The sequence below is a fragment of the Suillus subalutaceus genome (genome assembly GCF_016647625.1).
Source record: "Suillus subalutaceus strain FC151 chromosome Unknown DFJ58scaffold_55, whole genome shotgun sequence".
Classification (NCBI taxonomy): Eukaryota; Fungi; Basidiomycota; class Agaricomycetes; order Boletales; family Suillaceae; genus Suillus; species Suillus subalutaceus.
Genome location: NW_024540304.1, coordinates 1 through 253,139, shown reverse-complemented (window position 1 = coordinate 253,139; position 253,139 = coordinate 1). Strand labels below are relative to the sequence as shown.

Sequence of the window (253,139 nt, the reverse complement as noted above, 5' to 3'; positions counted from 1 at the left end):
TCCGGTGGAGTTAACTCCAACCAGACTACAGAGTAGGATCAAGGCTACGCAGCGCGATGTCGGCATTGTCAAAGAGGCTGCCATCCAGCGTCAGGAAAACTCGTTCCCACCTGACGCTCTAACCGTTACTTCAGCACCTGGTAATGGTATCATGGGAGGTGATGTGTCATCTGCTCAGGCTCGTCACCCATCACCACGTCTCCACGATCCCGACCGTCCCCATCCTGCAGCTCTACAGGATATGTTTTACAATACTATGGATGCACAACCGAGTGGATGGTTGCCACAGCACTCGAATTTTGAACAGATGGATGATGCATCGTTCACGGCACTGCTCATGGAGACACAGGGACAGTTTATGTCTTCTGATGCCGGCCCGAGTTTCACCAGCCAGGCTTCCTCCTCGCATGCGCCCTCTCATGAGCCTCCGGCCCCTCCAGAGCCTCCAGTACCTCCAGCACCTCAGGGTGCTGAAGGATGCTCTCATCAAATCGAACCTATGACTACCAATGTCATTCCACCAACACCACTGAAGGATGTTGGCAGCAGTTACAGCCTTCTGACCCTCCTCGTCATCCCTCCCCACATGAACGTGGTGCTTCCGTTGATGCAGGAAACATCAACGACCTGTTCTCTGATCCTCAGGACAGCAAAGACGCACCTTCCTCGACGTCAGACCAGCCATTTGTTCCCGGACGGAAGTCTGCCAACAACAATGCGATCCTCGAAGCTGTTTTCATCGAAATCGAGCAATCATTCCTTGAGCTCTCTCAGTCGACATCAATTCCAGTGCAGCAAGTCATCAACTGGTTCTTGAAAAGTCAAGGTCGGATGACAGTCAGCACTAACTTCTGGAACATATATGCTCGCAGTTACTTCAAGGATCACACAGAGCAAGAACTTGCGCGTGTTGGGTATAAGGTTCCTGCAGACGGAGGCTCTCCGGGTAAGTTACTATCATATTTGTTGATGTCGTACTTACAGTTCCGTGGATGTTAGGTATGTCAATTCGGACAAAACGTTATGACCTCTTCAAAGAGGCCTTTCCAGACACATACAAAGACATTCTGTCTGTCCATGATGAAGTGAAAATGCTATCTGCTTCCCCTCAAACTGTCTCTCAACGCGCACAAGAGTTTCAAAAATACTATCGAAGGATGTTTAGTATTGTAAGTATACTTCCCTTCATGCCTCACTGCTTGTTGTGCCCTGACTGTCTTCGTTATAGGCTGATACCGCTGCTGCTAAATTCGGCTTTGAGACCGCAATGGTTGTCTGTGGCAAAATCGTCAATCAAGACGCCTCCCTCGGTCAAGTTCATACTACACCAGGCGCCACAGAGGTAAGTATCTTGGGGGTGGTATTCAATACTGAGATGATCGCTCATTCTGGTCTGGTAGTTCTGGAGTACACAATGCCGAGCTGATGATGACACTATCATCGGTCACCTCAAAGCTCATGTCTAGTAAGTCTCAACCAGTGTCTTACTATCTCTTTCTGATTCAACTTCGAAATAGCAATAAAACCTCACTGGCAGTAGTTGATGATGCCTTCAACGACTTGCCTGAAGATGATGAAGAAGCCGCTTCTCGGGATGCTGACTCGATTCCTTCCACCGAAGTCGAGGGTCGCGATGAATCTCTCCGGTGGCTCAAGAAAGCAATCGCGACACAAGTCAGTAAGTAGCTATTCAAGTTGTTCTTCAGTTCAGCCTGACATGCTCATATAGCTAAACTTGGTGGGAAGTTTGCATCCGACAAGAATTTCCCCTGGAAAACGATGCCCAGTGCCTTAGCCTCTGGCGGCCTGAACATAGAAGGGTATCCCGCCCACAAGTGTCTCATGCCGGGTGAATCCCATGATCCGACGTCGAAGAATAACAAGGGGATAGGTGTATTGACGTTCAAAGAGGTTGCAGCGCTTGTTGATGCTTTCAAGGCTGGCACCATGCGGGTGGTCAAGTCTTCCAATACGCCCAGTAAGTTTTGTCTCTATTTAGTAGTCTAATTCTAATCAATTTCTGTAGCATCATTGATCGAATCAACAGAGCCGGTTATCATCGGAGAGGCTCCTCCTTCCACTTGGGAGCACGCATCTGCTCGTCGCATGTTTGCTGATCGGCATACAGACTATGGTGGCCCAGAACGTGTGGGGACAAGTGTTGCACAGACCAGAGTCAAGAAGGGAAAGAATAGAGCTCGTGATCCCGAGGATGGAGAGGCTGTCATGTCTCCCCCGCCTGTCATGTCTCCTCCCCCTGCTCGTCCCTTTAAGGTTGTCGCCAAGCCTGTTTCTTTCAAGCCCCTCGCCCCTCCTCCTGCTCGTCCCTTTCGGGTTGTTGCTAAGCCAACTGCGCCAATGGCTCCCAAGGCTGCTGCGCAGGAGGTCATTGAACTCACTTCAACTTCGGAGGGCTCAAGGGATGTGACAGCGGAGGTGGACACTGAATACGAAGACGATTTACGCGGGAAGAAACGGAAATTGAAGTCAGGAAGTTCTTCTCGGGTGTCCAAGAAGCGTGTGTCTGCAGAGGTTGTCATTGAACTGAAGAAGGAAGGTGTGCGTTCCAAGGCGAAGCCATCACCATCCGATGCCTCTGTATTGAAAGGGGGGCCGCTGTCACCATTAACTGTGGGGTCGTCTTCTGTTGACGAAGAGCACTCGTCTGGCTATGAAGGTTTGTGCTACATACATCATTTGTCTTTACTCACTAACCATCTTATTCAGCTGCCCAGCCTGTTCAACCTGCAGCTCGCATCCAGGACAGTCCTCCCAACGTACAGCCGAAATCCAAGGGTACGTAGTATATACATTTTGGTATCTACATATTGTTAACTTACTTATTTGCAGCACTCCCCAAACCAAAACGCGTAACAAAGGCATCCCGGGCAGCCATGCGCCGCGTACACCAGATGATGTATGCGGTCGATTCGGAAGAGGAGGATGCTCCAGGTCAAAAGGACTCAAAGGCAACAACAGATGCTGGAAAAGGTGGTGTTGTGCTTGCTGACCCTCAGCCTGAGCCCACAGCTCAGCCAGCAAACCCCACCCCAATTGAACTGCCAGCTACTATGGTCACCCCATTTTTGCCACCAGAAGTCATGCCCAGTGTGGCTTCACAACACGAGGGCTCTGAGCAACCCCAACCCTCAAATAGTACACTCCAGACCACGTCTTCCCCTTCAATACCTAGCAATGACGAGAATGGAAGGCCCCAAGCTCAATCCATGGACCGTCCATCTTCACATCCTGCTGGGGAGAGGTCCCTTCCGCAACCTGAGCCTCTTCACACTGATCCTCATATTGAGGTGGTCAACCGCTATGCCCATTCTCCATTGCTTCAACGCGATGCTCCCATCACACGCAAGGCTCCTTCACACATGCACAAGCTCCCCAGATATCCTCGTGAGCCTTCTGTGCCGTTACGTGGGCCTCTGCTTCACCCTCGCGAGGCTTCTGTGCCGTCATGCGACCATCTGCATCATTCTCGAGAGCCTTCTGTGCCGTTGCGAGAGCCTATGCTCCATCCTCGAGAGCCTTCTGTGCCATTACGTGGACCTCTGCTTCACCCTCGCAAGGCTTCTGTGCCATTGCGCGATCATCTGCATCATTCTCATGATCCCTCGGTACACTCTCAGGAGGGACCGTCCTACCCACACGATGCCGGTCACTATCGTGAGGCGCACGACTCACTTTATGATTGGAACAATACCATTCGCACCCATCCCCATCCTACTAGCAATCTCAATCCCCACGGCCTTTCACGCGCCCGTAATCTTGAAGAAGCTCGGTATGCTCGTCACGGTGTACCTATGGGATACAACCATTATCCTCCTCGTTACGACTCACCTGGTGAAGGTTACGATGACCGCTATGATGACCGCAGGCATCCATCAGACCTCTACTATCAAGGCATGCGCAGTCAGGATGGGAGGTACTATGGAGATACTAATAGATGGGCAGACCGCCGCTGATACCTTTTTTCTTGTGCTTGCTTTTACCAACATTTCTCTTGTGCCCTTTAGTAGGCAGACTCCTGCTGATACCTTTCCTTTCACCTTTTTAGTGTAGTGACTGTCATTTTGTTACCCCATGCTTTCCTGTCTCAAGTTGAATGCAGTGCCTCCTTCTGAATAAACTAATTTGCTTTTGTATTTCACGCGTGATCCATGTCACTCCCGCAAAAAAAAAAATGAGAGATCAAAAAGTGCATAGTTGAAGGATTGAACATAAGAGTCTGCGAAAATCACCACAGCACTAACAACTTTACCACCGTGGCTCTGACCATGCAGCGTGCACATAATATATGAAGGCATTTGGCATTCAAATTACTTCGTCCGGTGTGTCGCTCTCATGTGTTGCTTCTATCGATCATTGATGACAACAAGAGAATTGATTATCAATGGAAGTTATGTGGTTCCTATACACTCCTCCCTCTTGCTTTTTCTTTTTCATGGATCTCACTCAGCTCGATCATGTTCTCGAACGTTTGGCATCGCGCTACAAGGTGAACACCCAGGAGGTGTTGGACAAATGGTTGGAGTCGCGACAGGTCCGTGATCCTGAGGGATGGAGGCTCCTTGATGGAATACCTTGCATCATTGGTGGGTTGACAGCGCTTCTCGGTAAGTGTCATTCACATCATAGTATAGAGCAGCTAAGTATTTTACAGGGACCCTAGAAGGACGAGGGGGAAACTTCCCATGGAAGACACTACCTACCGTTCTAGCCCATCGTGGGTGTATCCTCGAAAACTACCCTGACAAAATCCTTCTGCCCGGCGAGAGACGTTTGACACTGGCAAAGAGCAAGGGCATACACGACCTCACAATGTATGAGCGCTTCAAACTTGCGGATGCCCTCAAGAAAAACGCCCTCACTGTCAAATCTGTTGCGACAGACGCTCGCAAAGGTCTTACGGCCTCATGTGTCCCTGTCATCGTTGGAGAAGCGCCCATTAATTCACTTCACACTCGCGGGCGACGAATGTTTGCCAATGGACGCATAGATAGGCTTGGCCTGACCCGTCTGCGCAACACCTCTCATTCAACTTCTGGCCCCACGTCATCTAATTCGCGCAGACTCCGTATGTTCGTAGAGGTACCACTGGCGCCGCCCTCCTGGAGGTTGAAGGCGATTCAGCAACATTCGCCAGTTGCTGGACCCAGTCATAGCAACCTCATCCCACAGATCGCCGCTATCAACAATGAAGACACAGGAGTCAGCAATCCCGCTACCGAGGACGAAGGAGAAATTGATCAGCTTGTCAGTTCGCAGCCTGTAGGAGAGAACTTGATCTGTGAGCTGCTCGTGCCTCTCTCTCATGTTCACGCAATTAATATGACCCGCAAGAGCCTCTCTTTGACCCTCGTGAACCTCTGTTTCATTCTTGCGAGCCTCCCGTCATGCATATACTAATCGGCACAGCATTCGTGCACGTGATCCTGTTGATTCAAGTGCGGCATCATATTGCCTTCTATCCTTACTCTGTCCCTTCACCGTTGTCTGCAATGTCACGCTCTTCCATCTGCGTACACGCTCGAGCACAATACAAGCTTGTCTTGTATTTGTGAATATCAGGACCGGCATGGGGTGATGATGAGTATAGATGGCCTGTTACTAGTTAGAGAGGGACAACGAGTGTGTATTTTCTTTGTGGTTTGAATGTCTTATCGTATCCCTTTCCCGTTCATGGCTTCTTCGAGTTGTTAGTGTCTCTGTCCTATTCACACCAAATATACTGTCTGTTGCACCATCATGATAGTATTGAGAATTCACCGTGTTTGAAACATGTGTTGTAAAACATATGAACCAACTATTTTAAACAGTGAGGGTGCTGCATGGCCTCGCACGCTTGATACCTACCCTCGCGAACCTCTGGGAGTACAGAGGCAGTACACTAAGGAAAGGGCAGGGACCTCTTGTGGCAATTACAGGGAGCCTCTGTGGAGAGGCATACCTCACAGGTAGGTTTGCTGCAACATAGAAACCCCACCTGATAGATCATGAGACGGGCGCTAAAGTGCTGTCAAGGGTGCCAATAGTCCCATGGTATGTCAATTGTCTGACAGCTTACTATGATTCACGCTCAACTCGTCAGTCCTCTGAGCAGTTCCTGGAGCTTTTTTGGAACAACCTCCTCGATGTTGACATCGACCCTACTCCATATGGCACACATTCGTTCCGGAGGGGGGGGTGCCAGTTCCTGCATGTCGAGAAGCATTGGTCACTGCGGAGAATCTGCGAGTGGGGAGGGTGGAGTGTGGAATTTACGAACATGACAATCGTGAAGTATCTCATTTCTTCGAATGATGATCCCACTGAGCCAAGGGAGCAATTCCTGAACCCTAACAGACGGCCGATGGTGAAGTGCTCTCAGTGCGGGAGATGCTGTTCCTGTGGCTAAACTCTGCTCGCCGTCCGTACTACATTACATTATTTTCCCTTTCTTTGCCTTGCATTTTACCAGTCACTGTTTGTATAGCGCATTTTCTTAGCAACAAGGACTATTTCGGCCTCAGACGCTGGAAGAACTTTGAAGACCGATTGTCTGTTCACACAAGGTGTCAACAAGGACTCTCTTGGCCTTGGATGCTGAATCCTGGGCATTCCATGGAGTGAAACATATGCTGAACTGTCGCAAATAGCATGGGTTCCCCATGGACTGGAACCAGGTTCAGAACATCTTGTTGTATAGGTCCCTGGCTGGGACGGCAGTATACCAATACCTGTTATCATCGTGCCAAAACCCATGTGGTCCGGGAAGCAGATTCTTAGCATGGTGATCCCCTGCGGTATCAATATTCATAACTCGGGCCCCAGATCCTAAGTCCTTGTCCTCCATCTTTGGTGTTGCTTTCGAGGAAGGAAGACTGTAGGCGCCCTTCTCAGAGTGGTTTGGTGCACATCATCTTCCAGACTGACTGTCTTCTTGTGCAGTTTTGACCTTGGACGCTGGAGGAAGCCCTTCTCAGAGTGGTTTGGTGCACGTCATCTTTCAGACTGATTGTCTGCTCACGCAATTCTGACCTTGGACACTGGAGGAAGCCCTTCTCAGAGTGGTTTGGTGCACGTCGTCTTCCAGACTGATTGTCTGCTTGCACAATTTTGACCTTGGATGCCAGAGGAAGAACTTTAAAGACTGATGGACGCCAGAGGAAGAACTTTAAAGACTGGATGGACGCTGGAGGAAGAACTTCAAAGACTGATTGTGAAGGTGTCGACAAGGACTCTTTTGAACTCGGACGCTGGAGGAAGAACTTCAAAGGTGTCATATTGTAGCGGGCTGGGACATAGATACTACTTGTATTGATGGCATTGAATGTTTACTCCTCTTCCTCTTCCTTGATGTCCTCCTCCTTTCTTTTCAGTATCGCGGCCACAGCTTTCTCCTCTGCAGCATCCCGCATCTCCTCGATGACTTCCATTGCCTCTGCATAGCCGTTCAGTTGCATGTAAACGTTCCGAATAGCATTTTCATGAAATCCGTGTTGTTTTGCGAGGTCCTTGACTGACAGCGTGAAGCCAAGCTGGGCAAAGTGCCTAACATCACTGTCGTGTATCTCAACATCCATCATAAGTTCAGGCTCTGGACTTGCATCACCATCGCCCATCACTCTAGCTTTAGTGTCGTTGTTTGTGACTGGTGTTGACATGCTTGTGGATGCTATTCTGATCTGTCAGTATCGTGGTACCGTCATCCATGAGGCCTACCTTGCCTGTGTTTGAACGAGTCTGGTGTACGATGTAGTTATGGTTGATATGGGAGATGGTGAGATTGAAGCGAGAGCCCCTTATTTGAAGTATGGCCCCTTTTTTCCTCAATGTGTTCAAACAAACACACACGCACACAAGCTTACTCCGAGCCTCCAAGTCAACAGAACGTGTAGCATTGATCATTATTCACAGAAAGCTATGATATTACTACTAGTTACTGTCCATCATCAGTCACGGACCATGAGTCCAGTCGTCAATTCGATGTATTTCTTCGCAATGGCAGATGGCTTCGTCATCACATGCTCCTCTCCTCCTCGCCGGTAAGTGAAAAGGTCGTCGAACTCGGCATGGAATTCTTGGTGAGCACGCTCCACCAGTGCAGCATGTTCTGCCTTGCGCTCATCACGAAGTTTGTGGACAATGGCAGTGAATTTCATCCGCTCACCATTGTCAGCCGTAAAGTCTGCCCAGAATTGATCTGGGGTGCCCCGCCTGTAGCGTTCGATGACATCCTGCACAACCAGAAGGAGGATCAGAAGTAGGAAGGGAAGTTGTGATAGAGGCACTCACCCGCCAGTCGGTCCACTTGCTTTTCGTACCCTTCCATTGCTGATCATGACCGTAGCGGTAGAGCAATGGCCAGTACGTGATAGCGATGGGGTGGCCTTGAATGGTGATGATGGACTCGTTCTTCCAGTGCGTTGTGTGGTCATCCCACATTGCATTGAGACGTAGTATATCATTGGCGAAACTGACAGCAGGGGGATCTGGGATGTCGTTATCCGCCAGTTGGAGAATAGTGCCGTCCCCAAGATTGAGAATGCGCAGCTTGTTCAAGCTGCCTGGTTCCAAAGGAGGTTGTTGGCAGGCAGTTGTAGCTGCGCCACTCGCACCCTGCTCAAACATGCTACCGTCAGTTTGAATGGAGCGATGTGGGGGAAATAGCCACTCACCATGTCCACCGTTTCAGCCACCTGGGGTCGAACAGATGGAGACAAACCAGCAGCGCTTGGCTGGAGGGCACCTTGAACAATTTCGACAAGCCTCATGCCCACGTTCTGGATGATGGCCTCTTCCAAGAGGCCATCAGCAGGGAAAGATTGCGGCGTGGTGTTGCTGCTAAGAGCAGGCGTGTTTGGGGTGCTTGCTGGCATGGGTATACTGTCCGTCAGTGCATACGGATACATGCTGGTGATGGTATCAGCCTGCCCGCCAGTGTATTCAGTTCAGTGGGACAAAGCCAGAGTGAGCACGAAAGTACTCACCCAAGGCAGCAGTGCGCTGATTTCTGGTGCCGTCCGTGTGTCCTTGGACCAACTGATGTCAGTGGCTGCAGCATCAGATGCTGTCGTGCCAAGCAGCTGCTCGCGGTGCTGCATAGATTGCTTTGGGCGGCTGGCTGCCTTGGGCTTGCTCGTCGAACGCACTCACGAGCCCTTGTGGGCCTTGTGAGCCCCTGGTTTGAGCCTTGGGAAGGAGATGGATGAATGAACATTATTTTGAGCAGACTGCTCCGATGCACCTGTCCCATGCATCGTGGTTACGACTGAATTCCTCCAGTCATTCGCGAAGGACTGTCTTGTTACCAGAGGTAGGGAGGCCAAGTTGGACACACTTTTGCTTCAGGGCTTTTCCAGCCATACTGTAGCTGCATGATGCAAGGATTCAGCCCACCGAAAAGCAAAGGAAAGGGGAACAACAGCCTCACATTTCAACATGCTCGATTTCTGGCTCTCCATCCGATCAAAAGCGGAGCGGGAGAGGCAGGGACCCTGATGGCCCATCGACATTTTCGACCGTGCCAGCCACGCTCCAGAAAGACCCATGTTCAGCAGTAGACCCTGCTGTAGCAGTGGTGAGCTGGGTGCGGAGATCAGGAGAGGGCGTCAAAGTAGTGATGGAAGTCATTCCGACGTCACGGTCGCGATGGCAGATGGGAATGAGGCAAGGACAACAGTTGCAGAACGAGTTGACAGGGATCTTTGGCCTCCACCAGTGGTAGGTGACCAGGAGGCTGAGAGAGAGTAACACAGCGACGAGGATGAGCGCTCCGCCCACGTGCAGGCCTCCTGAGGGGCTTGCAGAGTCGTTTGACTCGTTCCTGCGTGCAATCTTGCTGTGGAGGACAGCGAGAGGGATATTGATCTGGGAAAAGCAGGCGGGTGTCAGCAATCGTCCTAGCCGAAGAACGTACAGCAGAAAACGGCCCAATGGAACGACGACGACGACGACGAACGGGGCTGAGACCGACGTTCGATCTGCGGCTGCGGTTCCGGGGGTCTGCGCCACCGCGATCGAAGCAAGAAAGACGTTCGTCGCTCACGTCATCGACGAAACGGAGAAACCCGAGCGTCACGCCCGCAAACGGACCGTGTTGTTTTCGAGAGAAGCAAAGCAAGGAGACTTCAAGTTGGTGGTGAATGCGTGTACAACGCTTATATAAGCGGAAGATTTGTTTGAGTCAATTATTAATAAGGCCACTCATTTTTGAAATTGCACATACGAAGTCTCTTGAACAGGGGTTTTTCACCACGAGCACCAAGTAAGCTCTGTCAAAAATTGTGATGCCGATATGACTTACTAGGGCAGCTGCCCATTTAATGGGTGGTGCCAAACAAAGTCATCATTACTGCGTTATCTGATGCGCCCATGTTTGTCTGTGGCGTCAATCTCGATGCGTACAAAGTTCAAACCAGAGTATACCGTCATTTCGAGCGCCTCGAGCACTATCAATTGCCATGCCCCCATCGCCAAGGTCGTCATGACAAATTTGGCATCGAACAGATGCTTTCACGTCCAGTATTCGTGCGGTGGACATCACTGACATCAAATCCGTCGCCAACATCATTCCAACCTACACTGAAGCAGCGGAGGTTGTCGGAATGATAATCCCTTCACGTGTGTCATCATTTCCTTTTGATCTGTTGGTTTGGCCCTGAATGTTTGTAGTGGTCTTGAATTTCGTATTCCGGTCGTCAATGCGTCCTGCATCGACCTTGTTGTGAAGCTCAAGAGTACCACAACTTACAAGGCCATCACAACTGCCATGAAGGAAGCCGAAGAGGGTCCGCTCAAGGGTATCTTGTCTATCCCTGATAACGTTCTGGCGTCTACAAACTTGCTTGAGCGTACCGAGTCGGCCATTTTCCATCTTGGGTTTCAGTTCGCGGTCTCTGATCGTTCCTTCAAGTTGGTCGCATACTATGCCAATGAGTGGGCATACTTGAAACGCGTATGTGATTTGCTTGCGTATGTGGTCAAGAAGGATGCGGAAAGGTGAGTGCCATTGGAAAGGAAATGTGTGTTGCTCAAATATTTTTACTTGTTAGTGTATGGTACTATTAGTGTGAACACGTAGAATCGCTGTTATTGATATTGCCGTAAGGAGCCAGGACTTGCTTGCAAAGTTAAACATGGTTTGATAGAGTCATACAGTTGCATATTGGACATATCCTAATTGCCCTAGAATGGCTAATGACTACAGCAGAATTTTAGCATATATTGACCTATTGATCCTTCTCTTTCTGAACCTCCTCAGTCATCATGTTCGTCAGTATTCTAGCCAGTGCTCCCGCGATTTCGCTCGCCTTTTCCCTATCGCACTCCCGCAACTTGCGCACGATGCTCGAGTTAAACTTGTCGGGGTGGAATCTAAGTATTTCTACCTTCAGTCGGTCTTTGCGCGACTTGGTCTCCATCCCTGGGCGGAGGGGGTGGAAGATGAATTCCTCCACGTTGCGGCGGGAGATATCATCGGGGGATGCGCAGCCTTGCTGAAAGGTGGGCCACGGCATCTCGAAGAGCATGACTGAAGTCAACTTCTGACTCAGCTTGAGCTCTTGCCACTTTGCGTCGTAGAGCTGGAAAAAAGCGACGAGATCCGCTTGAGCTTTGTTGCGAAGAAGTTCTTCTTGGCGCTGCCTCTCTTGCCGTCGAGCTTCTTCGCGAAGGCGCTGCTCTGCTTGCTCACGGGCGCGACGTTCAGCTTCCTCCTGGGCTTTACGGAAAGCCTCTCGTTTGGCCTGGAGCTCGCGCTCGCGCTGCTCACGAAGACGCGCCAGTTCCTCTGCACGACGCCTAGCTTCTTCTTGTCTGCGCCTGGCTTCCTCTTGTCTACGCTTCTCCTCCTCTTGCCGCTGACGTTCCTCCTCCAAACGGCGCAGCTCCTCCTCTTCCTTCTGCCTCCGTGGTTTATCCTCCAATCGGAGGGCAGCTTGGCGGTCGCGCTCCACGTGCTCCAACTCACGCCGCGGACCCAACGCTTCAGCGCGTGCGACTACCTCTCTGGCATCTCCAAGCGTGTGACTGCGTAGCTGATCGACGCGGAGGTCCTCGAGCTGCTTGAGGAAAATGCGATCTTCGGCGGTCATACCACCGGCTTGCATAGTCTTAAGAGCGACATTTTCGAGGTCCTTGAGAGCCGACGCTGCTTTTTCGCGCCTGAGCTTTGCTGGGTTGCAGAACCGGGGGCCTTTGCGACGGAGTCCTGGACGAGTGACTGTGAGATGGTAAGTGAAGCGTTTGTGGCAGTGTTTGCGGCGCGGGTGGACGATTTGACTGGGGAAAGCCTTGGGCGCGCTCTTCTTGAAGACCTTTGGAACAGTAGCCTTCATGGGTGGACGACCTACACGGGCGGTGTTGGCTGAGGGACGAGAGTAAGGGTTCTTCAAGGAGGGGTTCAACATCCTGAATCCAGCAGGTGTTTGCGCGAAGAAGGGGATATGACGGTATGGCGTCTTAGGGAACATATTTCTTGAAGGTGGTTGGGCGTGGACAAAGTGTCTTGAGTGTTGTGTTGTGATCTTGGAACATCACGTTCGTATGGGAGTGCGACCTTTAACGGCTTCAGCTGTGGACATTCTTGTCCACAAGTCATGCTAAAGTTGTGTGGATCAATGGATTTCCTGAGGAGTTTCGGACTCCGCAACGAGGTAGTGGAGATGATAACATATTCTACTTCTCCGATAAGTAATGTGGACGACCGGTTTCGATCATCAATGGTAGTCAGAGGAAAAACTGACAAGTTACTTGTGGCCACTGTATAAGGTTCGCACCCCTTGGAAGCTCATTGGCATTTCCCTTCCTTGGTAACAGTGGGCATGCCACAGCTGGCAGTGGCCATGCCAGCTTCAGGCGTCAGCAGTCAGTCTCGCGATCAGCAACGTACCGACATATGAAAGTTATTCACGATGTGTTACTAATGGTTCAAAGGCACTTATACATGATGGGTTTGACACAACCTGCTTGCGGATTCCGGTTGAGTCTCTGAAATAGCAGAACATGTACGATTGTCATAATAACGAAGTAGAGCTGATGAAACTTCCTAATGTTATTGAATATATTTGGATGTGCGAAATGGCTATCAACCTCGAGCTCATGATGGATTGCATCAGCATCCATCAGATTCGCAAGTACTCAGATCCTTACGATATTACTTTCAATCCTTATGACATTATACCCCGATGTTCGACTCGGAGGCAAAGGGCATGAGACAACCATTAATGTTGCAGGGCATACACTTGGAGGTATTGTCACGGTGTTGAAAATCCGAGTCTTCTGTCCAACGTTTGCTGTGTTTGCACCTATTCTGTTTCTATTTCTGCGTTCCGGTGTCATGCTGAGGTTAACGTCGAGCCTTGTTTGGATTTGGAGACCCTTGTCAGCGGATGAGCTGTTATCCTCCCCAGACCTAGGCCGGCGACTCGAACTGAGAGTGCCGATAATCACTGAGACGCCAGCAGGTTTCTTCGGTGAACACATCACGCATAGGCCTGTGTTAGATCGATAATTTAACTATCGGAACTCCTTCAAGTCAGGCAAGAACATACTTGGCATCGCGCACGGCTTTTCAAACCTTCGTGTTGTTCAAGTATTCCGCGTGTGTAACACCGCCTCGCAGATCCATAATCAAGTCTCTCATACATACACTTGATCCAACCGAGGACTTACAGTTTCTACTTCGTTTCATATGACAGTGCTTATGGCTGTGAATCAAGATAGGAACGAATATTCATCCACATTATGGCTCAAGATGGTGGTGGTATATCTAGCAGAAACGCCCCTGTTACACCACCATCAAGTTCGCTACCCCCTCACTCCCATCCCTCGAATATGACCCTAGTTTCAAATAATCCCAGCTGGTGGCCGACGATTGATTCGACAGCGCGGATTGCTGTAAAGTACTTCCGTGAGTTGCAGCGACTCGGACAATCGACAGGGAGGACCACCAGGGATTCTTTCATGGTGTTAATACAAACTCACGTGGTTTGCTTCACAAGGTGAACTTGCACTTTCAATGCAGTTATCTTGTGTTGCTGAAATTCCGCACATGATAGCTTTATTGACCGTTTCTTGTTTCAACCTCGGTTGTTCGTCTTCAACGATCTCGGTGTGCTGAACTATCTCTGCATGCGACTACGGTTCACCGTTTCTATGGCACTCTTATTCCATGGAAACCCAGCTGTATTTTCGCGCTCGTACAGATGTTTGTGGGACCACGCCTCATCCATAGCGTTCGAAAATATCACGCTAATCTCGTAGCCGACTTCGATGCAGGACCCGTCATGATTCAGGAGGGCGTGCGTGTATCGATCACGACTGGTAGTGGTGTGTAGCACGTCCACGAAACACTCCAAGTAACTTAGACCTGTTAGTAGTCTGAAGTCGAAGTTTTATGTGGTACATATGCAAGTTACTTGTACCTTGAATTGTATTGGCCTACTTAGGGGAGACTGATTCTGCGCTTCGCTCTGTCAGCATGCATTCGTCACTGATAAACGACTACTTATCCAACCGCAGAACTTATCCAACCACGCATTCACTTGTAAAAAGAATAAGTATTAAGAGCACGTGAAGGTAATGTGAACTAGGCGTACGAGCGCGCAATATCAAATAATGGAGAAGAGAAGGTAAAAAAATCGAGTAATGACCTCAATCGTATAAAAAAATGGAGGGGTGAGGGTGAAAAGTTCGAGCACGATTGAATTATATCCACAAAAAAATGCTCACTATCTTCTCCCCAGTCCACTCATCGCCCACGCCATCTTTGCCTGCATGAAGCTAAACTTGAAGCCAAGCCACATCACCCAGTCCCGCGCAGTGGTAGCCGAGATTGGGAACAGCCATGATATCTTCTTATCCGGCATCCCCATAAATGAAAGCATGTTCTTAGTTAATGCAATCACTTCTAGAGCGCGTTTATGCCTCTCCTCTGCAAATTCACGCAAGATATAATCAGCGTCGACGCTGGAGGGCTGCGAAGCAGACGCGTTTATATGCTTTACGAGAGCCTCTCCAAGGAACACTGCGTCACGGATGCCGAGGTTCATCCCCTGGCCGCCGGCGGGAGAGTGGATGTGCGCCGCATGTCCAACAAGAAGGATGATGCCACCGTGTTTCGTGGTGATCTTATCAGCTCCTACTGTAGCACCCTAGAGCTCGTCTCCACCAAGCCGAGTGAAGGTCTTGTCAGCGATGGCGGAATGCGTGCGGAACCGAGTTGACCATATAACTTCCTTGATGCGTACTGGTGTGGAGTTGGGATTCACTGAAGCGTCTGATGAGAGGAATGTGGGCCCGAATCGATCGACGAGGTTCTGTAGATACTCCTTGCTCGGTGAATGCGGTATCTCTCCATCCACCAGAGGGACTCCTGCGCCAATACGGTATATTTGAGTATACAGGTACACCTCAGGGCCATCGTGGATCATAATCGAGGGTTTCCCCGACGCCCACGAAGTGTGGAGGAGGGTTTTGTCAAACGCCAGCGGTCAGGCCTAGGGAGCTGTAGATGTTGCCGTTGCCGTCCGAGTCCTCGTGATAATGCGGTCGCTTTTTTAAGTCTAATTGTTCAGAACAGGAAGAATTGTATTATTAAAGGAATGGAGCAGGCTCTTACTCCTAGTAGACTTGAGAGACCAATTCGTCCGTGCGGCTACTAAATCGAGTATGGTCCTAACCTTGTCATGGAGGAGAACAAGGGAATAGAGTGTGGGCTGAAGAGTGGCTACATAACAGTATGGAACTGTACAACATTCGAGTCAGTGGTCTGACATCAGTGAGAAATAGCAGTAGTTGTCGATGTGTGCCTCGCAGGGGATTGACAGGATGTGCAGACTGCCGATGCTGGTATGTCTCGGTGAGATGTTCCGCGATGAGGCCAGATGCTCGATGGCTTCTGAGTCCTTGACGGAAGATTGTAGAAGCTATAAATCTGACATGGGGTGACAATGATTTATCACAAAGGAAGTAAAAGACGAAGCAGACCAAAAATCAACAGTTTGATTTGTGTCTTAAATACGCGACGTAGAACACTCGGAACTTGATAAGTTGTTGCCAGTGGGATATAATTGCACGTCCAATGAGTTCCGGTGAGCCTGAGGGTCGTGCAAATCCTGGCATTCGTCTGTTACCTGATATACCATTGTATTGGCTGAATTGAAGTGATGAACCCTCTTCTGCTCCACTTTCAGTCGTTGGATGCTTCTCCTTTAATCCAGCGCGCTCGAGTTGGACCGTGAACCGAAAACAACTTCTGTCGCAGCCTGCATATGCGATGACATTAAATGGCTCGCAAGGTCTCACCCTCCGACGCGCAGTGCTTGACCTTCACACTCATGCATTTGCACATGGTTAATTGTACACTGCGCTGTCGAGAGTCCACAATCGACGCGACATTCAAGCGTTGTGGTCGCCCACGAATGATGAAAGGGACATGGCTTACTCTTCGTTACTGCTATAGAGAGATCTTGAGAAAAATAAAAGACCATGACCATTCGCAGGCGAGCGGATTGCTTTGGGATCGCTTGCCAGTGTATGTTGTAAACAGAAGATTCTGAATAAATATAAACAAACAATACTCTTCCTGAGTAGAGAATCGTCATTGGACGTCATCGTCGTCATCGCATAGTACATTTCCTTTTTCTCTCACTTAATCACATGCGTCCTCATATACATATAATACGCTCACCTCAGTCGTTGTCTTCAACCACTGAGCGTGTTCCTTCTAACAAATCCGCCGATATATATACCCCATATACCCTCATATACCCCTCACGAACCTCCATGTCGTTCAACGCCGACATTACCGAGATCTCCGGGCATGTCGCCACAACCGTAACTCCCGGCGGGCCGGTCAAACCTCTTATTGTTCGAGATCTCGAGCCAAAACTGCGTGTGCTCAGGGTAACAGATGGATTCTTCATCAAATGTAAGTATGTAATTTGATGGCGGGCTTAAGTGTTCTGACTGGCGGGCCAGTTTTGTACCCATCGAATTGGACGAGCATGGAAGAAGTGGAAGATGCGCAATCTTTGGGTATACTTTTCCCACTTGGAAAAGTATATCCAAAGATTGCGGAACCCCTCATTGGCTTTTGCAGGGTTCAGTGCCCTTTTCAGCACCCTGAAGTTTGGTACCGGCTCAACTACGACAACGAAATCCCAGCCAGCGTCTAGACGATAGGAATCACCCTCTTAATTTTCCAAATAGGATATTATTAGTGTTTACATTTATGACACTCAGCCGTAGTCCCATACGGTGACATTCACCTGGTTCATCCGCAGGTAGAAAAGTGCAGATGTTTTTTACTTGCGGATGAATCAGGTGACACGTCCGAGTCACCGTATGGAGATGAACTCGATCTTACATCATGTTTCTAATAATCTTATTCTAACAGAACATATCACAATCGCCTACAAGGTGGACTGCATTATTCAGCACCATGGGTCGGAGTAGGAACATTGACATGTATCCTAGGAGTGCCTCCTAGGATACCTATCAACGTTCCTGCTCCTGTTGTCGCCTGTTGTCACCGTCTGGAGGCCCCATTCGACTGTCCAAGTTCTCGGATGGCAATTAAGTTTTACTATCATCGGTGCAATCAATCTCCTTCTATTGAGAACCTGTTATGGTAACATTCATGTAGCCATCTATAGATTTGTTCATTGATACTAAGAACATCCGACCACTGGCAGTAGAACATGCATGAGGTCTAGACTATAGTAACAGTATCATCATGCATGAGTGCCACAGCATCAGGTGTCCGAAGAGATGCTTGGGGTTTGGCACAACTTTTGATGTCCTCAGTCTCAGCATCAGGCATACCCACTCTTCGTCTTTCCTGCTCATCCCACCATGCAGCATGCCACGACTCGGAAAGGAATTCTTGGAACACACCCACATCTCCAGAAAAAGTTGCACTTCCTCTGTCCAGTGGTTCGTGTTCTGGCTTTACACTACTCACTGTGCAGCGCTGACGATATTAAAAGAATGTAGCGGCAAGAAATGGGAACTACTCGCCATCTGAAAGAACCTCCCCGCGCCTCTGTAACATTACGCTCGACCTTTCTGAACACAGCAGCAGCGTGTGTGTTGGCCCGCTGACCCCGAATGTTCACATCCTTGAATTTATATAGGTGAGTACGAAGAAGGAGATCCTGGCGGAGGCCATTTAATACATTAAATGCTTGTGCACAGCGCGCAGTTTTCATTCAAACCAGCAAAGTCCAAGACTTGAACCTAACATCACTACTCGACCCCGCGCTGCAGCGTGTTCGTGCGATCCTGCCGCTTGAATGGAGGGCGTGACAGTGCTGGGCGTTATGAGGCAGTGGTAGGTGATTTGGCGCAGACACACAAACCCCGGAGGGAGCAGTTAGCGAAGGGAGAACATGCTACAGAGCGAGACAGCGGTCTAGAAATATCTAGACATGTTGCAATACTTGGGGTAGCGATGGAAAATGTCGTAAAGTATTTTCCGTGCATTGATAAACCAGCCATGAAACAAGCCCATATAGAGTGCGAGGGTTCCGTTCAAGTTCCGCCAGCCCTGCCAGGGCCACCGAATCTTCATGCTGGAATTAAATTTTAATGTCCGTGCACCATCGATTCTGCAGAATCCACAGGCCCTTATTCCAATGGCGGATCATATCCAAGTCAGTAATTCTTAGAGTCATACAGCGCTTATCGGATTTTTTCTGTTCTAGTTCATCAGTGACATGTCTAGTATCGTGGCAGATCTGAGATTACCAACGGGAACAGCTGGAAAGCATCCGTCATCGTTGATTGCACAGGACTCGGAGGCACGGACGGTCTAGTTTCGGTCATCCTAGACCCGTAAGTTGCACATGTCATACTAACATTCCTGAATTCTCGATCACAGCAGAGTCATGGCAGGCATCCTTCCAAGTTCCAAGCCATCGTGCAAGACATGGAAAATGTTATCGCACTGGCAAGTTCGATCATGAAAGAACACCACTTGTGGTATAGAAAGCGGTATACCCAGCCCACAACTTTTTCCAGTCTCAACCACTGGTACAGATTCAAAACTATCAGAAGATTCATACGTAGATAATCCTTGCAGACATTATGTATACTGAGGGGCTCGAGGGCGTTATGTGTCGCGACGAAGGACAAGCATCAACCATACATAACGACTTGTCTCTAATCAGTTATGATTATGCATTACCCTGCCACGAGCAGGTGAGTATTGGTTTTTTAGATTAAATCGGAGATAGGCTGACCGGGGGTAGCATTATTCTATCATCATCGTAAGCCCCATAATTAGGGTGCCATCGCAGTCTACATAGACAGTATCGCTAAAGCAAAACACGACAATATAAACATAGCGCACTATGAGGAAAATTAAGGAAGAAGACTTACTTGTCCATTGGCCAATCATCCGACTGGCCTACAACTGCGACTATGTTCTTGCCTGGTTCAATATGAGTGCAACGGCGAGATGATCTGTGCATTAGCCAGAGAAGGGAAGTAAATAAGTAGACTTCAGTATGCCTTGGCTTCGGATGAGTGGGAATGATAAACCTACCCCTCAGGTACAAGCGTGTCCTGTGGATGTTGTATATTTATAATCAGAGGTTTCTGGATCACACTGCTCGAGTAAGGAGGCCTGCTGTGAGCCCGGATTGCAAGTTTGGCGTTTGGTTGTGGTACTGGCAAGCTATGGTCAGAAAGACCATACTCAAGCCACCACTTCCCTTTCGGCCCCATATAGATGCGCAATACCCATATACGCCCTTCAGGGAATATGGTGTTCGTGTCAGCGCGAGGAACAAGCCAAAATTACAAACCACATACCCCGGGCAACAAACTCTACTGCCAATTTCTGTCTGATACGCAAGCGTTTCTGGAACATCCTGAAGACGAAACGAGCAAAGAAGTAGTTTTTGCCTACACTATCCCCTTCATGGACAAGAATATCTTCGGGTGAATGATTCACCTCGCTGGATCCATGCTGTAGCACATCAATCTCATCTCGCGGACAACCCAACATGCATCTCAAAGACTTATCCTCGGCTAATAGCATGTGGTGAGTTAAATAACGCTCCCTCAGGACATTGTGTATCATGCACTTACGATCAACATTGTCCCCCAATTTCAGCTGCATAAACAAATCGTGGTCGTTGACTATCATGCACGCAAGCCGCAAGTCGGAAGAGAAAGCAGGCGAGAATTTAGAAATGAATTTAGTAAACTCCCAAAGGGCTTCTCGCCGGTTGTTTACAATCGCCCAATACAGCGCCGTGTGATCCTTGATATTGGGTTTTTGGAGGAGATTGGAGAACTCTGGTGCTTGGAGAGCAGCAGCGCAGGAGTTGATAATTGGCCCGACAGGGGAAAGGGTAAAATCAGGAGAGACAATTTCATGGATGCGAGATAGAACTGGGGCACAACGTTTTTGCTTAGATTGTGGGAAGGAAAATAACGAACGTTTGCACTGGACGGAATCTGCTGATACAGAAGTAGAGATTGGATCGTAAGGGGGAGGTAAGTTGGAGACGCCGGACCTGCTGTCGTCGAAGGCTTTGGTGGCCATCATGAAGGAAACAGAGTAAAATAGGGGCCTGCCACAAGCGCATTAATATTCATATTCATATTTTATTTTATTTCTCACGAACCATAGAGAGAATTTCTGAAGCGCTAACTGTTAATTAGACGCGGTGTCCTAAGCCATTGGGATGCTTATAATGATTTGCAGACGGTGCACCTCAGAGGACAAGCGAGGAAGAAAGCAAACTAGTCGGATCTGTTAGTCGGAACTTCAGGGTGTGACGTTGTGGGCAGAAGAATGTCAAGTTGCGAGGGATCACTTCTTCACATTATATGGCCATGAGCTTCTTCGGAAGTTCTACTAAAGAAGTCTCAGTTCTGTTCGAACCGATCGGCACTGCTTGGAAAACACAAAAAGCGCACTTTTAATGGTAGATTACCCCCTGATAGCGTATGTACTCAGCAGTGGGCGGTATACTCCTATATATAACACTATAGATACCACTTTCTGCGATCTATACCTCAGATGGGAGTTTGACTAAGGCTACAGAATGGATTGCGAATAATATTGATACTGCAAGAAGAGATCAGCTTGGAATGCAGAATTGCCTTGGTCTCATTACTCACGGAATCGTAAAGACGTGTCCAGTTGGAGCCCAAGGAGGTATCAATGAGACGGTCGATATATTCACCCACAAGGGAATGAGTCAAGGCGGGTTGAAAGCGATCACGCAACTGAGCCGCAGTATGCTCGCCGAACGCAGCAAAACACGGCAGCTTGGAGTCTAACACAGGTCATTGAGATCAACTGATCCCACCGACTGCGGATCTCTCACCTTTTTGCATCAGTTCCACCAGAGCTGCGGATGATAGATATCAATGGCATGCACGGGACCAATCAAACATAAGGCACTGACTTATGATTCGATCGCAGTGTTTTCTCGCAGCCTCGAACCCCTCACGAAACAGACGCTTAAATTCCAAAAAAGACTCCCCATCCACACCCCCCAGCACTTCGACATATTCCGGTGGCAGCTTGAATGGTGCAGCCTCAAAACCTATGTTACCCGGAGAATTCGACAACATGAACCCGAAGTCTATGTGAATGAGGTGTCCTTCTCGGTCCAACAATATGTTCCCATTATGGCGATCCTTTATTTGCAACAGGTACGTTACGATGGAATAACCTACAAAATGGGTAGAGCATTGAATATGGGAATTGAGGTGTTGAGCATAACAGACCTGCGAGTGACTTCGCAAAGTTGCGTTGCGCTCGGACAAACTTGGCCATAGATGGATCACCGTAAGTCTTGACACGCATGTCAGCACGTCATCGCTTGCGCAAAACGATAAAACGAGGGACCAACCGACTTGAAGTGATCAAGGAGAGTAACATATCCGAAACGGCCTTCCGCCAACCGTCTTGCGTATTCAGACTTCTTGATGGAGTGTATTGACACAGCGTCTGTTATGGTCTCCACCAAGCCCGATGATGCGCCAGTGATTAAGATTTGGAAGCTGAAGAGAGTTAAGTTCATGCCACTAACGTAACTTGGTGAAGCGAACTCACTAGCGGACCCAGCATTGACAGTCCTCTTCTTGCCAAATCTGCTCAAACTGCTGTATAAGCTGAACGGCGACCTGTTCTTGGCGAAGGTCGCCGCCAGTTTTAACGATTACAGAAACACAATCCCAGTTCGCTGGCGATGGTGGGTTCAATGACTGAATACAAATTTTCATAGCAAGGCTATAACCTTACCTAGATGACCATACGGTGATCCGTGCTGTATTCGACTCTGAAAAGGCGGAAATTGCAGTCATACAATAGCAAAATTGGTCAAACCCACCTTCTTCGTCGCCCAAGATTCGCTGAATATTAAGGCGGAAGGATCGGCCTTGTTTAGCTCACGCTTGATGATGGTTTCGTCCTCAGCAGTCTTCAGGTTATCGCCCACATCACCAATGCGCATGATCCCTTCTCCTTCCCTGTGTTCTCGCATGCGCTCCATTCGCTCTTCTTCAAGCGCAATCATCTCCTTCATGATACGGTCCCTGATGGCGGCTGCCTCTGCATGCTGCACACGCATTCGGGTGGTCGCTGGTGAATCGCCAGCCCTTCCAGCGAGCGAGGGATGTAGTGGCCCGATGTTTGCCTGGTGATTCGGACCGCCTAACCAGCCAGAACCAGGGAGCCAGCTCAAAGGGCCAGACGGTGAACTTGAACTATCAAGTGTCGCCGTCGAATCAGAAGAAGGCAATGTGGTTACTGTCTCGCGAACAAGGTTTGCATTGAGCTGCGAAAGCATGACAGCTGCCGTACGCATGCGTTCGGAGTAATCGTCGAGCGAGAGTATACGACTATTGCTTTTACTAATAGGTGGTGGTGGATCGGGCAATTGGGTGGTTGAAGGTAGTGTCGAAAACCGGCCACCAGTGGATGGAAAGGCGGGTGAAGAAGACACCGACAAAATCCCTTCTGGGTTGGGTGAAGATAATGAGGAAGTTCGAGACCACGCAGCCATATCCAGCTCCTTGTTCTTTAGCACAGGTGGAAGCACAATGGACTCGGTAAGGTCTATTGGCCCGCGGAGAGACTCGCCAACCCCGTATAGTTGCTCAACGAGGTCCATCTCCTCATCATCACCGATGAGAGAACTTGTGCTGCTGGTAGCAGAAGCTACAGGGACCAACGAAGCTTCTGCCTCCTCAGCAGACTCATTTCCCAAGGCATTTTCCGAGCCAACAACAGGATCTCCAAGGGGCCTGTGTTTCGAGGAAAGAGGTGACCTGGTGAAAGCAATAAGTTCTCTCGAAGCACCTTTGCGTTCATTCTCCTTTGTTACTATACGCTTCAGCGTCTCCTTATTGCTTCTCTTTGTCGGGTCAAAGTCGAGGTCGTCGTGCAGTATCTCGATGATGAGTAAATAAGGTGCTCGCTCCGCAGAATTGAGCACAACGCTTTCACCAGGGGGAATTCGAACGATCTTGTGGTGCGGTTGAGAGGCATTCCGAGACGCAGTGTTATCGGATGAAGAGCACCACATAGGCATGCACACCTGAGATCCTATATCACGAACTGGGTAGAAACAGAGAGGAAGATGTTACCTCTGCGGGAAGCTTGTGGTTAAGAGCAGTTAATTCGGCTCTAAGGGCGCTTACTCGCGCAGGTTTGGGCACGACAAGTAGGCGGTTAGAGATATGTTCGAGCGTTATTAGGAATTGGACCTGTTATGCTTATGTAAAACCAAAGTGATGATAACAACGGAAACTGCTTACTTCTGAATGATAATAGTGACTTCTAAGGAGATGTGCCTGTGAATTCAAATCATACCGTTGAAGGAGGTTATCGCTGAAGCTCAGTGTACTCTGCCGAAAAGGATGCTGGGTAGTTGGTATCGAAGGAGATGATTGGTATGGGCTGGCAACGCGTGCTTGTTGTGAGGGATCAAGCTGATCGAGTGGATCCTCAGATAATGTTGACCGATGCATGTTTTGCAAATGGACCAGAGCGGGACTTGTCTGTGCGGCAACAATCGTCCGACGACGTTTGAGAATCGTTCGCTTCTTGGAGACTGCAGGACCATGGGGGGTACAAATATCATTAGATGAGCGTTCATGAGAACTAGCCGTACGGTCATCTTCATTTTTTCCATCTGAATCATTGTCATCATCATCCCCAGAGTCATTACGGGTGGTCTTCCCTGATCCCGAAGCAACGTCATTGTCATCGGTCTGGACGCTTTTCAGGTCTGATCCGTCCTCATCAGCACGGCCCTGCTGTAACGCAACCTCACCCATAATCTCAGTAAGCTCAGGCATGGCTGGAGTTCCAGCTAACATCAGACCAAGTCCAATGAGTGCTGGCTCGACACGGGTTTTAACCTTCCGACGTGAGAAGCGCGCCTGGAATGGCAGGTCCAAGCCAGAGTACGGACTAGAGACTGGAGTTGGAAGATCACCGAAGATGATTTCATGACATCTTTGCAACGTCCGCTGGCATACCTGAAAAGATGGAGAACTATGTGATGAGGAGAGATCTTGCAAAGAAGCTTGCATAAGCCAGAGGGTCTCCACAGGAATCAGCTGTGAGCTTGAAGCTACGGGGCTATTGCCTACGTACAATCATGGCTATATGTGTGGACCGTTGTGAGATGTCTACTACAAAGCATTCCAGTGCCCGTGATTTGGAAGGTCGTGTGACAAGCAAATGACTAGCGAAACTATTAGTATGGTTCTCCGACACGATGAACACTGGTAGATACCATATGAAACCCCATACTTCGCGTAATTCCTGCGTGTCGAGCACTTTCAACCTTCGGGTAAGGTAGTATGTGATGCCTATGTTGTCGGCATACAGCATGAGATATTGTAGAGCCACATGAACAGAGAAGAAGGACGGTGATAAAAACAGTCGTAGGAGAAGGGCATGGGACATGTCTGACAGGGCTGGTCGCCGTCTAGGACGGTGAGCAATGAGACTGATCCAAAGATGTCCAGTTCCCACGGCTGCTACTTATTCATTGTTACACGTTGACAACTTTGGTCCAACCCGGACTCTTAACTAACGCTTCACTTTCATTATGCTCTGGCCCCTGCTCGCTCTTTCACTCTTGCCCTTGTCATTAGCGGCCAAGAAACCAGCGCACGAGCAGTTGGTTGACCTCGCAGCAGCCGGAAATGGCCTCATACAGCTCAACGAACAGACTTATGATTTACTTGCCTCCCCAAAGCGCAACTGGTCGGCTGCCGTGCACTTTACTGCGCTCAATCCCCAGCGGCGCTGTGCTCCTTGCAAGTCAGTGACAAGATTCTAAACGCGCATTGGAAGCTAATTACGATCTTTACAGAGAATTTGACCCATCATTCACTGCCGTAGCCAAAGCATGGGCGAACGCTCCGAAAGAACATCGGGACAAGCACTTCTTTGCTACTCTTGACTTTGATGATGGGCACGCTGTCTTCCAAAAGGTGATTGCACCACCAAACACTATGAGGCTACATTCGAGAATTAACGCACTCATTAGCTTGGCATGGCTTCCGCGCCAGGTGTTCACGTGTATCCCCCGACCGAAGGACCAAATGCGTCTGCGAAAAAAGCCCCCTTTAAATACGATTTCCAAAAGTAGGATTTTCACAAAACCCTTGATTTACAACCCTTAGTATACTCTACAGTGGTTACGAAGCTGGACCCCTCGCTGAGCAACTTTCTGTTCACACCCCAATCCCTATCCCATACAAGGCTCCCTTTGACTGGGCGCGGGCAGGCAGCATCGCTTCACTCATTCCAATCATTACCCTTGTCTTCCGCTTTATCAAACCAGCACTACAAAACCGCTGGGTCTGGGCTGCCGGCACGATCGCTACCTCTCTAGTCATGACCTCTGGCTACATGTTCACTCGCATCAGAGGTGCACCCTATACTGGCCCTAATGGCGCTTGGATCGCTCAAGGCTACCAAAACCAGTATGGACAAGAAGTTCAAGTCATCGCCATGGTTTGTACGTCGTCTCGCACCTTACACATCAGGCTGGTACTGATTATTCATAGATGGAATCTTGGCTGGATCTTTCTTGATGTTGATTATCGTCACACCGCGCCAATTGTCGCCTACCCGTCAAAGAACCCAGGCATACCTCTGGACTGCAGTAAACTTCCTCGTGTTCAGCATTTTAGTATCGCTGTTCCGCGTCAAAAACGCAGGTTGGTCTATGTCACTGGCAAGCGTCCACCCACAGCGCTGACATTTCTGTTAGGCTATCCATTCAAGCTCCTTCTATAAAATTATGTAGTTCATTTTGCAATGGCAGCCACATGCACTTGAATTATAAAAAGCAAATAAAAATGTACATGCATGAGAAGAAATGAGGTAACGAACGATGAAAGCCAAAAGATATCCAGAATAAATTGATGTAATGATCTCTATAATAAGATCCGTATGAGTGATCTACGAGCCATTCTCTTGCTGTTGGAAAACGTCAACGTAGCGGTTTCGCACATTGCGTTTGGCAGCTTGCGAGCGTGGGCGACTAGGTGGTGGAAGTGGTGTCGTGGGAGTCGATGGTGCTGGTGTATTGGGGAGAGATGTTGCTGCGGCGGGAGCAAGATTCGATCGCACCCGCATGGGCGGCTTAGCAGTGGGAGATGTGCTCAAATCAATAGCCGAAGCAGATCGGGCTGGCTGAGGTGCTGGACTTGCACCGTTGGCATGAGGAAGTGGAGCACTTGCCCGCGCTGGTGAGGCTGTCTGTGCTCTTGAAGGAGGTGGTGGTGGTGCAGCAGGCTGTGTGGTTTCAGCGCCAGCCTGACAAGTCTTTGAGTAACATTACACATCTTCATAGCACTGGTCGCATACCTTCTTGTTTACCCAACGCTTAAGGTCTTTGTCGTAATAGAAAGCCGATTCTTGCCCAAGGCTGGCCTTGATAGGACCAGGGGCTGTTTCAGAACGCTTCCAGAATCGACCCAACCAAGAGCTTGGTGCCGCCGGAGCTGTCGCTGGCGGATTGGTGTCTAGCAACAATAGTTATCGACAATGTTGTGACGAACGAAGACGTAACCATAACTAACCTTTACTTTCCTCCGTTTTCTTGACATCCTCTACAGGCGTGACAGATTTTTCACTGCTCCCGGATTCAGCTGCTTCCTGACGACGTTCACGTCTGTTTGCGTTATTGCCAAAGCCTAAATCCTCGTCCTCGTCCTCATACCCTAAGCTTGGTTGCGGCTGGCGATTCGACATGGATGTGCTGGGAGTCGCAGCTAACGCGGGGTCGTCCATCAAGGAGATGAAGCCATCAGACGAAGCCCGGAAATGATCGACTGAGTGAAAAGTGGCCGTGGTCGGTGTAGGGGCCAGAATCCGAATTGTTGAGTGAAGACCACCATCCTGTCTCCTGCTGCTGTTGCTCGGAGCCCTCCTCGGCAGTCATCTCTAACGAGGGCTTTCGTGACAGCGGCTCGCCATAGGCAGGGGCATAGCCATTTGTCGTTGGATGCCCATTCATACCTGAGCCATGTGCAGAGTAAGGGTATGCTGATCGTGGTGGGTGCAAAGGCGCAGTCAAGGGAGGAGCTGGCGACGGCTTCCTTGTGTAATAGTCCATGGCAGATGAGGCACGATCAACAGGCACGTGAGAATGAGAAGTGGAAACTGCCATCGCGGAACCGGTTCTGCGGGGAGGCGGTATACCTGACATCGAATACTGGTTCACCACCCCCGGGGGAGGCGACGGACTTGCGGAGGTCGTCGCTGATGAAATCTCGCTAAAGTGAGAGAAAGGTCCTAGGGATGAGACCTGACTCTTCGACGGTACTGGCGGAGGCGGAGGTTCGTCCCCTTCTCCGGCAATGAACTTTGTCAAGCGTCCCTCAAGCCAACTACCGATACTGTCAAGACTAGGTTTGTTAACCTTTCCGCCTATCCAAGATCCGCTCTTTGCCATTTGTGGAGTACCGATCAAGCGATCCGCTAACCCTTTCAACTGTTCGATAAGGACGGAATTGAGATAGTGTGATGGATGTGTCATTGCAGCGGTAATTGCCTCGCAGTATCTGTGGTTTAATTAAGAAGATGCAGAATCGCACTAGAAGATCCGACCCACCTGCTAGCTGCCCGTATCTCGCCAATCTCCGCGAGATACGAGGCCCTGATAAGCTTGTATGCCTGTAAATGCGGCAGACCGTGGAATGGTTCTTGTCCCTTCGTAACGCTCTTCAGCGAGAAGGCGAACTCAGCAATTTCGGACAGAATGATGGGGTCAGTGTCTTTATAGAATGACGGCCACGCGTGTGGATTCCGCGAGCCAATAAGAACAATTCGACCCGATGGACTCCCAATGCCCCCTATTGGAGAAGTCTGAGGAGAGAGCAAGTAACTGACAAATGATCTTAGCGCAGGAAGACAGGTGCAAGAATTATGCGATTACCATACATGCGCAGCTTCGACCTGTTGATGAGATACAAGGTAGTCACCCAGTGCTGTCAGGGTTGCTGACCACTCAGGGGACAGAGGACTGGAGATCATTGATGCCACAAGCTCTGGCCACTTCGACAAAGCATTGGCAGGGATTTGTGCTGCCATCGCTGGTGAAGGAAAACTAGGCGACATTGGCGTGGTATGCACAACAGCTGGTGTAGGGACTTGCAATGTAGCCGTCGTTCTCGCGAGTAGACTGGTGGGAATCAGTTCCTGGACTGTTTATCAAGTAGCTTTATATCAAAAGATTCAGCTTGGAAAATGATCACTAACCAGCAGTTGGTCCCTGACCAGAGAATAGACTGTAGACTACACGAAGCCATTCCCTTCCGTTACTGGGAGGAGGAACTGGTTCCTTTCCTCGTCCAACAAAGGCCGTCCGCTGTGCATCATGAACGCCTAACTCTCCCTTGAGGAACTCGTTGACGACGTCCTTCCAAGCCTCCTTGTCAATGCTACTTGCAATGACCATCGCGTGTGCCCACAGTTTCTCATCCAGCGCATAGTGATAAGCTTGTCTCCTTTCACCTCTCACAAGGAATTCCTGTATCTTGTCTAACGCGGATGGAAGGACCATAGAAACTGAGATGGGTGTCTCGCTCGCACCAGGGTAACCACCGTTGGAGCCAGGAATCGTACTAGGGGCGTTAGGCATATAGGATGTAAAACCTGGTGTCGACATCTCACCACCCTCGGATGTGGCAATGCGGGGAAGCAGGGCCGTTCTTACAGCTGAGTCGATGTGAGTACTGGAATGAAATATTAGTTAAGGATGCCTATCCATGGTCTGGCAACAGACCTTCCCGACAGTGCACCATCGTTCTCAACCATGATCTTGAGCAGCTTGACTAGAACCAACTTTCCCTCAGTACGCTGCTTCTCGGTTCCGTCTGACATATACGTTGTCCCACGTGAAATTTCTTCAATCCGATCCTCCAGATACTTGACGACGCGTGCCTTCTTCGTTTTCACTTGAGATGACGCCCCAGTGCGCACGATACTAACAGGTGTACCAGGGTCAGAAAACAAAGGACCAGGATAAGTAGCAGCAGAAGGTTCAAGCGCGAATTCAGGGAGAAGTTTGTGCAACACGCGTACACGCACATCTGTCGAATGACGAGACGACAATGCAACATCATATCCAGTGATAAGGTCAGAGGAGCTGTGGAAACACGTAATCATCTTGCCACCACAACCAAAACTGATCACTGGAGCTCGCGTAGATGTCCGACCCAAAGGATCGTTTGAGCCTAAGAGAGAAGGAGAGGGTGCATATGGAGGGCGAACCGCAGCTGAAATGAGAAGCTCCTGACTGTACGCAGACACCGCGCCGTACGAGCTTGGTTCACCTGGACGAGGCTTAGGAACAAACCCGTTAACTTCGCGCTGAGAGGTGATTCCCATAGACATAGAGGCCGTGGAATGCAAGGATCCATTAGAACCTGAACGATCACGATATTCGGACTGAGCCAGAACCACAACATTCTTGGTAACTGCATATGGATCAGGGGCTGGAGAGGCCTGACGCGAGTGGTGGAAGACGGGGGATGAAGTCCTCTCATACGTGGTATGCAATCTGGGCTCGTGATTGTTCACCGCAGTTGGAGCTGTCGAGTTGTAGGTACTCTTAATAGATCCTGCATGGCTTGCGAACGAGCGAACAGAACTAGGAGATGTCGCTCTGTTGGGCGCGGCGTATTGTGATGGCTCATATGCAGAAGCCGGATGGGGAGGACCAGGGTAACCATCCTGTTCACTGGAATTGAAAGCGTTGCGTAAAGGAGAGGAAACCCTGTTTACCGGACTACGCAGGGATGACGCATTTGAACCGTTAGATCCATCTCTGGAATGAGAAGGGGACCGCCGTAGCACTGAGCCTCGTATCAACATCGTGTCTTGATGTTGATGCGCCTTGCTTCTAGGTGGGGAAGAGGGTGGGCTGCTATGCGGCTTCATGGAACCATTCAAACCTCCGTGCTCTGCAGGAAGTGAAGGCGTATAGGGATCTCGAACGGCATGGAAAGAAGATGATATCATCTCGATAGCCTCAGTCTGCAAACTTTCCGGATCGTCCCAGGGCATATCATCAGACGTGTAAGCACGACTCTCTGAGTGCAGGTCATGACTTGGCAGCGGATATGTCTCAGCGGGAGGAGATGCAACTGGCATACATTCCGTAAATGAGCTGGATGAACCTTGTTTAGGAGTAGGTGCTTCATCAAGTAATTCCTGCGTATAAGAATTTTGTGGAAGTGGAGGGGAATTCGTGTGTGGAGGGGAGGCCAATGGGGATGTGCGAGTGTCCGTGTGTGATATCCCACGTTGCGCGTAATGATCGCCAGCAGGCGGTTGAGGGAGCTGTTGTGGAAACTTGGGTGGCGAGGTAACACCCAAGGCGCCTGTAGGCTGACGTGTCACTTGCGCTCGCGGAGGTGCATGGGAAATTGGAGGTTGTGTCACGTTACCGGAGGGGCTGCCGTACCGAGTACTATCAGGGGGAGGAGGGAGAGTAGCGGGTACAGCGGGTACAGGGGGGACTTGCGAGGGCTGGCCATATGATCCATACTGTCCCAAGGCTGGTGCGCGTGCGCTCACAGCACGCTTTGACACCTTCGGAGGAGGAAGAGGGGGGTCATACGCATTCGACTTCTGTGGACGATAAGATGCAGCCGACATCGCAGGAGGAACCTGGGCAGGAGGGGGAGGGATGCTGGGAGAAGCTGGTTTAGGAGGTGCAGCGTACGCAGTCGACGAATAAGGTTGAGAAACCGAACGTGTCATAGGGTTATATGGCTGGTATGCTGTCTGAGAGTTGGCGGGTGCAGCAAGTGGTTGTGATGCGCGAGTGGGTGCGGTGTTAGCGGTGGGCTTGTAATGGTCGTAGCTGCCATGTACCGGCGCATATGATTGGCTTGAATGTTGACTCCCGCCGTATTGTGAGAAATTGGCAGTCGAGTCTGGTGTGTACTGGTGATAAGCACTCGCTGTACCGCTGGCACTATGACTTCCTTGTGCTGTAACAAATTAACACTGCAGACGCAATAAAGTTACACAGCCGACACACCTGGTTGTTGGACATACGAGACCTCTGGTTGAGTCGTGGAATAACCAGGCGCAGGGGACTGCTCTTGAGACTGTTCGTAACCGGTAGCAGAGTATTGCGAGCTGTCAGGAACCTGGTTTACAGGAACACTGGGCATCGTGGTCCACAGCAATTGACCAAGGATCTTGTTCAAAAGGCTGAGTGCCCTGGGGAATTTCTTCAGCGAACAAGTTGGAAGCGTCCTGGCCCATGTCAGATGGATAAGAAGCAGAATCATGTTGTCCATATTCATGTACCGTCAACCCGGCAGGTGGTGTCGTGTCAGTCTCCTCGTTGCCAATAACCGCAAACGGATCCGGCCCAGAATCGCCATCCGAACCAAATAGCGAAGCTGCAGCTTCCACAGTACTCATGTTTGCAACGTTTCTGTCCTGCAGGCGTGTAGAACTCGTGGGCTTGAGAAAAGCAGGATGCTGACGTTTCGCTGAAAGCTTTTGCGCTTGGCGACGTGACGGTAGTACTTGCCTACTTTAGCACGACTAATAATATTTCTGTTTGTCGCCGTTTACTTTCAATCTATCCGCGGGATCATTACTAGTTCGTCCGAGTAACATGCATGCGTTGCAAGACAAAATCCATGACGATTATAACTGGTGTACTCAGTATCTATACGATCGATATGTACCACGGATGGGGAAAATGACGACAGAGATGATAGCGACATGAAAGTTTGAATATCGACAGCGAAGAAGCAGGGAATGCAAATATCGTACTGAATGAATGTAAAGAGTGTGCAATTAATAATGTTGATTGCGTGGATAATCGTGGTGTGAGTGATTGCGGAATGAGGGAAAATTGATGCGAATATACCATAGCATTGCGAGTGGAGCAAAGAGAATATAGGAAGTGAAGCAAGAAGAAAAAAAATGGTCGTAGAGCACGCTATTAGTTGACTGGCTTGTGCAATAGTGAGGGGTAGTCCGCAGGTTTATCCGAGGCCTTTGAGGCATTAATCGTGCGCTCTAGAAGACGTTCAACTATTGGGCGTTGGTCAGATAATATTTCATTTATCTCGGCTGTATTTCATCGACATACTGGAAATAAGATGCTTGCTGTAAGCGCTCGAGTATCTGCGCATGCTGACGAGCTGGGGACGGATCTTAGCAATCAGAATCTCCTTCTGATCGGGTTCTGCCACAGTTAGTGCCCGCTGAAGGACGTAGTCTATATGTGCATTCAGTAATTAGAATTTTAATATACGAACATAGCAACGTACTGGCAAATTGGTCCTTCATCATGGACACAATTGGACTGACACCATCGGTCTTCGGCATGATGATCTCATCAATAAGGATACGACGTTCCTCCATACCGGCGGTAACGAGAGCCTTCTCACAGACATTTGATGCGAACTTGTGGCGAGCCATATTCAACATCTGACCACGAAGTTTGGCAATAACTTGATTCCGATCTTGAGGCTTGCCCTGCTCGAGCACAAATTGAACAACGTAGTTCTTTCGTAACTCATGAGCAACAGGCAAAAATCTAACAATGGTGAGTACATACCCCGAATTGATCCTGCATCAGATTGATCATATACTTATGCAGTTCATCCATGAGAGGACGTGTTGTCTCTTCAGGTAGGTGCTCAAAGCATCGTTGCAATACACGACACCCATATGGATGCGTAGAGAGATCATACACATTACCCCTGAATGAGTTGACGAAGCCCAGTCGCTCGTGCGACACGCGTTCGATCAACTTTTGGATGACCTGCGGATATATTAGCCTAAAGCATTTAAAATGTAAGGAGCGTGCTAACGTGGTTGCCGTTCGCATCCTTTACGCATTTAAGTACATGCGGATCAAGTTCCCTGACGAATGACGCCTGCTGATCTGGAAGAATAAATTCTACCGCCTAGCAAATTTGAATTAGACGCGGCGAGTCTGCGAACGTGTATGCAGACCTTCTGCACGACACGACAGCCATACATCTGTAGTGACAGTGGTAGAATATGACCCTCCATCGCGTTGGCGAGAACAGTCTTTTGAACTTGCGTCCCGTGCTCAAATAGCTTTTGGATGACCTATAGAAACCTTCAGATGTGATAGCAAGCGAAACATCACGCCATAAACATACATAGTTACCAAATACATCCTGAATGAGCTGCAAGGCATTGTCAGGGACGATCTCATCGAAGACACCTTGTTTCTCCTCCGAGGTAGCTGTCTCAAGCTTCTGTTGAATGAAGCGAGATCCGTGTTGATCACCACTAAACTCGACAATATAGCCATAGATATCCTGAGATTCCATTAGTTTGCTGATCGCTATAATGAAATTGAACACACCCTAAGCTCCCACTTGCGCGCTTTGTTCGCTCTGAACTCATCCAACAAAGGACTGCGCAAAGCCGAACCAACGTCATTTGCATCCTGGCGCCGCCCGGGACGTAAGTTTTGGTGATAAAACGGTATTCCGTGAGCGGTATGACCATACATAGCGCCATTAGGAATCATGAAGGGGATCTGGGCACCATAATCAGCAGCATAACCCTGGTGGGGAGTATATGAGATCATGGTGGGGCGCAAAATGTTTTGAAGAGCCACCTGTTGTTGCAGTCCATACTACGGTTGAAGGGTCAGCATCGCCCTGGATACAATCTAACGTAAATAAGAAAAACCAACCTGTTTCTTGTCGGGCATACCACCGGCGGGCGCGGCAGCGCTGAGCTGAGGAGTTGGCATCGGAGAGAGCGGAGGCATGGTTGGATACATTATTGGCTGATGCGCGGGGTAGTAGTATTGCGAGGGCGTTCGCGCGGAGGCTGAATAGTCGTAGTATATACTGGACTGTTGGCCAGTGGGAGCATTATGGTGTAACGGCTGTGGTGATACGCCAGGGTATAGGCTTGCCGCGGGAGTATTATTCATCCCAGCGGATGAAGGGTAGAGTGAAGGGTCCGTCGGGGTACTGTATCCATATCCATAATCCATGTAAGGGTCGCGTGTAGCGGCATTGGTATAATACGACGAATAATCGGCCTGAGGGTAACTACCATACGGGGGACGTCCTTGAACCATCTGCGGGGGTGGTCGCACCTGGGGACCAGCAGGGGAATGAGAAGCAACAGCGTTGGACGGTGAAGAGGCGGATTGGTGGCGGTATTGGCCACTGACGTGATCGTCCTCGACTGCCATCCCTCTCAGACCCATAGACAATTCGTTTTCAACAACTGAAGACACCTGCATGGAGTCAAAGCCACTATTTTGACCACCGAAGGCAGACGATCCATAGCCCGATGCATTTGAAGAAGCCGCATATCTATTGGAGACTCCGGTTTCCTTTCCGAGAGCATTGTCGAACCTCTGAGGAGAGAATTGTCCGGCCTTTGCCGAGGAGCGATCGTCCTTGAGAGATCTATTAGCACGCCCTTGAGATTCATTAGGAACACATACAATTCTTGGGCCTGACAACGCGGCTGCTTGCGCTGCAGTTGCTTGCCTCTGCCGAGCATGATGCAGGGACAAGGGGGAATTAGTGTCCTATTGAATGCTGAATGCCAAACAAATGCTGTGAAAGAATTGACTGACCAACTGCAAGAACTCTTTCTTTTGAGGGCTTCCACTCAGCTCATCCCAGGTTCCACTGGTCGGCCTTGGCGCACTCCAGCTTTCTCCCAGATTTCCTCGGTAACCACTCTCTGCCTGGGAAGGTGAGAGGTCGGTCACACTAGCAGCGGAGGATATCGACGCATTCCTCTTGGACGCTGGTGTCGTTGATCCCCATACCTAGAATGACATCACGTAAGTAAAAGGGACAGCTTCGCAGGTTGTTCCGCCCACCTGCCAACCTGAGTTGAGACCCTTGAGTCCGGAGGCCCCGGCTATCGTGACACCAAACATGTTTGCTGTTGTCGGAGTCAGGTTCCTCTGTGACTGTGCCTTGGTAAGAATCAATCAGGCCAGAAAGCTATGACCATACGTTATTCGGGGAAGCTGAAGGAGAGTGTCCAGACGAGCGCGTCGATGAGCCTGATGGCTTCCGAGAAGTGTCTCCGGGATGAGTTGACATGACAAACTGCAGGAGGAAAAGGATTTGCGTGCTAGGTCCGGTAAGTTAAAGGGATGATTGTAGAAAACCGAGGTGGTAACTCACAGAAGAAGCAAAAAAAGCGGAGAGCAGATTATAGAGTTTTAAGTGGAATTGTGCAAACGAATTAGCTGAAAAAGGTGTGAGTTATGCAATGAAACACGTTTCGACCCAGTTACAAGTGAAAAACCGGAACGGAGAACGGGAAAACGCGCCTGTATGAGTCGCGAGTGCAGAACAGTTGTCGTAAATAGGCCACGATGTGAGGGATTTGAACATGACGCGTGAATCAATGGAGGAGTGCGGATCAATGACTTACCAAAAGATATAGGACAGTAGCAGATATGTTCTCCCCAGGTAAGCTAGTAGATGAAGAGGAAAAGAAGAAGACACGTCCCCCGGTAAAGTCAGGCGCGCGTAAGACGAAAAACCGAACGATCGAGATGCGTTCAGGGATAGTTTATTTCTACCACGACTAATACTGAAGGGGTATTACAGTATTCAGTCCGAGTCGGCTGGTAATTTCTGGTTCCGTTACTTACAACGGGAAAATGGTTCCGCTCGGCAGGCAGCTGCAAGCTACCTGTTTGTCCGAAAATCTAGGGAAAATAAAATATTAACGGGTTCACGACCAATATTCAGAATGGACCCTCATAATGGAACATTTACACACAGCCATCACAGGTCCCCGCTCATTCGCCTATTCCCGATGAAATTTTTTTGAGTAAAATTCAACGGCACCGTCCCAAATTCTGATCCTTCCTGACTTCCTTTTGACAATCATATCCCTACTTCTTGCGAAAGAAGCGCCAGACCGCTTACCCAACCTTCCCGGATGCCATACTCAACTTCAAAATATCCTCTACTACTAGTACAACCATCGATCGGTTCCGTTACAAACGGACCGTGGTAACCGACCAGAACAAGTTGTAGGTGTTCATTAGTGCAAGGGCAGTTCGATTGAATGCATGACACACCACATGATGCGAGTACACGCAGATTCGTATGCACAGCCAGAAAAGTATATAGTCGTACATAGCTTATCTACTAACAACTTTAGGTCAGGCAGAGACAGTCCGTCCAGGCAGAGAATGTATTATTAAGATGATAGATGCAATGTAAAAGAGATACGAAACAGTCGAGGTATCAATCCAAGGCGTCTAACTCCCCCGGGGATTGAAGAACCATGATGCACGCTTTGCTGCAAATGATCCGTTAGTATCTTAACTGAGCAGTGACCTAATTGATGCTAGTACTAACCTCCACTGTCGGCACCGCGAACGCAAGATTAGACGCCAAGTTAGCAATCTGAGACATCCACTACAGTATCAAAACTTACCTTCCGTCTTCGTTCTGGATGCGAGTTAAAGAGTTTCCTGACGGTGCACCGCTTGAAACAGCTGCAGGTGTGGCAACAGGCCCAGGCGTTGCTGTAGAACCCCCGCCACCCCGCAGTGGCTTGGCGATACGCCCAAAGTTTATCGGACTTGAAGTCTTCTGGGCTACATATGCTGGCGTTGAGATGGCATCAACGCAACCATGTCGTTATTCGGCTTACCTCGTGCCTGCTCTAGTCGCTCTTTAACTGATTGGAGCTGTGTTTCAAACTTCTGGTTTTGGATAGCTAACCGACGGTCAGCGTCCTGCAAGAGAGTTTCCAAGTTCTGTATCCGCTCATTTCGCGCGAGTAATTTTCGCTCAGCGATTCCAGCCTCCTTTTTCAACGCCGAGTTCTGGTCGACGAGCTGCGAGAGTAATTGAGCTCGCAAAATATGTACCTCGTGTAAGATCTAGACTCGCCTGTTTCTGAACTAACGTTAATTGCTCCAAGTTCCGCTCCAGGAATGCCATTTTCTTCTGCTGCGCTTTACTATTACTGTTTCGAATGACGTTGTTGTACTGTTCTTTGATCTCATCCAATTGAATTTCAAGCTCGACGACCTAGCACATGCATGATAAGCAGAAAGATAAGAAAAGCTTATTATCTCAAACAAACCTTCTCGCAGCGGTTCTGCAGATCCCGTACGAGGGATTTCTTCACCCCATCGAACTCTGCCAACTGCACGTTAATTGCTTTCCGGGTTCGCTCGAGGTCCTGCGCGCTCTCAGCCAGATTCTTCCCTCCCTCGATGCCCGCAGAAGTCACCGCAAACGCACGCTGCACAAAGGATTGCTCAACTCACAGCTAGGATAAGAGTGAGAAACGTCATACCTTGAGCTCTTCATTGACGCTCTTCAGACTGTCAATGGATGCATTAAGAGTGCGAATCTCGTTCGATTTCAACTCCAGTTGCTGCTTGAGATCAGCCACTTCGCTGATGTTTGCGTCGCGTTTAGCCGCGTATTGCATCTCTAGCTTGTTCTGCGCGATAGATTGCATTCAATGGACGCGGTTATTCTCGACGCATGTATAGCTCACCTTGAACTCGGCCATGGACTCCACGATGTCAGCATTGCTTGTCTCCTCATCATGGATGGTTTTCTCTGTTAAGTAATGATCGTAAAGTTTAGATACCCCGAACGTTTCACCACTCACCAAGAAGCTCCTCATAATCAGCTTCCAGTGATAAGAACCGAGCCTCGAGCTCGTCTCTGCGACGAGTAACCATCTCATTCTCTTCTTGGCTTTGCCGGAGGCGATCGACCGTCTCGCGTACAAGTGAATGGCTTTCTGTGAGCTGCCTCCTTGCAGCAACAACATCGTCGACGCTCAATGTTGAGAGAGCGCCTGCAGTGTCAATAGTATCAAGCTTAGCAAGAAGCTGACGAAGTTGCTCGTCTTTCTCGGAGAATGTGCCTTGCTATGAACAAATCAATGAATCAGCGACGTGCACTTTTCAAGTAATGAAAACATACGGCATCGAATTTAGCCATCATCAACGCCATCTTCTCCTGCTTGCGCTTCTCCTTGTCCTCCGCCGATGCGTCTCTCTGAGTCGAGCGCAGATCGGTAATGACCTTCTTGAGCTCCTCCAACTCACTCTTCGCATCTTGATTTTGCTCCTTCAGGATGTCTATGGTTATGATGCCCTCCTTGTTGTCGTAATCCAGACGCTCGACTTGCAGGCGGAGCTCGTTGAGTTGAGTCGACATCGATTTATTCTCCTTCGAAGCTGCCGCCTCCTGCTCCTTGAGGTATGCCAACTCTTCGCGAAGTTCCTTGGTGAGCTTCTCTGCGGCATTGAGCAGGCTCTCCCTCTCTGCAAGTTGATCGCTAAGCTCGTTCTCTCTCCTGAGGAATTCTTCTCGCTCATCCTTGTCCAAGCCTACGGCCGTCGGTGTCTGCGGTCGACTATCGATGATCATCTCTGATCGGAGACCCTCCAATACAGGATTCACTGGAGTCATGCTTCTTGTGGTAGAAAGCGCAGGGGATGAAGTCGCTTTCTTTGTAGCAGTAGCGCCAGTAGTCGGCTTGTCAGCGGAAGTCCATTCGCTTGGTTCGACATGGCCACCAGCACGCCAGATAGCAAGCTCGGCTTCTAATGACTGGATATATGACAGATGTCTAGTGTTCGCAAGCTGAGCTTTTGATAGAAGACCCTTGAGCTCCAACGGAGAGAGCTCCGCATTGACGCGAGCAGTGTTCTTGATTGACTTGGCTCGGATACCAAAACGGAGGGTTGAAAGCGTTTCAGACTCGTTGTATTGTGAAGGCGAGCAGTTGATGATCAACGTCGTGCGCGAGTTACCACCGAGAGACTCTTGCAGTATACGGGTGAGTTTCGAATCACGATACGGAATATGTTTGACCTAGGAGGCAAATCAATCATCGTACAAAAAGGGGGAAGAAGTATCCTCTTGCACGCGCCCTTACGTACCTTCGAGTCCGTCAGAGCATTTATGACCATGCCGAGAGCAGAAAGTGACTTGTTGATCTTCTTTGCTTCTTCCAGAGTTTGTCCCGAAGCACCTGTCTTTCCCACTTTCTCGGATCCGGCAAGGTCCACAAGGTACAGGTTGCCACTCTTCTGAGCCCCAGTTTCGGTATTGCGTTGCTGGATCGTGATGAGAAAAATGGAATGCGACCGCGAAGATTCAGCGTTCATGTCTGCCGTTACGAGTGACTTAGAAGTTAACGCCACGACGTGGGGAGACACTTACTGGTCGAAGTGACAACTCTCGCGGCCCCTCCCTGTCTCATTATCTCGTAGACCTCACGAGCACTGCTAACGTAGTAATCCGAAAGATTCTTTACATACACGCCTCTTGATTTTTCCTCGTGTACCTGGAGGTTGTCATTTTGGGCTGAAGTGGATTTCATCAGTGGATTCACAGGGAAGAGTTCGAGATCTTACGGGCAAGGAGGTCGCGTATACGTTCAAGGTAGATCTCCAAGTAGGATACCTTGACGACATATTCAAGGTGAGAGTCCGATTCCACGATTGATTTAAAAATCTGTTCCGTGATGCGGGGTATAATTCCCTTCAGATCCGAAGAGTCAATGTCCGCGCCCTAGGTAACAAAAATCAGGAGTGAAATTTAAAATGATATGAATTGAATGCACCATCATGGTGAATGTCTTTCCACTACCAGTCTGGCCATACGCAAAGACCGTGCCATTGTAGCCATCCAGGACATCTGATTACCGTATTAGCAATACCATCCTTCCGCGAAATGATTTAACAGTGCATGAAAGGCACTCGATATCACAAGACGGGGTGCCCTCTCTCACCTTTCACAATGCTGCATTAGGAGGTAATCAGATGAGGTACACGACAAAGACGCGTGGTTCTCGGAGCCACTCACTCTTTAACACCGTAATCGAATACTTCGTGTTGTTTCGTGCCCATCGGAAAAACTCTGTCGAATGTGAATCCATCCTTCTCTGGCCCAGAAACGGCCTGCGAGTTCTTCATTTGCACGGTCTGAAGATTCTCATCAAAGGCGACTACGATATCGCCGCCCTCTCTGAGTTCGAGAGCATTTGGGGGCCGAAACCTATTCAATCGCGTCAGTAGGCGATTAGAGACACTTCGTGCATCTTGATTGAATCCCGAAGCTAGGTTAAGACGCACCGACAAACAACCTTGATATTGGTCGAGGACGCCATGATGGTGCGTCTAGGAAAGAAAGAAAGAAAATCTAAGGTACTTGTGTGGCCAGTAGTTGCGCTATCGACGAATGGTTCGAAGTCTAAGAAATGATTTTGGACACGGGCCCGGGTCTAGTAGTACCTAACTCAAGGTCGTGAAGGCTAAATGAGAGAAACTGGCCAAGTAAAGCACGTGTTCCGTTTCAGGTCAAATATTCGATCACCGTGACTGTCTGCTGCAGTCTACTAATCGGTAGGCTTGTAAGCTCAAATTCCTCCCCTTACAACCCCTCGCATGCTAACAAGGGCAGTAATATACGATGCGGATATTACCCGCTCAGGATCTACCCAGCTGGAGTCATCTTCAAATAATCCCCAAATGATTTCAGGTGCGTCACACAATTGGATTAAGGCCGGATGCATCGGCGAAATTCTAAGTTGATAGGCAATTGCTGTTGTACAGTGTCAGGAAAAGATAAGATAGTTACAAGTCCCAGATCAATCGTCATCACTCCCGACAGAAGGTGGTGCGGGAGCTGGTCTGCTTGATGATGCAGCCGGCCTGCGAGTGCCGTGATCTTCTTTCTGTGCCGCATCAGCAGCATCTAGCCATTCTGAATATATATCCACGGGCTCGGTCAAGTCTGTTGAGGAACGGGATCATAATCAGGAGGTGGAAACTGGCGCAATCTGACTGGTACGCACGGTTAACTTTGCTCTGATAACGCTGGTCGCATACTCTGCACACCAGCTGAGCGATGCCCTCTTTTCTGTCGACTCTTACTGTCACGGACTTGTCATGATGACAAAACAAGCAAGTGAAGGCGGTATCTATTGGACAATTCAGCTATAACAAACAGATCAAAAGGCATCTAACGCACCTAATGGTTCTCTCCTCCTTGCCGCTGTGGCCGCAGCTGGTTTTCTAGAGGATTTCTTGCGTTTTCCCATGGCTGCTCAAGTGTAAGATAAACTTTGTGAAAATTCAGACAGTGGAATAGAATTGTGGTCACTTCCCACGAATACACGTGACACAGTCGCGTTGTTGATTCTTCAAGTGGACGCGTTTTGGGCTTGATCACTTAACACCATCGTCCTTAGTCTTCCCGCTGCTGTCGACAACATCCTCGATGGCTACGAGAAGACCGCCCATTTCCCGCCCAAGGGCACCTACAATTAATACAAAACCCCAATCTTCCATGTCAAAGTCCAGATCTGCCTTGTCTACAATCACGTCACCGACAGAAGAACGCCCAGAGCATACATTCGCAATCTCATCAACCTTGAAGGGCTCTAAGTCCAATGGCCAGGACGACTCGGAGACTCACATCCACGTTGCCATTCGCTGCCGTAGACGTTCTGATCGCGAAATCCAGGAGAACTCCCCCATCATCGTCAGTTCCAACGGGGCAAAGAGTCAGGAAGTCACCATCGAGACGTCCACGCCTGTCTCTAGCCTAGGCGTTATTACTTTGCCGCCTACAAGAACATATCCATTCGATCTCGTCTTTGGCCCAGAAGCGGACCAAGCTATGATTTACCATGAAGTTGTTAATCCCCATGTTAGACGAAGTCCTCATGGGCTACAACTGTACTCTGTTTGCATATGGACAAACCGGAACTGGAAAAACGTACGTCCCCTTCTAATTACTTATGTTATCACTGTTGACGAGTTTACAGTTACACTATGCAAGGCGACCTGACGCCCACGCCGATGGGAAACCCATCTTCCCAAGCAGGCATGATACCGAGGGTCCTTTTCCGATTGTTCCACCAACTCGAGACATCTGCTACTGATTACAGTGTTAAAATATCATTCGTCGAGCTCTACAACGAGGAACTTCGAGACTTGCTCGCCAGCGAACTGTCCGCTCCTGCAGGATCCACGCAGCCTATGGGAAAAGGTGGCCCCGCAGACAACCAAGCTGGCCTCAAGATCTTTGACGACACTAGCAAGAAAGGTGTTTTTATTACAGGGTCTCGAAGAGATACCTGTCAAAGACGCTGCAGATGCACTTGCCCTCCTCACAAAAGGTAGCCATCGTCGGCAGATTGCAGCCACTAAATTCAACGACCACTCCAGTCGTTCGCACTCCGTATTCGCTATCACTATTCATATTAAGGAGACGTCTTCCATGGGAGATGACCTCCTAAAGGTTGGGAAGTTCAACCTCGTTGACCTTGCAGGCTCAGAGAACATCGGACGCTCTGGAGCAGAGAACAAGAGGGCCCGAGAAGCGGGTATGATTAACCAAAGCTTGCTGACTTTGGGTCGTGTTATAAACGCCCTCGTCGAGCGTTCGACACATGTCCCTTATCGGTAAGTGTATTCGATTCGCAAGTTATGGAGTCATATTAATCCGTTTAAATCGCAGGGAATCCAAACTCACCCGCCTCTTGCAAGACTCGCTTGGTGGCCGTACAAAGACGTACATCATCGCCACTATCTCCCCTGCACGTTCCAACATGGAAGAGACCCTCTCTACCCTCGACTACGCCATCCGCGCGAAGTCCATCCGCAACAAGCCGGAGATCAACCAGCGGATGACAAGAAACTCCTTGCTCAAAGAATATGTGGCCGAGATCGAGCGTCTTAAGGCCGACGTCCTGGCCGCACGCGAGAAGAACGGCATCTTTTTCTCTGAAGAGACCTGGAACCAGCTCACGACGGAACAGGAGCTGAGGCAGACGGAGATGGAAGAGGCTAAGAAGCAAGTGGAGATTGGAGAGAGCCAGTTAAGGAGTGTCAGGGAAGAGTTTGAGCAAAGCATCGCTTTGTTGATGAAGACGGATGGGGAGTTAAAACAGGTGAAGGGACAACTGAAAGAAGTCGAAGGAGAGCTGGAAGTCAAGGAGGGCCAACTGAGGGTGGCGAAAGGAGCTCTCGAGGAGGAGATTGTCGTGCGCCAGGCGTACCAAGTCACTGAAGAAAAGCTGGATGGGGTGGCCTTAGGACTGAAACAAGTTGCCGCTGAAAGCATTGACGACATTAGCGCGCTTTTTGAGAAACTTCGTATGTGTTGCTTCATCTTTCCCTGTTGGTTCTTCAAACTAATGATTATTGCCAGAACGGAAGAACAAGACGTTTACGTCGAACCTCAAAGCTGTATCCTCTCATGGAAGGTCTATCTCCTCCGAAGTGCAATCGCTCTCGACAAAACTTGAGGACTTCATGAAGACCGCAAGCCACAGCACGCAGACACTGCGCGCAGAGGCGAAGCAGTTCCAAACGAAGGAATTCGAGATCCTTACAAGTCACTCCGAGCGTATTGACCAGCAACTCCAGCGCATTCAAGACTCCCTTCGGATCATCAACGCGAAGGATGATGTATCTGCAGAGGCTATTGCAACTATGCAGAACGCAGTTAAGGAATCACAAGAGACCATGAAGAGTTCATTTAGTGCCTGGTCCGATAGCTTACGAACTACATCCCAAATGATGTACAACGAGGTGTATATTGCGAATCAGAGTAACTTCGCATCGGTAATTATTGTTCTATTCATATTTGAATCATCCAACTGACATGACGCAGTTAGAGAATGCTTTGAAGGCTATGGGGACGCTTGTCGACTCCGCCGTCAATCAAGCGATTGACTTCGCCAAGGCCGATGGAGAGTTATTTTTGCAGTCAAAGTCCCTTGTGGATGACATGTCAAGGGTGAAGAACACTCATCTCCAGGCGCAAAATGCGCTTTTCGTTCAATTAGTGGAGGCAGAGAAGGTGAAGTCTGCGAAGGCTAATGATGTGCTCGTGCAACGCATATCAAGCCTACTCGGGGAATTCGTAGCTTCCCGTGATCGCGACCTGCGAGAAGCATTTGGTACCGTCGTCGACGCTAACGCCACACATGAAGAGGAATTCAGCGAGTTTGGCCAGCGTCACGAACAATTGATGAACGAGGCCGTTGTACGCGGCTCGGAAGCCATAACCTCGTTTGAGCGGAGAGGTACAGAAGGAAAGAGGACACGAGATGGCGCTCTTAAGGTCAGTGATTTTAGCTTGGTGAATTTAGCCCTGCTGATCGCAAGATACTCAGACCGTCGGATCTGTTCAAGTTGCCTTCAAGGACGGTTTATTGGCCACGCAGAACTCAATCACAACAGCCACCACAACTTATACTGGCGAGCTGCAGAGACAAAGCCAGACCCTCCAGACCTCCTTTGGCGCAAGTAAGTGATCCTGTTTATCCGTGCCGCATTTGACTCTCATGTTCCTTGAGGTCTCGATCGCCATGATCGTGCCAAGAGAGCACGCATCGAGACTACCAATGGCTTTGCGACTGACGTACAGACCGAGTTACGGCACCTGCAGCGAGGCATTGCTTCCTAGCTCAAGAAATGTTGAAGGCTTCGGCGGTCGTGTGGCTTCGGAGGCGAGTAGAATCATCATTATCCATGAGGTACCCTTGCTAACTGACACTGATCTCTTTCAGAGCACAATTTTATCAGACACGATTGAAAAGCACGGCAATAATACGACTTCGAGGCTCACCTCACTACACCAGACAGCACGGTCACTGCTTGACCATGGTACCCGTGAGGACATTCCGACTGGAATGACACCGCGAAAACGGGCATGGGAATACGTGGATGAGTGGGAGCTGACGGAGAGTCGAGATACCATCCTTCAACCGCGGAGGCAAGGAGAGCCAGCAAGACACAATTCCGAACCTCCCCCTTCGCAGCACCCCGTAGAAACCCTTCTAGAGCAAATGGAAGTCGACACGCCAGTCAGCGAGTGGTTAGACGAACCACAAGCTCCAGTTCCACCCTCACCTCCTACAGTCTCGCTGTCATCATTAACCTCCTCCACTGCCACCCTCACTGAAATACCGGTCGCGCCTCCTGCAGTTCCCAGAGTCTTAAAGAAACCGGCTACTCTGAAATCCGGACTGCCGACGATGGGAGCATTGGTAGATAGACCGCCAAATACTCTCCGGAATCCGTCCAGAAGAATCAGATAGTATTACGCGTTATATCTTTATTCATTTATTATACTTCAGATGCCCCGGTATGACTCGCATTTCCATGTATCATCGATTGATACGACACCTCACATGCACATTCGTTCATTATACTTCAGATGTTCCAGCAGTCCATTCTATATATCATCAATCATGTCAGGCATTCATTCATTATACTTACTTCAGTAGTCCACGCATTTCTATATATCATCGATTGCAATGCCACGCATTCATTGTAGTTCCAATACTCCGTGCAAGTTCTATATCATTGATCAACAATTGATCAACCTCCTTTCGCTGGTACTGACAAGGTTTTAACCGGCGGCATGCTGGACCGTGATTATGTCAGCATCACTGCGGGTAAGAATCAGTGCTAGTACGCTTGCAAGCTTCCCTCCAACACTCTCATTCTTGTCCTCACATTCACGATGGCAGCGGGGCTCAAAAGTGCGCATAATTACCACTGACAAAACCAGAATGTGGCGGCTAATTATTGTGCAGCTGTAATATTGCTATCATTCGTGCTCGCTGTCGGATTCCTGTTAATCATACTCTCATGTGCACTATGGGCCAATTGGTTGCCATTGTTAGTTGGTGCGTACGGCTTGCACATTTTTTTCTTCGCTGGTATTCTTATCTAAGTGTTCTCAGCGTTGACGTTCGTGCTTGCTCCTCTACCAAATGCCCTCTTTGCCCACTGCGGAGGAGATGAGTTTTCCTCAAGTGACGGCGCCACGGGTGCTGTGGACCTTGGCCGCTTCTTGACTTCAATTGTTGTTGTCACTGGATTTGCGCTCCCCGTCGTACTCACCTCATTCCGAGGTTGTAAAACCGGGCGCTTGTGTAATGTCCATCATCGGCGGAGGGTATGTTCCTTTCAATTGCACCATTCTCAAGGCTCAATGTTTCGGGTGTAGACTGGTGTATGGTACCATATTGGCATATTCAGCAGCGTTCAGACAGGAAGATGAATATGACTGAGCGTTTGTACGTCTACACTTGAATGTTGCAGTATGTGGATATATCTATATCATTAACATCGAATGCCAACGAGGATTCAAGTGGATGTTCTCCGTGCTATGGTAGGGATATATGACTATATTATTGTGTTGGAAGTATAGCTTCCAGCGGACCCTGACACGCTACTCGTCCGATTCGAGAATGATATTGCTACCCTTTTTGACCGTGTCCACCATGCGTAACACAAGCTCAATCTTCGGCCATAAAGTTTGATACATAGCGTTATTCTCGTCATTTAACATCTTCGAAACCTCGTCCTTCATCTCCCGTAAGAGGGGCTCAATAGTCTTCATGCAGCTGAAAAGAATGTGATCTTCGAGCTCTTCCATGAGATATTCGTGGGTTGGAATCACTGGTTGTGGAGGAGGTGGCGGAGCTTGTGAGATGTAGGCCTGCAGAGCTACCGCTAAAGCCTCTACTTGTTCGTTATTTTGCTGTACCACTTTGGCGTCAGCTTCTGCCGAGGACTTGAGCTTGAATGCAAACTAGTCAGCTAGACTTTCACGGTTCCAGAGACATTCCTTACTTTAACGATCTCAGTTTTGAGTTGCTCGTTTTCCTGCCTCAACCACGTAGCTTCGTCGTCAGTGCCTTTGCTCTGGATCATCAAGTTGGCAACCTCCTGCGCCACTTCTCCCAGCTGTTGGCCAGTCATATTGATTATGTCCAGGGCCCTGGCGGTCTCAGCATGCACCACATCAGTCACAACAGCTGACGGAGGATTCGTATCATCTTCATCCGGGAATATCTCCACCTCTTCCAGCCGAGCGTCGATACGAGACTCAATCTCATCCCCCATGATCGTGTTGCGCTGCAAGATGTCATTCTGGAGATCGAGTAGCTGGCTGCCGACACCGCTCAAGCGTGCTTGAATGCCATCCAAGGCACTGAGTGAGAAAGTGACTTCGCTAGGGCCAGCCGTGGCGTCCTCTCCCTCTAACCTCCGCTTCTTCAGTGGGGGTTCGCCTGATCTGGATTCTTTTAACCGAAGGAGTGCAGAGAAAGATGTACTGAGCTCGCTGACTAAATCTTTCAGCTCTGATATTTGTTGCTTCATGTCAGAAAACTTGGCCTCCACGCTCTGCAAGTCAGGTGGTTTGAGAGCCGGCCAGAAATCTGATGCAGTGAGTCTTTGGATGCAATCGGATATCTCGTTCTTCTTTGCCTCGCACCGCATCTCCGTCTGAGCTCTGGCACGAACGTTCGACACGTTGCCCATGCGCGACGACTCGCCTAGTTTGTTCAATTTCAAGTCTGCCTCAGCATAGTTCAACTGTTCGCGCGCCTTTACGGATGCGAAAAGGAGACTAAGGGGATCGATTAACTCGCGAGTCAATAGCTATAACACAGGGAAAAACGCACTCTACTCTTTCATGCCAGACTTTGCGTAGATCATCTCCTGATAATGCTCGGAAGTTTTCTGGCGGCCTTTGTGTTATGTCTTTGTCTAGAGAAAGGAAGGATGGCGGTATAGGGACGGGAGGTAGTGGTCTCGTTGGCGGAGTTCCTTGAGGAGGGGGCGGAGGCGGAGGCGGGGGCGGAAGCATGACGGTCTTTGTTATGGTCATTTGGGGCCGCGGTGGAGATAATGGTCTTGGTGAGCGAGTTCGGTCACCACGCCTCCCGCGATCATCCAAAGGGGGAGTACGACGTCTAGAGAAAGACGACGATGATCCTGCTATGCTCGTGCGCCGGTGATAGCCGTCGTCCCTTCGTAGTTTTTCGAGTTTGTCAGATTCAGCCACTGATGTGGCAGGTGAACGTGACCGTCTACTGTCCTGCCGATGTGCTCGGGGACTTTTGGACGGGCTAGTGTATCGAGGGTGATCGCGACGAGATTCTGATGATACAGAAGAATCGCTTGGTCTTCTAAGTCTGCTGCTCAGCTCGTAGTGGAATTCGTTGTTGTTATCAACAACCTCGTGTGCCGGCGGAGGGAAGGACGGTTCAGCTGTGTCCCATTCTCTTTCTGTCGGATGCACAAAGAAACAATCATTGACATTCCTCCAGCAACCAGTCAACCCCCCTTTGACCCGCCTTGGTTTCTTGTCGTCATCCCAGAGCTAGAGTGGAACAAAGAAACGTAAATGTAGTAAGTTCTCCATGCAAAAGTTGGGCGTTCCGCCAACACGCACATTACAGCGCTTTATTTTCCAAGGACGTTGCTTCATTTCAACAATAAATCAGTGACTTCAGTGCAACGGTGAGTTTTAGAGCGTTGGAGACAGTGAACCGGAGCATCCAGGCCGGAGGTTTTGACCGACACACCGACTCATCATGTAAGTACAAAAGTTTACCATTAAGGGAAGTAACCGACTAATCCTTAACTAGTGTAGGCTGAACAGGTAAGATGGTTGTTTACAAGCAAGTAGATAATGTGATAGACGGATGGCTTGACGAGGTACGCATTAGGATGCAGAGAGTTCTAACCTTGACGCCCAACGGTTGACGGCTTCGGCAATCTTTAAGCTGGGCTCAATCTTATCCCAGATTATCTCAAACACCTCCTTGTGAAAGTGCTGGTTTTCTGACCAGCAATCGTCGCGCAATCTACTTATCGTGGGAATGACTTCGCGTGATACAATACCATGCAGCACACCGTCAACTGCTGTACGAAGGTCGTCGAGCATGACTTTGACTGGGGGTTCGGCAGGGGGTGGAGGAACGCGTTGTAATTCAGAAGCTGCCTCGAGTGAAGCCCTGAGACGCTGAATGGCTTCGGTTTGTTCTTGGATCAGTTTCCGATTAGCAGCGGACGTCTCGGTGAGCTAAAGAAGAGATACAATGAGAGATATCAAACATAGTTGCTAAATGTGTTACCTTGGCTATCGATTCTTTGAGTTCCTCGTTCTCAGTTTTGAAAGAAGCCTGCGTTTTCTGCATGTCATTTTGACGGATGAGTAGCTTTGCAACGTCATTGACAGGCGCTTCCATGGCCGCGCTTAGCTCCGCCGCTTTACGAGAAACATCTTCTATAGCGCCCGTCGCCTCGGGTGGTAAGATAACCTTCGGTGGAGGAAGCTTAGCGCGTTGGGCCTTGGCCTCTGCTCGATCTTTGCGCAGGACATCTATCTTCTTGTCGATTGTGTTGTTAATAGTAGCGAGAGAATTATTTGAAGACTCGAGCGTCAGCGCTGTTCGCAGTTCCTCGAGTGTCTCCTCCTGTTTGTCCAAACGAGATCGCAAGGCATTCAGACCGTCTGGGATAGCTGATGGTTCTTCAGATGGTTCATCTTCATGAGAAGTAGGTTGGTCAGTATTCGGAGGGTGTTGGGTGGTGTTGGCAATGAGCAGTTGGCGGATATCTGATATCCAAGCCCCGACTTCTTCTGCGTAGCGCGTCGCCTCGGGTCCAATATTGTAACGCTGCTCATAATCTATGCCAGATTTCAACTTGTCTCCAACCTCCGCAAGTTCACTGATCGCCTGTGATAGTTTATCTGAGTGACCGGCGCAAATTTTCTCAAGTTCTGCCCGATGTCCATCCAGGCGGTTGCGGCCAGCTTCGCCGATGCGGGAATAGTTAGTAGACTTCTGCATCCTTCTCCAGTTTTGACGCTCTGCCTCTGCCTTTGTGAGATCTACTTTCGCTCGAACGGCGCGGTCGCATATTCTGCATTGTTTGATTCAGCGAGGATCTTGACGCGAACGTTCGACTTGACGCACCTGATAAAATCCTTCCATATCTCCTGCTTCTTTTCGAGGTCTGAGCCTTCGTATTTCCTCTTGCGATTGACAGCTGATCCTGTCGCTGTCAATAGGGAAGGTGACCTATCACGAGCTTTCTCTGGTATCGCTATCGCATCCTGCCTCCAGCTATCCACGTCCATACGGTCGTCCTCAGAGCGGCTGGCAGACATTGGAGCTGGTGGCTCTCTGAGAATCGCGTTGCTTAATGCGCTCGTCTGGAGCGGCGGAAGGCGAGGTTTCTCAGAAGACTCCGCATGCGGGGGCGCTGTCGTATCCACTTTCTTGTTCCATCTAGTATTCACCATTGGGACGTCATTCGTCCCGGTCATCTTCAAAGGACGCGTGTCTTCCTCGTCGTCTTGTGCACGCGAGCCACGGCGCGGAGGCCGTGGTGGTGGAGGGACTGGTGATGGTTTAGATCTGTGATTCTCTTGGTCGGCATCATTACGTTTCGGCTGTGCAAGCGACGCCATTTCAGTCGTGCCCGACGCGCCCCATCCACTAGAGATTTTGTCGCCACCAGGAGGATTGCCCCACCCGTTATTGGAGGTGTCACCCCATGCGCCTGCAGAAGTTTCCATTGCTTCTGAGCTCCTAGGTTTCTCTTGCGCGCGCGACGTCGTGTCCATCGTCTCTGCTGCGCCCCATGCACTAGAAGACTTGTCGCCACCGGGAGCATTACCCCCATCCGCCTCCAGAGGCATCTTTTGTAGCGGAGTTGCCGCCCCATGTGTCGCTTTCACCCCATCCGCCTTTCGAAGAAGATTCCTTTGTTCCCGAGTCTGAGCCCATACCCCATGGGTCGGCAGTGTCCCACAGAGAAGCAGTGGCAATATTAGCTTGTTTACCGGAATCTGAGATGTATGATACATTAGATGTGCCAAGTTACATAAAGGAGCCCAGTCTACCTTTTGCACTTGAACTTGTTATTGCCCAGCCCGAGCCCGAGCTCTGTGCATTATTGTCATATCCTCCTCCGGTATCCCATCCCGATGCCGAAGATGATCTGGATATATTGACAGCGCCAGATCCGCGCCCTCTTCCACGACCAAACGATCCTCTCGGTTCTCCCTAAAAGAGATGGAAAGGTTAGTGAAAACGATCATCAAAGGCATATCAAAATCCACTCACAAAATTTCCACCTCTGCCCATTCCGCGACCTCTTGGAGGACCCCGACTCTGAGCTGTATCCCAAGCGGGGTTTCCAGGATGAACATACTTGCATCGATCATCCCCCGCAAAACAACCTCCGTTGCGACTATTACCACTTTCATCGAAGTACTAAATTGTCACTGTAAGTAAAAACGCGCGCAACGGTTGACATGACAGCTCAGGGGAAATGGAGTAATGCTGGGATACTACGGAGGAAGTGGCACGTCGATTAACTCACTTGACAGCGTGTCTGAGCCATCGCTGGAATTGCCTGGGCTCGCAAAAACCCCTGATGAGTTCTGACAGGCGCAGACAATTGCTAATTGATGATGGCAACAACTAAGGATGGCTGGAGAGATATTGTTTCGAAGTGATCTATAACGCGATGTAAGGTGGCGACGCGGTTCAGGAGTTTCCACTCGAATTTATCAATTGGTCTAAACACAAAGGGTATAAAACACAAAGGACTAAAGCTTAACACGAGGTTTACCAAAATTTCCCACAGCCATAGAAAGTATGCACAGCGAAGGCCCGCCGCTAAATTGTATATTTCCAAGAACAGGGGCTATAAGTAGTCAAAGAATTGTAGCGTAACCTATACTACATACTCAAGAAAGCAGTGAATCCCATCGTCATGTCATAGGCCGTCTCAATCCGTACGTATCAAACGCAGTCCGTGAACCGTGAGTTGTCGTGTCGTGTGTAAAGGGAGATGGCAAGGCTGAAGTAGAATGAAGTCATAGGAAACCACGCAGCGATGAAGAAGAAAGAAACAGGAATAAAGATGAAGCAGGTGGTTAAAGGAATAAAGAAAAGAGCAAAGTTGGCGAAAAAGGTCCATTTACCACAACCAGCCACGTGAATTTGGTGGCGGACGCCGGTTCGGCCGGGCATTGCGGCGCAGTGTAACTGCTCTCACATCTTCATCCTCGAACTCTTCCACCTCATACTCATCTACCTCCTCAGCCAGCAGGGGCTCACGAATGATATCTTCTTCAACAGTGATGGCCGTAGTTCTGGGAATTTGAGTTGTGTAGAACGATGAAAAGACTTCAGGCGTAGGGAATGCAGCAAAACGGGTATTGGCAGGTGGGGGAACCGTGACAGTGGAGGCAGGTAAAGTTTCATATTGAATGATGGTTTTTGTTTCAGTTTCGGCGATTATCATGGGAGAAAGCTCCTATGGAACAAACAAAAAAACATGGTCAGCAAAACTGTTCTTTCGCGGCAACGAGAGATCCAGTTGGTGGCATGGAAAATAACTCCAAAATTAAATCAAGATATGGCCATTAGCCGTCACGTGTAGCGTGTTTCGATCGCGTCGTATCTAAAAGCAGCCATCACCACCAACTGGTCTCCACTTTACCGCAAGATGACAAGGGGGACGAGATGAAACCGTTGTCCCCCAAGCCCGGACGAAGGAGGAGATACAGACTGTTACACAAGATGAAATAGAAAGATTTTCCGAATTTATTGATTGACATAAACAAACGGAAAATCCTCCTTCGTCTCAGAGCTCAGGACGGCGCGGGACGATTGGTGGTACCTTGAGTTTCCGCTTGCCACCAGCAGGCTCATAAAAAACTTCTTCCTCGAGGGAAGCTCCATCGTTGTTGATGAGACTGTACAAGAGCTCGGTGAGTAATTCAATCATAACTACTTGGAATAAAGGAACATACACAAGCTGCTCCATTATCCAAGCCTCGCGTCTGGAAGAATCATGCTCTCTCCTGTTAACACTCTCCTCGCGCCGAGTAATCTCGCGTTCTCGTTCGCTAACTCTGAGCTCGCGATCTAGAATCTCCTCGGCACGAGCATTGGCCTCCTTCCACCACCCTGGAGGTGCAAGGTCTGCTTCCTTTACGACTTCTTTGATGATGGTCTGAGCAGGTGCGAAATCTACGACCGTAGCGGTAGGGCATACAGGACAAACGACCGGGGATTGTTGAACAGGAAGAACACCACCAGGTGCGCCAACAAGAAGCTCTGCTTCGCGACGTGCTACTTCAGCTTCACGACCAGCAACAGAGCTCTCGCGAGCTACAAGCGCTTGCGATCGTTTGGGAGTTAGATAACCCCAGAGTCCAGATGCAGCAGGATCCTCTGCTCCACCTCCTGCACCTCCTGCTGCTGCCTTTGTACTACTGGATGCGGGTAGCGAAAGCATGACTGCGAGAACTGCAAGAACTAGGGAAAGGACGAGTAGGAGGGTTGTTGAAGAAATGGTTCGGTGATGGTGGTGTCGCTCTGAGCGGTGACGGTGCTCTCGTTCACGCTCGCGTTCACGTTCGCGGTCACGCTCATGGTGTGATGAAGAAGGGTTTGCCATTCTTGCTGCACCGTTTCGTACGCTTATTGAGCTAGAAGGCGAAACGGTGGTATGGGTTGGTGCTCGCAGGTTGGACGTCTTGAAAAAAAGGTGGGTAAATTCAAAAAGGGTTGCCGTCTAGATGACAACGGCGATCAGGTTCTAGAAGTGTAGTTGAAAAACAGTTCAATATTGGAGTTTGGGGGGCAGCGCAGATGGAAGGAAGGAAGGAAAGAAACAGGTTGAAAAATGAACCAATTGCTCGACTTGCCTTTTGCGTTCATCCCTTTATTTGCACAATCACTTTCGGAACCAAACAACAACCATCAACCTTTTGTTCGTAACATAAACGATCACAAATTTTGTTACGTAATTGCCGGAGGTCGGTGACCCTGGATATCATTAGGTGCAGTTCACAATGCACCATCATAACCACGCGATACTAAGAAATGTCAATCTTTTACTGATCCGCGTCTTCGCACTGACTCGCCCGACACCTATGACTGTGGAGCAATCCTCCCGTGTAGACTATCATGGAGGAACTGGTGGTGGTGACAGTACAACACTGGGAGGGAAAAATACAAGGGCGGTAGCGAAAGCTTCATATATAATTCGTAATAGCAATGGGAGTTCTTTGAGTTATGACAGAGGGAATTCTTGCGACATATCGGGCTTTGGTGAGTCGGATCACAGGCGCTCGTATCCAAGCCAGCTCATACCATAGAAGCGGGCGGTGTGTCTTCTCCATGGTGTGAGCCGCCTCTACGTAACCGTTCCATTGGCAGCGAAAAGTGAATATGTGCACAGTGCAAACAAGTAGCCTTTGAATCATCATGTAGCAATGCGTCTACCAAATCGGACAGGACTGAATTTTACGACTAATGCGCACCCGATGCACAAACTCGTAACATCGAACACCCTGTATGCCTCCCGGGAGCCAAGCAAGAATGACACACAGGCGACGATGAGGTATCCCCAGTGAAGGTATGATCCCGTGCTGTGATGTATACTAATGAGTCTCGATCTCGACAACAACAAACAACACTCACTTTCCGTACGATAACAAAGCACTTTTTTTGCGACTTGTAAACTCAACAAGCACAAGGAACGGTACAACCTTGAAGACATTATGGTCGCCGTTGAACGGGGCCGTGTACCCAGCAGTCATCAGGGTTCGCACCCAAACCGCGAGCACAGGCATTGACAATGGCAGAAGCCAAGTCATCAGCAACAGGAGATGCGTGTTCTCATGATAAGCTTGGGTAGCATTCAGAGCATCGGTGATGATGGCCAAACGCTGAACCTGGCGCACGTCCTGAATTTCAGGTTCTTGGGAGGGCTCTATTTCTTTGGGTTCAGTGTCTTGTGTGTCATCCTTGCGGCCGTCAAAGCGCTCGCGCAGAGGAAACGATTCGATGGGTGTGCTTCGGAGAGAAGGCACAGACCCAGGGTAAGGCTTCCGATGTGCTGAGCTCGCACATGTGTGTAAATGAATCAACCAGCATCCCATAAACGCAATTTGCCATGGGACCACCAGAAACACCAGAAAAGAGATGGAAATAAGAGAGACAACGGTGCTTCGTGGCATTGCCAGGTCATCGTGTCGCCTGCTCCTGTGGAGCGGATTGTTTCAGTAATACTGTTCCCATGGCTGATAATAACTCACTTCGGGGGTAGCAATCGGGTGAGGAATCTCAAAGGCCACATGAGGAGTAACATGAGCCACCAGCTGACACATACTAGACCTGTGGCGACAACCAGCAGGACTGGCGCAAGAAATCCGAGAAACGGTTCTCCTCTAGTTCCTAAGTAGTAATCAGGGCTCAAGGGCAACAGGGCTACAACAAAGGATGCAGCAAGCAGTTTGGGCAGGAGGCGACAGATAAAGGCGACCAACGATTGTGACACACTCGGCATTGCACCCTTCCCGCTCACGCGCCATGCCTGAAACATCAACAGCGCAACTACACCTACACCCCAGCTTATTAGGGTGGTGGGATACCTAGTAGCAACCCTCCCAATGGTCGTCCACCAGTTGATAGTCAAAGTAAACTCGTTGACATCTTCACAGCCAGTGCCAGTCGAGTATATCCAGAGCTCTGAACTATAGGACGGAGAAACCCTTGAGAGGGGTATGTATGGCGCTGATGCATGTGTATGAAGAGCAACTGATGTCCCATGTTCCAGGCAATAATAATGAGTTTCTGCAGAGTGAGACTTGTGTACCAAAAGCGGGGGGAGCAAGGGCGGAGAACCTATATCGAGAAAATCATCAGCAATGTTCTTGATACTGAAGCACCATAAACGTACGTGCACAAGACGCCGTGGGACGGGCTGATTTTGGATTGAGTGTGTACACCAAGAGCGCGTTCGAGAGCAACTTCGGAAAGGTAATGTGCCTCCGTACCAAAGTATGCTCAGTAGGTTGCAGCGAAAGCTTTGCGTCACCAGCAACGATGTCTATCATGCAATCAAAATTTAAAAGAACGAACAGCCCAAGGGATGTGAAAACAGACCAAAGACGCCAATATCACTTGGAAAAGTCAGAGTCTCGTCAAATCCTCCAAACAGCCAGTCATCTTCACCGGCAGCGCTAACGTGAACACCGATCCAAGCGTCCTCCGCATCACTGGGTGTACGTGGTACTGTGGCCTCGAAAAGGACTACGCCATCGCTCTCATCGGACCCCTCATCCGGTACTGGAAAAGGTTTTCCCAGTATAGGGCTTGGCAAGAGCTTCAGAGTACTGGGCTCGAGGGGTACACACGACACAGACTCTGAGGATTGATGTGCTGTTGGTGATGTCGAGCGTCCAACGCAAAAGTAAGGTAACGCCTGCAGTTTGGTCGAATGCTGGGGTGCAATGGGTGATATGCTGCCTCGTGATACAAATAAAATAAATGTAGCGTTCGTTTCGAGAGCACGCGGTACAGGGAGGAGGTATGTCCGAGATCCAATGGGTTTTCTCAAGACTAGATCCATACCCTCAGGGAGAGCCTCGTAAGTCGTTGCCTCGGAGATCTCTATGCCTGTTGCGGGAGGAAGGAAACGGCCATCTCTGCTAAGCCAGGTATCCAATATGACCGCCATGTCTACATCGGAATTTGCTCCTCCAAGCTCGAGGGCAGCACGAGCAACCCGCCATCGCACCTGATGACACCATACCATTTCGCGATGACCAACCCCAGTCCACGCACCCTCCAGTGCAGATGTGAAGACTGTACGACGGTAAACAGCACTTCCCGGATTTCCACCTCTGGGATCTGGTAGAATGCAGGACTCAGACGGAATCATCATGTCTGTTGCACCTCCACATATCGAGACGACAGGCGTAGGGTCATTCGCCAAAGATTCAGTGTTTCGTCGGTATATCTCATCTATACGGGCGTCAAAGCGGGCGGGCGGTAGCGTGTGTGGGGTGGACATGGTTATCAATGCAGATATGTCGTCAGATGGGAGAAGAGCGGTCCCTACGATGCCGCCCATCGAATGACCCATGACGATGATTCGGGTATTAGGGGGATAATGTGAGAGGATGTAACTTATCGCCGCAGCGGAATATTCGATCTGTGACTCAATAGTAGGTCCATGGAAAGCCGAAAGGTCTTCATTGAATTCCACTAGACAAAGGATACACGTCAGCGAGACTCTGTCAACATGTGGTAGCTTATGGCGACACCGATCTGAGCTACGTGAAGTTAAATTTGAGCCTACCAGCAAAAAAGTCCAGCGACTGAATTCCACGATCCGTAAAGTCGCTGGATACGACAAAAGGAGACGAAAAATATTGTCTTGCGGCAGAGGATGCAATGGACCGGACTTGGTGCGACGAGCCAGCGTTTCCAGGGATGAACAGAACTGGTACACCCATGACCTTTATCAGTAGTAGGGTTCGGAGATAATCATTTCGAGTCCTTGAGCATTAGTTATCGGATTGCAGCTAATGGAGTGGTTAATAGACACGCACCTGGTTAGGATCCCATCCCACCTCGCGGTATAACCAGAGTGAATACCGGTGTGCTAACGGCGTCCATGAAGAATTGAATTCGTGTTGGAGGAGGTAAGATGGAGACATCCATGACATTCGACATCCTTGTGGAGAAACTGTCAGACGGACGTCATTTGCTGCGTGGTAGCAGATGTATAAGAGAGTTAGCGAGAGTAACCCCAGGGTGGCCGTGAATGTGCTGGTCATGGCCGATGGCAGCATAAGTGCATGCCCAGTTTTCACTTCGAGATGCGTCCTTGAAGCTCCTGTCTTTCAGACAAACAAGACTTTGGAAGAATAACTCTGTCTTTTGACAACCAAATAGTAAGTACAGCTGGTAAGTGGTGGGACGCGACGTGGCATCTATAACATTTGCTCCACGGCTTACTACACCGCGAATTCGTTATATATAAAGTTTTAGCACCGTTTCGGCAAGGTAGTTTCCAGTCCTTGTTCACATGTAAAACCAAGAGCAATGCACAAAAGAATGGAGCTCGGTTGATGAGCTTAAAGAACGCAAGGGAACGAGTGACGTAGGTGAATAATAGGCGAGTGGTTGAGGTACGAGCTGGGGACAAGCTGGTACGAATAAAATACACAAATCAATATGTATATCAGGTCTCGGACACTACGGTCCAGAATATTAGGGTGAATGTACTGATGATAGTCCAATCTACATGCAGGTATACTTTCTCATGGATGAATCGATGACTTGTAGCTATTTCTGAGATGATAATCTGAGATCGCTAGTCTTCCCAGATGTTTATCATCTCCGATTGATGGGTCATGACAGCGACGTCTTTCTTCACAGTATTCATTCGCGGATACACGAACTGAGATAATGGTCATGTCAGCGGGAAACATCCTGCCAAAGACCCGATGATAACTCACCCCTTCGTTATATTCATGCATAACTTCAGCTGCAAGAATAGCACGATCCTTCACAAGACCCTCATAAGCCTGTACGAGAAGGCTGGTTTGCACGCCCACGGCACCCATCACAGCAGTCATAAGTATCCAATTCGTAGGACCCGTAGACATCCATATAAGAGCATGGACAGGGGAATATACGCTGAGAAGCACGCGCTCAAGCTCTCCTGGAGTCCAGACCTCAAGCTGTTGAATTTGATCTGCAGGTGCACCTCGTGCGGGTGAAGATGATGAAGGCGTGGGGGTGGAAATACCAAGCAGGAATTTCCAGAAGGAGATGAAACATGTCCATAGGAAGATGATGACGACTTTTATCACGCGCAGGATGCGAGTTTTGAAGGAGGCTATCGGAGAAGGCTCGTCGGAAGAAAGGGATCGCGCACGTGCGGGAGAGGTTACAAACGTGGTATGTGGTGAGGACACGGGGTCCGCCTTGGTTCGACGATGCAGGCGATACGTTTTGCTTTGCGTGAAGAGGTGCATTGCATTCAACGTCGAGGCGGCCAACAGAACGACCGTCATCGGAATGGTCTGCGAGAGACATGTAAGGACGTGTAAGACTCAGTGTCGAGCGTAGCTTACCCAGTCAAACCAACTCTGTTGGCTACGTTCCCAATACAAGTCTTCCCAGCCGATGTCTGAGTCAGCTGTGGCACGTATCTGAGATACACGCAGACAAAGGTGCAGCAGGTGCATGCTAGACCCGATGAGCCATCCGGTTGTTCTCGGAGCCGGCATGGGTAGGTTGTGAGGAAACAGTGAGATCTCGAACATAATCTGTGAAGGTAACGCTGTGATTCTGTGTAATGACCAAGCTCATCAATCAAATAGGCACAAACGCTCGAGACAATCACCGACCTCTCAAATATGCCTTTCTTTTTCACAACCTTCTTTGACAGTGGCCTGAGCCCATCCGGAATGGTACTCATACGAGATTTACGCTTTGCGCTAAGAGGCGAAGCATAAGGTGGTGGTCTCCTTGACCGTGCAGCATCCCAGTCGAATGGCGTAGAGGAAGATATGGAAGGAGTGGAAGATGGAGATTGAACATATGACACGCGTGTGCGGGGCGTGACTGGAGTATGAGTTACACCATTCAGCCTAGGCGACGGAGAGTGTGGTGAACCTGGAGTATTTGCTGCATGGTTGGCCTGGGCAAATCGGCGCAGACTCATTCTCGATTTTGGACAAAGTACGAGTGAAAAGAAATCTGAGAAACTGAAACTGCATGCTTTCAAGGAGGCGCGTCACACGTAACGCGTCGGTCACGCGACACAAAATTAGTACTACGGCTAAGTCCGTCTAACAAGGTCCAACACATGGACGCGAACCACTGGCAAGTACATAAATCGTCGTCCTACTTGGCGACGGTGAGGATATAATTTCCCAATCAGATCATGAAGGCGCCATGAGAAGGAATGTTCAGTGTGAGGCGACGACCATGCTTAGCAGTTAAAGACACCTAGCCGGTCTACCTGATCCTCACCTATAACGGTGAATTGAACTTCGGGCGCTACATAGCAATGTGACCCCATTCCGCTCACAGGCATATCAACATGATTCAGATCTATGACTTCAGGTGGCATTCCGAAAACCGTTGCAGGAGACGGAAATCTTCCATAAACGCTGATTTGCATTTATCGTGAGTCTATCTATCTGACAAGGATGGGTAAACGACTGAGCAAAGATTTAACACTTGACAGCCGCACGAAGAAGAAATTTACTTCAAGGCGGCAACTAGCGTACGTCCAAAAAAAAATTCCGAAACAATATTAGCGGAAGGATAGAAACACAGCGGACCGAACTCACTGCAGTCACTAGCAAAAAATCATGAAAGCCCCTAAGCGTAAGGAATGGATATATGCACGCTCCTGAGATCATCGTTCAAGCCATGATTTTACCATCGCTTCGACTTCCCATGCAGTTGTCCTGATGCCAGCCACATCATCCATCCATAGCTTAAACCAAAAGCTAGCACAGCAGGCTCCAAGGGCAGCTCCTGCCGCAACTTGCGGCCATGTGTGATGGCCCAACCAGACCCTTGACACAACTATCATGAATCCCCATGGTAAGACGAACACTGGAACGAACATGGCGGAACTAGGCAAAGTAGGGTGAACAGGTAGGTGCAAGCAAGTTATCGTAATATATGTGGCGAAGAAGGTGCATGCGGACGCATGTGAGCTAGGCATTCTGCAAGAGTGTGTTGATAATGCAATCAGACTGTATGCGTCGCTGGAAGTGGATCGAATTAGCGCACCCATAGGATACTTTGCGTCCGGAGCGCACTAATGGGCGTTCCTGTCGTATTGTCTTCTTTATGGACTTGGCAAGCGCTGTACATAAGACTGCGCCAGTCATGAAATATGCGACACCTGCCGAGCGGGTATAGAGAAAGACTCCGGCAGTCAACGTGGTCACGATTTTGGACGCCTGTATAAATTGAATTCAGCCGCGGCACTTCCTCTCGGTCGAGACAGCAGGCACATACCTGATCAAGAAATTTGAGCCATAGCGGTAGCCCTGTACCCATCGCTTGGATATTAATCTGAACACAGAAACGAGAGGCGTCGGCATTCTCTTATTCGTTTCAAAGCAATGCATGAACATTTGTCCAACCAACAGTTATACGGTCATTTAGCTCCATGCGCGGTTCTACCGACAATGGGACAGCTGAGGCTAAATTAAAGCCGAGTACATTTCGAAGTTGACCGCACATACACACCGTACACGCACACGACCCCTCGCACAATACACGTCTAAAAATGGTAGTCTTAGATAACTGTCGGACTTTAAACTAAACTGGCACGCAACGCCGAAGCTTGAATTAAGTATCTCCTGAACTACTCAGGCGACACCAATGCATTTGTTTTCAATACTGCTACTCTAATTTACTGATCTGTTGTTGGCCTAGGTTTTCGATGACGCTTCTTTGCTAATGAGTTTTGCGACTGCTCGGTATGGTTCAGGTACCAATGAATACCATGAACGCCAACCCAGACTCTACAGCAGGTGAGTGTAATGGCCTTCCTACGAGTCAAATTCCTATCGTGCAATTATTTTCATGTTAAGCCTAGGTTGCCGACTGCATGTGGACCGCAAACATAGTCGAACCTCTCGTAGTTCTCTGTTGACACACTACATTAGTCAGGTATCGCCAGTAGGAGGGAGACCCTGGCACGCGTAATGCATCGGTCACTCGACACAAAATTAGTAGGCTAAGTCCGTCTACCAACACATACTACTACTACTAGACGCGAACCAAGTACATGAATTGTCGTCCTACTTGGCAACAGCGAAAATATAGTTTCCCAATCAGACCATGAAGACGAGAAGGAATGTTTAGCGTGAGGCGACGACCATGCTTGGCAGTTAAAGACACCAGCCGGTCTAACTTATCCCGACCTATAGCAATGAACTGAATATAACCCCATTCTTCCGGAAACCGTTAGAGGAGACAGAAATATCCTATAAACGCTGACCTGCATTCGTCGTATATCCTGAGTCTATCTGACAACAAAGACGGGGAAACGATTGAACAAAAACCCAATGCCTGACAGCCGCAAGGAGAAGAAATTTACTTCAAGGCAGGAAATAGTGTATGTCTAAAAAAAACTTTCCGAAACAAGATTAGCGGAAAGATAGAAACACAGCCGACAGATCACTCACTGCAGTCACCAACAAAAAATCATAAGTGTCTCTAAGTGTAGGGAATCGGTATATACATGCTCATGAAATCATTGTTCAAGCCATGATTTTACCATCGCTTCGACTTCCCATGCAGTTGTCTTGATGTCAGCTGCATCGTCCATCCATAGCTTAAACCAAAAGCTAGCACAGCAGGCTCCAAGGGCGGTTCCTGCCGCAACCTGCGGCCATGAGTGATGGCCCAACCAGACCCTTGACACGACTACCATGAATGTCCACGGTAAGATGACCACTGGAACGAACATAGCAGAACTGGGCAAGGTAGGGTGAACAGGTAGCTGAAGGCAAGTTATCGTAATATATGTGGCGAAGAAGGTGCATGCGGACGCATGTGAGCTAGGCATTCTGCAGGAGTGTGTTGACGATGTAATCAGGCTGTATGCGTCACTGGAATTTGCGCACCCATAAGATACTTTGCGTCCGGAGTGCAGTACCGGGCGTTCCTGTCGTATTGCCCTCTTTATGGACTTGGCAAGCGCTGCACATAAGACCGCGCCAGTCACGAAATATGCGACACCTGCAGAACGGGTATAGAGAAGGACTGCGGCAGTCAATGTGGTCACGATTTTGGATGTCTGTAGAAATTGGATTCAGCACTTCCTCTGGGTCAAAACAACGGGCACATGCCTGATCGAGAAATTTGAGCCATAGCGGTAGCCCTGTACCCATGACTAGGATAATCTGAACGCAAAAACGAGAGGCGTCGGCACCCCAGCGCTTCACCGCTCCCTTATTCGTTTCAAAGCAAGTGGCACCATATGCATGAACATTTGTCCGACCAACGTCATGCGGTCATTTAGTAGACTCGTGACCAGTCTGACATACGTCCTTCCACTTGACTTGTCCATAATTATATAGGCCAGGCCGGTCTCAAACCTAGTCATTTAGCTCCTTGCACACTTCTACCGACAATATTTGGGATAGCCGAGGCTAAATTACACCCGATACATTGAATAAGATCTCATACGAAATACAAAACAAAGTTGCATGATCTGTTTGCCAAAGGCCATAAGTAGTCAAAAGACTACAGAGTGACCAACTCGGCAAAGAGACAAGAACTCCGAAAAAGGAACCCCCGACGACACAAGCCGATAGTGCAGTAGCAAGGTCATCACACCCCTCGAGTTGCAAGCAGAGCTCGAGAGGACAAGGGCGGCAAAAATTTGATAACCAAAGAATGAGGGCGGTGCCCTCATAATAGTGGTTAAACTATTAAGAACAGATACTACACTTGATCTAAGCCAAAAGGCCAGAGTGGTAAAGATTCAAGTCGTTCAGACAGCCACTTTATACCTTCTTCACTAACGCACGGACCATCGAGAATACCTAATTTAGGTATGGACTTGAGAATTCAACAAGGCCAAATAAACAGCTGATTATAGACTGGACACATGCCTAAAGAACGATAGAAGGTATCGGTTATAAACCGGCCGCAAACACACGACTGTCAACCATGGTGGATCACAAACCATATCTATGCCTGAACTTAACTTAGCATGATAAGAGCCGTATCTCAATAACGAATTCATGAAAGGGTAGTAAAACAATCAAAAATTATCGATAATAATACAGAGTCTGGTCAATACTTCATGGTGCCCACCATCTTAGTGGTCTCCACAAGATGCTCCATCGTCACAATATCGTGCGATAGAAAGTCAAGCTCTTCCTAAACAATGCCCTCCCAATCACCCCGCGAAGGGATATGGCAAGAAGTCACCGGCACCAAACGCCAAGGGCGCTTAAGCCTCACTCAGTAAGACTGTCGTCCACGGCGCTACGCCGTTCGTTGACCTCCTATTTCGCACCCGCGCCAGTTACGCCCACCACGAGCCCCTTCAACCACCCATTCTCCCTACGGAGGCCCTCGCACTCGCGTTCAAGTTCAACAACACGTTCCTCAAGCTCTTTTGCGCGCCGCTCAAGCGCGGCTTCCCGTTCCTTCTTCTTCAATCTGAACCGTGCGCTAGCAGCGGTATTGCGGCGACGCTTGTCTTCCGCGGCGGATAAGGGATTCATGAAATCACCTTGGGTCTCTTCCCCAGCGGGCGAAAGCGGGGAGGCAGGGTCGAATGCCTCCGTAGACGCCGAGTTTTTGGATGTACGAGCCCGCTTAGTAGCAGGCTGTGAGGCAGGCTGAGCATGTACAACAGGGGGAGGAGGGGGTACAGAATAAGTCCCTCCTTGAGCAGTATGCAAAGCAAGCAATTGTGCAAGCGAAGGCGCTGTCACATTCTCCGCGGGTGCGGGCGCCAATTGCGGGAGTGAGATTGGGTCAATGCCAAATCCAGCCAATAACGCATTCAGATCGAACTGTGGGGATTGGGCCTCGGAGTGGGCTGTGATGGTAGTGCTAGCCGGGTGCACGACGTTTTCGTGGCCGTCATGGGTAGGCAGGCCTAAAGGAGATGCAGCACTTTCTTCTTCCGATTCGTCCACCGACTTTCTCTTTCCCTTGATATGACTCAGAGGTTCATCAGTCTCAAACGCAAGATTTGTCCACAGGTCAAGGTGGGCTGAGAAGTCGGGGAAAGGCGAGGATGCTAGGAGGTCATGAGTGTCCTGTGGTGCAGGAGAATTATTATGGACGAGATTGAGTCCTTGCAAGTGCGGCGCCATGGATGAGTCGAGATGGCGTGAGTTATTGTTTGATAATGGCGATGCGTGTAAGACAGTTGGTGGGGGTGTGGTGAAAAATAGACTGATTAGATTTCTGGTACTTATTGCGTGCTCACTAAGCGCTGTTGGCAGAAAATGACTAATATTTCCAATATTTCCGATAAGCTGAGTCTGACAAGGCAGGACCTGGCAGGTGACAGCACATTGTATGTTTGTCCGTGATACCAGGAACCATCTTGGGCTACGGCGCCGATGGACCGATCTTCAGCCCTGCGGTAGATCAAGAGTATACCGGTTGTCCTCGAGGGTGTTTGAGTTATTTCGTCAAGAACTTATGTAAATGTTGCATAATAATTAGGTTCGGGAATCTGGGGGGTGCACCGCTAGTGAACCTAAAACCGCCATGATACCGCGTTGTCAATATTAAATTTAATGCCAACACTCGAACCTTGTTTCCGACTCTTACACGTACGTACACGTCTCTCGTACTGAGGGTCCTCCTTAAGTATAATCTCTCGAACACGTCTCGTACTGGCCCAACAATGGTAACAGCGCGTGCTATTGCGCAAATATCGCGTCAAATCTCATTCGTCGAAGTCTCCTATAATTCGAAGACCGAAGGCCTTAGGGATTTAGCAATCTTGTCCGACAAACATGGCCATCAAATTCACCAGCATGGATCTTAAGCACACACCTTCTTGGAACTGCCAATGCTTACGCATTACTGAGGATGACTGTATGCCAGCACTCCTGAATCTGATAAAAGGCCCAGCCTGTGACGTCCAAAAGCCTCGAACTAGTCTATCAAAGCTCCGAGCGGCGAGAAATCGTGTTTCCGAGGACTTTCAATTTCAAATCAGCTCATTGGGCGAAGCTATCCACGCAAAAACCACGCGATGATGAATCATCCTCACAAAATTAATCCATTGAACATGGCTGTACATACTTCGATACAAAAGCGTATCACTAGTCGCTAGTCTTGATTATACATTCTCACTGGGATAGAATTTCATAAGGTCTTGCACATCATCCCGGCTCCCAAGGAACACAGAGCACCGCTCATGTATGCTCGTTGGGACAATGTCAAGGATGCGCTTCGTGCCCGTAGTTGCGACTCCACCGGCCTTTGTGTAATGCGGTTAGTAATGAGTTAACCAGGGTCCACCTTGAAACACTTACTTGCTCGGTCAGGAAGGCCATGGGGAATGCCTCGTATAGTAATCGCAATTTCCCAGACTTGCTCTTCTTATCGTCAGGGTAGCCGAAAATCCCTCCATATAACAGTGTCCTGTGCACATCTGCAACCATCGACCCGATGTACCGAGCAGAGTAAGGAGAACCAGTCTTCGGATACTTGATCGAGTTTAGGTAGTTGGTCACGGGAGGGTAAAAATACATCGAGTTGCCTTCGTTGAAGGAGTAAATTTTGCCGCGAGGAGGTATTTTTATCTGGAGAATAGATTAGGAACATCACGGGTACGAGATAGGAGGTGGCTTCATACATCAGGGTGAGTGAGGATAAACTCTCCAAGAGCGGCATCCAGGGTGTAGCCGTTGACACCAGACCCAGTGGAGAGAACCAAGTTCGCTGAGGAACCATACCTAGATGGATGTGAGGACATTTGGAAAGGCAGTCATATGGACGACTAACATGGTGTATCCTGCAGCAACCATCTCATTCCCTGGTCTGAGCACATCTGCTATAGTTCCATCAGAGTCCGGTCTCTGCAAAAGCGGATCAGGCAATGAAGATATCAACGTGAAAGAGACGCACCACAGCGTAAATGCCGAAGATAGTCCCGATGTTGACACCGGCATCGATGTTGCTACTGCCGTCAAGCGGGTCGAAAACTACGCAGTACTTTCCCCTGTTTTTCTCCTCGATGATGATAGCATTGTCAAGCTCCTCCGAGACCAAGACTGCGGTCTTTCCAGACGCCCGCAGGGCGTTGACCATGATGTCATTGGATAGAATATCAAGCTTCTTCTGTTCCTCGCCTTGGATATTGGTCTCGCCAGCAAGGCCGACACTGACTGTTATATCAGGGGTGTTCCAAATACAAGCATTCGTGTAGTTAAATGACATACAGGTTGATGAGCCGGGCTTTTCGTACATTGGTTGCGATGAACTTGCTAGTCACTTGGATAGCGATGAGCAAGAGAGTGAGATCTCCCGTAGCGGTTGTTCCCAGTCGCAGCTGATCGTCCATCACATGTCTGCAAGTCGTCAGTGTCTAGCTTCGCACTCTACCGGAACATATCCATGCTCACCTGCTCAAGGTGATCAGATCCGTGCTAGGGGGTTGTTCTGAGACCGACGCCATTATAGTTCTAGGTAAGGTGTTGTAAAGTGCGAGCAAGGAAACATGGAAATGTTTCACAATACTTAAGCGTTATATCTGCCCGTCTGCTATGCGGATGGAAACGGAGATTTCAATAAACACCTTGATGATGGATTCGCTTCCCAGTGTCGTTGTCAAGATTCAGCAGGTTGTTCTCACAGTACCCACTAGATCCGGCATACGTCGGAGACCCTGCTACCCCGAACGTGAATGAATTCCCTGTGATTATACAGCGAATACGTAAAAGCAGAATATCAATACATACACGAGCCGGCCGACAGGAGCTTAATCATCGTTTCCTCTTGATTCCTACCAAAGAAACCGGTTCCTTACCCTTGCGTGTCCGTAGTGGGATAGGAAAAGTGTCGCTGTCCTCATCGTTGTCTTCCACGCCTGCAATACCCTTCCCACCATTGTCATCACTACCACTGCCTCTGATCCCGCTCGTATTGGGCACTATGCTCTCAGGTCTCCCAATTTCATGCCCAGAGCACCATCCATCATCATCGTCAACCCCCTCTTCTTCCTCCATTTCATCTTCGTCCTCGTCCAGCGCTCGTGAAGATGCCTGGGCAATTGCAGCAGCGATCTCTGCACTGATACTTGCCACTCTGGCTTCAAGTGGCTCACCCGGTGCACTAGCCACCAGGGGCCTGGTTGCGACGCCCCCAGTCTGCGAAAATAGTGCAGAAATAGTGCGCACTGATTCTTCTAGCTCGAGATCTTCCGTTGTGTCAGAAACCTTTTGTTTTTTGGCTTTGAAATTGTATTTTCTGCATCATCCAATCAGTACCTATGGATACAACATTAAGCTTGGACACCCACATGTTAGGATCTGGTTCCCATGTTGGATCGTGAGTTCGCATATGTTGGGTGAGCGTCGTGCGACGTGTAAACGTTTTCTCGCACTCTGGATCTTCACACTTGTAGGGTCGTTTTCCTGTGTGCGTTCGCCGGTGCCGTGCGAGACTGCTCGAGTCCCCGAAAGTCTTTCCACACCCTGGATATTCGCAAGAATGCGGTTTCTCGCCAGTGTGTACCCGTTGATGAACGTGTAATGCAGATCGCTATGTGACAGAAAAGTTGTAAGACGCTGCGTGTAATCTGATAAACAATACAAACCTGAATAAACGTCTTTCCACATCCGCCATGGTTACAAACGAACGGTCGTTCGCCGGTGTGGATCCGCATGTGCCTCGCGAGATCGCTCCTTCGGGTGAATGTCTTGCGACATAGCGGTTCTTCACAGGCATGTATATTTATTGCCTTCTCCTTTTCGCCATTTTGCTCCTTATCTTTATCTTTATCTTTCCCCTTCTTTGACTTCTTGCTTTCGGGAGACTTCTTTGGCGCTGTCGATGTAGAAGCAATAGGTTGTGGAGTGGGGCGCGATGGACTGGGTAGATGCTGGCTAGAACGCACGGGTGACTGGGCAGGCGTGGTACGAGAACGAGATATGGGGGATGTACTTTCGGTCGATGGTGCCTGAAGGTGTCCGTGAGTGGGATCCGTTTCTGGTTCGGTGTCAAAATGTGATGAAAGATGATTCAATATGTCACTGATATCATTGAACTCTCCAGGCACGCCTTCGTGGGCATCTGGTACATCCGTCCGAGGTTTGTGTTGTGGGGAACATGCAGCATCATTCCCATTTCGGTCGTCGTTATGTTCGTCATTCCTTATCTCTTGTGCGGGGTAAAGGAGGTCCAAGTCCCGAGGCCCCAATTCTCGAGGACCATCCACTATATAGTCATCAGCATCGCCAGCCGTTAGAGAATGGAACGCGGGGGCGGTGCGCGTAGTACGCAGACCATGCTCAAGCTCCGTGTCGTGGAGCTTCAATGATTCAGCATGGCGCTCGTGGGATGAAGCCTGCGCGTGTGCTGCTTGCAGCATGGCAGTGATACTACGAAGATTAAGACCAAGACCAGAAATAGTATCACCAGCAGTTGTAGAATCGCTGACTTTATGTGTATCATCTGGAGCGGAATCCTGAATGGAGGAATCGTGGTCGTGCTCGTTTTGTGCCTGGCGCTGCTGGGCGGCGGCACTTAGGAGTGCAGCAGATGCAGCCGTCGCATTCTGGTGAAGGAGACTGGCGATTTCGCGCTCCAGCATTTCTACTGAGAAATGCTCCGGAGACACCGACGGGTCGAGGGAAAGGGGTACGCCACTGTGTGGCGAATGTCCGTGGTGTGATGAATCGGAGAATGAGGAAGGGGCGTGCACGTCGACCTCATCTCCACTATGGATCTGTTCTTCATCAGAGCCCAAAGGTTCATCGTGTACGACATCTGAGAGGTCGAGCACCGGTTCGTTTTCATCATGGTCCATTATAGAAATTGTGAAGTGCCTCCAGCTCGGAGTGTAGACCTAGTGCGAAACAGGTCAAATTGTGATTCCTGCCGAGGACATTGAAACTAAATATATAGATCTAACAATTCCATTACTCACCGAGATATGTACACGTTGCGCTCACCGATGAGCACAGTATGGATGGTCGAGGTTAACGCTGAAGCTTTGAAGTCTAATAACGGATGGTGCTTGAACACGATGTTGCGACGCTTGTTTAGGTAACGGCATCATTCACGTGTCGTTTCCTCTTTTAGAGATTGCGGCGGCCCAGCAACGCCAAGTGGCAAGCGGCAACTTGTCATGCTGTACCTTACTCTTACTCCCTTTCATGAACGTCGGTTACGGCGAGCATCATCATGCCAGCTGCAAAGACTAACAAACCGGCGAAACCAAAGGTCAAGCGATACCATGTGTACGCCGTCATACTCTTCGTTATGGGGACGCTCTTCCCCCCACTGGGTGTGTATCTTTGCGATCTTGTCGTAAGGAATGCTATCGTGGAACCGAGTGCTGACGAGTCATTTGAATACAGCTGTGGCAGCAGAGGTTCGGTATCGGGAAGGATTTCTGGCTGAATCTTTTACTCACGATTTGCGGATACATTCCAGGTATGCACTGTGATCACCACAGTTTGATTGCATTCAAGTAACTTCCTTATCCCAGGACATGTGCACAACTTTTACATACAGGTAATAGGAGCGCTAGCCGCATTGTTTCTGTAGATTAAAGTACTGACGTGTCCTGAATTGTAGAATGTTAGGAACAACAAGAATCACCGCCGCACACCCAAGTGGGTCGAGCGCTACGGCCTTGTCGACACTTCAACCATCAAGCGTCATGAACAACGTTCTCAGTGGGCAGGGAGATACAATGACCGTAATCCAAACTCTGCTCTGGATGACCAGCCTCTAGAGGAGGGCCAAGCGTCACCAAGCCGCTCAACCACACAGGATTCCTCTACCAAGCCAACCAATGGCAGTGCTCTCTGGAAGGCTGATGATGAATCATTCTACAATCCCGGACGTGAAGGTAGCATGCGTTCAGCTGAATCAGGAAGTTCTCGTTGGCGTTACCCTGCCAACTTCAATGATATAGTTCCTGAGGGAGACGCTCCAGCGCGGAAGAAGAAAAAGAAGAAAGATAGGTGGGCAAGAACGGAAGATGCATATACCGCCCCCGAGCAGAAAAAACGAAAGAAGAAGTCAAAGAATCGCTCTACAACTGGCGATGATGGTGATCTAGAGTCGACCTACTCGCGCAGAGCAGAATCGAGTGTTGATCTGGAGGTGCCAGAAGATGCAGGCGGTGGAACATATGGGTCTGGGAGACAAGGCAATGGGGATGCAGCGGTGGAGAATGACCACGCTGCCGCATTGCAGGGCGAGAGCGATGTATTCAACCACGAGTTCTGACGACACGTCCTCTGTATATCCTACATCAATACTCCACGTTACTTTCTATCTATTATTGCATGCAGTATCTTTCAAAGATCGATGCACTTCCGCAGTCCCTCACATATTATACGTACAAATTTATGCAGTGCTTTCCTTTGTAGACATCTCAATGCATGCGAATCATCGAAGATACTTATTAGTCGAGGAACAACCTATTACTAGGACCAGTACTCGGCGCCTGTGTGTACTCGGTTTTCGAGGAGGAATAACACAGGGAGAACAATAAAAACGGCTTATTGATAGTAACTACAACTTGAAAACATGGTGACAAGGATCTATCTCAACCACTGCCGGCTGAAGGCCTGAAAGACGATATTTCATCCTCGATCATGACTCATCAACGACAATAATTGGCGTTCCGCTGGTTGAACCCGTCATGAACATTCTATCCTTCACTGGCACTAGATTCACGCCGCCACTCCGCACGTCGCCATCACCAATAATTTCCGGTCCTGTATACATTAGGATGCAAATATCTTTTTTGTGTTCCAGCTTCCATTTCGTGGTGTATTCATAACGAGGGCACTTTTGAACGGCGCTAAGCCACTGGTTTGCTTGACTGGCGTGTCGAACTACGGTCGGCCTCGCTGAACCCGGGGCTCAGCAAGGCTCACCGTAGCTTGATACGACATTTTGCAGGAAGTCACTGTTGATGTCGACATTCTCACGTTCTGTGAGGCTTCCGATCTTTTTCTTCTCTTCCCCTGAGCCCTCTACCAACCGTGACGGTGTACCCTTTCTTATCTCCGTCTTCTTGCCATCATTTTGCCAACTTCGTAACCCGCTCTTTTGTGTGTTTGGAGTGCACTTGCGTCAGTCCTGTCTTTGACACCTTTCGCCGGAGATAGGAATTTTCTGCAGGACATGACAGCTGGGTAGTTTTCTAACTACGTGGCCCCTCGTTTGTTACGCGAGCTGTTTGTATGATTCACCCCTTCTCATTGGCACTACAGCTTGGAACAATGACGCTGAGGCCAGTATCGCATCTCGTGCACTACGGACACCACGCTCACGACATTACAGATTCGCATTTACTATATTTCATGCAAGCACAAGAGTGCAAGAACTGATGGTGATCGACAGTACCTACCTCTATTAGCGTTGGAGCGACTGTGGAAGGAATATGACTCTGGCAGCCTCAGCAAGTGCGCCTGACTGGCGCCACGATATTAATGACGATTGAGCTTAAAGTTTATTCGATTAATCCCCTGCCGTTAATCTATCGTGGAGTCATACCCCACCCCAATCTAGATATGGGTATGATAGCTGTGCAATGGGCAGGTGGTGTGACGCTTGATACACAGCCTTACCTCACGGGCTCTGATAGTCTTGGAACTGGTGGTGGAATGTGTCCTGAATATCACTCAGTGATGGCGTTTCAATGGCTCTAGTCAGCTTGTGGATCCAGCCGCATCGCTAATGGGATCCTGCCCATGACATTGCCACTGGAGTCATGATCCCGGTCATTGCGAGTCCCAGGTTTTCTGATCTGTGACGAGACTCCGCTCAGATTATCATCTCAAGATTGAGTACCTCGATTATCTCAGAAGAAAACATTCTTCGTTCTGCCGCCCCCTGGAAATCGGACGGAATGAGACACTATTTTCAAACAAAGCCCACTATCCCATCAAAGAAGCACTCAAATCACACACAGCCAGAGTCACAAGGTTCGTCTCTGCCAACAACTACTCTAAAGCACAGCAGCTACTAGTGGCATGTATCTAATTTACATTTATCACACAGGCTTCCCTCAATAACTATGCGGGAGCTTCCAACAGGGACCTATGAAGTCTTCTATGTGCCTTTGACCTGCAAAGGCCAAATGTTATTTATCCCTTACAACGATGGAGACTCAGACAAGCCAGTGACCGTGAGTACACGACCGTTATGACTCTCTTGAGCGTGTGGGCTCTACTAGTGCATTTTACTACTTCCGATTCCATCTGAGGTGCATCGCCGCGACTCCGAGTGAGACCGCGCCCGTCACTAGCTTTCAAATGGCTCGGGTTTGGGGCCACCTGACTGCAAAAGAAAATGTGTGGATCATGCATGGAATGTATGGATGAGTGATACATTTCTTCTGCAAGCTTTCTCAAGTGGTCCATTTGAAAACTATGTCAGGAACACCAACACGTGTGAAAAGGTGAGAGCTAAACACGAGCCTCAGTCACGGGTAGTGAGACTATTCATGTAGTACTACGGACCTAAACACGAGCCTACACGACGTCAAGTAACGAGCATAATGATATAATAGAAAGAACGGATAATGCACACCTCAGTCACGGGTAGTGAGCTCACTGAGGTATGGGCATTCGTCGTCTTAAGTAGTATCGGGAAAAGGGGGAAATGGAGTCAGGTACTGCAAAATGTCTCTGATATATATATGGCGCTTGTCGTCACGTCCGGGTGGTCAGGCGAGCGCTATCAGTTACTTTTGACAACACGGACCCCAACTTAAATTTAATGTGCACACTTAAGATTTCTTTCGTGAACGAGATGCTATCCAGTTTGTCTAGTATCCAAGATGGTGGAGTGAAACTGGCATTTCCGTCACAAGCTATGGAGGAATACATATTCTTCTACCTTCAAGGTAAATAGATCATCCGAGGTATCAACTGGAAGCAAGTTATAATTGTAGTAGAAACCCGCCGTCTCGAAGGCTAGTTTCGGCTTCTCCACTCTCTTTGTCCTTCCCCTTTTCTTTCTCCGGGCCCGACCCGTCGTCTAGGTATAGATAGTTCTGCTTTATATAATCAATAACAGCAGCTGGGATGAGGTACCGAACCGAGAGACCCCGACGAAAGAACAACCGAACTTTCGTCGAGGAAACATCATTCTGGACCAGCTGGGGGATAGGATAGATGCTGTTCAGCCAGCGCGCCAAGCTATCTGTCGCCTGATCCATACTGGACCCTGTTCGTTCAATAACAAATGTGCCATAGCGTCCAAGTATGCGATCGAGCTAGGAATCCGCCCATTAGCTTGGAGCACATGCGCAACACGTGTAACTGACATCATTATGAGACCAAACACCTGGCTCAGACATGGTGCTGATCAAGTCCGATCCAGCAAGAAGCATGATCCGAACGTCACGATGTTCACCATCTCGGGTAGATATCCCGCCAAGAACTGTATTGATCTCGTAATCAAAGTGGTCGAGGACGACAGCCGTGCGCTGATAATTCTGGAATGCCTCCCACGAGTCGACCATTAGCCCTGAAGACTCCTGCTCTGTAGCGAGCGTGCACATATTGACCCTATTTCGTGTCAATATGGATTCGAAGATAAGATTGCGCAGCCCAAAAGCCGCACATACCGGTGATGGGCTCGAGCCAGTCCTGGCTTCTCGTATTCCTCACTGACAGGACTGAGATATCCACCAACAATCTCAAAATTGGTGTTCTGCCGAACGAAGTCACTTGCCATCTCAAACATTCGGAGATGGTGGTATGTGATGGGGTTGAAGGAACCACATGCTACAAGGACAATTGGTTGCTTGTCAGAGGCATGTAGAGTTCGATGAAGACGATGAGAGGTAAAAGCATAGTTTGGAGGATTTGCAAAGGTAGAGCTGCTTTGGGCGGCCATTGTGGTTGTGGAATGGGGAGGTTTAGGCCGCCATTTCAATGTATTCCAAGTCGCTCAGTCACTGAAATAACTTGCTGTGTCACCCCAGACATCGTGCATTATTAATACCCTTTCTGGCAGTCACTACTCACGCGCCTAGTCATCCTTGAGTCATATTCCGCCACCATCCCGTGATTCCATTCCGGGCTAGCGGAGACCTGCAGCCAGGACTCGCGCGGTTCCCAAATGGTTCCCGACTCTGCTAGTCGGTAGGAAATCAGTACGCTAGGCTCTAGCCCTGCCCAACCCTTATTAGGCTTAATGCTATCCATACAGCAAGTGACGGCTCCGAGAACGGGCCCGATTCTACTGGTACTACTCGGTAAGCAATTCACTGCCGTCAAATGATCACAATCATGATGTCATGGACCGCGCACAATTCTGCTTAGGCTTAAAGTTATACAGATCGGCTTATGAACAGAATAGTACGATATTTATTGTTGCTTGAGCTTGAACACGTCACCACCACCAGGAGACTTTGCTGGCAATCATTTGCTGGTACACGGAATACTCCAAGGGCGCCTACTATAAGAAGGCTTATGCATAGCACCCGCCCACGCGTGACATTCGCAGGTGGTTGATATTGGGATTACGGAAAATGGGATTGTGACATAACTTGGCCTGCTGCTACTATGCCTCGGAAGCTGCGACGAAGGTGGGGCATCCATGCTCTGCCTGTATATGGGGAGAGGCAAATCTCAGCTGAATTCAAACTCGGCGCATGCTCGTGTATATGAGCGCTGCATCACACTGCACGTCGACCACCAGTGCAAAATTTCAAGTGCTGTGCCAATCCCGAGGAATGTTAAGGTGGAGGCACGGCCCTGCGGTGCTGAGCAGTACAGAATTCAGTAATCCGATGGGTTGGGGCCATCATGCGCAAAGTCATGGCACCAAGGTGCTACAGAGCGAGACAGCTGCCTAGAAATATCTGGACATGTTGCACGCGCGAAAGGTTCACAGAAGGGGCGGCCCAGTGGTGGAAAGTGTCGTCGAGTATTTTCCGTGTGCATTCAAAATTTTGATGTACTGTGAAGCCTGAAGTACGTGTTGATGTTCATAAACCATGAAACAGTGCAATCGAGGTCATACAGAGTGCGAGGGTTCAAACGTTGAAGTCCCGCTGGCCCTAGGGTCACCGAGTCCTCATGCCGGAGTTAAATTTTAATGTCTATGTACCAGCGATTATCCTGGGGCGGGCCAGTGCGCGATCTACGTTACCCAATATTGCCGCCTGTGTCAAAGTCAGCTGTATCACTTAAGTAAAGATGTGCAACACTGACCGCTTCCGAGTCTTTGTCAGACCAATCATGCCTTTGGTACATAGGATTGGTGTAAACAAGATCTTTCGAGGGGAACCGGAGCTCACAGTATGTGGCGCGGGATGGAACTATACTCATTTCCGATCCGTGGTTGAGACTGGAAAAAGTTGCGGGCTTCCACCCTGAGCATACCACTTCCTATATCACGAGGGCAGCGTGCATTCATGATTAAACCTGTCAGCGCGATAACACTCCATGTCTTGCACGATGGCTCAGAAGGATGCCTGCCATGATTGAGAACTTAAATTCAGGAATGTTAGGAATATGACATGTGCAACTTGCGCGTCTAGGATGGCCAAAACTAGGCCGTCCACGCAGTCACTGACGATGATGGATGTTTCCAGCCGTTCCCATGGGTAGTCTGCCGCGATAATCGGCGTAGACATGTCACTGATGACCTAGAACAGCAAAATTCCAATAGCAAATGGCCAAATCGACATATCAATGTGCTATATCCGACATTTTCACAGTCCAAGATACTTATCGTCGACATGGTAGCTGTCCCGAACGTACATTCGACTGCTACAATGAGTGCCAAATCATTCTTGTCGGATAGCGATGATAAATGCCCCGGCTATAATATTCCGTCACACTCAAGTTGGTTCAGCGTCCAAACTTAGTCAACGCGTTCTCGATACTGACCTTATTAAACGGTTACGAGAGGTCTCTGGTACGTGCCCAAAAACGTTTGACCTACGTGTTGCTGAAAATTAAATAGCATGAGTAGGAGAAACTTGTAGACAGGTGCGAGCTCCGCATCACAAACGTTTACCCGCTGTGAGCTCACACTTCCGTTATTGCCAGTGAGTACTGAGTATGAGCTTGACGCACAAGCATTGCTGCAACAACAGACAATATGGGATCCCGGAGAAATAATAATTCCCCTGCACATTGGATGGATGTTCTTGGTATCGATGACATATGACTTCCTGCCCCCCATCGTGGATTGTCTCACAGGTTAAACTCATGCTCCGAGACTTCAAGTGGTATTCACCTTTTTCGGAAGCCTCCGCGTAGATATAGAGCCAAACAAGGCACCTTTGTCAAGTCGCGCCCACCTTCCAATCTACATCCCATCCTGATCTTTATTCAGGAGTCGAGCCAACCGGGAATGTACGAGCAACGAGTGCGCGGTTCCACACGCCGGCTCTTCAGGAAGACCTGTTGGCGCAAACACACGCGAGACGACGGCTTGGTCCCCCACGTCAGGCGTAACAATGTGTGATAATGTTGAAATCGTGTGCTAGTGTCAATGCACGTTGGAATATCATTGCAATTGAAAGCAGAATGGAGGAAGCGAATCATGCCTCGTCCATAGCATCGCCATCAGGCTGCGCGCTCTTCCACCACGGGACAGGCCCAAGTCCCTGTTCTGCAATGGAGCACTGCAGAAAGAATTATTAGCTAGCGAATACGACCCATACTTGCAAACTCACAATCATGCTATATGGTGCGCGCCGGGCCTCTCGTTTTACTGCGACACCCTCCGATGCTTTTGGCGGACCAGGTTCGTCGTCGTAAAATTCATCAGCCTCAGCGCGAACCCGTACTACTTCCCCTTGGTCGATGTACATCCGGTCTGCTGTTGCAGATTCCAAAAGTTCGTGCGGGGTTGTTGCTTCTGAGTCTGGTAGCCAGAAATGAGCACGCTCATTTGGGTCACTGAAGGCAGCTGTGAGTAGCTTGGAGAGAATGGTAGGTCACAGGACATACAAGGCAGATGGTTGTGGTAGATATGCTAAAGGCACATAGATATCGTCGAAAAATCCTACGCTCACTGGTACAATTAGTAATCATGAGAGAAGGAAGTAAAATCCATACATCGAATGCCGTCTTCGTCTGATGACTTCACTTTAGCAAGGATCACTTCCGATGCGAATGGTCGAAAAACAACCATTCTGAATCTGACTGATCATTAGGATAAGTCGCGGTCACAGGACAGGCTGAAATTTCGAGCACGCACCTTTATACCATAAACACCCATCTCCGTATCGTACTTTGCCTTCACCCGCTTCCACTAGATCAAACGCGCAGATACACAGCCCTACGTCGTGGAGGACTCTATTGGCATACTTTTTGTTTATTTCAGCAATGAGAGCTTGTGCTGGAGGCACACCAAAGTTTGCTGGCAGAATTGCAATGGTATCCTAGGGTAATAAGTCAATGCTAAGTAACAAGACTGTCGGAGAAATGTTCACTTTTATTATGGATAGGACAAACATGTCTTCAGTAGCCTGTATCTGAAGGTCCTTCTATAGTGAACGACCTACTTGAAGTAAAAATGTGGTGGAAGAGTCATGATCAAAAACGCGGTTATCTGCATAATCTAATCATTATTTTCACTTACCACGTGACTTGTAATGAAAAAAATTGGCGTCGTTAAAATCCCCCCTCACTCCTTTCCTTCTGGCTTCTTCATAACTGTCTTTTGGATCTTAGAAGTTGGTGGACTTATTTCTTTGGGAGGATATTCGCTAGATCGATACAATGGCCGATTTACCTCCAACTACGACAAACCCGACTGCATCCAGTAGTCTCCTACCGGCAAAATCATATCAGCATTTCTTTGCGGGAGGGTGAGCACACACTTCATGTGTGTATAATATGGTTTCTTGACGTGTTTTTGTCATGTGATAGTCTGGGTGGAATGTGTGGTGCAATCGTCACGAGTCCATTTGATGTTGTCAAGACGCGGTTGCAGTCCAGTCTTTTCAGGGAAAAACACACTTCAGTCGGGGTTGTAGGAGGTGGTGTTGCGGCGCTCCCGCAACGCTCGGGTGGTTTGTTGTGGAATTTCGTCGAGACAGGACACATTCTACGGTGTGTATAATTTACATTCCTAATACAACCGCGATGAAATATTGAGGAGGTCTCGCGATTCAGTGACATATACCGCGATGAGTCTCCAGGAGCGCTCTTTAAGGGCCTTGGACCAACTTTAGTCGGTGTCATACCCGCCCGTTCTATCAATTTCTATACGTACGGTAACGGCAAGCAAATCATTGCCAATTACTTCAACCACGGACAAGAAAACTCCTATGTCCACCTTGCCGCAGCTGCAGTTGCTGGTATTGCAACAGGCACAGCAACGAATCCTATCTGGGTTGTCAAGACACGTCTGCAGCTCACAGCATCGGAACGTCGACATCCCTCAATCGCAAGTACGAATCCGGGAGCAACCGCTGGACCTTCACGCGCCCCCGGAGGCAGTTTCAGGATGATCACGCAGATCTTCCGTGAGGAGGGCATTAAAGGCTTTTACAAGGGCTTGAGTGCTAGTTACTTGGGCGTGACAGAGGGAACTATTCAGTGGGTGCTCTATGAGCGCCTGAAGCGGTTATCTACGAACCCCGAAGGTTGTGGAGGTATGGGCGAGTGGTTTGGGATGCTTGGTAGTGCCGGAACCGCGAAGTGTGTCGCCAGTTTGATCACATATCCCCATGAGGTGCGTCCTTAGGCCCGCATAAATGACTTTGCCTCATATGGGACAGGTTCTACGGACGCGACTACGACAACCGTCTGTGAACGGCGTCGTGAAGTACACTGGTCTTTGGCAAACGCTGCGGACCGTCATTGCTGAAGAGGGGGCCCGCTCCCTTTACGGCGGACTGAGTGCACATTTGATGCGCGTTGTACCTAACGCAGCGGTGATGTACTCGATATACGAGGGCCTCTTGCGATGGGGCAAGCACTCGAATTGAATCTCAGGCTTCTGAGAGATTGGGATCCCTATCGGGATCCTTCAGTAAGCTATCTTTAAATTCATTTTTTAACCTAGATCTACACCACTTACTATTGCTGATTGGGTCACCTAACTATCCTCCCCGCACTTTCACAGCCCCGCATTGATTCAATCGTACATTGTTTTCGCATACATTTGTATAGTACCCCCACTTTACCCGTCGTAACTCACCACTCTATTGTGTGTTTGTCAATCTGCGTCCAAGGAGCAGTAATTGCGTTTGTTCTAATCGAAATGCATCTGAATAGACAATCCAAATCATGTTTATCTGTGCAGCATCGAGCCCACAATTGCAAATTACATCAGCCATTGGCCTGATGTCCGTTCAATCACCTTCTCAACGCACATCACTAATTCGTCAGAACCCCACTGTCCAACAACACTGACACCAACAGGCCAACCGTCTGCGGCCAACCCGGCAGGGACACTCACTGCTAGTAAGCCAGCCAGAGAAGCGGGAACAGTTACAACGTCCTGCAGATATGGATCCAGACTAGAGACTGCATCTGAGTCTAGTGGATATGAGTCGTATTGAAGGATGGAAGAAAATAACCACACCACCAAAATTCGGCGAGGAATTGGATAGTTGAGCATTACAGAAAAGCAGAGTCGAAGTCTTGACGTTCTGGAAGGTATACGCTAGAACGGAGAGACTAGCTCAGCGAGAGTGTGAATGTAACTACAAGTAACAAGAGACGTGCAATAAGATTACATAACGGATATACGATGGTGATATGACAAACGACACTCGCAGACGCAGATGGCAAGAAGACGACACATATGGCACATACCTCCATGCGCCAATAGAAGGCAATATGAAGTGGACATGATACATGGTCAGACTTCGTACCTCATCATCACAGGTCAAGACTTGCACACGCTCGACTCTTGCAGCAGCTACAGCCAATCTCTTCGACAGTCGCGGTTTGTATCACAAAAACGTAGTGTTGGACTCAAGTTCTTCAAGATCAGAGCGATGGTGGACTTTCCCTCATTTAATGCACTCTCTGAAGCGATGTGAATGTGTAATTTAGGAACGTACAGCCACAATTATGGTAATATTGGAAGGTAATTTCTCGTCATTGACAACATCCAGCTCACTGCTTCGCTTCTGACCTACTCAAATTTTATGATTGTGAGTAAATCAGTGCGTACCGGTATCGTCATGTGCATGATCATTCAGTCTTATTCTTGTAGCCGGCCCCAGGGAAGATCATCCTGCGAAATAAATGATGTTGATGGGTAACAACATGATTTTGGTCTCCACGTGTACAGGGAGAGTGTGTCCACTGCTTCCCACTGCTACCTGACACTAGCTGCAATCAACGCTGTCGAAGATGAGAGCATTCGCACCACTGGCAGGTGTATTGCTTGCCGCGCTCTCCAGTGCTCAGGTGCTTGTCGATTTCCAAGTCGCTGAACCGCCTCCGGTTCCAAACGGTGGGCAACAATGCACGATGATGATTCTGGAGTGAGTAAATCATTTTGAAGCGTTTCAAACTCTGACAGCTATTACTTCCTAGGCGCACATTTGGGAACTCATACGGAGAGTTAGTTGGTCTTTGACTGGTAAAGATTCCAAGTTGAGCTGACCATCCACTTCAGTCCAGAGATCGTCGAGTACACGTGGGTGTCTGTTTGCATTTTTTCATGTTGATTCTCATCCGATTCTATGCAGTCCGCCGACTGATTGCGGGGCGGTCGGTTCCTGGGCAGCAGTAACACTCAACTTCACAGTGACATCAAACGGGACCCAGTATGACCGCCTTGGAATCTTCACGTTCCAGAACACGGAAAGTATGTTCTTTTTGACGGTCATGCATTGCATGGCGAGGACTGATACTGAACGTCCTAGTTTGGCGCACTTCAACTCCAGAGCCGACCGAAAATGGTATCATTTGGACTTACACGAAAGATGTCACTCGCTACATCCCCTTGTTCGACAAGCCCGGAACTTTTATTCTCGAGCTTGACAACGTCGTCACCTCCACTGACACTGGGCAGTATGCGAGTGCGCGCGTTTTCGTTTCATTCCAGATGATGTCATGTTAATTTACGCATCAGCTACACTTTATGCAACTTTCTATGCATCGTCCGGGGAATACCCTACTGCTGGACAATCTAACATGATTGTACCGATATCGACGATGCTAAACAACACTGGCAACGAGGCTTCAGTCCCACCAGCATTTTCTGTAAGCTTTTCCCTCTGCATTATGAGTGTTAAGTAAACCCTTGTCAGCTCAACGTGACGCTCCCGCAAAACACTGTTGAAATCTACGCCGAGCTCTATGCGTCCGGCAATGGAGACGAGGAATTCTGGGTGAGAGACAGTTTGTCGCGTATAAGGAAGCCGAATCACCAATTGATTCTTCTCTCAAGTACTACAACGCAGCCGACGAATATCTCGGTTATCTTCCGCCTGGCACAACATACGGTGGAGGCCCTTTCCGTGAGGTTCGTCTCCTTGTGGATGGCCAAGTTGCTGGTGTAGCCTTTCCGTATGCTGTCATTTTCACTGGCGGCATAAATCCCGGAGTTTGGAGGTATGATCTTGTGCTTTCCCTGTTTTTTTCTTCTTCTTTCGACCATGTGCTTCACAGGCCCATCACATCATATGGTGCAATCGATCTTCCTACCTACTTTCTTGATCTCACACCATTTGCACCGGTGTTCGCCGACGGCCTCCCACATAATGTAACTTTGGACGTCGCCTCCGCTGAAACAAATCACACTCTCAACCAGAACTGGTATGTTTCTGGACTCTTGCAGGTTGTCACGGACCCGTCGGGCAAACAAACGACGGGCAGCATCACGACATATGATGTTCAACCCTATGCAATAACGGAGACAACAGCGAGCATCGGTGGCACAGATATCAATATCACGGTCAATGCTCAGAGGTCCCTCAAAATCGAGTCCACCATTGTCAGCGGTAGTGGGACGACAAACAATGTCGTTTTCCAACAGAGCATGGACTTCACAAACACGCAATATTACCTCGACGACGCTAATATTCAGGTTGAGACCCACTGTTGTCCCCAATAATTTACTCACCACTCAATATATTCATCACAGAACGTCGCGCAGATATCCTCCGGCTCAGTCATCTCAACTCACAATGGAGTCTCAGTTCTTACTGACAACTTTAACTATCCCCTGTACATCAACGTGACAGCCCTGGTTAATAATGATACCGAGACATTATGCAAGTTTCGCTCGGTTCAACCTGCGTTGCATAACTGACCGATTTATGCTTCAGATTATACCACGTTCGATCACTCGTATGACCGTCAGCTTGTCCCTGCGCCTTTCATCTTGGGATCCGACATTAGTGAGCGCCAGCAGACAGGTATGATCTCTGTTTCTGCGGGGAACATGTACTCAACCGTATTCCAGCGGGTTATCTCACCATCTTAACTTCGGGAGGTTCTGCTAACGGGACCAGCAACAACACCTTTTCGTACATTGACACCAAGGGTAACACGTACGCTAGGGATGTAGACGCTGCATATGACGTGATTACCTATGACGAACAGAGCGGGAGCCTTGCAACCACTTCCCTACCTACGTTCCCTTTGGTTTCCAACGCACAGTCCATTCCCTGTGCAAGACTCCCAGGTGGACAGGGGAGTGTTTAACCCGTAGATTAGTCATAGCGATAACATCATGATACATGTGAGAAGCTATTTATTTAACACATGATACATGCAACGCCCGACAGGACCACCCTGAAGAGCAGTTATTGGGGCGTGCCAGCACCCTCATCGTCTTAAATAACCCATATCCACAACACCTCAACGGCGACCTATGTACGGGTTGAATGGCAAACAGCTCCGTGTTGAGACGGGGCTTCCAGCGTGGAAGCTGCGAAATCTGATGAAGATTCGAGACGATGTGCGCTATGTACTTGTCGCGATGGTTGAAAGCGCGACAGCAAAGCGTCTAGAACAATCCGACGACGCGCCCAGTTTGTGAGTCAAGTCCGACTTCCCAGAACCCTGCGCGGCAATTTCTCGTGAGATAATTTTTGTATAAGCACCTGGTATCACTTACCTGGCCGTGTGCCAAGCCCTGGCATGGTCTGCATGTCTCCGAGAATAGGGTATAGGAAACCAGCCCCAGCAGATAGGCGCACTTCGCGAATCGGAACGGTGAAGCCCGAAGGAGCATTTTTAAGGGACGGATCATGAGAGAATGAATATTGGGTCTTTGCCATGCAAACTGAATGAACGACATAAATATAACTCCACAGGCATATGGAGATAGGACTTACTGGGCAGGTTGCCATAGCCTTGACGAGTATAAGTTTCTAGCTGCTTGCTGGCAAATTCGCTAAGCTCGACGCCAGCCGCACGGTATATCTCCTTGCAGATTATCTCGATCTTTTGAGCGATGGGGAGGTTGAGGTCGTAGAGGAATCTGAAGCCGGATTCTCCTTCGCAAGTTGCAACGACTGCCTCAGCAAGGGCACGTGCACCAGCACCACCTTCTGCCCAGTGGTTGCTCACTATCGCGGCATCAGCACCGGCAGCAAGAGCCTGCTGACGGATGAGCTCGAGTTCAGCAGGGGTATCAGAGCTGTGCCAAAATCAGCAAAGACCCATGTCTGATAGGAAAGCAGTACTAACGCGAATCGGTTGATGGCAATGATAACCTTGACACCGAACTTCTTGGAGTTCTCGATGTGCCTAGCGAGGTTTTGGCAACCTTCCTTGAGGGTGACAATATCCTCCTTGGTGTAGGTATCAGCCAAAGGCTTGCCAGGCGTCACCTCAGGTCCACCACCGTGCATCTTGAGGGCACGAGTAGTTGCAACGATGACAGTAGCATCAGGCTTGAGGCCGCTAACACGACACTTGATATTGCAGAACTTCTCCATGCCCATGTCAGCTCCGAAACCACCCTCAGTCAGCACGTAGCCAACGCGGTCTGAAGAGTCGCCCTCCTCAGTTCCTGCGAGCTTGAGAGCAATACGATCAGCAAGGATAGAAGAGTTTCCATGGGCGATGTTGGCGAAAGGACCGGCGTGAACGAAAACAGGGGTACCCTCGAGCGTTTGCATCAGGTTGGGCTTGACCGTGTCCTTCATGAGAACAGCAAGTGCACCTCCAACACCAATGTCATCAGCAGTGATGGCCTCTCCGCGCTTGCTCGTCGCAACGACCATGTTGCCCAACCTCTCGCGCATGTCAACGAGATCGGTGGTCAACGCCAGCACGGCCATACATTCACTAGCCACAGCGATGTCAAACCCAGCCTCGCGCTCGTGGCCTTTCTCAGTGGGGTTACGGCCTAGTGTGACCTTGCGCAGGAAACGGTCGTTTGTGTCGAGGACACGGTTCCAAGTGATAGTCTCGGGGTCGATGTCAAGGCGAGCAAAGAGGTTAATTTCCTCGGGTGTCAGGTCGTTCGGGTTGGTTTTGTTGATACCAAGCTTCCTCAAGCGCTTGAGCATCAGGGGTGCGAACTCGCGCTTGCCCTTTTTGGTGGGTACAAGACGACTGAAAAGACCCTGCAGAAAGTGAGCTTGTACAACAACAAGTTTTCCAACGTTGACAGACCTTGTCAGTCTGAGTCGCCTCATGGAACAAACGAGCGTCAAGAGCAGCGGCTGCGCTCAAAGTTAGGAACCGAGTGTCAGATCAAGTTCAGTGAGCTTACCCAGCAAGTTGTTGGCAGCCGTGACAGCGTGTATGTCACCGGTCAAATGAAGGTTGAACTAAATAAAGAACGTCAGGGCGAGAAGGGATATAAAGAAAGGTAGCCTACCTCATCCATAGGAATTACTTGACTGTAACCTCCACCAGCAGCTCCACCTTTGATACCGAATGTCGGTCCTTGAGAAGGTTGACGCACACAGGCGAATGCCGGACGTCCAAGATGTGCGCCCAGTGCCTGAGCAAGACCAATGGTAGTCGTAGACTTGCCCTCACCCAGAGGAGTAGGTGTGATACTTTAAAATAGGTCAACTTCAGATAGCAAAATGTGTTCCAGTAATTCCTACCCAGCAATGACAATGTATTTCCCATCTTTGCGGTGTGCCAAGCGGTCCAACACGCTGAGCTCGACCTTGGCCTTAAACTTGCCATAGCTTTCAAGTTCGTCGGGCAGAAGTCCCATCTCTTTTGCAAGCTGAGTGACGGGCTTCGGGGTTTGGGCCATAGCAATTTCGATATCGCTGGGAACTTTCTCCTTGATGTCAAGTGCCAAGGGTTTGATCTTACGCTCCCGAGCCTTTTGCCAGAGACGGACAGCAGAGTTGTATACGTTTTCCATCAGCAAAGCGACAGTCATGGGACCAACACCTCCTGGAACAGGGGTGATGTGTGAGGCCACAGCAAACGCATCCTCATCGACATCTCCGACTAGGCGTTGACCTGATTTCTTAGTCGCGTCTAGAAATTGATTATATAAATAACCCGGATCGCATGCGGAGACCAAAACATACCCGGAACGAAATTGATGCCAACGTCGATAACGACTGCACCAGGTTTCACCCACGAACCTTTGACGAATGCCGACTGGCCGATAGCAGCTACCACGATATCAGCTTGTCTGACCTGCAAATAAACGTAAGAAAGGTGTGATATCTGATAATTACGCGAGATGCAACTGACGATCTGTTCAATGTTCTTGGTGCGACTGTGGCATTGGGTAACTGTTGCATCACGGCTTCTCAGGAGTGCAGCCACGGGGTTGCCGACGATGTCGCTACGACCCAGCACAACTGCGGTTGAGCCAGCGATGGATACGCCAGTACTCTCCAGCAGGCGAATAACAGCTGCCGGTGTACAAGGAACGAACAACGGAGAAGCAGCACGCGAAGACAAGTGACCGATATTGTACGCATGGAAGCTAGAACTCTCAGATAAAAGGATTTCCCAAAATGAAAACAACATACCCGTCAACATCTTTCTCAGGAGAAACGGCCTCAGTGACAGCGCGGGTACCGTCCGCATCGACATGAGGTCCAAGAGGCAGCTGAACAAGGACACCACTAATAGCTTCATCGTCCGAAAGCTTCTTAACAACCTGGATGATCTCGTCGGCCGTGGCTGCTTCTGGGAATTTGACGTGATTAAACTTGATGCCGACTTCCTCTGCAGCTTTAGCTTTCATGCGGATGTACGTGCTCGAATCAGGACGTTCGCCAGCTTGCACGACTACAAGCTGGGGCTGGAATCGAGGGTATTGGGCTTGGAACGCCTTGATTTTCTGCGCGACACCATCGCGAATAGACCTAGACGCACGTGATTTGATCAAGACAGGTTGGACGTTGATCAGGGATCACTTACTTTGCTATGGTAGTGCCGTCGATGATCTGGGCGGTCATGATGGTAGAAACAAGGATGGATCTTGGACGATTTCGAACCGAAGAAGAGGTTGAAATGGAAGATAAAAGGAAAGGTGGAAAGGCTGAGCGAGGCATCTTAATAAATGTCATATCAAGTTGCCTCTTTTGGTTATACTACAAGCACACACGAATGAATGAAAGTTACACACAACACTAGAACTTTTAAAAGATAGACAGTGAAATCGAAAAGATAGCGACACGGGAGAAGAAAGAGCAGGAGCACAACGGATTTAAAATATCGTCTATATTTTCTACTGATTTCTGAAGATATGAGTTCTTGCTTAAGCGGATACGTAAGTTATTCCCACGACCCTTTCCTTTCCGAAAATTTTGGACGCGTTTGGCTCCGTTCAATACAAGGTCACACTAGAGCCTTTTCTCTTTTCTATCATTTATTATCATGAACGCTGCATACGTCCGACAGGCCTTTCGTTCTTCTACGGCTTCACTGTCGTCGAGAACTATCGGTCGCTCCTCACGAGATGCGCTGGCATCTTACGGTCGGCGAATAGTAGGCACACGACAGTACTCTGATGACAAAGCTCCTGCAGCGGAGGCGGACGCAGAGAAGGAGGTAGAAACCGACAAGACAGAAATCACGCCGGAGACTGAGTTGCTCAAAACCATTAAAGCAAAAGAAACTGAAACTACGGACCTAAAAGTTAGCATTCCCTCTCAAACCTTGCACGCGTTTTGATTGTTCTCCAGAGTCGGTTACAGTACCTGCAAGCAGACTTTTTGAACTTGCAACGCAATGCTTCCCGTGAAAAAGAGCAGCAGCGCGATTTTGCTATCACCCGCTTTGCTGGTGACCTGCTTGAGACCGTAGATGTTCTTGCACTCGCCCTCAAGTCCGTACCAGAGGATGTTCTTGCCCAAGCAGACTCTCCCTCCCCAGACTCATCCGATTCATCACCACCTAACTCAAAATCTGTCCAAACCTACCTGAAGGAGTTGCATCAGGGCGTCGACATGACCCATCGTCTCCTCCTCTCCACACTCTTCAAGTATCATGTCAAACCATTTGACCCTACCGGTGACAAGTTTGACCCTAATCAACACGAAGCAATGTATCAAGCTCCAATACCCGGAAAGGAACCTGGGACTATATTAGAGTGCCAGAAAACCGGGTACATGATTAAGGATCGGCTATTGCGCGCGGCGCAAGTCGGCGTCGTGCAGGATACATCATGATTCATGACCTATGTCATTGCTATACGGGGTTTGGGTGGGTGACAGGTGTGCAGTGCCGAGCAGGGCAGGTATTGGGAGGACTATTAGACACACTAGTAAGTAATCTAGAGCCTCTACGAGCGGTGTGGGTGGATTGCATGCACGATAGATATTATTTTAGCACATTTAATTCACCGAATCTCAACTCTGAACCGATCCTGCAAACAGGAAACGACCTGTGCATTAAGAGAGTTGGCCTCATCGTTCGAAAGTGATCTACTTAAAGGTTAGAAACCAGCTTCCATGAAGGACAGGGCTTACCTATCCATCGAACGATAATTGATCCTGTAACAAAGGCTCTTCCGCTTAGTTTTCGGGTGAGTGAAATTGTCGATCTACTCGGAGGTCAGGTCAGGCCACACTCAGTTCAGAGCAAGACTCGCCAATTTGACGTCCTCCACCACATCTCCTGCGACGTCTCGAACAAGGTCGCAAAAATCGTTTTCATGAAGCGACTGGCCTTCGGGGAGCCAAAAGCTGACATCCTTGAAGCATGCCGGGTATTTCGAGTACGGTTTGAACGTGGTGATTTCGCCTTGTTTAAACTGCGAGAGGAAACGAGGGTCCTGTGACCAGAACAAACGAATGTCGGGGATAGAATATAAAACCATCGCTATCCGTTCGAGTCCAAGGCCGAACGCCCACCCCAGCTTGTCGGAAACATCTAATTACGCATTATTCGTGACGTTAATATATGTCGATTCATCAACGTACTCGCGTTATCGAGTGTTGGCTGATAAATGACTCCACAACCAAGGATTTCCAGCCATTTACCACGGAAGAAGACCTCGACCTCAAAACTTGGCGTTGTCCACGGGAAAGTAGCTTCTATCCACCGCACTTTAAGTGGGTTTTGAGCGGTAGCACCGACACGTCCAGCAAACAAATGTAGCATAAGACTATTCAGGGACAATTTCAGGTTTTTCGCGATTAGTTCCGTGTGTTTTGGATCATGAGCTGGTTGACAAGGATTCATCGGCGATAGATGAGGGACATCTTCAATTTCTATACTGGATCGTTCCAAATGGGCTGCGAGACGTTCGTTGTCCTCCTCGATCTCCTTCATGCCCGCGGAGTTTGCTGAAATGATACGTGCACCCTCTGTCTGGTGGAATACAGGGTAATGCGACCCGTCTATCTCGTCGCGCCGGTACACGTCTGCAGTAAGCAACCACTTTGTCTCTCCTCGTCCAAACACCTCTACTTCGTGTGCAGAGGTGTGAGTGCGCAACATGAGGTCCTTATTGACATAGTAGCTGTCTGTCACGGACCGACCAGGATGGTCTGCTGGGAAAGATAGTAGATCAAAGTTTTGGTATGGAGTGACGAGGGGAGAGAGCGAGGAGAGGTGAGAGTATGAGGGGAAATGTGATTCTATGAGCGCTCGGAGTGTACTGAGGGGATGTGAGGGTTGTGTGTGTAGTTTCAGTGGGAGCTTGGACACGATTGTGGGAGATATGTTCGTCATGTGGTCGGTGGGGTACTCTTCACCTAGTACGGTGACATGACACGGTCGTTGGACAGCCGTGTTAGCGAGATACCGTGAGGGTACTCCTCTCCCATGAATATTTCGCCATAACGAACCAGGTAGACGCATTGAGCGTGAATTATTCTCACTAGAAGCTGTCAATGAGTCCTCGTTGAGTTGCAAGCTCACCTGCTTTAAATATCACTTCGGGCCTAATATTTGCTCAACTTTATTAATTTACGCGTTTGTTTGCACTTGTTGTCTAAAGGCTTCAAACAAATCCAAACTTGGTTATGGGCACAGCCACTTCGAGCTCTGATGTCCCGAGTCGCCATCAGGGATTCAGCAGACTCAAAGGTGAACAATTTCCGTGTATTAATGCACAGGAAGCTCATCAAAACCAGCCTTCGCTCAGCAAACGAAAATCAAAGAGACGCCTCGTCGATTCTGACGAGGAAGAATTTGATGATGCTGCTGACGCTCAGTTTGAGTCTTCGCGCTTCAAACGTTCTCGTACTGCAGAACTAGAACCAGAACCGATAGGTTATGAACATCATTATATGGATAATGATATGGATGTGGATGTTGATGTTGATGGGGAGGTGGATGCAGACGAAGAAACGCGTTTTCTAGCGCACGACCCTATGGATCAACATGTCGACGCTGGCACCGCTCCAGTCGCTTCCGGTCAAGCTCGAAAGAAGAGTAAGGTGGATGCGAGCGCGAAGCGTATAACGGTGGCAGGTTCTGTAACAGGAGCGAAGAAGAAGAAACAAGCGGCGTTCTCAGACGCTGAAGATGCCGAAGTCGACATTGATGACCTTGTGGACGAGGATGATTTCCTTGACGAACCTTTCCCAGATGTAGAAGACGAGGGGTTCGAACCTGAAGCTGCAACAAAGCGTGGTGGAAAGGCAAAGGCATCTTCGTCCGCGAAGAAAAAACCTACCAAGGTCAAATTGGTGTTGGGAAAGGGTGGCAGGCCAAAGGCTGGAAAAGAAAAGGAGAAAGATATCATGATCAAGGACGAGCGCAAAATTCCCCTTTCTGGTACCCTATCTGCGTCTACCAGCGTCACGGCCCAGAGTCAGGTCTCTGATCTCTTTGCGGATGATGAATCTTCCGTTCATCCACCATCGGTGGTCGATCCTTCTGCCGCACCTGACCAGTCCGCCTTGCCGCCGCCAGAACTGAAGAAGCGCAAACTCCCAACAATTAAGAAGAACAAACCCTCAACCTCAGCTGCAACTTCCGCTCAGTCTCAATCCGCTGCTGCACCCTCTAAGCCATCACCCTCAACTGATGACGTGACAAAAATCGGTGCTCCTCATCCGCAACGTAAGGCTGCAGGTCTCATGGGGGCAGCAGACTTTGACTTGCGAGACAAAAGCGTGTATGCTGAGCTCTTTAAAGGGGTGAGGCGGTTTTGACGATGTTTTTGTACGTTTACATGATTGTTTGCTCTGCAGGCTGGTGGTAGTACTCCTCGTTCTGGACTCAACAGGAGAGAGAAGGAGGAAGAAAGACGGAAAGAGCTGAACAAGATGCGTGATGAAGCAAAGGCTAAGCGCGCGGAAGAAGCTGTCTGTTTCTTTCTCTTGTTCGCACAGGATCCTTGTTTCTGATTCAAGTATAGAAACATCATTTCGATCTGCAGTCACAAGCAGACAAGATCGCCGGTTTTGAACAGAAACTTAGAGCTAACAATTGCATGGCTTTGCACCCCAACTTTCTTGCTGCCAAGTTCCGAGAGGAGTACGACAAGGAGAGAGCGCGTCTACGACATGACAGGGAGCGGAGCCGGAGTGCCACGAAAGAGGAGGGAGAGGCTTGAACTTGAAGCTTGAGGGCTTTCATTTCTTGTTTTGTTTGACTTGTGCACCTTGCTTTCGGACATGCAACACTAGACTTGTAAATACATCATTGCAATATTACAAACTTCCTATACTCTATTGCTTGCACAACTGACACTTCAGAAGCATTTTTCATCTTGGTTTCTGGCCGACCCCTGGGGATGGCTTGTACATAGGAGACACGAGATTGGCGGATGTCTTTGTTACCTGGTCGAAACAAAGATCAAACCACTTTTTGTCTGCCGTGGGTTTGCTAGGTGTCGGCGCTGACTTATCTCCCTCGATGCTGAGCCCGGAGAGCTGTTGTTCTAGGGAGGACGTATCGGGGAAGAATATTCGCAGCTGTAACTGGAGTCCATTAATTATATCGAGCAGCGCTAACGATTCCTTCCTGATTGTTGCGGGGTTCTGAGGAATATACAACGAGGAGACCAATTCGTCGGACGCAGCAAGGAGTGCGTGTGACTGCAAAAGTAAAGCATCTAGAGCAAGGCTCGGAGGCGGCCCGGGTGGGGTAGGTGTGGACGAAAGTAGATCCAAGAATATACGCTTGTGCAATAATGTGGTTAACCGCAGTACGGAGTGAACCTGACAAATGGGCGCGTTTAAAAAGAGCTGATTTGAAAGTAGCAGACAAGTGCTGTACATTTTTTGCACGCGCCAGCTCGTCCCCGTCCATCTTCGCTCCTGTGTCGCCCAAACCAAGCTCATCCCAACCGTCATCGACATCATCGTTTTCACTCCCTTCGGCTCCGTCTATCATTTCAGATACTTCTCGAAGACTATCTTCAAGAGCCGCTCGGTCCTGCTTCCATCTTCGACGGATGGCAGATATGTTATCCTTTGGTATCCCATTGGGTCCACGTGCTTGGGTTATTAGATCGTGGAGAGTGCCTGTCCGGACAAGATACTCTTCTGCGGAATCATTCCTTGCTATCGACGGACCACGCGCAGCAAGATTCAAAAATGTCTGCACGACTGCACGCAAAGCCTCAAAAATAGCTGTCACCTCATGCTGCAGCTCCTTGATAAGCGTCGCCCCATGTAAATTAGGATTCAAAAGATGAATGCAATGCGCGATGCCAGACGTATATTTCGTTAGATCCACGATCACGGGCAGAGAAGCGGAGTATGTAGGAGATGATGGTTTGAGCACGAGAGCAAGTTTGGTGCTGGTGTTGTATATCATAGAAAGGAGAGAGTCTAGGTCTTTTACGATCACAGCGAGATCGGAGGTTTGGGGCTCAAATTTATTGCGCTGATTCCGGGAAGCGAGTGCGGAGAGTGCAGCGGTGCATGTCTCGGACGCAGACGTCAGAGCGACGATGACTGGTAGCAATAATTATTCAGAACAGAATTCATGAATCAGTGAGCTGCTCACCTTTTTGCTTGTCAGTCATGTTCTGTTTCAAAGCGTATGCGCAGCATCTAATCTCCTTCAAAAGAGGACTTACGTAAAGTTGTCCGTTTTTCTTGCGTGTATGTACGGTAACGCTCTTGTCGCAAGCACCAGTGCAACTATTTCCCTCTAATTCTCCGGTGCATGTCCGCGCACCTCCTGGTAGGCAATTTTTAGTTTAATCGTATGCTACTCTATTAACCATGTTATCTTGTAGCTACCGGGCATCCTGCGCGCCCAAGGGCGTTCAGTCGTTTCTCTACCTCCAAAATCATGCATACAGTTCCGCTCGTTCTCTAATTCTCGACCAATACAACCCTACTCAAGATTTACGCTCGCATATAAAGCATCACCGCTAATTACCCAACACCGGATCCAACCACTAACTGCACAGCCGTGTCTCCGTCGTGCGCTGTCATTATTCCCTTGGTCGAAAGCATCGTCTACGCCTGCCCCAGCGGTCGTAGCGAAGGTCGCTCGTCTAGAAGCAGAAGCCAACGCAAATCCAGATGATGTTGCTAAGCAGCTCGCCCTGTATCAAGTTCTTGTAGACACGCAAGTAAAAGCAGGGTATGAAGTAGTCATAACTCGTTGGGAGAGGATGTGCGAATTCGTAAATATGTTTTACATCTCTCATCTGTGTTCTCATTGGACTCATGGGTTGTTTTTCTTTTGATAAGAATTCAACATCACCGCTTCTTCAGTCCGATGCAGCGTTCCAGCTGTATCTTACATCCTTACTTAAGACTGGTCAAGAGGTTTCAGTCAACTTGGCCGTTCGCAGACGTGATTCGCTTCTTGCTGCCGCTGCTGGTACTACTACCGCTACAGACGCCTCACTGACTGATTCTCCGGCTAACGCTTCGAATTCCCCTTCTGATGCTCCTTCAACATCGTCGCCGACACCACCTCCATCTCGAAGTCAAGAGATTGCTTCCGATGTACTTGCTGGGCGCGCAGAACCTTTACTCGCAACTTCTCGTCTTGACGGTGCCTCGGCTTCCCAGAGCACGGACACGGCGAATCTCGCAGCTGCCCTAAGCAAGGGTAGTGGCGTAAGCGGTAATCCGATTCATGTCACTATCAGTGAGCGTAAGTGGTCATCAACATATACAAATACATGCCTCTCACTTTGTACTTCTAGCAAGAGGGTCTACAATCATGCGTCTCGTGCGGTTCTTAGTTTTGACTGCCATGGGTGGATTCTGTAAGTGTATATCAGATCATGACCTTCAGGTCATTAATCTCGTGTTCTTCGACAGTCATTCTCGTCATCTTGTCTGTGCTCTTGGAGAATTCTGGCTTACTCAAACCTGTTCCTCGGCAAGCAGAGTTCGAGCCACTTCAACAAAGAACCATACGGTTTAGCGATGTCCATGGTGTCGACGAAGTGAAAGAGGTAAGCTTTACAGCTTATAAACTGCCTGAGAAGACTTATATTTCACGCCCATATAGGAACTTCACGATATCGTAGAATTTCTCAAGGATCCCACTGTTTTTGCGTCCCTTGGTGGTAAACTTCCAAAAGGCGTCTTGCTAACGGGACCCCCCGGTACCGGTAAAACCATGCTCGCACGCGCTATTGCCGGAGAGGCGGGTGTGCCATTTTTCTTCGCGTCCGGCTCCGAGTTCGAGGAGATGTTCGTGGGTGTTGGCGCTAAGCGTGTCCGAGAGCTTTTCGCAACCGCTCGTAAGAGACAGCCCGCCATTATTTTTATCGACGAATTGGATGCTGTTGGTGGGAAGCGCAGTCACAGGGACCAACATTACATGAAACAGACCTTGAATCAACTGTTGGTGGAAATGGATGGTTTCTTGCAAAGCGAAGGCATCATCGTCGTTGCCGCGACTAACTTCCCAGAAAGTTTGGACCTGTCAGTGCTATGCTTGTCATACCTGGTTTTGACGTCCTTGACAATCTTGTATCTAGTGCTTTGACGCGCCCGGGCCGCTTTGACAGGATCATCGCTGTTCCTTTGCCCGATATCCGTGGTCGAGTCCAACTCCTCCAGCATTTCATGAAAGAGGTGGTCGCAAGTGTTGGTACGTTTTTTTCTACTGCTCGGCGCAATTCTATCACTAAATCATGGTGGGCTTACCTTTAGCTGTCGATCCGAAGGTATTAGCACGCGGTACGCCAGGGTTCTCCGGCGCCGAACTGCAAAACATGGTGAAGTGAGTGCAGCATGTGCTTTTTCTTTGTTTCACAGAGACCTTGACACATTATATATCAGTCAGGCTGCCATACAAGCATCAAAGGAAGGTTATAGTGAAGTCACATTAAAGCACTTCGAATGGGCCAAGGCACGTGCTCTTCATTTGCCGGCTAACTTGGGTCGATTTTCCAACTTTGTCTCACATTTATGTAGGATCGTATTCTTTTGGGAGCCGAGAGGAAGAGCGCATACATTGACGAGAAGAACAAGTTGTTGACCGCTTACCACGAGGTGCATCATCAACCACACGAATCTCGCGTGGAAATTTCGAAGCTGATGGATGGTGGTAGGGTGGCCATGCCCTGACAGCTCTTTATACAGATGGTGCCATGCCCCTCCACAAAGTCACGTGTGTTCCGCGTGGTCATGCATTGGGCGTCGTACGTATAGATGATGATCCCTCAGGCCTGAAAACTATACTAATTCTCGCATTTATCAGACTTCCCAACTTCCTGAAGATGACCGGTATTCAGTAACGCAGACGGAGTTCAAAGCCACGATTGACGTTTGCATGGGTGGTCGCGTAGCGGAGGGACTTAGCGAGTTCTTCTCACCCCGATCTCCCACAACTCCTGACTTGGAATTTCAGTTTATGGGACTGGGGGCCTCACAAGCGGCGCCTCATCTGATCTCCAGCATGCCACTCGTACTGCGACCGCTATGGTCAAGGTTAGCATAAATCAAATTCTCTTGGACATTACGTGACCATCTCACCGCTACTTGGGTGACTTCTGTAGAAATGGGGTTTCTCGGAAAAAGTTGGTCCTGTGTTCTATAGCGATCAAGATGAAGCGATAAGCCCTGCTACAAGGGAGAAGATAGATGCGGAAATCACCAAGCGAGTAACTTCTGTTGAGTTGTTGCCATTATGTTGAACATCCTGCCGTTAGATTACTGCAACAAGGTGAGGCGCGGGCGACCAAACTTCTAACGGAAAAGAAAGAGGAACTACATCGGGTGCGCGCACCTCTTTTTCCTGTTTCTTCACGTCTCAACAGTTTCCGTTTGTGTGCTTGCAGCTTGCGCACGCCCTGGTAGAACACGAAACTTTGGATGCCGAGGAAGTAAAGAAGGTCATCAGGGGCGAACCAATACGGAATATCAAGGAAAAGATTTCTCACGATGAGGTCGCGGAGGTTGCGTCAGAGGAAATTCCTGCACTGACATGAGGTGCATCTTACTTTTTGCACGAACATTAGACTAAGTTGGGGGTTAGGACGTATAATGCATGTTTTGTATATCTCAGGGCTGATCTCCTCGCTTTTTATGCGGTTGTCTTGTCGTGGGTTGAGATCTGCGAAGATGACCGTCCAATGATCTTCGTGATATTTTCAATAGAAGGCAGTCCGAAGAAAATTTGGGGTGGGGAACATGTCATTTGCATCAGTGAAAAGTTAGGAGGACGCCCCTGGCAAGCTTTACGCCGCGAGTTTCTGGATCACTGATTAGTTTTGTACGTCAGTGGATCGTTGTCATGCGCAACCCATGACTCGGACGTTTTCGTTGTGCACTTGTCGCCTCGTCTCTGATCCTCGACGACCGGACAAGGACCGTAGCCATTCACACATGATTGTCACCGCTATTACTATAGCGTGACGAAACGTATCTAAACGTTCATCTGGCCAAGCCTGTCATGGCAATGGCCTCCCTTTAATTCCCGAAGTGGACATGCTTTTGGCGCCATTGATTAACCAGTTACCAGAGCTGAAGGCGGATATGAATCAGTATCATAGGATTGGTATGAAGATGTCATCCTGCAACTTCACGTCACAGCACCACACTGACAGATGACCTGGTCAACGATGTTGACAGATGCTGATATGATGTCACCCAATCACGTACTGAAACAGCGGCATGCCACAGATCCAGAAACTCCAGTCAATCTAACAATAAGTCCGGACCATGCTCTGATAACAACTGTACAGGTGGTCACATCCTCGTAGGTTCTTCAATTCAACGTGAGTAAATTAACTGACATTCGCGGTACCATGCGAGCATTAAATCCACAATGCGAAAGCCATGTACCTATCTGGCGAAGACATTTTGCCTCATGCTCGATGTCTGAACATCGAGCAGAGTACGGTGACAGGGGAACATCGTTTATCTGAGCTGTACCGCATGAAAGGATGGATTGGGGAGCCGTTTCCCGGCAGGCCTTCTTGTTATAATCATAATGCCAAAAACAACGAATAATCTCTGCCAAGGCTGGTACCGGTACCGTGACTCTTGCATGTTTCATCAAGTATGTGATAGCTGAGCGCTGAATCCAGTTGCAGATTTCACCGAATGTTATGCAGGTTTATCAAAGGCGTATAGTCTCAACAAGGGAAGCTGTTATCGCAGATATATATTAGGTTCAAGAATGATACTTCCTGGTGCGCCGAGAGAATGGGGATTTGTGTCATAGCCCGCACGTCACGATTCAAATTATGCCGATTCCAGCGCGGGGTTTTCGAAGTCGTGGAAAAACTTTCAGAGCAAAGATCAAGCAAAGAGTACTGATGACATTGACGCCGCGTCAATTCGGCTTCCCGGTTGATTTTATCAATTGAAAATTTGGTCCAAATAGAGAGGGGATCTAAAATCTGCGCAAGATATAGCAGGATATAGCCCTCGAATACGGCAACATGCGAGCAAGAGACCTGTCACATCCGATTGGTCGAGGTGGGAACATGGTCTAACATGGTTGACTTGCAGGAGCGCACAGCAATATTCATGTAGATTTGGAAGTTGAGACTATGTCGCTCTTCCGAGACGAAGACAAGTTGTGAAGATTTTCTTCAGCAATAAAAAACTGTTAACAGTATTGGACTCGGGCATGTGCACCGGGTATGTCAGTGGCACTCGGATCGAGCGGAGACAGAAAATTACATGTCAAACTGTTATAGGAGCCTATACACAACCACCTTTGGAGGTGCGAAGCCGCTAAAATGCTTCAAGCCTTTACTCTGGCCACGAGCCGGCCGCCAAGTAGGCCACCGTAACAAGATCCGTTTATAACCGATTAACCTGTGGACTTTGTCGATGAGTCCCCTATACGTAGCAGTCCGCCGCTTCACTCCCCGACTCATTTTTGACGACCAAGTCGATGGTCTCACAAAATGTCGAATTATTTATAAATCTTCCTGGAATCCTGAACGTCTTCGAGCTTCAGAGAGACCAAAATGGGACTGATACCAGTTGATACCCAGGAAGAGAAGCTGGTCGGTAAGATCGTACCTTTTCTACATTCCACGGAATGGAGAGAGGAACCATGGCTTCGGAAAATAATTTCCTTGGGCGGAATACAAACTCACGTCTCCATTTGCCTCGCGCCCATGATGCGGCATGAACGTCGATCAATTGCAAACAAGGTCAAAGGGAGAAAATTTCGCCCAAAGTTCGCACCCTCATCTCTGAGATCTTGAGACTTGTACTTTTTTTTTGCCAAAAAGCAGTTGAAAGGTCTCTCCTATAGGCCAAAAATTGGTATGACACGGGAGTTGGCGGACCTGTAGCGCGAGATGAATCGTATGTAATATTAGTTAATTATACTGCGCACACTCTCGGCTTAAAAGCAGGAGCATTTGAGGCTCTCCCCGCCTACCTTTGTATACCTCAGCACCAACGACCTTTTCCTGCCCAGCGATCTGCGGTAAGCCCGTGCCACCTGCCAATAACGATGCCGCCGGGAAGATCTCACGAAGTCATAAAAAGCAGTGCCTTTGGTAAACTCAAAACTTGTCGCTTGCTTATTAGCGTTGTCCTACCTCCGCCGACGAAGTGTAAGTCCACATTCAAACTTCTTTATCATATCAAACTGAAATAGCCCTTTATCCTATATATTAGATGTGCTATCGACAGCTGCGATTCACGAAAAATACGGCATGCGGCCATCTCACATTCCAAGGCGACACTTACATTGATTGTTTTACACGAGACTGCAAGCTCAGTACCAGTCATCCGACCACGTGCGGATCACAGGGGAGACCATGCAATTGCCGTCGGTATTATAGGTAAGCCACCATCATAATAGCTTTTTTTTGCTCCCGCGAAGCTTTGTGTCGCTTATTGTTATTCTCCAGTCAACCTCAGCGGCTGATCACACTAGAAGTATGCATTCCTCATTTAAATTTGGTCTAGTGTTGATCCGTAATCTTCACAGCAACCGGGAAAATGTCCACAATGCCCACCATGACAGGATGCAATCAATCCGACATACCTCACCACTAGTCGTCTAACCTCACTCTGTATATATATATCACGTCTTGGATCACCTAATGTATTCTTCTATCAGTTAGGTTTAGTGTTCATATCCGCCTCGATGATTTCAAGGATTCCCTTCACTAAAAATTTATCTCTACTATGTATAACTACACATCCAAGCCCAACAACACGTCATCATCAATCCCACCGTCTCCATAGTCGATGTCCATGTCATCTTGCTGCTCTTGTTGTTGCTCCATGAGCAGATGCTTGTTCCTTCTGTTTTGCTTGTGCTTTCTCTATATCTTCCAGTGTCCATAACGATACACCAGTCTGATTTTCGTTCGGATTCTGCGAGATTGTGCGCATGAAGAGCTTGGAAAGTGTCAAGGCCATGTCCGTGGAAAGATTAGAAGCAACCTCCGTGATATATTGATTTATCCACCGAGGGTAACTTGGCCCGTTTGTCGGCACGAGCAAAACGCTGTCACGATTAGCAAGTTAGTCAAACGATTGTTTGCAAAAGATAACTAACCTTGTCCGCGAATACCATCAGACCCCAATCAGTCTTACCTCGCAGGACACGTCCGACACATTGAGCGGCGTTGCGCATAGCATCAAAACCAAGGAACTCAGATTCTCTTATACGGTATGCATCACGCAAATACTCCAACCGTGCTTTTAATATCCGGCTCTCCGTGTATTGATATGGCACCCTATTTGCGATTTTATCAGTTGCTGACTCTGATCTATGAATTTAATCACAAACCCAAACATGATCACAGCTCTCCCATAGTTGTGATCAAAATCGATACCCTCTGACACTTTGCCACGCGCGACAGACAGAAGAACAGCTCCTCGACCATTATCGCAAGCCTGCAGTAATTCAGTGAGCGGCCGAACATTTTTGTGCCATAAGCATTTCTCACTCGGCGATAGTTTTCCAAAGCGATGCTCGTCTCGTTTGCATCTGGCGTTTCCACAAATATTAACTTGTTCTTCCAGACCTCGTTGAGAATACCCTAAGAAAATGATGAATGTAGTTTCATCTCTTGGGGCACATGGATTTACCATATCATTCCAAGCTGCGACGATGGACTCCATGTAAAGGTAACTAGGGAAGAAAGCTACAATGCCGTCCGGTACGATCTTGCTGTACTCAATGAGAATGCTTCCAAAGTTGCGAACTACGGCAGGGTCGTTTCTGACTTCGAAACGTGAACTGATAGCAACTTGGTCACTTCCTCGCGTGATGACCTTGACTACTTTTCAGTGGACAATAGCACAAAGACTAGCGAGACAACTCACCAACGGTAAGAAAGCATTGCGTGTGAGCGTCATGGGATATGTTTCTTGCACGACGGGGGTGAATTGCAGCATCTTTGGATACATGTCTAACGGGGATATGGTTCCTGAAGTAATTACGACGCTACTGAAATGTTCGAATACGGGTTTGATCGCGAGCGACGGGTCTAGGCATCTGAAATTAATGCTGAGTAGGCAATAAATTTCGGAATACGCAACCAAACTCTCACGTGAAGTGGAAGATGGGGTTAGGAACGGTCGCGTTATCGGTTTCGAATGGTTCAAGAATAAGAAGAAACCCTGCAACGGAGTTAATATATAGATATTAATGAGAATTCGTATTCAGACCCTTTTCGTAAGTTGCAACGAGCGTTGCAAAACTTGCGACCTTCTGCAATGCTGAGTACTCATCTAGCCGATTCAGTTCCAATGTACGGATCATCGACTGTAGTCGCTCTGCACAAAACCTGAAGGCTGACATTAGAGAATACTGGTAGAAAGAAAACAACACTTGCCGTAATGGTCGCCGCTCAATATAAGTGATATCTTTCAAGTGCTGTAGGAACGACAATGGCGTTTCGGCAACGACATGCAAAACGCGCATTCTGGTCTACGGTAACTGTCAGCGAAGTGTGCCGCATGGGTGTCAAACTGAAAACCTTGAGATACTCCACGAATCGCTTCAAAAATGCCACAAAATGTTCGGCTTTTCTGATGTTTCCTGGAACAGCTTCTGTGAGGAGGTCGTCTGGCAAAACTTTCCTGGAAATCTCAGTATAATTGAAGGTTGCTTTCTTTCTCGACGAACCTGGATTAGCCATGAATGCGTCTTCGTCAGCAGCATCAGCCGCTGACTCCTGTAGCCCCTCGACAAGTTTCGCATACTCGTCCTGTAGTTTGGCCGCGTCCGTTTTCTTGATCCTAGAAAGAATATGCTTGAGTGCTACGATCACAATGATATATAAAACACCGACTCTTCTATTTTTTCGCCCAATTTCACGACACTGCGAGCAGCTGAATCTAACATCGGTCGGGTCAAGTCAATGCTCAATGACTCGATGCACACATTGTCTGCAATGAATTGTAGAGAAATCAAACAGTTATTCGACAAGGGGTCCTACCAATATTGTGGGCTTCATCAAAAACAACGATGGCATCTTTTGAAAGTTCCTTGGAAACTTGTTCGGCAACTTTGGGATCAAGCAGATAGTGAAATGAGTAGATGATGACATCCACGAACGGCATCTTGGACAGTTGATGAGGGTTACTGGATGATATTGACGTCACTCACCATTCGCCGAACTGTGAAGTATGGACATGTCTTATTTTCACGCCCGTGCTGAAGAACATCGGCTAGTGTCCATATGCCAGAGGGTATTAAGGACCCAGGTTCGCCTTTACCCAGGTTCTAAGATGGCTCAACACCCATGGAACAATTAATGTAAATTTCACTGTCTCACCTCATGCCAATCACACAATTCGACTGAACCTGGGTCTGCGCGACCTTTCTCACATGTGGCAGAATTGGTGAGGTCTCGACAACGGGCGTCAACTATCTTGCCCTTCTTCTCCTTAGAGACCTAGAAAGGTACCACACCGAGAAAAGTAAGCTGTGGAACGGGCTCTTTCATGTTCATTGTAATGTGTACTCACATCTGGGTGTATGCATAGATTCTTCCTACTCGTGAGTCCGAGTCCCATAAAACTTTCTTCTTTTGCTTTCTGTTCTGGAGTCTCCGCAAACTTGATCCGGTATGCCATGAGACGTTTCAGCTCGGCCAATGCTTTCTCGATCTCCGGAACCGTCCGTGAGCAATAGATAAGTTTCCGTTTCGTGGGGTAAAACTAGCGAGCAGCGCTCAAAAATATACTACGATGCAAGCTTGGAAACGTACCTGTTGATATGACACAATTAGAGACAGCAGTGAAACGGTTTTCCCTGTTCCTGAAGGCATCTCCAGAACGCAGTGCCCCTAGAGGAAAGCAGTCAGAATAGCAGGTCCAGAACAATATCACGTGTGCTGTACTGTTGCATCCAGGGTTCGTTTGAGATCACACATGTACGCATATTGTTCTGCAGGTAACAGATTCAGCGTTAAGTATGGCTGGCATTTGAATGCACGAACCAGGGTAAATTCGGTCGTAAGGGAAGATAATCTGAAGCAAAGGAATTCAGTATCACGATTCCTTTCTAATATCCATCAAATATAAGGATACAAACAGGTAAATTGTCGATAAAGAACTTCATGAACACCGAACTCGCAGATGGTGGCAAGGAAGTCTTAAGATGGACGCGTAGTGTCGCTCTACACGTGACGCACCACTCACTGTGACGAGTAGTGCGTGACGCGTGACGTCTGGGAATTCAAATTTCCGGGTCCGTCCGGCTCACTCAAGCCAAGTCATCGTAATGTGAAGGTACGACACTAGCTCAGGCTAGTACATTAACAAACTACGTGGGTATCAATTGAGCTACAACCTGCACATATTTGACCTGGACTGGGAATTTCAGAGACATCCTCATAAGTCATGAGTGCAAACATGTAGTTTAGAATCGACAAGGTCCACACATTTGAATCCATGGGCAGGCGAGCACCAAAATGTACACCTTCAATAGAGGATGAGAAGGCCGGTCAGCCTGGTGCACAAGAAGGACAGGCAAGAGCCCAAACGCATCTGCAGCTATACGAAGCTGAGGCCGGGCTGTACGAATGGTGAGAAGTGCATGGATGAATTTGAATGTGACTCACGTGCGTGCACATCATTATTGTCGGTTACACAGATTCGAATCATTCGAGCTACATTTCAACTACTCCGGGCTGCGTGGGCCCACTTGTTTCCCTGTGTCCAGATCCCACACCCGAAGACGTGGGAGCCAGTAACAAGGAGAGGTGTACCACGGATGAAAGCTCCCTCCTTCACCTATTTTTCAAAATGCTTAAGCGTCAGTTCGAGTCTGTGACTCTGTGAGGCATTTCCTTCCGAGTTGGCGCTTGGGATGCTACTTTGTGAGTGCCAGTGGTGGCCGCCATTGAACCTTTTCCCGTGTCTCAGTTAGCAGGAGCGTCGATAAGGGAGTGGTCACTTGCGCGCACTAAGGTGAGTAGGCACTAAGTTGCATCTCCTACAGGATACTCAATCCATGTGTACGACATTGTCAATGTGCCAACCGTCGAATACAATAATCAGGAGTTCTTCTGCGAGAGTTGCATATGGTACAGTAGTGTCGGTACACGTCTCACCATCCTTTGACAGTTTGATCCACATTCTCCACTTGGACACAACAGCTGCGTTGCTACTACTCGCCACACCAAAAGGTCCGGAATTAAGAACATTTCTTTTTTCACTCCTCTGCTCCAAAAGGCCATCCTCCTTGCCCACGCAGGATTCCCCTTGTGGACGTCGTAGCGACGCGAGGCAAATATGTAAGTTTCCCAATTTTTCGATATCCATCTTGTGACGCTGATATTGTCTTGTAGCGCACCGCTAATGCCCACAGTGGAAAAGGCATAAGTTGGCGCAGCCACCACGTCCTCCTCCTCGCCAGTAAGCTTACGCTGGTGCCTCAAGCAGCAGCACACCACTAGCAGGAACATCCAATGTTATCAGCGGAGCTACCCCAGTAACCATGCAGACTGGAAGTATCAGCGCAGCTACTGGTAACGCACCCCCTTTCCCGTTGGACGTTGAACGTGTTCCAGGCATCGGCTACTTTGCAGTTCTCACCTGGACGAAATTCGTCTGCTTCCAGCTCCAGGGACCCGCTAGGCTTTAGGCTTTCTTTTATGTTAGAGTACATATCACCACATGTACTGAGTATTTAACGACACACGCAATTCGATGCTGCTCCCACTGCCCAGTGAATGTACTGTGATACGCAACATGCAGATTATAGAGAAAAAATATTGTCGGCAGGTTTCGAACCCACACCATCCAAGAGGAACAGACTTGGAATCTGTTAACAACTTGGCCATAAGTCTTATGGTTAACGTTCGAGGACCTCTCCATGAGCTCATGCCCAAGGTGCGATCATAGAGAAAACTATTGTAAGCAGGTTTCGAATATGCACGAACAGATCTTGAATCTGTCAACCACTTGGCCAAGAATAGTGAAGATAAATCGATGAGTTCAAGCTAAATATGCCAAACGGGTAAGGTCTGCCTGACGAGGTAGCCGGTTGTGCAGGCAAGAATGGCAGTAGCTAACCGTAGTGTCCACTGTCATGAACCGCGAATCAGTCCCACATGTACCAGCTCGCGCAGCGGTACAGAGCGCGCAAACACAGGAAGAATCTGATGTTAGTGGTGGTCTTCGATGAGAATGCGTGTAACAGTAGTGTCCTGTCATGCTCAATGATAGGCCGTACGGCCTGTATCGATGACAGCTTGTATGCACAATCTCGCGCGTATATGAGCCAGCCTACATGTAGAGCTGCGCATTCGTATGGTGGCCATACTTGCGCATGACAACCTGTAGATGGAATCAACTTATAGTGGTCAGGAGAAGTCGTGTAATTCAGCATACCAAGAGGGTAGTTGCCAGCCAATGATGCCGGTAGGAACTAAAAGCTGCTTCTCCCTCAGGCTGAGATTACGATATTACCATAGACACCAAGCCGATGATTCGTTGCATTCATGTGGTCACCTAACAGTACAAGCTCAATGCGGGAAGAGACTGATGGGATGAGAAATAGAATCAGCCGCAACATGGCGAAGCACATTACAAGCGACCACCTGAAACACTAACTTGCATGCGGGATGCCACGTATTTACAGCAAGGCTGACATGCGACGTGACGCTCTGCTAACTGAGATACCGGAAAAGATTCAATGGCGGCCATCACTGGCACTCACAACGTAGCGTCCCAAGCGCCAATTCGGAAGGAAATGCCTCACAGACTCGAACTGACGCCTGGGAAATAGGTGAACAAGGTAGCTTTCATCTGTGGTACCCGTCTCCTTGTTACTGGCTCCCACGACAAGAGTCTTCGAGTGTTGGATCTGGACACAGGGAAACAAGTGGACAGCCTAAAGCAGTTGAAATGTAGCTCGAATCTGTGTAACCGACAATAGTGAGGTTCGAAGAAGTGCACGCACGTGAGTCACATTTGAATTCATCCACGCACTTCCCGCCATTCGTGCGGGCTGGGAGATCGCTAAATTGACGTGTTTGAGAGTGTTGTAACAAGTCAGCTCATTGTATGACACAATGTTACATGTTACGTTGAGAACTGACAAGTCGTGTACAGACGGATCCGGACAGATCCGTAAGAAGTTCAGAAGTTTGATCATGATTTTGTCAAAGTTTGATTCAGAGTGCGGCAATTACGTATTGTCAATTCTATACCTTGGAGTCTGGAACAAGTCAGTGCAAACCCATGTGGACTCTAGCGGCAAGTTGATAGCTCCTGATTCACTGATTTGCCCGCACTGGGGTTCTTGATGGTGCAATGTGATCCACCCGGCGTACCACCGCTGCTATTGGACTTGCAATTACATGTACAACATATTTATATACAGCATCTTTTGTTGCTTCTTCTGATAATCAGTGACCGATCGTGTCTGTGAGCTCATGATGGCTCATAGAACTGACTCAATTGAAGTTGCAAACCGGATCTAATCGAGTCACAACAATATATAAAATCACTACGTTACAAGAACAACTTCTACTCGCGATACCTCAGTAGTATATACGTATATGAAGTTACACATTTGTAAAAACAATTGTACCGGAAGTCCGCACAGATGTCCAAGAAGGGTAGCGCGATTTCATCACCAGATTGTACAACAATGTGACACATGTCCATTGATTCCGGGAGCAAGTCATGTAGCGTTCGTTCAAATATGAGGTCAAGTGTCTTTCAGTCCGCGGCAATGGACTGGGACGCGCTCCCAAGGATTTGTTGATCAGTAGTGGAGCCAGTACTGCGAACAGGTCAGTACATGTCAGAATAAAATGGCCGGACCACGAACATAGAGTAACCATCATTGGGGGACTCGCCAGTGGTTTCTTGGGGAGTGGGTACCTCTCCTGGGCTACTCGGCGTAGACGTTTCTCCAGTGGTAGTAGTGGGGGTAACGGTAGTACCAGGTTCAGTTGTAAGGCCGGACTGACCCCACTGGTACTGGACTATGCCGTTGAGTCCCGCAGCAATACCAGCTAATCAAAGATTTGTAAGGCCGGAAAAGATACCAAGGGTGATATTGAAGAACGCACTATTAATCCATGACGTGTAAGTGCTTGCTTGCTGTTGGCTGGTCACACCATAACTCGTGGTTGATTGTCGTTTCAGTAGCCTGCGGGCACCTAACGTAATCCCCGACTCTGAGAAAATAAATTAGTTAAGCATGACTTGTCGCAGAAGGCTTCTCACGACCGTCAGTAGCAAATGGAGCAACCGTAGAGTTAAATGGCACGAAGTAAGGAGCATTGCTTTGCGTGACTAGACCAAAGCCAGTGAGTACCGCAGGTTTCCCGACGCTGAGATAGATATCAGACATCCGATGCATTGGACAATGACAAGATGCTCACGCAGAGGCACTTTGGGCCTGATTGGTGATCCACTGGGCACCGTTTTGCTCTACACTTTGCCAAGGCGCAACGTTCGGGTCATCAGGACCATATGATTGCTGATCGGGGAATAACTGGAAGGAAGAGAACCCAATATCTGGAATGTTCGAGATGTCTTGACTGTCGACGCCGTATGAACCGTCATACATTGACCCTGTAGTCGAAGTCTGTTGCCTCTTGGTAGCTGTCAAACATAATCAGCCAAGGAACTGCTGCGATATGTTTGACTTACCTGTCGAAACCCACCGCCCTCTTATTCGCACGCCGTCTTCCACCAGAGTTCCCGCACGTTTCGCAGTTTCCCTGTTGCGGCGTCTCCTCTCCGATCGTTCTCGAAGGATTTGCTCCTTGGTTACGGGTTTTCCTTGGCTGCGCTTCTTTTTTCCAGGAGCCGGCGATGGGGCAGGAGGCGCTGGCGATGGGGTCAGAGGGTATAATTTCGGACAATCTGTACACATATATCCTCCGACACTAGATCAGCCGTCAAACAGTGTCTATGGCTGTGATTGATATTGTGACATACCCCGAAGAGATGAGGTGGTTTGGATCAATGCTGCGGATGTGCGCAGCTACCGTCGCATGCCAGGTCGTGATCGTTTCAGTCGTGCAGGTAGGAGATGCTGGCAATGTAGAGTTGCATCTGAATAAAGTGTATTAAGTTGAGCAGCTCCGCAATATCAGCCATCACGTACCTGGGGTCATTCGCCAATTCATAACTGAAGACCGATGGACTATTCACGTAGCGGGAGACCACTTGCGTTGTGTAATTCATGAAAGACGTTAATATTGACGGGTTGGTATAGAACTGGTCATGAGTTTGGAGGCCGAATTGTTGAACATATAGATCCATGCCACCTAAAATCATGATCAAAACGATGCAGGGGTTAAGAGTTCGATTAAGACCAACCGTAATTGTTGGATAGATAATTGCGAGGAATGGAGCTGTTCGTGACGGCGCTCGAGTTCACGAAAGGGTCCCAGTTGTTCGTAAGAGATAGAATGACGTATAGTCCTCGTTGCTCGGCCATTTGGATGACAGTGTCAAGCTTCTGGAGGCCGTTCGGCCCATCGTTGACGGAAACGGTACCATCCTTGATAAGCTGTAGCCAAGTACCATTCACGGGAATGGTGTCCACATCTGACCGTGGTTTATGGGATCAACGATCATTTGCATCTAAAGAGCAAAACAGTGATAGATACCGTTGAATGCCCACAATCTGATGACCTTGATGCCGAGAGCTGATATGTTCCCAAGCGTGTTCCATATATCTTCGTTCGTGTTTAGCGTAGGTAGCCAATAAGCGTTAGTACCGATGTACTTCAATAAACTGATTAAAGATGATTACTACGGGTTCGCATCCAACAGAGATTAATCCATACCTCCCGTTCACCACAAAGTCAGGGCCACTGGTGCTCACAAAAGGACTGGAAGCCCTCTTATAAGTGGGTGATGGGATGGCAGCTACCGCGGAGGCCCAAAGGATGCTGAAAAACAACGACACCCAAGGGAGGAAGTACATGGTAGTGCCTATACACCCAGAGGCAACCCGATAGTAAGTGAGAGGCAAGAAACGGAAATGATTTATGCATCGAACTATAAGAAGGGTTGACCCTAGCTAGAGAAGGTTATGTACGTGCCTGACGGGAAGGCGCACCGCTTCGAGTAAGAACATCAATGTATCTGACGAATTGAGCTAGGCGTTAATATTACCGGTGTTCAATTACGAATGGAATAGCGCGTGATGCATTGATGTTGGGAACGAAGAACCACCAGCAGTAAACCGTGAGTTTATTGACGCGCGCTGAGATGTATCATGTATAGAACACTGGCAGGCGGACAACCATGGGGGGATACTGGAAGTTGACATGAACGAATAAAAGCTCCGATCAAGGATTTATTAGGTGGCGTGTTCACACAACACAAGTCTGTTGGCAGACGTTGGACAGATCTCGACATGCATGTACGGATATTTGTTGCCACCGCCTATAAATCAATTTAAAGGCATGCTACCCGACACACGTTTCCCTGCAGGCAGTACTATGTGACAGGCAAATGACGGGAGTGTTGAATCATCATTGTTGTCATCGCTCGCTGTAGTGCATACATTACTTTATCACTAGGGTTCGCCCTGGACCTTGCTCCGATTTTATTTTCGAAATCGCCCGGCATTGTTTGTACATGTTTTCCCCCCGAGTTTTGTTTGTTGTTCTTTGGCGCTACAGTTGTGCTCTCAACCAATTCAATTTTTTGACTGTTGTGTCTTCAGCAACCAAGAGATGTATTGAATTGCAACATTCACTTACAACAACATCTTATTTGTACATGCATACACCTGGTAAATGAGTTCTCTTTGTTGTTCTTTGGCCTCACTATGATGCTCTTCTCTTCTTGACTGTTGCAGCAACCTGTACTAAGTCTTTGGCCAATCCAAGCCTGAGTGAGTCTGCATACACAACAGATGTCTGGGGATAGGTCATGATAAGTTTGGCAGTACCTGTCAACATTTCAGCTCCTCAAAGTCAATGTCATAGCTGGTATATGCATGGCTAAATTCTGAATGATCATCATACAATGTATTCATTGTTATGATTGAAGGTGACTGCATGTATATTATCTGATCACTGTTTGTTTCAAATTGAGCATTCATTAGCTTGTTTGATACAATGTGAATGTGAGTGGTTGCTTGAGAGTGATGCTCGACTGTTATGTATTGGTGAACATTTCATTCTATTATCATGTGTGCAAATACCTACTAAATATAAAGGCACATTCTTCGCTGGAAGTTTTCAGCAATTCAAAGATGCTGGGCTCCATGATGGTGCTGTTAAAATGTGTTGTCAGTTCTATGTGTAACTGTACACTTTTCGTGTTAGCAAGCAAGGAATCAGATTCTATTGGTCGGAAATAACATCTGATTCAGTACAAATAGTATCAATGGTAATGTGAGGCTATTTGGGCTCAAACCCGAAGGGTTTGTGACCTGAAATATTGTTTTGATCCTGCAGAGAAAGTCCATGATGAGCCGTGATTCCCAAAAATAGAGCAGGAGCCCTACAACACGTCAGGTGCAGCATGGACTCCCATATTCGAAGGAGAAGGGCATAATGAATAGGCTTACCTCTCTAATGTGTTGCAGGCATGGTATAACAAATGAAGGGATGTAGCACCAATGACTCTTGTAAGTACAGCACTAATATTAGTGCATGTTCATGCAGATAAAGTGTAAAGGCTTCGCTTGATCATTGTCCCATTGATTTCACTACATTGAATGGGATTCTGCACAGCAGATATTTGAGGGTTCATCCCATGCATAGGCCATGGCCTTTCAAGTCACCTAATCTTGCTCTCTTCACTATACTGCATAGGCCATGGCTTTTCAAGTCACCTAATCTTGCTCTCTTCACTATACTGCTAATCCATTTCCAGAATTCCATCCTGGTCAAGGGTCTTAGGCCTTTGGTATGTCTTCAGGCAAATAAGTGACTATTAGAAGGTGGATCGTTGATTGTGAAATGGTTAAGTAGGGCAATTTTTGGGTCTGTGTGGTTCTCTTGACGTGCCCGGTATACTCCCTCACCAGTTGCAGATGTCTTGGTACAAGGTAGAAAGATCTTGGTTACCTGAAGTCCATGTCTATCTTCTACATCTATCACGACATCCAAACATTTGATATGCTTTTTTGGATCGAAAGCTTTCATAACATTAATGATGAGTTCTCCCAGGTGACAAAGCACATCAAAGGAACTTGTGAAGCAGGCATATACTGCTGCATCCAGTGAGGCTGATAGATTGAGTTGAGAACAAATTTCAAGGATGAGTTTTGGAGTGAATAGTTTGTATTTGGTGCGCTTTGAGGTATCTGGAGTGAGTTCTATGGCTCCATCCAAGACTGCCTTCAATTCATCCTGTTGAATATTCCATGGCTGGCTATGTAAGGTATGCCATGCCTTCACTGCATAGACATAGTTTGCTAAGGTCTTCCCTGAATATGATCTAGCGCAGCTTGATACAAAGTTCAACATGGTCCATGTATCTACTGGACAGCATTGTTCTTCTGGGATGATTTGTCCATCACAGAAGATGTGAAATACCAAGAGGCCTGCTCCATAGCATTCTCTCATGCTAGGAGTCCATGATAGATTCGTCACTGATAATACCCTCTCCAGATCTTTATCAGTAATTGCTAGAAACCTTCCATCTCGACCTCTTGCTATCCTAGTCTCTGAGGGGAACCAGAGTCTCAACCTTTCCCACACCAGGCAGTGCAGTCATAGTTATGATGGGATAGGTATTAGACCTGTTCCATAGGGTTGTAGTTTTGCTAATAGCTCTGAGGGTAGGCTCATGTTAAAATAGTTCTTATTGGTGATAACATTGCTGCTGTTCTCTGATGTGATAGAGTGAGTCTGTGTTAACCTCGGCATCATTTCTATTGATGCTATTGGAATCATCAAAAGAAGCACTCTCATCAATGACTGAAGCTGCCCTGTCCGTGCTATATTCTGCTGGGTCTGTTGAGATGACAAAAGGGTCAATGAGGAAAGGTCATAACCCAATGGGGATAGGGAGGGTTGGGAGCAAGAGTTCTGTGCTACTGTAGATACCTCTTGATGGGTCATTGGCTGGGTTTGCTTTGCTTGCAATGTATGCAGGGTGGAATGAGTAAGGTGCTGTGGAATTGTAAATATTAGAGAAGATTCATTTGGATATTGAGTTGACTGCATTGTTTCTGCTGTGTCCATTCCTCCAACCTTCAATGACTCCTTGATTGTCTCCGTATACCTGGAAGTTCTGTTCTGATCCTTTTATATTGATAAGGTATTAAATGAGGAACTCAAATCCAACCACTTCTGCCCAGCCAATATCCTTAGTACCTTGGAGGGTTTGCCATCCCTTTTGGAGACACCATGCTCTCCATCTGGTGCTGATAATAATAGCGATGTAGAGACTTGCATTTCTGTGGGCTCATATGGGCTCATTTTACGAATTCTGACAACTGGCCATCATGGCACAACTTGCACCATCATCCACTATGACTTCCACCATGGAGCGCACCACTTCCTGCGAAACGCGCCATAGGCGCAACACTTTCCTGCACAACGCGCAGTATTCCCGTGCGCGCGCCTTGCACGCTTTCTCATGCTTAAGCGCACTGCGTCACGCATCATCCAGGAGCATCCATCCATCGTCCAACCAGTCCCTTGGTATGTCCCTTTTTGTTATCGGACTATATTTGGCATATTACACTTCCCATTTCATCATGGACCCTTACCTTACATCACTTTACCTCACTTACATACTTAGAGCGCTCCCTATTCGGCTCCGAGCCCTGGGAGAGCACTTAGGTAGAACTTACATACTCTCATGTTTGTTTTTACACCCAACTTTTGCACCTTAGCTTGCTACCACCACCTTCCTACCACTCAGTATCTATCACCAGTTAGTTCCATGCAATGCATGTGTCCATCATCGTCTTGAGGCCCTAGCATCAGTCTATAGCTAGTGGCACTATCAGTATCCGTCTAGATCCGCGCTTTACCTCTTATCAGTCTCAGTATCAGTCTCCTACACTTGTGCACCGCTTGCACTACCTTCCTGCGCTTCGCGCACTTTCGCACTTCGCTTTCCCGCGCGCACTTTCTCGCGCTTTCACCGCCATTCACCAGGGTTGTTCAGCATCATTCCGTGGATCCTTGCTTTCTTTACTTCCCCTTTAGGGTCGAACATTCTTGCATTCTGTGAGTATAGCAGCTAGGCAGAGCTGAGACTCACTTATACTGGCTGAGCACTTTTCTTATATGTGCCTGCCAGGTTGTGATACCCACAGCGATTCTGAAGCTGGCACTAGTGTCTGAATATGCCTCTGGGTCGTGCAGAGTGGGGGGTCTTGGGATGGGGCAACCAACAAAAGGACTCTGAAGTATTTTCTTCCACCAGTCAAGGTCTGCAGCAAGGCCTTTGATGGGGCATCGTGGGAGAAAAGGTTTTTCAAAGGTGAGGCACAACATGGCTTCCAAAGACATAAGGTATGCATATCCTCTTGGAATGACAAGTGTAGTGTCTAATAACTTGCCATATAGCTGTTGAATGTCATTAAGTGCATACATGCATCAATCTTCCCAGGTTTCAATGGCCCACAGATACTTTTGCTTCTTCTCATCATCCAGAAACACTTTGTCCTGTACCAAATCCCACATGATACCAATGTATGGTGTCCTCTTACTTAAAGGTCTTATATACAACACGTATATAGTGACAGCACAACTATATAGGATAAGACTTCTTGCCAGTCCTTAAGTACACAATCTATGACTTTTCTAGTTTTCATGGTAGATAATGTGTGAGTTCTTGGGAGGGTTTACTTAAAAATGTCCCCTTCTTGTTTTCTCTCTGTGGGTTTGCTTTGAGGCCTTTGTCAATTGAATAGGTTTATTTCACCCTATGAAAGTTTGCCTCAGTGTGAAGTAGTTCTCTTAGCTTGTATCTCCCTTCCTGTAAAAGAGAGAGGTTATTTGTATGAGTGAAGTTTAGTTTAAGTTTAGAAGGTTAGTTTGTTATATAGTCAGCCCCTGTAAGGTAGTATATAACTCAGATAGATATTTCTTAGTCTTACTTCAAGGCACTAGTTTTGCCTGCACTTTATTTCTTAGGTAATCTCACTTGATTTGAGAATAGGGTTTAAAGTGGGAAGCTTAGATTGACAGTGGCAAAATGGGCTCCTTTTATACCTTTTTGGAGGCCATCTTACTAAGCATGATTCAGCACATGGATTGCCAGTGGTAAGAACATTCTTACAAATCAATCCTTTTGGTGTGTTGAGTTAGCTTATTTACTAACTAGCTTATTAATATAATGTAATATTACAAAGAAAGATGAATAAAAGACATGAGTCATCCCATGGATTAGTAAGAACATGCTTACAAACCAATCTTTTGAGTGAGCTGAATCAGCCTTCTTACTAAGTAGCTTACAAATACAGTCGTAAATCTTACAAAGCATGACAAATCATGACAAAAACATGATGAGTCAAGTTGAATCCTTACAAATCAGATTATTAACCAGTCACATGATAAGCTTACAAACATGCTTTGTGGCTGGAGAGCAAGTCTGATGGATAAATATGCCTAGAAAAAATGGAAAGAGATAGAATCCCATGGAACAAAATAGAAATACATGGAAAAAATGGAAGTGAAGTTTGAAAGTGAAAGTACTAGCTAATAACTAAGGGAAAATGATGGGGTAACTTGGTGATAGGATACAGTCTGGTGTATTATACCTTCCTTATTACTCCTGCTGTGTATATGTCATGGTATGAGTCATATACCATGCATGACATCCACCCAGCACGAGAAATTGCAACTGTCCTCAGTTGAGGTGTGTGTCATGTATGTTAATCCAGTCTCTCTCCTCTCCATCTGTTCTCGGGATCTGCAAGGTGAAAACATTCCTCCAGAATTCTAAAAAACTCAAAATATACTCCGCATGTTGAAACAATACTTCCTGGTGGCTTCTGTCCCAGTAGTATAACATTTGTCTATAGTGAATACTGATGTCATGGAATATGAAATCCTCATGGAGCTTATTACAATCCTCCAAAAGAATATCAAAGAAACTGGAAATTTCATCCTGCCATCCTGCTTGATATGTGTGGTCTTTACCATTCATGTTTCATAATAATAATAATAATAATAATAAAAATGTCACTTGTCCTGAGAGAGATAGAGAGAGAGAGAGAGAGAGAGAGAGAGAAAGAGGGGAAATCGGAGTCAGATGATGATAAATTTTCCTCAGAGTGTTAGCGTCGACAAGGGTATCAGCAATTTCGCGTAAGGCAGGATCACTTCAACTGATATATGGAATTAGTCTAAAGGCAGCTACACCACGTCTAGACAGAGTTCCATTCATTTCTTTTAATATGTAAGATCCTCCTTTCATTTGTCTCTCAACAACAAAGGGTCCTAAGTATCGTGGCTTTGTTTTGCGACTTAATTCTTGCTCAATCTGGGTATAACAGACTAAGACAAGATCACCAGGATCAAATGATTTCTTATGCATTCTGAGGTGATATTTCTGTTCAAATTGAAGCTTGAACTCGAATCTTGCCTTCTTCAAGGTCTTTGCAGCTTGTCTCAAGTCTTCAGGTCTTCTTTCGATTTGACATATACATAACGTGAGGAAATCAACAGGATTCATATTCTTGTGAAATCCTTCAACAAGGAATGTAGCTTCACTAAGGTTGAAAGGTAGAACAGGATGTACTCCATGTAGGAGATAGAATGGTGAGAATCCGGTTGCACAGCTTGTGGTTATATTTTCGGCAAAGAGTGCCTGAGGAACTTTCTCAGGCCAACATGAGATATGTTTTCCACAACTTTTTACTATTGCTTCTCTGATATTGAAGTGTCCACATTCAACTACCCCATTAGCTTGCGAATTGTAGGGTGAAATTTGAATCTGTGGAATGTCCACTCGCTGAAGTAACTTCTGAAATGCCCCCTTGACTTCGGAGCCATTATCTGTGACAATCTGTCCTATGGCTCCATATCGGCAATACAAGTCTTCCCAGAAGAACTTGGCCATAGTTTTTGAAGATGCAGATCACAATGCTCTACCTTCTATGAATCGTGAAAGATCATCTCGAGCTAATACTAGATGCTTCAAACTGCTCCTGGCTGGCATCTTGAGTATGTCAATATAAATCTTTGTGAAAATTGTAGCTGGTGTAGAGACAGTGATAGGAATATACATTTTCTTAATGATTTGGATCTGACACTCATGACAAGACTGCATGTGGTGTTTAACGTCAGTATACATGTGAGGCCAGAAAAATTGGTATTGAATTGTCTCAAAGGTGGACTGTACACCTTTGTGCCCTAAATCTTCATGTGCTCCCATGAGTATAGAAATTCGCTTATCTGGTTCGAATATTATGAGTAAGGGAGGTCTATCTAATAGATGTTTATACATCCTTCCCTTCTGTACGAAGAACTTGGTTGTTTGTTTAATGAATTTTCTACACTTTGCAGTACTATCAAAACTTGGAGCTTCTAAGGTTGTGAGAAATTTGTAGATGTTTGTCAGTGTCTGCTCTTGATCAGCAGCTGACAAGAATGAGGATGGTAGCTCAGTTGAGCTGTACGGAAGTGTGGATGGTGTTGTGAAAGATGCAAACAAAGCTATTTCATCTAGCCAAGAGTCATCTTCAGGAATGATCTCTTCATCTGAGGCTAGAGGGCGTCTAGATAAGCCATCTGGGCCTTTAAAACTGGTGGCAGGTACGTGGTGGAGTGTAAAGTCAAAAAGAAGGATTCCTTGAATCCATCTATTGATTGTTGTGTTAGGTTGAAGGTCGGGCTTATTAAGCATGCCCTTAATATATTTGGCATCAACTTCAACGTGAAGGTTCTGTACTCCAATTATGTGGAGTCGATAATGTCGTAAGGCTCGGAAAAGTCCATAAAGTTCCAGCTTAGGTTGTGAATAGCGTGATTCGGCTTCTCCCATCGGTAGAGAACCATATTGAGCTGGACGTCATTTTCCGTCATCGTCAATTTGTGAGAGGATGATTCCTACAGCTATGAAGCTGGAATCTACTGAAAGGTATACGGGGTTTGAAGAAGTATAGTCAATGCTTCTCATTGCTGGTGCTGAACATATACATTCCTTCAAAGTTTCAAATGCATAGTCTTGTTTCTCTCCCTAAATAAAAGGAGCATCCTTTTTCCAAAGCTGAGTAATAGGTTTAGCTAGCTCTGAAAATCCTAGTATCCAGATACAAACTGTCCCACAAAGTCCCATAAATCCTTGTGCTTGTTTGACTGTTGAGGGGATTGGCCAATTCAAAATCTTAGATACTTTTTCTGTGTCGGGCAATCTTCCTTCCAGAGTGCATCATTGTCCAACTATTAGGACATCAGGAAGGCATAACTGTATTTTTGTGGTGGAAAAAGTGGCGCTGTCTTAATAACCGAGGGTCTTATATAAAAATGTGTAAGAATGTAATGACACCACAATTACACTGGATAAGACTTCTTGCCAGTCCTCGATTAACACGGTCTATGACTTTTCTTCTTTCGTGGTAGATAATGTGTGAGTTCTTGGGAGGCTCACTAAACCAATCAGTTAGATTAACTTAGCCGGAGCTTTATTATCTCTGATTCAAACTATGGGATTGTCTAGGATATACCGTCTAGACACTTGAACTGGTTTCCTGAATATACGGTTAACTGTTGAGAAGCTGGTCTCAAATGTGACTACGTGGACCAAAGCTCGTGTTGGTCAATATACAAATACCTGGTGAGAACGCTGGTCTCACAAATAACAACAAATGACAAATAGAAAACAATGACAAATAACAACAATGACAAATAACAACAATGACCAAAGCTCGTGTTGGTCAGTATACAAATACCTGGTGAGAACACTGGTCTCACAAATAACAACGATGACCAAAGCTCGTGTTGGTCAGTAAACACTACGTGGTGAGAACACTGGTCTCACAAAACTGGGTTTCTATCGTGAGAAACTTACATAATCTCAAGGGAAACACTTTCCCTGCACTTGTCTGGACAGTTCTTACAAAGGAAATGGGCTTTGTAAGCAGCAATTTGTTCAGACTGAAGCTTCTTAGGTGAGAGTTCAATTTGCTCAAGTGGGAGTTCTTGAATGCAACAAGTGGGAGATCTATTTTTTTGGGGGAGAATGGGCTCTCCTTATATACATTTTGTGTGGGAATATTATGTAAGCAAAAGGTGATGTAATGACTTCAGAATGTGAGAAGAATATTCCAAAAACTGGAGCAGAATGTTCTAGCAGGTGCAAAAGAACATTCCAGAATATTCATGGTGGGATAATGACATCATTCTGAGTCACTATGAGTCATTATGAGTCATTGGAATGTTCTAGCAAATTCCATGGAACATGACATCATTATGACATCATACCCTGTCAGTACAATTTTATGAAGCATCTGATTAGTCAGAGCATCCTAATAGAAAAGTAAAGTAAAGAAACACTAGAGAAGACAACTCAGAAATGATGGAACAAATAATAGTACACAATACGCGGGCTTTTTAGATAGGTTTTTGTTAGGCTTTGAACTTTTCTCTATGGGTTTCTCTAGCCAAAGTGAATAAGCCAAAGGAAAGGCAATACCTTAACCTTCAATTTGCTTCTCATATCAACTAGATCATTATGTGATTCCCATCTCACATATGACTTTTCTTCAAAACATGGTGGATTCATGAATCACTGAGGGAAAACTGAAACTATTGGACCAAGGTTTGATACCAAGGTATGGGTTGACTAGTCTGAGGACTAAGCTAACAGACTTTGTCTTTTAGGGGGATACCTAGTAGTCATGTCCATGCATGATTCCCAAATCATGCAGGACATCGGTTTCCTCAAAGGCAAGGGTGTTTTGGTTTAGATTCATAATATGTTTGAAAAGTTTCTCCTCTTTGGGCCAAAGGAATCCTTGTGGATTTATTTTTAGGCTATCCATACGCTCTTGGGATAGTTGTCCACTAGGAATAAACTCGGGAGGATTCGGGGTTATTGGGATTAAATTGCGGAGAGGGTCATGTGGAAAGTGTTGATCTACGCAAGCTTCCTGAGGAAAGGTTCCTGAAACAGGCTTGACTTTCTTATCAACCCTTTTGTACATAGTTAATACTGGAGAGTTCTCAGGTTGGTCAGTAGGTTCACACGAAATAAGGACATCAGACTCGCTATCGGTATCACGTTCGAAGTCTGAGTCTTCTGGGTAGATAGATTCTGAAAATTCAAGTTTCTGTGGTTCATTTTGCTTTGGATATTTTGTAAGTCTCTCGTAGCACTCGGCTATAGTCTCTCCTTCGAGTATATCTTGGGGATAGACTAATATCTTGGTGCTTGGGGCTCTTTTGAGATTATCTGAAGCACTTAGACAGAAATTTTGATTTTTCTTAAGCTTAGGAAGTTTGGACAATTTTACAGACTGCAAAAGACTTGAATTACAGAACTGGTAACTCGTATCTAAAGCTATCACTTCTTGACTTTTTACACCCAATCCTTGTAGCATTACAAACAAACATGGAAGCCTGCATTGTAAGTTTTGGAAGTAGATAAGACCACTAAAAATCAATACAAGCCAGAATAAACATGCGAAGCGAGACACTGATAACAAAATCGAGATGAGAAAAGTGATAAAAATACATAGGCAGTCAATTGAGAGAATGAGGGTCCGTTTTTTTGAGGTTATAAGTTTGTCGAGGCCGAAATAAGAGAGTTGAGTCGGAATTAAACACGATGGGTATGAAAACGAGATCGAAAAGTTGAAAAACCAAGTCGAGGATAACAAGATATCAATTTTACTGAAAATAAAGTGAATAAGTGAAAAAACGGGTATTAAAAAGAAATAGTTCACCTCTAGAAAGCTAGAGAAAGAACTTTTTTGATTTAGGCTTCAGCTCCTGTTCCTCTTCTTCCACAATATTCAAAAGGACATACCGTTTATCAGAGAGGAACAGATCTTCAGTCCATGAAATGACTCCCTGTTGCATTATGCACCCACTTCAGCTCCACGCCAGAAAAGCTAGATCATGATACTGTCGGATACCTTGTAGCCTGTAGGGAGTAGTTTGTACATGTATGTGTACTTTGTGATATAGTAGCATTTGCAGCACCTACTGTATCAATATTAATTTCTTACAATGCGCTTTGCGTCACACATATGACGTAGCGGATGCAATAGTCACCTGAACCAGATATTGATATCCAAATTTCTTCCACTCCCATGCAGCGCCTCTTATCTTTCAACATCACCTGCAGGCTGCAGGCTACAGCCTTGAAATGACCTTCGCAGCTCATGAGGGACTCATCGTGACTTCCAGAACCATCATAATCAGTAATTCAGCCATACAACATAACAACAACGACTCAGGAAGTGCTTATTGATGGAGATCCAGCTTTGATTCCATCAATCATTCAAGTTGATTCAACTACACCTGAGGGTGAAGACGTGCTTGGCTTCAAGCCTTTGGGCCCTCTGGAGTCTGGAGTTTCAAGTTGGAGTTGATTCTCTCCAGGTATGCACAATTGCGCGAAATTTTTTCACCCCCCACTAACTGCTGAATAGATTTGACCTGCCTGAAGCATGCATGAGTTGTGGAGTCTGCCTCATGACAATTGCCCTTTGGGCTTTTCCATCAGGGTCTCAGGATTACTGCACATCGACATGTTCTGGTGTTTCCCTAGATGCCATTATATATGTAAGTGACCTCATGTTGTTCACTGCCGGCTGACCCAATAGTCATATAGGAAGCCATGCAGCCTGGTGACACACCTAATGATGCTGCACCTGCCACGAAGCCAGCTTCCAGTGTCTTACTAGGATGTGAAAGGCAAGAAAACTTCTCCAAATTTCACAATCCTCCACGGTCAACGGTTCAGACAATTACCAACGGTTGATGATGTGGTCGTTCGTGGGGGACAAGGTGTGTTGAACTTTTCAAGTGAATGCTAGTGATGTAAAAGGGGCAAAGAAATGATAGAAACAAATAACGATAGAAACCAATAGTAGCACAAGATAGTGCTATAACCTTCTGAATAATGTGTTGCAGCTGTATGCAATGAACTAGAACTATACTATATCTCTCTTGGATATTCCTTACTTATACTTCAGCAATGGAGAACAAATTCACTAGCAGGATTGTCCCAATATGTGGCCTCGAAACCAACTCTCTGCTGCTCAGGATCTCACAATGAGTAATGACGCAGTCCAGAATAGAGTACACCTTCTTGATGTAGTCTTAAGTGGCCAAGCTCTTAATATTGTTGACAGATTGTAGGTCTTATTTGTGTCTACCCTAATTGATGAATAATACGTGAAATTCTCCCCACAGAACTTTGCCTGTGTCTAAAAGAGAACTAGAATGATTGAAAACGATAGAATCAAAGTTGGCTCAAGAATGTGGCCAAATACTTCTGAAGAATGTGCTTTAAGAATGTGCTAATTGAAGATTATGTAATCAAATGTGGCTCAAGAATGTGGCCAGATACTTCTGAAGAATGTGAAGTATAATGTCAAAACAATGGAGCTAAATAAGCTAATATTTCTCCTGATATTCACTTGAATGTTCACTCAAATAATGGGGACAAAGAATCTAAGGGGTGAAAGAATGTTCCCCTACGTTCCCCTAACTGTGCTTCACTCTGTTAATACTTGGGAATCAAATTGATTACTTCAAAAGAGGGGAAAATGAGCCCTCTTATATACTACTAGACTAGTGGCTGTGCTACTGATTACTAATGTACTATAGAATATTCCAGAATGTGTCAGAATTATTGAGAAAGAACTATAGAATGTCATGGAATGTCATAGAATGAGTTAGTAAGAAAGATGGCTCAGTATGAGTCATAGCAGACATGACTCATTGTGACTCATCTGTTTGGTTACCAATCCAAAGTTGTTTATTTGTATTGTCAACTTGTTTGGTACCACAGCTTTAAGTACACAAATACAAATGAAGTGGCATGGCATATGTTTGTCATAGGGGTAAATAAAATAAAGAATTATAGAAAGGATAAAGGGTATGTTAAGTATTTAATTTGAACCGCTAAGTCATATCTTGGTGATACATGCTCAGAAATGTCCAAAGTAAATTGAAGTAAGGTATAGAAAATTCAGGGGAAGTGCATAGATTATAGTAAGGAGTTACATGTATCATAAATTTGCCATGACCATGTACAAAACAGGTTTCATGCGTGTCACCGGACACAATCTTATTGGGATATCCGGAGTAGCGGTAGCCCTTCAACTTAAGCTAATGTCACGAGTTCCAAATACAAATCATTATTCTTTCTTGAACACTCGTAAGACACCCGTTAAGCGCCCATCACAAGCGCCCATTGTTAGCGCTCAATCAGCGTCTGTACCTATAACATTCATAAACCCTAACCCGAACTTCTCTATTCCGTTAGCGCCTACTACTTCTATTTCCAACATCCCCGATTTCGACTTCCTTTCACAAGCGATCAAGTCACGTGACTCTAGAACCTTTGAGAACCCTTGCACAGCCATCACACGTTCCATGACATCATAGTGTAGTTATATTTAGATCATCGTACGATTCCCTTTTCTATTTAATGATTGGTTAGTTAGTTCAGATTCAGATTCAGTCTCCGCTTCAATATATGTATATAGGTAGCTCGTTGTAGTCAGTAGTTCTTCAGTTCAAACCTCTTTTGTATTAGCTTATTGCTAGCAATCCTAAGACGTCCCTGCTATCCCTTCCTCTTTGTTAGATAACCTTCGTTTGAGTCCTAGTCTCTGCCCCAGCGTTAATTCGTTTAAAGGGTTGTGACATTAGGTTTGAACTATAGGGGACTCCGACTCTACGCACTACCGCTTGCATATCTTTTCTCCTTGATCTGAGCATCTTGCGAATTTCCGCGATCTTCAATCAAGCAGAACCATTACACGTTTTACTTTGCCCGGCTTAACAGCTGCGACCCTTGATTTTATCACTCTCCCCTTTGCTCATTTGAGCGCATTCATACCTATCCGTTTCGTAGTTAGTAGTCCTATACCAGGCCCTGCCTTACATTGCAGCCGCCAGTATACGGAGGTGTTCACGACATTAGGCGTGTCACTACAACTTTGAGTGCTGGCCCAAGACCCTGCCTGCTCAACGTTACTATAATTTCCTTTTTACCTATCACCTTTCTTCGTACGATACGTAGGCTACTCTACCCGAGTATTTAGAGGAATTTCCTAGTCCAGACTCGGTCGCTTGTAAGCTTCGGCTGGAAGAGCACCTTGGCGTTCTAGTTTTCCCACTTGGCGAGTATAGTTGTTACGTACACATCTCTTTTAGTCAGTATCTAGGGAAGAGTCAGTTGGGTTTTACCAGGACCCTTTGACCCTGAAGTACGAGGTAGATCCGATCAGATATCGGGGACCGCTTCAGTTTTCCAGATTACGTATTCCTTTCCCATCTTCCCTTTTCATCATCTTTCCCTTCCGGAAGAGCCGTTACGACTAGCTCTTCACAGACATCAGTAAATCGGGTTCCAGAAAACAACTGGTACTATGTCTGAACCAACCGCACCAAGAATGCCGAGTAGCAGCGAAGAGTTTGTACAATATGTACAAGAGCAGATCGCCGCAAACAATGCACTGTGGCAAAACCAAGTCACGGCTTTGCAAAACAAGAATGACGAGCTACAAACCAAGAACGAAGATCTAGCTCTACGGATTCAGATGCAACAAGCCGAGATTGACAAACTCACCGCTTCCCCATCCCTCGGATCATCCGCCGCCTCTACCACAGCCTCAATCAAGATGGCTAAACCCACGGAATTCACAGGAGACAAAGATTCCATTGATGCCAAGATGTGGGCAACCCAAATAGCGCTCTATATGACGCAATGGCCCAGCATCACGGAAAGGCAAAGAATCTCCATCATGCTTTCAGTTCATGAAAGGATCTGCTGCTAAATGGGCGCAGTCCTACATTGAGGAACACGCTACTGGAACTCTCACTATGAAGAAGTTGGATGAAGATTTCACCGCCATGTGGGCACAAGAAGACCTTGAAGGCAAGGCAGTTCGGGAATTGGATTCCTTAAGACAAGGATCCTCTACCGTCCCAGAGTACACAGCTACTTTTAAACAAAAAGCTGCACACACAAGATTCTCCGACTACGATCTACGCCAGAAATATAGGGCAGGATTACAAGATCGCGTCAAATTACAACTCGCTCACATCGCCTACAAGGACAAGGACAACATGCAGAAATTGATAGAGCATGCGATCCAAATAGGACGAAACTTCGAGGAGTTAGATGCGGAGAAGAAGAAGACTTCTTTCTGGACCCCTAACAGGGCCGCGAGAAACTTCGAACCAAGGGCTGGTCCCAGAGACAGTAACGCCATGGACGTCGACGCCAACAAGCAGAGAGGAGCTCCCAAACCTCAAGGAAAGACTGGCTCTTTCAATTGCTACCGTTGTGGCGAAGAAGGCCATATGGCAAGAAACTGCAAGGGCGCTCCAAAAGCGCAAGTGAAGGCTACTGAAGTGCCAAAGGAAGACTCGATGCCCCAATGGTTTAAAGATTATGTCAAAGCCAAAGGAGATAAGGGTTTTTAGAGAGGTCTGAGTTAGAGTCTGCGGACTTGGACCCGAACAATCGTTTCTCCATCTTATCTACGTTCTCGGATGTAACAGAAGTATATTTGCGATCGAAATCAGAGCATTTTTACATTCCGATTACCTTGAAAGGAAAGAATCGACAAGCAGACGTGAAAGCACTTGTGGACTGCGGTGCATCAACATTATTTATCAATGAGAAGTTTGTGAAGAAGAATGATGTAATATGCCGTAAATTATTAAGGCCTATTCCGGTAAAGAACATAGATGGTTCTTTAAATGCCGCTGGATCAATGACTCATTTCGCCGAACTAAGTCTAAAGATCGGTGATCATGTAGAAGACAAAGCAGCCTTCATGATTACGGACTTAGGAAACGATGATGTTATTATCGGCATCGACTGGTTAAGATATCACAATCCAGAAATAGACTGGAATGCAGGACAGTTTTCGTTATCCCAGTGTCCGATTAAATGTATTACGAAAAAAGAACAAAGACAAAAAAATAGAGAAAACAGAAAAATACAAAAACAAACAGATGTAGTTCCGGATCTGATTCCCACAGAAGAGGATGATGATGAAGACATGGAAATGAAGAAGGCGACCTGTGAAGAGGTAGAAGACGAGGATAGTCCTGAAAGATGGATTAGATATAAAGCCTCGGTTGCCACGGAGCAGAAGGTAGCAGAAGAAGCTACGAAGAAGAAGAAGTCTGTTGAAGAAATGGTTCCAGACTGGCTTCATGATTACCTGGGAGTGTTCTCAGAAGAAGAGTCCAAGCGATTCCCTGAAAGAAAGAAATGGGACCATGCTGTGGATCTTAAGGACGACAATGATCTTCCTCCGAATGCGAAACCATACCCTTTGTCACCAAAAGAGATGGACACTTTGAAAGATTGGTTAAAAGCCGAGACTGCACTAGGACGAATTAGAGATTCACAATCTCCAGTTGCAGCACCTTTCTTCTTTGTGGCCAAAAAAGATGGCAAACTGAGACCTGTTATGGACTATAGAAAGCTTAATGAGAAGACGGTTAAAAACGCGTATCCGCTACCGAGATCTCAAGACTTGATAGATGCCCTTACTGGTGCTACGATGTACTCCAAGATGGATGTACGATGGGGGTACAATAATATTCGGATGAAAGAAGGAGATGAATGGAAGGCAGCTTTCAAAACGCCTTTTGGTCACCATGAACCAACCGTAATGTATTTTGGGTTGACGAACTCTCCAGCAACTTTCCAGACCATGATGAATGAGATATTCAGAGATTTAATAGACGGCAAAACAGTGGTCGTTTATATCGATGACATCTTGGTCTTTACGAATGGAAGTAGAGAGCAACACCAAAAAGTCGTGCGAGAAGTACTCAAACGATTGAAAGAGAACGACCTGTTCTTGAAGCCTGAGAAATGTAGCTTCGAACAGTCTAAAGTTGAGTTCCTTGGGTTGATTGTGGAAAAAGGCAGTGTGTCTATGGATCCCATCAAAGTAGAAGGAGTATTGAAATGGCCTGTTCCCAAATGCGTAAAAGAAATACAAGCATTCATGGGTTTTGCCAACTTCTATCGAAGATTTATACTTGGATTCTCAGACATTGCCAGACCAATGAATGATTTGCTGAGAAAAGATGCCAAATGGGATTGGACAGAGAGACAGCAAAACGCCTTCGATGAGTTAAAGAAGCGTTTTACAGAAGCTCCCGTCCTTGTAATGCCAGATGTTGAGAAGAAAATGAAAATAGAAACAGATGCTTCAGATTACGCAACAGGAGCAGTTCTATCTCAATTGATGGAAGATGGCCTATGGCACCCAGTGGCTTATTACTCAAAGTCGATGAATGATGCAGAGAGAAATTACGACATTCACGACAAAGAGTTATTAGCAATCATTCATGCGTTGGAAGAGTGGAGGCACTATGTGCAGGGAAAACCCCAACATGTGGAGATCTGGACGGATCACAAGAATCTCGAGTATTTTATGACGAGTCAGAAGTTGACAAGAAGGCAAGCCAGATGGAGTTTGTTCCTGGCGGAGTACGAATTTACGCTCCAACACAAGCCTGGGGTAGTCAATGACAAAGCCGATCGTCTATCTCGGAGAGAAGACCACAGAGGGGGGGTAGAAAACGATAATTCTGACCGCATTTTATTGAAACCGGAATTTTTCAAAATCAAAGCTGCTAAACGAGGCCAAATTCTCATAGAAGGAGAAAGTTCGCTCATGAAAAAGATAAGAAAGAGCACAGAACGAGAGCCCGAAGTAATGAAAGCGCTAGAAACGCTAAAAGTAGCACCGGTACAATTGCGCAGAGGAATCGAAGAATGGAATGTTGAGGACGGATTGGTGTTATTCCGAGGACTGGTATACGTTCCAAATGATAAAGAGATCCGCCGAGAGATACTGGAATTGTTTCACGACTCTCCACCGGCTGGACATCCTGGACGTGCCAAAACCTTAGAATTGATTTCCAGAAACTATTGGTGGCCTTCAATGACGAAGTATGTCCATGATTACGTAGACGGTTGCGATCGATGTAAACAAACGAAAGTGTTCCCCAGTAGACCAACGGGACCTTTACAGCCAAATGAAGTTCCAGAAGGACCTTGGCAAACGATCTCATGCGACCTGATAGTGGACTTGCCGAAGAGTGAAGGATGTGACAGTATATTCGTTGTCGTTGATCGATTTTCGAAACAATCACATTTCATTCCCACCACCAAAGACGTAGACTCGAAAGGAATTGCCGAGCTATTTCTAAAGAACGTATGGAAACATCATGGTACACCAAAGAAAGTGATTTCGGATAGAGGAACACAGTTCATTTCGAAGTTCATGGGACAAGTATCGAAAAGATTAGGAATAAAATGGTCTGCTTCGACCTCCTATCACCCCAGAACAGACGGACAAACAGAGCGTGTAAATCAAGAAGTTGAACAATACTTGCGCATGTTTGCCTCGTATAGACAAAATGATTGGGTATCTTGGCTGCCGATAGCAGAATTTTCACATAATAATGCAGTCACAGTAACCGGTCATAGTCCGTTCAAAGTCCTCTATGGATATAATCCTGAATTCACCATATCTCTGAACTCCACATCCTATATTCCTGCCGCCGATGAGAGAGCAGATCAAATAAGAGAAGCATGAGATGATGCGGAAAATACTCTAAAGATGGTTAATGAACGCATGAAACTGCTTCTATGACCAAGGAGTTAAAGACGCACCTCAGTATAAAAAGGGAGACAAGGTCTGGCTAGACGCAAAAAACATCAAACAACGTCGTCCAAGTCAAAAGTTGTCAGATCGTCGTCTTGGGCCCTTTGAAATACTAGAGAAGACCGGTGAAGTGAACTATAAATTGAAGTTGCCAGAGAGCTATAAGATTCACCCGGTTTTCCATGTAGAGTTGCTTACTCCATATTACGCATCTCAATTGATCCCTCATTCTCAACCCACCCGACCACCTCCAGACATTGTTGACGATCAGGAAGAATTTGTCGTAGAAGAAGTATTAGATAGCCGACAATTCCGAGGAAAAGTGCAGTACCGAGTAAAATGGGAAGGATATCCGATAGAAGAGTCGACATGGGAACCAGAAGAAAACGTTAAAAACTCCCCGATTCTAATTGCGGAATTCCATAAAAAGAATCCCACGGCTGCTAAATCCAAACGAATTCTTGGATCTATTTTGGATACGGATGCATTCAAGCAATGGAGAGAGAAAAATATCCGACCTTCTTACATTCGCGATGACGCTCATCCTAGAGAGGGGGTAATGTCACGAGTTCCAAATACAAATCATTATTCTTTCTTGAACACTCGTAAGACACCCGTTAAGCGCCCATCACAAGCGCCCGTTGTTAGCGCTCAATCAGCGTCTGTACCTATAACATTCATAAACCCTAACCCGAACTTCTCTATTCCGTTAGCGCCTACTACTTCTATTTCCAACATCCCCGATTTCGACTTCCTTTCACAAGCGATCAAGTCACGTGACTCTAGAACCTTTGAGAACCCTTGCACAGCCATCACACGTTCCATGACATCATAGTGTAGTTATATTTAGATCATCGTACGATTCCCTTTTCTATTTAATGATTGGTTAGTTAGTTCAGATTCAGATTCAGTCTCCGCTTCAATATATGTATATAGGTAGCTCGTTGTAGTCAGTAGTTCTTCAGTTCAAACCTCTTTTGTATTAGCTTATTGCTAGCAATCCTAAGACGTCCCTGCTATCCCTTCCTCTTTGTTAGATAACCTTCGTTTGAGTCCTAGTCTCTGCCCCAGCGTTAATTCGTTTAAAGGGTTGTGACAGCTAACAAATAATGTTCTTTGTCCCAGATCATATCATGTCGAGCAGAACTTCTCATGGGCTTGCATACAAACTTTTGCGTGAGTTTGACAGGAAGACTATTAAATGAGCCATTGACCCTCCATTTGTTTTAAAGCATGTGAAGATATTGATATTGCATGCGAGGGTGACCTGGACAACGATATCACCTTGCAGGATACCAATTACAATGATTTCCCAGACAGACAGCGTGTGGAACAAAATCTTCTCCGTAAAGTTGACCTCAGGATGTCCATCCTCATCCTCATTTATATCTTAAACTATGTGAGCCAAGTTTGTACCTACTGACTTTGGATGATAATCTGACAACTGCAGATTGATCGCAATAATGCAGCGTTGACACGCACGAAACCTGTTTTGTACATGATCACGGACACATAACATACTCTCGTACAATCTAATACTGCCAATAAAGGCAGTTCTAATTTCTTATGGCTTTATTACAATTTACTATAATTTTCTTGAAGGTTTTTCATAGCTACATGAATTAATCATTCATATTACGTACTTAGCACAGTCAACAAACTGTGTTAAAAAACCTTATCCTTTCATTAGTAAGCACATTCCCGCACCTTTCGGGATTTTCTCGTACATTTTCCCACCTAATGAGCCATATTCGTGTTAACATCTTAACATCTCAACATCTGCGCAGTCATCATCTGAGCAGTGTCAATCTTCTTACGTAATCTACATTTTGTTTAATGATTAGTCATAGTTTCTGGACAGTTCCGAAATAGCGGTAATCTCTAAGTGAACATTTGGACACTGAGTCATAGTAAGTCACATGGAGTCATTATGAGTCACTATTCCATATTTAGTAGTTGCATAGCCACCTGTAGAGTAGTATATAAAGGGACATAGTTTCCCTCTTTGAATAATAAGATCCCTTTTTAGAGAGTTTGCGTATCTCTCAGAAAGTTTCTCACCCCTTAATATCTGTGTGAATACTGAGTGAATATTAGTTTATTCCCTCCACTCTTTTGTCACTGTTTCCCACGACGTTCTGACTACCTGAGGCCACCTCTAAGTCACATTAAATTACTCTAGCTAGTGCACGGTTACTAGTCGTCTAGTGTAGTTTCACTGCAATTCTCTTTACGACACAGGAAATCAATTCTGTGGGGAGAAATCCACGTACTTTAACGATTGAGGACGATAAATAGGACTTATACTTTAGTCAACAATATTAAGAGCTTGGCCACTTAAGACTACATCAAGAAGGTGTATTCTAGTCTGGACTGCGTCATTACTCACTGTGAGATCCTGAGCAGCAGAAAGGTCGGTTTTGAAGCCAAGTATTTGATTGATTCAACTGTATCCGACTCCTAGTTTGATCTCCCCTGATTGTGAGAATAAGGAGTATCCCAGACATATCACTCTGACTCACCACGTATCACTGTAATTCACATAACTTTCCGTAATCTGCGTACTGTCGCATCATTATCCCTGAAGAACCCTAAGTACTGCATTAAGCCAGTTAACGGGCACATTGTTCCTGAGATTCCCGAATATCTCACCCCTTTTTTTAGTCATTGGTAAATTTGCTCAAGGAGAACACAATCTATATTTGCGCCCCCACGAACAACCACGTTATCAACCGTTGGTATTTGTCTGAACCGTTGACCGTGGAGGATAAGTGAAATTTGGTGTTTTTATTGCCTTTCACATCCTAGTAAGACAGTGTGGGTTCATGTTTCATGCCGATCTTCATATCATAGCTGAAGTTGCAGCTCTGCTCGTCACGTAAAAGTGCAGCTAGATTACGTGGCTTTGAGGACAATATCAATCCTGACGGGTCAGCTCAGCACTTGAGCAAGAAGACTATTGATGTTGATTTTAGAAAAAAACAGGAATGACGAGGGGGTGCAGTTTCTTGCTTTTGGGTTGTACACAAACTGAAGAAGTTCTGAAGCTTCCTTGGAGCTGTATGCACTCGGTTCTTCCTGGGCTGTGTCAAGCCGCATTCTTTCCTGGTGCTTTATTTCTTCTATCTAAATGGTGAGTACTGAAAAGAAGGATATGACTTTTCCTCGCACTGACATCACTCAGGTACAAGCGAAGAGAGCTTGGCCAAGGAACAGCAATATAAAGCTGTGGTCAGTTTCTTTCAATATTAAATTTGATGCACCCAACCTTGGTTGTATAGGTATCATGATCGGTAATGCCTTTGGGTCACTCTTGGCATCAGCCATCCTGGACAACATGGATGGAGTCATGGGCCTCACTGCTTGGAGGTAGGTGGTGTTATTTTCCTGTCGATCTGGTTCTTAGCATCACTCGTAAGATGGCTGTTTTACACTGAAGGTTCTATGACAATTTGCATTGCAATATGCGCCATATTCATCCTTCCTGACTTCCCTACCATTACCACATTGCGTTCCTGGCTCACAGCCAAAGAACAGATTGGAAAGTCTGGTGGCTTGTGCTTGCAATGACGCTCTTGAATGTCTTGCTTTCATTCAACACCTTTTTCCCAATGTTGAGTGCAATGCTAGGCTACAATTCAGCTGTGTCATTGTTGCTTTGTTCCCCACCTTGGGTGTTTGCTACGCATGTGGCATTTTCTATGTCAAGGTAAACAATCTTCTGGTCCATGTTTGAACCATCACTGACATCATGTCGGAAAAAGTTACATGCCATTGTAATGCTGCCGGCTTACGACTTGGGTCATGTGCATTAAAAGGTACATTACAAGTGCCTTTCAAGGGCGGCTGAGGTCATCACAAGCGTGAGATTGTCTTATGAAATGATATCGATAAACAATAATGTTCATCGATTGTACAGTATTGCATCGTCGCTATCAGCATGGGTCCCTCTCGCACTCATCGAAGCAAATACAACTTCTCAGAAGAAACTCTGACAGGGCAGCTTTCATGCCTGCATTGTAGCAAGAAGTTCAAGACCCAAGGCTTCAAGAAGCACGAAGCAAGCTGCAAGAAGCAGAAGGACACCAAGGCAGAACGAGCAGAGTTTGCCCTTCAATATGCACGAGATCAGAGGAGAGGTGAGTCCTCTGCTACCCATTCTTGATGGTTTCCTTTGACAATATTGAGGTATGCAGCTCGGCAGCAGGCTTACACTGACATGGGCATGATAACGCCCAGCGCTGGCCCATCGCGATCAGTCGCTGGGATTCAGAACGCGCCCCCTGCGATCAAAGATCATGGTCCTCTAGGTATGTCTCGCATATTCTTTGCGTGTCCCTACAATGCCAACTGACACTAGCTGACTCTGTGTTGCCAGCAGATAACCCAAACGCTGGTGATTTCGAAGCTTACGATGGCAACTTCGAAGGTGCTGGTAGCCTAGGTAAGCGTGCACCATATTCACCTGTATCGCTTACTGATTCTTTTGCATAGCCAACAGCCAGTGAGGTTCTGTTGAACCGCAACCTGCAATACCTCCTCCACAACCCATTGAATTCAAAACGGTCTATCATCCTTCTGCTCGTCGTGAACCGCTCCTTCAAACATTTGAGGAGTTTGGCGTCAATACACACCCTGAGGAAGAGCTTCCCGTAGATGAAGAGCCCTGGCGTCCTTTCTGTTCCCGTGGTGACTTCGAGTTTGCGGAGATCGCACTCAATGCCGCCCTCAACAAGTCACACATTGACGGGCTCCTTGCGCTTATTGGCCGCATATCGAGAGGGGAGAGCCGAGTCACTTTTAAAAATGACATTGAGCTGCGCAAAGCTTGGGAACACGCAACGGCTCAGGTGACGCCGGTATGTCATTAATTAATCTCACATTTTGTATGATATATGTTGTGAATTAGTTTGTAAAACACGACATCACCGTTCCTTATAAGAAAGAACAACGAGTATATGAGACCCACGCGCTGCCTCTGTGGGACTGGGCCCTTGATTTGCTAGCTAATCCGCTGCTTGCTCCGCATTTTGTCTGGGACGCATAACAAGTTTTCAAGCATAACGGCAGGGAGTTTGAACGCTTTTACAACGAGCCGTGGACGGGTGATCGATGGTGGGACATACAGGCATGTAATATCTATTTAATGTTACTATCCACTCTCACTCAGCATCAACAAACCAGAGTCGCCTTCCAAATGACATTAAGGCTGCTCCGTTCTGCTTCATCCTGTATGCGGACAAGACAAGACTGTCGTCTCATGGTACAGTAAAGGGATATCCTGTCGTGGTCCATTGCACGAATTTGCCAGTTGGCATACGAAACGGAGAGGGTATTGGTGGTGGCCGTGTTGTCGGGTGGTTGCCAATCGTACGTCAACATTCTGATTGAATCTTCTGACGTGACTCATTATAGTTGCAGGTATCTGAAGATGCAGACGAAGAAGGCAAGCCAGGGTTCGTAAACCTCAAGCGCGTCGTATGGCACGAGGCATTCTTAAAGCTGTTGGAACTGGTCGCACAATACTCAAAGTCTGGCTATTCACATACTTGCTATGACAAGATCGCGCGCTGGCTGTTTCCCATTATTCTGATACTATCTGCTGATTATGAAGAACAGTAAGTTCTGTATTCTTACACACAGTGTCCGCAATCTGATATCAGACTGTTTCTAGATGCATGATGTCTCTCATTCGCGGCCACCATAGCAAATGTCCCTGTCCGGTATGTCTTGTACCACTCGAGGAACTTAGCGAGCTATCAAAGACATTTGCATTTAGATCAGTGGAAGAAGCAATAGCTGCACTCAATGTTTACAAGGTCAGCAAAGCTCAAGGCGAGGAACTTCTCAAGGCATTAGGATTGCGCACTGTCATGGTAAGTCAGCAGTGATATTCACTCTCTCGTTTCGCCTCCGCTTGCTTGTAAATTACAGGTTCAAGCAGAGTAGCTTCCAGACTGCCGCTCTTGCTGTTTTAAAGCAGAGGGATGCTCGCGCACTGGACCTCAATCCTTTTAGACTGCCGCTCTCGCTGTTTTAAAGCAGAGGGATGCTCGCGCACTGGACCTCCGGCAAGATTCCCCATAGTTCTGTGTTTTAGTTATCTGATAATTCTCCTCTTCCTGCCCATCTCCTTCATATCTCGTTATCCCATACAATTCTGATCTTTGCTAATACATCAACAGAATGTTTTCTGGCTCATTTCCCACTCTGATCCTCATCAAGCCATCAGTTTTGACCGCCTTCATGCCCTCATCTTGGCATGTGGAGGCACCTACTCGAGGAGTTGAAGAAAATCCTCAAAGCACTTGGACGTGATGAAGAGTCAAAGGTTGAGAAACAGTAAGTCATTCACATCGCGATTCTCATCAACTCATGACCTTTGGTAGGGTTGCTAGTTTCCCTCGATGGCGCAATCTTAATCATTTCAGCACCGTCATCCACATCACCTTCAGTGATGGTAACAAGATGCAAGATCTATCCAAGGTACGTATCATGAGGCTTTTGGCTTTCTAATACTGATTGCTGCGCAGCAAGTCTTTTATTCTGCAGTAAACGTCTTCAACCAGAGGACGAGCCCAGAAGGGTACAAACTTCTCCGCGTTATTAGCAGCTATCTGCAATTGGACAGCTATATCGGTCTCGACGTGCATACATCAAGCACGCTGGCAGCAATTGATGCTGAACTACTCATTTTTGATAGCGCACTCAAGGTAAATGTTTTGTTCATTCACTTTTTAAATAGATTGTTGATCACACATTCTAGGACTACATCGAATGCGCTCTCAATTCTCCCATCGAGGGTCTTAAGCTTGACTGGGACTTTCCAAAGGCGCATCTCTGGAAGCACGCAACTAGGGACATCCGAATGAAGGGTGTAGTACGCAACTACAGCACCCGTCCGAATGAGAAGCTTCATGGCCCCCTCAAAGAGGCCTACGAGCACCAGTCGAATGGAAAGGATGTCGCTGACCAGGTATGTTTCTAACATCATAGTATCTGATGTTCGCTCATGTAAAGACCTCGTTAGATACTCCGTGTTGACAAGCGCAAATTTGCAGTCAAAATGTTGAGAGCACACGTGGACGTACTTGACGACCGGCGCACATTGGCAGAAGAGGGCAATGATGACGATGAAGTCCCGAATCCCGTTGCTTTCGAGGGGCACATCAAACTTGGTTCGACACAACAGCCCGTAGCCATCCAAGACATCGAGAACCACAGCGGCCAATTGGATCAGGCGTTTCAAGGCTTTCATAAGAAGTTTTCTGACTTTATCAACAACTCATTACCGACGTACGGATATCGACTGGAGAGATGGGTTACCATACCCACAAACTTCTTGGTGAGTTGATCTTGTTTTGTAAATGTCTTGTACTGATTTATGTATTTCTGAACTAGATTTGCGAACATCGATATCTCAAAGTTCACTACGAGTCTTCCGTCGACTGGAAGCAAACTACCAACTACCTCCGATGCACTCCAAGCTTCCATGGGCACCTGCGCTATGACTGTGCACTTATAAAATCACTCAGGAAGTATCGGTCTTTGTTCGCCTTGTTTTTATATTCAGTTGTCAGCTTCTGGATGTTGGTTCCTTCGAGTTTGCACTGGTTCAGCCATTCACTGCTGGCATTGGTGCTTCTCGCAGGTTGGACCGTGATCTACGACTTACTCGTGTCAAAGCCGTCCCAAGGGCAAGTTCAATCTTCATTCCAGTCCAGTCTTTCATTTGTGGCGCTGTTTGTTTCCCTGATCCTGATCACCGAGATGAATTCCTCGTGGTCGACCACATTGATAGTGACATGTTTGTGCGCATGAAGTCACGTCCAGCACGCCAGTGACGAGCTCCAATGTCTTGTCCATTTCACTTCCACCTCTAGCACCCTGAATCAGAACTACAATGTCCAGATATGTACGTGGATCTCTCTTTTCTTAACATCACCTCGTCTGACTGCACTCTGATTCAGCTCCACTCTCCCATATCTCCAACGACACAGCCATCTCCTCTTCCCGCACCATGACGTCAGGCAGCGTTCTACAAACAGCGCTCTGTTATCTGGAAGCTATCCGCACCAAGGTCCCAGAGTTGGTCTCACGGGAGAAGGGTTGCCCTGGGTCCACTTGCGAAAGGGAATCAGCTGAACGTATTGTCCAGGGTGAGGTCAGCACATTTTGCGCTGGCCTTGATGGATCTACCTCTTCTTCGCAAATGTCGGCAGGCAATCAATGGCTTGCTGGACACTATTCCGTCAACCCTCTTACACTTGAGGCCGAATCCACATTCGCAGAGCCGGTATTCGACGCAGAAAAAAGTGTCTCTGCACCAATACTCAGCTCCGCTCTCCCATATCTCCAACGACACAGCCATCTCCTCTGCCCACACCATGCACTGCTCAGCTCCGCTCTCCCACATCTACAAGTTGATGCAGGGTCTGGAGCTCGCCAAAACACTCCTTTGTCGAGAAAATCTTAAGCGCGACTACACACAGCAAATGCTACAGGTTTGGGACAAGCACTTTGAGTTTGCCGAGCTCAAGCGCAAATTTCCCTCGTTGGGTACTAACTGCTACTGCGAACGCAAGCATGGGCTTAGGCACAGGCAGGGGTGAAATCATCGAAATCATCGGCAAAGTTCGATGTGCCGTTCCTCGCTAACCGACCCTCCAAACACCTCCAACACCCCTCCCCCCCCGAAACGCCTTCTCAGAGGACGAAGAGCTTTCATTCGACAAAGAAAGAGTAGCAAAGAAACCCAAAAGGAACGTGACCACGGGTATGAGGACGTGGTGGAGGTAGGACTACATGCAGTACATTCTTCAAGCGCTTACCTGTTTGTTTTAGAATGCTTATCAACACCCAACATTTCCTTTCCACGACTGTCACCAGTCTATGTACTGATATTCATGCAGGCGCATGTCAAAGCGATGCAACCGCCATCTGCCATTCCGCAAATGCGCATCTCATCAAACGGTGCCATGCGTCCTCCGGTTGTTGGGAATATTGCATCCCCGAGTTCGCCTACTGTAGTGCAGCAGCAGCCCTCACCCCCTTGCGCCGCTTCCACGAACGGAGTCAATGGAAACCATGCTGGCACTCCTACGTCAGATGGCGATTCAGTCAGGCTGATCGCTGCACCAAACGGCATTGCTGCCAATAATACTGCAACACTTAATGGCACAGCACATCAATCCACAGACGTGCAGATGTCTCCCCTGCTGATCCTTCCCAGTCCAATCAGGCCGGCTCACCAGCGCGTCCCAAGGCCGAATCCCAGCATGTTCCGGTATCTGTCCCACTGTAAGTCCAAATTGTCGTGTTTTTCTATCTTAACTACACTAATAATACATGTCATAATAGCCATGGTATGGACACTGCCCTCGTGGTAGACTGACTCCTAGTTGGACCGATATCAGGGTGAGTCATTAGTCATTTGATAGTAATCGGTACTTAAGTCAAACGACCTGCAGCTTTTATTACATGTCGACTTTGCCAAGGCTGAACTAAACATGCCGCATGTCAACAGCAAGGACGGCAAGACACTGCGGAGCAACTGGCCCTGTGCAGGGTCACGTCTTTATAACATGGAACCAGGCAAGTGAAATTGTTGTGCCTCATCTCCACTGTTCAGACTTAACTTTCTTGTGTCTTAGTTTCATTGTCATGCCCCAGGCTGGAGATTCCTCAGATGACTTCGCAGCAGAACTCGATGCTATTGAGGATACTGAGTCCAAATCTGGAAATGATGAGCAAGACAACGAGTTTGATGCACGGAGCGAACTCGACACCCTGAGGACAGTCTTGACAATTCCTCAGCCTGACGCGCCCATGCACGAAGTCCGCAAGGTGAGTTTACTCATGCTGCCATTCTCTTGGTTCGGTTGATGTAGCAGTTGAATCTCTAGGCACTAGAACTGGCGCAACAAGCTTATACTGCGGTTCAGTCTGAGTTGCGCACTCTCAAGAAAGACCATGCGATGCTTCAGGCTGCTATCCCTGCACGCAGCCGAAACCGAGTCCTTAAGAAGACATCAACCATCGACAATGACATTACCCGTGCGGGCAAGATGTACGCCATGCTCAACTACTTTTGGGTCATGAGCGGGCTCTTTCCGACAAAACCCCAGCCAGACGTTGATCCACGCAGCGATACGCGTTGGTCTTCGCCTGAAGCGAAGCTCAATGGTGCAATGGCCGAGCTATATCAGTGCATTCCCAAGGCTTTGCATAAACCGATGGAGACCTACCCACAGTTTGGATCAGTGGTATGTCCGATTCTCCCTCTGTCTGCGCATCAACCCTTACGCATGAGATACTCTAGTTTCGCACTGCGGTTAGTTCCGAGAGGTCAAACATACTGCATAGTCTCAAGGACTGCGCTGGTCTTATCTTCTCTACTTTAAAACTCGACCCGACTGTCTTCACTGACGAGCCTGCCAAAAAGAAGGAGAATGCGCAACTTCTCACTCTTTTAAAGAAGGATGTCGGTGCAGAAAAGTATACACGTCTAGCCCCCGTTCTGTTCATGGATCCTTCTGCTCTCGTTCCAGACGACTTCCTCAAAACACCAGTCATGGCCAAGGTGCGCGACGTTTTCAGCTGCTGTCGAGCAGTACATTAATACTAACTCCATCCCTCAGATCATCCGAGTCGAAATCTTCGGGAAGGCTTCACTGTCTGGGAAGACCAAAGGACATCTGAAGGCCAGGGGTCAGCGTTGGTCTACTGCAGTGTGTCACGGAAGGTCTGATTGCAGGTGCTGCTATTGTGGTGAGTGCATTAGTATAATCTTCGAACTTTTGCATGCATGCTGATCTCGTCTCGTTCTCAGGCGCGTTTTTTGTTAACGCATGATCAAGAGCTCACCGCAACCGGACCAGCCACGAAAATTGACTATGCACAAGACTTTGATTTTTACTTGGAGTGACTATTCAAGCGCAGCCCATGGGCTACGAGTGTGATCAACTATTACAACCAGGAGGTTTTCGGCACGAGCTCAGTCCTAGCTACTAGTGGTACTGCTACTCTACCCCCTGCTTCCCAACCTCACACCTGGGAAGACAACTTCTTACAGCAGTTAGAAGATCCTGCCTCCGCACCACAACTTCCGTCATCGGCATCTTCACACATTACTTATGCTCCGACATCTATGTCTATCAGCAATCCAGGAGGGCCTGCCACCACCACGCAACTCCAACTCGAAGTTGACATTGGTCAGCTGTTGCTCGATGCCGCTAGAACTGACTTGCCACCATCCGCATCTTCTGGCAAGGGTGGTAGGGTGTCTGCAGCTCAACGTCGAGCTATTGCTCAGGCTGCTCAGACTCCCGTGGACTCAGACGTGGTCCCTGTCATTCCTTTGGCTCCTCCTCCAGTAGTCAAGGGTGTTACACGCAATGGTGGTGCCAAAACGACAGCGAGGAAGGCGTCAGGGAGAAAGTAGTTACTTAAATTTGTTGATCTTGTCACCCTCTGATTTGTTTACCTACACAACGGAGTTTTTGCACCATGCAAGTTGATTTACCTGACTACCATATTGCACGCTGATGCGTCTCACAGCTATTAATTCTCGGATGCCCCACCCAACAGCACATTGCGCACCTCTTGATTCAGCCGCATTCTAAGTCATCCCAATTAGGGTAGTATAATCACAAGGCCAAACAAGTTGAGCTTTTTTCTTATCAACACTTCCATTAAGACTTCTTTCATTTCAACCATTTCCTCCTTTGAACAGACGTCGTCATCAGCTCCGAAAATTCCTTCGTCGACTACTGTAACATGCATCCGCTCGCACTGCATCAATTAATGCCACCCTTCAACATCATGGTAAGTTTTACTACTATTCTTATTATGCTGGATACCAACATAATTCTATCTTCCTTAGGACCGTCTTCCCAATAATACTCCCATTCACCTCACACATCCGCTCACACTCAGCTTCACCACTCTCGCACTGGTCCAGGATACCAACATAATTCTACCTTCCTTAGGACCGTCTTCCTACTCCCATTCACCTCACACATCTGCTCGCACTCAGCTTCACCACTCTGCTGGATACCATTGGCAACATAATTCTATCTTCCTTACCACTCGCACTCAGCTTCACTAATAATCTTGCACTGGATAGTACCAACATCGTTCTATTACCTTCCTTACCGCTGAATACTCTTTCCGCTCGCACTTGTTTTTTTTTTTGTTATTATTATTACTATTACCATTATTAATATTAATATTAATTGGGAATTCCAGCGAGAGCATCGAAATACAAGCGACGAGTCTTGAAATTGTCTGAATTTGCCTTGCTACCCTTTACAATGCTTACACTATCATTTCATGGCCTTAAAATGTAAGGCTCATCCCGCATTACCCAGGATCATTACAATGCCTTAACATAATTTGGACAGGCATTATAAGTGCCTTGAAATTTTATCATACACCATTAACATGCATTGTAAGTGTGCCGTGTGAAAAGGTCCCTTAAAATGTCTTAAATTGAATTCGAAGGCACGCGGGAAATTTCCGACACATGTAGAGACATTCTGATGCGACAGGTGAACATTTTGGTCACATTGCGATACCTTTACTCATTAGGATTGCGGGGTTCATGATGGCTATGGCGACTATGAACACTGCAGTTAGATACCTCATTGTGATGTTTCCCTCTTGCTCTGTTCATTGACATACTGAAACTGTTTTACAGATTCCTGATGGCTCAGTCTTATATGATGTTTGTTGTGTACTGGGCATGGGTTAGCAACTCTATTCCCCGTCCAGCATCAAAGTGGGCCATAGCCCTTACATTCATCAACGCATTCTCATCGCTAGGAAATATTGCTGGCTCAAGTGAGCTGCGATCTCGATGTACCTCCCGCTCTCAGTATGTACGTGTTCACTTTCACTTCCAGGCCAACCTGCAACTCATTCCTCCTGCCCCCTCCAACCCAACCTCCTCAGAACTCCATGCCACCATCTCACTACTGGCCATCCATGAACATTCACTGCTGCTCCTGCTTCCACTAATCTGCTGTTCCATGAAGCCCTTGCTGGCTGCCCTGCCCTCAATCTCTCCATCTTCGCCTCTCTGCGGGCATCCTGTATCCTGCAGTCATGTGTAAGACTGCAATATTGCTAATTCAACTTAGCATTCGAAATAATGGAGAAATCAGCTGTCACTCACATCGGGTTGGGGGCCCATCACAATCATGTGTTTGGATATGTGATAGGTGATTTCAGACATAGTGTAGTTGTTGTAGAATCGAATCTGATCGATAGCGCATAGTGCACATCGTTACTCTTTTGGGTTCATACCTATGAATTTATTAATACATGTATTCTAATTTAGCACACAAACTTATCTATATATTCTAATTTTAAACTAAGTTTGAGCTGGCTTAAAGGCCTAGAAACACAGAATATCAGGGAATTGGCAGATTCCGGGACCATCCGGCTGGGTGTGGCCGGGTCCGCCTGGGTCTGTCCGGGCCCTGCGTCATTCAGATTTGGAAGTGATTCAATTCGATCATTCAATTCACCTTGGTGGTAACACTACTAGAACAACATGACAGTGTTTAATTGTTTACTGTGCCATCTTGAACAAGAGCCAGGCACAATCAGTAACACCTCGCTCACTTCTCTTTTCCAGTTTGTCACTCTTGCAACCCTGCTTAAAAATGACATCATCCTTGTGGAGCCTTCCTTGAGTCCAACTTCAGACCCACCATTTGTTCTATCACCTGCAGTCACCATGTTTCTTAGCACAGGCTGTTCAATCTCTCCAGCTGAAGTCAATGATGCATGGTCCCTCCTCAAGGATGTCATCTGGAGTGGAGGGATCACTGTCAATGTGGGACAGCTATGGGAGACACATGGCACTCAAAGGGGTGTAGGTATGTTCATTTGATTGTGTTGTCACCTCTGTTTCTTTATCTAATGATGGGATGGTCCCAGCTGAGTATCTGCTCTATCCTCCTAGCCACTCATTCCTTCATCCCAACTGCCAATGTCGCGCAAAGGGCATGACTCTCAAGAAGGCTGCTCAAACCTATGTGGTGTTGTTCACGCTGACGAAAGGCCCGTGCATTGCAAAATCTGTTCATCTCTACTGTCAAAGTAAGCTGCACTCTTGCTTTGAGTCGTTACTTTGGTCATTGACAAGGTTGACTAGCTTGCGGAATTGATTACCACCACAATTACAGTGTGTTTAAAGGAGAGCGCACCTATTACGAGCATCAACCAGATAGTGTTCAGGCTGCGGATCATGTGTTCATTGAGAAGAGTGTAGTCAAGCTCTTTAGGACTGCAATGGATTTCTCATGGTATGCTATATACCACACTCTTGATCTCTCCCATCTGACTATAAATCTTGGTTGCATTCAGGACTTCAGCTATGAACTGGCAAAGTTGTATAACCTTTGCCTCTCATGTGGTAAGCAGGCACCTGCAGACTATAAAGTCAAGTTTGAGCTCTCTGTAGAGCATGTTTGGGATGGCTATGTAATCACTTCACTGCTGGAGGACTGTGAACGTCGCATGAGCACCCTCATTGCTCCCCACATTGGTGAACAGCGGGACCGATTCACAGAGGCCATGATCACAAGGAACTGCCACATTCAGCTCTATGGCTATGAGCAGGTCCATCACCACTACTGCAATAGATGCACAAGCATGTATGAAGATGAGCAAGGTGTCGGTGAGTGTCATAGTTTCGAGGCTACATGGGACTAACTGGTAAGATATATACAGTCACACATAAAGTGTCTGTTGTCATTGTCGACGGTGTCACTGTCAGCCATCCATGCTGTGCAGTTTATAACTGCCACATCCCACTGTCTAACAACCACCATCACTTTTGTCCTCTACACTCTGGTCAAAATGACAAGTGTGTGATCATTGGCTGTGACCTGTCTGTTGTACGTGGCCAATGCACTTGCTCAATACTGGAACATCATCAAGTTGAGGATACTCATGAGCTGCGCGGACAATCCAGATTCCAGCTTCAGGAGCGCCTTGCTCGTGCCAGAACCACCATTGCTACCAACACATCTCTCACAGATGATCCACTGGATGAAGAAGAGTATGAGTTCGATGAGAACACCAGGAGAGCACTTCCTGCTACCCGCTTTGTCCCAGGATAAACCTGGAAGGAAGAAGTTCAAGGCAGTCTTTGGCTGCTGGCACACACACAATGAGCAGTTAATTGTTGCTCTGTGTGGTATGATTATTGCTCAAAGGACCTTCTTTGGAGCGGAGGGAGTAGCCAGCGTCAAGGTATGTATCGTCATTCTATGACCATTTCTTCAACTCTCATGGTTATCTGCAGCAATTCATCAAAGAAGTCTATGCAGGCGAAGACGCTGTCAAGCCAAACCACATATTCTTCGACAACAACTGCACCCTTGCAAAAATGGTGATGGGCGACCCTTTCTTTGACAACATTGGCTTGTCCGTCAACATTTTTCATTTCAAATGCAAGCATTCACAGACCGACACATTCTGCCAGGAGAATTTCAACCCAGAAGCACTCCCTGAGCTCCATAGCGATGACAGGAAGGGTTGGTGGTTCAATTCCTCTGTGGCAGAACAAACAAACAATTGGTTCGGCAAGTATCACCCCATCACTCGTGAAATGGTAGCTCACAAATTCAACTTCTTTTGTGATGAGTTGATCTTACGGAGGAATCATTGGATGCAGGAGAAGCTGGGCAAGGATGGACACAACCCACGCATATGGCCATGTCAGCAAGTGTTTGAATAGCATGTAGGATACAATAACCATGTACATTACCATTCTAATAGACACCTTCTCGTCGCTCATCTCGCATGGTCAATATGTCTCATGTGGATCGCCTCTTTCATGCCGCAGACGACTTTCAAGTCAATCGCATTGGCCACTGATCGCTGTGGTGAAAGAAATAGTAGTCAGCTAGATATACCAACTAACTTACTAAATCCTAATGGGTGCGAGTGCAGTACGTCGACCCAAGGGGACTGCTATTGAAGCACTTCCTTCAAATAGTGCGAGGGAAGAGAAAGGAAGAAACTAAGATCTAAGACCTGAGATATCTGACCGACCAAAGGTCCGAGTCCGAGAATGTCCGACATGATATGGGATACCGATGGTACACCCGATGCGAGACACCGATGAGGGACACTAACACGAGATACCGATGAAGGACACCGATGTGGGATACCGATGCAAGGTGAGGAGTCCGATGCCGATGAGCGGCAGGTAAGTCTAAGTTGAGGTAAGGAGAGTCTAGGTATAACTAGGTATGACGAGGTATGACTAGGTACGGGTTGCTGATGTAAGACTACCGGTAGTGGTCCAGATCTCACAAGGCCTAGGTAAAGAAACCTTAGATAGAGTGCACTTAGAGCGGTCAAGGCACGTCCGATGATAAAAGCAAGGGGGATCAATTGCACAATCAAAGACTAACTAAGGTGACTCCTACAACAGTACCAGGTATGTCCAAGGAAGGGAAGTAAGGGATAATACGAAACTTGAGTCCTATTTATCTAACTGCGTGAATGTCTGGAATCGCACAGGCAAGAGTAATAGCAAAATGCGAGGTGCTCAGGTCAATATGTAATAAGGCTCGTGAGTGCTGCAACCATGGGAATACATGTAATAACGCCTGCTGTTCGTTCAGTAATGGTAAAATAAGCTTAAAACGCACCAATGGAGATAGGTGGACATGGGCAGGACATGGGAGGATTCGGTACCGATGGGACGGAATGGTTGGCCAAAGTGCGCGATGGCCGGTCCGATGAGCAAGGGACGGTATAGACAACCCTGGCTCTTCTGCGAGAGACCGAGACCATGGATCTGCATCGGCCGAGTCAGGCATAGACCAGTGTGACATGGATGAGTCAAGTGAGTCGAGACTTTGCGAGGAAGTGGTGTATGGATGCGATGTGGACTTCTAGGCTGCTTGACTCCTATAGCGAAATGGGGTTCTGCGAGGCTAGCCCGAGCTTGAACACCACATCGTGTCTGGGGTCAGCCAGCTCTGGGACCAAGTAGTTATTTTCATCTTTGCTCTTGCATCAACCTCACGGTTTCTCATAGTTTTGTCTGTATGTTGGTCAGAGAGGAACCTTGTTAACGCACCACACCTCATCAGTTTCTTTTTGAACTTTGTTCTGCAGAACCGCATTCTCCCAAAAGCCTCTCATGAACATGGCATCCGCCATGCCCTTGATATTGTGGAGCTCGCGAAGGAGCTGCCCTTGACATACAAGATCGGGCAGGCGTTACCCAATGTGTTCAGTGATGGCTGCAAGGAGTGCTTTGGCCGGAAAGGCAGGATCAAATGTCCCTGGATCAGTTCCTTCCTCAAAGGTGCCACTCGCTCAGCTTACTCTGTTGAGTTGGACAATCATGATGATGACGAAGGTACTTTGCAGGTATGCAAATCTAATCTAGAGGAACAACGCGAGGAGAGAGACATGACAGTGATTGATTATGAGACACAAAACTATGGGAACTAAAGGGGGATGAGTGTAGGCTATAGGCAATGTGAACAAAACTAAAGGGAAATGAAATCATGCCTACTTGCGCGGTTGTCTTGCCCTCTTCATGAAGGAAGTCCAGCTTCCTTTCTCTGTTCGGCCATAACCAATGAAACATTGGTGAAGTGATGCGTTGGGCCCAAAGTCCCACACCTTGCGGTTGTCATAAAATGTCGATGCTTTGAACAGTACACCAAAGTGGCCAATGAATGCATCTGCCACACTGCATTGTCCATCAACTGCCCTTTGACAAGCATTGAAACCCCAAGAGATGTCAACCACATAAAGTCAATAGGCCAGATTGCGACTTTCTTGACAACGATGGCATCATGGCTTGATGATCTGCATGAAAGAAGACTTCCCGAATCCTCCTTCTTCACGATCGGTGTGGAGTGCATTGACGAAATAGATGATGAGAGCGAATGGGAGTCAGAGGCATAGGAAAGATTGAATGAGTCAGCAGAAGGAAGTCATTTGCGGTGTGGTAAACAGCAGGGAGCCTGAGGAAGCGGAGAATGGTGCCGCTTGGCTGCATGGACAGGTTTCATCATGTCATCCTCATCACTATCTGTCAATGACAAGATAGATGAAAAGTGCTGCTTGATTGGTGGTTCTAATGGGTGGTGCTTGATTGGTTGAGCTGGCAAGTCATTAGGCACTTCATGCTTCTTGTCTGATGAGACTGGTGACAGTGAGGGCATATGAGAGCGAGGTTTGCAAACATGTGGTGCAGGATTGGTAGGAGGTAGAGATGGTGTATGTGAGTTCCATACAAGAGATGCAGCATGCACATACTTCCATTCGCTTGTCAGGTCTGTCATGAGGTTGGCGCTTACTGGGCGCGTCATTCTGTGAAGATGCTGGTCAAAGTCCACACACTCCCTGACACATGCATCTCTCACAAAGAGGATGCCAGCATCGCACTCATGCAGAGTGACCATGTGGCCCACATCAAACCGGGTCCATGTGTTGAGGGCGCGGTTGTATCGCTGGATAGGAGCAATCCTTGCAGGAGCAGGAACATCAGGGTCCTTGGATGTCATGCATAATTTATGGAGGACCAAGAGTGTGAAGTAGAAGTTGGGTAGTTTGAAGCCGTCTTGAAATTCATAAATTATGGGCTCAACACCATTCTGAGTCCATGCGTACACAACAACAGTGTTCTTCTCCCTGAGCGGCAGCCTGTAGACGTTCAAGTTCACGTTGACGCCTTTCTTCATTCATTTCCTCTTCACAAGCATTTTGCTGTGTAAAGATGGCAGGCATCTGCATTGCATAGCGTGGTGCTGCTCGGGCTTTTGGTTGCAACAAGCCAGCGACCATGCATGAAGGAAGCTGCACAGGTTCACTAGCATCTGGCAGCTCAACAGCCCGACCCTTGCCCTTCTGGACTCATGCAGGAGGCTCAGGAACTTCCAATAAAGAGGCCAAGGGTGGGGACAGACGGACGTCCAAGGGTGGGGGGACGTCCAAGTCAGAAGGTGCAGCATCAAGAATCAATGCCGGCTGGGAAGGTGGGGGTGGGGGCATAGGCAGTGGGGGTGGGGGCATAGGCAGTGGGGGTGGGAGCATAGGCAGACATGTTTGAGGCTGATGAGGCATTCGAAGCGCCAACAATGGATCTAACACAACAGCAGCAGTATGTCCTTTGACAGAACAGCCACCCAACAGGCCACAATTCGGCATGCAGCATTCTCACATTGTGCATGGGGGCGCTTCCTGCACATGAGGGCAGCGCATATAACGAGCAATGTGGTATGGCCCAAAACGGCAGGCTGGATGGCAGCAGTTGGGGCTAGTTGAGCTGAGGGCTGGACGACAGCAGTTGGGGCCAGTGGAGCTGAGCCCAGGGTGGGGGAGCTAGAGGGACTGGTTGAACCCCATGCCCAGCAAAAGAAATTGCATGGCACTTGCTGCTCGCCAGCAAATTTCTTGCACTTCGGTGATGGAGTCAGTTCAGTGAACAAGTCCGAGAAAAGATAGCACTTACCACTACTATCCAACGGCCCTCGTTTCCATTCTCATTTGTCTTGCACCATTGCCAAGGAACCTCCTCTTTGCAGTTATTGCACGAGTGTATAAAATCAGGCTGTGGTTGAGCCAATCGAGCGTTGAGAACAGCTTCCCATGATGGTGCACCCTGCGAGGTGGATGGGGCATTCATGGTTGTCAAGAAACCTGGTAATAGGAGGATATCAACAATATTCATCTGGCAGGCACATAGAAATAGACTTACCGATGTTATCGAGTAGCTTGAGGACCACATAAACATTGAGAAACAAATGATACGCTGTGGAATATAGTAGTTAGTATTTGTAAGATACAGGCCATGTTTAGAAACTTACAGGTAGCATAGAGATTGAGAGAACACATACCAGGCAGGCGTCCAAAGGCGTGGTGGCAGTAGTGATTGGTTGAAAGCAAGAGAGATGTCTTGAACCGGACGGATCCGCACTCGGACGGACTCGGAAAATTCCATTTCCCGGATGTCCTCCAGCTCCGCCCACGGCTAAAGCCGGTCACAAGCCGGAGCCGCGGCAACACTACTCTGAACACAATCTCACTCCTCCTCTCAAGTCCTGCATCTCAATAGTACAACATTTTTGTCTCTTAACACCACTCAGTTATCATGTCAGAAAAAATTAGAGTGGTATTAGAAGGCAATGGAAAATCACTAGTAAAATTCCTGATTTTTTTCAATGCATGTGCTCACTTCCCTCTGATGGATTGGCGTGAAAAACACACATTCTGAGCAGTGTTTCACTGCCGCAAGCACTTCTCGTCCATTTTTCATGGAATAAAAAATACAAACAGTAAGCTATGAATCAATCATCCTCTAGAGTCATTGTGCAAAGGAAATGAGTGAAATATGAGTGTGGTACATCATGATGTACAACTCCGAGCCATTTTGCAACACCGGGCCAGAGATAGTACCTCAGTTGTTGTCTCTGGTCTCTCGTCGTCCCACCATCTCTCACAATATTCTCTTCAGCGTGTTCTGTGTGTTAGGTACTTATAATGTCTAGTTGTTGTCTCCCGACACTGAGCGTGTTCTGTCTAACAGGGAGCACAGCAATACTTAATGATGAGCGGTACACATTTGTAAAAACAATTGTACCAGAAGTCCGCACAGATGTCCAAGAAGGGTAACGTGATCTCATCACCAGATTGTACAACAATGTGATACATGTCCACTGATTCCGAGAGCAAGTTATATAGCATTCATTCAAATATGAGGTCAAGTGTCTTTCAGTCCGCGGCAATGGACTGGGACGCGCTCCCAAGGATTTGTTGATCAGTAGTGGAGCCAGTACTGCGAACAGGTCAGTACATGTCAGAATAAAATGGCCGGACCACGAACATAGAGTAACCATCATTGGGGGACTCGCCAGTGGTTTCTTGGGGAGTGGGTGCCTCTCCTGGGCTACTCGGCGTAGGCGATTGTCCAGTGGTAGTAGAGGGGCTAATGGTAGTACCAGGTTCAGCTGTAAGGTTGGTCTGACCCCACTGGTACTGGACTATGCCGTTGAGTCCCGCAGCAATACCAGCTGATCAAAGATTTGTAAGGCCAGAAAAGATACCAAGGGTGATATTGAAGAACGCACTATTAATCCATGACGTGTAAGTACTTGCTTGCTCTTGGCTGGTCACACCATAGCCCGTGGAATTTTCTGGGGAAATAAATTAGCTAAGTGTGACTTGTCGCAGAAGGCTTATCACCATCGGTAGCAAATGGAGCAACCGTAGAGTTAAATGGCACGAAGTAAGGAGCATTGGTTTGCGTGACTAGACCAAAGCCAGTGAGTACCGCAGGTTTCCCGACGCTGAGATAGATATCAGACATTCAGATGCATTGGACAATGACAAGATGCTCACGCAGAAGCACTTTGGGCCTGATTGGTGATCCACTGGGCACCGTTTTGCTCTACACTTTGCCAAGGCGCAACGTTCGAGTCATCAGGACCATATGATTGCTGATCGGGGAATAACTGGAAGGAAGAGAACCCAATATCTGGAATGTTCGAGATGTCTTGACTGTCGACGCCGTATGCACCGTCATACAATGACCCCGTAGTCGAAGTCTGTTGCCTCTTGGTAGCTGTCAAACATAATCAGCCAAGAAACTGCTGCGATACGTTTGACTTACCTGTTGAAACCCACCGCCCTCTTATTCGCACGCCGTCTTCCACCAGAGTCCCCGCGCGTTTCGCAGTTTCCCTGTTGCGGCGTCTCCTCTCAGATCGTTCTCGAAGGATTTGCTCCTTGGTTACGGGTTTTCCTTGACTGCGCTTCTTTTTTCCAAGAGCCGGTGATGGGGCAGGAGGTGCTGGCGATGGGGTCAGAGGGTATAATTTCGGACAATCTGTACACATATATCCTCCGACACTAGATCAGTCGTCAAACAGTGTTCATGGCTATGATCGATATTGTGACATACCCCGAAGAGATGAGGTGGTTTGGATCAATGCTGCGGATGTGCGCAGCTACCGTCGCATGCCAGGTCGTGATCGTTTCAGTCGTGCAGTTAGGAGATGCTGGAAATGTAGAGTTGCATCTGGATAAAGTGTATTAAGCTGAGCAGCTCCGCAATATCAGCCATCACGTACCTGGGGTCATTCGCCAATTCATAACTGAAGACCGATGGACTATTCACGTAGCGGGAGACCACTTGCGTTGTGTAATTCATGAAAGACGTTAATATTGACGGGTTGGTATAGAACTGGTCATGAGTTTGGAGGCCGAATTGTTGAACATATAGATCCATGCCACCTAAAATCATGATCAAAACGATGCAGGGGTTAAGAGTTCGATTAAGACCAACCGTAATTGTTGGATAGATAATTGCGAGGAATGGAGCTGTTCGTGACGGCAGTCGCGTTCGCGAAAGGGTCCCAGTTGTTCGTAAGAGATAGAATGACGTATAGGCCTCGCTGCTCGGCCATTTGAATGACAGTGTCAAGCTTCTGGAGGCCGTTCGGCCCATCGTTGACGGAAACGGTGCCATCCTTGATAAGCTGGAACCAAGTGCCATTCACGGGAATGGTGTCCACATCTGACCGTGATTTATGGCGTCAACGATCATTTGCATCTAAAGGGCAAAACAGTGATAGATACCATTGAATGCCCACAACCTGATGACCTTGATGCCGAGAGCTGATACGTTCCCAAGCGTGTTCCATATATCTTCGTTCGTGTTTAGCGTAGGTAGCCAATAAGCGTTAGTACCGATGTACTTCAATAAACTGATTAAAGATGATTACTACGGGTTCGCATCCAACAGAGATTAATCCATACCTCCCGTTCACCATAAAGTCAGGGCCACTGGTGCTCACAAAGGGACTGGAAGCCCTCTTATAAGTGGGTGACGGAATGGCAGCTACCGCGGAGGCCCAAAGGATGCTGAAAAACAACGACACCCAAGGGAGGAAGTACATGGTAGTGCCTATACACACCAGAGGCAACTCGATAGCAAGTGAGAGAGGCAAGAAACGGAAATGATTTATGCATCGAACTATAAGTAGGGTTGACCTAGGTGAGGGTTATGTACGTGCCTGACGGGAAGGCGCCTGACGCACCGCTCCGAGTAAGAACATCAATGTATCTGACTCGTGTCTGTTTCGAATCGAGCCAGGCGTCAATATTACCGGTGTTCAATTACGGATGAAATAGCGCGTGCGCGTGATGCATTGATGTTGGGAAGAACCACCTGCAGTAAACCGGGAATTTATTGACGCGCGCTGAAAAGTATAGAACACTGGCAGGCGGACAACCAGTCCGAGCCATGGGGGGATACTGGAAGCTGACACGAACGAATAAAAGCTCCGATCAAGGACCTATTAGGTGGCGTGTTCACACCATACCAGTGTTCACAAGCCCGTTGGCAAACGCAGTCACGTTGGACAGATCTAGACCTGCTGCCGTCTGTGATGTTTCGATCCGAGTGGTGTACGGAGATTTGTTGCCACCGCCCTAAGCAAACCTACAAATTAATTTAAACGCATGCTGTAGTCCTACCGACACACGTTTCCTGCAGGCAAATGACGGGAGCACAGTCAAAGCACAGCAATACTTAATGATTAGCGGTTACTAGGTCCGACTGACGTGGTATAGCCCGCTCGCTACCCTTCACTACCTCCCACTTTGCTTGCAGGAACTTTGGTTTTCAATTTCATGTTTGTCCTTGCCAGCCTTGCCAAGTTGCTGGCACCGGAGCGCTTCAGCGAGGTCACGTGAGTGCCGCGCGTGGTTGAGGCTGTGCCACTGGCCCGAAAGGCAGACCCACCCTCTTTAGGAAATTAGTGCTGACTGCGCGACCAGTCACGTGGGACGTCACATGAACACCGACATCATCCTAGTGGTACTCCTTGAAATCCTGAAACTCATGTGGTCTTAACTTTAAGTTTCAGCTTCCCGTACCAATAACGTTGGGCATCGAACGGTCAACTCATTAAGATAGTCATCTGACACGAAGTTCTCACAATTTTCCGAATCTTCTGCTGTTTGTCAAATCTTCAACTACAAACAGTCCAATGCTCAGAACACTAACAAAATTGCCTACTCGTCCGCTGCGTATCTATGCACCCCTGGTACCCAGACATCGTCGGCTCAAATCACAGAGTTCGAGCAATCAACCCACCTCATGGCGAAAAGATGCAGCTGCGGATCAACCCATGCTCATCGAGGACCCCTTCACCCAATCGACATTGTTTACCCTGGACTTTTTCAAGCGCCTGGCCAAATTTTCCCTTGTGGGTGTTTTGGCACTCGGGATCACTGGCTGGACAGTATTCGAGGGTTTACATATGTGGGTAGAGAATGTCGAACTCGCATGCGATCAGGATGGTGAAGTACGCAGGTGGGAGTGGGATCACGAGGCTGAGAAGTGGTCAGGCGGGGACAAGGGTGGGACAGACACGGCACTCGGGTTCAAAGGCAGGCATGCTATTCGTAGCGCTTGGATCGCCGAGAACTGGGGGACGGGCTCAGGAGCGATCATCAGCCGCTCGAACACATTTTCGCGACGAGGCTCCCAGGGTACAGGTAGTCTCGACGTCATAGAGGCTCGCCTGGAGGTCGCCCAAACATTTATGGCCCTTGCCATCAGCATTGCCGAAAGCAACGTGTCGTCCGGAAAATTACGCCCACAAACTATAGGCGAGCTACTCGTCCGCCACGCTTCTATTCTCGAGCGTATGGGGACGAGGGGTGCACTTTTACAGGCCCGGCCCTGGTATGAGCGAGTGTGGGCTGGACTGCCCGCCAAGGGTACGGATGCTGCACGAGTTGCATTAAAACTCGGGGACCTTGACTATCGTCTCGGGGACTTCGACGACGCGCTTGCATGGTGGGCGCGGAGCATTAGCCTCACCCAGGGCACTCAGGAGACAAATCTTTCGGCTCCTGAATTAACACAGACCATCCCCTCATCTCCGTGTGCACAACGCACGCTTGCCTCCACGTTGATATCACTTTCCGCCTACTATTCCACCTCTGGTCACCTTAAGCAAGCGCAGCATGTACAGGAGTCCGGACTCGATCTCCTCCGCTCGATTCCGTCTCCTTCCAGAATTTCAACGGCATCTCCACCACAGGCATTGCATTCACTATTTCTACTTCACCGATCGTCTCTGCTTTCCATTCACCTGGCAGAAGTTCTCTACGCCCTCCGCGCAGCACCCGAACAGTCCATACAATGGCTCACGCGCGCTGCAGAATCATCTGAGCGAGTTGCTCTCGCCCTTGCAGGTCTCCCATTCACCCATCCTGATGCACCAGGCTCGGCAATTCCCCATCCGCCCGCCTCGGAAGCATCCCTAGTCCCAGTGTATACCAAATCGAATGCAATGCGAAAACCAGCTAAAAGCCTCCTCCGCGATGCTCGCCGGACTGCTGCCGAAGCCTGGAATCTCATGGGTATACTGAAAGAAGGCGAGAAAGATGGTGCGGAACGCGCCCTTGAGTGTTATGAACGCGCTCTAGGGTGGGCAGGTATCGCAGCAGATCGTTCTGGCGGCATTGGTGAGCCTGGGGAAGGCACACCAGAAGCAGAGTGGAAAGTGCTTTGGAATAATTATGTTCGTGTGCGCGAAACGACCCGGAAGCAAACGGAGAAGAAAACAATGCCCTAGATTGAATTCGTCATTTGCCGTCCATGGCTGGATATTTCACGCATCTTATCTGCATCGTACTATTCTCAATTAAGATATGTTAAGTATGATGCGCATGGCTCATGATAATCAAGTGACGTTTTTATAATTGGGGTGGCGGAGGCAGTGGGCGGTCAGGCTAGTTCATCTTGGTTCATGCGCTGATTTCTTGAATTGACGCAGGCCGGTATCTAATCGTTATAGCGGCATGGGGCGCCGTCGCATCACCGACTCTTCATTTTCGAATAAGATTGCCCTAATATTGGAGGTTTTCCCTGACCCTGAGGCCAGCTGATGCGGCAGTTCAGCATACCCCAGATTACACGCCCGCCCAGAATAAACGCAAATCTAAGTATATCGGTGTATGCAAACGAATACCGACTATATACTCGGTAGCAATGTTTATTGACCACCCTCATGGCAAGGCACATACTTATGCCGCATCATGCATCATCGATTCATCATTCATTGACACCTACTTATCATCACATGCTCACGACACCTGCAATTGCAGCTGTGCGAGTTCATATGCTCGACATCAATTTCCTGTCGCGGGACATATCCGATGACACCCACGATGTGCTTAAGGTTGCTCCTGCATTACCGACGCCGTGACACATCTTGCTGTCGGATTACTGCTTCTTCTGTTTATCTTCCAGATCGTTAATGAAGCGGCCGCCGCGGGCAATGGGGTGTGTGCAAGCGGCTCGGCTCAATCGGAGTTTTATTACGCGTTATTCTCGACGTTCCCGCCGCGCGCCCACCTCAACGTTGTAATGTCGTCAGCTTCAATTATCACGGCTACAACAATGTATCAAGATGGTACTCTCCCCTCCTATGTAATATGATTAAAAACATAATTAGATAGTGTGTTGACCATTAAGAATTTGTGTGCATTGTACGGTGCTGTGTAATGGGGGACTTAACTGTAACAATTTCTGTGGGGCGCGTATCAGCCTGCTATCACTGTCAGGGGAATCAAAACTTTACGTAAAATCAACAACAGATCAACGTGGTCCGTGGCTTCCGGCCAAATTATGTAATCATTAATCGAGGCGCCTCTGGGTTTTCTTATTTTGGAAAAGACATAGGAATGGCCTTGTAAGTATTTGTCTACAGCCTGAGAGCAGATGCCAAAAGCCATCTAAATACGCGATCAGCGTCGCCCAAGCCCACTCATGCCCCATGCAACCTTCAACTGTACGAAATCAAATCTGCCCAATATACTTAGCGTCAGGTCGCGGATAGAGGCCCAACCGAATGGCATCCACCAAGCATATGGATCATACCCGAGGCTTGCGAGTTTCAGAAGTTTCTTGGTGAAGCCGATGGTTTCCAGCGCTCGCGCATGACGCGCTTCCGCAATTTCCTGCAAAATGGTATCATCCACACCGGGGTCTTCTGCAGAGGCCCGAATGTGCTTTGTGACAGCCTCTGCAAGGAAGATCGCATCCCTGATAGCCAGGTTCATGCCCTGGCCACCTGCAGGTGAATGTACATGGGCTGCGTCACCGACTAGGAAAATAGCAGCGCCAAGACGCGTAAAGGTGCGGTCGGCGATCGCTGAATGGGTTCTGAAACGTGTAGACCAGACCAGTTGGTCGATCTTAACAGGTGTCCGGTTAAGAGAGGAATCCGATGTTATACACGCTGGACCGTATGTGTTGATCATGTCCTGAATGTACTCCTTTGGTGGCGCATGGGGTGGCTCTCCGTTCTTCACCGGTATGGCGCAACTTACACGGAAGACAGATTTTGTGGTGGACTTTCCATTTCGTGTCAGCTCCGCATTGAAGCGGTTGCCGAATGGTATAAGCATGAAGAAGCTGTCTGAGGAAACCGTGCCATTAAGGTGGCCCTCGAGGGTTAGTGGACCGATAGGTTCGGGCTCGAATGTAACATCTGCAGCGACCATTTGAGAGAGTACATGACCGACTAGATTCGGGCCTTCTGGATCAGAGAACCCAATTCCAGCAATGGTACGGATCTGGAGATTGTTATCGGACATTCCATAAAGCTAAATTGGCAGGAATTGAAGTCTCACCAATGAGCGGGCGCCATCTGCACCGATGATATATCTAGCTCTGATGACTTGACCGTCCTCAAAGGAGACGTCGGTAATGCGAGCATCCTTCTCGTTCTGTTTAATTCCAACCACCCTGTGCGGACGCTGCACTTGAACCCCAAGGCTTTGCAGCTTCTGCCCAAGCACAAGTTCCGTCACATTTTGAGGGGTAACGAGTGGGTAAGGGTGGGCGGAATATTTTTTCAGAGAGTCGAATTTGGCCTCAAAGATCTCTGAACCCCGGGATGCAATTCTGATACTTTTCGCCTTGATGGCTTGAGACAGTAAGCCGTCTGCTGCATCGATGCTGGCTAATGCCTACGAACAGGTCATCGACGGGCCTTCTTATGAACGCTCACGTGTCAACGTACCTCGACGGTTGCAGAGTTTATGGAATAAGCCCGTGACGCATTTTGTCCTTCGACTGTGGCATCGACAATAACGAAGTCACGACACTCGTGGTAGGTGAGAGAAAGAGCAGCTGCTAGACCAGCGGGCCCTGCACCGACAATAAGCACCATCGTGTTCTCAGGTAGAGACATTGTCTTGAGGAATAAGAATGACAAATGAGTTTTCCATCAGATGGCTCTTGGACCCGATATTAACGAGGCCACCTGCAACGTCAGACAATTTCCATACGGCCCGACACCAACCGTCATTTGATATACAGTATAAGTAAGTGGTGTTCTGCCTCGTTAGTCAATGTCCTCACCGTGGATCTCGGTATCTGTTGGTGATCTTGTTCACCGTTTAGAGAAGCTGAACCGCACCAACGTCCAGACGACGGTATCCGTCGATTTACGCCACGCTATCACACACTCTACAATAGGCTCTCATCGGAAAACATGCAGTGCACTCGCGAATAATCGCTCGTGAGTTTGGTGTGCTTTTTACTGAATGTCTGTCGCAGGAAATTATCTTGCACTCTGGCAAGTTCAATTCAGCCCGTCTAGAACAAAAACAGAATGCGCTGGCAGAGGTGAATGATTTTGATGTATATTGATACGCTGTTTGCTACTATTGGTATTTCTTGGAGTCAGGGACTGGCGCTTCCCGGTTCCGCTGCGATATATTATAAGTAAGTGGTGGGTATTCTGCCTCGTCAGTCAAGGTGTCAGTCAGGTGGCACATTCACATGTCACACACAAGTGTCCGAGTCGGTGCCGCGTAAAACCTCACCCATGTGAGCCAGCACCGCGTGAGCCCTGCAACGTGCTGTGTTCGTCCAGGGGAAACAACAGGTATATTTTTGTTCTTATGTTAGTCGGATTGCTGATTGGTTTCCTTCCATGCCAACAATCGAACCAGATTCAGACCTTTACAGTGCCATGGTCGTCCGCGGCAGGCAGGAATGGAACCCCCATAATGCGCAATCGACGCACCTTTCCTCTCCAGATGCAACCCATGCACCTACTACGGTGAATCATTGTGTCCGTAGTACTCGTGGGTTACTATTTTATTAATTAATCTTAACCTCGTATAGTCCCGGAGCGCTCCAATTGCATGAGATTGCATGTCCACTGGTAGCGCTCGAAGACCCCCTGACAACGTCAATTCCATGGTCCTAAAAGTAGTGCGCTAGCATAGATGCCGATGGAACATCTAAGTGGTCCTATTTGGAGGTACCCAGAGGAAGTCGGACGCAACACACGTCACTTTCATTAACAAATGCGGGTGCGTGTATATGCCAAGCCAGGTCCGCTACTTGAAACTCGGAGGCTCACACATTCTTATACTATTTTCATGCAAACCTACACCCGAGGAAAACGCGAACCTTTACAGCAAGTCTACGGGTCCCTTATTTACACCCACGAGCACTATTTTGGTTTCACGGTGACATTTTACGGGTTGTTCCCTCTTCAAGTCGGGAAGCGAAGGCGGATAACTCATCTGAAGATGTAGCATCAGAGTTATCGCTGAAGAACGGCCGATTCAGGCGGCCGAGCTATAGATATACATTCCACTCAGTTAAATAAATCAATGAAATTAATCCGAGAGGGGGAGAATAGCACCACAAACATTTTGAGTTTCTTTATGTTGATCAGTCTGAAGTTCAAAACCTTGCGCAACAATATCGCGATACGCGGAATAGTATTGTGATGCCAAAATTCGCATGTACCGTTGTAAAAAAATCCCGAGGGCCCTGTATCTGGTCTCTTGTTATGATTATTTCAATTTTTCTGCGGTAGATTTAAAAAAAGAACAGGATGTAAAAGTAGATATTTACTGTGCCTACACTGGCATGGACCTGCAGTGCTAAGACGAATTCCTTTGTAAGAATCATGGCGCTCTCCGAAGTCCGAAGAAAATGGACAGTGAGTGCATTCAGAGGCTGTTCAGAAGTGTGATCTTGATGGCTCACAAATCAGTGTGCTTCGCGATATCAAAATAGTGGGTTGACACACATGTCCTTGGCGCTGCCACCAACACTGGATGGAATAGATTAGTAATTATTTTCACAAAGGGACATTGGTAAAGGTGTTATACGATGACCCTAGTTGTTGGTCATAATTTTGACACGACCGCCACGTTGAATGCTGACACACGAACGACGAACAAGTTGTTCGAAGGTCTGCAAATAAGGGCGTTAGTGATGAAATGAGCGAGGGTATGTACATACCAATACCGATGACTGACCCGTATTTACTCTCCGTTGGAAGCCACGCACCACGACTTGGCGCGGCGCCGAAGAAGCTGGTAGTTTGACCAACTTCGTCTCGCTGAAATAAAATGCAGGGAGATTGTAGTAGTAGGGATCGCGAAGGTGTCAGAGGGTGAGGCAAAGTCCGAGAGGGCTAAAAAAACTGTGAGAAGCGCTAGGACGAGCTGCGAGCAGAGAGAAGACATGGACGATTAATCTGCAACAAAGCAGGAAGTCTGGAATCACTCATCAAAAATTTCAGTACGCTCTCAAATAATAGAACTTGCAAGATGAATTGCAAGTTCAAATCTCCAAACGAGGATTGTTGTTTGTGATCATCAGTCACGGTAAAGCAGGCACTACTAGGGGGGGCGACGAAAACCTGTTAGAACACTTCGAAATCAATGTATTTACTTACCTGACCATGTCGAGAAACACGTAAGAGTCAGACTAAAGACGCTGATTCGAGTCACCGATATTAGTTGGACCACCGTGATTGATTCATTGATTCATTGAACTTTGAAGGCGCGTTCAAGGCGCGTCACGAGACCGCGTCAAAATAGCTACGCTCTAATTGGTCAGGAGTGTTCCGGGGATTCGGGATTGCAGCCAGCTGCATAACCACCTACGACTTGCAACGTTGATTTCGTGAGGTTGTATCGTCTGCGTTGCACCCTCCCGGGCTTACTGTTTCAGTTATAATATCTATTTTTTTCCATTTGTGTCCAGGATGTCCTCTCCCGCTGCTGTTCCGATTACCCCGAGCCTTCATACAGGAGAGTCTTATCAGGAGAAAGCTTGGAGAAAATTCAGGGAGCAACCGTTAGTCCCTATTGGTGCGCATGCTACGATATTTCCCAATCACTTTGTCCTCCGAATCTGACGACTCGCGCTGTACTAGGTACCCTTGTAACATGTGGTGCACTGATCATGGCTACCGTCAAAATGAGACGGGGTGACTCCCAATCTCTGAATAATTGGTTACGTGTTCGTGTCATTGCTCAAGGTGCAACTATCGCCGCTGTTTGTGCAGGAACCTACGCACTGGGTTCGACTGCCGGTGAAGAAACAAAACAGACGAGACAACTCGACGAGATACAAGCGCATAGGGAAGCTCGTGCTGGCAGGGATCGAAAGGAATTTGAGGACCGACTGAAAGCTGCGGAGAGACAGTGGAAAGAGACTGAAGGTGTTTTGTCAGGGAGGGACTCGAATACGAATGTTGCCAAGGGTGACTCGGCCTCGAAAGCGCAGCCTTCCATTCAAGGCCAGATGCCTCAGAGTGCTTCGTCACGGTCTGGCGCAAGCTGGTGGTGGTTTAAGTGGCCGTGGGGCGGATCCTCGGCTTCCTGAAGTACTTCACGAAGCAACCAGAAACCTTTATAATACAACAATCTGAGCTACATATCACTTTCTTCTACAAATGCGTAATAATACAGTCGTCAGCAAATCAGAACAACCTCTCATTAAAGCAAGAAAACAGCATGTTGTTGAGAGTTGACCATATGGCAGTCAATAGTCAAGAACATGTTGTCTTCCTGCTGTTGTGCATTATGTGCAGTGCGCACTGCGGCGAACATCTTCTCTATTATGCTTTCATCATCCACGCCCAGTGTCCGGTAGTATCCTAGCTCACGTATCTCCTCAGGTACGCACGTCACTCTGTTCTTCAACTGCCAGCTTCCCACCGCCATACAGCTGATTCGTAACTGCACACCGTCTTAATACCGAAAGCTCCTTCACAGCCTCGTTGTATGCTTGCGAAAGCTTGATGGAATCTTGTTCTGCCTAAGTCAATCACATCAGGATACTATTATTGATAGAATTATTGAGTCAAAACATACTTGCATCCCACGGAACGTGTCCTCCGTCCTCTGAACGAAGTAGGTGCGAAAATTATATGAACTGAATGATTTCGCCGTCCGCAAGGTGGAGGCGTAGAGATCTAGTACGGCCTTACGGGCAGGTGGAGTCACCATTGTTTGGAAACAGAGATGAGAAGCAAAGCAAGGAGACTTCAAGTTGGTGGTGAATGCGTATACAACGCTTATATAAGCGGAGATTTATTTGAGTCAATTATTAAGTAAGGCCACTCATTTTTGAAATTGCATGCATACGAAGTCTCTTGAGCAAAGGTGAACAGGGGTTTTTCACCATGAGAATCAAGTAAACTTTGTCGAAAATTTGAGTTGATTGTGATGCCGATGACTTACTAGGGCAGCCGCCCATTTAATGGGTGATGCCAAAAAGTCATCATTACTGCGTTATCTGATGCGCCCATGTTTGTCTGTGGCGTCAACCTCAATGCGTACAAAGTTCAAACCAGAGTAAGTATACCGTCATTTCTAGCGCCTCGAGCACTACCAATTGCCTTGCCCCCATCGCCGAGGTCGTTCACGACAAATTTGGCATCGAAGACACCTTCATGTCCATTGTCCAGTATTCGTGCGGTGGACATCACTGACATCAAAACCGTCGCCAACAACATCATCCCAATGGTTGAAGCTCAAAAACACCACAAGGTCCACAACTTACAAGGCCATCACAACTGCCATGAAGGAAGCCGAAGAAGGTCCGCTCAAGGGTATCTTGTCTATCCCTGATAACGTTCTGGCGTCTACAAACTTGCTTGAGCGTACCAAGTCGGCCATTTTCTATCCTGGGTTTCAGTTCACGGTCCTTGATCGTTCCTTCAAGTTGGTCGCATACTATGCCAATGAGTGGGCAGTGGGCACACTTGAAACGCGTATGTGATTTACTTGCGTATGTGACCAAGAAGGATGCGGAAAGGTGAGTGCCATTGGAAAGGAAATGTGTGTTGCTCAAATATTTTTACTTGTTAGTGTATGGTACTATTAGTGTGAACACGTAGAATCGCTGTTATTGATATTGCCGTAAGGAGCCAGGACTTGCTTGCAAAGTTAAACACGGTTTGATAGAGTCATACGGTTGCATATTGGACATATCCTAATTACCCTAGAATTGCTAATGACTACAACAGAATTTCTGCATATATTGACCTATTGATCCTTCTCTTTCTGAACCTCCTCAGTCATCATGTTCGTCAGTATTCTAGCCAATGCTCCCGCGATTTCGCTCGCCTTTTCCCTATCGCACTCCCGCAACTTGCGCACGATGTTCGAGTTAAACTTGTCGGGGTGGAATCTAAGTATCTCTACCTTCAGTCGGTCCTTGCGCGACTTGGTCTCCATCCCTGGGCGGAGGGGGGTGGAAGATGAATTCCTCCACGCTGCGGCGGGAGATATCATCGGGGGATGCGCAGCCTTGCTGAAAGGTGGGCCACGGCATCTCGAAGAGCATGACTGAAGTCAACTTCTGGCTCAGCTTGAGCTCTTGCCACTTTGCGTCGTAGAGCTGGAAAAAAGCGACGAGATCCGCTTGAGCTTTGTTGCGACTAAGTTCTTCTTGGCGCTGCCTCTCTTGCCGTCGAGCTTCTTCGCGAAGGCGCTGCTCTGCTTGCTCACGGGCGCGACGTTCAGCTTCCTCCTGGGCTTTACGGAAAGCCTCTCGTTTGGCCTGGAGCTCGCGCTCGCGCTGCTCACGAAGACGCGCCAGTTCCTCTGCACGACGCCTAGCTTCTTCTTGTCTGCGCCTGGCTTCCTCTTGTCTACGCTTCTCCTCCTCTTGCCGCTGACGTTCCTCCTCCAAACGGCGGGATTCCTCCTCTTCCTTCTGCCTCCGTGGTTTCTCCTCCAATCGGAGGGCAGCTTGGCGGTCGCGCTCCACGTGCTCCAACTCACGCAGCGGACCCAACGCTTCAGCGCGTGCGACTACCTCTCTGGCATCTCCAAGCGTGTGACTGCGTAGCTGATCGAGGCGGAGGTCCTCGAGCTGCTTGAGGAAGATACGATCTTCGGCGGTCATACCACCGGCTTGCATAGTCTTAAGAGCGACATTTTCGAGGTCGTTGAGAGCCGACGCTGCTTTTTCGCGCCTGAGCTTTGCTGGGTTGCAGAACCGGGGGCCTTTGCGACGGAGTCCTGGACGAGTGACTGTGAGATGGTAAGTGAAGCGCTTATGACAGTGTTTGCGGCGCGGGTGGATGATTTGACTGGGGAAAGCCTTGGGCGCGCTCTTCTTGAAGACCTTTGGAACAGTAGCCTTCGTGGGTGGACGACCTACACGGGCGGTGTTGGCTGAGGGACGAAAGTAAGGGTTCTTCAAGGAGGGGTTCAACATCCTGAATCCAGCAGGTGTTTGCGCGAAGAAGGGGATATGACGGTATGGCGAATTAGGGAACATATTTCTTGAAGGTGTTTGGGCGTGAACAAAGTGTCTTGAGTGTTGTGTTATGGTCTTGGAACATCATGCTCGTATGGGAGTGCGACCTTTAACGGCTTCAGCTGTGGACATTATTGTCCACAAGTCATGCTAAAGTTGTGTGGATCAATGGATTTCCTGAGGAGTTTCGGACTCCGCAACGAGGTAGTGGAGATGATACCATATTCTACTTCTCCGATAAGTAATGTGGACGACCGATTTCGATTATCAATGGTAGCCAGAGGAAAAACTGACAAGTTACTTGTGGCCACTGTATAAGGTTCGCACCTCTTGGAAGCTCATTGACATTTCCCTTCCTTGGTAACAGTGGGCATGCCACAGCTGGCCATGCTAGCCTCAGGCATCGATGCATCAGCAATCAGGCTCGCGGTCAGCGACGCACCGACATATGAAAGTTATGTGTTAATGGTTCAAAGGCACTTATACATGATGGGTTTGACACTTTGTTGCAGAACCTGCTTCGCAGCGGACTCCAGTTGAGTCTCTGAAATAGCAGAACCGTTCTAAATGTACAATTGTCATAATAACGAAGTAGAGCTGATGAAACTTCCTAATGTTATTATTGAATTTATTCTGGATGTATTTGGATGTGCGAAATGGCTATTAACCTCGAGCTCATGATGGATTGCATCAGCATCCATCAGATTCGCACTCAGATCCTTACGATATTATTTTCAATCCCTATGACATTATACCCCGATGTTCGACTTGGAGGCAAAGGGTATGAGACAACCATTATTAATGTTGCGGGGCATCCAAGGTATCGGTAGCCAGCGTGGGAAATCCGAGTCTTCTGTTCAACGTTTGCTGCGTTTGCACCTATTCTGTTTTTATTTCTGCGTTCCGGTGTCATGCTAAGGTTAACATCGAGCCTTGTTTGGACTTGGAGACCCTTGTCAGCGGATGAGCTGTTATCCTCCCCAGACCTAGGCCGGCGACTCGAGCTGAGAGTGCCGATAATTATTGAGACGCCAGCAGGTTTCTTCGGTGAACACATCACGCATAGGCCTGTGTTAGATCGATGATTTAACTATCGGAACTCCTTCAAGTCAGGCAAGAACATACTTGACATCGCGCGCGGCTTTTCAAACCTTCGTGTTGTTCAAGTATTCCGCGTGTGTAACACCGCCTCGCAGATCCATAATCAAGTCTCCCATACATACACTTGATCCAACCGAGGACTTCCAGTTTCTACTTCGTTTCATATGACAGTGGTCATGGCTGTGAATCAAGATAGGAACGAATATTCATCCACATTATGGCTCAAGATGGTGGTGGTATATCTAGCAGAAACGCCCCTGTTATACCACCATCAAGTTCGCTACCCCCTCACTCCCATCCCTCGAATATGACCCTAGTTTCAAATAATCCCAGCTGGTGGCCGACGATTTATTGGACAGCGCGGATTGCTATAAAGTACTTCCGTGGATTGCAGCGACTCGGACAATCGCCAGGGAGGACCACCAGGGATTCTTTCATGGTGTTAATACAAACTCACGTAGTTTGCTTCACAAGGTGAACTTGCACTTTCAATGTAGTTATCTTGTGTTGCTAAAATTCCGCGCATGGTAGCTTTCTTGCCGTTTCTTGTTTCAACCTCGGTTGTTTGTCTTCAACGATCTCGGTGTGCTGAACTATCTCTGCGTGCGACTACGGTTCACCGTTTCTATGGCACTCTTATTCCATGGCAACCCGGCTGTACCTGGGTGTTTGTCAAATTTTCGCGCTCGTACAGATGTTTGTGGGACCACACCTCATCCATAGCGTTCGAAAATATTACGCTAATCTCGTAGCCGACTCCGATGCAGGACCCGTCATGATTTCAATTACCTTTCAGGAGGGCGTGCGTGTATCGATCACGACTGGTAGTGGTGTGTAGCACGTCCACGAAACACTCCAAGTAACTTAGACCTGTTAGTAGTCTGAAGTCGAAGTTTTATGTGGTACATATGCAAGTTACTTGTACCTTGAATTGTGTTGGTCTACTTAGGGGAGACTGATTCTGCGCTTCGCTCTGTCAGCATGCATTCGTCACTGATAAACGACTACTTATCCAACCGCAGAACTTATCCAACTACGCATTAACTTGTAAAAAGAATAAGTATTAAGAGTACGTGAAGGTAATGTGAACTAGGCGTACGAGCGCGCAATATCAAATAATGGAGAAGAGAAGGTAAAAAAATCGAGTAATGACCTCAATCGTATCAAAAAATGGAGGGGCGAGGGTAAAAAGTTCGAGCACGATTGAATTATATCCACAAAAAATGCTCACTATCTTCTCCCCAGTCCACTCATCGCCCACGCCATCTTTGCCTGCATGAAGCTAAACTTGAAGCCAAGCCACATCACCCAGTCCCGCACAGTGGTAGCCGAGATTGGGAACAGCCATGATATCTTCTTATCTGGCATCCCCATAAATGAAAGCATGTTCTTAGTTAATGCAATCACTTCCAGAGCGCGTTTATGCCTCTCCTCTCCAAATTCACGCAAGATATAATCAGCGTCGACGCTGGAGGGCTGCGAAGCAGACGCGTTTATATGCTTTACGAGAGCCTCTCCAAGGAACACTGCGTCACGGATGCCGAGGTTCATCCCCTGGCCGCCGGCGGGAGAGTGGATGTGCGCCGCATCTCCAACAAGAAGGATGATGCCACCGTGTTTCGTGGTGATCTTATCAGCTCCTACTGGTGCACCCTGGAGCTCGTCTCCACCAAGCCGAGTGAAGGTCTTGTCAGCGATGGCGGAATGCGTGCGGAACCGAGTTGACCATATAACTTCCTTGATGCGTACTGGTGTGGGATTGGGATTGACTGAAGCGTTTGATGAGAGGAATGTGGGCCCGAATCGATCAACGAGGTTCTGTAGATACTCCTTGCTCGGTGAATGCGGTATCTCTCCATCCACCAGAGGGACTCCTGCGCCAATACGGTATATTTGATCCTGGACTTCCTGCCCGTTCTTGGCGAGGAAGTCATTGAACGAGTTGGGTAAAGGTACGCAAAGGAAGAAGCTCTCGGGCGACATCGTGCCTGAAAACTCCATGCCATTGTTGTGTTTGCCTTCATAGACAACATCCGCAAGGACCATTTGATCCAGGTTGGTTATCCTATCACCCTTCTCACCAGTCTTAGGGTCTGTGAAACCGATACCCGCCATCCGACGAACCTGTCAGCCAAAAAGAAGCAGTCAGAACTAGTAAAAATGACAGGAGATGAGACTTACAACAGAACGAGCGCCATCTGCGCCGATGACATACTTTGCAGTGATGGTCTTTCCATCTTCGAATGTGACATCAGTGAGATTCTCATCATCTTCGTTCATCTTCAAGGAGGCAACTTTGCATGGCCGGTGAACTGTCGCGCCATAGCTTTTGAATTTCTCACCGAGAATGTACTCGGTAAGATTCTGTGGGATGATGAGGGCATACGGGTGACGGGTGTATTTGTCGAGAGACGAGAGGTTGGTGGAAATGATATTTGAAGAGCGGTTCCCAAGATTGACGTTCCTTGCTTTGGTTCCCTTCTCTGCAATTTCTGCCCCGCAATCTATGGTATCTAGCGCCTAAACAAAACAAGTGTGTATTATGACCGACAGTTGTAATACATGTCGTACCTCTAAGGTCGCGGCATGGACGACCAGAGCGCGCGAGCTATTCTCGCCTTGCTCAACAGCATCCACAACGACAAAATCCTTAAAGCCATGATGGAGGAGGGACAGTGCTGCAACAAGACCAGAGGGTCCTGCGCCAACGATCAAGACAGTCGTACTGTTTGGCATACTAGTTATGTCGGCCATACTGTGTAGAATGGATAGGGAATTGTGCTGCAAACAGCTATTCCAGCAGTTAGCTTTTATGCTGTCTGGTGGCCGAACAGATACGAATCGTGCCGCAACGGTATCGGATTCCGAGAGCAGCGCATCGTTGACTCGTCGTGATGATCAAAGTCGAGGCTGTACTACTCGGTACGGACCTTGCTGACGTCATGTAGCCACGCGACGCGTCTCATTTGGTCACGCGCTTTTGATTTTCATCCAGTTCTGCAAGCTGAGCCTGTCAAGTGAATGCTTCGGACCAAGCTGAATCGAGTCTTGAACTCGAGATCTTATCGGCCATCAATCTCCTTCCACAGTTCACTACTACTTCGTACCCAACTTCATCGAACTATGGTTTCCGCAGCTGCAGACCGCTTCTTGGCCGACAAGGCTCCTCCGATCTGCCGTGTCGAGGTTGCGAAGTCATTCTCACAACTCACGTATGTATACTTCTGTTTCCAGAGGTCGGCTGTTGATTATTATGTAGACCAAAGGAGAAGCTCTACACTCATTACGTCGGACAAGCTTCATGGGCAGGCGCTCGGATCATTCAAGAACAGTGGACTCCCCAAGCGCTAAGGCTCTACGATCTCCTCATACTCACCTTCAGCTCCAATGGGAAGTTGGCTGATTTGGACGCACTCAGTCAAAAATCTGGCATCTCTCATGAAGATTTTGAACAAGTACTGCAATATTCATCCCAGGCAAGTACTCCACGTTCAAATCGTTGTGTACCTCGTGCAGCTGACTCCTTTGATTCAAGGTTTTGCACAACTTGCTAAACTACAAGAGTTTCGGTTTCACGAAGATCGTACCTCGCGTTTCCGAAGCAAAATTTGCTGCTGTGGTCGAGAAGTCAGCCAATGCAGCCAACGCTGTTCCTTTATGGAACGAGGCGAGTGGCTAAATGCACGTTGATATCCAAAGCTAATGGGACAATTTAATTAGTTGAAAGACCATATCTATGCGCTCTCGCCTGAAAATTCTCTCTCCATCGGCAAACCAAGGGATGGACATATTTCCAACTATTACCTTGGTCAAACAATCATGGACGAAGAGGTCGCAGCCGTTCAAGCTGCCGCTGAGAAAATCGGAGTCGACGTGCTGAACACCCGGTAAGTACGACACTCAAATCTGCTATGTATACGGAACGCATCTGATTTCCTTGTAGTGTCCGCAAGAATGGGCCCCATGACTTTACCCTTCTTGTGGCCTCTGTCAATAAGACTGAATCGATCGTTCATGAGATAAACGCAGAATCAACATCTATCAGATTGACGGTCGAGTATGGCGACTTCTCAGCAGCATTAGCAAAGGCTGTGGCGGCTTTGCATGAGGTCGAGTCAACTTTATGTTCATTCACATGTTTTTATTTCTTACCTTCTTTTTCAGGCCAAGAAGTACACGGCTAGTGACACCCAGACAAAGATGATTGAGGGCTACATTAATTCGTACGTCTCAAGTTTTGCGATCTTGTATTACCTTTGGTTTACAATTCAATTAGCTTTAAGACTGGTTCGATCGAGGAGCACAAAGCTGCCTCTGAACATTGGGTAAAGGACGTCGGCCCCGTCGTCGAAAGCTACCTAGGCTTTATTGAAACTTACGTTGACCCATACGGTGGTCGTGCCGAGTGGGAAGGTAAGCCATTTGTATTCAAGTGATATTCGCAATGCTGACTGCCTCTGATAGGTTTTACTGCCATCGTGAACAAAGAACTCAGCGCCAAGTATGACATACTCGTCAATGATGCACCGGAGTTAATTAAGGTCCTGCCCTGGGGTAAGGACTTTGAGGTTGACGTATTTAGAAAACCGGATTTCACTGCATTGGAGATTGTGAACTTTGCTACAGGAGGCAAGTGCATCTCGACTGCGAAATAATTTGGCTCATTGAGATGGCACAGGTATTCCCGCTGGTATTAATGTGAGTATATGGTGCATATTCTAGAGTAACTGATTGACGGCGACCCTACCAAGATTCCCGTAAGTATTCTCGGCTGGAGGTGAAATCATCTGACCGACATGCAATATTGCTAAGAACTATTACGATATCCGAGAATCGACTGGCTTCAAGAATGTCTCCCTCGCTGTCAGTATATTTGCGGGGGTAGTGTGTCCTATACTTACCTTTTTCTTAGAACATCCTTTCAGCCAAGGCGCCGGGTAAATTTTACCATCAGCCACAACTTGTTGCGCTGCTTATTCTTGCTTTACACAGACGAAGAAATTACTTTTATCCATCCTGACGATCTCGACCTGTACAATGAATGGGATTCGCGCGCCTTTGAGCTTCAGGTTGCAAACCACGAGCTGTTGGGCCATGGATCTGGGAAGCTTTTCCAGGAAGCCGCTGACGGCTCAAAAAACTTTGACCCAGAGAAGGTTTGTGTTACTCTTCCTCAGCGCGGCCGTAATCTCAAGTTGCATACTCCAGATCATTAACCCACTGACTGGGAAGAAGATGTATGTCCATACTTTTTAGACTATTGAACTGACGTGAACGCGACATAGCACATCGTGGTATAAACCTGGTCAAACACCCGGTTCGGTTCTTGGCGAAGTTTCGTCCTCAATGGAGGAGTGTCGCGCGGAAGTTGTTGCCCTCTACCGTGAGTTGTGGAAAGCTGTCCCGTGAAGCTATACGATCACTAAAGCCGCGTCGCTTTCAGTCGCAAGTAATCCAACGATCCTTAACATTTTTGGCGTGAGTCTTCCCCTCTCACTGCTTGTGCTACTTACTGACAGCCCTAATTACAGTATACCGATAAGAAGACTTGCGATGATGTCGTTTATATTACCTTCTTGCTAATGGCACGTGCAGGTCTACGTGCTCTTGAGTTCTATGACCCTGCCACGAAGAAACACGGCCAGGCACACATGCAAGCTCGGTGAGTTCCGCGGCTTTCACATTACATGTGCCAGCCATCTGACTGTCTTGGCACTTAGCCTTGGCATCACCCAGCACATAATTAAGGAAGGTCTAGTGACTCTCGAAGAAGTTCGCGGCGCAGATAATTCGCTAGAGAACCTGTATATTCACGTCAGTTTCTTTATGCCGGACCGTCAGATGATCCTGCCTTATACCTTTCGATCAGCTTGACCGCCAGAAATGCTTGGCCCATGGACAGGCTGTTGCAGGAAAACTCCTCATCGACCTTCAAGTCCGGAAGAGCACAGCTGATGGTGCTGGAGCACGGGACTTCTATACCAAGCTTACCACGCCTCTTCCAGGATGGGATAGCGAGATTCGGGATGTTGTCCTCAAGAAGAAACAAGTGCGTGTTCACCATGGAACGAAATCATGTGGCCTTACTGTTTTTGTAGCCTCGCAAGATGATGATGCAGCCCAACACTTTTGTCGTGAATGGCCAAGTGGAACTGAAAGAATATCCCTTGACACCTGCTGGTATGATTGAAAGCTACATTGAAAGATGCCTGTGAGGTTTTATTCAATGTGCTTATTTGGACAACAACAACTACACAGCGGCGGCCGACTATGGTGTGAACTGTATAAACTAGCATCCATATATGGATTAGTATGTAACAAATGAATCAGTGCTTGGATTGATGGACGCGTCACGATGTGTCAGTTGGAGGTCATGTGTTTTCAAAATCAAAGTCCAGACCACTCCCCACCAATTTGTTGTTCCCTTTCACGATGAACCTTGGCCTATGGTCATCGTCAGTGCCTCGCCTACTCGCGCAAAAGGGCACTTGTCAATTAGCGTCTGTGTCGCAGCGTGCTAACAGACCAATAACACGTACATACTCCAGCACAAGACTCGCTATCCCGCCATCCCGACCCTACCAATTTCATTTTGGCGCCAGCTGGGCAGCGAAGCCCCCAGAAAAATCGCGCATTCATGTACCTTTCTCACCAGACACCACGGTAGGACGTTGGCGAGATGAGATGCTCGGAAAATGGAAAAATGTGACGAGCAGGGATGCAGGAGAGGACTTTTTCTTCGTGACGGAGGTGCGTCTCGGACAGTCAAAAGCATCCATGTGTTCCACTCAAAAGGTCTATGTGTTGTTGCGTGGATATTTTTTATGTGACAGATGCAAAATTGTTCGGTAGGTAAGCTCATGTCCTCCTATATATTTCCTGTGTTCATATGGTGCTTTCTATTGATAGGGAGTGTCATTTGGTGTTGCTGACGGCGTGGGCGGATGGGTTGACTCGGGCGTTGACCCGTCACTTTTTGCGCAAACACTCATGTATCATGCACATCGTTACTCACAACATGGATGGGCTGGTGAACCAGAAATTGATCCAACTCAAGAGTACGAGGAGCGCGAAAGAGTTGAGGGATGGGAGTTGACACCGTATAAATGTCTTGAGTGCGCCTACCATGGTGTATTGCGGGAGCGTCTTGTCAATGCAGGTCTGTTCCTCAGCGCTGTCACACATATCCATCCTGAACGTTTACTAAGGATCTAGTACGGCTTGTTTAATCAGTCTTAACGCATCGTCAGGTGTATTGCGAGCTGCAAAGTAGGCGGACTTTACTGCTAGAGGAACTCAACTGAGGCAGGCTTCACAGTCTTGGTGACAGCGGATTTCTAATCATCCGATCGTCTTCGGTAATATACCGACAACCACCGCAAACCCATTTCTTCAATTGTCCATAGTAAGATGCTTTTCATTGACAAGCTTCCTGATTTGTATACTTTCATCAATAGCCAGCTTACAAAATTTCCGCCAAACATGGTACCGTCCACTCACTTTGCTGATCAACCAAATCGGGCTGCTCAGTACGAGACCAAACTTCGGGATGGTGATATTATCATTGCATTCGTGCGTCGTTTCCAATTCCCACTGGATAACGTGCCGAAGGTTTCGGATGCAGACTGATGGACTATCTGACAATGTCTTTACGCCTGACATTGTCGCTATCTGCTCCCTTGTAGCTCGTTCAGGTGGTTCTGAAGATGTACAGGCGCAGATGATGGCTAACCGCATTATCGAGTACGCACAAGTGTGGATGCGAGAACGGAAGAAGATGACCCCATTTTCACGTAAGTCCTGGTTTTGTTCAAATGCCTCTCACCTTCATGTATCTGTGTTGTTCACAGGTGAAGCCTTACGGGAGGGACTTTATTACAGAGGAGGGGTGCGTTCTTGACTTAGACTTTTTTCTGGGACTTAATGTTCTGAGCTTGCAGAAAATTGACGAGTGAGCCATTGCTTTTAATCCGTGGTATCTTTGCTGACGTCGACGACTATAGCGTTACCGTTGTCACAGCTATAGTGCGCGAGACCGTATGATGTCTGAGCGCGACCTTCATTGAAGAGTACACATGGACAATCGATGCAACAATCCATATCATCTATTACTAATTACTCAGCGCCATTTTTCGACTTGCAATATTACGCACTTTTTGTTATAGCCCGAGATTGTCTGGCATGATAAGAGGTCACCGGTTAACTTGCTTGGTAGTAGGCTTCGCGTAACGATAGAGTAACATGCAATCTAGAGCATACACCACGCAGCTTCAATACAATCCGATGTCAGCAAAGTAGTCGGTCCGTCACCGACTTGTGATATCGTGTCGCCTAATTGTGTGCTTCAGTTTGAACAACTCTTTCGGACACTGCAAAATCTCTCTTGTTGAATCTTCCACCTGGTCACAGCAGCAGCAAGTTGATGCCCCGACCGAACGTGAGTGAAGGCGAATGATAAGAACGTATATAGTTTTTGCTGTAGAGAATGTAGGTTCGCTAATTCGCAAGTACGCGAGAATGGTAGACTGTCCATGTAGATTAGCTTGATCTATCGTCTACTATGATACACCAAGCAAAAGTCGAAAGCTTATAAGGGGATATACAAGTCGCAAGCCAAGCCAGTCCATGCGTAAGTGTCCCAATAATTAGATATTCTGACAAAGAGTGCAGTGGAACGTGATTTCGTTTCGGAAGAGAGCAGCTGAAACCATCCATGTTAGGGACGGATTGTGGATGATGATGTGATGTGAACTTACGCAGAATAATGAGAGATGCCAGGCCCGACACCACGAGGATATAAAGCAGGGTATATTTAATGATCTGTTGAAGACTTAAGCCAACAGAGTGATGGGTGAATCATGGGACTTACAATCCATCGTCTTTGTCTCTTCTGCTTGGTCGAGTAAAGAGGTGCTCGAATCTGTTTGGATGGGCGGAGCCAGACTGCAACACGTTCAGACTGACAAAAAGGTAAAGAGCTCGACAGCATCACTTACACAGCATAGTTGAATGCAGCTTGTCGATGAATGGAATGAGAACGGGCGGCGTCAAAATCACCAGGAGAATGTGACCGAGCAAGAAATCTGAGCTCCACAAAGACATCTCGACGATCTTCACGATGAATTCACGAGCTGGCTGGGACATGGCGGTATTCCCGAGGCCACGACCATACCATTTACCAGACCACCACGCACGATTGGTTTCGTCGTGTTTGAACTCACGAGACAGGAAGACCGCAATGAGAATCTTCTGGATCGCACGCTGAATGGCAACGATAGTGATGACGCCGAGTACTGCATGAGATGAGTCCCAAAGTTCAAGGAACCACTACGACACATGTCAGTTCAGTGTCATTAAAGTGTAGATTGAATTACTTACGAAGAACTCGAAGAATGAGACAATTCCAAGCAGCGCTAAGAAGTGAGCGACGGCAGCCATGACCGAAGCAAACCTCGTCCACTTGTCGAACATGGGACCCAAGAACAGCGATATGAAAAACAGTGATATGAGAACAGCAGCATTCCAGACGATAGGACCAATCGCGATAACAGCTATCCGAATCAAGGGACTGGGGTTCTGCTGGCCATTGACGTTGGGGAACGACTTGACGAACATGTATGCGATGACGAAGATGGTCGCATGGCAGATCGGCCATACGACCTCCGAGAAGACAACAGCTCGCCATGGGGCACGAGGGAGGTCTCCAGACAGCTTTTCTGATGGAAAGCCAAGCTTTTTCTTCTTGTAACCGGTGATCATAGTCCTAGAAAGACGGCAGTATCCATACCAACTACTCGCTTTCGACCTCGAGTTACCTCGGGACATCCAACGCAGGAACTCGCGATAGTCGATGATGAAGTCGGTAAATGAGAACTGGTGAGGGTTGAAAATAAAGGGAGCAATGCACAATGAGAGCACAGAGAACCAGAAGTAGATGAGATAGGGTATCCAAATCGCCAGAGAAGCATAGAGAAGGATAAGCAGATTCCTCATGCCCATGTAGATGCCTGGTCCTGCAAAGCGGGAATACAAAATGCTAAAGGATATTCGAGTCGTCGCAAAACCGCGGCCAGTTGCGATATACCGAGCTCCACCGAATGTTAGATTGCTTAAGATAGCTTGAGAGTATATCTGTGTCGAGAAAACCTCAAAGATGGGAGACAACGATAAGAAGTGTTTTCCGAGACGTAGCAACGCTTTTCCGGTTCCACGCTCAACAAGTTCTGCAGCTCGCCAGTCAGTAAAGCCCAGCCCAGGGTAAAATGCTACTGAATTACCTTGCAAGAAAAGAGGCAGGAAAGCAATGAAGAACACCAAAAAAATGGAGACGATGCAGCGCTTGATCCAATCGAAAACGGGAATGAGGTTGTAGCACCCAGAACCCTGCTGACCACCAAGCACATTGCCCTGCGCATCAACTTGACAGATCGCGAGCTGTTTGTTCAGAGTTCCGATGAAGAGCACTACGATTGGTCAGGAACACACATCGAATGCGCAACACATCGAGACTCACGAGTGACCATGAACACCTGGATCGAGTAGATGACCAAGATATTGTTGATGTGGAAACCAGGATGTCCATAGTAGAAGGTCAAGAAGCGGTCGATGGGCAACTGCGTCCCGAGATAGTAGTACTCCCGACTGAGCATCTGCTCACCCATACCGGTACCGATCTTAGTCTGGAAGTTGAGAATCGTGCCGAACCCAAGATCACGGCCCTTTCCACACTGGTAGTACTCCGAGTGCTTGATACGACCACCGCGCCCAAAGGCGTTCATACCGGCGAAGATATCCTCGTTGAGATGTAAACCCTTCTGCGCCTTTGAAACTCCACCACGTGTTGTCATAAAAAGGGCATTGAGGAAATCAGGGTGTCCATAGTGCAGCTTGCCCCCAATCCACGCGAGTGCACGAGCCGTCATCGTACCGAATGTCTGTTCCTTCCCAGCAGCAATGTCACCCAACACCCCAATGTTCTCCGAGAAGATGTACTCGCGCGTGCCGACGATAGCAACGGGGGATTTCTTGAACTCCTTGTGGCCCCATTGCGCATACGGACTCTGGCTTGAGATGGAGTACTCCTCGAACTCGCCAAGGATGTTCCGAATCTTGAGACATTCTTCAAGGTAGTTGTCTTGGTTGGCATCAATGAGCTGAAGGTATTCGCCGCGATAGAAAATGATGGCATGGTTCTGGTTGTCTGACTTTCCATCACCAAGAATAGGATTTCCGGGCAGCTCAATGCGGAACTTGGGCTTCCGTTTGCCAGTAACGTCGTCAATCTCTGAGTGGCCATCGATCAACGTCGAAAACAACCGGCCTTCGCTGCCTTTTGGCCCAGGCTCTTCATCAAGATACGCAATCTGCAGATCTGGATATGCGCGCAGCAAAAACTCGGCGTTCTCCTGCTCCTCCTTGTTGAACTTCGAGAACCGCTGCATGGAGATCGCGAACTTGAACTTGCGCCGTGCCATCCTCTCAAGCTCCCGCTCGAGCTTCTCCGTGTTGCCCCCAACCGCGGACACGATGGCGGGATTCTCAACGCGGTAGAGAAGCTTGATGGCCTTGGAATAGTTCATCATGCCAGAGACAGTACGGTACAGCGTCTGCGCGCGCAGCGAGGCCCAGATACGTGTGCGGAGGGTATATTCTGGACTCGATGTCTTGAAGCCGATGCAGTAGAAAGGCAAGTCATCCGCTTTGTTGCTCGCCTTCTCGTTGATCGAACCCGTTCCATCCTCGCTCTCTCCGGCAAGAATCTTAGTGTCCTTCACGAAGTTGTCCCATTCCACAGAGTGGAGCTGCTTCAGGTACTCCAGCAACGTCACACGGGTACTCTGGTCTTCTTCGCGGATGATTTCGCGCAAGCTGAGTAGAATCTTCTCAGAATAGTGCGGAACGAGGACTGTGAATGTGGGCATGGCTTCCACGGGGAGAGGCTCAGGCAGTGCGGTAGTGAGGGAGCTAGCGAAGAACGAAATCCTGCGCTCAGCCTCACCGTCTGCGGGGAAGAACGTGCCTTTATAGTTCCCACCGTTCTGGTTCAGGAAGAACGGAGGTGGGTTGAGCGTTCGGCGACCATCAGCAGTCTCAGCCTGGTGATACAGCAACCGCTGGACATGGTCGATCCCAAGGAGATGCTCGCGATACATGGAGATGATGATGGCGTTCCAGATCTGCGAGACAAGGACTTTGGGTTTGTATTTGACCTCCATCTCAGCAGTGGCGAGGAGTTTGGCGTAGATGCGCTTGGGAAGGCGGGTATATACATCTTTCCAAGGCGTCCAGATCGACAGGCCAAGCGAGAAAGAGCGACCAACGGAGAAAACGGTGACCCAGATGATGTACCACAAGTACGTGTCAAGGAAGAACAGGATCAAGTCCATGACATACATGATAGTCAATGTGAAGGGGACCTGGTTCGAGCAGAGGGCGGTGCCGAAGAGCTTATCATTGCATCCCTGCACAGTAGTCCGCGCCATGACTGCGATTGGCGAGCTGAAGGAACTGGTGAGGAAAAAGTATGATTCTGTGAATTTGCATCCGAAGATTAGAAGCCAGAGCATGATGCTTGCAGTACGTGCAGTACGCGTGAGTTCCGGGTAAGACGCGGTAAATGTCTGTGATGCCATGTACTTGCGTGACTTGCCAGCAACACGGTCACCAAACATGCGTCCGGAAGGGAACAATCCGAAAGAAACGGTCGCAACGACAGAGATGAAGAACTGCACAATGCCAACGATCACAGGGATCTGGGAGGTGGTGGGGGTTGGACGGCTCTCTACATATGCAATGTATACCGTCGGACCGCCCGTGAGCGCCAGAATGACAAGGAGGAATATGAATCGGGTGGTGAGATGGGAGGCATTATTCCATGTTGTGGGGATATACATGAACTCGGCGAACGTGGCGAAGAGCATGATTAACGTGGCAACTGCGCCTCCGAGGGCGGTTGCGGACCAAGTCATTGCGGGTGAGGGGTATTGCGAATTTGGAGGCGCGTACACCTTGGGGGAGTTGAATGCGGTGTAGAACCAGTATATTGCAATGTGGAGAATCCAGATGCGGTTGAAGTTGACAAGTAGATGCGCGGTGGAACGCTTCTCCTTGTAGGTCTTGAAGAAGACTTTGTTCCAGTCTACGCGCCCCAGGTTCGTGTAACGCTTGGAGGGTGCGATGTCCACAAGGCGAGACTGGAGGGCATGTTAACCTAACGCATGTTGTGGGGAGAAATCACCTACATGGTTCTCAAGGACAATCCGTGCCAGACCCTCAGGATACCAGAAAAGCTGGTTAATGTCGTCATATCCAATAATCTCGTCATGATCCCTCTCCCTCCTCACGAACTTGCCCTCTGAAACTTCATAACCCTGGTCACGCATGAACGTGTATAGTGGTTTGATGATTGTGTGCAAGTATAGACCCTCTCGTACAGGCTCCACGCTATTTTGGCACTCGGGACTACGGTAGTAGTCATCTGCGCACTTGAAGATGAAGCACAGGCACTCGGGAACAAAGCGGACATTGCCCGCCTCGCCCCAACAAAGGAGGTAAAGCGCTATCTGGCGGAGCCTGTCGTACTGACTCATGCTATTCATCGCGTTACGCCAGCGATTGAGTGCACTGTCCAAGTGTTTCGAGCTTGGTGTTTTGACTGAGCCGCCTCGAACACTTTTGAGGCGCTGTAAGCCGGGATTCTGGGTTTGTCCGACGGCGTCATCGAGGTTGAGCTGTGCGGCAAAGTACCACTTGCGATAATTTGCATGTTGGCCACCAATATAATCGGCATGAAGGGTTAACAGGGCCTGATTTGGACTCATACGCGAAGCGCGGGAGTCGAGGGACTGCATTAAAAAATCAAACTGCAAAAATAGATTAGTGCCTGTGTATGTCAGGGCTGTATGGTATGACGAACCATGTTTCGCATGGAATCACGTTGGAACCCAAATTTTTGGGTGAGGTCTAGAAAAATGTCCTCTATCTCTTCCATGGAAATTGGTATCTGACGGTCAGGAGACCAGGCTGGGTATGGGTAGGCGGCCGAGTCGGCGAAGGGGGAGCCATATGGCTGGCTTGCCTGCGAGTTAATTGACGGGGCGTAAGAGCGACTGCCATGTCCAGCATCGGAAGGAGAGTCGCGACCTGTGAAGGGGTTAGAATCATAATATTGTTGATTAGCTGCAAGACGAGTGGTGCTAGCATAAGGAGTGCCAATCTCTGATTCATTATCATAGTCTTGTCGAATAGGCTGTGGTTGGTAGAAATTTTGGCCGTAAGGGTTTGGGAAAGGATTGGTAGGCTGTTGGGGGCCATGGGCTGGTTGAGCCATGTTGGTAGTCTCGACGGACGATTAGCGATCGAAGTAAAGAACGACTATGGAAAACAATAACGAAAGATAGGAAAGTCAGCGCCCAGCGGTGTCAAATGAAGGGAGTGAAACAATGCCATGCACATATAGAACAATCACTCGTGAGAAATCAGACTTGGTTACCAGTAAGTTCTAAAAAAATAGCACTTGTTGGTCGACGACCATCACGTTGAGCAACCACAATTTTTCTGATGGCACTTCCACGATTATTTCTACCCAGGTTTCCGCAGTGGATCATCATCCTCCACACGTCGCTGGCCGCGTCGTTGATCCGATCGCGTCTATGATTGTCCAACCAAACAAATCAAAACGTCCACAGTCCACACGTGATCTCATAAAACGCGTCGCGCTCCAAACTTGTTAACTTAACTTGACACATGTCCCAACCAATCATCCTATGGGATGCTAAACGGCGCGCAACACATATTTTTGACGATGCAGGCATTTCAATCACGAAAACTGTACTGCCTCCTCCAGGCCCCCCAGCCCCTTATGACCGTGACATGGACCCCCCAAAGAATTTGAAGACTATCCCACCCCTCGCGTACTTCTGTATTCGCGCTCTCATCCCTCATGCAGACCAACTGCACCAACTTCAGCATACCGTACCTTACAGTAGGGAAGTTGTCAGTGCTTTGGTCCCACCAAAACCAGCCCCTCTTTCTGTCAAGAACAAGGATTCGCAACCGTTTTTCGTTTCGATCGTTAACCCTAGACTATTGGCAACACTTGGCCAGGTTATGCACCCGCTTCCTAAAGAGTTCAGGGACTACGACATATCCCTTAGCGATGTCCATCTACCATTGCTTCAACAAGTGCCCAGTCGGGAGAACTTCTGCTTCGTAACTCTCTTGGCCTTACCATATTGCAAGGAGGTGTGCGACGACACCATTGGTGTGATCCGCCGCTTGAACACCCTCGCTGCGTTGGATATAAGAGGGACAACCGTAGGATCCTACGGCCTCACTGTGCTTGCTCGTGGTTTGTCATGGAGCGACGACGAACTGCAATTCAGGACTGGTTGCTGGGGACTCAGAATTCTGAGCTTGCATAGCTGCACCAACATAGGCAACGAAGCTATTCCCATATTATCCAAGTTTCCCCTGCTATCATCCATAGGTAAATTCCTTATTTCTTCATTCCGCACCAAAACTTATCCGTGTCGCATCACCAGACCTGCGCTTCACTGGCTGCACGCGACACGCTGTCTCCAAACATCTTGCTCATGCTGGTTTCAGACCCTCTTCAAATCGTTTATTGTTTTATCCTGTTCCACTCGAGGCGTCGCTCAAGCAGCTTGAGAACCTTTGCCCAACTTCAATGTACTCGTGCAGACTCACCTCCGCATTCAAGTTGCACATTGACAAGCTTAACCATTGCTCAATCTGGTCCGAGCACAAAACCAAACCGTACATCCTCCGGAACATGATGGAGGGACCAATAAGCCTAATAGATGCGGATTTTGATGAAGAAAACAACGGGCCAGCTGAACCTGCCTCTCAGAATGTGCAGGCAAGCACGACGTCCACTTTTTACGCATCCCGCCTGCCTTGCAGAGAAAACCGCATCCGGGCAGCGGTCGAGGACAAGAAAGAGCAGCTTCACCCTTTGGCTTTAGCACGCCCTCCGCCCCAATGGAGTCTACTAGACACACTTCGACCACCAGTACGACATCAACCATCGTATGGTCCACAGGAAGAGCCACTGCCACCGAAACTCGAATCCATGGACCGTGCGCGTCTCACCAAGCGTACCTTGTCAAGTGTGGAGGATATGGTTGCGACCCTGGCCGGCAAGAATAAGAAGCGGAAAGTGGAAAGTGAATTCGCCAGCGCGAGCTCCTTTACGGTTTCCGTTTCGAAGTCGAAAAACCCTTTCGTCAAATCTGGGGGCTCGACTTCCAAATCGAACGGGTCAAGCGGCATGGTGCGATCCGTGTTCGCTGAGCAGAGAGATGCTGCCATTGCATCAGCAGCTGTTAAACGAGGCTGGAGTAAAGCTGAACCGTGGCCTAAGTTTTGCGATGGAGGGCCCTTGAAGCCCTTGAAAACCTCCACGCCTTCAAGCTCATCTGGCCACACCGCTTCAAAGCCGTTGTCCGAATCCTCGTCCGCGAGTGGCAGCTCACGTCTTCCTGGCACTTCGAACCCTCAGGCTGACCAGAAGAATTCGAAGCCTCCCGCCAAGACTAAGATACTCAGGCCTATCACATCCTACCCTGTGCCTCCGTGTCCACCCGAGCACTTCCTGCTGGTGCCACAGATGTATCCGAAGAATTGGGAGAAGAACAAGGGGGGTGCTGCCCACGCTGTATTTGAGCCTTTTCCCGATTCGACGGCGCCGATGGATGGGAGCGATGATATCGTTGAAGTCGAAGGCATCGGTCCCATTCACGATGACGATCCCAAGAGCAATGAGAGGCCTCCGAGGAAAGCTGGGAGAGATCGTGGCGGTGCTAGCAGTGTGGCGAAGAAAGGAAAGCAGAAGGCGACTGGATTTGATTGGAATAAGTGGAGACGGGAAACTATGTGATTGACTTGTATCATTATCTTTTCTTTGTGTACTCAGTATTCTTTATCAATCCTTTATGATACCTATTCACGGAATCTTGTTTCATGTACTGTCCCTTTACTGACAACCACTTATTTAGCTCAGTCCCATTTGTACTTATATACCACATGCTCGCTGATGCTCACTAGTCAAGTACTTATTCCAAATTGCAAACTTAAAGTTGACTTGTAATTTAAGCTTAAAGCACCTGGACGCGCACATCACGTGAGAGGCGTTCCTCCAGTTTGGCAGATTACTTTCTGAGTCCAAGTCACGGGCTAATGTCCAGGCACGATGGACTACTTCTCCAAGTTCCTCCGCGCAACGCCCCAAGCCTTGCCAAAGCCCATTCAAGACCATGCAGCTGAATTCAGCAGATCCTGGAATGTCATCAAGGTACTAGTACTTCCTCAATTTTCCATAGATCCCAATTAGTAAACACTCAGCATGCTCGTAGACAATACTCGAGCACCCAGATGAGCGGCAGCTCACCAAGGGCATCAAGTCCACCGGTGCTCCAGCTCACTTGCAATCCATGGTCGACGCCCTAGTGAGGGAATCGTCCCATATCGAAGAAGGGTATGTGCTCTGCAACCATGAAGGTCTCGTCGATAGCGTTGATTATCACTCCCGGTCAGCGTGACTGGTGCTTGCTTAGAATTTCTGCTCAAGAATGGTTTGTACCCCAACAACTACAATCTACCCCACGCGCCTGTAGCTAATAGTTATTCCTATAGATGTCTTGGGCACACTCGTGCGCCTCGCAGAACCCGACCGACCCTCTGGAATCCAGGCCGAGGTGCTCCGTGCAGTGCAGAACATGGTTATCCTCATGGACGAGCAATTCCTCGTGCACTCCGCTGTACACCGCGCTGTCTTGCGCCTCCTGCGTAACTGTGTCGGAGACGACATCCAAGAGCAGCTAGACGGCCGGAACAGGGTTATGGGAGCTGCCAAAAATGCCGTGCGGAGCCAGCCGTCTGATTATGAGCTTGATCGTGAGTCTTTATCTCGTGTTTGACGATCTGTGGAGGCTGATGGGCGATAGTGTTGAACTTACTGTGTATTTTGTGCAGCCGTATACGAACATACCGCGAATTGTTGATGATTTTCTTCCATGATAAGCACTGGTACCACTCGGAGCCGCTTTTTTCTGTTGAAGAAGAGGACGAGGACGAAGATGAGGACGAAGATGAGGAAGAGGGCAAGAGCGATGATGGGAAGACAGGGGAGCGCGCATCACCGACACCTTCGCAGGCCACAATAACGTCTGCTCCTGCATCTCAGGCTGCCCATTCTCGCAAGACAGAATACGAGTTCCTCCTTTTCAACTATCTACTCCGATTCGTTCACCGTGAAGGGCAAATCGGCGACTTTGCACGCGCGGGCTTGCTCTTCCTCATGGACGTTGCAATGTCCCCTGGGGAACCAATACATAGATTAGCAGGGGATGAAAAGGAATCAGCTCCAGCCTCTGGATTAGAGACAGCAGCTGGGGACCCGATTGCAGATGCAGCGCTTGCCTTGGCGGAGTATATCGTCGATGGTGATTTTTCAGACGTTCTTGGGGCGGGTCTGGGCGCAGTATACTCTTTGCTTCCATCGAAATTGGAGATAAAGTCACCAACTCGGGCTGATCCCTTGCACGGCAGTGGGATGGTGCTAGGCTGCACAGGATCAGACGCTGAGGATGAGACGGAGCATACTGAATTAGTGGCGGAGAATAACCGTGCCTCAGGTGTCGAGGACTCTTCTAACCCAGACTTCAAATCTCGCCTCGACCACTTCCTTAAGTTACTGGAATTTTTGCAGGATATTTTCCGCAGAAACACTGTTCATGATTCCCCCGAGTCCAGCCTCGATGCGTCTGCGTTGGTAGGCACTTCCATTGTGCACTCTATACTGGATGCCGTGCGTCGTAGCTTCCTTGAGAACATACTCTACCCATCCATCCTTGAGTGTTCTGATCTCGACGGCAGCGCTGTTGCTGTGATGTCTTATATCGATATCGTGATTCGTACGCTCGAGCCAGGTCCGCTTTCCGACCTCTTCGTCGAATTCCTCATGAGTGAGGATAACGATAACACCCCCCGCTCACGACCACACCCTCGCATGCTCAATCTCAGCAGTGCTCCACCTCGCGCTGCTAACCGCCCAACAAAGCTCCGCCGGCGCAAAAGTAGCGCGATGGCCCTGCTTGAGATGGAGGCTCCTGAATCGCAGAAACAGTCGGAATACTTCACCTCAATGGGGCGATTCACACTGAAAGACTTGCTACTCACGAATCTGCGCTCGAAGAATCGGGCGACGGTCGCATCTGCTCTGCAGTTGTTCCAGTCGATGCTGAACCAGCGATGTCATGTTTCAACCAGCGGTCTGTTCCTCGTCTTCCACGATGCGAATGCGACAAGCTATCCTGAGCCTGCGATGATCTTCCCGGATGTCACACAGACAGTTGAAGAAGATAGTGATGATGACGAATTCGTTTATCCCGGTGCAGAGGAGATCAAACCCTCTGCAAGCCGACAAATGCCGCCCTTGCCCACATTCGTCCAGCCGGATATCACATTCTCAACCCACGAACGTGAGATGGGACTCTACCTCACACTGGTCTCCCGTGTCGACCCATCACACAATGATGATGCTTTCAGCACTGGCTATGATCACTATCTCCGTGACGCCATGTCGTCCATCCAGAACCATAGCTGTTTCCATATCCATGATGACGAAGACATGGACGCACGTTCAAAGTGCAAGCATCGGCTCAATGTCAATGACCCTATTCTCTCGCTCATCCTCGAGGCTATGCGTACATTCTTCTCAAACTCGCCAAAGATGAACATCTCGCTCACGGGCGTGCTTGCAGAGCTAGCTATCTGCCCTAACCGCTCCATCGCGGGGTGGCTTACATGTGCAGTGTCAGAGGCTCTCGCCTCATTCTCGGATCCCTATCTTGATGCAGATGATGGCCGAGATGATAGATCCATAGACTCCGTGATCGACGAGAAGTTTGCTACAGAAACCAATATACTTCCTGCCATGAGGCTCGATGAACACACCCGCCCCGTCGTACACACTATCTTCCATGGCCTCGTCGGCCAGCTGGAACGTTACCGGCAATCAGTCGAAAATTTCGACCAATATCTCCTCGAAAGGCGTCAGGGTCTTTTATTTTCTGAAAATCTAACAGATGCACTCACCCTCTCGCTTGAACCGGTTCAAGACGTATTGTCGCCTAACTTACCACCGTCGGGTTCTTGGGATGTCGTTCAGGCTCCTGACACGCCTCCTCAACGCCCAAAGCCGAAGCCGAAGACCTCAGCTTTCGTATCTTTCCTGACCCCAAGAAAAAGTAAGGCTGCTCCACCCAAGGCACCTTCTGAACCCACAACGCCTCCGAGGTCGGGCGGCAAAAACGTCGCTGCAAGTCCATTTGCTCCTCATTATCAGCGTACCCGGGATATTGTCGTTGAACCCTTCGTGGCTCCCGTTCCCCAGTCGGGTCCTTGGACATCAGCCCAGCCGTCGAAGTGGAATACGGATGAAGATGATGTCTTCAGTGCTAGTAGCCAGTGGGGTGGGCATGCGGCTTCTCGATCAGAGGAAGAGGACTTGAATGGAGGGAGGGCAACGCAAGTTACGTTGTCGCAACTGCTGGACAATGTTGTTGTTTTGGAGGAGTGCATTAAGGAGCTGGTGGCCATTATTCACGCCCGTCGTAGTTTAGGAATTGATCTAGTAAGATACGTTTGAGAGTCTCACCTATAATCTCATTATCATCTGTGGAGGTTGGAATTTGAAAGATCATCGCCGTGCTAACTGATCAGGTAAATCGTAAGCCACTGTACGTGCCACATACAACACAAACAAGGGTCAGGTTTCAACGATAATAATTTAGAAGACATGCATCAATATAAATACAATACAAAGTAAGACGAGGGACATCCACAGAACAGGAGTTATTTGGCTTTCTTCGCTCTCCCGCTCCGTCTCCCCTTCGCTGGGGATGATCCTTCACCTGCTGGCTTGCGCTTATCCGAAAACATCCTCTGCTGTATCTTGGCGAATTCCTCATCATCAATGTCAGGAGGATCCTGGACATGAGGTTTCTTCCTTGGTGATTCTGCTTCAGCCTCAGACTCGTCCGCGCCCTTCTTCCGTTTCTTTCCCCTTCCTCCCTTCGTTCTGGACGACTCCTCCATATTTGAGTACTTGGCAGCCAGGTCGTCCAGAAAACCATTGCGGCCCTTCTGTCTCTTCAGGATGAGAGCTTGCAGTGCTGAAGTGTCTCCCTCGTCCTCGTCATCTGCTGATTTCTTCGCTTTCCCTTTGCCTTTTCTCGCTCCTGTCTTTCCGCTTCCATAGAACTCATCCCATACGCCAAGTTCCTTCGCAAGTTCTTCAGCCTCCTTTGCCTCTTTGTCGCTCTGCTTCTTCCTCACTAACTTGGCTTTCTCGTCTTTGGAGCTTGACGTCCATTGCGGAAGATTCGGCAGATCGCCAGCTTGGACAAGATTCGACAGTGTGACTACGAATCTTGGCTCATCATCAATAGTAGAGTGAGGAATGTGCTTCATGATTTCGTCGAATGATCCTTCGGTTTCAAGGTATGCGGTCTTGAGGTCTTCAATCTCCTCAGAAGATCCTATAAGCAGAGTTACTTGACGATCTACCAGATATTATTTAGACACACCTTGATATTCCTTCTTCATTTCGTCCAGTCTCCCGCGTGTGACGCGGTCAAATAGGTCCTCAAAATAAGCTTCCCAACCGCCGTCCTCATCCGCCTCACCGAGTAACCCTTCGTCAGTCTTTCCGGTTTTGTCATACTTCTTCCTCCGCTTTTCGTCGCTTAGTACAGTATATGCAAAACCAATCCTCTGGAATTGCGTAGATGTCTTTGCCCGTTCCTCCTCGGTGGCGTTAATGAGTTTGTCAGGATGACACAGCAAAGCAAGTTTCCTGTAGGACTTCCGGATATCTTCCGCAGAGGTATCTGATTTAAGCGACAAGACGGCGTAGAGGTCTACGTCTTCTTCGTCGAAGAACTGGGATATGGGGTCGTTGTCATCCATGGTGGTAAGAAACGCGTTGACTGTCACATGACGCGCTGAAATGAGATGAATCACGTGCTACCGTAACAGTCACGTTCCAATCCATTCGCCCCCAAACTGTTTCAACTTTCTAGGAGCTCTTCTTGATATGTATTCTGCCGACGTGCGATATACTCCCAATTTTTTTGCTGTACCTCCATCATCTTTTTGACTACAAAGCAGGATTCCTAGCATGGTAGGTGGACTTCGTCATACGGCCCAGCTACAGTACTTGCTTCGTACGTTTTTTCTATATCATTCCCGGCTATTATAGCTTTCAAGGATCATGGTAACCGACTTCTGAGGTATCTATCGCAGCGTAATCGTGACATACACCTACAAAATGGACTGCTCCGTTCACTTTTCAGAGCACGCTTCATGGCCTGTGTCACCGTGATGATCCTTTCCAGAGTGACTTTTCGCTAGTTATAAGGACAAGCTATTGATTGGACTTTCTCGTAGAGAGTGCTCTGGATGGTACATTCGTATTCAAGCAAAATATAACACGCAACTCTGGAACTTGCGCTTCCTCCGACTGTCTTTCTGGACAGACCAAAAAGTACGTAGTGCTTCAGACCACATATGTCGTCAATTCATATACGTGCCGCTTTGGTTGCCGACTCAATGCTCACGGACCAATATGCATTTCTTAATTCCTCTCTAAGGCGCGAAGGTGAGCCAGGAGTTGACGTACTGCGTGATGCAGGTTTCATACACAGGCGGGAGGACTGAGTATATCACATCTTTTGTTGCGGCTAGTGATGGACGTGAATCATTGCGAGGCATAGACAATATTAATAGCGGTATCAACCCAGTGTCAGGGAAATGTGACTCCGACAATGATGATGGGGCTTTCAGAAGCATCTCCTCGTTATCATATTCGGCATGTGACAGCGAAGAGGGAGATTTGGAAACACTCGACTTGAATCTCCTGCCTTTTCGTTATGATGCTCCTGAGGATGTTCTCGAGGGCAAAACGATCGCAGATGTCAGGATGCAAGAGAAAACATAAGAAGGGACTCCACTTTTGACTTGTTTGTAGCTAGCAGATGAGGCTTTACGCCGCGAAATAACAGGTAGAATATCTCGAGTACAAGAGTATTTGATGTGTTGAAAAGGAGCAAGTCTAGTGTACTTTCACAAGTCTAGCCTGCAAACTCGAGTACTCCCCCTGGTCCGTGCTCAGGTACGTATTTGCAGGGAAGTCCTTGATCAAGTTCCAAATGAGATGCAGAACCAGATGCACTATCTGTTCGCCGCGCTCCTTTCTCTCCTTTGCGTGCTTTGAGATTGGCGGGAGAACAATCCCGAAGAGGTCTTGCATAATGCCTGGCGTCAGAAGCGCAGCCTATCGAGATGGTTGAACACCAGCTGGGTATAATCCGTCCCTTTATCAAGCCCCTCATCAGCTCCTCCGCCATATCAATTGGCCAGGTCATGGCAGTCATTGAATCTGCACATGCGATGGCCCGCTCGTCTTCCACGAGTCCCTCAGTGTCCCAAACAATATCAGTACAAGGTCATTTAGGAGGACCCGAATCTCCTAAAATATGCACGCCACCGTACGCTCGTTATCTTTGCTGTCCTTCCAGAGCTTCTTCGGATCTCGGAGACAACCGCTGACCTCATCACCCATGCGGTAGGCGCCACCCTCGTAACCACCAAGTGCATCGACAACGTGTTGGACGACAGGCTCGAGAATAGCTCTTCTGTCGAGTTCTTCCAGGCCAGACTCATGGGATGAGTGGATAGAAATAATGTCGTCATCCACGGGCGAGTGGTGTTGTGAGCAGAACGAGTCACAGTACTACTTGCTCGACGCGAATGAACAGCTAAGACTACACGGTTTGTCACACCACATGATGAAAGTCACCATTATTTGTGACTCCGACAACCGACTAACCTAATGAGGGAATACCATAAAAGGGAAAGCTAGTAGATACAGTGCCATAGTACATGAGTAAAAACTTGAAAAAGAATGTCATGCCAAATGTGCGACGAGCTTGTTACAATGCGTCGAATGAAAGAAATAGCCATATATGATCCTCCGGCCAGTTTATAAAGTCCATCAAATCTGATTCATGGTCCTACTTGGACCCGACTGTCGTTGGAGCAGCAGCAGAGCCTGAGCGGCGGCGACGGTATCCGCTGACCTGGGATCGACATGCCAGACACGATCCACGACGAGACTTCTCAATGGGTCTGACCTAACCCCCACAATTTCCGAGTTGCTGTGAGAGCCAGAGTGATCTCCCTCGGTCGCAGGCTTGTCTTGGGCATCGGTTGAAGTGGACTCCACTATTGCCGTATCATTGACAGCGGCCGGGCCTGCAAAGAAATTACGGACGTCGTTGTAGAAGCTTGCAATCTAGAATGAAAAATGACGCTCACTTTTAGCGGGGCCGTCGAAACTGTGGTAGACAAAGCCGTCGAGCTTAAGAGTGGCCTGGGCGCGGCGTCGTTTAGGACAACGACCTCTCGATGGGTCAAAAAAATAGAACTTGAGAGGTTGACTCTTGCCTACAACTAGAACGTCAATCGTAGTATTACTAACGAAAAAGAAATAAACGTACCCATCGCTGTGCGAACGCAAGGCATACTGACAGGATGAGAGGAGTTTACACCATTTGCCTTATTTATATGTTGAATTACGACCTTATTCGAGACATTCTCGCGTGAGAAGTAGCCTTCCAAGGCACTGCCCAACTAATGTATAACGCTATTAAATTCCACAAAGTCGTGACACGGTGTTATTGCAACACGCATGGTATGGTAGCGCACCTCCTCAACGTGGTTTACTGTTTTCTTTTTACCTCAAAATTAAGATGTTATTCTGAGGTTATCTCTTCCTTTTCGCTCTTAAACTTGGGACATCTTTAAATTCGTGAACCTCCACCCATTCATTTTTTTCTTAGATCCATCTAAGTGGGAACGTCTCAAGCACATAATAGTACCAGGTTGGTATCATCACACATTGATCTTTCCTCGACAATACTACACATTTCCATGTGGAAGTGGGTGGCAGATTTACGTAGATTGTTGTGATACTCGATAATATATTACTTCAAATACTATTCTCATCTGTTCACCAGTCCACTGATAATGATTGATTCGGACTCGGCACAGGCTTCATGACTAAACGCATGTAACCGTAACCGAGTGCGGCATGGTAGCGTCAGTTAAGTCCGTGAGCAAGTCGTGAGGGCGCTCGTCTACAAGTCACAAGTTCTGAGGGAAGCCTCATAGCAGTGCAGGTTATCCATCCTCGAAGAACGAGGAAAGTGACGGAGATGTCAAATCTCGCGATGGCCCTTGTTCCGATTCTAATCGAACTCAGCGAAAGACATGAACTCCGAGAATTTCATTGCATAAATGAAATAAACACACCGTTCGTTTGAAAAGTCATGCACGGTTTGCATGAACTCCCTGATTGAGCAGATGCTCGCGCACTCGGAGGGTCAGATGGCCTAAGTGGCATGAAGATGCGTCAGAGATTCCCGTTCTTGGCCCCAGCTATTGAACATCTCCGATGTCCTGATGTCATGCCCATCACATCAACAACAGAGGCGATGTCTCTAACTCACAATGATCTCATTCGAAGTGATTCTCTCCCAAATGAGTGATATTATATTGCAAGAGTCGTCCGAGCACCTTTTGTAAGATGCTAAACAAAGAATAGGCGATGTCTCCCTCCTTCTTGGTGTCACGGTTTGACGCACATCGGAGTTGCTCTCGGGCATCTCTTGTCCCTGGACGGAAGTCGACGAGCGCCCGTGCATTTATGTCAGTTGAATGCTACAACCCCCCCATGATACTGATAGATTGCTTGTGGCTGCGTGAGCGGTCGTCGATATAGGGTCTAATCTGCTTGGTAGAATAGAACAATTTTAGGAGCGAGGAACTCCGGAACAGTCTATCCTCGGGTATTCCGAATGCTGTTTGCGAGCGCGCCCGACTTTGCCGAAGGCGAGACATCCGATAGGTAGACGATGGTGAGCGCTAAGCAGTGATATCAGACGAACATGGAGTTGACTGATTCTTGGAGCTTATACTGATCGATGCAGCATGTATCGCTCCACGCCCAGCAATACCCCGCATCGCGAGCGACTTTGCAGAACTTCTGCAACAGTGAAATTTCACAACGGTTCCGACAGGATCCGAGTCGTATATGATCTTGTCCTGAATGTCGTGCAGCCCCGGCTCCATGGTTCCTGCATCACCAATGAATGCAAAGGCTCTTTGTGCTCTGTACTCTCCGTGAATGCGTTTAATAATATTTATCTGCGCATCTCGATTGCACAAACGTCCAGTAGAGGTGTTGATTAGACGAAGTGGAGCGTTTTCCAGTTGGGCGTGAATAGCTCGTCGAATAGCATCTTCTACTTCAGACGGGCTGGCGTATCGCTGGCGTAGCTCTACAAAAAATGTAAGTCATCTTCAAGTCGGCGCTTACGTTGTTTGGGGCTTACGTCGTATTCGTGGATCGGGTACATCATCCAACTTGGAGAGCATTATCTTGAAGGCCTAGAATGCATAATCATAGCGCTGTGCTTCACGAAGCGCTGCATGCTTCAGTTCGTACCCGAAATAAGACGAAGGGTTGAGCTCGATGACTTGCAAATATCATCACATCTTTCAAATCAATGATGGATATCATCCACACCTTGTCCGCGCCCGAAAGGGCCTCCGCATAGAACTTTTGGCCCAACTTCAGCTCACTGCGGTGTGCAAAGAAGGAATCGTATGAGGAATCCGTTCCGAATGGTGTGGAAATCTCTACTGCTCTTCGCGATGCCTTTGCCTGGCCTCTGTAGAATGCTATAAGATGCAACCTGCGGTACGCAAAACAGGGAGTGCTCTAATTCTAAAACAAAAATATTGTGAGGACACAATTTAAAGCATGATGCAGCAGTGAATATAACGACTATTTGTCAACCTGAGAGCCTTCAGAGGCTGTCTTGAGATGCGGAGGTGATAAGGGTGCCACGAATAAGGCGACGAGCATGCACTCCTTGCCACCTCAAGGCCTCACGCTCCGAACCGGACTCGCAGTCTTGTCGAGTTCACGGCAACGGTATAGGAGCTGCCCTGGGCGTCACCGTGGGATCATGAAATTTGCTAGCTCTCACGCCCTTAAGGCCTCAACGTTTCAATGTTATCACTTCTTATCTCTGTCCTCCATCTAGCTACTGAACATAGTCAAGAAAGTCATACCTTCTATCCTGTGAAGTACGAAAACCTGCATGCCTTCTACATGTTGGAATCCCTCTCAGTCGTCACGCTTTCGTGCTCCACAGCTTCGTTGATATGTCCAGTTCAGCTAGTTGCTAGCACTGTGCTATCCGGAGAAACGTCCATCGATTTGATGCTTCTCTGGAAGGCTCTGATGCTTTGCTTCAGATATTAGCTGGCGTATCCGTGCTGTGCGATGAACTCTCCGTTGATATCACCGCATCTCCGGTCTCGTGATACAGCCACTAACCCACAGTGCGCACCAACACAATATTATTAGTCCTCCAAATATCAGATGATACACGTCCGCAGAGCCTGTCCTCATACATTGTCTATCAGGGAAGAATGCGATTGCCATTATGAGTCCTTCGTAATTTCCAAACGCACACACGGGTCTTGGGCTGCTGCTTCTGCCATTTCTTGTCGAGGATGCTGGGTATGGTGCTCTAGGATTGTTGATTTATCGCTGAAGTACGTTGACTTGGTGTTTTTGTGCTACTCTATAGCACTAATGCTTTATGCACGGGACACTGGGAACGAGCATGGTCCTCAGCGGATATTGTAATTTCATATATCCGAAGCCTATACGTGTTCGAGCATCAGCGCTAAGCCCCAGGCCAATTATTGTTGTGGTTTTGGCTTGCTGTACATGTGCTTCATCGTAAGTAGTATCTCTCAATAGTACAGTTGCTCGCGCGCGCTCATGTACGGCAACATGATAGAACGATCATAGATATAAGTTCTACCCGACCTTCTAACTACTCGCTTCGACTAATACCAACATTGGAAGCTGATCAGTCATATATCGTCTCCATGAAGGTCGGATCTCCCACCGAAAGTCGATATTGCTTAGCGCCTATTTCAGCCGGTAGCATTGAACTTCTGTGGTTGTGTAGAGAATAGACACCTTGTTCTTGGATCAACATGTATGACTCTACTGTCGCCGGTGTGCGTTGATTCTCATGGCTTTTTGTTTTCTTTGGGTGCTCAGCCGCATTGTAGATCACAACAACAAGGTCGCTAGCCTGAGGGCGTCTAAACACGTTTATATTTCATACGGCCTCCGCGACCCAACACTCGCTTGATTGATCGTACACTGGTGCATTTGGTTGCACAGAATGTGTAATCATTGACAGGGCCCTCCTCGTACCAATACTTGTCCCTAATCTGTGATAGTTCATATATAAAAGGCTCGACTCGTGAATCGTCTGCCAATATTTTCTTCCATTCCACGCCCCTGCCATTAAGGCCATCATGAAGATCGGATGTCATCGGTGCAGGACTCGTGTTCCACAGGAGCTGATGATAGTTCATCAAACCCAATGCCGAAACAGGACGATAACACCTACGCCCAATCCTCATGCATGCACATCCATCTCATCAACTGGACCCACATAATACTCGTACGTCACAGTTGCAGAACCCTTACCTCCCAGTTAGTGTACATAATGACCCGATCGCTATATGCCCTAATGTCGTCTTCCGCAGCCGGTTGCACATCCAGCCGTCCCTCAGGCTTTCATTCTACTCCTCATCGTACCGGGCTTCCTAAGTGATCCATCAGATTCGGACACATGGCGACGAGAGCTCGGGCAATTGCGTGACAAGCTCCTTCGGAAAATCGAGAAATCCAGCGAGCTCGCGATGGAAGACAGGCAAATATGTCGCGAATACGTCAAAGATGTCAAAGTCTATCAAGTGCTTCCATTCTTTTGTGCACATCCTAAAGAAGTTCATGGTGTTTCAGAATCTGATGGTATACACTTACGCACACCTGAAACGTCGCACGACCAATGGATGGTAGGGCAATCAGTGACTCGTGTCCAATCCATACAATTGACACGCTCTAGGCTTCTGAACGAACTAAAACAGCAAATTGCAGAGTGGAGAAGCTGGCATTACGATGACCTCATGACACTAACCATTTATCGTACTATCAGGGATACTTTGAAGAGCCTTTTGGATCGTAGTGTAAGCCTCGATTTTCGGCCATCGGTCACCTGTTCTCACATCTTCCCGACAGGAAAGAGATCCGTGCCCTACGCATGTATCAGTCAAATTTTCACCAAGACGTATTGTTCCCTGCGATGATGAGGCATTCCTTCGCGTCCTTCTGGTCTTGTGCGGAAGAGATTATGAAAATGAGTTTTATGGCCTCGCACACAACAAAGCACAAGATATGGTCGATCTACTTGAAGAGGTATACTCATATCTCTGGCCTTTTTATGTGGTTAACCTCAGACGTCCAGATCCTGCGAGATCCTTCCACAGATCATGCCACGCACGCACGGCTTTTGAGATATATCATTCGACTAACACGAAAATCTGGTTGTTTGCCATGTCAACTGCGGTTAGACGGATTAGAACCGACCTCGATGCGTGTTGTTGAGCAGGGCGGATCCGCAACTATCTTTACAGCGTCTTATAACGATCAAGCTGTTGCTATCAAGCGATCGCACCTGCCATCCATATCCCAGAGTCGCAAAGTGAGCAGCTTATCATCCGTCGTTCTACCCCTTACTCACTTGTCCGTATGTTTAGGACTTTGTGAGCGAGGCAGTGATTTGGAGTCACTTGAAACACGAGAATATCGTGCCATTCATAGGCGTCATAGACAAAGACTGTAGGTTGTGGCTCGTTTCGAAATTCATGTACAGTGGTAATGTGAGAACGTACATCGAGTATACGGGCAGGGGGAACTGCGATCTTCGTCATCTGGTAAGTTATCTTACCCGTTACCAGCAACACGCATCGATTGGAGGTTCTCTATCCAGGCGGAAGGAGCTGCAAAAGGTCTTTGCTATCTGCATGCTCTCGATCCGCCCATCATCCATGGTGATCTCAAGGGAGTGAGAATTCTTCATGTCAGAAAGGTTCACAGGCTTATTTCATATAGTTCAATGTCTTGGTCGACAAAGAGGGAATGCTTGCCTGACCGACTTCGGAATCTCGAGATCTGATGATACACGCCAAGGATTGGACTCTACCGATGTCGGCCGCCGAGAAACGCTTCCCCAGAACTTATCTTCTTTGGAATTTCGGAAACTATGCGCGTGACGCTGGAAACCGACATGTATGCATTTGCTTGTGTGTTATACGAGGCAAGTGGTTTTGTCCTATTCAAGCCATTACTCCTTACTTCACCTCACTTTGGATTTATACCGGAGGTATCCCGTACTATGGAGTGAATATAATCGATTCCCTGACGGAACGAAGGAGACCCTCGCTCCATGGATTGGGAGAACCCATCGTAAGACTTATTGAAGGATGTTGGCATCACGATCCAAGGCTACGCCCGAAAGCCCCCGTCGTTGTCGAAGCACTGAAGAATGAAAAACGTTTCAACTGATTTCTTTGATACTTTGAACTTTGGCAGGTGGGAATTCGGTAGTGTTTGGAGTTCCAGTTTTCTGTCCCCCTTCTGATTGGCGTCATACTTAAAGGGTATAATAGTAATAGCTAACAGGAATTACGCAAGCTGTAGAACGCTAAATAAGACAAAAGAGATCCTCTCCACTTCCAACAGCTGAAGAATAGATCTTTACATATGCACCTTGTCCATATCCTCTTGATTGTAGTCCCCGAGTCATTGTGAAGTTCATGCTAAGTATGAGACGTGTATTACTCGATGGATATCTGTGGCTGAAGAGGAACGCCGACTGCGGAATATGGTGACTGTTGCTCCGACTTGTCCCCTGGGGTTTTCGGGGTAGGTAAGTACTGTGAGTTCCTGTTGAGGTCTAATAAAAAAGTTAATTACTCATTCTAAACACGTCCATAACCTGCATCTTGACAGGGGTGTAAGACTGACCATGCGCCTTGGAATCGTAAAGTCCCTTGTCAAAGTCACGGAAGCACTTGATTCCGATCGCGAGCGTGGCTGAGAGGAGCAGGAAGGCGACGACGGCTAAATATAGCAGCCGGATGTGGTTTAGTGTCATGATGAAACAGATCACGGTGTACGTGACTTACTGAAGACAGTCAATGTGGCGCGAGTTGAAACGTACTGGCCCTCGGTGGAAGGCGCATAGAAGCGATCGAGTTTGTACACTAAGAGACGTGTCAACTCGCGAGACAGTTAACACATGTTATACACATACAGACTAAATCATGATATCAGTTGCTGGTCAATGCATTAAGAGGAAACACCTCACAATAGGACATCGCAGGTAGCATCAATGCGAGGGAAAAGGCCATCAGCCTAACGGACAATTCAGATAATCACGCGAAGTGGACGCTGGAACCATCATACAACTTAACTTCGTGCTTGACAGCACGTGCGCAACCAGCCAAAAGCAACAAAACGACAGGAATTGCAGCGATTGTGACACCAAATTCAGCGGAATCCTTGTTGAGAACAACGATGAGAAGCTGTGGATTTTCAGTCCCTGGACAATCTTCAAGGGCCATGATTTTCACCTGCATAGTCACCCCCACGAAACAGAAGAAGTCGAATTTAAGTAAGCATAGGAAGATTTGATAGAATTGATACATCGCTATTTCGAGTCAGCGCCACATCATCAAGAAAAACTGAACACAGAGCTCACACTTGAATTTCGGGTTTGCCCCCACGACATGGAAGATAACCCATCTGCAAGATCTAAGTAATGAACAGGACATGCAATAAGCTGTGAGACCGTACCCAAACTCAGCATACAGCTGCTTGATCCAGAACACCAAAAAGAACCACGACGCAGCAACTATGCAGGGAGCGACAATTAGGAACGGTTGGACTCTATTCCATAGCTGATTGGCATCTGGAATGCAAAACTCGCAATTAAATATAGCGACGTTGGTTTCATGAAATTGAAGGGCGGAAAAGACGATGAGAGCTCCATGAAAGACTGCAAAGTATTCAGAAAGGAGGAAGAATCTTCAGACAAATTGACACTCACGAATGATCCCCAGGAGCTGTATAATGTTCCGTAATCGTAGAGCATCAAATGCCATTACTAACTCGAATATCCTGCACTATTGTCAATAGCTTGGGGGTGGTTGTGAGGGTAGCTACATACTCTGCTAGAATAAAAAGAGCCAAGTAGCATGGCAATGTCTTCATGCTGTGAGCAGTTTAGCTTGTTAATGATGCATGTAGAAAAGCACCTTGTACCCAAGTTCTGTAAAGGCCGTCCCTACATCGGCTTGAACCTTGAGGTCAACTGGTTAGTAGACATATCAATTCAACTACCGGCACGACACAAACTCACTATTCCGAATGTCAATGCGACCATAGTTACTACCACAATAGCCTCTATATGTACCTAGGTCAAACTTGGATCAAGAAGCTTCAACGAAACGACTGACGGACTGCGACTGTGGCAAAGGTTCTTGAGTGGCGATATCGCGGAATAATGGAATGAAAACGTACTTGTGATGATGAAAGCCTTTTGAGCTCTCGTCCCAAATACCGGTTCGACAGCCATGGTGAAGCAGACCCGTAAGCCTTATGTCGGAAGAATAAGAGAAATTGGTGAGGGCTGATTCCGACGATGTCGAACGTTTGTTCGGCTGTGACTCTGAGGTTGCCAAAATCAAGTTCCCAGTGTGGCTGTGTCTTCCTTCCTGTGTCACACTGTATGTCCAAATTTACCGAGCTTAGCTTGTCATTGCCCAATTGTACATACATGTCGGTTATCCAGTGTCTCATGCTCGACTTTGTATGCACAGGTATGCACTGAGCGCAGTTTAAGCTATAACCGATTGGTTGTGAATGAACAGGTTTGAGTCCGAGTCGTCCATTACTGAAATTCGACCCCGCGTTGCAATCGAATGACAAAGCGCATCGGAAGTAACATATTCAGACGTCACCTCCACACTACGCCCGCCTCGACATGTGATCAGGGCGTACTATTACTTAACTTCACAACCTTCTCGGATATCCTCAGTCTTGGAAGCTCAGTTGAATGTCAACACTGACCATCATGCATCAAGTGTGTGGCTCTCGCTAAGTGATAAGCAAGTACTAATTGTGCAACACGATCTCACACGACTGGCATTCCTTGAGACGACATTGCAGAATTCAGCGACTTAATGGACCCAGTTATGATCTCGGAGGGCATATCGGTAAAAGTTGAAGAGTGTCATCAAGCAGCATTTGTCGCTGTACTACCGTTCAGTCAACAGTCAGTGTTACCAGGAAGTAAGTTAGCATTCCATGTTCTCTGAACCTCTGTTTGTCCTACCAGCTTTGGCGATCCAACTTCGTAGTAGTGCATGACATACAATATCATGCTTTGTGGCTGGGTTGGCTGTTCAAACGTCTAATGAGATAGGATGTCGCGAAGTATCCGAATGCCACATGAATGGTCTCCGATAGTACATCTGGATGGATTATGATATCCTCAGGCGAAAGCAAGATGCATCGCTCTCTGCAGTATCACTAGGTTAATTTCCGGGCCAGTGTTATCAAGTCAAAAATTGTCCCCTCTTAGTGCACGCTGTTTGACAGCCGCGGCTACCAATAATTCTTCCCTCCAAAGCGTCCGTATATTTCGCGCATCCAGGGAAGCCATCCGTGACCAAATTCAGCGCTGTCGCTCTTGAGACTGTCTAGACTGGCCTGGGCTTTGGGGACAATTACATCGCAAATCGTGATTAACAACTCCTTCCAAGCGAGTTCGTTTCCATCAGATATTATCTCTCGTTTGCCTGCTATGACGTCACGCCACGGTTGAATGGCGTTATGCTGGATTGTATTATTTGAGACAAAGAGACAATAAAGTCTTAATGCCGTAATCAGGCGCCATGACGGCTGCGCTGATTCCCCCGAGCAATATAGGGTCCAATCTCTACGGTGACTCAATGAGGCGACTCGATTGACCAAGAGTTCAAGACGCACGCACCCCCAATAACCTTCGTCTTCGAGGACGCTTTTGACGAAGACACCGGATTTGTGGTCGAGTATTAAGGATTCCACCACATCTTGCACGTCCACTTCACCATCCGTAATTTCGACTTCGCCTAATAACTTGTTGACAAAACCATATTCAACGAACAGCGTGCGATTAGGATGAGCCCCGTAAGCCAAAAAGATCTCTTTGCCCTCTTGAACAGATACATCCGCTGGCGAAAGGAATCTGAATCCTCTCCCAATCGGCTTTACCGGCGCAGTGTCCCAAATATCGGCATCTGATGGGGCTGGAGTCATATGCGAGCCATTCGGAGAATGATTGGCAAAGTCGAGGATGGGACATAAAGTTAGATTATCGGGGTCCTCCTTCGATGCTTTGAGCCGGTAATATATACAGCGCGTGTTGACTGGAGGCGAGGTAGATGAGGGAGTTTCATGCATACAGAAAATACGTGCCGTTCAACCAAGCCCACACGTAATTGCTGGCACTAGAATCATCGATATTGGCCAAATGGGTATCATATTTTGAAGAGATGTACGAATTCGCAGTCTGCTATCGCTTTAGATGATGAAACTGAATGCAGTATTGAGTATTTCCCACCAAGTACTCTCGGACTACAGCCCGGTCTTGACAAAATCGGTCATGCAGCTTAACCAAGGATGCATGCACGCTCGGCGGGAGGTACCTCAGCAGTAGGACTCCTCCAGACTCCGTGCCACTTTTCGATCGAACAATCCAGGTCAAAGGATGACTGTCAAACTCCCTAGGCAGTGTCGAGATGTAGGGTCCATAGTGAGGGTCTAGCGAATCCTCACTTCCATGCGGGCGGTTAATATACAGGTGCAGAGATATCATTTGCGTAGCGGTTAGTGGCGTAGGTCCGGACGTTGGATAGAGAGACTTTAATGTCTTGATATTCATCAATGCCTGAGGCGGCACTGCAAATAGCAAGGAAGATGGCTGTCCTGTTTATCAGAGCATGGTTCAATCCAATCCATTCACATGAAAGCTCACAGTACACGACGTTCGAGCAAAAAGACCATTCCCAGCAGCTGCGTGTCCAGACGGATGTTAGATCAAGCGGTGGTCGTCCGATGAATGAGGTAAATCGGCTGGTGACTCAACTGGGTGTTTCTTTGCACTCGACAAGCAAGTCGTCTGCTCCTGTTTTCATTCCTTGCGTCTTCAACCATGCCAACAGCTTGGACCATCGACAATTCAGCGACGATTGTGCGTTTGAGATGTTCGCCATTATGGAAACGTTGATGTTATTCCCAGCATGTGCCATGCGGCAAGGTCATGGGACTGAAGAAAAGATGCATGTATGCGGCTCTCCGCGTCTATCTTCGGACCGTTCATGATGGAAATTCCGGCCCCGCGATAGCATGTCTTGGAGATTTATTGGTTCTTCGTCTATCTATTGCATTCGACGATCGGATATCCATCGTAGAGCACTCGTTCACCCAACCTTTTTGCAATTTCTTACTCGAAACATGACCGTCTTCAACGCATCTCGCCTTCTTGGCAAGACAGTCCTTATCACGGGAGCAAGTTCTGGTATCGGCGCGGTGTGTATAAGCCTAGCTCTCAGGAGAGACACCAATACTGATCTGATCTGCTCGCAGGCCACTGCCGTCTTGTTTGCCAAGGTAGTCTGCCATTACATGCCATATTTCTAACCATTCATATCTCTTAGGGAGGATCCAACGTCATACTTACCGCTCGACGAGCGGATGCACTACAGAAAGTTGCAGATGAATGTACAGCTGCCCACAAAGAGGCCGGCCTGCAACATGGCGGCAAATTTGTCACCATACAAATCGACGTTTCTGACAGGAGTCAAATCAATGGCTTCCTAGAGAGGATACCCGCCGATCTTCGCGAGATAGATATCCTCGGTGAGTAGATTCATCCGTTATGGCGTTCAATTTCTTACACATAGACTCGGTTGCAGTTAATAATGCTGGATACGTCGTGGGCGTGGACAAAGTTGGCGACCTGTCTCTGGATAACATGGAGAGCATGTTCGCAACCAATGTGTTTGGCTTGATCGCCCTAACCCAGTTGTTCATCAAGGGTGCGTATTTCTGCCTTTGGTCATAACTTTCACTCAGCCTCGTAGAATTCAAGAAGAGGAAGTCTGGTCATGTTATTAACCTTGGCTCGATCGCCGGAAGAGAAGCCTACCCTGGGGGTAGCATCTACTGTGCAACCAAACATGCCGTTAGTGCATTTACGGGCTCTCTCATGAAGGAGCTTGTCGACACTCCCATTCGTGTCACCGAAATCCAACCAGGTAAATGGATCACTATCACAACTATGACTAAACTGAAGTTGTTGGTAGGTATGGTGGAGACCGAGTTCTCGGTCATCCGTTTCAAAGGCGACAAGTCCGCGGCAGACAAAGTCTATGAGGGACTTCAGCCTCGTAAGTGGTTTAATAACCCTGTAACCCGCATATACTCACATATCACAAAGTGGTGGCTGAAGACATTGCGGAAGAGATCGTCTGGGCTGCATCGCGCCCCCCACATGTCAATCTCGCTGAAGTCTTTGTGCTTCCAGTGAACCAAGCCAGTGCCACTCTCAACTACAGGGCGCCGAAGTTGTAACATCTCAACTCTGATTTGACTACTGGAAGTCATTGTATCATAGACATTCCCTACACATCGATGGAAGCAAACGACACAATGTGTCAGAGACATTAAGAATCCAGTAACGACAGCATCGAAAAATGTGCATTAGAGTGTGGATAGAATATGCAGCCGGGCTAACTCTTCATTTTCTTGCTCCTCGATCTGGTGATTTTCGGGGGTATAACCTCTTTCACCACCACTTCAATGTCGTTGTCATACACAAACTTCTTCACCACGATGTTCTCTGGGTGAAGGTCAGTGAGTGGATGCTGCTCAACATCCAGCACGTTGCCCAGTGTGTCTAAGCGAAGATTCTGAAGGAATATGAGCAAGAACTGTAGTACAAAAATTCCCGCAAGCCACTTACCTTGGACGTCGGAGCTAAGCAGCCTTTCTCGACGACAAAGTCCTTGGTCCACGAGTTAGGTCGAGGATGGATCTCATCCAGATAAATTTCCGTGGATAACCCATGGTGCCACTTCACCCGTTTGCGCTCTCTTTCCTCCTCCTGCTGGGGACCTTCCCCAAATCGTAAACGTTTGGCCAGCTGGTCAGACCTAACTGGCGTCTCATAATCCTCCACTTCTCCTGGTCCCCTACGATGCTTTATCCAGACCACCCCATCATTTTCATCATGCTCCTTATCAAATCCGAGGACGAATTGATCACCTAGTTCGCTAGCACCTTCACAATCACTCGATCCAGGCCCGTCTTCACTCCGCCTCGCCCTCCGCTCAGCTCGTTCAAGTCGTTGGCGATCCCTCATCTCTCTCTGCTTTTGTGATATCGTCCGAACTTGATTGCGGGGCTCTCTGGCCTTGTGCCCTCCTTGCGGATTACCTCTCTTTCTAGCTTCGCGAAAATTTCCTGGTTCTTTGTGGTGTTGGAAGTAGTGAGAGCTTGGAGGGCAACTGCGCTCATCCCCATGAAGCCGTCGCCCTCAGAGCGCCGTGAACGTCGAAGCTGGAGAGGTTGCGTTGATGTGGAGGGACCAAAAACGTCGCTGGCATGCTGCGCTGCATGCTTGCGTCGAGACGTTCGACGGCCCCGACCTCGGTTCTCTGGTGGCCGATATGAAGATGTTTCCGCTGTTTCTTTGGGCTCAACAACATCATGTGATGGCTTTGCGGGTTCAGGTTCTGGTAGAACAGGCGAGGAGGTGGAATTGGGAGGTGAAGATGATCGGGTGATTGGTGCCTCAGACACAATCAGGATCTGCGGGCTGCTGCTGCGGTCATCGGCAACTGGAGAGTCAGATGCAGTCGGTTTGGAGGGTGCTGCATAACGTGCTGATATGACTCCGGGCTCAACTTTGCGGAACTTCATAGGGCCAGGCGGCTTCCGAGGGCTCGGTTCTGGTAGAGGAGCCGTTGGTAGGGTTTCAGGTGTTGCTTTGGGGGCATACTTGCCCCCAAGCATTCCGGGGACAACCTGACGGACCATCACAGGGTGAGTAGGGGGAGATAAGACAGTCTCTTCTGTGCCACGCTTTCGCTTCAGTGTCGAGAGCACTGATGGCTCTGCTACAAATTTCCCATCAAATTTTCGGTTTGGTGGCGGGGCGATGGCAGACGACTCTTCGGAACTGCTGTTGCCATTGCCAGCGGGAACTGATTTGAAAAGTGGGGCACGCTGATGAGTACAGTCCACGTTAGTGCAATCCAACAACAAGCCCATCTGAAGGGCTTACCGGTCCAGTACCAAAGGCAGGCAACTTCGTAGCTGTAGATAAAATCGGTTTCTTTGGCTGTGGTCTAGCATAAGGCTTGGCGCCAATTCGTGGTATGCGACTACCAACAGAGGGCTGTTTCAAGCCAGACTTCACAGGACTGGACGACGACGCGGCCTGGTTAGCAACCAAATGTTCTCCAACAGCCTCAGATCCTTCCGCCTCTTCAGGGATAGAAGTGCGGGAGATCCGTCCCTGCCTTCTGCCCAGCCACAAGAGGGAACGGCAATTTGATGCCAGATTTCGGCTTGGAAGAAAATTTAGGGAATACAGGCTCTTTGCCTTTGCTGTCAGCGGCACCGGGTGATGGATCAACAGAATGACTTCGTAGAGGCTGAAAGACAATGGGTTTCGGTTCCGTTGAGGTACTTCGGGCCCTCGCACCTGCTGGTCGAGTTGGTGAGCGCACAGGACTGTTAAGATCTGTGATTAGGATACGCTTAGCGGGGCTACGGGATGGATCGTCCAACGCAGGGCGCGAAAAGACGGGTCCACGCATGCCCATAAACCGTGTCGACGCATCCCGTTTCGCAGACAATAGCATTGTGTTTTGTGAGGATGCAGAGCCCTGCACGAAGGCATCTTGAATGGGCACCCTCCTCGCTGGTGTGCGAGACGCATCGTCGACGGTCAAGGAAAACTTAAGATGAGAGGAAGAACCTAGACTCCCATTCGGACGAATAGGCGTCGGAGCAACGACAAGTGGCCGCAGTACAGTGACCAGAGGGAGAATTTGGCTGCTGAGAATTTGACTTTGGCCTCTGTGGTGTCAACAGTGAAGGGTCCAAAGATACGAAAGAAAGTTCACGTTGTGGTAGCGAATACTGTCCCTCTTGGAGTGGCGTAGATCGCTCGGACGGCAACAAACGCGTTAAGACATCCGCGGACTGAGGAGAAAGGGACCCCAATTCTCTTTGCAAATTGGGGGTGTCGTGTTTCCCGTTTAATCCCCGTCTTCGTGATCGTCGTCTCTCTTTTTCTTCTACCAATCTTTGAATATCAGGGTAAGGATCTGCGTCGCCGTGATCAACAGTTTGGTCATCCCGCATCAGGGGAATTTCCCCCTCGGGCGCAAGCGTTGTCGCCTTTGATTTTCCTTTGATTTTCGGTGTTTCCGAAGGTTGCTGTACGTGGGTCGTTTGGTTGGGGCGTGGAGTCCCACTAAGGCGTGCTGATCGTCGCACGGGTGATCTTGCATGTTCCTTAGAAATATCCGGTGTGCCGGAGGTGGCGACTGACGGCGAAGGAAAACTGGGGTATGGCGGTCTAGACTCCGCGTCAGCCTGTGCACACCCCTGAGGAAGCTTATCTGGGCTGTCCAGGGAACTAGACTGTTCTGAGCCGTTTACACGAGGAGGGGTAGGTATGACAGAAGGATGCTCTGGGGATTGCGAGGGGAGATCATCTACACTGGAAGATAAAGTTTGGATTGGAGAGCCACGGGGACATCCTTCTGCAGAAGGTTCCGCAGTCTTGACTAGAGTGGAGCAAGATTCAAATGAGATGAGATCGGGCTGAGAGATGTTACCAGCAGAATCCTGTGGAGGCGGATTCTGATCATAGAAAGCCTGACGCTGAGGTGGTTCAGGTGACAAAGCACGTTCTGTCGCGGAGAGCTGGCTCAGTCTCTCACGCAAATTTATGGGGCGAAACGGACTAGGGGGTGCAGATATATCTGGAAATGGTGTGCGTCCATCCCTCGTCACAAGACCAAAGTAAATGGTGGGATGGGCCCGCGGAGGAGGGGAAGGATTATCGCAAGCCCGCATAATTCGACTTGCAAGAACAGAGGATGGTTCTGGAAGTCCATGTTTGGAATTTAGCTGCGAAGAGCAGACGAACAGAGCTCACCGTTCTGGCTCAAGGAATCATTCTCAGGCGTGTCTTCACGAGATAGGTGAGCAGCCACATCAAAGATCTCATCTGCATCTTCGTCGCTTCGTTCGTCACCTTCATCCGGTGCGCGCGTGGTTTCCTGTGGCGATGGAGGGGCGAGGAGAGCAGGCAGTCCCGATGGACGAAGGAGAGAGTCGACGGTATCAATATTGAGTGTACGTCTTCGCGTGACCTCGCTAGCGATGAGTCTCTTCTCCGGTGATTGCACTGGACCGAAGTAGACTCTCGCAGTTGAGCAATTGACAGCATCACTGTCAGTGGAAGTAGGGGAGTTGGTGTTGTCGGTATTCATCAAATTGTCCACGATTGTTGCAATATCTATGAACGTTAAACGGAGAGCCGTAAGACATTCAGTACGGCGGAAAAATAAAAATCGTTCAAGGCCTTGAATATAGCTGAATGATAATCAACCAAGGTTGCCAGGCTGTTGGCTGTTCACGACATGCACAACCAACACAAACGTTGCCCATGTACGCGTCACACGTGACTCGTGCAACCTCACCATATCACCATCACTTTCAAAATTTCAAAGGTCGCACACAAAGCTACTCAAAGGCGTTTTTCATCTAAAAAAACATGACATGCATATTACGGTGCCTTCAATTTCTAAGGATACAGGACAAGGCAAACGCCAAGCTGAGCAAAAATAATACGGGGTACATGGGCCACACCACTAAAACGTTGCTGCAGGCGGGATCACGGAACGATGCTGCATGCTGAACTTACAATCCACAGATCTATGCGAAAGGATGCAAATGGGCGTCTTGTGTTACACGTGTGATGGGAGTCCTTTGTCTAGGCCGAGGGCTTTCGTCAAGGTAGTGCCTCCACCTCCATCGCGGTGGTACGTCGTTCAGCAGAAGAATTCCGACGGGCAGATGTATCGATGCCACACGATAATCTGCCTCATGTGAGCCGTCCTGAGAAGTTTGTTTCAGCTGCACTCGTATTAATATTCCCTGTCCAGGCCAATGACGCCACCCACCAGTTGTTTTTTCCTTGGCAAGCAGTTCCAGTGTGCGCGTCTGCATAGCCAAGGACGATTTCATCGTCTCCAGCAAACCTCTATAGTCAACGTTTTCCTCCTTCACAGGAAACGCTGTCGGCGAAGATAATTCCATCCGACGACGTTTCAAATCTGGCGATCGCGATAATGCTTTGGACCCATGTTCAGCAGCAGTTGCTCCATTCTCTCTATCATCGCCGACTGAAGTGTCCTTCAACTCTAATAGCTCGCCCAGCTCCCCCCAGGATTGGTCATGTGCCTTCCGTTTGAGCAAGAGCGGACTGTGAGATCGAAAATATGGCTGCAAAGCCGCATCCGTTTCTTTATGCAACAATGCGATGGCGCGCTCCAAGTTGATATCTGTCGTTTTGACAATGGTCGTCACAACATTTGAGAGCAGGCTCTCCCACAGAGAATCTAGTTCTCTAACGCGCGCTGCCACGCGCTCTTTGGATTTTGCGTGACTTGTTATAACGGCTGCCAAAGCAGGAGTCACCGCCATCGCAGTCGACGGCGCAGCTTTAGAAAGCTCGGTAGACAACTCCGTAAATGCCTTCAATTTGTCTTCTTCCTTATCAAGCTGACACGAATCTTGAACCAGCTGGCTGCACAACCTGTCGCTTCTTAGTATTCTCATGTATGAATCACAGAGGATCTCTTACTTTGCAAGACGACTAGAGAACTCGCCAACGATGCTGATGGACCTCTTTTTGTCGTCTTTTGATTGAAAAGACGGATTTCCTAGGCGTTATCTGAGAAGCATCTAGACGGTCTTTGCCGTGGCGAGTGCCGCTCTCGGGATTAGTCACCCAGGTCCATAACTGAGGACCGGATTGCATGCTGATATCCGTCAGATTAGATCCTGTCGTCCGTAGAGCCGATATGGAATACTGACCCCCTCGGTTTTCTTAGATCGCTTTGAATGATATGATGCCCTCTCTTCATCAACCCTCTCCCGGGAAGACCTGCGGACATCCCTGGAGCGATCGCGCTCGCGCTCACGCACATAACGCTCCCAAGAATCGAAGTCCCTGTCGCGGCGGTCTCGTTGAATAGGTTTTACTTCACGGTCGCGACCGCGCTCTCTATCGAGCTCCTCATGATTTCGCCTAAACAAGTCAGACTGCGGCACGAGCGGCGATGAACGAGGGCCTCGTTGTAAAGGACTTGTCGATGACGCTTTTGGCTTGTGTTTCGGTTTGGCCTTGGATTTTTCGCATTTGGTATCACTTATAAGGCAGACTTTTCGGGGTTCATGCGGCCTTTGTCCCATTGGAGATCAGATGGATGAATAAACCTGCAGATGGCCAACTTAGGACGTGTACATGTTGAGATGGAGAGCACGACGCGTACCGACAACGACTCCCTTGGTTGCAAAATGGCTTTACACCTTTACCATGCTCGTCAAAATACTGTGAACACGGCGGGCAACCCAGCGGACGCGTCTAACGCGTCAGCGGAAGATCGATCAAGATAGAACTGGGGAGAGGTACGTACACGACAGCGCATTGTCTTATAGAGCGACATAATATTGGTACAAAGCTACCTATTGGCAGCAAGAGAAAGGTCTGTCGTGGCGGTTGAGAGTAGGCGCAGAATGATAGAAAGAAGGGCGGGGAAGTGAGCTTTATAGTGTGATGCCGGGACCTCGTCCAGGGGTGTGACGGAGCGCGTGACTCGTCCGAAGCTCAAGCTTTGCGAGCTTCTTCGATGCTTCCGTTGCACCTCACCGCGTCAGATGGGCATCTGATCTCCAATGTCATCCACGACAGGAGGATCTCTTGAGCTGGCGACTCCGTATTATCGTGTTTAACATTCCCTGTCTGATGCATGTAGCTAGATCGGTCATCTTGCCGTGGCTAAAGCGTCTAAAGATCTAGTTTTTGTTGGTCCAGCTTGCAGTCATGCTGCTGGGAAATCATGATCTATATCGCAATGATATTATGTCCAATACAATAGCGCGCGTGTTGATCCCTCTGCATGAGGACTCAGGTCGTAAAGGCGCCGGCTTCTCACAATCGACTGGTTCCGGTTTCATCGCCTCGAGTTACGGAACCTACTACTCATCAAGATTTTCATCTTGTCTAGTCTTGCTCTTGTCTGTCCTTGCCGGAAATTTCTACAAGCAACGCTCACTCTGCTCAACCCCACCGCATCTTTATAAATTCTCGCATTCTCTTGCAGTCTTTATATGAATTCATTTTTCAATTGGTGGAGTGCACGCTATACCACAGAAGTACGATATCCGAAAGAATCTGCTCTGGTAGCCACAAAAGAACAACATTCGAGCACAACCAGCGTTTTTCTACGTGATTTCGTGGAGCGACGATGCCCCTCACTCTATTCGGAGTTCCGTCCCGCATGGTGGTTGCCAAAGTACGCCAAAATATTATTATTATTGAGTTTACAGGTTGTTCATGCCAAGTCAGCGGCCATATGCAGACTCTCTATTGCGTCCTCGGAGATTTTTCAGCTAGAGATAAGGTGGTGTATAAACGGTGATGATATTCACATGAACGTTCGACAATGCACTCTAACGCGATAACTTAGGACCCTGCTCCGCCTGCTCGATGGCGGAACCGTGTAAGTTTATTTCCGGCGTTTGTTTTCGATTATATGCTTCATATCAATTAGGGGTTTGGACTCCACACCAGTGGATGATAGCCATTTACCTCCCGACACTCCGATCATCGTCGTCTTGCATGGGCTCACAGGGGGTATGAAGACTTCTACGTGATAAACAGCCAGAATCTAATCATGTAAACCTTCTCAAGGTTCATATGAATCGTACGTGAGAGCTATTCTCTCTCCCGCGTGCATGCCGGTCCACCAGGGCGGACTTGGATATCGTGCAGTCGTGGTTAATTTCCGCGGATGTTAGTCCCCATTCTGAATGGACCTACAAGCATTGTCATGGATGTTTATTCTCCCGCAGGTGCAGGCGTCCCGGTCACGAGCCCACAGCTCTACTCCGCTGGCCATACAGATGATCTCCGTCAAGCTTTATTCTACATATCTCACCGATACCCAGAGGCTCCTTTATTGGGACTGTCTTTCTCTCTTGGAGCAAACGTTATGACACGGTATGTCGCGGAGGAAGGAGAACGTAGCCGTTTGAAATCAGCATGTGTTCTCGGATGTGTACGTGTTTCGCAGGTTTAAGCTTGAACGGTATCAATTCCATTTATTAAGGAAGCCCTGGAATTTAGCGGCGAATGCCTCCAAGTAAGTTCAGCATCTTTCTTACGGATCCGTTCCCTGACACCGGCCAGGCTCTTGGCCACGTATATAGGACGTCATGTTTACTCGAAAGGCATGGGCCGAAATTTGGTTAATCTTCTGAAGCGGCACGTTAGCACGTTTGCCTCCGATCACGATGTCGCTAAAGCTGCCGCTGTGACTATCGCCCTCACTAAACCCACGATCGACATGTTCGACGAACACTTCACAAGAATTGGTGGTGGTTCTTCGCCTCCCTGGCCCTTCGCATCAGCAAATGATTATTACGAATATTCATCAAGCCACAATGTGCTTAACAAAATCAAAATCCCACTCCTAGCCATCAACGCTGCAGATGACCCTGTGGTTCAGGATGTGCCAATGGACGGTGAAGGTAATGGGTGGGTAATTATGGCCCTGACATCCTGCGGTGGGCATCTTGGATGGTTTGAACCAGACGATGGATGGGGACAGGTCAGGCGATGGATCAAGCGCCCGGTGTTTGAATGGCTGCGTGCAACAGGAGAAGACTTTGTTCGTTCGCCTCCACGTTGGCGACCATTGCATCAGGAAGGCGGCTTTCTCAAAGAGGTTGGCACTGAGGGGCTAGGGTGCAAAGAATTAGACGGAAGTAATATCATTGTGGATACAGAGGGAGAGGCCGGGTTGCTGGCCGGGTTGTAATCCGAGGAAACAGATATACTGTTAGATTTCTTATTTATTCTAATCACTATCGCTAAAATGCACTCCATCATCATCTTCATCTTCATCTGCGCGCAGCTGGCTCCTGTCGTACTGGCTAATATCAACAGAAACGGTGCCTTCTTCCACGAAACTGTCATCATCGTGCTCCAAGTTCTTGTTTTTCTCAAATAATTGGCGACCTGATCAAAAATTAGAAAGATGTCGTCAATACACACTAGACTCTGAATTACCAGTAGGTCGAGTTGCTGCACGTTTCCATTCTTCCCTCTCTTTTGGCGAGAGTGCGCGTAGCCTTTCTTCTTCGTCTTTTGCCTTCTTTTGCGCCATCTCGCGGGCAAATTTAATCTTCCATGCCTTAAACGACTCCACTGTAACTGGGGTTCCGCGAGTCCTCGCTTCTTCCGCCTGGTAATGTGAACTTCTTGTTGTCCAAATAACACACCCGACTTTACCTCAATTGCCACGCGTTCCTTCTCTGTTTCCTCAGCCAGGAGTTGATCTGCCCTTTTACGAACGAGGGACGCCATCTGTTCTCTAAGATGAGAGACAAGGGTGAATGTCATGGCCATGCCGATATTCTCTTCGCCCTATCGATCGCCATGAGGTGCGTCATAGCATCCTGAAGACGTCACCCACAACTTCCGTAAGACTCTCCAGTAGAGTTTCACGCTCAGCGTCTTCGAGTTCACCCTCGATCGCTACCAACGTCAAGTGAGGCAGGCTGTCAGGGTATTCATCGGGGTAATGGACGGATAGCTGTAGTTTGACTGTTCAGAAGGTTTCAGGACTATGTAATGGTGAGGTTTGACGACAAATCTCACAGGGGATGCTCGCCATCTATCGCTTCATCAGGCTCGACATCGATCTGGATCTCCCTGTCCGAAACAACTTGGTAAGGGTCTTAGTGAACTGATTTATGGTCAAGATCGGTAAGGACGAACTGGACAGCTCTGTAGGGTATATGGATTCAAGTACCTAAACATGCATTGAGCACAACACGAAGCTCTGCAACAGGAGGAATAGACCTCAAACTCCTCAGTAAGAACCTCTGCGGACATCGTTGTGTTCAGGAAATGATCCGATTACCGATCATAAAGGTTTTAACCAAATATGGACAACATGGTGAAAAGAGTCCGAAAAGCGTCAAGCTTTCAAACGTTTTGTTGGACCCGACCTTCTGCAGCGGCTATGTCCTGGCTACGAGGAATAACATCTGCAGCACTGAGCAGCGCTACAAGAGGAGTATTTTCTCAAAGGCATAGGTTTCCGGTACGAATGGTCTCCAACGTTCGCCACCCACCCGCTCTACTCGACAGAACCAAAAATCAGGACCGCATGTGGTCAAATGCTATCCAAGATACCATAAACCGCACAGCAGGAACAGTTCAAACAATGAGCCCGCCGACCCCAGATGAATTATGGGCCGAACGGAGTCGGAGTGCGACTTTCAACCCTCCAGCTGATCCGTACACGGGTTTGTTCCCTAGCATTCTAGGTCGTGCTTACGTCTGATCTCGACTTGTCCAGGGAGAAGAGTTTTTGTGAACGGAGACTTGGGTGAAGCCTTTAGGAGGTTGCAAACGCGACTCAGACGAAATCGTGTAATGCAGGAGGTGTCGCGGCAAAGACGACATGAAAAGAAGGGCGTAAAGCGGAGACGTTTAAGCAGTGAAAGGTGGAGAAGAATGTTTGCCAACGAGGTATTCATTTTTTTTTTGGCCCTGCTATCTCAGGGTTGTGCTCATGTTTGCGCAGGTGCGGAAGAAAGTGCAACTTGTTAGCACTATACGTCGTCGTGGAGCCTACTAAGACTCATCAATACTTCCTCTTATCCTTGTAACCAGTGTCCCCGGTGTCTTCATATATTTCTCTGGCGGATTCTTTCCCCGCGGGACGCTAGCGTGCAAAATTACATACCTTGCCAACCTGTTTTTGGTATTATAATGATTCTTCTTTCATCAAACAAAGGCCGAAGCCGACGTTCGGTGCGTGGCGATTTGTAAAGTACTAAATTCTCGCCTTTTTCTGGCCCTTAGTTTTCTTGGTCTAGATTCTGGACCTCGTTCTGCCCACTCCTTTATCTGGGAAAAGGTATAATCAATCTGATAGTCCGCGAGACGAGCCTCCTAGTACTAGCCCTTTCCAGCTAGGGGGAATACTCGCGGCGATGTATTCTTGTCCGACTAGTCCCGTCGCTGGACACGAGGCCGCCCCTTCCGACCTCATGGCTGCCATGACGAGCGATTAAGCCAGAAACTATTGGTCCCTCATGCCGTGTGCTGATATCCTGAATCAAGACACGACTAGCACGCCTTTCTGTACTTCATTGCGGATCGGTTCGGTACCGTTCAATACAAACCTGCCGGCTGCTGGGGCTAGATATGTGGCGTGACTGCATCGCTGTTGTGAATTGGGACCTCCGTGGAGTAAATTCAATAGAATGCGTGTAGGGGTGATCGGAAAGCTCGGCGACCCTACGACCGGCGGTTGCGCACTCACTTTGAAAGGTAAAAAGGCTGCTAAAATTCACACCCTCCTAGCGGCCTCTCGGTGCTCTCTTAGATTTCACGACACATGTTGCCGGAGAATGGAACGCGATCCCCACGCGACATAGGATGATGTACAAATTTCCTCTACATAAGAAGCCCGCACCTGATGACCAGACATCAAGTCAACAGTACAATCCTCTACCGCGACTACTACTAAAAAGCCCTTACCCATTTCCAACATTCCGCGCCGGAGATGTGTCACAATGTTCGTCGGTGCTCTGATGTTGACCGGTCCCCGGATTGACCTGCTTCTTTCCATAGATCATTGATGGTCGATACCACACCGAATGTAGTCACTTCATTGCCATGTCAACGAAGTTCCAGGACTGTCTGCGACCAAATTGTCTCTTCAGTTCAAGACATATCCACCTTACAGGTGTGCCTGTCGACTATTTCCCGTTTGCAACGTATTGACTTGTTTAAAGCATGCAAGTCGCAATCTTGTATACGGTTGATGGCCCTGCCCACCAAGAATCCTATTCGCATAAGTCCTTCAAAATGTTGCGACTGTGTCTTAAAGACCAGAGACGAAGTAACGCCAATGGTCCGAGTAGCTGGGATGCGATAGTGGATTGCAGTTCAATATAATCCCCGACATAGATATACCATACGACCGCCGCTTTAATGCTGATACTACTGGTGGCGCAGTCCGTGTTTAACTTACTAATTACTGGAAGGTTAATATTTTGCGATAATGTATTCTGCTCACTTGTCCCGTAATCATGCTTTGGTATAGATTTGACTCCCCACATAATGATAACCATGCATCCCACGTTAACGCCACTAAATGCCAAACTCGTCACAATTGACCTTGTTCTCGGCGACTAAAGTACTACTCCCTTATACTTCCCTTATACTTTATGTCTGGTTCAAGTCTGGCCGACGCCGTACGACAACCATCAAACGTCTATATGGGGCACGCAGGAAGGTCCAGACCAGCTATATAGTTTCATACCTAATAGCATGCCTGTACCCAATTCCCCGCTCGTCCTGATACTATATTACATATGTTCTGTGACTCGTTCACAGTTAAAACTTTGCGCTTATGACTTGGAGAGCTCCTGATAATCTGAGATTCTATATACAGGAAGCACGCCTCGTGTCCATCAATCTGAGCTCATATCAGCCCAGCGTTGATGCCGCTTTACACGCTCTTCCCCGCCGATACAGGAAACTAAGAGCAATCCACCCACTTCAGCTCGCGCTCTTCAACGAGTATTGTCAAGACTGTACGAATTATCATGTTATGGCTTTTCCAGGTCTAAAAATGATTTTAGGGACAGATGATTTCGTTCCGTGCGTGTCGCTTGGTGAAGAAGATGAAGATAAAGAGACGGGTGAACGCTTCACGGTGCCTTGCCCACCTTTTTATCAAGTTCCGTCTATCAGTCTGGCCCGGGCTGATAGCCTCAAGCGGTAATAATCATGAACTTGATTGCCTGCTGTCAACTAATCGTACTTGAAGATTGTTCACGTGGATAGATCTTCTTCCGCTGGAAACCGTGCGACGAGCCGTGCATCTCCTCTACCCTGAGACAAAAGCTTGGTCCTTTGCTTCTGATGCAGATGATCCGGATCATACCATCTTCAAATGTATATCGTGGTCCCAACTAGTGGATCACGACGATGAGCGGCATTGTCGGAGTGCCATGAACATCTTCATTCAGCCCCCTTGGGTCCTCTCTGTCCGCGATCTTGAGCTATTTGGCAAACGTCAATCAGTATGGACGGCTAACAAATATCGAAGCATTCGCTGCTAACGTATATCGCCAGTTCTGTGGGTCATCCTCGATGCCGTGGCACGAACGCCCTACTACACCCCATGAAAGGTTATGGTACAAGGTGAGACGCCGTCGCTCTTACTCATTAATGACGTACTCACGCCACCCACCAGCTATGGGACTGCTGTATCGCCAGAAGCTGCCCATGGTTTGTCGTAAGCACTTATACGCATTGGGTCTTTGGAGTGTTCTCGAACGGTGAGCTGGATTTAGTCGCTTACCACCGCCTTCCGCTGAGCCTCGGCATTCAGGGTGGACTGCAGCGTTTGTTTCTCCAGTGTATAGCCATGACTCTCACGACCCATCTGTTTTACAACTCCTACTATTCTGGCTTTGTTCAGCAATGGGACTTCCTGGAGGCTGGGCGGTCCCAGAAGTTCGCATCGAACCAGCTTATCCTAGTCACCATCTCACAGCCTTGGTCTCCGATCTCGCCGTCACTGATAAGTCGACATTGACCCCCTGGGCTGGGGATGACTAGATCCGCGTCATTCGATTCCATTTGATTGAAGCAGGCCGCGTATGCGCGCTTACTATTATTGTAGGTCTACCAAAGTTCTGCTATTTCCCTTCCAGTTTGAGAAGGTTACGCCGAGTGCTTCGGTTTCATCTTAGCCCCACCATGATAACTATCCTGTAGTACTCCCGATCAGTTAAAAACAGCCAAGGCACCTACAGGATTTTCAGAGATCTGGTAATTGTAATTCAATGTAACGTATCCCAAAAATAGATGAACAGTAAATCACTATCAGCCAGAATCCTCGATAAGTATGTCTCCCACAAATATACTTCGTGTAAACGTTGCGCCAGAAATTCTTTTGCGAGGACGTGAAGTAGCTGTAATTATTCTAGCTAAGATCCAAGCGGCCTATCACTTTCTTTGCTGGTTCTGGGATGGCCCTTTCCGGTTGTTCAGCAACGTGCAATGGCGTTTTGGCGGGCGTATTACCCCCGTATGATGAAATTGGCGTCCTGTTACTGGTGCCTGCGGGGGGGAAAGATGCCGAATGGGATAATGGCTGTGGAACCTGAGAGAAAGGTTCATATAGTGTTGGGCGCAGAGAACTTGTGGGAGGTGAAATCTGTGAACCCTATTCAGACCTTGCAGGGTCAAAACTATAGTGGGTCATCAAACCATAGTCAAAGGTACCACATGAGGTGCATTCTGCATGTCTTGGGCTGAATAGTATTCCAGCAGTATGCTCAAGGCATCTAAGACATACCAGAAATTTTCAGTTATGATTGGCAGCCAGTTCCGATCGACTTACCCGAGACCTTGGCTATGTCATCTTCTGTGAACCCGTAATATTCAACTGCGAAGCGAGAAGCATCAGGTGAAGCGGGTTTATGAGAAGGAGGTGTTGGAAGGGACGCTGAAGGGGGAGATGCGGAGATTCGGGCATCCAGAGAAGCCGAATGAGGCCCATCAACAGCTCGCTGTGCCAGAACGTAGCAAGCACTTGCGATGATACGAGAAGGGAATAAGACGCATAATGGCGTCCGATAACTGGCACCGGAATTAAGACAACGATTCGTCTCTGTAAGCCTGAGACGACTAACTCACGAATCATGGGCAATACTCCACGCGTAATCGTAAACTCGAGAGTCTTCCTGGTAGGCATCAAAAAGATCGATTAATTCGGCGTGAGGGCTCGGGGCTACAAAATCAAAGCAAAGTGCCTCGAGGAGGACTTCTTCCGTGAGAAGAATAACGTTTTGTAGTTGATCGACTTCCTGGGGACAAATGAGCTCAGTTGGAGCAACAGAAGTATGATACATGCTGGACTCTCGCTGTGTATGAGGGAGACATCTTTCCCTGTAATCTTAGCCTGGCACACTCTTGCGACGTCGCGAAGCTTGCGTCCACACTCCTCTGTCTTTGTGGCAAGGAATATGCAAGAAGCTGCAACATCCTAAAAGGAACGTCGTCCGTATCATCTGGGAATTGTGAGATAAAGAATACCTGTCTGTGATAGTCTTCCATGGAATATCTCATAAAAAAGCGATGAAACCAGGTCGCGGCTGTGAACATGGCGGAAGTGGGCCTGCGGAATGAAAAACGCGTGAAAAGAAGATCGAGAGGGCAGGAATTGACAAAGGGCTAACAATCCAAGGGAGGAACCCAAACGGAACAAAAATTCGACGCCCCTAGATCGATCATACAACTCCTTCGCGATGGTGTAGGATGATGTGACAACACTTGGGGTCAGCTGGAGAGCTGATATCGGAAATACCCACTGAGATTGCATGATATGATGTTGTCCCCCAAAGGAGAACTGGCTGGCAGGTCGGAAGCAAAGAAGTGACAACGCCACGATTGCCTAAAGATAACGTAAAGCTGTGCAAGTTCTTGGGGCCCCCCCTAGCGTCAAGAGGTTTGCCTCAAGCTTTTGTGTAAACTTACAATTATTCTTAAATTTCGCGTAAAGTATGCGCTCTAGAGCACGCTGATCACTCAATTCGTAAAAAACTCTTTCATTTCGGCAGCCTGGTTGTATTTTCAATTCCAGGTCTATTCTGTCTTCGTGACACAGGTTAACAAATCCCGCGTTCGGGGACAATCAGAATTACAGCAAAGTGGATTCGGAGTTCTTCCCTAAGGTTACACCCGCGGATATGCATCTCCCTCACCGTGACTATGCACAGCAAGGTGTGCCTCGTGCCTTCTTTCAATGTTTGTTTAATTGGCCTGAACATCCCTCTAGTACGAGTCCCCATCTGGCAGAGGCCTGAGCTTGGCAATTAAAGAGTCCTCTGGAATTCTTGATTCACGATTAATTTGCGTTATTTCCGCTAGTGCACTTGATAGCGAATTCGCAAGTCTTGGTCCGAATATTTTTGACATGCACAGTCACTAGAAGCATTTTGTAGCTTTCACGCTTTGAGGCGTGTTCAAAGTACTGTGACGTGCCTGTCGCACGCCTTCTGATTCGGATTACTCTTTATTGGAAGTAAAGCTTGTATTTCCCCCACCACACAACCCCCATCAATTAGTATTGGTTTCGGTAAGAAATGTCACACTGGAGATTATCCCAGTTGTCCTCGCCGCCTACATGAGCCAAGCGTTACGAAATAATTACATTACAGTGGCGGAAGTCCCTCTTTCCCCCTGGTCGCTTTGGCCGACCTCCCATCTCGTTCTTTCCGATCTTATACCATGCCAGACACCAGCTGCCTCTCAAGATGACCAGCAAAATATTTCTTCATAAATCACTATAGCGAACAATATTCAAGATCCAAAAAAACATACAGTGGAAATTGCAAGGAAATATCATATCCATCGATCTCTCCGCACCGCTCTCCTAATCACCGATCATCGATGCATCTTCACCGCCATCACCCAAAGGTACCGACATACATACTACCAGCACCTCTCTGGTCCTATCTACCGTACAGCTTCTACATCCTCTCGACGTCAAACTCTATCTGCCTTGGCCTGACTGTGTACAGCCAGGACAAACCGAGTCGATGAAACGGTCTGCAACACAGTGGTCAGCGCTGAATCCTACATACCCTCGTAACGTTCAAGCCTCACTAAATTGTTGGGGGAACTGGCGACTATGACGTGTAAAAGGATTTCGTCAGCTTCGCGACCCTTGCTAATGAGCGCCACGAGGTACCCACTATTGCCAGCATGTTGTTGTGCACGAAGGCGGCACGCAAGTACTTGGATGAGATGAGCTAAATTTGCAATAACGATCATCACATCGGATCTAAAAGCGTGTGAGCAGTATGTTTTCAATGTTCAGGTGCGTAGCTGACCATTTCGTCGGCCTGAATAGCGTCAGTCACAGCAAAAGTATCGAGCCGAACATGCTCACCAAGTCGAAAACATGGCCGCATTGGCTGTACGTATTACGAACTCTGAATAGAAGACAAGGATCAGAGTAAGCAATGACTTATAGATCGTAGGTCAGGGAGTGACCTGCCTTCGCCAGTGACACATGGAAGAAAGTTAGAGGACGGAGAGTGGACCTGGGTTGTTGGACGAAATGGCTGCCTCTTATATGCCCCAGGACACATCAAACTCATGCGAAAATTCGAGAACAGATGATGCAGATCTCGTCGGGGAGCTACTGATTAGGCATCGGACCGTTCGAACAGATCTGTGGCCAACTAGTCGCAGCGTCAACTTGTGGCACGGAGGAATCACCTGATGCTCCTCGGAACAGCGAATTTGGCTCCACCGGTCATTCTGGAATATACATATCGGGGTAGCCAGTAGAGATTGGTCCCGTTTATCTAGCGAATGGGTTTGCTAAAAAGCTAAAAACCCAAATGAGTCTCCACGGCGGCGACAGCCGAGCTTCATCTAACGAAGGAGTGTTTCTGCCAAGTTCGAGGATCAAACACCACAAGCTGCACCATGCGTAAACTCACTCGTTGTCGGGACGGCATCCCGAATATCTTACATCACCGTCCAGGAAGCATATTATATTTTTGAGTCGCGATGCGATTGGAAGACGTTGATGTGTTGAGATTTTCCGTTTTACTCCATCCTCCTGATAATTTTCAAGATGGTTTGGGCAATCTTCGGAACTCCTCTGGGCAGCTGCTCTCGAATATTTTGCACCAGTCTCGCGCTCATATCGCGACCTGTCACATTATAATTCCCGAAAATACTCACCTTTATCATCCAGAATCAGACTGATGGCGCCGAAGTATTGGCCTGGGTCTCTCCCGCAGGATTACGCATGTTTCATCTCAAGGGCGGCCGCAAATGCGGTTGAACACCAGAAGAATATGACGTCCCTCCTCCTGATTAACATTGCACCACAGAAAGATCCCGCTTACACGCAGGTTGATCTGCAACTGATCTTGAAAATGACAAAGGCTAATTGTAAACTCTATCGTGCCTATCGCCGGATGAAGGCGATTGGTGATGAGGAATAAATGGACAATTTTGTTATCCTGCAAACATCCCCACAACATATTGGCTGACCCCTTCAGGAGTCAAGCTGCCAACGTCGGAGAATACCAGCGTAATCAGGTCCGGTCTGGTATTCATCCATCAGAACGTGTCATGACATCATCAATAGTTCTCACACCTGGTATAGTCCACTCCAGGGTTGCACGAAATTTGTTCGGGTGTCATTTGTCGTATGTAGTCGGCATCACCGGACTTTTCATGTGCTGATTTGATCGCGCCCGTGGTCGGAGGTGACGCAACATTGCCTCCCGGGGACAAAGGAAAAGACAGAATATTGGATGTGTGCGTTGGCAGGTCATACTGTGATAGCGGGAATAGACGATGGAATTTGTAACTGTAAATTTAAGATCCATGAGTTTCGGAGAAATGCATCGCAATACTGAAATTACCTCTCAGCGAGGGCATAAAAGGGGATATTCGCGGCTTGTGCAATGATTGCGATCTGGTTACTGCCAACGGCATTGATCAGGCCGCCACTTTCTACGACAGCTTCTGATCCCACTAGGACAAAGTCTACCTTATCCATGACATATGATACCGCCGAATCTAGCACTACCGTGCAGGGTATACCTGCGGCAGTAAGTTCTTCATAGGTCCGTAGGCTTTCGAGGAGTCCATTAGTCTTCTTTGGAGATACCAAAGTTACAGAGCATAGATGCGAACCCTAAGCCACGAGGCCGTGCTTCTGTCACGTAGACCGATATTCTCTTTCTCTCATGGGCACGGAGTAGGGTCTTCATCACGACTCTCGAATAGGAATGAGTAAGGATCTTCCCGTTGACATGAGGGATCATATAACAAGGAAGCACGTGCAAAACATACCACCGAACCATCTTTGATGAACCCCAACGCAAGGCTTGCAATTTTATCGCGATAAGTGAGAGCCTCAGTAGCATATTTTTGGCCTTGTCTAACAAGTTCCAGTTTTAAATCGGAGAAACTCTTTTGTGATTGTCAGTTTGAGAATGAAGATAGTCGGACGGTACTAACTGCGGAATCATGCGGGAGCAGTGTGACAAACGCGATGAATAATTCGCACCCAGCGTTCAAACTGATGGGATTGGAAGTTGAGGCCTTCAAAGCTCCTGCACCGTCATTTAGAGCTTTCACTAGTTCAAGCATGGTCCCAGCTATTATCTTCTGGGTCAACGTGGCACCGTAGGAAGAGACATGGCGTAATACCATCCGATATCTCAATCAACTTGCTCAGGGCTAGGATCGCAGCGAGGGGAGCCGATAGCTGGTCTTTAGGTGAGCATTGCAAATAAATGGCAATAGAAGGAAGTGGTACCTCCTCATTCTTCAGGAATGAAGCGTAAGTTTCGCAGATATCGAAAGAAACCACAGGGGAAGCAGAGGCTGATGCATTTACCCCCGTAGTTGCAAGGCCTGGCATGACAAAGGGAGTAATTTGAAGGTACTGGGGAGGTGTTAGAGTTCCTTCAACATTCCTTGCAGAGATGATGATAGCATGACTCTAAGATCACGTGAGACGGGGGACATATAGGCGCTTGTCCTACTTACAAGTAATGGATGTAATTATTGTACGAGAGATTGCTGTACATCACCCAGCGCTCTGACAGTTTAAGCTCCTGCATGGACCAATCATTGAGACTCTGAGGTTTTATTTATGTAAATATCAGATGAAAAGAGCGGCCCGATGCATTTCCGGGAGCTTGTCTGTTCTACCCGGAGTCTTGTAACCTTGCTCCCTGGAGTTCTACGGGATCGTTATCAGAGTTCTCACAACAGACTTGACGCAACCTTGAGTAATTAATGACATCCAAGCAATGCGTTATTATCACTCCCTGTCAAAAGTCATGAATGCTTTAGGGAAGACATATGGTCAAGGAGCAAATTGACAGGTGGGATACCATGACCCTGCCACGGACAGCCTGCGGGTGTCTGTTTTTTTTTGACAATGTGACATCAGGAATTACTTGGCTCCCGCGCCCGCGAAACCATTTAGCCCAATTTATGGCCCCGCTAGTGCGGGAACACTTGGGCGTCACTTTTAGGTACTCTTTGTCACTAGCTTTGGGCAGCCTTTGTCCTTCTAGCTTTGTCTCCGTTGCTATGCAGGTAGCTGACAAGTCTATTCGAGACCCGTTAACGTTCTGCTAGGATTCGCTCGGTGAACATCACGTCGGGGAAAGTGTTTTAGAAGAAACGGTACAAAACGTAATTAATATATCAGCGCAATATCAGCGTGCAACGTTCAACAAGGTGGAAGGTAATTTTGCGCTGACCCTGTAATAATTTTCGTACTAAATTATTCAATTTAGGAATAAATTATAAATGAATTAAAACAATTAAGACCGAATATGGAGATAAAAATGAGTTAGCTGGAGACGAAAAAACGTGTTTCGTTCTCTGAACATGTCGGGTCGCAATCGCTACGAAGGGCCAATTATAGTGGCGGGACCCACGCCCGCCAGCGCACCCTTCAAAAGGCCGGAAACGCCATGCGGCGTTTATGTAGTGCCCTTGTGCCCTCAAAAGCCAGGTTCACTATAGACTTACCCCTCGAGGTCACATATCTTGCCCTGCATCTTCCTTGTTTTCTCTTTATCAATACATAACCTTGCTCCTGGTAAAGGGCAGGCCTCACTTTCTCCCGAACAATTTGACTTGTCTTACAATGGACAAGTACGTTTTTTCAACTATAAATTTTGTTCAGAGGCTCATGTAACTCAACCTACCCAGTACCCCCCAACATGCAGACACCTCCATCATCGACTGCTCAAGTTTATTTTTCCAGTGATGTCCGCAACATGGATAACTGGGCTCGCCGTACTGGCATTCCGTTGACCACAGCGGAAGCTTTAGGCACTACTTATGCTCGTGCTCATAAATGGTTGATGTCGCTCAAAACCCAACTAATTCAGCAACACGGGTGGCAGGACGCCGAAGCTGTCGCTGATACTCGTATGCTCTTCACCGTAGAAGCACCTTCTCCATGGCGCTCCCCCAATGGGCTCCCTTTGAGCCCCAAGTTGCGACTACAACTCCCAACACACGCATCTTCTTTTTTTTCTCCAGAGCGACGCGTTCAGTGGCAAATGGTGTTCCACAGTGACATCTTTGCTACTCAGCGACTTATCGTCCAACCCATCACCGACATCCTGAATCTCATCCAATGCCTACTCACTGGTGTTGTGACCCTTGTGTACGAGGAGCAACTACCTCAGGGCACCTATACCACCACTCGGGGTCTCCCGTCAGTGCAGTGGCTAACCAATAACCAGGCTGCTCTCCTTGAAGTCTTTGGGCATGCCCATTTCAAACAACTCTGGAAGGCTGCCAACGACAGAACGACGTCGTTCAAAGTTGACTTTGAACCTCGGCGCCGTTGATCGTGGAGTGGCACAAAAGCCCTTACCCTGGGGGCCAAGGCTCGCGTGCAGCAAGCGCCGTATTCTCTTGAGCGCGATCTCCATCTTTTCATTTCCCCGCTTGTGATCCGCTTCGTTACCTGATTTGTGTTTGTGCCCTTCGCCGCATTGTTGCCATATACTGCTTTCCTTACGCGTCCTCGGCATAATTTTTTATATCTCCACATAGACCACTCGCATATCGTTAATTCGCTTTATTCTGAATCATCTTATACACACCTATCATCGATCAGGTTTAATACCCGCCATCATATCGTTACAATCGAATACTTAGCATCACCACTGTCCGTCTAATGTTACAACGCGAATGCTCACCTCGATCAATGTTTTGTGCCGATACTGACAAAGGCCTGTCAAGTGTGGTGTTCCCCTTGACCCAGCCATGGTGGGCCGATGGCATGGCTCAGTGATATCGTCAGCAAGGGACAGGATGACTAGTATAGTGAACACATGACTAGCTTATGCGTGTTGTATGCCAGCCAGCCCCCCTATTTTAAATTCATGGCGGTCAGTGATCTGATGCCCAGGACGCTGCTGCTGCGCCGACTGCGCCAGTGTTAAGTGTCATTCCAATCTTCAAAAGAGGATGCACTTGTGGATAATCTCGTACTAAGCGAGCAGACGGACATTAGTAATCAGGCTCTACGTGATAGGGGAGACCTTGAAAAGTTTAGCGCCTTCAAAAAAACACGTTGAAGGGTCGCACCAACAGGCACGTTGGGAGCGTGAGGCGGACGGGACTTTGGACAGTCATGTCCTTTGTGATACGATGATATGCTAATTTGAGAATATCACGGCATAATTGTATATATAACATTAGCTTCACGATTGTCGGAAGGTGCGTCGCGTCGGAGAAATCCGTGTCACGTGCATCTCAAGTTACTTTGCTGTGGTTGCTCACTAGTCACTAGTCACTCCTGGAAATTTTATCTACTTTTCTGCTCGACAGAGAAGATGAGTTCGGCCACGGTGCTTTGCCAGAGTTCCAATTGTCCACATGGGCACCCACCATCACGGCTCGAGTGCCCCACGTGCAATAAGTATGTCACACACCATGTTGCATCCTGCTGTCAGCGCTGAACTCGACTTACGATAGGCTGGGTATTCGCGGTTCCTTTTTCTGCGGACAGGAATGCTTCAAAGGCAACTGTGAGTAGATCACGATATCGATCTGTGTGGAAGCATTGAAAACGCCACACTTTTGACAGGGGTAAGTACGATGTAATCCCAGGCACCACTCGCACCTCATGTGCATTTCATTCCCTCCACATCTACTAGAAAACCCATAAAATCATCCACGATCTCGCACGTTCCCCAGCTACTGCGGCGAACCCATCACAAGGTATGTCAATAGACATACTCGTTGGTCGCGAGTCGGCTGATGTGATACAGACGGCACTTTCCATCCTTTCCCAAACTTCGATTACGCGGGTACTCTAAGACCCGTATACCCCCTCTCTCCAAAGCGTGAAGTTCCAGAATATATTCCACGTCCTGACTACGCAACACACGAAGATGGTAGGATCTTGCGCCTTCTGAACAGCTTGGCACGCAATTTGAACACAACAATGACTAATTTCCACTCCCACCTACAGGAGTACCGACCGTAGAGATGAAACGATCGGGTCAGCCTCCCCGTTTATTGAACTCGGAGGAAATTGAGAAAATGAAATTTGCGTGCAGGGTAAGCCATGCTTCGGTCATGATGAACCTGACATCATACTCATTTTTCTCAAGCTTGGTCGAGAAGTGTTGGATATTGTAGCGGCGATGGTACGGCCGGGTGTGACCACTGATGAAATAGATGCTGTCGTTCACCAAGCTACGATCGACCGCAACGCATACCCGTCACCCTTGAACTATCGTAATTTCCCGAAATCCGTCTGCACGTAAGATTGTCTCAAGCTTGTCTTCTGGTTTGTCTTTGATATTGCGTCAGCTCCATCAATGAAACCATATGTCATGGCATCCCTGATCGCAGGAAATTGCAAGAAGGTGACATCATCAATCTCGGTGCGTTCCACTACTCATCTGTTGATTATGTGCTGATGTTCAAATAGATATATCACTCTACTACGATGGTATGTGGAACCGTTGTGTTTTCATTTTATCCCATGTTTGAAGGCAAAGGTCAGGTTTTCATGCCGACTTGAATGCCACATACCCCGTCGGTGAAATAGACGAAGACTCCAAGAAATTGATTCGAACCACTCGACAATGTCTCGATGAAGCGATTAAGATGTGCAAACCGGGTGCATTGTTCCGTGACATCGGCAAAGTTATGTCAGTATTTTCCCTTCGGTACCGCTAACCCAAGTTTACGTTGGTCGTAGCGAGCCAATTGCACGTGCCAACGGATGTGCTGTCGTACGGTCGTACACAGGTCACGGCATTAACGACTTATTCCACACGGCCCCTAACATTCCACACTACGCAAAGAACAAAGCAATCGGTACCTATGAAACCAGGAATGGTAAGGAAGCTAACAACAAATTTTTTTGAGACTACTAACCTCATCGAATCTAGTGCTTTACAATAGAACCGGTAAGTTGCCTCATGTTCACATTATATCATATTGCTGCCCGGAGCCGAACCTCATGCACGGTTACAATCAGATGATCAACTTGGGTTCCAATTGGGACACATACCATTGGCCCGACAATTGGACTGCTACCACAGTGGATGGGAAACGGAGCGCTCAATTTGAGGAAACCTTACTGTGAGCGCTATTTGAAGCCAACTTATCTGAAACATCACTCATCAATGTCCCAGTATCACAGAGACTGGTGTAGAAGTTTTGACTGCGGGGAACACGGATCTGTAGCTTGTCATTATCATTGCCAAGCATGCATTCAGGATATATGTACTTATATGTTCTGGTCAGTTTTCTTCCGTCACACTCCGCTCCAAAATATTCCCTTCAGCGGCGAGGCACGTCGAAGCCATCTCGAGATCGACTGAATGAACTCGGACTTTTACGGATGTGACATGTGTACCCTTATCTTTCCTCGTTTCCCCTTACGGAAAAATATCGTTTCGTCTTTCAGTATCCCTGCAATTACACCCGCTGACATTGACCCTTGGTAATAGTGGAAAGGGTGGGGAACGGTTTGGGCATTCCTTCACATTCCTTACTTTCCCACCTCCACGTACAAGATCACCCTTGTCAGTCCACTGAGCGCCTCTTTACTGTCCATATGTCGGGCAATGACACTGAGACTGAACCCTACCTGTTCGTCGAGAAATGTGGCTCCACCCGAGGGAATCCAATATATGTAATCACAAAGTACATCCCGTCAGTTGGCGTACTCGAATGAAATAACGTGTGGAAGGGCTAATTGAGATCCCAGCGCTATCAACGGTTATGCGAGTAGGACGGTGGGCACTTCATTTCTTCGTTCTAGCGACGCTATTCTAATATGCATTTTTAGAGGGAAATTAGATGTATGGATTTAGGTGGCGAAGCTCTCGGTTCTTACAAGGCTCGCCAAGGAGGCTGTACGCATATACAGGTGGGTGACGTTGACAGCTGTCGCAAGTTTATCTCAACTTCTATCATCACACGTTCTAGTTTTTCAATCAGCCTGAATATCTCAAGTGTGTCTTTCTGTTGCAAACACTGACGAAGCTCAATATATTGGCCACAGCTGTACTGGGTGTGGCATGGAGTTTTCCAAAGTAATGCTTCGCCAGAATGCCTACATCGAGATCAAAGGCCTCCCTTCCTAACACCTCCAATGCTCGGTCACCATTCTCATCCGCTATGATCGCTATCCTCGTTGCTCTGTGGAACAGATATAAATATCTATACCTGGAATATTCCCCCCCTCCCCATACAGTTTGGCAATCGCAATGTAACACTTCATACATCACATGCAATTTGTACAATCCTTTACCGCAGTCACATAGTCCGGAAGTTAAGCACCCGAGGATTGTCTACCTGCCTCTTTGTTCAGACTCGTGGTCATATCTTCAAATGTCTCTTGCCGATCTACGGACCCAATCCGCTCGACCGGAATGAGGTCAGATAAGCTCTGCTTTCGTTGCCGTGAGCCCTGTCGCATATGCAGAGCCTGCGAGTCGTTGGGGCGGAAATCATTTGAGCTCGAAGAAGCGCTTGGTTGAGTAGTAGCAGTCATTCGAAGTCGCTGAAGATCTGCGTATGAGCCCTGTCGACTCCGAACTTTGTGCCTCGACGCATCCTCATACGCGGATATATAGTTGACGGCATGGTCGTAATCTCCATGGTCTTCGTCATCTGAGAGGTCAGGTGTCACTGGTCTGCTGCTGTCCTGAGTTGGCGTGTTTCCTCCCCACGCGCTTGTTCCACGTTTAGCGCTATGGCTCCATCCGAAGAGGCGCTCATCAATCCATGTCTGCGCAGCGGTCATGAGGGTGCGACCAGAGAAACCTGTAAATACTCACCATTGGATGAATCAGCAAATTTCCTTGAGCATCAACTTGCCCCACGCTACTCTTTCGCCGCCAAACCCCGGGATTACCCGTTGAAGGAGGTGCGCTTGCAGGGACCAAAATACGAAACTAGTCTGGTGGTCAATACCGGGCCATCAATCACGTTGCTGTACTTGCCTGATCGAAATCATCATAAATCTTTGGGCCAAACTCATTGATGACATCGGCAACTTCATTAGAAAGTCGAATTCTCATGGCTTTCACTTTGTCAAAGGACCGCTGTTGACCGGGGATCAACGCCACTATCAAGGGTCGCAAAGATCTAGGGAAATCGAACTGCGTCAGTACATAATTTAGGAGCGAGCCTTCTAAAACCTCACTTCAGTACGTCCATACCAGCCTCGCCGAACTTCAGGGCGGCGTAATTCATGAACGGCAAAGCTAAAATCACCAGGAAGGGAGTCCATATCCTCGTGGCTAGAGAAGCATTGGCTTTCACGGCGACTATTGTCGCAACTATGGCATAGAAAGCATACATAACTGGAGCAATACCAAGAGAAATGAGAATCTTCCACGTTGCGAGCACATCACGACCGGCCACTTTGACTACTGATGCAGCCAGTGCCTCTAAAGGAAAGTCGGTGGTCTGAGTAATTAATCAAATGTATAGGCGTGAATGCTTACCTTTAGCTTTTTGACGTGAAATAATTGATGCCAAGATAAACATAGGCCCATTAAGTATGACTCCTGGCAAAGCCAATGACGTCCAGATCATCAGGAGCACGAGACGATAGACGAGTAAGCCGAGTGTTTTCCAGCTCGCCTTCTGGGCTCGTGGGACCTTGTGAAAAACGTAAGTTGGTGCCCAACTTGGAGATCGCCCGTAGACGTACTTGGTGATCACGAATTCCCAGATCACGAATCAAACGATTGTACTTCAAAACATCCGTCCGAAGTTTCTGTACCCGAGGCTCATCTTTGAAATGTGTGTAGCCTTCCAAGAAGCGCCTATTCAGTTCGACTACCTGTCCCAAGGTAAGATATTGCCCCGGTGTCTTGTATAATCGACGGACGGCTTGAATAAGCTTCATGGCATTCAGTTCTCCCTTACTCGGAGTAAATGACGAGTGACGCACCATCAGTGTGTCATAATCTGGAGCACGAATCGTCACTGTTTTCAGCCCGTCATATATGAGGTCCAAGAACTTCGCCACGGCTTCACGCTTTTTGTTACCTCCTTCTTTAAACATCTCAACTAGCTCAGCAGGCACATCGAGAGCAGTTCCGAATTCCACAACAGCGCGAGAACGGAAGCGATGGGCATGGAAATATGATAGGCCGACTGGTACGATCTTGACTTGCACAGTTGGATCGTTGGCCATGGCACCTAACGCCATGATGGAGACACCAGCTTTGAGAGGAAGTAGATCTGTTCTGTCGTGACTTCCACCTAAGAGGCCAACAATGTAATAAAACACTGCAATGAAAATAATGAGTAGTGGGCTTGCCTTCAGGGAATATGCCAATACACCCTCCCTCCTTCAATTTCTGATATACGCCACGATACATTTCTTGCTGGTTGATGAATGGCAGAACCTTGAACGCTAAGCCCTTATTCCCATTTTCTCGACCTTCATCAATTTTCTCCCGGATTCGAGTTGTTCCCTTGCCACTCTCCCCTCCAAATTCTTTCTTGACACGCAACTCCGTATCCGAAATGACTTCAACGACCTCGGCAACGGCTGAGTTGACTGATTTTGGAAGCATGATTTGCATTTTCGGGACAAACTCAGTTTTGAACTTGGTACCTTCCCCGAGGACTAGACACGGGTCATCCAGAGAGAGGTATACTAAGCCAGTTCCTTGTTTGGCCTCATCTGAAGCTCGAGACACGGGAACTGCACAAAAGTCAGCAGGAAGTGGGAAATATAACGCAATGAACGTACTACTGCCCATGAGGCGGGCAAAAAAACCTACTGCCTTCCGATCCAAACTCTTAGCAGCAGTTAAAAACTGGACCTGACGGTGTGTCTCGCGGTAAACCTCTAAGGTGAGAAGGAGAGGATCAAGGAACTACATAGAGAAACGGTCAGCAGGGTTTGACAGAGATGCAGAATGACAATTCACTTGATTGCTATGAGGAGCACCGACGAAAATGACGGGGCCCTTGTGAGGAATGTTAAAGGCGCCCCGTGGTCGTATCTCTCTGAAAAATATCTGCGTGACTATACGCCAGAATACCAGCGCAGCTTCATATGTGATTACTGGAGACATTATGAACAGGCTTTATGAATGCTAGTTATAAAGTGACTAGTCGTGCGACATATGATGGTATAAAGAGAGAGAGGCGCAGCCTTGGCGTTTGCCGTGCTTTAGGGGAGTAGTAATATCTCCAATTTTTGGGGTGTCACAACACATCCAAATAGACTCCTGCTCCAACACGTATTGCTTCAGTTAGTCGTCATGACACCAGTATGACACCCTCATGATAACTTTGACTATTTTATGCGTAATTTGCGTCTTAGATGAAAATCAGATCACACCGCTACTCACGCCGAGCCTCTCACCAGATCGTCTTTGGGAAGATCTGCGGTAACAAACGAGAGCGCATGCACGGCCATATCAATCGCATCCGAGTCACAATCCAGAGTCGGGTCAGAGGGGGTACATACGACACCGAATTACCAGGACCGGATCCGAGCTGATGCACTTGCTGTTCCTGAACTCCGAAATCGATTTGTCGTCTCGACTCTCCACGTTCTGTATGTATGCAAGTCCTGACCCCCCAATGGCAGAAACTGGCAAGTATCATGGTCTGTGGTATTGATGTCAACTATAAACGCAGGGGAGAGGTATGAATACGCGAGAGTAGACCCGTATGCGTGTAAGTCAAGGTACCAAGGTCCTATGATGGTTTACAGCCTAAATCTGCATATTTGCATGTGTTAGGTCTCCGCGGATGATGATACATTTTCAGAGGCGTGACTGGAAATAAACATACTTGACATTCCACAAAATTTGTGCATTGTGCATCCTGATTAAAAGGGTATTTGAAGTCGTAAATGGTCGAATTGCAAAAAAAAACAAAGCAGGAGTGAAAATCAATCTGGCTCAAGTCAGCTCTCCGATATCCGGGGTCTTGCAGCACTTTGCGAAGATCCATTACTCGCTGTGCTTGCACGATTATAATGGAATATGCCGTGCAGCTGATGCAACCGATCCTCTCCTGGCGGATCGGATGTATGGTGTGCAGATTGAGGCGACATTTCCCCTCGGCTTGAAGTTGGAGCAGGGGAACTGGGAACGGGTGATTCATGGCCATTCGATTCCAATTCTAACAACCTTCATAAGGATGAAACTGGAAACTGAAATGAGGGAACATACTTGACAATGTACTTGCGACTGCCGCAGTTCGTTCCATATCCTCGGCCGCCCTACTCGCAAGTGCGCGGTTGATGTACTTGCGAAATGCAGGGCCAGTTGTCTCTAGCAGCTTCTCAACGCGAGGACGCTTGTGTGGATAGTTCTTCAAGAACTGGTGCAGCTCAGTGATACCTTCCTTGTGCATCGCTCCTGTGGTTTCGCTGGAGATATGATTTATGATAGTGATCAATTGTGCTTCCGGATCTGGCTCTTCTACGGGCGGCGAGAAACCATTGTGCGAAGAGACACTCGGGCTTGTTCGGTGACTGGGAGAAGACTGCTGTTGATTAGCAGAAGAGCCTGTAGGCGATATCGGCCGACTGGAAGCTGCTGAGTATGGGCGTCCAATGGGCTCTGGTGGACTGTGATTCGACCGCATTGGGATGTCTGCTGCTGCTCGAGAGGAGGAGTTGAGAATGCGGTAGACGTAGGGATATACTATAGTTGCTGATGGGTCGTCGAAGGATGCAGAAAGGAAATCGTAAACTTCGTCGCCATAATGCGCTAAGACTCGGTTAGTCAATATCTTACTTCCGAAAGACTTCACATACCAACTACATGCTGAATGATAACTTTGATGGTTCTCAATGGCATATCTCCGCACGGGACCTTGTTTGTGGCTCTGGCCCTCCATTCATTTGGAGGCACCGACTGTAAGAAGTGCTCGACCGCAGGTAAGAGCTCAACCGGATCGAGTTTTTGCTCCTTTAGATCCTGAGGAATGTTTCGAGCTAGCTTCCAAACACATTTCAAGACAAGCTCAGCTACACGAGCCTCTTTGGAGTCTGAGAGTGTTCCATTGCTCGGGAACGGCTTCACGATCTGCAAAAGCAGGGAAAACAGGGAACTAACGCAGTGTGTCAAGATTCAGGAAAGCAATATCACGGGGGGCAAAGACACGCACCGGAATATCGACATCCTGCGTCCCGTGGCAAACAGCCTCAAGATGATCATGTTGATAAATCGCGATAGATCCTTAACCTTGGTGACGTGACTCTCATCAGTCTCCAATAATCTCAGGGTAAGCTCCTCTAATAGAGGGGTGAGAATGTCAACGGTTAGCGACTCAGCCAGGAAGATGTGGTCACAGAATGTGTTGAGTGTCTGAATGAGATGCTTCGCCAATCTGAAGTTTTCATCAGACACTAGATCCTCGGGACGTTCGAAGACATGCGCCATTTGAAGTGTGATAGTTTCTATAAGACCTTCGGTATGTTCTGCCAATTCACGATACTCCGGAGATGCGTGCCCGTCTTCTGGCTTTGTGACTAAGATCCTTTGGATTGTCTTGAGAGCATCTACGCTGCGAGTCGGATCGCTGCTTAATATGCTGGAGATTGTAATTGTGATGTCGTCGGGAGTATCGAATGCAGGGACATCGTCATATGTGTGGGCGCTATCTACCAGAGTCTCCACAGACTCTGTAGAGGGTATAGATGGAGCATTGTTGTGCGAGTGGCCATTGGCGTTGATAGCGTACGGCAGTTCTGAAGGTTCTTCTGAACGCGGGGCCACATTCGAGGATAATCCAAAGTTCGGACGAGGCTTAGGAGGTCCGAGACGCGATGGTAACATGCTCTTCGGGCGCAGGCCCAAAGGAGAGGACGGGGCGGCAAGGCTTGAAGTCCCTGCCATAGTCGATGGAACGGCAATACCTGGGAGTTTCGGTCGCATTGGAGAAGAGGGTCTGGCAATTTGGGAAGGAGCTGGAGAGGCAGACCGAGGTGTCCTGGCAGGGGAACCGGGTCTAGCAAATCGGGAGATACCCGAGACAGCTGGACTTGCTGGTCGTGGTGAGGTCGGCGAATCTGAACGCATACCAGTGCCTGCCAGACGAGATATCTGCGCTGGATGGGCGGGTGTCTGCGGCACCGGTTTGCCTGGGCTACTGGGCCCTGCGACACGGCGTAGACGCTCTTCAAGCTGTGTTTTATCTTTTGATGACAATGGTCCCACAAGCGACCACACTTTCTCTCCAATCAAGGAGTATACCTCACTACGTCTCGTCTATCAATGTTCAAGACAATGGCAATAAACAAATTTTACCTCAGAGCAGATAGAGCAGACTTCCGCACAGCGGAGTCTTTGTCTGCAATCATAGAACCCAGAACAGGGAAGGCCTTGCTGGGCTGATTGCATGCAGACATACCGTTGCGCTTCAGGAGACTGCTTATTTCATCCAGAGCGCCCTGGCGGGTCTTTGCCACCTTAGATTTCAAGCCATGCTCCAGCAGCAGGTCGAACACTCGGCTGAATGCATACACCTTTGGCATCATTTGAACGATTTGCTGCACACGGGCGCGCACTGGTTCACGGGCGTCACCGAGCTAGCGGCAGTGTATGTTAGCATCAAATATACTATGATTATCGGTTACGTACCTTGTTGATCAATGTCGGGAGGAAGCACAAAGCCTCTGAGTCGTCTATTTGAGCGTCAACACTGCGTAGGAAAGCAAGAACAGCTTCGGCCACTTCTAGGCCTTTGGCACTTAAGTTGGACTGAGGTTCATGAGCCTTGATAGAAACATATTTCAGAGCGAGATCGCTGCAGGCTAAAGCGACAGCTCTGAGATCGTCTGGAGGGACCCCGAATTTGTCGTCTCCAGACTCTGCGGCAGAAAAGAAATTATGCATCGTAGTCAGTCCTGAGACATGATCGTTAACAGCATTGTGGTCGTGACTGAACAGCTGAGTAACGAGATCCTTGGACGCGAGTGGCTCCATTTGGTGCTGCAGGAGATCGGCCAGGTCCTTCCTGGTAGTTCCACCTTCGTTAATCCACCGCTGAGCATCCTTGGCTAATCTCGCACGTTTAGCCTCCATGTTCATACTGGAAAATGGAAGAGCAGAAACCATCGCTGGAGGAGGTACCACGGAACCCTTTGTAGCAATACTTGACGCTCCTGCGCGCTTGAGGCCACCAACTCCCGACTTCCCCGGAAGGCGAGACGTGGCAGGTTCATCCACTGAATCCGCTCGAGAGTCCGGTCGGGAGTTGGTCCCTTGTGGTAATTTCCGTCGGACACCCGTGAGTTTGCTAGTTGCTGTGGAAGGAACCGGAGATGGCGGAGGGGGACTCGGTGATAACTTTGCGGGTACTGAGGAGGCAACCTTTGAAGCAGAAGCTTTTGCCGGTGTTGTTGCCGCAGGTGCAGCAATGAGTGGTGGAGCCGCACTATCTCGAGCTGCTTGAATAATTGGAACAGCAGTCTTCCTCGACGCTGGCTTTAACGAATTGGTGTGCTGCATGACTTTGTCAAAGCCGACAGAAGTGATCAGGTTGGGCAGAAGGGCTTGCACGCCCTTCCTAACATCAGCGCTCCGATCATCGAGGCACGAGACCACAGTAGCAGCCCAACTACTTAGGTCCAACGACGAGGTAGGGGGATGGTCTTTGAGGTAGTCGGCTATCCACCCAAGAAGAGAGGCTCGTTGGGTTGGGTTAACCGCTTCTAGAGCCGTTCCCAAAAAATGGACCATAGAATCCAGTCCTTCACTTGCGGTTGCCATTGCGGTCAATGTCTGGATTGCTGCCGCGCGAATAGGTGCCTTTTGATCAGAAAGAACTGTCGCCACTGGTACTACAAAAAGCTTGTTTTGCTTTTCAAAGGGTTTGCCCATGCCGGTTGCGATACGAGCGACTATGTCAAGTGCAAGACTTTGCACAGCTTTATTGGTGTCCAGCACTCGGGCCTTAAGAACTTGTGCAATCTCGCCTGAAAGGGGCATGAGTGTGAGTGCCATCAACTTTGGTCAGGAGATCCTTGCCTATAGTTGGTTTTAGGCGCTTGTTTGCTCCTTGGTCCAGAAGTGCTTGGAGCATCTCCAGAGCCTCCTTCCTAGCTTTCCAAGCGTCACTCTTGGTATCAGCAAGAATGGTGGTGCCTTTGAGCAGCCCGTCAATCTCCACTCTCGGAAAGAGATCGTCCAAAGGGTCAAGCCCCTTACTGGCTCCTCCACCAGCAGCAGGTACCAAGGCTGCAACGTCGGCAGAAGTACGACTTGGCTCTGGCGCTGGTGTACCCTCGACCTTGTCGAATTCGCCTTGAATGGTCACTAAAAGTTGAGCATTCAGGTCCTCCAAGAAGTCTTTGATACCTATGGGTCGTGTTAAAGGATTCAATTCCAAAGATGACAGTACTCTTACTAGATCCTGCGAATAACTTGACAGAGACAAGGGTCTTTGTAGCACTTGTCCTTACGGCCGCATTAGAGTTCTTCAGAGCAGTCTTCAAAAAGTCGATGAGAGGACGAAGGGAAACGCCAGCAATGCCAAATTCAACAATAGAGGTATCCATCCATCCAAGTGCGTCTGCGAGGACTTTTGGGGCCTTCTGCTTTCCAAGGGGATCGTATGCTACTCGAAGGTCATCACAAGGCAGGTCCACAAAAAAACATGAACGTGCCTTGGTTGAGGACAAACTGTAGAGATGTTTTCTCTGCAAAGGCTGTCAGTGCATCACCGGCTGATTTCTTGAGCTTCATATCGCCCAACTTCTCAGAAAGATGACTTGTCGACAGAGCGACACACGACCTTCCGAATGATGGACAGCGCTCGGCAAGAGTGGTCAGGATACCGTACAGTTTTGCTGATACCTGAAAAATAATCACACGATGGAAAACTGCTTCCGAGCCCAGATCGACGAACCTGGAAATTCTTTTCGGACCATCCCTTCTTCGCTATAGCTCGAACAACGACCTCGGCATCGACATCCTCAACAACACCTTCTATCCAAGTCTGCATTTCTTCGCATGCAGCAAGCCTGGCTTTCCAATTGGCATCCCCAAAGCCTTCCATGATAGCCACTGGTATTAACTCGGCCGCAAGACCCTCAGCATCCTCAGGGGTATGTTTATATTTGAAAGTGTCAAAAGTACCGGGTGCAGCGGGAGCGGCAGGCTTCGAGGGTTTCGCGGTAGCGGTGGGAGCAAGCTTTTTGACAGCAAGAGCAGCCTTGACTGGTGGACCTCCAGCTGAGGAACTGGTTTCCAGTGCCTCAGAAGTCGGAGGAGCTTTCTTCTGATGTGATGGTCAAATGTCAGGAATATCCTCAAGATGAAGAAAATGCGAACCGTCAGCCTGGCAGGCGGTTTCCCAACCGGCTTCTTTGGAGGTTCTTCGTCTATCATTAGTGCATCGGTCACCTCCGCTTTAGGGGGAGCAGTGCCTCCTGCTTTCTGGGACAGCGGGACTTTTTTCTTTGGAGGTTCTTTCACAGTAGCGGGAGCCTTTGGAGCGCCAGCTTTACATTTTACCACAGCCTTCTCATATGCTTCTTTCACCTTCACCTTGCGAACATCGGCGAGCCCATCCATCAAAGCATTGAGCGGGCGCTCGCCAACCATCTTCATGAGGATACCTAGGCAGGCAGCAGCTTCATTGCGTGCGCCCTCAAAACCGTCCTCGAGTAAAACAGCGAGCGGATCGGTCAGCGTCTTTATCTGACTAGTTTGCACCGGCGTCGTTGAAGTCGATAGCGAGCGAGCGAGAAACTTGAGAGTCCCTTCCTTTATTTGTGGGTTCTTGTTCCCCAAAGCTGGTATAAGATCAGGTATTATATCGGGTAAAGTCGTCTGCAGAACACATCAATCACAAATGGGGAACCCATCCAAAACCACATACCGTCGCGAAAACAGCATCTAATGCAGCTCCGATTGCGTCCGTAACATTCGTTTTCCGTTCTTTTAAGCGCTCTAGCATCAAAGGAATAACCGTCTCTCTAAACCTGCCGAACGGAGACATCATGCCCTTTGCTAGACCCTCTATAATATGAGCGGCAGTCATGACACAATTGATGTTTGCATCTTTCGAGATGCATGTGGCAAGTGACTTCGCCAGTTCTCCCAGCTCAGGCGCGTCCTGGATGCGAGGGGTGGCATTTACAAGTGTAAGCAGCTCGTCCAACACCTCCTTTCTTTCTTTCCATTTTGAAGACGTGAGGTTAGCTTGCATGTTGGAGGGGAGCTTTGGTATAATGCTAACTGGCTCTACCAGAGTGCGAGGATCGGGAAGATCCAGTTCTGAAAAGTGAAATCTAAACGTCAGCATCTATAATTATTGATGATATTCTCACCTTCTGGCTGCCCGCCTGCTTCAACTTCGCCATCATCAGCCGCATCGCCTGCCATTTCTGCCTCACGCTGGTGCTCTCGCGTGAGCCTTACAGACTTCAATGTTCCTTTGCCCTTCCCCGTATTTTCCATCCCCTCGAATGCCTCCTGTAATTCCTTGACCTGCACCGGTTTAAGCTCCGATAACCAAGGGTCTATCGCTGGACCGATGTACTGATATAATGTATGGGTGAGTTGCGTGCCTTCTGCACGGACGTTCTTGTCGGCATGCGCGAATATCTTTGGCAATGCTTTTAAAACAGGGGCCGGAGGAGTCACTTGAGTTCCAAAAGTCCTGCGCAGAAATAACAGTCAGATCGCTCGGAAACAGAGGTTCAGAGTGTAGGACGGAGGTGGAGGTGCCATGGTGTAGCGGCAGACGGCTTACCGAACAACTTCTTTCAAAGCAAATACACTTCCTGCGACGGTCTTTGGCTGTTTTGCAGAAAGACCGGGTATTATATCCGCCTGAGTGAATGAGATGCCTATGAGACCATTAGTATTAAGAGAAGGCGGACACTGCACGCACCACAACACCAGCGGCAGAATTCTCAACTTCCACATATTGAAGAATGAGCTCTATTGCTTGGTTCTTTGTACCGGCCCTCGCAGATCCAAGACACTTGTCAACTAAGGCCGGCACGACAGCTTCTCTGGTCTTTGCGGCAGACTCTCCAGCAAACTTGACCAGTGCCACGAGACACTCTACACCTTTCTCTTGTGCAACAGCATTGGAATCTGTGGCGATCTTCTTAAGAAGATCAGAACTGTTGATGTAGGGCTTAAATGCGGGATCGGTGTCGGATGCGGTGGTTTGGAAAGTCTTGACCAATGATTCGTATCCGCTTACACGGGCTTTCCAGTTTTTATGATTAAGCCTCTCTGATATTGGAAGGGAAGAGAAATCTTCCTCCTGAGGTGGAGGCCCGTCCATGCCAGTTTGAAAGTTCACGAGAGGAGAGTAATATTGTTGGTTAAACCACTGCCGAAACGCGCCCCATTGGTCACGAAATGTGACAGGTGGCGTGACAATTCACATGCACGTAACAAAAACGCGCATATGATAATCGATGTATTAGTCTATCTAGAGGCCAATGATTTCCCGATCTCTGTAACTGTATCCCATACCCTTGTAGCCTCCGGATCAGCAGGATTTTCCTCGAAAGCTTGAGCTAGCTTTGTCGACTGCATATACCGTTCAAAAGCCTCCTCCTCTTCAGTTGCCATACCGAGATTATGATAGGCAACCACGAGTAGCTGCTGCACTTCTGAAGTAGCTTCTAGCATGGACAAGGACATATAGTCAGTTTCTGCCATAAGCAAACATGGCAGTGCATCTCGAAGGCCTGCCTCTGCGAGGATGTAAGTGCCGGGTACGAATACGTTTGAAAATGTCATACTTGATGAATCCATGGATGCAATCATGCACCTTGCAAGTGTGTGGTTTGCAAAAGCACGGTGCTCCATTTCCTGTCCAGACAATATCTGTTGTTAAAGGCTTCTTAGTACCCCCTATGACTCACAGTGCGACAGGACTCACCTGTGGCATAATCCCTAGAATCAATTGCTGGCAATGATCTGACATTCCGAACTCCAAGCCAACATCGGCAAGGAATGTCATGCCTAATCTATACAACGGAAACCTGCCCTGAAATTCTGCTTGCCAAAGAGCTTGCAGAAGTGGTTGGATCGCAGCCACTGCTTGTCCGTGCCGCTGGTACTCAATCAACAAGAGCCCGAGAATGTGATGAACCAGCTTACTCGAGCATTCATGACTTCATGTAATTCCATGTTTAGGGCAGGAAGCGATGTCGAGCTTTCATCGAAGAAATATTCCTTTGAGACAAAGGTTGATGACGAAGGCCTTCGGGGTAAAAGAAAGTCGTCAAAGAAACGTCGTTGTCCACTGCCATCAATTACCGTCAACTGGGCAAATAAAGTATAAGAGGAGAAGCCTACGGACCGACGACTTGTCCTCAGGGCCAGTACATGCCAGACGGCTTCCGCCCACTGGCGGTATGCGTCCAATGAAAGGCCCCGCCACGTCTCCGAATGAAGTAGTAATGCCAAAGCCTCTGAGTACAACCCATTTCTGGCGCGCTTGAAGAGAAAAAATCAGTAGCTTATTCGATAGTTCGCAATCGGAGGCATACCCTGTAAGAGCGATTGATGAGCGTGTTCAGGCGGTTTGGGTCGTCTTTGCCACCCCTCGTAATTAACAACACGAACGATTCCTCCACATCGGCAAGATCGTAGCATCCTGTAAACGTCAGTTTCTCGGTCATGCTAGCTCTGGATAGCCCCACCTAACGTTTGCCATAGTACAGCTTGCATTGCATTGTGACTGCAAATGTCTGCGTCACGAGGCATTGCTTGCTTGGTGTCTACCCAGTGATTATGCAGGGCAATAGCCTCGGTCAATTTCTCGAAGCACAAGGTTAGCGGTTGTCCCTACGCAGGGCATCAGTGATGGAATCGTGCAGTGTCATGGGCCGTCATTTACGTATTGCGGATCAAGTAATTTTGTCACGTCAAACAACACCTCCAGCGGGTGAAGGTCAGGCTGAATCTCATTCAAGACTGGAGTTTCGTTCAGGGATGGCAAGCGATGAAGCATGCTACACCGGAAATCAACATTTCACAGTTAAACGAGGAGATAGATTACCTGATACAATGCTGGAGCGTGATACGATCTCCGCTTGTTCTAGCGACTGCAATAGCTTCGCGAAGTAACTGTATGTGGACACTATAAGAACTGTGAAGGATAAGGAATGATATCAAGATACCTTGCTGGCAGCAGGATATTCCTTTCGAGTATAGTGCATGCGTACCAGATTCAGCAACGCATGCTGTCGAACACCCCTGCAAGATACCCAGTGAGGCAGGGCGCAGACAGCTGAGCAAACACGACGCACGAATCATTGTGTTCATGGAAATGTTGTTCAAAATATCTACGCAAGTTTTCGGGACCTATGATATCATCTCCCGTTGCCAGACCTTTTTCCCATCTATTGTCCAATCATTACTGTATAGTCCTAGTCTGCTAGAAGGAAGAGGGATTGCTCACGCTTCAAATGGTTCAGGTCGCGCCCAAGATTTCAAGTCACTCGACGTCTTGAATAGCCAGATATCAGAAGTAAGCGGGTCCTTCTCTATTGGCCCATAACCTGCGCTTGCTCGATCCATTAACCCACGCCTGGTAGTCTTTTTGAAGTTGCACTGACGCCATAGAACTGATAACTTGATGAAACTGACGAAGCATCTGCGTACAAAAAAACCGAACAGGGATGTTCGACGCTATGGCCGATTTTCTAAGCTATAACGCTACAGGAGTGAGCAACTGCGTACCAGAACGGCCGGCTGGGGACCATCAGTTACCTATCGCCCTCTACCGAGGAATGACTTTGGCTCACTTGGTCATCACTTTTTTCAACAAATATTGAAGGTGTGCCTGGGAAGTATTCATGACTGAAAGGTAAACTAGCACAAAAACGTACTGAGGAAGAAGTTAGTTAGTTGGTCCAGCGCTCGTAGCTGGTTTGCCTATGATCACATATCCGGTGAGAGAGGACCAGGAAGCAATATCACGTATGAACCGACCACATTCTCCAGAGCGCCTATAAGTCCCTGGACAACGGGCGCATCTGCATTCGGCGCGACTTTGACCATCGCCAGCATATGCTGATGGGACCTATGTTCAATCACCTGAGGCAGACATTATTGATCACAAACTTTCCTTGGGGAAAACTCAACCCTACCTCAGACGTTTCCATCAAGAGAACTCGATACATATAAAGCAGAAAGTCTTTTGGCAAAGTCTTCTGAAGCTCGTATTCCTTGAAAATCAACAATAGCATTGCTATGAGATCGATATGATGTGGCCTGAGGACATGGTGAACAGGTGGTGGGGTGGCTCTACCGTCCATCGCGCGATGCGGTACCACAGTACTTTAGGGAGATAGCCTAAATCAGTCGATGGTCAAGCTCTTGAAGCTGCCGTACGCCGGAATGGGGCTACTAAAGAACGCGTCAGTGGCAGTGTCGCGTTCACCAAGTCTGTTTCCTTTCTGGGGTAGCAGACATATTTTCGATTCTGCAACTACTTCACCGAAATCCTCCAGAGACCAGTAGAACTTCATGGCGTTAAAGGGTAAAAAGCGGACGGCTCCTGCTGCCCCAGTACGTCTGTACAAATTTGCTATGTAATTATAGCTGATAGTTGGGCACAGGCACCCTCCAAAAAGCGAAAGCTTCAGGCAAACAGCAAACTAAGGACCGGTACAACACAATCGAAGAAAGGGAAGGAGCGAGCTGCAGACAGAGGCTATATCGAGGTACCTGGAAACCACGGTGATGCGGACACCGAAGATAGTGATCTCTCCGAGGAGGATGCTGGTCTCCTCGAGGAGTTCGGAGACAGGGCTGGATTCTTAAATACACTTGATCGCAAAGGCATATCAACGTATGTTCTCTCTTACACGGTGATTAAATTCACATAACACCTTTCACAGGAGCAAGAAGGAGACTGAGCGTCTGAAACAATTGAACAAGCCAGTTCGCAAACCAAAAGTAGACGATGACTTGCCATCAATCGACTCTCATGATGAGGACGAAGAGGCCTGGAGCTCTGGTATTGACGATGACGCGGACACAATTTCCCAGTCTTCTATCAACAACAGTGATCAAGATTTATCTAGTGAAGATGATCTAGATTCCGACGCCGAGATGTCTTACGAACGTATTCCTCGGAAAGTTCAAGAATCACGCGAGGTAAAGACGGACCGTCACATTCAAGGGCTGCCAATCAAGTCAGCGGATGGGCGAATACATTCAACAGGCATGAAAACTGCAGCTCCTCCATCATCAGACGAAGAAGGCAATGACACCGACGAATCCGCGGAAGAGCAAGAAATGCCCGTTGAAGTGAACAAAATAGATGATGTTGCGACCGGTGCACGTTTTGGCCGTCCCGCCGTCATCGACATCGTAGGCAACAAATCGCGAAAAGCCCGGATACAGGGTGCTAAAGACCAAATCGCCAGCATCTGCCAGGAAATAATTGCAGAACCAGAAAATAGCGTACGTACTTCGCCCCCACGTCAACCAGTCTGATTGACACATTTGACAGTTAGGACTACTTCGCCGGCTTCATACTTTCTCTCTGGATAAAATTACGTCTCCTTCCCACCCAGAGCCGGTTCTAAACAATATCATTATCCGAAAGTTAGCTACTCTTTCACAGCTCGCTGTTTTCAAGGACATAATACCCGGCTACCGGATACGAGCGTTGACCGATAAAGAAAAGGCTGAAAAAGTCAGCCAAATGGTGGCCCGTACCCGAGAGTGGGAACAGGGCTTTGTGATTGTATATCAAAATTACCTCCGCTCGCTTGAGGCTGAACTCAAAGGTGACGCATGGTTCTAATCTGATAGTTGCTTACTGATAGTGGTTTGCTGACGGCTTCCATATAGCCAAGAGCGAACTGGCAGAGGTCGCGCTTAAGTGTATCTGTACCCTGGCCACTGAGGTTACCCACTTCAATTTTAGAACCAACTTGATAACGTGTATTGTGGCGCGCTTGAGCAAGAAGTCGTGGGATGAGGTAAGTTAGCCAATATATGACGTGTCTTCTCCACTTGATAATTGACAATTATCATGTCAGGCTTCTGATCTCTGTATGAATACGTTGATCAGTATCTTTCGCCAGGATCAGACTGGCACCCCGTCCCTGGAGGCTGTCCAACTCCTAAACCGCATGATTAAGGAAAGACACTTTAATGTACACCCTGAGGTCCTTACGTGTCTTCTGCATCTGCGCCTCAAGACAGAACTTTGCGATGTCCGCGCATCGGATTCCAAAGTAGACAAAAACATCCAGTCAAAGGGCAAGGCCGCGGCCCGCCGAGCCAAAGGCAAACCAACTGAACAACCCCATCTTAGCAAAAAGGCGCGAAAAGTCCTGAAAGAGCGGAAGGAGATCGAACGAGAGATGCGGGACGCAGAAGCGGAAGTTGACAAAGAAGAACGAGCAAATACAGTGAGTTTCGTAACTCGTCGATATAAAAACTTGACGTACGGTTCTGGTGTAGCATACCGAGACCCTGAAACTTCTATTCGTGTTGTATTTCCGCATACTCAAACATCCCCGCCCGACGCCCCTTCTGCCGGCAGCCTTGCGGGGCATTTCCAAATTTGCTCACCTCATCAATATCGACTTCTTCAAAGATCTAATGCAGGTCCTAAAGGATCTCATTCTCCGCGATGAACCGGGGGAAAACGCCAGCGATGACTCAGAACCATTTGTGGTTGACGCAAACACTGACATCCAACACCGCTTACTGTGTATTGTAACCGCGTTTGAGCTGCTTTCAGGACAAGGTTCGTCATTATCCTATTCAATTACTCCAACCTTGTTAATGCCGTACTTCAGGTGAAGCACTCAACATTGACCTTACCGATTTCGTCAATCATCTATATGCCATCATACTGCCAGTCAGCATCTCGATGCAAGTCGACGCGCCTCCACCAAGCGCTTTTGTCTCAAAATTCGGGAACTCAAAACAGGCATCCATCGCGGACATGCTCTTTCGTGCGCTGAATATCGTTTTTTCTCCGCGAAGTACTGGAAACACAGCGATACATTGGAGATCTGCAGCGTTTGGTAAACGCCTACTGATTGCGTCACTCAATTGGCCTTCAAGCTCCGCCCTCCGCGCTCTAGAGTTTGTGGAAAGTTTGGTCGCTAAGGATCCGAAACTCGAAGCCCTGTTATCGACTGAAGATAGGCGGTTTGATGGTGTATACCTCCCTGGAGTTGATGACCCTCAGTTGTGTCATCCGTTTGGGACGAGTTTCTGGGAACTGTCCCTTCTCCAACAGCACCATTACGATAGTCGAGTGCGAGACGCCGCCCACAGTTTGTCCAATTATACAAGATCGTAACACGTAGAATGCCATACACATTATGATGCGCAGTAAGTCGTACACGGTATCTACATTAGCATGCAACAGACGATGAAAGATACATGTTTAAAGTTAAGCAAAGCAGATTAAAAGCTGATCGTGCGTCCGAATCAACATGGTCCGTGAATGGCTTCAGCCGCAAGTTTGACACAACAAAAAGTTCAAACGAAAAGCGTACGGTGATAAATAAATTACGTGTTCGTTAAGTTCATGAAGACATCATATAAGGCGATCCATGGAATGGAACAGCTCGGAGAGAAGAATCCGTACTAGGAGGAGTGAGTGCATGAGACAAGGACGTTGGAGTGGCATGGATAGTACGAGGTATACTGTGCCCCGGCGCACAGGTATAATTTGGTATGAAGGCACCACTAGTGGTTGGCACCTGAGTGGTGTCCGCGTGGCTGGTGTATTTTTGGAACCCGGTGAGCTCCACAGAGGGCAAATTTTCACACTGCCTTCTGTCGAGATCGTAGTAAATGACTGCTATGACTTGTTCATCGACCACAATTTTCTGTATGATGCATGCTTGCATATCTGTTGTCACGTTGTTAACGTGAGGCAGCCGGACTGAAAACGTGTACTCACTAGGATCCATCCACCGACTACGGCTTAACTGGGAATCGGGCAAAAGTAAGGTGATGTGATCCAGTACTTCAGGTCCGGTGGCATCCGCAGCTATTACGGAACAATAACTACTTTCCCGAGAGGCACACTGGTTTCTAACGAAAACAGCTGTGGAGCACCTAATACTGGAGGTACGTGGAGCGTCACATGTAATCGATCCTTGAAAACCGTGGAGGGCCGGAGAGTATGGAGCCTCTATGGGAGGGAGACGGAGCTTCACACGCAGCGCCACGACCGAAGCGTTTAGGTCCGCTGGCTGTGTTTGCGAGGAAAGAGCATCCACCGGCACCGTGGCGGGCTGCATGCCCTCTGCCCAAAGCGACAATCCTGTCAATATCGGCAGACGAAGTGCACAAGAGAAGAGTGTTGATGCGTTCTGAATCCGGGGAGAATTCGAGAGGAGAAGGTCCGATGATAGTTGGTCAGCGGTGAGCATGGGTTGATTTAGCCGTTCATAGCCACGGCTGAAGTCTGGGTCCGCGCGTGTCGCAGTATATGGTACATTTGGGCATGATTGCGATGCTGTTGACCGGACCGACACATCAGGGGTCCAGAGTGAAGATGCCAGCGGCGAGAGTCGCCGTTGGTCAGCGCCAGCAGAAGTGGACATCGACCTTACGCGACGATATCCGTCATCAGCCGTTTGTATCCGGGGACTCGGATATGGCGGAATTGGGGGTTCGGTCTTTGAACCCATTATGGCGGGACTTGCACGAGGGAGATTAGAGCGGGACGTACGAGATACCGAACGACCGGAACGGTCTGATACTGGCGAATGATCATCAAGGACCATCGACGCCAACAGATGAGAGTCGGGTGACTCCTCTGCTTTGACAGACTCGGGGAGACCGGTATCAAGAAATAGTTCCTCGCCACCAGCCACCAAGTGGTATTCTAAGACGACAGCTGATTAACAACGTGTTATTAGACGCTCAATGAAGTTATCTGACCTTGTTCGCCTTTCCACATATTGCGAAGCACTTGTATGTGGCTTGCAACCTGCTTTTTGGAACGGTCTATTCCGGCGCGCTGTAAGTATTCGACCAAGAATTGGTTTCTCCAACGACTTCTGCCGCGAGAGTAAGTCGCCCAAGGTGATTCCCAGTACTTCCCGAAGACCTGAGTAGGGGGTGAGACAGTGAGGAAGGAATGATGGTGGGGCACCAACCTTGAACGAATATTCTCTCTATCTCTTCTGGCCACACTTCACTGGAGCCATCTTTAAGTAATTTACGGTGTTTCCTTTGAGGAGTGAGGGTCGTTCCATCGCGTTCACGAGAGACAGATAGTCGTGAAGTGCGCATGTCAAAGAATGCAGCACCAGTGTTAGGGCAGTGCTGGTGAGCGTATGCTGCCTAAGTGGGTCGTAAGCTGAGTGATACGAAGGAAAAGGAGGGGATGAAGGAACCTTTATATATCTGAGACCCGGTTTCGGCAGTCTTAAATAAGAACGAAATCAGCATAGCGTTGCGATATTTTGACGACCAAGGCTAAAGATCCGGAAGGGGCATGAGGGGTCCGCTAGTTCGGCTAGCATCTTATTGAAATGCCCTGGTTAGATAACGGATCGAGGAACTAATCGTGAGAAAATACGCATTTTCGATTCATACTGACAATTAAGATTCTTTACCACAAAAATGGAAATTCACGGCCATCCTAGTGGAAGCTGGTCCATCTGAAGAAGATCTAAGCGCCGTCGCATTGACCCTATAAGCAGAGTTTTGGGGATGTAACAGTATATGGTCGAGACCCAGCTACTACTTGGGATGGCTACATACTTGATGCATGGACCGGGCCCGTTGCCAAGGTTCTTTCGGTCCGATATATTCGTGCCGTGTTCAAGCGGAGAAATAAAATACCGACTCCGATTAAGCAATGACAGGACACAGCCACTTACCGGTACTACAGTAAGAATGAGTACCGAATCCCTGACCCAGAGATGGCTACGACAGAACGTCAGCTCATATACTCAGAAAGACCGCGTTCTTCTTGATTTTGATACTGCGCTCGCCCGTTTCACAACTCTACGTCCAAAATCAGATGTGTACAGTTCAGTGATTATTAGATTCCGTATTGAATCCCACCAGTTGATCTTCCTACTTCAGCTTACGATGATGGTCGAACCCAACTTCTACTATGTCTACATGGCGTCTTACCAATATCCTTTCGCGGCGCTTCATATAATATCCCGATCGCTGTATGGGTCACCAAAGAGTACCCCCGCCAGCCCCCAATAGTATATGTTGTTCCAACCCAAGACATGCTCGTTAGACCGAGTAACCACGTTGATGTAAGTGGCAGATGTAAAGTTGAATATAGCCAACACTGGGAAAAAAAGAGCGAGGTAAGTCCACTAGTGGAATAACTACCGATCAGAACAAATTCATCCCCGAGCAAGGCGTGTAATCTATCAGCTTTACTCGAAGCATTGCAACAAGAGTTCTCCCGTGGTCCGCCAGTCTACGCCAAACCAAAAACAACTGTAGTTCCATCGCCTTCCTCTTCGCCTTTACAGCTCTCATCACCTTCGTCACCTGGCCGCGTTTCCCAAGGTGATGATCGACCAGCGCTTCCACCCAAACCCAGTTCATCACCACATTCTCTATTACCACCGAAGCCTGTGGTGGCAGCTCCGATTGCTTCTACTCAATACTCTTCTACAGTGAGAACCCTGTTCTTCATGAATGTCATTAATGAAATGGATGTTCATAGGCGAAATTGCTCAATCGGCCACCACCGGCTCTACCCTCTAATCAATCACCTCAAATTACAGGTCCTCCAACTTACAGCCGCCCTTCCAACTATCAGCACACGTTCAGAAACCACAGTGACGGCACTGTGCTCCAACCACCTGTAGTACCACCACGAGGTCCCGCTCTGATATCGGATCATGACAGTCGTTGGTCCGCACCACTCGGTGGCCCAGCCATATCAGGTCAATTTAATCAATCACGCGCCCCGAACACGCCATCACCTCCGGTTACTTCACAATATCCACAGGGGCCACTGCCACAACCACCAGACTTGTGGCACAAGCCGACACTGAACCTCCTAGATGAGGAGACTGCTGATTCGTCACCTACTGTGCCGCAGCTTCCCACAGTAGCACCGCCACGGCCACCAAACCCAGAGTTGCTCCGCTTGCACGCCCAAGTACATGACAAGATCGCCTCGGAGCTTGCTTCTCTGTCTCAAATCATGCTTCTGGATGACGAACGTCTGCGAGCGCAGCAATCGGACCTTCTTGCCGGAGAACCCGCCATCCGGGATGAGATGGCGCGTTTAGAAGCCGTTCGAGACGTTTGTAGTAATGTTTCTAGCAGACTGCGGAATACTGTTGATCAAGGGGAGCGCAACATCGCTGAATTGCGCAGGAAGGGAGATCCTGAAGTCGATGAGTTGATCTGTTCCACGAGCATTGTGCACAACCAGTATGTATTTGTCAATATCAGCGGCGACTACTGACCGGCGTAAATTTGACTTTCCAAACAGGCTGATCAACTTGGTCGCCGATGATAATGCCATAGAAGATACTATCTATCATCTCCATAGGGCTTTAAACACCGGACGTATTGATCTAGAACGTTTTTTGAGGGTGAGTTTTTCAAGGTTTCATATCACCTGGTCACTTTCAACTGATGGCGGTCCTTCTATCTCTCTCTTCTATTTGGGCTCTCAGAGTACGCGTGTACTTGCAGAAGAGCAGTTTGCAAAGAGGGCACTGATGGAGAAGATCCAACAGGGCATTGCGACGTAATCTTCTATAGTCTACAGCTAATTCCAGTGTTATTTAATCAAGGGTCCCAGAAGCTGATAAGGATTCTCGATAATGTATTTGCCTTATTCGTACTATTCGAGTCCCTTTTCCAATTGGACTTCTAATCTGAGGTCACACTGGTAGTGTGCCTGGCAAGGTGGGCGCAGCACATTTCAGAAGATCTGACACCGGGATTTGAATAAGAAACTCCGATTGGTTAAACGACGGTTTGGCCACCAGTATTGTGAATAAGATTGAGGGGATAAAGACGTTATATAGGAGAGAAACAACAATAAATCGATCAACTACTACTACTAGTCATAGAACCGGGGTGCTTCACAGGGCATTAGTGTTCACTTCATCCTTTTGCGTCTGAAATTGAACCTTCCGAATTTCTGGTCCACCCGTAGATCCTACCCATCGCCAGACACGTAATTCATCCCCACCTTGTACTTCTTCAAGGTTTGCCCTCACATTGGCGTTCCCTTCGACCACACGCTCCACTTGATCCCATAGTCTTCTTCGAGCTGATATTGAATGTTCATCCTGTAAGATGAGATCACGAAGTTGCAGAGAGGACAAATATGGCTGCGGTGCCGTCACTGGATCCGTGTGGTGCGCAAGTTCTTGATTACGCAAAGTATCAAGTGCGATTTGCACTAATTCTGCCACACGTCTCCCCTCGATATGGCGGAGCGCCCGAGATCGCTTTATGAAATATAACGCGAGCACACATGCAATAGATGCTGAACAAAGTGTCATGAGGCTTCGGAACATAAGATAGGTTCGTAAGCCTTACCATACACAGACGCTCGCCACTGTTCCCAAAGCTCCCTAGACTTGACAGTAAATTGACAATTCAAAGTCAAGTGTGGCGTCTTATGAGCCAAATAACGATTTCCTCTACTCTCATTTAGAATATTAAGAATGCGCACTCGCAATGAATCAACTCACGTGCTGTCCTCCCCAAAAATTACGGAACCCCATTGGACTAGCTGTTGTATGGCTTCATTGAACGTGTCATCAAAATTGGCCAGAAGATGCGGCTACCGGTCCAAGAATATCATAGGCTCATTCATCTGAACAAATGGTCTGAGAAACTCACTGCTGTTTTGCGCTTCATTGTATTCCTCAGCATCTCGATTTCTAGACCCCATTTCATGGCCTCGCCCCCTTCACTATCGTTGTCGATCACCCGACCTTGCTTTTCCCGATGCACACGCGTCTCCCTCGTTCCTGACCGAGAAGCACCTCTATCGCTTTGCCCAAGGCGCCTATATTCCTTTTCCGTTTCGGATCTTCACTGCAACGTGGGGGAAACGCAACAGGTCCCAAACCTGGTAAGCCATTGGTAACGTTACCAATCAAGCTCCATATGCTTTCCACAAGAGGGGTTGCGGTGCCGAAAGGTGATATGATGCCAAGAAGAGGGTGTGGACGGGATACATAACCAGGGTTACAGACCACTGAATGTCGCGTGCAAGTCGCAAATTCTGGACAAGGAGCACATGTTGAGGGATACAAGGCTGGAACGAATGGTGGAAATGGACATGGAATTCCATCCTCGAACAACCCAGTATCCGATATGACCGACGGGAGATATAGAACTGTCTTATTATCTTTGTTACAAGCCTGGACTGCCTCCCGTTGGGTTACAAGGTCCCGTAGAACCTGATTGGTGTTGTTGCCAGTATCACAGTAACCAATGAGGGATGATTCATCTTTGTACTGCTTCACAAAGTAGGAACCGGCGACCATCACAATTAGGTAGAGAATTGTCAACAAACGAGACCTAGAGCGTTGCAGCGGAGGGGCCGGGCGCCGGCGAACCAATTGGTCACCACCAGCTATACGATTGGATACGGCAACCTCTAGCGAATCAGGTTCCCCGAAACTGTCGCTCTGGCTTTCATCAGGAGTCTGGCCATCAACTACATCTGTGGCGTCATCAAAATCAAGGGCATTGACCTTGGATGTCAATGGAGGTCTCGGCCTAGACAGATGTTCGATGGGACTGAAACGAACCGTCTCCGACGGAGTTGAAATTCGGGGCGCTCTTGAAATCGTGGGAGGAAGTTCTGGCTCAAACTTTGACTGCGGAGGAGAACGTTGTAGATCTACTGGGAAGAGAAGCGCTTTCGGAGGAGATAAAGACGGAGATGCTTGGGGAGGTGCTGACATTGAGTGGCGTGACTTCTTGACAGAACCACTTTTCCTAGCACTTTGAGGACGCATAGGAGACGGCCGTGCAGGCGAAGATGATTCAGCTCCAGACTGGAAAATGTTATTGTCCTCCCATCCGCTGTCATCTGCAAGCTGGAAACAGAGTCAGACAAATACCGAAAAAAATACTCCCTCACTTACCGAGATTCTGCGCGCTTGCGAGCCAGCAGCTCGTGACTACAGTAACACAAATGGTTAGCGCACCTTATTGTCGAACATAACGCCCACTCACACTCTTCTTGTTCCTGCCGACCTTACGCAAGGGTGGGTCTTCCTCTTCAGGTTCACTTTCCTCAATAACTGCGGGCTGCACGGCGGCGCGAGCAATAGTTTTATGTGCGCCACCAAGGCTGGGTTGTGCTGACGAACGACGGCGCTTCGGCTGAGGAACAGGATTAGGATGGCATGTCATGACATGGTAAATGACGTCCATACCGGATCTGGTCGAGGTGGCGGCTCATCGTCATCAGATGGTGCATGAGAAAGTCTCCTGGAAGATCGCCTTGGCTGAATTTCATTAACAGGAGAAGAGGTACTGCAGTTATACCAAGAAAGCACCTTAGTTGCACCACTGAGGGGTTTCCCCGTCATGCCATCGGTTATTCCATCATCGCTAGCAGCACTGTTTTCCTTCTTTAGTCTGTCTTTCTTGAACTTGGCTGCCTTCGGCTTGACTTCATCAAGGAAAAGCTGCACTAGTTTTGGTTTGGTGTAAGGAGTCGGAAATCTAATGTTGTGATATCCAAGAACACCAAGAAGTTGAGCTACTGTAAGTGTGGCAGGATCAAATTCAGGGTTAAGATATTCGCCCAGGCCGATGACCTGAGCTGTAGTCATGGCCCTCGACATCGTGGAGCGTGTCGAAGCCGTTGTGGTCACAAGTCACGACAAACGCGGCGTCACGTACATGGTCACATGCTCAGTCACACTGATGTCCTAGGTTGAAGTTCGCTCCCACTGGCAGTCGGTTGCTCAAGCGCTGTGGACCCACTTCACGAAGTTTGTTTAAGGCTGATGTGGATGCTAAACATGAATAGTCCTCGGAGCCGTTTGCACGCATACCCGTTTAGGACGTTAGAAGGAATGGCCCGGATCTTGCAAAAGCATCTGGCTCCGTTTGGAGACGAGTGAATACTTGTCAATATGGTGAGTTCAAGCACCAGAACCCAATCAGGGATCTCGAACGGGTTCTTATTCACATTGAGATAGGGATGTCGGTCCTCGCTGGAGTACCTCAAGGCAATGCTCACGATGCCGCGGAAATTCGTCGAGTGATCTTTCGTATTACGAATATAACGGCGCCAGCAACTACGAAGGGGCCATCCAGTCGTCTAATCAATTTATTCATGAAACTGAGGGTATTATTGTTTCCGATAACTCCTTAATGTCATTGTCACACAAACTTAGGACGGAATGGTCCCGAGGGGCCGAACCATTTCCCGTCAACCTGTGGCGTACGGCGCAGCATAAGATACTCCGAGAGTCCCGTACGAACTGTTTCAAAAGACTCACCACCATACGACTCCAGTAGGCCCAAGGGAAAAGGTCCTAATAATGGCAGACAATAAGCCTATTTTAGGAGTTACAGCTCCAATTGTACTCCGTACCTTTTGAAGTGATAGAATAATCTGAGTAGTTTGGCAGGTTCAATGCAATGATGCAAGTGGGAATCACAAAGGACAAACCTTCTCCGTTTGGTCTGATCGCCCAGGTATTTGGCAAAACTCTCTTTAGGCACAAATCCATACATGAACTCGATTAGCATCAATTCCCCATACCCCGTCAAAAGCTAAAGTTGGAATTTGGTCAAGTGGTCAATGTTGTTAGGAGGTAGACGGACCGGGCAACTGGTGTAGCCATCGTACTTGGCACTGCTCACTTTGCCAGTGTCCATGACCGAAAACAAGTTTTCCGTTAAGACAGGGGCTTGGGATGTGATGGCAGCAATCGTTTTGCTGGTGGGCAGGGAGGAGCAGTCACCCAAAGCGAATATGTTTCCAAACTCGGGCTTGACATGTCTGAGAGTTGCCTGATCGATTTCTACCCAGCCCGCTGGATCAGCAATGGGCGATCCTTTGATGAAGTCTAGCGGTCCCATCGGCGGTGTGACATGCAGGAGGGTGAAATCACGATCCACGGTCGAACCGTCAGTCTTCTTGAAAGTTGCTTTCCTGTTCGCCGCGTCGATGGAAATTAAGTTATGTTGGAACTCTGCTCCGACACCTCGCTCGATGCGCATGGCGTTTAGGGCATCGGAATACTTCTTGACGCTAAACATGGATGGCATGCCATTCATGAAGTCGATTTTGATGTTATTTCCTCGCCCAGATTTTTGGTATCTGTCCCAGGCCATCCACATGATTTTCTGCGGAGCTAGAAGACGGTAAGCAGCCACCATACAGAGAAAATTTTGACTTACCCCCTGGACATTTAATGATACCTGCAGGTTGGGTAAAAATAGCATTTCCGGACCTGAGAGCATCTACGTCGCGCCAGACTTTGTCGCAGGTATCATAGGAGTATACTGAGGAAACACCAGAGGAAGGATCAGCGAGAGCCTGGGGCAAGCCAGCGATGCCGTCCCAGTTTATCTTCAAACCTGCTGCCACTACAAGCGAATCATATGAAATTGTCCGACCTGACGTTGTCGTGACTGATGAGGATTCCGGATGGAAGGACTTGACATTCTCTGCAATGTGCATAATATGTGGCGGGAATAGGGATGCGAGCGGTCGTCTGAAGTCTGTTTTAGGGCTAATACCAGCACCGACCAAAGACCTGAAGGATACGTCAGGTTTCGTATCATAGAGTCTATGAATAAAAACTGTTACCAGCCAGGCTTGAAAGGAGGAGCCATCAAAAGGTAGCTCACATGAGCAGGTTAATGATTCTGAGCGCTTACTTGATAGTAGTGATAGTCTGCTGCATCAAGGACCACCACATCCCCTGCATTCAAAGGCTTTCCGGCAGCCTTGAAGCGGTTATATATCTGGTTGGCGACAGTCAACCCACCAGAACCTGAAGATTCATCAACGTTCATTCAAAGAGCTCCATCGACTGTGTGCACCTGCTCCGATAACAAGCACTCGAAATTTTTCCTTAGTGCTTGTACTGGCATACCTAGCTAGAGCGAGAGTTTGTCGAGTACGCGGACCTGCTAATCGCCGACACGCAGTCAACATGTTGGACATGATGGTGGAAGGCCGTCACGTCGACGGCAATACTAAACAGACAGGCGATGAGGTGGAAAAGCGTATGATTGATGGTACGGGAAAAGAGCGATAAGATACAAGTATGTGTGCGTCCAGCTATATATAAAGATCAGCACCTGTGACTTCCACGTTAGCCGACTAAGAAGAGGCGATAGACCCGGGCCTCCGCACCACTACACCGAGGAGGTTATAGTGTTTCCAGGCTAGGTTCAATACCTTTGTATGATCGCGTGAAGATAAAAGGAAGTCAATATTTATAGCGCCGTTGCAACGACTAATATTGGTAGAGACGTGAGTAGTCGAAGTGAGGAGACTACAGGTGAGAGAGGAAGAGCTTTCAGAAACGAATCAGACGAGACTTCATCAGCTCTTGATTCATTTTGTGTGTGGGAAGGTCTGGCTTTGCCAGACCGGCACAAGAGGGCGGGGATCTGGACCGAGCGCGTGACACGAGAGAAAGGCTGAAGCAGAGAAGTTCGGAATCAGACAATCATTGGAGGATCAAGCAAAACAGACCTTCGGAGCGTGATTCGTCTGAGAACGTGAATAGACCGCAAGGTCTGAAGACACACGAAAACAGACCAAAACACGCTAGAGTATAGGTGACAAAAATCGTCGAGCGACGAATGGGAACATGAGCGCAGAGAAGAAGAAATTTAGAACGGGGAAGGACTCGGAGTTCTCGAACCGAGTGAGGCGAGCAAGACACATGATGCTCCGCTAAGATCGAAGCACGCGTCATTAGAGGATCTTCACATGGGCACGCTTAGGCCGTGTTTTACGCGTCAATGCTCGCAGGCTCGCGATCCGCTCTGAAGCGGGTACTGGTGCTGCTTGGGACTTGTGAGAAATAGTAACTGTGCAGCCAGTTCGGCAACACCCGCCGTATTAATGCTACCGCCTGTCGCCAACAATACCCCGCGCTGTGCCCGACGAGCAGCCCGTTCTTGCTCATTTCT

General features: G+C 48.2%; 87 protein-coding genes across 87 annotated transcripts; 37 read left to right on the top strand and 50 right to left on the bottom strand.

Moving 5' to 3' along the window:
- Window positions 1–690: 690 nt before the first annotated feature.
- DFJ58DRAFT_615623 (uncharacterized protein) lies at window positions 691–1,160 on the top strand (the record flags this gene model as incomplete). The annotated part of the gene is made up of 2 exons (XM_041380964.1): window positions 691–946; window positions 1,000–1,160. Coding segments are annotated over 2 exons (417 nt in total), but the record flags the coding sequence as incomplete, so codon positions are not given.
- Window positions 1,161–2,022: 862 nt separating this feature from the next.
- On the top strand, window positions 2,023–2,199 carry DFJ58DRAFT_629779 (uncharacterized protein; the record flags this gene model as incomplete). The annotated part of the gene is made up of 1 exon (XM_041381182.1): window positions 2,023–2,199. A coding segment is annotated over one exon (177 nt), but the record flags the coding sequence as incomplete, so codon positions are not given.
- A 2,254-nt stretch (window positions 2,200–4,453) lies between these two features.
- Window positions 4,454–5,418, top strand: DFJ58DRAFT_728165 (uncharacterized protein; the record flags this gene model as incomplete). Its single annotated transcript, XM_041385559.1, has 2 exons — window positions 4,454–4,625; window positions 4,673–5,418. 2 exons carry the CDS (start codon window positions 4,454–4,456, stop codon window positions 5,416–5,418), a joined length of 918 nt encoding a protein of 305 aa, XP_041243800.1.
- Window positions 5,419–6,100: 682 nt separating this feature from the next.
- On the top strand, window positions 6,101–6,504 carry DFJ58DRAFT_883550 (uncharacterized protein; the record flags this gene model as incomplete). The annotated part of the gene is made up of 1 exon (XM_041394595.1): window positions 6,101–6,504. A coding segment is annotated over one exon (306 nt), but the record flags the coding sequence as incomplete, so codon positions are not given.
- A 3,950-nt stretch (window positions 6,505–10,454) lies between these two features.
- Window positions 10,455–11,174, top strand: DFJ58DRAFT_914208 (uncharacterized protein; the record flags this gene model as incomplete). The annotated part of the gene is made up of 5 exons (XM_041395370.1): window positions 10,455–10,471; window positions 10,517–10,639; window positions 10,666–10,992; window positions 11,046–11,096; window positions 11,152–11,174. The coding sequence occupies 4 exons, from the start codon at window positions 10,455–10,457 to the stop codon at window positions 11,059–11,061; spliced, it is 483 nt and encodes a 160-aa protein (XP_041243798.1). The 3' UTR covers window positions 11,062–11,096; window positions 11,152–11,174.
- Window positions 11,175–11,222: 48 nt separating this feature from the next.
- On the bottom strand, window positions 11,223–12,086 carry DFJ58DRAFT_660769 (uncharacterized protein; the record flags this gene model as incomplete). The annotated part of the gene is made up of 1 exon (XM_041382170.1): window positions 11,223–12,086. The coding sequence occupies one exon, from the start codon at window positions 12,084–12,086 to the stop codon at window positions 11,223–11,225; it is 864 nt and encodes a 287-aa protein (XP_041243797.1).
- Window positions 12,087–14,723: 2,637 nt separating this feature from the next.
- Window positions 14,724–15,425, bottom strand: DFJ58DRAFT_841605 (uncharacterized protein; the record flags this gene model as incomplete). Its single annotated transcript, XM_041392725.1, has 2 exons — window positions 14,724–15,146; window positions 15,243–15,425. The coding sequence occupies 2 exons, from the start codon at window positions 15,423–15,425 to the stop codon at window positions 14,724–14,726; spliced, it is 606 nt and encodes a 201-aa protein (XP_041243796.1).
- Window positions 15,426–17,689: 2,264 nt separating this feature from the next.
- DFJ58DRAFT_789437 (uncharacterized protein) lies at window positions 17,690–18,493 on the top strand. Its single transcript, XM_041390214.1, has 4 exons — window positions 17,690–17,829; window positions 17,876–17,987; window positions 18,026–18,131; window positions 18,191–18,493. The coding sequence occupies exons 1-3, from the start codon at window positions 17,736–17,738 to the stop codon at window positions 18,129–18,131; spliced, it is 312 nt and encodes a 103-aa protein (XP_041243795.1). The 5' UTR covers window positions 17,690–17,735; the 3' UTR covers window positions 18,191–18,493.
- Window positions 18,494–19,539: 1,046 nt separating this feature from the next.
- DFJ58DRAFT_745898 (uncharacterized protein) lies at window positions 19,540–20,936 on the bottom strand (the record flags this gene model as incomplete). The annotated part of the gene is made up of 5 exons (XM_041387417.1): window positions 20,929–20,936; window positions 20,634–20,863; window positions 20,092–20,579; window positions 19,813–20,031; window positions 19,540–19,751 (listed from the first exon to the last, which is right to left on the bottom strand). The coding sequence occupies exons 3-5, from the start codon at window positions 20,552–20,554 to the stop codon at window positions 19,540–19,542; spliced, it is 894 nt and encodes a 297-aa protein (XP_041243794.1). The 5' UTR covers window positions 20,555–20,579; window positions 20,634–20,863; window positions 20,929–20,936.
- On the bottom strand, window positions 20,907–24,993 carry DFJ58DRAFT_789431 (kinase-like protein). The gene is made up of 13 exons (XM_041390213.1): window positions 24,768–24,993; window positions 24,626–24,716; window positions 23,782–24,573; window positions 23,611–23,730; window positions 22,353–23,561; window positions 22,265–22,301; window positions 22,076–22,205; window positions 21,873–22,023; window positions 21,748–21,814; window positions 21,423–21,692; window positions 21,342–21,365; window positions 21,133–21,290; window positions 20,907–21,079 (listed from the first exon to the last, which is right to left on the bottom strand). Exons 1-13 carry the CDS (start codon window positions 24,938–24,940, stop codon window positions 21,050–21,052), a joined length of 3,252 nt encoding a protein of 1,083 aa, XP_041243793.1. The 5' UTR covers window positions 24,941–24,993; the 3' UTR covers window positions 20,907–21,049.
- A 17-nt stretch (window positions 24,994–25,010) lies between these two features.
- DFJ58DRAFT_789430 (uncharacterized protein) lies at window positions 25,011–26,359 on the top strand. Its single transcript, XM_041390212.1, has 6 exons — window positions 25,011–25,300; window positions 25,353–25,473; window positions 25,530–25,627; window positions 25,678–26,003; window positions 26,053–26,205; window positions 26,259–26,359. Exons 1-6 carry the CDS (start codon window positions 25,086–25,088, stop codon window positions 26,282–26,284), a joined length of 939 nt encoding a protein of 312 aa, XP_041243792.1. The 5' UTR covers window positions 25,011–25,085; the 3' UTR covers window positions 26,285–26,359.
- On the bottom strand, window positions 26,360–32,048 carry DFJ58DRAFT_789428 (Sec23-binding domain of Sec16-domain-containing protein). The gene is made up of 10 exons (XM_041390211.1): window positions 31,691–32,048; window positions 31,545–31,656; window positions 29,280–31,494; window positions 28,754–29,229; window positions 28,431–28,698; window positions 28,107–28,379; window positions 27,326–28,056; window positions 27,073–27,264; window positions 26,858–27,015; window positions 26,360–26,806 (listed from the first exon to the last, which is right to left on the bottom strand). Exons 1-10 carry the CDS (start codon window positions 31,934–31,936, stop codon window positions 26,450–26,452), a joined length of 5,028 nt encoding a protein of 1,675 aa, XP_041243791.1. The 5' UTR covers window positions 31,937–32,048; the 3' UTR covers window positions 26,360–26,449.
- A 420-nt stretch (window positions 32,049–32,468) lies between these two features.
- Window positions 32,469–34,298, bottom strand: DFJ58DRAFT_660666 (ARM repeat-containing protein; the record flags this gene model as incomplete). The annotated part of the gene is made up of 9 exons (XM_041382165.1): window positions 32,469–32,560; window positions 32,619–32,747; window positions 32,800–33,037; window positions 33,090–33,296; window positions 33,346–33,441; window positions 33,491–33,610; window positions 33,664–33,825; window positions 33,873–34,148; window positions 34,209–34,298. The coding sequence occupies 9 exons, from the start codon at window positions 34,296–34,298 to the stop codon at window positions 32,469–32,471; spliced, it is 1,410 nt and encodes a 469-aa protein (XP_041243790.1).
- Window positions 34,299–34,895: 597 nt separating this feature from the next.
- Window positions 34,896–35,869, bottom strand: DFJ58DRAFT_392171 (uncharacterized protein). The gene is made up of 5 exons (XM_041380171.1): window positions 35,680–35,869; window positions 35,506–35,626; window positions 35,367–35,459; window positions 34,980–35,312; window positions 34,896–34,931 (listed from the first exon to the last, which is right to left on the bottom strand). Exons 2-4 carry the CDS (start codon window positions 35,593–35,595, stop codon window positions 35,067–35,069), a joined length of 429 nt encoding a protein of 142 aa, XP_041243789.1. The 5' UTR covers window positions 35,596–35,626; window positions 35,680–35,869; the 3' UTR covers window positions 34,896–34,931; window positions 34,980–35,066.
- A 999-nt stretch (window positions 35,870–36,868) lies between these two features.
- DFJ58DRAFT_728151 (kinesin heavy chain) lies at window positions 36,869–40,666 on the bottom strand (the record flags this gene model as incomplete). The annotated part of the gene is made up of 16 exons (XM_041385558.1): window positions 36,869–36,878; window positions 36,953–37,115; window positions 37,172–37,358; window positions 37,426–37,554; window positions 37,610–37,771; window positions 37,826–37,975; window positions 38,033–38,097; window positions 38,150–38,414; window positions 38,470–39,366; window positions 39,435–39,664; window positions 39,718–39,861; window positions 39,912–40,068; window positions 40,121–40,194; window positions 40,289–40,299; window positions 40,363–40,554; window positions 40,632–40,666. The coding sequence occupies 16 exons, from the start codon at window positions 40,664–40,666 to the stop codon at window positions 36,869–36,871; spliced, it is 2,871 nt and encodes a 956-aa protein (XP_041243788.1).
- A 374-nt stretch (window positions 40,667–41,040) lies between these two features.
- Window positions 41,041–41,655, bottom strand: DFJ58DRAFT_684327 (transcription elongation factor Elf1 like-domain-containing protein). The gene is made up of 3 exons (XM_041383274.1): window positions 41,530–41,655; window positions 41,354–41,479; window positions 41,041–41,292 (listed from the first exon to the last, which is right to left on the bottom strand). The coding sequence occupies exons 1-3, from the start codon at window positions 41,597–41,599 to the stop codon at window positions 41,147–41,149; spliced, it is 342 nt and encodes a 113-aa protein (XP_041243787.1). The 5' UTR covers window positions 41,600–41,655; the 3' UTR covers window positions 41,041–41,146.
- DFJ58DRAFT_789412 (P-loop containing nucleoside triphosphate hydrolase protein) lies at window positions 41,656–45,856 on the top strand. Its single transcript, XM_041390210.1, has 11 exons — window positions 41,656–42,153; window positions 42,197–42,279; window positions 42,329–42,609; window positions 42,635–42,968; window positions 43,024–43,661; window positions 43,717–44,132; window positions 44,182–44,634; window positions 44,687–44,819; window positions 44,870–44,945; window positions 44,980–45,022; window positions 45,083–45,856. The coding sequence occupies exons 1-11, from the start codon at window positions 41,779–41,781 to the stop codon at window positions 45,611–45,613; spliced, it is 3,363 nt and encodes a 1,120-aa protein (XP_041243786.1). The 5' UTR covers window positions 41,656–41,778; the 3' UTR covers window positions 45,614–45,856.
- A 185-nt stretch (window positions 45,857–46,041) lies between these two features.
- On the top strand, window positions 46,042–46,594 carry DFJ58DRAFT_716484 (vacuolar protein sorting 55 superfamily protein; the record flags this gene model as incomplete). Its single annotated transcript, XM_041384223.1, is given in 5 exon segments — window positions 46,042–46,060; window positions 46,115–46,207; window positions 46,265–46,416; window positions 46,436–46,479; window positions 46,531–46,594. 5 exon segments carry the CDS (start codon window positions 46,042–46,044, stop codon window positions 46,592–46,594), a joined length of 372 nt encoding a protein of 123 aa, XP_041243785.1.
- Window positions 46,595–46,755: 161 nt separating this feature from the next.
- DFJ58DRAFT_728148 (uncharacterized protein) lies at window positions 46,756–48,804 on the bottom strand (the record flags this gene model as incomplete). The annotated part of the gene is made up of 4 exons (XM_041385557.1): window positions 46,756–47,106; window positions 47,160–47,940; window positions 47,996–48,696; window positions 48,769–48,804. The coding sequence occupies 4 exons, from the start codon at window positions 48,802–48,804 to the stop codon at window positions 46,756–46,758; spliced, it is 1,869 nt and encodes a 622-aa protein (XP_041243784.1).
- A 94-nt stretch (window positions 48,805–48,898) lies between these two features.
- On the bottom strand, window positions 48,899–51,919 carry DFJ58DRAFT_789407 (uncharacterized protein). Its single transcript, XM_041390209.1, has 7 exons — window positions 51,714–51,919; window positions 51,451–51,604; window positions 51,232–51,360; window positions 51,006–51,177; window positions 50,300–50,974; window positions 49,454–50,246; window positions 48,899–49,401 (listed from the first exon to the last, which is right to left on the bottom strand). The coding sequence occupies exons 1-7, from the start codon at window positions 51,732–51,734 to the stop codon at window positions 49,042–49,044; spliced, it is 2,304 nt and encodes a 767-aa protein (XP_041243783.1). The 5' UTR covers window positions 51,735–51,919; the 3' UTR covers window positions 48,899–49,041.
- Window positions 51,920–51,985: 66 nt separating this feature from the next.
- Window positions 51,986–54,032, bottom strand: DFJ58DRAFT_789406 (uncharacterized protein). Its single transcript, XM_041390208.1, has 3 exons — window positions 53,155–54,032; window positions 53,022–53,097; window positions 51,986–52,655 (listed from the first exon to the last, which is right to left on the bottom strand). The coding sequence occupies exons 1-3, from the start codon at window positions 53,802–53,804 to the stop codon at window positions 52,317–52,319; spliced, it is 1,065 nt and encodes a 354-aa protein (XP_041243782.1). The 5' UTR covers window positions 53,805–54,032; the 3' UTR covers window positions 51,986–52,316.
- A 144-nt stretch (window positions 54,033–54,176) lies between these two features.
- Window positions 54,177–58,140, bottom strand: DFJ58DRAFT_789400 (PGAP1-like protein-domain-containing protein). The gene is made up of 7 exons (XM_041390207.1): window positions 57,751–58,140; window positions 57,498–57,657; window positions 56,300–57,403; window positions 56,094–56,243; window positions 55,450–56,038; window positions 54,833–55,396; window positions 54,177–54,780 (listed from the first exon to the last, which is right to left on the bottom strand). Exons 1-7 carry the CDS (start codon window positions 57,991–57,993, stop codon window positions 54,615–54,617), a joined length of 2,976 nt encoding a protein of 991 aa, XP_041243781.1. The 5' UTR covers window positions 57,994–58,140; the 3' UTR covers window positions 54,177–54,614.
- A 20-nt stretch (window positions 58,141–58,160) lies between these two features.
- DFJ58DRAFT_391934 (uncharacterized protein) lies at window positions 58,161–59,938 on the bottom strand. Its single transcript, XM_041380169.1, has 4 exons — window positions 59,560–59,938; window positions 59,284–59,500; window positions 58,663–59,232; window positions 58,161–58,604 (listed from the first exon to the last, which is right to left on the bottom strand). The coding sequence occupies exons 1-4, from the start codon at window positions 59,874–59,876 to the stop codon at window positions 58,518–58,520; spliced, it is 1,191 nt and encodes a 396-aa protein (XP_041243780.1). The 5' UTR covers window positions 59,877–59,938; the 3' UTR covers window positions 58,161–58,517.
- Window positions 59,939–60,550: 612 nt separating this feature from the next.
- DFJ58DRAFT_391896 (uncharacterized protein) lies at window positions 60,551–61,418 on the bottom strand. Its single transcript, XM_041380168.1, has 3 exons — window positions 61,193–61,418; window positions 60,962–61,134; window positions 60,551–60,894 (listed from the first exon to the last, which is right to left on the bottom strand). Exons 1-3 carry the CDS (start codon window positions 61,232–61,234, stop codon window positions 60,579–60,581), a joined length of 531 nt encoding a protein of 176 aa, XP_041243779.1. The 5' UTR covers window positions 61,235–61,418; the 3' UTR covers window positions 60,551–60,578.
- Window positions 61,419–62,012: 594 nt separating this feature from the next.
- DFJ58DRAFT_391875 (uncharacterized protein) lies at window positions 62,013–63,237 on the bottom strand. The gene is made up of 3 exons (XM_041380167.1): window positions 63,037–63,237; window positions 62,371–62,984; window positions 62,013–62,316 (listed from the first exon to the last, which is right to left on the bottom strand). Exons 1-2 carry the CDS (start codon window positions 63,076–63,078, stop codon window positions 62,439–62,441), a joined length of 588 nt encoding a protein of 195 aa, XP_041243778.1. The 5' UTR covers window positions 63,079–63,237; the 3' UTR covers window positions 62,013–62,316; window positions 62,371–62,438.
- Window positions 63,238–63,259: 22 nt separating this feature from the next.
- DFJ58DRAFT_391873 (uncharacterized protein) lies at window positions 63,260–63,657 on the bottom strand. Its single transcript, XM_041380166.1, has one exon. The coding sequence runs from the start codon at window positions 63,603–63,605 to the stop codon at window positions 63,426–63,428; it is 180 nt and encodes a 59-aa protein (XP_041243777.1). The 5' UTR covers window positions 63,606–63,657; the 3' UTR covers window positions 63,260–63,425.
- A 252-nt stretch (window positions 63,658–63,909) lies between these two features.
- Window positions 63,910–65,094, bottom strand: DFJ58DRAFT_789392 (uncharacterized protein). Its single transcript, XM_041390206.1, has one exon. It carries the CDS (start codon window positions 65,023–65,025, stop codon window positions 64,204–64,206), a length of 822 nt encoding a protein of 273 aa, XP_041243776.1. The 5' UTR covers window positions 65,026–65,094; the 3' UTR covers window positions 63,910–64,203.
- Window positions 65,095–65,926: 832 nt separating this feature from the next.
- On the bottom strand, window positions 65,927–67,526 carry DFJ58DRAFT_703563 (fructose-1,6-bisphosphatase class 1/Sedoheputulose-1,7-bisphosphatase). The gene is made up of 7 exons (XM_041383657.1): window positions 67,297–67,526; window positions 67,114–67,242; window positions 66,800–67,055; window positions 66,677–66,750; window positions 66,528–66,627; window positions 66,205–66,474; window positions 65,927–66,149 (listed from the first exon to the last, which is right to left on the bottom strand). Exons 1-7 carry the CDS (start codon window positions 67,347–67,349, stop codon window positions 66,009–66,011), a joined length of 1,023 nt encoding a protein of 340 aa, XP_041243775.1. The 5' UTR covers window positions 67,350–67,526; the 3' UTR covers window positions 65,927–66,008.
- Window positions 67,527–67,539: 13 nt separating this feature from the next.
- Window positions 67,540–69,903, bottom strand: DFJ58DRAFT_789385 (uncharacterized protein). The gene is made up of 4 exons (XM_041390205.1): window positions 69,822–69,903; window positions 68,490–69,769; window positions 68,193–68,434; window positions 67,540–68,140 (listed from the first exon to the last, which is right to left on the bottom strand). The coding sequence occupies exons 2-4, from the start codon at window positions 69,699–69,701 to the stop codon at window positions 67,657–67,659; spliced, it is 1,938 nt and encodes a 645-aa protein (XP_041243774.1). The 5' UTR covers window positions 69,702–69,769; window positions 69,822–69,903; the 3' UTR covers window positions 67,540–67,656.
- Window positions 69,904–70,010: 107 nt separating this feature from the next.
- DFJ58DRAFT_789383 (uncharacterized protein) lies at window positions 70,011–71,406 on the top strand. The gene is made up of 4 exons (XM_041390204.1): window positions 70,011–70,183; window positions 70,267–70,330; window positions 70,386–70,411; window positions 70,475–71,406. Exons 1-4 carry the CDS (start codon window positions 70,079–70,081, stop codon window positions 71,132–71,134), a joined length of 855 nt encoding a protein of 284 aa, XP_041243773.1. The 5' UTR covers window positions 70,011–70,078; the 3' UTR covers window positions 71,135–71,406.
- Window positions 71,407–73,700: 2,294 nt separating this feature from the next.
- On the bottom strand, window positions 73,701–74,820 carry DFJ58DRAFT_789379 (uncharacterized protein). The gene is made up of 3 exons (XM_041390203.1): window positions 74,493–74,820; window positions 74,190–74,433; window positions 73,701–74,138 (listed from the first exon to the last, which is right to left on the bottom strand). Exons 1-3 carry the CDS (start codon window positions 74,762–74,764, stop codon window positions 73,803–73,805), a joined length of 852 nt encoding a protein of 283 aa, XP_041243772.1. The 5' UTR covers window positions 74,765–74,820; the 3' UTR covers window positions 73,701–73,802.
- Window positions 74,821–77,236: 2,416 nt separating this feature from the next.
- Window positions 77,237–78,426, bottom strand: DFJ58DRAFT_391752 (RNA polymerase III subunit Rpc25-domain-containing protein). The gene is made up of 6 exons (XM_041380165.1): window positions 78,324–78,426; window positions 78,089–78,272; window positions 77,947–78,033; window positions 77,839–77,902; window positions 77,562–77,787; window positions 77,237–77,510 (listed from the first exon to the last, which is right to left on the bottom strand). Exons 1-6 carry the CDS (start codon window positions 78,345–78,347, stop codon window positions 77,427–77,429), a joined length of 669 nt encoding a protein of 222 aa, XP_041243771.1. The 5' UTR covers window positions 78,348–78,426; the 3' UTR covers window positions 77,237–77,426.
- Window positions 78,427–78,612: 186 nt separating this feature from the next.
- Window positions 78,613–79,826, top strand: DFJ58DRAFT_716473 (mitochondrial carrier protein RIM2; the record flags this gene model as incomplete). Its single annotated transcript, XM_041384222.1, has 4 exons — window positions 78,613–78,701; window positions 78,763–78,945; window positions 79,009–79,570; window positions 79,617–79,826. The coding sequence occupies 4 exons, from the start codon at window positions 78,613–78,615 to the stop codon at window positions 79,824–79,826; spliced, it is 1,044 nt and encodes a 347-aa protein (XP_041243770.1).
- A 1,252-nt stretch (window positions 79,827–81,078) lies between these two features.
- Window positions 81,079–83,660, top strand: DFJ58DRAFT_391667 (peptide N-acetyl-beta-D-glucosaminyl asparaginase amidase A-domain-containing protein). The gene is made up of 12 exons (XM_041380164.1): window positions 81,079–81,338; window positions 81,391–81,417; window positions 81,473–81,493; window positions 81,546–81,664; window positions 81,723–81,878; window positions 81,932–82,062; window positions 82,110–82,190; window positions 82,250–82,413; window positions 82,471–82,888; window positions 82,946–83,075; window positions 83,130–83,219; window positions 83,267–83,660. The coding sequence occupies exons 1-12, from the start codon at window positions 81,205–81,207 to the stop codon at window positions 83,506–83,508; spliced, it is 1,713 nt and encodes a 570-aa protein (XP_041243769.1). The 5' UTR covers window positions 81,079–81,204; the 3' UTR covers window positions 83,509–83,660.
- On the bottom strand, window positions 83,488–87,510 carry DFJ58DRAFT_914189 (formate--tetrahydrofolate ligase-domain-containing protein). Its single transcript, XM_041395369.1, has 12 exons — window positions 87,166–87,510; window positions 86,772–87,110; window positions 86,488–86,725; window positions 86,319–86,430; window positions 85,875–86,265; window positions 85,640–85,823; window positions 85,532–85,589; window positions 85,432–85,481; window positions 84,499–85,382; window positions 84,144–84,448; window positions 83,924–84,091; window positions 83,488–83,868 (listed from the first exon to the last, which is right to left on the bottom strand). The coding sequence occupies exons 1-12, from the start codon at window positions 87,312–87,314 to the stop codon at window positions 83,813–83,815; spliced, it is 2,934 nt and encodes a 977-aa protein (XP_041243768.1). The 5' UTR covers window positions 87,315–87,510; the 3' UTR covers window positions 83,488–83,812.
- Window positions 87,511–87,624: 114 nt separating this feature from the next.
- Window positions 87,625–88,418, top strand: DFJ58DRAFT_841586 (GrpE-domain-containing protein; the record flags this gene model as incomplete). Its single annotated transcript, XM_041392724.1, has 2 exons — window positions 87,625–87,885; window positions 87,933–88,418. 2 exons carry the CDS (start codon window positions 87,625–87,627, stop codon window positions 88,416–88,418), a joined length of 747 nt encoding a protein of 248 aa, XP_041243767.1.
- Window positions 88,419–88,503: 85 nt separating this feature from the next.
- On the bottom strand, window positions 88,504–90,134 carry DFJ58DRAFT_391602 (uncharacterized protein). The gene is made up of 4 exons (XM_041380163.1): window positions 89,172–90,134; window positions 88,841–89,121; window positions 88,719–88,792; window positions 88,504–88,673 (listed from the first exon to the last, which is right to left on the bottom strand). The coding sequence occupies exons 1-4, from the start codon at window positions 90,052–90,054 to the stop codon at window positions 88,589–88,591; spliced, it is 1,323 nt and encodes a 440-aa protein (XP_041243766.1). The 5' UTR covers window positions 90,055–90,134; the 3' UTR covers window positions 88,504–88,588.
- Window positions 90,135–90,201: 67 nt separating this feature from the next.
- Window positions 90,202–91,948, top strand: DFJ58DRAFT_391589 (uncharacterized protein). Its single transcript, XM_041380162.1, has 4 exons — window positions 90,202–90,282; window positions 90,330–91,340; window positions 91,395–91,508; window positions 91,562–91,948. The coding sequence occupies exons 1-4, from the start codon at window positions 90,244–90,246 to the stop codon at window positions 91,757–91,759; spliced, it is 1,362 nt and encodes a 453-aa protein (XP_041243765.1). The 5' UTR covers window positions 90,202–90,243; the 3' UTR covers window positions 91,760–91,948.
- Window positions 91,869–93,233, bottom strand: DFJ58DRAFT_789346 (uncharacterized protein). The gene is made up of 3 exons (XM_041390202.1): window positions 93,160–93,233; window positions 92,425–93,107; window positions 91,869–92,366 (listed from the first exon to the last, which is right to left on the bottom strand). The coding sequence occupies exons 1-3, from the start codon at window positions 93,176–93,178 to the stop codon at window positions 91,911–91,913; spliced, it is 1,158 nt and encodes a 385-aa protein (XP_041243764.1). The 5' UTR covers window positions 93,179–93,233; the 3' UTR covers window positions 91,869–91,910.
- Window positions 93,234–93,321: 88 nt separating this feature from the next.
- DFJ58DRAFT_728128 (ATP-dependent metallopeptidase Hfl) lies at window positions 93,322–96,562 on the top strand (the record flags this gene model as incomplete). The annotated part of the gene is made up of 15 exons (XM_041385556.1): window positions 93,322–93,339; window positions 93,395–93,790; window positions 93,858–94,269; window positions 94,322–94,384; window positions 94,440–94,576; window positions 94,633–95,051; window positions 95,108–95,220; window positions 95,283–95,347; window positions 95,547–95,624; window positions 95,684–95,773; window positions 95,833–95,908; window positions 95,983–96,062; window positions 96,131–96,249; window positions 96,284–96,350; window positions 96,413–96,562. The coding sequence occupies 15 exons, from the start codon at window positions 93,322–93,324 to the stop codon at window positions 96,560–96,562; spliced, it is 2,283 nt and encodes a 760-aa protein (XP_041243763.1).
- Window positions 96,563–99,168: 2,606 nt separating this feature from the next.
- Window positions 99,169–99,690, top strand: DFJ58DRAFT_391408 (uncharacterized protein). Its single transcript, XM_041380160.1, has 3 exons — window positions 99,169–99,388; window positions 99,458–99,485; window positions 99,538–99,690. The coding sequence occupies exons 1-3, from the start codon at window positions 99,222–99,224 to the stop codon at window positions 99,568–99,570; spliced, it is 228 nt and encodes a 75-aa protein (XP_041243762.1). The 5' UTR covers window positions 99,169–99,221; the 3' UTR covers window positions 99,571–99,690.
- A 119-nt stretch (window positions 99,691–99,809) lies between these two features.
- Window positions 99,810–103,177, bottom strand: DFJ58DRAFT_906290 (uncharacterized protein; the record flags this gene model as incomplete). Its single annotated transcript, XM_041395002.1, has 21 exons — window positions 103,105–103,177; window positions 103,010–103,040; window positions 102,911–102,957; window positions 102,779–102,856; window positions 102,537–102,728; window positions 102,344–102,463; window positions 102,175–102,291; window positions 102,005–102,128; window positions 101,858–101,954; window positions 101,692–101,804; window positions 101,543–101,640; window positions 101,399–101,493; window positions 101,232–101,350; window positions 101,114–101,183; window positions 100,887–101,058; window positions 100,650–100,835; window positions 100,508–100,600; window positions 100,348–100,454; window positions 100,114–100,294; window positions 100,024–100,062; window positions 99,810–99,998 (listed from the first exon to the last, which is right to left on the bottom strand). Exons 1-21 carry the CDS (start codon window positions 103,129–103,131, stop codon window positions 99,810–99,812), a joined length of 2,295 nt encoding a protein of 764 aa, XP_041243761.1. The 5' UTR covers window positions 103,132–103,177.
- A 3,321-nt stretch (window positions 103,178–106,498) lies between these two features.
- On the bottom strand, window positions 106,499–109,310 carry DFJ58DRAFT_789320 (glycoside hydrolase family 5 protein). The gene is made up of 11 exons (XM_041390201.1): window positions 108,833–109,310; window positions 108,653–108,780; window positions 108,360–108,590; window positions 108,145–108,307; window positions 107,976–108,092; window positions 107,685–107,923; window positions 107,414–107,636; window positions 107,256–107,362; window positions 107,099–107,206; window positions 106,855–107,041; window positions 106,499–106,806 (listed from the first exon to the last, which is right to left on the bottom strand). The coding sequence occupies exons 1-11, from the start codon at window positions 108,970–108,972 to the stop codon at window positions 106,743–106,745; spliced, it is 1,707 nt and encodes a 568-aa protein (XP_041243760.1). The 5' UTR covers window positions 108,973–109,310; the 3' UTR covers window positions 106,499–106,742.
- Window positions 109,311–131,743: 22,433 nt separating this feature from the next.
- DFJ58DRAFT_716465 (uncharacterized protein) lies at window positions 131,744–135,647 on the top strand (the record flags this gene model as incomplete). The annotated part of the gene is made up of 14 exons (XM_041384221.1): window positions 131,744–131,942; window positions 132,313–132,662; window positions 132,713–132,835; window positions 132,863–132,935; window positions 132,974–133,173; window positions 133,225–133,421; window positions 133,478–133,679; window positions 134,087–134,145; window positions 134,193–134,289; window positions 134,337–134,516; window positions 134,570–134,779; window positions 134,834–135,148; window positions 135,205–135,316; window positions 135,343–135,647. The coding sequence occupies 14 exons, from the start codon at window positions 131,744–131,746 to the stop codon at window positions 135,645–135,647; spliced, it is 2,622 nt and encodes an 873-aa protein (XP_041243759.1).
- Window positions 135,648–141,361: 5,714 nt separating this feature from the next.
- DFJ58DRAFT_660751 (uncharacterized protein) lies at window positions 141,362–142,527 on the top strand (the record flags this gene model as incomplete). The annotated part of the gene is made up of 3 exons (XM_041382169.1): window positions 141,362–141,689; window positions 141,751–141,912; window positions 141,968–142,527. The coding sequence occupies 3 exons, from the start codon at window positions 141,362–141,364 to the stop codon at window positions 142,525–142,527; spliced, it is 1,050 nt and encodes a 349-aa protein (XP_041243758.1).
- A 240-nt stretch (window positions 142,528–142,767) lies between these two features.
- Window positions 142,768–145,293, top strand: DFJ58DRAFT_728119 (uncharacterized protein; the record flags this gene model as incomplete). The annotated part of the gene is made up of 3 exons (XM_041385555.1): window positions 142,768–143,070; window positions 143,123–143,431; window positions 144,952–145,293. The coding sequence occupies 3 exons, from the start codon at window positions 142,768–142,770 to the stop codon at window positions 145,291–145,293; spliced, it is 954 nt and encodes a 317-aa protein (XP_041243757.1).
- A 491-nt stretch (window positions 145,294–145,784) lies between these two features.
- Window positions 145,785–147,687, bottom strand: DFJ58DRAFT_728118 (uncharacterized protein; the record flags this gene model as incomplete). Its single annotated transcript, XM_041385554.1, has 7 exons — window positions 145,785–146,413; window positions 146,472–146,700; window positions 146,764–146,936; window positions 147,014–147,251; window positions 147,305–147,492; window positions 147,551–147,604; window positions 147,660–147,687. 7 exons carry the CDS (start codon window positions 147,685–147,687, stop codon window positions 145,785–145,787), a joined length of 1,539 nt encoding a protein of 512 aa, XP_041243756.1.
- Window positions 147,688–148,407: 720 nt separating this feature from the next.
- DFJ58DRAFT_789313 (glycoside hydrolase family 5 protein) lies at window positions 148,408–151,014 on the bottom strand. The gene is given in 12 exon segments (XM_041390200.1): window positions 148,408–148,627; window positions 148,676–148,862; window positions 148,920–148,985; window positions 149,014–149,138; window positions 149,191–149,413; window positions 149,462–149,700; window positions 149,753–149,869; window positions 149,922–150,084; window positions 150,137–150,367; window positions 150,430–150,557; window positions 150,610–150,921; window positions 150,935–151,014. 11 exon segments carry the CDS (start codon window positions 150,747–150,749, stop codon window positions 148,564–148,566), a joined length of 1,683 nt encoding a protein of 560 aa, XP_041243755.1. The 5' UTR covers window positions 150,750–150,921; window positions 150,935–151,014; the 3' UTR covers window positions 148,408–148,563.
- A 636-nt stretch (window positions 151,015–151,650) lies between these two features.
- Window positions 151,651–153,568, top strand: DFJ58DRAFT_789305 (uncharacterized protein). Its single transcript, XM_041390199.1, has one exon. It carries the CDS (start codon window positions 151,845–151,847, stop codon window positions 153,441–153,443), a length of 1,599 nt encoding a protein of 532 aa, XP_041243754.1. The 5' UTR covers window positions 151,651–151,844; the 3' UTR covers window positions 153,444–153,568.
- Window positions 153,569–154,617: 1,049 nt separating this feature from the next.
- On the bottom strand, window positions 154,618–156,068 carry DFJ58DRAFT_660816 (uncharacterized protein; the record flags this gene model as incomplete). Its single annotated transcript, XM_041382172.1, has 3 exons — window positions 154,618–155,448; window positions 155,506–155,844; window positions 155,898–156,068. The coding sequence occupies 3 exons, from the start codon at window positions 156,066–156,068 to the stop codon at window positions 154,618–154,620; spliced, it is 1,341 nt and encodes a 446-aa protein (XP_041243753.1).
- Window positions 156,069–158,703: 2,635 nt separating this feature from the next.
- DFJ58DRAFT_789286 (hypoxia induced protein conserved region-domain-containing protein) lies at window positions 158,704–159,648 on the top strand. The gene is made up of 2 exons (XM_041390198.1): window positions 158,704–159,003; window positions 159,069–159,648. The coding sequence occupies exons 1-2, from the start codon at window positions 158,898–158,900 to the stop codon at window positions 159,518–159,520; spliced, it is 558 nt and encodes a 185-aa protein (XP_041243752.1). The 5' UTR covers window positions 158,704–158,897; the 3' UTR covers window positions 159,521–159,648.
- DFJ58DRAFT_906288 (uncharacterized protein) lies at window positions 159,649–160,213 on the bottom strand. The gene is made up of 2 exons (XM_041395001.1): window positions 160,012–160,213; window positions 159,649–159,955 (listed from the first exon to the last, which is right to left on the bottom strand). Exons 1-2 carry the CDS (start codon window positions 160,144–160,146, stop codon window positions 159,812–159,814), a joined length of 279 nt encoding a protein of 92 aa, XP_041243751.1. The 5' UTR covers window positions 160,147–160,213; the 3' UTR covers window positions 159,649–159,811.
- A 197-nt stretch (window positions 160,214–160,410) lies between these two features.
- Window positions 160,411–160,631, top strand: DFJ58DRAFT_660809 (uncharacterized protein; the record flags this gene model as incomplete). The annotated part of the gene is given in 2 exon segments (XM_041382171.1): window positions 160,411–160,482; window positions 160,494–160,631. Coding segments are annotated over 2 exon segments (210 nt in total), but the record flags the coding sequence as incomplete, so codon positions are not given.
- A 60-nt stretch (window positions 160,632–160,691) lies between these two features.
- DFJ58DRAFT_789283 (uncharacterized protein) lies at window positions 160,692–162,763 on the bottom strand. The gene is made up of 2 exons (XM_041390197.1): window positions 161,417–162,763; window positions 160,692–161,373 (listed from the first exon to the last, which is right to left on the bottom strand). The coding sequence occupies exons 1-2, from the start codon at window positions 162,428–162,430 to the stop codon at window positions 161,188–161,190; spliced, it is 1,200 nt and encodes a 399-aa protein (XP_041243749.1). The 5' UTR covers window positions 162,431–162,763; the 3' UTR covers window positions 160,692–161,187.
- Window positions 162,764–164,477: 1,714 nt separating this feature from the next.
- Window positions 164,478–165,856, bottom strand: DFJ58DRAFT_789278 (uncharacterized protein). Its single transcript, XM_041390196.1, has 2 exons — window positions 165,692–165,856; window positions 164,478–165,634 (listed from the first exon to the last, which is right to left on the bottom strand). The coding sequence occupies exons 1-2, from the start codon at window positions 165,788–165,790 to the stop codon at window positions 164,741–164,743; spliced, it is 993 nt and encodes a 330-aa protein (XP_041243748.1). The 5' UTR covers window positions 165,791–165,856; the 3' UTR covers window positions 164,478–164,740.
- On the bottom strand, window positions 165,857–166,426 carry DFJ58DRAFT_789276 (uncharacterized protein). Its single transcript, XM_041390195.1, has one exon. The coding sequence runs from the start codon at window positions 166,262–166,264 to the stop codon at window positions 166,031–166,033; it is 234 nt and encodes a 77-aa protein (XP_041243747.1). The 5' UTR covers window positions 166,265–166,426; the 3' UTR covers window positions 165,857–166,030.
- Window positions 166,427–166,494: 68 nt separating this feature from the next.
- DFJ58DRAFT_789272 (peptidase family M49-domain-containing protein) lies at window positions 166,495–169,852 on the top strand. The gene is made up of 20 exons (XM_041390194.1): window positions 166,495–166,722; window positions 166,770–166,986; window positions 167,046–167,177; window positions 167,231–167,397; window positions 167,454–167,619; window positions 167,675–167,733; window positions 167,787–167,923; window positions 167,975–168,139; window positions 168,189–168,208; window positions 168,262–168,267; window positions 168,323–168,373; window positions 168,423–168,447; window positions 168,503–168,666; window positions 168,719–168,747; window positions 168,796–168,893; window positions 168,954–168,988; window positions 169,042–169,172; window positions 169,231–169,324; window positions 169,380–169,559; window positions 169,609–169,852. Exons 1-20 carry the CDS (start codon window positions 166,532–166,534, stop codon window positions 169,723–169,725), a joined length of 2,184 nt encoding a protein of 727 aa, XP_041243746.1. The 5' UTR covers window positions 166,495–166,531; the 3' UTR covers window positions 169,726–169,852.
- Window positions 169,853–169,871: 19 nt separating this feature from the next.
- Window positions 169,872–171,841, top strand: DFJ58DRAFT_789264 (phosphatase 2C-like domain-containing protein). Its single transcript, XM_041390193.1, has 9 exons — window positions 169,872–170,260; window positions 170,344–170,358; window positions 170,420–170,669; window positions 170,719–170,779; window positions 170,829–170,915; window positions 170,968–171,082; window positions 171,135–171,303; window positions 171,361–171,398; window positions 171,467–171,841. Exons 1-9 carry the CDS (start codon window positions 169,943–169,945, stop codon window positions 171,551–171,553), a joined length of 1,140 nt encoding a protein of 379 aa, XP_041243745.1. The 5' UTR covers window positions 169,872–169,942; the 3' UTR covers window positions 171,554–171,841.
- A 112-nt stretch (window positions 171,842–171,953) lies between these two features.
- Window positions 171,954–177,957, bottom strand: DFJ58DRAFT_745859 (glycosyltransferase family 48 protein). Its single transcript, XM_041387416.1, has 9 exons — window positions 177,426–177,957; window positions 176,752–177,372; window positions 174,024–176,703; window positions 173,788–173,973; window positions 172,889–173,733; window positions 172,507–172,837; window positions 172,380–172,453; window positions 172,267–172,330; window positions 171,954–172,211 (listed from the first exon to the last, which is right to left on the bottom strand). Exons 1-9 carry the CDS (start codon window positions 177,837–177,839, stop codon window positions 172,156–172,158), a joined length of 5,271 nt encoding a protein of 1,756 aa, XP_041243744.1. The 5' UTR covers window positions 177,840–177,957; the 3' UTR covers window positions 171,954–172,155.
- Window positions 177,958–178,022: 65 nt separating this feature from the next.
- DFJ58DRAFT_789258 (uncharacterized protein) lies at window positions 178,023–180,599 on the top strand. Its single transcript, XM_041390192.1, has 2 exons — window positions 178,023–178,997; window positions 179,053–180,599. Exons 1-2 carry the CDS (start codon window positions 178,256–178,258, stop codon window positions 180,408–180,410), a joined length of 2,100 nt encoding a protein of 699 aa, XP_041243743.1. The 5' UTR covers window positions 178,023–178,255; the 3' UTR covers window positions 180,411–180,599.
- Window positions 180,600–180,675: 76 nt separating this feature from the next.
- On the top strand, window positions 180,676–184,213 carry DFJ58DRAFT_789256 (Retinoic acid induced 16-like protein-domain-containing protein). The gene is made up of 5 exons (XM_041390191.1): window positions 180,676–180,824; window positions 180,886–181,007; window positions 181,067–181,104; window positions 181,166–181,426; window positions 181,477–184,213. The coding sequence occupies exons 1-5, from the start codon at window positions 180,723–180,725 to the stop codon at window positions 184,179–184,181; spliced, it is 3,228 nt and encodes a 1,075-aa protein (XP_041243742.1). The 5' UTR covers window positions 180,676–180,722; the 3' UTR covers window positions 184,182–184,213.
- Window positions 184,214–184,252: 39 nt separating this feature from the next.
- On the bottom strand, window positions 184,253–185,503 carry DFJ58DRAFT_703501 (uncharacterized protein; the record flags this gene model as incomplete). Its single annotated transcript, XM_041383656.1, has 2 exons — window positions 184,253–185,073; window positions 185,122–185,503. The coding sequence occupies 2 exons, from the start codon at window positions 185,501–185,503 to the stop codon at window positions 184,388–184,390; spliced, it is 1,068 nt and encodes a 355-aa protein (XP_041243741.1). The 3' UTR covers window positions 184,253–184,387.
- Window positions 185,504–186,523: 1,020 nt separating this feature from the next.
- Window positions 186,524–188,119, bottom strand: DFJ58DRAFT_914171 (uncharacterized protein; the record flags this gene model as incomplete). The annotated part of the gene is made up of 6 exons (XM_041395368.1): window positions 186,524–186,869; window positions 187,146–187,240; window positions 187,425–187,453; window positions 187,675–187,849; window positions 187,913–188,041; window positions 188,095–188,119. 6 exons carry the CDS (start codon window positions 188,117–188,119, stop codon window positions 186,648–186,650), a joined length of 675 nt encoding a protein of 224 aa, XP_041243740.1. The 3' UTR covers window positions 186,524–186,647.
- Window positions 188,120–191,748: 3,629 nt separating this feature from the next.
- On the top strand, window positions 191,749–193,688 carry DFJ58DRAFT_883456 (kinase-like domain-containing protein; the record flags this gene model as incomplete). Its single annotated transcript, XM_041394594.1, has 8 exons — window positions 191,749–192,188; window positions 192,242–192,553; window positions 192,626–192,724; window positions 192,777–192,953; window positions 193,003–193,239; window positions 193,295–193,471; window positions 193,528–193,602; window positions 193,650–193,688. Exons 1-8 carry the CDS (start codon window positions 192,114–192,116, stop codon window positions 193,686–193,688), a joined length of 1,191 nt encoding a protein of 396 aa, XP_041243739.1. The 5' UTR covers window positions 191,749–192,113.
- Window positions 193,689–194,136: 448 nt separating this feature from the next.
- DFJ58DRAFT_789242 (uncharacterized protein) lies at window positions 194,137–195,790 on the bottom strand. Its single transcript, XM_041390190.1, is given in 11 exon segments — window positions 194,137–194,448; window positions 194,514–194,660; window positions 194,726–194,803; window positions 194,892–194,894; window positions 194,908–194,954; window positions 195,006–195,124; window positions 195,173–195,249; window positions 195,301–195,344; window positions 195,396–195,597; window positions 195,649–195,719; window positions 195,769–195,790. 10 exon segments carry the CDS (start codon window positions 195,701–195,703, stop codon window positions 194,375–194,377), a joined length of 846 nt encoding a protein of 281 aa, XP_041243738.1. The 5' UTR covers window positions 195,704–195,719; window positions 195,769–195,790; the 3' UTR covers window positions 194,137–194,374.
- A 1,373-nt stretch (window positions 195,791–197,163) lies between these two features.
- DFJ58DRAFT_906280 (uncharacterized protein) lies at window positions 197,164–199,011 on the bottom strand (the record flags this gene model as incomplete). The annotated part of the gene is made up of 7 exons (XM_041395000.1): window positions 198,730–199,011; window positions 198,619–198,656; window positions 198,205–198,564; window positions 198,060–198,156; window positions 197,596–198,010; window positions 197,273–197,541; window positions 197,164–197,219 (listed from the first exon to the last, which is right to left on the bottom strand). The coding sequence occupies exons 1-7, from the start codon at window positions 198,890–198,892 to the stop codon at window positions 197,164–197,166; spliced, it is 1,398 nt and encodes a 465-aa protein (XP_041243737.1). The 5' UTR covers window positions 198,893–199,011.
- An 86-nt stretch (window positions 199,012–199,097) lies between these two features.
- Window positions 199,098–200,216, top strand: DFJ58DRAFT_660744 (NAD(P)-binding protein; the record flags this gene model as incomplete). Its single annotated transcript, XM_041382168.1, has 7 exons — window positions 199,098–199,172; window positions 199,230–199,253; window positions 199,301–199,502; window positions 199,559–199,681; window positions 199,727–199,900; window positions 199,949–200,032; window positions 200,083–200,216. The coding sequence occupies 7 exons, from the start codon at window positions 199,098–199,100 to the stop codon at window positions 200,214–200,216; spliced, it is 816 nt and encodes a 271-aa protein (XP_041243736.1).
- Window positions 200,217–200,374: 158 nt separating this feature from the next.
- On the bottom strand, window positions 200,375–206,144 carry DFJ58DRAFT_728097 (uncharacterized protein; the record flags this gene model as incomplete). The annotated part of the gene is made up of 11 exons (XM_041385553.1): window positions 200,375–200,554; window positions 200,608–201,015; window positions 201,081–201,872; window positions 201,931–202,131; window positions 202,184–202,730; window positions 202,795–203,767; window positions 203,821–204,183; window positions 204,851–205,485; window positions 205,534–205,612; window positions 205,681–205,711; window positions 205,767–206,144. 11 exons carry the CDS (start codon window positions 206,142–206,144, stop codon window positions 200,375–200,377), a joined length of 4,587 nt encoding a protein of 1,528 aa, XP_041243735.1.
- Window positions 206,145–206,904: 760 nt separating this feature from the next.
- DFJ58DRAFT_390560 (AB-hydrolase YheT) lies at window positions 206,905–208,981 on the top strand. Its single transcript, XM_041380158.1, has 8 exons — window positions 206,905–207,247; window positions 207,301–207,369; window positions 207,422–207,454; window positions 207,506–207,588; window positions 207,646–207,747; window positions 207,807–208,012; window positions 208,068–208,096; window positions 208,144–208,981. Exons 1-8 carry the CDS (start codon window positions 207,063–207,065, stop codon window positions 208,772–208,774), a joined length of 1,338 nt encoding a protein of 445 aa, XP_041243734.1. The 5' UTR covers window positions 206,905–207,062; the 3' UTR covers window positions 208,775–208,981.
- Window positions 208,814–209,853, bottom strand: DFJ58DRAFT_728095 (RWD-domain-containing protein; the record flags this gene model as incomplete). The annotated part of the gene is made up of 8 exons (XM_041385552.1): window positions 208,814–208,974; window positions 209,026–209,200; window positions 209,248–209,382; window positions 209,432–209,493; window positions 209,546–209,562; window positions 209,617–209,683; window positions 209,737–209,770; window positions 209,821–209,853. 8 exons carry the CDS (start codon window positions 209,851–209,853, stop codon window positions 208,814–208,816), a joined length of 684 nt encoding a protein of 227 aa, XP_041243733.1.
- A 217-nt stretch (window positions 209,854–210,070) lies between these two features.
- Window positions 210,071–211,043, top strand: DFJ58DRAFT_841551 (uncharacterized protein; the record flags this gene model as incomplete). The annotated part of the gene is made up of 5 exons (XM_041392723.1): window positions 210,071–210,269; window positions 210,323–210,495; window positions 210,551–210,571; window positions 210,764–210,780; window positions 210,887–211,043. 5 exons carry the CDS (start codon window positions 210,071–210,073, stop codon window positions 211,041–211,043), a joined length of 567 nt encoding a protein of 188 aa, XP_041243732.1.
- Window positions 211,044–211,537: 494 nt separating this feature from the next.
- On the top strand, window positions 211,538–212,114 carry DFJ58DRAFT_883418 (uncharacterized protein; the record flags this gene model as incomplete). Its single annotated transcript, XM_041394593.1, has 3 exons — window positions 211,538–211,549; window positions 211,606–211,720; window positions 211,770–212,114. 3 exons carry the CDS (start codon window positions 211,538–211,540, stop codon window positions 211,910–211,912), a joined length of 270 nt encoding a protein of 89 aa, XP_041243731.1. The 3' UTR covers window positions 211,913–212,114.
- Window positions 212,115–212,173: 59 nt separating this feature from the next.
- Window positions 212,174–213,877, top strand: DFJ58DRAFT_684236 (uncharacterized protein). Its single transcript, XM_041383273.1, has 6 exons — window positions 212,174–212,573; window positions 212,622–212,760; window positions 212,810–213,065; window positions 213,118–213,186; window positions 213,239–213,323; window positions 213,377–213,877. The coding sequence occupies exons 1-6, from the start codon at window positions 212,390–212,392 to the stop codon at window positions 213,604–213,606; spliced, it is 963 nt and encodes a 320-aa protein (XP_041243730.1). The 5' UTR covers window positions 212,174–212,389; the 3' UTR covers window positions 213,607–213,877.
- DFJ58DRAFT_789203 (cyclin-like protein) lies at window positions 213,878–215,415 on the bottom strand. The gene is made up of 7 exons (XM_041390189.1): window positions 215,232–215,415; window positions 215,089–215,170; window positions 214,907–215,038; window positions 214,690–214,859; window positions 214,394–214,632; window positions 214,261–214,337; window positions 213,878–214,207 (listed from the first exon to the last, which is right to left on the bottom strand). The coding sequence occupies exons 1-7, from the start codon at window positions 215,372–215,374 to the stop codon at window positions 213,974–213,976; spliced, it is 1,077 nt and encodes a 358-aa protein (XP_041243729.1). The 5' UTR covers window positions 215,375–215,415; the 3' UTR covers window positions 213,878–213,973.
- Window positions 215,416–216,328: 913 nt separating this feature from the next.
- DFJ58DRAFT_789194 (uncharacterized protein) lies at window positions 216,329–217,153 on the bottom strand. Its single transcript, XM_041390188.1, has 6 exons — window positions 217,055–217,153; window positions 216,947–216,989; window positions 216,888–216,899; window positions 216,750–216,838; window positions 216,661–216,683; window positions 216,329–216,603 (listed from the first exon to the last, which is right to left on the bottom strand). The coding sequence occupies exons 1-6, from the start codon at window positions 217,069–217,071 to the stop codon at window positions 216,548–216,550; spliced, it is 240 nt and encodes a 79-aa protein (XP_041243728.1). The 5' UTR covers window positions 217,072–217,153; the 3' UTR covers window positions 216,329–216,547.
- Window positions 217,154–217,752: 599 nt separating this feature from the next.
- DFJ58DRAFT_789192 (uncharacterized protein) lies at window positions 217,753–219,623 on the bottom strand. Its single transcript, XM_041390187.1, has 8 exons — window positions 219,347–219,623; window positions 219,238–219,295; window positions 219,046–219,185; window positions 218,878–218,997; window positions 218,719–218,825; window positions 218,445–218,657; window positions 218,174–218,389; window positions 217,753–218,122 (listed from the first exon to the last, which is right to left on the bottom strand). Exons 1-8 carry the CDS (start codon window positions 219,449–219,451, stop codon window positions 218,032–218,034), a joined length of 1,050 nt encoding a protein of 349 aa, XP_041243727.1. The 5' UTR covers window positions 219,452–219,623; the 3' UTR covers window positions 217,753–218,031.
- A 770-nt stretch (window positions 219,624–220,393) lies between these two features.
- Window positions 220,394–221,764, top strand: DFJ58DRAFT_703479 (uncharacterized protein). Its single transcript, XM_041383655.1, has 2 exons — window positions 220,394–220,704; window positions 220,765–221,764. The coding sequence occupies exon 2, from the start codon at window positions 220,773–220,775 to the stop codon at window positions 221,409–221,411; it is 639 nt and encodes a 212-aa protein (XP_041243726.1). The 5' UTR covers window positions 220,394–220,704; window positions 220,765–220,772; the 3' UTR covers window positions 221,412–221,764.
- A 533-nt stretch (window positions 221,765–222,297) lies between these two features.
- On the top strand, window positions 222,298–224,500 carry DFJ58DRAFT_789184 (methionine aminopeptidase). Its single transcript, XM_041390186.1, has 13 exons — window positions 222,298–222,490; window positions 222,547–222,599; window positions 222,659–222,660; window positions 222,729–222,792; window positions 222,843–222,968; window positions 223,046–223,134; window positions 223,188–223,339; window positions 223,390–223,463; window positions 223,586–223,733; window positions 223,784–223,902; window positions 223,990–223,994; window positions 224,039–224,169; window positions 224,223–224,500. The coding sequence occupies exons 1-13, from the start codon at window positions 222,405–222,407 to the stop codon at window positions 224,272–224,274; spliced, it is 1,101 nt and encodes a 366-aa protein (XP_041243725.1). The 5' UTR covers window positions 222,298–222,404; the 3' UTR covers window positions 224,275–224,500.
- Window positions 224,458–225,273, top strand: DFJ58DRAFT_390275 (uncharacterized protein). The gene is made up of 5 exons (XM_041380156.1): window positions 224,458–224,736; window positions 224,801–224,828; window positions 224,882–224,962; window positions 225,022–225,047; window positions 225,098–225,273. Exons 1-5 carry the CDS (start codon window positions 224,648–224,650, stop codon window positions 225,177–225,179), a joined length of 306 nt encoding a protein of 101 aa, XP_041243724.1. The 5' UTR covers window positions 224,458–224,647; the 3' UTR covers window positions 225,180–225,273.
- On the bottom strand, window positions 225,221–228,324 carry DFJ58DRAFT_390389 (glycerol-3-phosphate O-acyltransferase). Its single transcript, XM_041380157.1, has 10 exons — window positions 227,991–228,324; window positions 227,810–227,936; window positions 227,372–227,761; window positions 227,000–227,313; window positions 226,757–226,948; window positions 226,548–226,704; window positions 226,244–226,490; window positions 226,041–226,185; window positions 225,876–225,992; window positions 225,221–225,826 (listed from the first exon to the last, which is right to left on the bottom strand). Exons 1-10 carry the CDS (start codon window positions 228,135–228,137, stop codon window positions 225,368–225,370), a joined length of 2,295 nt encoding a protein of 764 aa, XP_041243723.1. The 5' UTR covers window positions 228,138–228,324; the 3' UTR covers window positions 225,221–225,367.
- Window positions 228,325–228,979: 655 nt separating this feature from the next.
- On the bottom strand, window positions 228,980–239,323 carry DFJ58DRAFT_716444 (armadillo-type protein; the record flags this gene model as incomplete). Its single annotated transcript, XM_041384220.1, has 27 exons — window positions 228,980–229,197; window positions 229,248–229,790; window positions 229,838–230,133; window positions 230,191–231,282; window positions 231,333–231,613; window positions 231,666–233,002; window positions 233,055–233,384; window positions 233,434–233,643; window positions 233,693–233,882; window positions 233,935–234,282; window positions 234,360–234,515; window positions 234,543–234,860; window positions 234,910–235,307; window positions 235,361–235,692; window positions 235,786–235,865; window positions 235,927–236,310; window positions 236,526–236,882; window positions 236,938–237,111; window positions 237,357–237,497; window positions 237,551–237,657; window positions 237,704–237,848; window positions 237,901–238,015; window positions 238,313–238,405; window positions 238,465–238,569; window positions 238,592–238,601; window positions 238,622–238,694; window positions 239,156–239,323. 27 exons carry the CDS (start codon window positions 239,321–239,323, stop codon window positions 228,980–228,982), a joined length of 8,001 nt encoding a protein of 2,666 aa, XP_041243722.1.
- Window positions 239,324–239,464: 141 nt separating this feature from the next.
- DFJ58DRAFT_390110 (nucleolar complex-associated protein-domain-containing protein) lies at window positions 239,465–242,455 on the top strand. Its single transcript, XM_041380155.1, has 8 exons — window positions 239,465–239,576; window positions 239,627–239,859; window positions 239,909–240,476; window positions 240,526–240,805; window positions 240,870–241,000; window positions 241,061–241,435; window positions 241,488–241,776; window positions 241,829–242,455. The coding sequence occupies exons 1-8, from the start codon at window positions 239,535–239,537 to the stop codon at window positions 242,338–242,340; spliced, it is 2,430 nt and encodes an 809-aa protein (XP_041243721.1). The 5' UTR covers window positions 239,465–239,534; the 3' UTR covers window positions 242,341–242,455.
- A 114-nt stretch (window positions 242,456–242,569) lies between these two features.
- Window positions 242,570–244,292, bottom strand: DFJ58DRAFT_660670 (uncharacterized protein; the record flags this gene model as incomplete). Its single annotated transcript, XM_041382166.1, has 4 exons — window positions 242,570–242,898; window positions 242,950–243,882; window positions 243,939–244,107; window positions 244,164–244,292. 4 exons carry the CDS (start codon window positions 244,290–244,292, stop codon window positions 242,570–242,572), a joined length of 1,560 nt encoding a protein of 519 aa, XP_041243720.1.
- Window positions 244,293–244,897: 605 nt separating this feature from the next.
- Window positions 244,898–246,840, top strand: DFJ58DRAFT_789160 (UEV domain-containing protein). Its single transcript, XM_041390185.1, has 6 exons — window positions 244,898–245,037; window positions 245,094–245,332; window positions 245,387–245,650; window positions 245,701–246,419; window positions 246,481–246,583; window positions 246,668–246,840. Exons 1-6 carry the CDS (start codon window positions 244,902–244,904, stop codon window positions 246,743–246,745), a joined length of 1,539 nt encoding a protein of 512 aa, XP_041243719.1. The 5' UTR covers window positions 244,898–244,901; the 3' UTR covers window positions 246,746–246,840.
- Window positions 246,841–246,957: 117 nt separating this feature from the next.
- Window positions 246,958–249,928, bottom strand: DFJ58DRAFT_789154 (Man1-Src1p-C-terminal domain-containing protein). Its single transcript, XM_041390184.1, has 9 exons — window positions 249,527–249,928; window positions 249,404–249,475; window positions 249,201–249,350; window positions 249,110–249,145; window positions 247,987–249,061; window positions 247,851–247,945; window positions 247,700–247,791; window positions 247,545–247,648; window positions 246,958–247,491 (listed from the first exon to the last, which is right to left on the bottom strand). The coding sequence occupies exons 1-9, from the start codon at window positions 249,815–249,817 to the stop codon at window positions 247,082–247,084; spliced, it is 2,325 nt and encodes a 774-aa protein (XP_041243718.1). The 5' UTR covers window positions 249,818–249,928; the 3' UTR covers window positions 246,958–247,081.
- Window positions 249,929–250,176: 248 nt separating this feature from the next.
- Window positions 250,177–252,272, bottom strand: DFJ58DRAFT_389993 (uncharacterized protein). The gene is made up of 8 exons (XM_041380154.1): window positions 252,036–252,272; window positions 251,800–251,986; window positions 251,388–251,746; window positions 250,809–251,341; window positions 250,654–250,757; window positions 250,576–250,596; window positions 250,484–250,516; window positions 250,177–250,415 (listed from the first exon to the last, which is right to left on the bottom strand). Exons 2-8 carry the CDS (start codon window positions 251,823–251,825, stop codon window positions 250,313–250,315), a joined length of 1,179 nt encoding a protein of 392 aa, XP_041243716.1. The 5' UTR covers window positions 251,826–251,986; window positions 252,036–252,272; the 3' UTR covers window positions 250,177–250,312.
- On the bottom strand, window positions 251,871–252,206 carry DFJ58DRAFT_684215 (uncharacterized protein; the record flags this gene model as incomplete). The annotated part of the gene is made up of 2 exons (XM_041383272.1): window positions 252,036–252,206; window positions 251,871–251,986 (listed from the first exon to the last, which is right to left on the bottom strand). Coding segments are annotated over exons 1-2 (240 nt in total), but the record flags the coding sequence as incomplete, so codon positions are not given.
- Window positions 252,273–253,139: the final 867 nt, after the last annotated feature.

Bases quoted from the DNA above. Each gene is read 5' to 3' on its own strand.
- DFJ58DRAFT_789437 (XM_041390214.1), top strand. From the start codon at position 17,736: ATGAGTGCCACAGCATCAGGTGTCCGAAGAGATGCTTGGGGTTTGGCA. The intron at 17,830-17,875 runs GTCTTTCCTGCT...CGACTCGGAAAG, and splicing joins ATCAGGCATACCCACTCTTC to GAATTCTTGGAACACACCCA. The intron at 17,988-18,025 runs GTAGCGGCAAGA...GCCATCTGAAAG, and splicing joins GCTGACGATATTAAAAGAAT to AACCTCCCCGCGCCTCTGTA.
- DFJ58DRAFT_789431 (XM_041390213.1), bottom strand. From the start codon at position 24,940: ATGTCCCATGCCCTTCTCCTACGACTGTTTTTATCACCGTCCTTCTTC. The intron at 24,574-24,625 runs GTACGTAGGCAA...ATTCCTGTGGAG, and splicing joins CCACACATATAGCCATGATT to ACCCTCTGGCTTATGCAAGC. The intron at 22,024-22,075 runs GTGAGTTCGCTT...AACTCTCTTCAG, and splicing joins TGTCAATGCTGGGTCCGCTA to CTTCCAAATCTTAATCACTG.
- DFJ58DRAFT_789430 (XM_041390212.1), top strand. From the start codon at position 25,086: ATGCTCTGGCCCCTGCTCGCTCTTTCACTCTTGCCCTTGTCATTAGCG. The intron at 25,474-25,529 runs GTGATTGCACCA...CGCACTCATTAG, and splicing joins GGCACGCTGTCTTCCAAAAG to CTTGGCATGGCTTCCGCGCC. The intron at 26,004-26,052 runs GTACGTCGTCTC...GATTATTCATAG, and splicing joins TCAAGTCATCGCCATGGTTT to ATGGAATCTTGGCTGGATCT.
- DFJ58DRAFT_789428 (XM_041390211.1), bottom strand. From the start codon at position 31,936: ATGAGTACTGTGGAAGCTGCAGCTTCGCTATTTGGTTCGGATGGCGAT. The intron at 31,657-31,690 runs GTGGACCACGAT...CCTGTAAACCAG, and splicing joins AAGATCCTTGGTCAATTGCT to GTTCCTGACAGCTCGCAATA. The intron at 28,057-28,106 runs GTGGGTCGGATC...ATTAAACCACAG, and splicing joins GAGATACGGGCAGCTAGCAG to ATACTGCGAGGCAATTACCG.
- DFJ58DRAFT_392171 (XM_041380171.1), bottom strand. From the start codon at position 35,595: ATGTCAACTCATCCCGGAGACACTTCTCGGAAGCCATCAGGCTCATCG. The intron at 35,460-35,505 runs GTATGGTCATAG...ACCAAGGCACAG, and splicing joins CTTCAGCTTCCCCGAATAAC to TCACAGAGGAACCTGACTCC. The intron at 35,313-35,366 runs GTGGGCGGAACA...ATGTCATTCTAG, and splicing joins GTCTCAACTCAGGTTGGCAG to GTATGGGGATCAACGACACC.
- DFJ58DRAFT_684327 (XM_041383274.1), bottom strand. From the start codon at position 41,599: ATGGGAAAACGCAAGAAATCCTCTAGAAAACCAGCTGCGGCCACAGCG. The intron at 41,480-41,529 runs GTGCGTTAGATG...ATTGTCCAATAG, and splicing joins AAGGAGGAGAGAACCATTAG to ATACCGCCTTCACTTGCTTG. The intron at 41,293-41,353 runs GTGCGTACCAGT...GTTCCTCAACAG, and splicing joins TTATCAGAGCAAAGTTAACC to ACTTGACCGAGCCCGTGGAT.
- DFJ58DRAFT_789412 (XM_041390210.1), top strand. From the start codon at position 41,779: ATGGCTACGAGAAGACCGCCCATTTCCCGCCCAAGGGCACCTACAATT. The intron at 42,154-42,196 runs GTCTTTGGCCCA...TTTACCATGAAG, and splicing joins GAACATATCCATTCGATCTC to TTGTTAATCCCCATGTTAGA. The intron at 44,133-44,181 runs GTAATTATTGTT...GACATGACGCAG, and splicing joins ATCAGAGTAACTTCGCATCG to TTAGAGAATGCTTTGAAGGC.
- DFJ58DRAFT_789407 (XM_041390209.1), bottom strand. From the start codon at position 51,734: ATGGCTCAGACACGCTGTCAA. The intron at 51,605-51,713 runs GTGAGTTAATCG...GTGACAATTTAG, and splicing joins TGGCTCAGACACGCTGTCAA to TACTTCGATGAAAGTGGTAA. The intron at 51,361-51,450 runs GTGGATTTTGAT...GTCGTGGAAGAG, and splicing joins CAGAGGTGGAAATTTTGTGA to GGCGCGGATCTGGCGCTGTC.
- DFJ58DRAFT_789406 (XM_041390208.1), bottom strand. From the start codon at position 53,804: ATGGCAAACCCTTCTTCATCACACCATGAGCGTGACCGCGAACGTGAA. The intron at 53,098-53,154 runs GTATGTTCCTTT...GCTCTTGTACAG, and splicing joins TGGATAATGGAGCAGCTTGT to TCTCATCAACAACGATGGAG. The intron at 52,656-53,021 runs GTACCACCAATC...TTTGTTCCATAG, and splicing joins GTGGCAAGCGGAAACTCAAG to GAGCTTTCTCCCATGATAAT.
- DFJ58DRAFT_789400 (XM_041390207.1), bottom strand. From the start codon at position 57,993: ATGCTGCCATCGGCCATGACCAGCACATTCACGGCCACCCTGGGGTTA. The intron at 57,404-57,497 runs GTAGGCTCAAAT...TCCTTTGTCTAG, and splicing joins GTCGCTGGACTTTTTTGCTG to TGGAATTCAATGAAGACCTT. The intron at 54,781-54,832 runs GTGAGTGTTGTT...TATACATCACAG, and splicing joins GCTTTGTTATCGTACGGAAA to CACGGGATCATACCTTCACT.
- DFJ58DRAFT_391934 (XM_041380169.1), bottom strand. From the start codon at position 59,876: ATGAGTCTGCGCCGATTTGCCCAGGCCAACCATGCAGCAAATACTCCA. The intron at 59,501-59,559 runs GTCGGTGATTGT...GTCATTACACAG, and splicing joins AAGAAAGGCATATTTGAGAG to AATCACAGCGTTACCTTCAC. The intron at 59,233-59,283 runs GTAAGCTACGCT...TGTCTCTCGCAG, and splicing joins AACAGAGTTGGTTTGACTGG to ACCATTCCGATGACGGTCGT.
- DFJ58DRAFT_391896 (XM_041380168.1), bottom strand. From the start codon at position 61,234: ATGGGTACAGGGCTACCGCTATGGCTCAAATTTCTTGATCAG. The intron at 61,135-61,192 runs GTATGTGCCTGC...CAATTTATACAG, and splicing joins GGCTCAAATTTCTTGATCAG to GCGTCCAAAATCGTGACCAC. The intron at 60,895-60,961 runs GTGCGCTAATTC...ACACTCTTGCAG, and splicing joins GGACGCAAAGTATCCTATGG to AATGCCTAGCTCACATGCGT.
- DFJ58DRAFT_391875 (XM_041380167.1), bottom strand. From the start codon at position 63,078: ATGGGTACAGGGCTACCGCTATGGCTCAAATTTCTCGATCAG. The intron at 62,985-63,036 runs GCATGTGCCCGT...CAATTTCTACAG, and splicing joins GGCTCAAATTTCTCGATCAG to ACATCCAAAATCGTGACCAC.
- DFJ58DRAFT_391873 (XM_041380166.1), bottom strand. From the start codon at position 63,605: ATGAGGGCACCGCCCTCATTCTTTGGTTATCAAATTTTTGCCGCCCTT.
- DFJ58DRAFT_789392 (XM_041390206.1), bottom strand. From the start codon at position 65,025: ATGGCGCCGCACTTGCAAGGACTCAATCTCGTCCATAATAATTCTCCT.
- DFJ58DRAFT_703563 (XM_041383657.1), bottom strand. From the start codon at position 67,349: ATGGCGTCGGTCTCAGAACAACCCCCTAGCACGGATCTGATCACCTTG. The intron at 66,751-66,799 runs GTGCGTCTCTTT...CCGCTTTTGCAG, and splicing joins TCTTCGGCATTTACGCTGTG to AGACCGGACTCTGATGGAAC. The intron at 66,475-66,527 runs GTATGAAGCCAC...TCTATTCTCCAG, and splicing joins TTATCCTCACTCACCCTGAT to ATAAAAATACCTCCTCGCGG.
- DFJ58DRAFT_789385 (XM_041390205.1), bottom strand. From the start codon at position 69,701: ATGGACCATGATGAAAACGAACCGGTGCTCGACCTCTCAGATGTCGTA. The intron at 68,435-68,489 runs GTTTGTATTGTT...TCTGTCACATAG, and splicing joins GTGGAAAGACGTTTATTCAG to CGATCTGCATTACACGTTCA. The intron at 68,141-68,192 runs GTGGGTGTCCAA...TGGATGATGCAG, and splicing joins TGGGAACCAGATCCTAACAT to AAAATACAATTTCAAAGCCA.
- DFJ58DRAFT_789383 (XM_041390204.1), top strand. From the start codon at position 70,079: ATGCCAGCTGCAAAGACTAACAAACCGGCGAAACCAAAGGTCAAGCGA. The intron at 70,184-70,266 runs GTGTATCTTTGC...CTGTGGCAGCAG, and splicing joins CGCTCTTCCCCCCACTGGGT to AGGTTCGGTATCGGGAAGGA. The intron at 70,331-70,385 runs GTATGCACTGTG...TCCTTATCCCAG, and splicing joins GATTTGCGGATACATTCCAG to GACATGTGCACAACTTTTAC.
- DFJ58DRAFT_789379 (XM_041390203.1), bottom strand. From the start codon at position 74,764: ATGGCCGCCCAAAGCAGCTCTACCTTTGCAAATCCTCCAAACTATGCT. The intron at 74,434-74,492 runs GTATGTGCGGCT...GACACGAAATAG, and splicing joins CTGGCTCGAGCCCATCACCG to GGTCAATATGTGCACGCTCG. The intron at 74,139-74,189 runs GTCAGTTACACG...GCGGATTCCTAG, and splicing joins GTGTTTGGTCTCATAATGAT to CTCGATCGCATACTTGGACG.
- DFJ58DRAFT_391752 (XM_041380165.1), bottom strand. From the start codon at position 78,347: ATGTTTGTCCTATCCATAATAAAA. The intron at 78,034-78,088 runs GTGCGTGCTCGA...CCTAATGATCAG, and splicing joins TGGGTGTTTATGGTATAAAG to TCAGATTCAGAATGGTTGTT. The intron at 77,903-77,946 runs GTATGGATTTTA...TAATTGTACCAG, and splicing joins AGACGAAGACGGCATTCGAT to TGAGCGTAGGATTTTTCGAC.
- DFJ58DRAFT_391667 (XM_041380164.1), top strand. From the start codon at position 81,205: ATGAGAGCATTCGCACCACTGGCAGGTGTATTGCTTGCCGCGCTCTCC. The intron at 81,665-81,722 runs GTATGTTCTTTT...TGAACGTCCTAG, and splicing joins CACGTTCCAGAACACGGAAA to TTTGGCGCACTTCAACTCCA. The intron at 82,414-82,470 runs GTATGATCTTGT...TGTGCTTCACAG, and splicing joins ATAAATCCCGGAGTTTGGAG to GCCCATCACATCATATGGTG.
- DFJ58DRAFT_914189 (XM_041395369.1), bottom strand. From the start codon at position 87,314: ATGACATTTATTAAGATGCCTCGCTCAGCCTTTCCACCTTTCCTTTTA. The intron at 85,824-85,874 runs GTAGGAATTACT...CCTATTTTAAAG, and splicing joins AAATACATTGTCATTGCTGG to TATCACACCTACTCCTCTGG. The intron at 85,482-85,531 runs GTAAGCTCACTG...CTTTGAGCGCAG, and splicing joins GGCTGCCAACAACTTGCTGG to CCGCTGCTCTTGACGCTCGT.
- DFJ58DRAFT_391602 (XM_041380163.1), bottom strand. From the start codon at position 90,054: ATGCGTCTACCTGGTTCGTTATGGCGAAATATTCATGGGAGAGGAGTA. The intron at 88,793-88,840 runs GCGAGTCTTGCT...ACCTCCGAGTAG, and splicing joins TGGTGGAGGACGTCAAATTG to ATCGACAATTTCACTCACCC. The intron at 88,674-88,718 runs GTAAGCCCTGTC...ACCTTTAAGTAG, and splicing joins AATTATCGTTCGATGGATAG to ATCACTTTCGAACGATGAGG.
- DFJ58DRAFT_391589 (XM_041380162.1), top strand. From the start codon at position 90,244: ATGTCCCGAGTCGCCATCAGGGATTCAGCAGACTCAAAG. The intron at 90,283-90,329 runs GTGAACAATTTC...CATCAAAACCAG, and splicing joins GGGATTCAGCAGACTCAAAG to CCTTCGCTCAGCAAACGAAA. The intron at 91,509-91,561 runs GTCTGTTTCTTT...ATTCAAGTATAG, and splicing joins CTAAGCGCGCGGAAGAAGCT to AAACATCATTTCGATCTGCA.
- DFJ58DRAFT_789346 (XM_041390202.1), bottom strand. The intron at 92,367-92,424 runs GTACAGCACTTG...CCCATTTGTCAG, and splicing joins AGCTGGCGCGTGCAAAAAAT to GTTCACTCCGTACTGCGGTT.
- DFJ58DRAFT_391408 (XM_041380160.1), top strand. From the start codon at position 99,222: ATGTGCTATCGACAGCTGCGATTCACGAAAAATACGGCATGCGGCCAT. The intron at 99,389-99,457 runs GTAAGCCACCAT...GTTATTCTCCAG, and splicing joins AATTGCCGTCGGTATTATAG to TCAACCTCAGCGGCTGATCA. The intron at 99,486-99,537 runs GTATGCATTCCT...TAATCTTCACAG, and splicing joins AGCGGCTGATCACACTAGAA to CAACCGGGAAAATGTCCACA.
- DFJ58DRAFT_789320 (XM_041390201.1), bottom strand. From the start codon at position 108,972: ATGTACTTCCTCCCTTGGGTGTCGTTGTTTTTCAGCATCCTTTGGGCC. The intron at 108,093-108,144 runs GTACGTGATGGC...CACTTTATTCAG, and splicing joins GAATTGGCGAATGACCCCAG to ATGCAACTCTACATTGCCAG. The intron at 107,924-107,975 runs GTATGTCACAAT...CGGCTGATCTAG, and splicing joins AACCACCTCATCTCTTCGGG to TGTCGGAGGATATATGTGTA.
- DFJ58DRAFT_789313 (XM_041390200.1), bottom strand. From the start codon at position 150,749: ATGTACTTCCTCCCTTGGGTGTCGTTGTTTTTCAGCATCCTTTGGGCC. The intron at 149,701-149,752 runs GTATGTCACAAT...CGACTGATCTAG, and splicing joins AACCACCTCATCTCTTCGGG to TGTCGGAGGATATATGTGTA. The intron at 148,863-148,919 runs GTGCGTTCTTCA...ATCTTTGATCAG, and splicing joins TTACACGTCATGGATTAATA to CTGGTATTGCTGCGGGACTC.
- DFJ58DRAFT_789305 (XM_041390199.1), top strand. From the start codon at position 151,845: ATGCTCAGAACACTAACAAAATTGCCTACTCGTCCGCTGCGTATCTAT.
- DFJ58DRAFT_789286 (XM_041390198.1), top strand. From the start codon at position 158,898: ATGTCCTCTCCCGCTGCTGTTCCGATTACCCCGAGCCTTCATACAGGA. The intron at 159,004-159,068 runs GTGCGCATGCTA...GCGCTGTACTAG, and splicing joins GCAACCGTTAGTCCCTATTG to GTACCCTTGTAACATGTGGT.
- DFJ58DRAFT_906288 (XM_041395001.1), bottom strand. From the start codon at position 160,146: ATGGTGACTCCACCTGCCCGTAAGGCCGTACTAGATCTCTACGCCTCC. The intron at 159,956-160,011 runs GTATGTTTTGAC...TGATTGACTTAG, and splicing joins ACACGTTCCGTGGGATGCAA to GCAGAACAAGATTCCATCAA.
- DFJ58DRAFT_789283 (XM_041390197.1), bottom strand. From the start codon at position 162,430: ATGTTCCCTAATTCGCCATACCGTCATATCCCCTTCTTCGCGCAAACA. The intron at 161,374-161,416 runs GTGGAGGAATTC...CCAGGGATGGAG, and splicing joins ATGATATCTCCCGCCGCAGC to ACCAAGTCGCGCAAGGACCG.
- DFJ58DRAFT_789278 (XM_041390196.1), bottom strand. From the start codon at position 165,790: ATGAACGAAGATGATGAGAATCTCACTGATGTCACATTCGAAGATGGA. The intron at 165,635-165,691 runs GTAAGTCTCATC...TTTGGCTGACAG, and splicing joins CAGATGGCGCTCGTTCTGTT to GTTCGTCGGATGGCGGGTAT.
- DFJ58DRAFT_789276 (XM_041390195.1), bottom strand. From the start codon at position 166,264: ATGGCCGACATAACTAGTATGCCAAACAGTACGACTGTCTTGATCGTT.
- DFJ58DRAFT_789272 (XM_041390194.1), top strand. From the start codon at position 166,532: ATGCTTCGGACCAAGCTGAATCGAGTCTTGAACTCGAGATCTTATCGG. The intron at 167,620-167,674 runs GTCGAGTCAACT...CTTCTTTTTCAG, and splicing joins CTGTGGCGGCTTTGCATGAG to GCCAAGAAGTACACGGCTAG. The intron at 168,894-168,953 runs GTGAGTTGTGGA...CGTCGCTTTCAG, and splicing joins GGAAGTTGTTGCCCTCTACC to TCGCAAGTAATCCAACGATC.
- DFJ58DRAFT_789264 (XM_041390193.1), top strand. From the start codon at position 169,943: ATGAACCTTGGCCTATGGTCATCGTCAGTGCCTCGCCTACTCGCGCAA. The intron at 170,780-170,828 runs GTAGGCGGACTT...CAGGCTTCACAG, and splicing joins GGTGTATTGCGAGCTGCAAA to TCTTGGTGACAGCGGATTTC. The intron at 171,399-171,466 runs GTGCGTTCTTGA...TTGACGAGTGAG, and splicing joins GACTTTATTACAGAGGAGGG to CCATTGCTTTTAATCCGTGG.
- DFJ58DRAFT_745859 (XM_041387416.1), bottom strand. From the start codon at position 177,839: ATGGCTCAACCAGCCCATGGCCCCCAACAGCCTACCAATCCTTTCCCA. The intron at 173,974-174,023 runs GTGAGTCTCGAT...GACCAATCGTAG, and splicing joins CCAGGTGTTCATGGTCACTC to TGCTCTTCATCGGAACTCTG. The intron at 172,212-172,266 runs GTAAGTTCACAT...GGATGGTTTCAG, and splicing joins GGCATCTCTCATTATTCTGC to CTGCTCTCTTCCGAAACGAA.
- DFJ58DRAFT_789258 (XM_041390192.1), top strand. From the start codon at position 178,256: ATGTCCCAACCAATCATCCTATGGGATGCTAAACGGCGCGCAACACAT. The intron at 178,998-179,052 runs GTAAATTCCTTA...TCGCATCACCAG, and splicing joins TCCCCTGCTATCATCCATAG to ACCTGCGCTTCACTGGCTGC.
- DFJ58DRAFT_789256 (XM_041390191.1), top strand. From the start codon at position 180,723: ATGGACTACTTCTCCAAGTTCCTCCGCGCAACGCCCCAAGCCTTGCCA. The intron at 180,825-180,885 runs GTACTAGTACTT...GCATGCTCGTAG, and splicing joins GATCCTGGAATGTCATCAAG to ACAATACTCGAGCACCCAGA. The intron at 181,427-181,476 runs GTGAGTCTTTAT...GATGGGCGATAG, and splicing joins GTCTGATTATGAGCTTGATC to TGTTGAACTTACTGTGTATT.
- DFJ58DRAFT_789242 (XM_041390190.1), bottom strand. From the start codon at position 195,703: ATGGCATTTGATGCTCTACGATTACGGAACATTATACAGCTCCTGGGG. The intron at 195,250-195,300 runs GTGAGCTCTGTG...GACTCGAAATAG, and splicing joins GGCAAACCCGAAATTCAAGT to CGATGTATCAATTCTATCAA. The intron at 195,125-195,172 runs GTGAAAATCATG...GAAAATCCACAG, and splicing joins TCGTGGGGGTGACTATGCAG to CTTCTCATCGTTGTTCTCAA.
- DFJ58DRAFT_390560 (XM_041380158.1), top strand. From the start codon at position 207,063: ATGAATTCATTTTTCAATTGGTGGAGTGCACGCTATACCACAGAAGTA. The intron at 207,248-207,300 runs GTACGCCAAAAT...ATGCCAAGTCAG, and splicing joins CCCGCATGGTGGTTGCCAAA to CGGCCATATGCAGACTCTCT. The intron at 207,370-207,421 runs GTGATGATATTC...GCGATAACTTAG, and splicing joins GATAAGGTGGTGTATAAACG to GACCCTGCTCCGCCTGCTCG.
- DFJ58DRAFT_684236 (XM_041383273.1), top strand. From the start codon at position 212,390: ATGACTTGGAGAGCTCCTGATAATCTGAGATTCTATATACAGGAAGCA. The intron at 213,187-213,238 runs GTGAGACGCCGT...GCCACCCACCAG, and splicing joins ATGAAAGGTTATGGTACAAG to CTATGGGACTGCTGTATCGC. The intron at 213,324-213,376 runs GTGAGCTGGATT...CTCGGCATTCAG, and splicing joins CTTTGGAGTGTTCTCGAACG to GGTGGACTGCAGCGTTTGTT.
- DFJ58DRAFT_789203 (XM_041390189.1), bottom strand. From the start codon at position 215,374: ATGCAATCTCAGTGGGTATTTCCGATATCAGCTCTCCAGCTGACCCCA. The intron at 215,171-215,231 runs GTTAGCCCTTTG...TTCATTCCGCAG, and splicing joins TTGGGTTCCTCCCTTGGATT to GCCCACTTCCGCCATGTTCA. The intron at 214,338-214,393 runs GTAAGTCGATCG...GGTATGTCTTAG, and splicing joins TGACATAGCCAAGGTCTCGG to ATGCCTTGAGCATACTGCTG.
- DFJ58DRAFT_789194 (XM_041390188.1), bottom strand. The intron at 216,684-216,749 runs GTGGGTACCTCG...TACACGTCATAG, and splicing joins ACAACAACATGCTGGCAATA to TCGCCAGTTCCCCCAACAAT. The intron at 216,604-216,660 runs GTGAGGCTTGAA...ACTGTGTTGCAG, and splicing joins CCAGTTCCCCCAACAATTTA to ACCGTTTCATCGACTCGGTT.
- DFJ58DRAFT_789192 (XM_041390187.1), bottom strand. From the start codon at position 219,451: ATGCCAGGCCTTGCAACTACGGGGGTAAATGCATCAGCCTCTGCTTCC. The intron at 219,296-219,346 runs GTACCACTTCCT...CCTAAAGACCAG, and splicing joins CATTCCTGAAGAATGAGGAG to CTATCGGCTCCCCTCGCTGC. The intron at 218,826-218,877 runs GTATGTTTTGCA...GTCAACGGGAAG, and splicing joins TCATCAAAGATGGTTCGGTG to ATCCTTACTCATTCCTATTC.
- DFJ58DRAFT_703479 (XM_041383655.1), top strand. From the start codon at position 220,773: ATGCAGACACCTCCATCATCGACTGCTCAAGTTTATTTTTCCAGTGAT.
- DFJ58DRAFT_789184 (XM_041390186.1), top strand. From the start codon at position 222,405: ATGAGTTCGGCCACGGTGCTTTGCCAGAGTTCCAATTGTCCACATGGG. The intron at 222,793-222,842 runs GTATGTCAATAG...GATGTGATACAG, and splicing joins TGCGGCGAACCCATCACAAG to ACGGCACTTTCCATCCTTTC. The intron at 222,969-223,045 runs GTAGGATCTTGC...TCCCACCTACAG, and splicing joins CTACGCAACACACGAAGATG to GAGTACCGACCGTAGAGATG.
- DFJ58DRAFT_390275 (XM_041380156.1), top strand. From the start codon at position 224,648: ATGTCGGGCAATGACACTGAGACTGAACCCTACCTGTTCGTCGAGAAA. The intron at 224,737-224,800 runs GTACATCCCGTC...TTGAGATCCCAG, and splicing joins CCAATATATGTAATCACAAA to CGCTATCAACGGTTATGCGA. The intron at 224,963-225,021 runs GTGGGTGACGTT...CACACGTTCTAG, and splicing joins GAGGCTGTACGCATATACAG to TTTTTCAATCAGCCTGAATA.
- DFJ58DRAFT_390389 (XM_041380157.1), bottom strand. From the start codon at position 228,137: ATGTCTCCAGTAATCACATATGAAGCTGCGCTGGTATTCTGGCGTATA. The intron at 227,937-227,990 runs GTGAATTGTCAT...TTCTCTATGTAG, and splicing joins GTGCTCCTCATAGCAATCAA to TTCCTTGATCCTCTCCTTCT. The intron at 227,314-227,371 runs GCAAGCCCACTA...TTGGCCTCTTAG, and splicing joins TATTGGCATATTCCCTGAAG to GTGGAAGTCACGACAGAACA.
- DFJ58DRAFT_390110 (XM_041380155.1), top strand. From the start codon at position 239,535: ATGGCGTTAAAGGGTAAAAAGCGGACGGCTCCTGCTGCCCCA. The intron at 241,001-241,060 runs GTAAGTTAGCCA...TTATCATGTCAG, and splicing joins GCAAGAAGTCGTGGGATGAG to GCTTCTGATCTCTGTATGAA. The intron at 241,777-241,828 runs GTTCGTCATTAT...GCCGTACTTCAG, and splicing joins TGAGCTGCTTTCAGGACAAG to GTGAAGCACTCAACATTGAC.
- DFJ58DRAFT_789160 (XM_041390185.1), top strand. From the start codon at position 244,902: ATGAGTACCGAATCCCTGACCCAGAGATGGCTACGACAGAACGTCAGC. The intron at 245,038-245,093 runs GTTCAGTGATTA...TTCCTACTTCAG, and splicing joins TCCAAAATCAGATGTGTACA to CTTACGATGATGGTCGAACC. The intron at 245,333-245,386 runs GTAAGTCCACTA...TCCCCGAGCAAG, and splicing joins ACTGGGAAAAAAAGAGCGAG to GCGTGTAATCTATCAGCTTT.
- DFJ58DRAFT_789154 (XM_041390184.1), bottom strand. From the start codon at position 249,817: ATGTCGAGGGCCATGACTACAGCTCAGGTCATCGGCCTGGGCGAATAT. The intron at 247,946-247,986 runs GTCAGGAACGAG...GGGAAAAGCAAG, and splicing joins AGCGATAGAGGTGCTTCTCG to GTCGGGTGATCGACAACGAT. The intron at 247,792-247,850 runs GTGAGTTTCTCA...TTGGACCGGTAG, and splicing joins CAATGAAGCGCAAAACAGCA to CCGCATCTTCTGGCCAATTT.
- DFJ58DRAFT_389993 (XM_041380154.1), bottom strand. From the start codon at position 251,825: ATGGCTCCTCCTTTCAAGCCTGGCTG. The intron at 251,747-251,799 runs GTAACAGTTTTT...CGTATCCTTCAG, and splicing joins CCTCCTTTCAAGCCTGGCTG to GTCTTTGGTCGGTGCTGGTA. The intron at 250,597-250,653 runs GTTTGTCCTTTG...CAAACTACTCAG, and splicing joins GATCAGACCAAACGGAGAAG to ATTATTCTATCACTTCAAAA.